The following is a 282,873-nucleotide window of genomic DNA, read 5'->3' as shown; positions in this document are numbered from 1 at the left end:
TACAACCAGCAGGGAACCCACCCCGCACACACAACAAACGGTGAACCCAACATATGTACATCCGAGGAGCGGGAAACACACCATCCACACAACACCCAATAAACACAACAGCTATGTACACATTTTCCGGCCTCACAACAGTTTGCGCATTTTAGCGCGCGTCCTTGCAGCGGGCCCCTCACACGGGGTAACCCCGCGTGGCGGACCATCAGGTGGCGACTGTCCGTCTTGAGGTGAGCATTCCTCTGACTCCGCGTGACCCTCGGCATCCGCAGGAGGGGTGATCGGGCGTGAGCCCGTCACTCCTGATGCTCCTGAAGGTGGCACAGCCGGCAAGGCATTAGGTGAGAGCGACGGAGACGGACCCAGCAAGTCGGCCGACCCCCCACATGTTTGGCCACGCGCGTGTGAAGTGGGGTTGTGTACCGCAGCGAAGGGTTTTAATCTGGAGGGGTGCACGAACCATCGCCGCTTCCCCCACTTGATGCGCACGCACTGCGGACGTAACACCTCCACCACTTCCACAGGGCCCCGCCACGGCCGCACCAGTTTAGAGGAGGTTGCCAGTGGCACCTGGGGGCAGTGCAACCATGCCTTGTCCCCCGGCTTCCACTGCAGCATGTGCGCTCGACTCAATCTGAGGCGCTCATTTGCCTTCTGACGGAGGTCAGAGTTTTGCATTGCAGCATCCCGTGCCTCAGTCAATTTGTCCAGATTAAATTTAACGTGGTCAGCCAGATTAGTTTTTCCCTGCGGCACAGGGATCCGCAACTGGGCACGAACAGGCGGGTCTGGTTCTCGGCCGTACATGAGGTAAAAGGGAGAAAACCCCGTAGCCGCATGGGGTGCCATCCGGTACGCCGCCAAGACCCCCTGAATTTGTAGGTCCCAATCCGTTTGCGAGTCCGAAACTTGTTGTGATAACATGGACGAGATGGTGCGATGCAAACGTTCGACCATCCCGTCAGTTTGTGGGTGATATGGGGAGGTCCGAATTTTCTTTGTGCCCAGGAGATCGCAGACTTGTCTGAGTAGTTTACCGGAAAAATTTCTGCCCTGGTCGGTCAGCAGCCTCTCCGGAGCACCTTTGTCCAGGACATAACCCTGAACAAAGGCCTCCACGATGGCTGCTGCCGACTGGTTGGCCAGAGGCCAGGCCATAGGCCAGCGTGTAAAATACTCGACACCCGTCAACAAATATCTATTCCCTCTGGGGGTGGCGGGGAATGGTCCCAAAATGTCCAGAGCGACCAGCTCGTTTATCCTGGACACTTTGATCGATTGCAAGGGCGGGTTAGACTCCCGTGCCGGCGGTTTGCGTTGTGCACATTGAGGGCACGATCCCAACAAATCCCCAACATCCCTCGTCATGCCAGGCCAGTAAAAATCAAGTTGCAGCAAGGCGAGAGTCTTTTGGGTCCCCAGGTGTAGGAGGCGCTCATGAGCGGCCCATACCACCCTACCCCGCAACCCAGTAGGGACAACCAGCCGATGTCGACGTGACTTCCCGTCCCAATGCATTAGCAGACCTTGGCACATTTCCCATGCGTCGGAAGCACCTCTTTTTCCCCCCGCCGCACCGCCAACGCGACGTCGCCACCCGAGGAGGGAGACATCCTCCATCTGGAGGCGCCCCCATTCAATGACGGGCAACCCCAACAGGGAATCTTTGCCCTGTTGTTCGATCGAATTAGGAACCATTGCATCGTCGTCGTTGGCGGCCGCCAAGACAGGTACCGATGTGTCCCCTGGAGGCCTGCAACGTCCAGACCCCAGGAGGCATGCACACTCGGAGGTGGTTGGCAAGCGTGACAGAGCGTCCGCGTTGGTGTGGCGAACGCCCTTACGGTATGTGGTTTGGAAATCGTAATCCTGGAGGACCTCCAACCATCGGGACAATTGTCCCGATGGCTGTTGAACCCTCAGGGCGTACTGCAGTGCCGCATGATCTGTGCGGACGGTGAAATGCCGACCGTACAGATATGGGCGATACTGTTGGACGAAATGGACAATTGCCAACAGTTCCCTACGGGTGACACAATACCGTTGCTCCGCTGGAGACAACACCCGACTGCCGTACGCAACCACACGTTCCACGCCGTCAACCACCTGGGAGAGCACGCCCCCAATACCCGTGTTTCTCGCATCGGTGTCGAGCAAGAACGGTTTTGAAAAATCAGGGTAAATCAGGGGAGGAGCGTTTACCAAAGCGTCCCGAAGGGAGCAAAAAGCAGCTTCCTCCTCCTGACCCCAGCAGAACCGAACCCCTTTAGATGTCAAAGCATGTAGGGGTTTGGCGATAGTCGCAAAATTAGCGACGAAGCGTCTATAATACGACGCGAACCCAATAAAACTCCTAACCTCTCCCACTGAGGTGGGAGTCGGCCAGGAGCTAACACACTGCGTTTTGGCGGGATCGGTAGAAATACCTGAGCGCCCCACGATGTGCCCCAAATAACGCACCGACTCGCGTAACAAATGGCATTTTTGGGGCTTAAATTTCAAATTAGCAGCCCGCATCTTTAGGAAAACTGCCCGCAACCTCTGGAGATGTTCCTCAAAAGTTTTGCCAAAGACAATGACGTCATCCAAATAAATCAGGCACGATTCCCATTGCAATCCAGCCAAAACCAATTCCATCAACCGCTGGAAAGTTGCCGGCGCTGAGTGTAAGCCCATCGGCAACCGGTTGAATTGAAACAGGCCGTGCGGAGTACGGAAAGCAGTTTTAGGCTTTGAATCATCGTCCAGAGGAAGCTGCCAGAATCCCGAAAGTAAGTCCAATGTGGAGAAGAATCGCGCTCCCGCCAAGGCGTCAAGCGATTCGTCCATCCGTGGGAGCGGGTATGCGTCGGCAACCGTAATTTTATTAAGGCGCCGAAAGTCAACGCAAAACCGCAACGAACCGTCCTGCTTCTTAACCAGGACGATCGGCGCTCCCCAAGGGCTGTTGGAGGGAGAAATGATGTCGGCGGCTAGCATGTCATCAACAGCCGATTTGACATGGTCCTTTTCGGCGGGACTCAACCGAAAAGGATTCTGGCGTATTGGCGCGCTGTCACCCGTATCAATATGGTGACGCAGCAGATGAGTGCAGCCCAAATCGTATTTATCCCGACTGAAAACGTCGGAAAATTCCCTCAGTAGTGTCTTAAGACGTTGGCGCTCTAAATTTGACAGGTCCGTCGATCCCGCGCAAAGCGCCTCGAGCCACCCTTCATCGCTGTCCGAATGTGGTCGCGGTGCAGGGACAGCGCCGACATGACTCGCGACGGGTTCCTCACAGGGCACCGGCGTTGCGTGAGCAAGCACGGTCCCCTGTGGGACCACCACCGTCTGCGAGCCCACATTGAGGACCGCGATGAAGGGTTCACCTTCCCCTCTCACTATGGTCTGGGCCGGGAGTAAATTAGGTCCACTGACCCCGGCCCTAGACGGTCCCAGCAGAACCCCTTGAGCCCCAATGCCCTTAGCGAAGGGCCGCCGAAGTTTCAAAGGAATTAACATTTGCGCCCCCGGAGGAACGCGCACCGTTCTATCTACGAACGCCGGCACCGTCGCGAACGCCGTCCGGCTCGTAGCGGGGGATGGCAGAAACGCCATGCGTCGGCCCGATGGGAGCTCAATGCATCCCTGGTCGATTAATATCCTAATCGGCATTTTGGCCAGGAAATCCGTCCCCAGCAGGCACGGAACCGCCAGCGAGGAGGAAACAAAAATCGGCCCAGATAATTTAATATCCCCGACACAAATCTGGGCTCGAATTTGTCCGATGATGCCAAGTGAACCCCCGTTAGCAGCAAAGAATGGTACATTAACAGGCATCAAAGGACGGCTCTGGGCAGGGAGAATGTTATAAATCAACTCCGAAATAATGGTCGCCGATGCCCCTGTATCGACCAGGATGCGCACCTCGACCCCATCGATGTGACCCACAACGGCCGACGACCCCGATGACGCGGCTACAACCCGATGGGCCAACACGGACCACTGGCTGGGTTCAATGTGAGTACCCAGAGCGGTGCGTGTTGGTGCCATGGTACGCGATATTTGCCCCCCCTTCGCTGCGGTGTTCGAGTGTGTGACGGGCGTGTGCGTGGGCCAAACATGAGGGGTGCCGCGACTCGCCGGATTATGATGGTGGAGCTTATGACGAGGGCCGGCGTCCCGTTGAGGTGTCGTTCCGCGCTGCCGAGGAGAGCGGCACCCCGAGGCGACGTGGCCCCGGATGCCGCAGTTATAACAGCGTGGAAGCGCTGGTGGCGACGATGGACGTTGTAGACGGCTTGAACCGGCCCGGTCCTCCCGCGCTCCCGCTCCGTGCTGCCGTCGATGGTTGATGGCGCAAACCTCTTCCGCCGGGAGGGTGGCCGCAGCGACGGCGCGCCCGCTCGCCGCCTTGCTGGCCTTCCGTCGTTGAGAGGACAGGTTTGCGTGGAGGAGACGGGCCGCTTGGAGGGAGCACATTTCTGCATCGTCCTGTGCGACAATGACGATGTCTAAGTCGTCCGCCAGCAAAAGTATCTTTTCTGTCACCATGGCGTCGATCCCCTTGTCGTCCATTCGTGGAAAGGCTTCCTTTGCCAGCGCCAGGAGGCTTGTACGGTACGCCAGGGGCGACTCCTTCGTCCCCCGCTGGCGATCGTAAAAGAGTTGACGACAGTCCGATGGTGGCCCATACACAGCGGACAGCACTTGCATCGCCTTCCGCAGCGTGGAACGCCTCTCCTTCGTTGCCGATGTTAGTGTGGCGAGGGCGTCGCTGTCGAGGAGTGCTGGCAGTGCTCGGAGAGCCTCGGCGTCTGTCCACTGTGCCATCTCCTGGTGAGCGAGGAAGCGCCGCTGGAAGCCGCCCCAGTCGCCCTCCTCGCCCACAAATTCTTTGAGCGGCGGCAGTCGCTGATGTAAGGCAGCGGCTGCAGAGGACGATCGCGCTCCCTCGTCTCCCTCACTCGACTCAGCGTCGGCCCGAAGCAGCGATGGCATCGCCGGTCGCACCCGTGGTGACGCGGCAGGCACTGTACTCCCGCCGTTGGACGCGATGCTTAGAGCGGCCACGCCCTCAACAGCAGCTGCGGCGATGGCGGGAGTTTCAAAATGTTGCTCCGTTGAAATGGCGGGAAGGCGCTGTGGTCGTTGGCTGCTGTCGCCTCGTGGCGGTCCCGCAGCCCCCAGCCGCGTGATGTTGTCGAGCATGGCGGCTGCGGCGTACAGCAGCTCGGCCAGCTTCGCGTGCGCCTGCCTCAGCCCCTCCGTCGACGGCTCCCCTTCCTCCAGCTGCTGTGGCGTGGATGCACCCAGCCCCGGCTGCTCGATGGCATCTTCAGCCATCTCGGGCCCTCCAACTGCAGCGGTGTCCTCCGCCCCTGGTACTCCGACTCGAGTCGTCCAGCGTGTATCCATGTTCGTACTTTGTTTCACTTCTGACGCCAGATGTAGTAACGCTTACGACTCGTTGACACCGGAGTTGGAGGCACACTTGTTTATTTGAATACCAACTTTGTGACATACACAATTGAGGGGGTATCGGCCCCCTCACCCGTCTATCTGAGGACACACCTCTAGGCTAACCTTAGCCTGCCTCTGAGTCCTCCACTAATGGGCTAGGGGAGGCTATCTTGGCCCGACACTGGTCAGTCGGGCCCGGTACCCAGAGTCCAGACCAGCACTGGCTCTGGCTCTGGTACCACGCCACTGGCTCGAGCCTGCGCGGTCCTGATAAGGACGGCGTACCAGGGGGAGTCCAGGGCTCTATCTCAGACGTCTTCCTCCTCCTCTTCTTTAGCTAAACATCACTCCCGAGCCTCCCGATACATTCCCCTTTTATACACCCCCCTCCCTGAGGGGTGGGGCCCCGGGGGATCGTAACGTCCGAAGCGCGGACGTCGTAGAGGGCACCTGCCCGTGCACTGACGTAGCCCCGCCCACTGTGCTTGTTTACCATAGGCTGCCATGCATAACGGGCTCTCTGTAACAGCCCTACAGATGTAACAGAGCTACTCAACAGTTTCAATGTGCAACTTCAAGGAAAGGGGAAGCTCATCTGTGATATGCAATCACATGTCAAAGCATTTGAAGTAAAATTAGGCCTCCTCATCAAACAAGTGAAGGAGGAAAACTTCTGCCATCTCCCCACAACTCAAAATCTGTTAGCAGAAAAACCATTGGTTGCATTCCCAAACAAAACATGTGTGGATTCACTGTAAAAATTGCGAAAGGAGTTCCAATTTAGATTTAAAGAGCTTCATCTCCATGAACAGGACATACAGCTTTTCTGTAACCCATTTTCTATTGACATTGAAAATGTGGATACAATTTACCAAATGGAACTGGCTGAACTGCAGAATTGTGACTCTGAAAGACGCATTCAAGTCAAGCAGCCTTCATAATTTCTATGCATCTCTCCCCTCTGAGACATATCCTCATCTCAGGAACCATGCACTCAAAATGGCAACCATCTTTGGCAGCACTTATGTCTGTGAACAGACTTTTTCCAGAATGAAACATTTGACATCTCCAACCAGATCTAGACTAACAGATGCACACTTGCATCACTTGTTACGACTAGCAGTGACAAATATGGAACCGGACATTGACCATCTCATTAGCCAAAAGCAGGCTCATAGTTCCCATTGAAATACTGGCAAGTTTGTTGATTTACCTTTGCTTGTTCTTCATTTTAAATATTGTATTTGTTCCCGTTTTGTTTCTTCACTTCAAAATAAGATATATGCAGTGTGCATAGGAATTTGTTCATAGTTCGTTTTAACTATAGTCCGGCCCTCCAACGGTCTGAGGGACAGTGAACTGGCCCCCTGTTTAAAAAGTTTGAGGACCCCTGGTCTATACGGTCACTTTGTTAACCAACTTCCCCTATCTATCTTGGTTCTTTCGGTACGTAGAAGGGAAGTAATAAAATAATAAAAAAATATTATTTTAATAATAATTTTATTATGTTTTATTTTTATTATTTTATTACTTCCCTTCTACGTGACTTTACCGAAAGAACCAAGAAGATGAATCCCTGCAGTCACGAAAGCTTTAAATCGAAATTCCCCTATCTACTTTACACCTCGCTGACCTGCCTGCGGCAGATCTTCCTCTCAGCAGCTCCGCACACAGACAGCAGCTCCGCACACAGACAGCAGCTCACACAGAGCTTGTACACAGACAGCAGCGCTCACACGGAGGTTTCGCTCACACAGAGCTTGCACACAGCAGCGCTCACACAGAGCTTGCACACAGACAGCAGCTCACACAGAGCTTGTACACAGCAGCTCACACAGAGGTTTCGCTCACACAGAGCTTGCACACAGACAGCAGCGCTCACACAGAGGTTTCGCTCACACAGAGCTTGCACACAGACAGCAGCTCACACAGAGCTTGTACACAGCAGCTCACACAGAGGTTTCGCTCACACAGAGCTTGCACACAGACAGCAGCTCACACAGAGCTTGCACACAGACAGCAGCTCACACAGAGCTTGCACACAGACAGCAGCTCACACAGAGCTTGCACACAGACAGCAACTCACACAGAGCTTGCACACAGACAGCAGCTCACACAGAGCTTGCACACAGACAGCAGCTCACACAGAGCTTGCACACAGACAGCAGCTCACACAGAGCTTGCACACAGACAGCAGCTCACACAGAGCTTGCACACAGACAGCAACTCACACAGAGCTTGCACACAGACAGCAGCTCACACAGAGCTTGCACACAGACAGCAGCTCACACAGAGCTTGCACACAGACAGCAACTCACACAGAGCTTGCACACAGACAGCAGCTCACACAGCTTGCACACAGACAGCAGCTCACACAGAGCTTACACACAGACAGCAACTCACACAGAGCTTGCACACAGACAGCAGCTCACACAGAGCTTGCACACAGACAGCAGCTCACACAGAGCTTGCACACAGACAGCAGCTCACACAGAGCTTGCACACAGACAGCAGCTCACACAGAGCTTGCACACAGACAGCAGCTCACACAGAGCTTGCACACAGACAGCAGCTCACACAGAGCTTGCACACAGACAGCAACTCACACAGAGCTTGCACACAGACAGCAGCTCACACAGCTTGCACACAGACAGCAGCTCACACAGAGCTTACACACAGCAGCTCACACAGAGGCTTGCACCCAGCTGCTCTCCTGCGCCGCTGCCCTCGCCTACGTTCCCTCAGGCCCACTCACTCGTCCTATCTGGGCGGGGGGGTCAACCAATACCCGCCCGTCGACTCGTGAGGGTTAGGTCCGACTTGAGCGGCAGCGGCGAGATGTCCTCACCTTGGTCCCAGAACCCGAACTCCCGCTCCGCTCTCACACACCCCCTTATATCCCCCTCCCAATTGTCCAGCTCCTCCCTTGTGTCTCTTTCGGGCCTGACAGGCTAGTGCCTGTCAGGCCATCAATCACTCCTTATCGCACGTCTCCCTGGCAACACCTCCGGTGTCAGCGTACGACCCCGGACCGACCCCGTCTACAACTGAATCTCCCGTTAACGAGGTGGCGGTTTGCACGTGCAACCTCACGTTGCACACGCGCACCTGCCTGCCCTCCGTTGCCCTCGGGCAGCAGTGCGCACCGCGTATTTTACCACGCTACACTATTACTACAGTCCCTATGCGTGTTGGCAGCGTTTATTGTTCACGTGTTTCAGCATGAACGGATTGGCACGGCCCTGATTTCACAATTGTGCGTGTATGGGATGGTTAACTTGGGTTCCATAAGCCTTTTCCTCACCGAGGGTGGAACAAGACTGTCAAATATCATTGGCTACAACCACATTCACACAGCTCAGGCTCATTCTGTCCCTGTAAGGGGCCCTTGCAGTTCCTGATAAATTATTATTTGTGGGCCATTTCTCCGTGGTAGGCCACTTGTGGCTGTGATGGGCCATTTGAATTGAAGTAGTGGGCTCTCTTTGGCCCACAGGGCGTAGGTTCTCTACTGCTCTTAAATTATCGAGTCCGTTTTGAGTCCAGCTGTTGGAAGCAGTCGGTCAGAGGATCCCAAATTGCAGTCCTCGCGAGCCACCACCACGCGGCGTCTTTCCGCGTTCACCAAATTTAGTCCCCCGTTCAAATACAAATGAACTCGTCCCACGCTGCACGCGCCCAATGATTGTTAAGCCTGTCCCACGTGCTCTAAAGGCGTGATATTGACTCTAAATGTGGAGGGAAAACCAGGAAAAAAAATCCACGCGACCACGGGGAGAGAGACACCGCAAACTACAAATATACGGCAGGCGTCAGGATCTGGATCAAACGCACGAACTCCTGTATACCCGGCAAGGCAGTTAACATCTCACCACCGCGACTACCCTCTTGTCACCAAGGCTGTGTGTGTTCACTCCAGCAGCGGCTCTCGGAGTGTGGTCCGCAACGGTCTTCCACGTGGTCCGCGGGCTGTGATGAAGCACTTTGTATTCTTGGTATTTAGAGAGAGAAGGGAACGCCTTTTGTCACCAGGGTGCTGGGTGGTCCCTGGAAATGTTTGCATCGGCCGAGCAGTCCATTCGCGAAGCACTGCGCTACAGCCCCCAAGCATCCTGTCTCTCATCACAGTCACCTTTTGTGATCCCACACGTGTGTGGATCAGTAGCGGCTCCTGCAAAATCTCTCAGGGGGGGCAAATGTCTGGATGATTGATAAGGATAAGGTCCACCCATGCAATGGATAAATTAACAGCTTAAGCATGTAAAGGCAACTTCACTTCTTTAATATTAATGAAAAATAAAGTGACTCTTACAATACATCTTGTTTGTTTCTATACTCACTATTAATACAATCCACTCAAGTTTATTTTATTAAAGATTCCACTAGGTGGCGACAAATTATATTGTTGGATGAAACGTGCTTACGTATGATGACGTAAGCACGTTAGTGCGAGCCCTCCCGGAAGCCATAGAGAATGCATTGCAGCGCCCCCCGTTCGAAAAAAAAACATCTTTGAATGTAAGTCTATGGGACCACTCGGGGCGATTCTCAGCCGGAGTGAAATCGCCCAAAAAGAGGCGGTACTCCACAGAACGTGACATGACGCTGATTGGACTATATCCAGAGGCACAGTGACGGCTAGCGTGACTCTGTGGTTGAATGACATTGGCGGTGCGTCGCCCAATCGCCCTAATGAAGAAACCGCCCCTGGTGTGGATAATCCCTTGTCCCACTGGACAATGTGCCTTGCCTGCTCACACTACTAACACTGGTGCTTTTTCACCCCCTGTTTCAACCCATTGGTTCTGACAGCTATAAGCTTAATGCTGCTTGGAACCGTGTTATTAAGCAATTGTTGCAACAGGATAGTTAATGTACTTTCATTGAAATAGAGAGCTGTAATGTAACACCACCCACCATTTAGTATATTACAAGCAACACACACCACGTGACATGTACACATCAAAACAATCACACCACACATACGGGACACGTAAAAAAGAGCTTTATAGCGCATCGGATTCCTTCAGTATACATATTCTGATTCTGACAAACTACACACACCCGACACTTCGCTCGCGCACCACGTGCTCTGCACGCAACGCTACACTTTGGTAAACAGACGACACCGTGCCCTGCACACAAAGCACAACCACACCAACACACACACACCACAGTTCCTGCACACAACACACAACCACACCAACACACACACCACAGTTCATACACACAACACACAACCACACCAACACACACACCACAGTTCATACACACAACACACAACCACACCAACACACACACTACAGTTCATACACAACACACACCACACAACCACACCAACACACACACCACAGTTCATACACACAACACACACCACACAACCACACCAACACACACACCACAGTTCATACACACAACACACACCACACAACCACACCAACACACACACCACAGTTCATACACACAACACACAACACACAACCACACCAACACACACACCACAGTTCATACACACAACACACACCACACAACCACACCAACATACACACTACAGTTCATACACACAACACACACACCACAGTTCACACACAACCACACCAACACACACACCACAGTTCATGCACACAACACAAAACCACACTAACACACATAGGGGCCGTCCATAAATGACGTCACGCGATTTTGGACGATTTTTGACCCCCCCCCCCCCTAGTCATATGGCGTCACAAAAAGTCAGACCCCCCCTCAAATATGACGTCACAAAGCTCTGCCCCCCCCCCCAAAAGTAAAACATGCTTCAAATCGCTTTAAACTATTGTCATTGTAGTGCGTATTTAATGTGGCGCTGCACTCTGATGTTGTAGGAGAAAACGTTTATTAAAAAAAAGTCTATTTAATTAAGTAGAACGTGTTGTCTATATTTATTTAAAGTTACGAAATTGTGATGTGACGTCACATTTCTCAATACCCCTCCCTTCGTATTCACTTTATTTTCATTTTTATTATAGTTATTATTTTTTCTATCTACGTGACTTTAACGAAAGACCCAAAGAAGATGAATTCCTGCAGTCACGAAAGCTTGAAGTCAAGTCTAGGAACAGTATAGCCACACTGTAGAACTCGGTGATTAGTAAGGTTGTTTATTAAACGCATTGCCTCAACAATAGTGTGTGCGCCTCTGTAATAACACACTGCACTAGTAACTAATTGTTACGTTTAGTTTACGTGACAAACCTTACCAATTGGCTGTGTCGGGTGGTGGCAGGTTTTGTGTTTCACCACGAGGCGTCGTGTTTCACGTCGCAAACGTGTGAAAGCCCTCTGGGTTCTCTATTGGCTATGATCACTGTGTCACTGCTTTCATGGCTTTATTTTGGTGATTTCGAAAAGTTGTTTTGGTTTGGCCATGTTTGTTTGTTGTAGTACGGAGTTAGACTGATGGCCTTAATCTAAGTTGTTTTGTGGTTGTTGTTGTTGTTGTTTGACTTGCATCCCACTGGGATTTTTGCACACAGCGTGGGTGTACGGTGCTTTTTCTGCAATATTTTGCTGTCTTTTCTTGGATTTTCTGTTTGCACTTAGTCACACAGTCACTTTAAGATGTTTTCTTGTTCATGTTTTTGTTTTTTGTTTGTTGCGGTTGCACCCGATTCAAGAGCCGAATGGCTCACAGGGCGATACCTAATTATCCTAATACATGAACTTGAACTTGTGTACGGTGCTTTTTCTGCAATATTTTGCTGTCTTTTCTTGGATTTTCTGTTTGCACTTAGTCACACAGTCACTTTGTTTTCTTGTTCATGTTTTTGTTTTTTGTTTGTTGCGGTTGGACCCAATTCAAGAGCCGAATGGCTCACAGGGCGATACCGATGAACTTGAACTTGGCGAACAGTGAAAGCGCAGGTGACGTCACGGGGGAACGGAACGGGTGACGTCACGTACGGGGGGTGGGTCGCTATAAAAATGCGTGGGTGACGTCACTGGGGAGAGGAAGAGGCGCGGATGACGTCACGGGAGGGGGGACGAGGCGCTGATGACGTCACGCCCGGCGAACGCGCCGCGCAGTGGCGAGGAGCGAGGACAGGAGCAGGCGCCATGAGCGTCTCGCGGAGCCAGGTGGGGGACTAGGCCGCGTTACCCCGGGGAGACCACGTTACCCTGGGGGATACGTTACCCTGGGGGAGACCACGTTACCCTGGGGGAGACCATGTTACCCTGGGGGAGGCCGCGTTACCCTGGGGGGAGATGTTACCCTGAGGGAGGCCGGGTTACCCTGGGCTAGGCCGCGTTACCCTGGGGGAGACGTTACCCTGGGGGACACCGTGTTACCTTGTGTGACATGTTACTCTTGGGGAGGCCGCGTTACCTCGTGTGAGACGTTACCTCGTGTGAGATGTTACCTCGTGTGAAACGTTACCCTGAGGGAGGCCGCGTTACCTCGTGTGAGACGTTACCCTGGGGGACACCGTGTTACCTTGTATGAGATGTTACCTTGTGTGAGAAGTTGGCATGTGTGAGATGTTACCTTGTGTGACATGTTACCTTATGTGAGATGTTACCATGTGTTAGACTTTACCATGTGCAAGATGTTACCTTGCGTGAGACGTTACCCAGTGTGACACGTTACCATGTGTGAGATGTTACCTTGTGTGACATGTTACTTTCTGAGAATAGGTTTTCCCCTTGTTTTTTGCAACAAAACAGTTGTGTTAAGATTTTAAAACACCAAACTGAAACCTTTCACAAGGAATCATGTCAACATTAACCACAATACTTGTGGTCAGAATGCAAACAAAAAACACTCTGATAATCTATGCATTGTCTTTGAAACTGATTGGTGCACACCAGAGACCGCTTTCTTTGGAGCCTCGTCTCAAAAGGTGTTATACCAGAGGACGCCAAAAGACTTACATCACAAAGACAAGCACTATCAGAGTAATGAGAGCTCGGGGTGAGCAACTACATCATGGGACCTCATTTGCCAGTACGAAAATATGAGAATAGGTTTTCCCCTTTTTTGCGTTCTGACCACAAGTTTTGTGGTTAATGCAGACATGATTCCTTGTGAAAGGTTTCAGTTTGGTGTTTTAACATCTTAACACAACTGTTTTGTTGCCCAACAAAAGGGGAAAACGTTCTCATATTTTCGTACTGGCAAAGGAGGTCCCATGATGTTACTTTCTGTGAGATGTTACCATGTGTGAGATGTTGGCATGTGTGAGACTTCACAGAGTGCGAGACGTTACCCTGGGCGAGACGTTTACCTTATGTGAGACGTTACCATGTGTGAGTTGGCAGCGTTGTTCTGTAATGCTGTGAGTTGGTACTATAGCACTAGTATTGGTACTATAGCGCTGTAGTAGTGGTACTATACCACTGTAGTAGTGGTACTATAGTCACTGTGATACACGGCATGCCTTCCTCTTTCTCCCAACTCTGTTCCGGCGTCTTTTTGTGCGTAGCGTTATCTCCACCCCCTCATCTATTTCACTCGCCACATCTCTCTCTCTTATACACTTTACGCATTAGACTCTCGATTATCCGTGCTAATGACGGGAAGGATGGCCACGGATAATAATATAAACATATACATTTTTTGCAGATCTCTATTCCAAAAATCAGTTATGTCTAATAAATTACGTGTAACATTCAGTTTCTGATTCAAAGTTAGAACAACACGCTTGCGTTTCTCTGCCATCGCACAGTTTTCGTAAATTAAACTCACAAAATACATTATCGGATAAATCTCTCAAAATGACAATTTCAAACTGAAATTCATGTAGAACGAACGCTAACAATGGACCGACCGATGGATGTTGCGCGTGCTTGGTGATGACTCTTTCCTGCTCCCGCCCAGCAGAAGACTGCGTCCACTAAGTGGACAGCAGCAGAGCCACGCCACTCAACATCAATCAAACTCTGCCCACCATTGTAAATATATGGCAACTACTGTACTGTAGGGGCGATCACGTGGATCTCGGATTAACCGGAGCAACATTTGTTCGGATTAAGCACATTACTTGTAATAAACATTTCCAAGACTAACAATGTATAACTGTTTTTAGATTGTTAATTTGGGCTTAAGGGAAAATCCATGCGTTATTAATTTATATCAAAATCTCAGGTGCACGGTTAATATGCAAATAGGATAAACCGCACGCAGATAATCGAGAGTTGTATTTAAATAAATGACTGTCACACATGGCATATTTATAAACGCAACAAATGTAAAAGTAAAAATGTTTAACCTTTGTATTGTCAAATATAAACAATAAAATAAACATTTGGAATGGCACCGCCACCGTTATCCCTTACGAGCAGCAAAATTACGCAGCAATTTGCAGGAACGCAACCCCCCCCCCTCCGCGTTAAGCGAGGACTTTGCTGCGGTTGTATTATTTTATTTCAACCGTACAATGTGCTGGTGTACCTCCCAGAGGTGGGACAAAGTCATTGTTATGCAAGTCCAAGTCGAGTTGCAAGTCATCAAATTCATGACTCGAGTCTGACTCGAGTCCAAGTCACATGACTCGAGTCCACATCTCATAGGTGGGACAAAGTCATTGTTATGCAAGTCCAAGTCGAGTCGCAAGTCATCAAATTCATGACTCGAGTCTGACTCGAGTCCAAGTCACATGACTCGAGTCCACACCTCTGGTACCTCCTACTTCTCGCAGCCTCTACGATTCCTCTTTATAATTCACTCTTCCAGCAAGGGTCAAAGGCCCCCCCACACTTGAGGCTTTGATGAGTCGGAGCATTTATACATTTAAAAAATGTCAAAACGCGCCGCGGGAAAACCGTACCTCCGTTGGTTCTCCAGCCTCGTTAAGGGTGCAGTCATTTCTAAGTTTATCATGTTGACAGGTACAATCAGTTGTGTTTTACATGTGTCATGGGATATATGACTTATTTATTTTAATTTTGGAGGGTCCGACATGGGTTATGTTGTGTGCGTATGATTGAGTTGTATTTTTTTTCCCCAATGTAAATCATGCAGCAGTTTATGTCAGTTGATGTGCTCCATCATTGCGACACGTGTACATGCAGGATGCGTCCTTACAGGAGCCTGAGAAGGCACCGCAAGAATCCAGAACAGAATCGACGGTTTCACCTGATCACCGACCCGAGGGCAAGCCCGCGGAGAAGTTAAGCAACGCATCCCAGCCTTTGGACGACGATGCTTCCGCAAAAAAGTCACGCCTTCAGCAGCGTTCCAAAAAAGAATCCCAAGCGGCTGAATGTCCAGAAGGCGAGTCCCAGCCTTCGCTCGGTTCTCGCAAGCTAAGCGAAGAGTCTGGGGACGCGCAGCGCGGCAGTGCAGATGCTGTCTGCGAGCGGAAAGTTGCGGAGGTTGAGGGTGACGCGGGAGGAGAGGGCTCCCGGGCGCTGCAGGCCGGAGCAGAGGGCGAGCGCAGCAGCAGCAGCAACGCGGTGATGATGACCGCGCGGGACGCGGCGCGTATCAGCAACGCCTCCATGCTGCTTCTCGATGCCGCGGAGCGCAGCAGCCACCGCCTGTGGATTGGAAACATCGACCTGCGGGTCACGGAGTGAGTCGAGCGTTGGGCGAACGTACGTGTGCAGCACACGTACACACACACGCATGCATGCGTGTGCAGCACATGGTACACACACACGCGTGCATACGTGTGCAGTACACGTACCCACACGCGTGCATACGAGTGCAGCACACGTACACACACACGCGTGCATGCATGGCAGGTAGATCATCGATTATCTGGGGTGGACGGAGCACCGGATTTTCAAAAACGCCAGGTAATCGCTAATCATCATTATTATCATCAACTTAGCTTATTTTTTCACATTCTTGTATAACATTGTCTGTAGGTTTTTTAAATTTGTTTACTGTATGAAATTGGCATGAATAAATATACAAATAGACGAATAAACATCCTACTTTCAAATGTACTGTATTTACTGTACCGTACTTACCACTGCAATCTCGAAGACTCTGCATGTATATACTTGCAGTATTTTCATTGTTGTATGTAGTGTATAATGTTCTTTATTTCACGTTTAACACTGAAATCAAATGCAGCTACTTTATTCGTCAAGCACGCGGTGCCGATCGCCAGACTGGGTACAGTCTTTGGAGCGATTTTGCCGGATCGGCACGGGACCGCCAGATCTTGTTGGAAACTGGCGAATAATCGCGTGCCGGATAATCGGTGATCAACTGTATGTTGAACTTCTTTCGCACTCTACGTAGCCAACCGTGCTAATCGGAGGTGCGTCCATATCCATTGTTATACCGCACTTCTTTTACTCGTCTCCACCAGCCTGGTCTAGCCGGCGTTGTGACGTATGGGTAAAATAATCTCCGTGGCATGGGTTGACCAAAGGCAGATGTTATTGATTTGATATTTGCAGAGGTGCCTAATCAAAGTCGATGCCTCTCATTGGAGACCAAAATCTCTGCTTCACTCTCACCGCTTAGGGCTTACGGATCATATGCAGGTGCACAGAATCGTACGCTCGCGATGTGCACGGTGGCGGTTCTCCTTTGGGATTGATCCAATCTATGTTTACGTTTATAGAGAGCGCCTTAGCTCAAGGCGATTTACGTAGTTTCAAAATGAATTAGTTGGCAGGGGCGTGCAAGGGTTGAGAAATGAATGACCATGAAAGGGGAGGGAAGGAAGTGAATGGGGCAAGGGGGTGTGAGAAGGGCAGAGAGTGGGCGAGAGAAAAGAGATGTGGCCTTAAACTGAAGGGGAGGTCTGGGCATTTCCGCCACTGCTTTATCCTGGCTCCAATCATATCTCTCTCTCTTCACGCTCATCCTCGGTCTCCTTCAATCACTCCTCCTGCACCCCTACTTCACCCGTCACAGCAAGTGTTCCCCAAGGCTCTGTCTTGGGCTCCCCTTCTCTTCTCTCTCTGCGTCTCTCCTCTCGAAACACTCATCTCCTCCTCTTACGTCTTCCACCATTTCTTCGCCGACGACTTCCAAATATTCTCCTCTTTCTCCACTTGCACTCCAGACCTCTCTTCTCGCATTTCCGCCTGCTTAACCGCCCCTTCAAACTTGGATGTCGCTTCACCTCCTTGCCATCATGAACCCCTCTAAAACCCAGCTTCTCTTTTTCCCCGCTGCTCTTTCCCCCTCCACGCACCCCCACCATCACCTTCCCACCCTTCTCACTCACCCCTGTCCCTTCTGCCCACAACCTTGGTGTCCTCTTTGACTCCTCCTTTCCCTCGCCTCTCACGTCTCCGCCATCACCCGCACTTGTCGTTTCCACCTTGTCAACATTCGCGAAATAGGCCCTCTCATCCCTCAGTCGGCGGCCAAACTACTAATACACTCACTCGTTCCCTCAGCTAGAATACTGTCACTCTCTCCTGCTCGGTCTCCCAGAATATGCATTCATTCCACTACAACAGATCCAAAATGCGTCTGCACATTTAATTTACAACCTACCACACTGCTCCCGCACCTCTGCCCTTCTTATAGAAATACACTGGCTCCCCATCTACCCGGTGTCTATTCAAGCTCCTTACGCTGGTATTTAAATCTCTGCATGGCCTTGCCCCACCTTACCTCGCTTCCCTCATCTCGGTTTGTGTCCCCTCCCACCTGCTCCGCTCTCGATCTCTCCTGCCACTCCTAACCGTCCCCCCTTCTCCTTGTGCACAATCGTCGTTTCTGCTCCTTTTCCCTACTTGCCCCCTTGCACTGACACAAACTTCCCCTCCATATAAAGCAGCGAGCACCTTCCCTGTCTAGTTACCGCTCCTCCCTCAAGACCTCCACCTCATCTCCCTGGCCCATCCTTCCCTGGGCACCCCCATAATTCCGGTACCCACTAACCACCCTCCTCATACCCCATTTCTATTCACCGTATCACTTTTAGTTACCCTAATTGTACCACTCATAACCCTTGTGAAGTGCTTTGGATTAAATCGCTATATAAATATAAGATAAGATGTACACATGGTGTCAAGCACGTGGCGTAATCAATCGTGCCACACGTCCCACAAACAGGTCCAGAGTTTGCCTGCCTATTCACATGCTGCTAGAAATCGTTGACCTAAAACGTGGATTATTTCGCCATGCACAGCCCGTGGCCTTGCTGTGGTGCCTCTGGCTGTCAATCTTGTTTGGCATAATTTAACACTTTTGTATTTGTCGTTTGTCTGCATGCTCCGTTGTTAACGCATGTGTAGTTTTAGACTGACTCTTAAGAGTACAGTAGTCCCTTGGTTAACAGTAACTTTGGTTAACGGTTTTCCGATTAATGTTTCGCCTCCCATAGGGACCTCCCCATGGTTGAGACTAATTTTTTTATTGTGATTAACGGCAGGTTTTACGTTATGCACGAAGTGGTGCCAGTTTCGGCCAATCGGAGCGCTCGTAAGCGGGGCTGAGCCAAGCCCTCAGCCAATCAGCGACGCACCATTTATAAGCGTTCAGACCTCGACTGGCTTTGTTCACATTGTGTTTTTTGTTTTGACAGGGAAGACCGCTCTCTTGCAGACTCGGTGATTGTTACTTGTTTTTACTACGTTCGATTAACAGTTATTTCGGTTCACGGACTACGGTATGCACGCTTCTACTTTGGCGAGCACATTTTCTCGCGTTTGTATTCATTATGCCTGCGCGTGCGTTTGTTTGCGCGCGACAGATTTCACCTGTTGAAGATCCTGCAAAAGTTTGGCCACATCAAGGAGTTTGACTTTTTATTCCACAAATCGGGTCCTTTGGAAGGCCAGCCTCGAGGATACTGCTTTGTGAACTACGAGACGAGACCGGTAAGAGCAAATAGATACACACAGCCACACACACACACACACGTTGTGACTTACTACTAATACGTACACACAGACACACACACGCTGTGCCTTACTACTTATACGTACACACACCACACACACGGTGTGACTTACTACTAATACAGACACACAGCTACGCACCACACACACACACGGTGTGACTTACTACTAATACGTACACACAGACACACACACGCTGTGCCTTACTACTTATACGTACACACACCACACACACGGTGTGACTTACTACTAATACATACACACAGCTACGCACCACACACACACACGGTGTGACTTACATCTAATACGTACACACAGCCACACCACACACACACGGTGTGACTTACTACTAATACGTACACACAGCCACACACACACGGTGTGACTTACTACTAATACATACACACACGCACGGTGTGACTTACTACTAATACGTACACACAGCCACACACACGGTGTGACTTACTACTAATACGTACACACAGACACACACACACACACGGTGTGACTCACTACTAATACGTACACACACACACCACACACGGTGTGACTCACTACTAATACGTACACACAGCCACACACACACACACACACATGCAGTGTGACTTACTACTAATATGTACACACAGCCACACACACACACATGCAGTGTGACTTACTACTAATACGTACACACACCACACGCACCGTGACTTACTACTAATATGTACACACAGCCACACACACACACATGCAGTGTGACTTACTACTAATACGTACACACTGCCACCACCACTCACACATGATGTGACTTACTACGGGTCGCGTCAAACATCTCAAGAAATTAGTTTTCAATCTTGATGATGATTTAAAAGTGCGTCGCTCCAGTGGATTCCTAACATTGGAAGGAAGAGAGTTCCAAACGGTTCTCAGAAGCGCATGTGAAAGCGTGCGATGGAGTGGCCGTCTTATTTTCGATGGTTGGCCAGAAGCCGCTGTTGCGAGGATGACCGGAGTTTGCGTGATGGTTAATGCTCCTTGACGAGAAGAATAGAGAATAGGAACGGTTCTGAAAGGTGCCGGTCCTTTGCGTTCAGTGTTCTTAATTTGTGTACCGGCACAGTTTCTACCACCGCTTGTCTGTTAACCCTGTGCATGGTGGAGTGCGTCGTAACGCGTTGTGGCTCGTTGCGATCTCTCTGTGTGTGTGCATGGCCGTCAGGAAGCGGAACGTGCCATACAGCACCTGAACGGGAAGCTGGCTCTCTCACGCCCGCTTGTCGTCCGCTGGGCACATGCAAAGTTTGCGGTGAGTGCCCGCGCTTTTGGCATTCACTAATCATGGCGGATCTCAACCAGCGGAACGCAAAAAGTCCTTTAGGTGGGGGGGGGGGGGGGGGAATGGGGCGCAGTCTGTGGCATGATTGACGTGCAGGGGAAATTTAAAACGTGCGTGCAGAACGTCGGCACTACGTAACACGGTATTCTTTACTAATTTTCAGAGGGGGGGGGCCCACTTCCGCCCGATAAGACATCAGTGGTGAGGGCCGCCACACCGCTTGCAAGGGGGGTGTTTTCACATTCGTGTATTGTCGGGGAGGCCTCACGTCAGGGGCCGCACTAAAGGCCACCAGGGACCGCCAGTGGCCAGCGCGCCTCGCCACGAAGAGCGCTGACGTAGCGGCAACAACCCAATTTCCACCGCAGCACCGGGAGGTGACGGGTTGTGCTTCCGCTGCAGAAGCCGAGCCGTGCCACAACAGACGTGTGGAGGCACGTGTAGATGACCCGGTGACGCACACATGCACGCAGTTGCACATATGTCCAGGCCGGAATTTAGGACACAAGTGGTCTTGATTGGGGGGGGGCGCGTGCAATAGCAAAAATGTTGAGAACCACTGCGCTAAAACCAGTAATTGCATACACACATAAACGTGCACAGTTTAGAATGTCTAATGTGTATCTTCTGGGTTATAAGAGGCTCGGAGAAGTAAGACACGCTCCAAACTGTGGAGTATTTTTTAAAGAGAGAGGGAGCAATCATTGGAAGGATGTTATTAACCTGGTAAAACCCTAACTGCTTTGTAGTGGTTGTCGTTTTTCATATCTACCGGGTACTACTACACCACGCAGCGCTCGCCCTCCCCCTACCCCACACCCTCACCCCTCCCTCTCCCCCCTTGCTCCTCCCCCTTTCTTACCTATATAACCTCTTAACACGGCATCTCTCTCTCCCACTTCAGCAAAGCATTTTCTTGCTGTGGTTTTCCCACCTGATGATGATTGCTTGTGTTGCAATCGAAACGTCGTGATTTATTTTATTTTATACCTTCGTGACTTTACCGAAAGAACCAAAGAGTAGAGAGAGGAAGTGTTTTATGTAAGTGTGTGACAACGTGGTCCTTTGGAGAGCTGCCTTCCACAAGATGATGCTGAACATGCCGCTTTAAACCAGGGAGTGATGTCTTCTGGACGATGATTCTGAATGGATGGTTGTGGGTGTCTTCTTCTGTGCTTATGTATTTAAGAGGAGGCTGAACAACTAGATTAAAACACACATCTTGCGGAAGACAATTTAAGACGCTTCACCAACTTCTGCTTTAAAATACTTGGGGAAAAAATGCATCTGGAATATTTTGGTATTTACACAAAACTAAAAACATTATTAACTGGCATTGACCAAACATCGCAGTGTTGACAAATTACCTGCAAATTACTTGAACCCTTTCTCTCTCCAATGACGTACGTCGTCGGTTTTTCTTCCGATTCCGTTCCAATGATGTACGTGTCCATCATCAAAACCAAACCGGAAGACAATATAAAATAACTTTATCGGTACCGAGGCTCCCACAAAGCCATGCGGGAGGGTGTGTGGCAAAGTTTGGCACCAGCTGTCATAGAGTACGGCGGTCGTGTCGCGACTGCTCTCTGCGGTGAGTAACAATGTCTTTAAAAACAACGGCGCTGCTACACCTCTCTGAAGAAAATTAATGCGGAGCCTCTTGCTCGTTCCGAGATTCAGCGGTGAAAGGGACAACCCACCCTGCAACTTGCAGACGTCTCGGAAATGTGTTGCCAGCGAGCGTGTGCAGAGTTTGCTTGCAATGATTACATTGTATGTATGAAGGTTGAACTTCTTTCGCACCGTACGTAGCCAACCGTGCTCATCGGTGGTGCGGGGGAAGGACAACAAACTAAACACATAAAGCAGTTACACTATGGGAACCTCATTTGCCAGTAAAAATATGATAATTGGTTTTTTACCCTTCTATCTGGCAACAAAACTGACACCTTTTTACAAGGAGTCATGTTTGCATAGACCGCAATACCTGCAGTCATAATACAAACAAAAGACATAACTCTGATAATGTGCACTGTCCTTGAAGTTGATTGGTCCACACCCGAGACAGCTTTCCTTAGAGCCTAGTCTCACATGGGTTGGACCAGATGACGCCAAAAGGCGCACAACTCAAAGACAATGCACCATCAGAGTATGAGAGCTCGGGGCAAGCATCTACACTATGGGAACCTCATTTGCCAGTAAAAATATGATAATTGTTTTTTTACCCTTCTATCTGGCAACAAAACTGACACCTTTTTACAAGGAGTCATGTTTGCATAGACCGCAATACCTGCAGTCATAATACAAACAAAAGACATAACTCTGATAATGTGCACTGTCCTTGAAGTTGATTGGTCCACACCCGAGACAGCTTTCCTTAGAGCCTAATCAACTTCAAGGACAGTGCACATTATCAGAGTTATGTCTTTTGTTTGTATTATGACTGCAGGTATTGCGGTCTATGCAAACATGACTCCTTGTAAAAAGGTGTCAGTTTTGTTGCCATATAGAAGGGTAAAAAACCAATTATCATATTTTTACTGGCAAATGAGGTTCCCATAGTGTAGATGCTTGCCCCGAGCTCTCATACTCTGATGGTGCATTGTCTTTGAGTTGTGCGCCTTTTGGCGTCATCTGGTCCAACCCATGTGAGACTAGGCTCTAAGGAAAGCTGTCTCGGGTGTGGACCAATCAACTTCAAGGACAGTGCACATTATCAGAGTTATGTCTTTTGTTTGTATTATGACTGCAGGTATTGCGGTCTATGCAAACATGACTCCTTGTAAAAAGGTGTCAGTTTTGTTGCCAGATAGAAGGGTAAAAAACCAATTATCATATTTTTACTGGCAAATGAGGTTCCCATAGTGTAGATGCTTGCCCCGAGCTCTCATACTCTGATGGTGCATTGTCTTTGAGTTGTGCGCCTTTTGGCGTCATCTGGTCCAACCCATGTGAGACTAGGCTCTAAGGAAAGCTGTCTCGGGTGTGGACCAATCAACTTCAAGGACAGTGCACATTATCAGAGTTATGTCTTTTGTTTGTATTATGACTGCAGGTATTGCGGTCTATGCAAACATGACTCCTTGTAAAAAGGTGTCAGTTTTGTTGCCAGATAGAAGGGTAAAAAACCAATTATCATATTTTTACTGGCAAATGAGGTTCCCATAGTGTAGATGCTTGCCCCGAGCTCTCATACTCTGATGGTGCATTGTCTTTGAGTTGTGCGCCTTTTGGCGTCATCTGGTCCAACCCATGTGAGACTAGGCTCTAAGGAAAGCTGTCTCGGGTGTGGACCAATCAACTTCAAGGACAGTGCACATTATCAGAGTTATGTCTTTTGTTTGTATTATGACTGCAGGTATTGCGGTCTATGCAAACATGACTCCTTGTAAAAAGGTGTCAGTTTTGTTGCCAGATAGAAGGGTAAAAAAACAATTATCATATTTTTACTGGCAAATGAGGTTCCCATAGTGTAGATGCTTGCCCCGAGCTCTCATACTCTGATGGTGCATTGTCTTTGAGTTGTGCGCCTTTTGGCGTCATCTGGTCCAACCCATGTGAGACTAGGCTCTAAGGAAAGCTGTCTCGGGTGTGGACCAATCAACTTCAAGGACAGTGCACATTATCAGAGTTATGTCTTTTGTTTGTATTATGACTGCAGGTATTGCGGTCTATGCAAACATGACTCCTTGTAAAAAGGTGTCAGTTTTGTTGCCAGATAGAAGGGTAAAAAACCAATTATCATATTTTTACTGGCAAATGAGGTTCCCATAGTGTAGATGCTTGCCCCGAGCTCTCATACTCTGATGGTGCATTGTCTTTGAGTTGTGCGCCTTTTGGCGTCATCTGGTCCAACCCATGTGAGACTAGGCTCTAAGGAAAGTTGTCTCGGGTGTGGACCAATCAACTTCAAGGACAGTGCACATTATCAGAGTTATGTCTTTTGTTTGTATTATGACTGCAGGTATTGCGGTCTATGCAAACATGACTCCTTGTAAAAAGGTGTCAGTTTTGTTGCCAGATAGAAGGGTAAAAAACCAATTATCACATAAAGCAGTGTTGAAGAAATAACTTTTAAATTTACGTTTAAAAGTGCATAGCTCCAGAGGCTTCCGTATTACCGGGAGGAAGAGCGTTCCAGACGGCCGCAGAAGTGCACCTGAACGCGTGCAATGCATGAGAATCTAAACAAGTTACGGCGGTTTGTAGTAGAGTTCTATGAACTCGATGACTTGTCTCACGAATGGAACCTTCCGTGTTTTCTGTGAAATGTGCAGCAAGGATATGAGTATCCAAAGAAGGAGGTGGTCATGCCGACAAGCTTGGAGCCATCGACCAGTGAGCCGCCAGCCCCCGTACAGACGAGCCTCAGGTGCGTGTGCGGAGATTTGTATGCGGTCACGTACGCGCTCTCGCCGAGTGAGCCACCTTTTTCTGTTCCCGCTCAGTCCACCGTCTTCTCCGAGCCACCGAAGCCACCGTCGCAACGTGCCAAACGGCGTCCACGGGGCTTGGACTTTTGCCGATGAAAGCAACGAAGTTAAAACGTCACGATACAAAAGAGTATATTCAATAAATCAAAGTACATATCAGAATCTGAATACTGGAGGAATCCGATGAGCTATGAAGCTCTGTTTCACAGATGTCTAGGTAATGAAACTGGGCATCCTTGCAAATGAGATTTTCCATCTGATGGGATTTTCCAGGTGAAATATGTAATTAATCAACAGCTCCTGTATTGGAATTGAGGCTTTCAAGAAACAACGTCAACCCACTTAACCTGTACGCATTAATGTGCGCAGTTGAACATTGACCATGTCACCATGAGCAATAAACCAGTTTTTTTTTACACACAATTGTTGAGCACAGTCCCAAAATCACAAAACATAAATAGCCAGCAACAAACAGCACGATGAAAGTTGTCCTAGGTAAGGGTAACACGTTTTTGAATTGAGAACAAAAGGTTATTTTGGTTTTGAAAAGAAGAGGTGAAACTGTGTGTTGTTCAGTGATTGTCAAAGGATTGACTCTGACCAGCTCAAGCGACCCCTTTCTACCAAATTATTTGGTGGGCCTGCGTCGGCAGTAGTGGCGCACAAGCACAAATAACATCAGCACTGTCGCCTTGAAAGAAAAAATGTAGGATAGATTAAAACAAACACCACATGCGACGTTTTAGGTAGTGGCCCTTCACATGTGCTTTGAAAAAGGGCCTGAAAAGTATGCCATTAAATTTCTATTCTTTTGTCAATTTTTTTTCGATCCATTGTTCACGGAGTAGACTGTGTCTCCCTTGACTCGTCACTCTGCACTGAGCAGGACTGTGTCTGCCTCGACTCATCACTCTGCACTGACCAGAACCGTGTCTCCCTCGACTCGTCACTCTACTGAGCACTGCTATTCACGCACAGCTCTCGGCACTCGCCGTTAATGAAAGGAGTATCTCGTAATTCGTTTGACGAAACGGCTGTGTTGTGTTGAGTCTGGTGGTGATCCATCCGATGGCCATCAGGGGTTGCTGGATGTTATCGCATGCGTAACCTTGTCTGTAAGCGGTCATGTTATGCGACGAGCAGATTTCACTTCACCACACTCACAATGGGGGGGCGATTCTTTCATTCCACGATTGTGCAGGAAATAGCCACGCCTGCCACGTGTTCATGTAAGAAGTAGGCACTCTGGTTAGATTTTCAATTTGTAGACTAAATAGGCCCGGTGATCATTGAAGTCAATAAACCAACGTGTTTAGCAATCTAGCAGTGAGGCAACTCATGTGATCTGCAGTTGTTTGATTTATAAATATCATTGACAGTTCATAATTGAGTTTTTTTTGGGTTAGATCGTGTAAATATACATTTCTCATTAAACCCGCCACCACCCGACACAGCCAATTAGTAATGTTTGTCACGTGAACAAAACATGCCAATTCGTTACAAGTACAGCAACACTGGTGTGTGTTTGAGAGTAAACCAACTACAACATTTACAATTCGAGTACCGTGACGTTTTGCCTGTAATTACAACAACCAGCCTCATCAGGCGACAGCCAGAACAACGGAACAATTCTGGCCAATATTGCTCGCTGAAGCCTCCATGCCATTGGAGAAGTGCTTGTTGTGATTTCAAGTGAACAGCCATTGGTGGTTTTCCTGTAACTCTGACCACAAGAGTTCAGCGGTAGCACACTGTAAATTATCCCTGCAGTGGACTCGTCTTGGTCGGCATGGAAGAAGAGACCAATGACCTCCTGAGAGCTCCCTCGAGCGAGGACACCCTCACGGCCGGCAGCGGCGAGCGCAAGCAGTTGCGGGGCTGCCCCTTTACGCTTACCCGTCGTGTGAACGTGCGCGTGTCCGTATTCGTCATTCACAGTGCCGCCCCCTTTGTCGTTGCGTGCGCGCAGCATCAATGCCAAGATCCAGGCGATCGAGGCGAAGCTGAAGATGATGGAGGAGAACCCCGACATGGAGTATTGCCCCTCTCCGGAGTCCAACCCCCTCTTCTACATCAACCGAGTTGCGGGCAACGCCGCGGACGGGGGCAGGCCCGAGCGGCGGCCGTGGACTGACCGGCGAGGCCGGGGGGCCCCCTACCGCTCGCATTACTCCCGCGGGGGGCGCAGATAACACGGTCATGTACACACACGTCTATTAGCACGGACATGTACACACATGTGTATTGGCAAGATCATAACAAAGACAAAGATCCCCCATATATCCTTAAACAGACTGTTAGGGCAAGTGCTTTGAAGGCTGACATGGCAAACGACTGGTTAGGTGGCCAACACCACGCCCGACCACCTTTGTCTCCCCAGTGGTGATATTTTACACACGGCACCACTGACTCATTTGAGGCTGAGTCGACCCAGGGGAGGCCCAGCACTGGTTCAGAGCGTGAAGCAAACTCGGGTCGTCGGGTTCGTAGCGCAGCTCGCTACTGCTCCCCTACCCCCACTCCCTTACCGCACTCCCCTACCCCCACTCCTCCTACCCCGCGTCTTTACATGAACACGTACACACACACACACACACGTCTATGAGCACGATCATGTACACACACACGTCCGTTTTGCACGTGTGTCACACGTATATGCACATACGAGCATGTACTGTGCATTCACGAGCACACCTACACGGTTGTTTGCATACACCCTCGCACATTTGCACACACATGTGGTTGTGTGTACAGGTGTGTGCGGGTTGTGTGTGCGCATCCATACGAGTGTTGATCAAAACGTTCGTAGCCCGACATAGAAGGTGCTGACCAACCTCGATCTAATTTGTCTACACGACTGCCTGAAAGTGCAGTGCACTAAATCGACACTTTGCCAGGCCTTGAGCTGTTTTGAGTCTAAATCCGAACACAGACTGCTTACCTTATTTTCTCCGCAAATGATACGGTGATTGTGGACGGATATAGAAGTCACTGGGAACCAGGTCTAGCGAGTGAGTTTTCTACAAATGTCTGCGTCTTTTTATATTTTTGCATTTATGGTTAACACAAAAAATTTGTTCAGTCTTTGTAAAATAACAGGGGTCCATTTGTTGCACTTTCAACCACACACTGTGTCAGCCCGCTGGACCTTTTGATCGGCCCTTGTACCTGCAGTCAGTGCACGTGTCGGATATTACCCAGCGCGTAAATCCCCAATACACATGGCAGCACTACTAACGCACCACAGTTGACACCGGCAGATGTCACCTTACAGCGATTCATTATCTCGAGCCAAACCCCACTGCCGATGTGTCAGCCGCAAAAAACGGTGCGGCGCTTCGTGAACTCGTGTCCACGGCGGGCGAGCGAGCGTCCTTCCCGAGTGCAGGGGTGATTCACACTGTGCTCTGGAGCCAGCAGCTGGATTTACAATCTTAAGACGTCGGCTTATAGTCTCGCTTACGCTTCGGTAACAAAAGGTCGCAACGTTTACTTTTGTTGCTAAGTAACATGGGGGAAACCGGCGACGCATGGCGAGAGAGAGGCGGCCAGCCCTGGTGAGAGGGACATGTCCACAGCGCCATCTCCTCCCCGGGTCGCCCCACACCCTCGGAACAGCCAGGACAGCCGTCGCCGGCTCGCAAGAGCCGCCGACTCAGAACCACGCGACTAACCCCCTGTGTGAAGATCTGGCCGATCTCAGGTGGTCGCAGTGCCGAGATTTCCCCATCCGGCTGCCCTCTCTCCTCGATGGATTTTAAAAAATGTAATAATAAATGCGGCAATAAAGCAACGTCTACTTTTACGTGTCATACGCTGGCACAGCATTGGTTCGGACGTCGCAAGAACGAGCTCGAGTAGGAGCCCATACACTTTGGGATGTCCGAGAGCCACACGGGAGGGAGACGGTGGAGCGAGTGAGGTCGAAGAGCAAGCGAGGCGATGCTGGCTCTTGCTAAATACGCAGCGAATATTCATTCGTCCCGATGGGCGCTGATCTGATGGAAAGGATGCGACGCTGGGCACGAGATAGGCTTTGCTGTTCGCTGGCATCTGCGTTACATTGCAATGTTGAGGAGCCATAGCCCAACATGTTTCTATCAGCCTACTAAACACCCTTGTGTAAATTGACGAGTTTATCACGAATTGCTGCCATTCCAGTTAACTTCCCGTCCCACGACCTGCCACGCCTGTCCTTTGTCTGTTGCTCCACAAATGTCAGTTGTTTAATTTAATGTTTTGCTTCTTTTTTTGTCTAACAATAGGTCATAAGTCACACATTGATTTCACAAAAGCCTTGGTGTAGATTGTTTTTAATGGAATTTCTCTTTAGGTTTGAGTTTAGCAGTTCCATAGTTTGACTATTTAAAAAAAAAGATAGATTGTATTCGAGATGCATAGACCAATTATACCTAACAGTTTACATATTTTACTGCTCAAGGTTAGAATGAAATATTTAGGTCCAAATGCCGAACGGTCTCCATGCTCAACTCGCTGTGAGCCAGTGATCGTCTCTCAGATTGCGACCCTCGGCGATGGAAATGTTGCATCGATTTGATGGGAGCCATTCTCCTAATAGAACTGATCAAGGCTGCCTGCTACCCACTCGGGGACATCCGCATTATTGACCCGGGAGAACTGTTTGGCTGAGTTGAACCTGGCTGGGATTTTTAATTTAAATGTTTTAGGTTTTATATATCGCCGATTGAGAAAGGATGCATTGCTTTTCTTTCTTTCTATAGCTTTAGCTTTGTACAAGTACATTGGTAGTGAAGAAGTCGTTTAAAGGGATAGATGAATGAAATTGTGAATATTTTAGAAGCAATGAAACGTGTATATAATTCAGATGATGATTTTGTAATGGCAGACTTGAATAGTTGTCAGTAAACAAGGCTTAGAATAAGTGTGCCGTTTCCGTCTTTGTCACGTTGTTTCACTCACACCCTGGAGATCTTTTTACTTCCATTTGCCGGAAACTGGTTTACAGAAAGTGATCGAGTGTTCGTTTATTTCTCAATCCGCTTGTCCTGGCGAGGGTCGCAGCGGCAGCGTGTTGAGTATGGCGGTGCAGACCTCCCTTTCCCTGGCGACAGACTCTCGCTCTTCCTGAGGAATTCCCAGGCGTTCCCAGGCCAGCTGACCAACGTAGTCCCGTCAGCGTGTCTTGTGCCAGCCCCCCCGGGGTCTTCTCCCAGTGGTACGTGCCCGGTAGAGGTCCCGGGGGAGTCCACCGTGGGACATCCTTACTCGGTGCCCGAACCAACTGACTCTCGATCCGGAGGAGCAGCGGCTCGACTCGGTGGCTCTCCGGGATTACCGAGCTCCTCATCCGATCACGGAGAGCGAGCCCGGCAACCCTGCGGAGAAACCTCAATACGACCCCTTGTACCTGCGATCTCATCCTTTCGGTCATTGCCCAAAGCTCATGACCATAGGTGAGGGTGGGAATGTAGATCGACCTGTAAACGCGAGCTTTGTTCGTGAACTTGGCTCCTGCGTCACTACCACGGAACGATAGTGCCCGCAACACTGCAGACACCGCACCGATCGGCCAGCCGATCTCCCGCCTCCACTTACCATCACTTGCGAAAGAGACCCCGAGGTACTTAAACTCCTCCACTAAGGGCAGCTGTTCCCCCATCGCCTGGAGAGAACGATGACCTCAGATGTAAACGTGCTGACCCTCATCCCGGCTGCTTCACACTCGGCATCAAACCGTTCAAGTGCACGCTGGAGATGACAGACTGACGAGGCAAAGAGGGCAACGTCATCTGAAAAAGCAGTGACGCCACCTCCATGCCTCCGTACTGGATGCTGTCCATACCTCGACTGCACCTTGATATCCTGTCCATGAAAATCACAAACAAGAGTGGAGACGAAACGCATCCTTGGCGGAGTCCAACACCCACAGTGAAACAACTTTTATCTAACACCAAGAATACAGACGGCTCTCGCTCCGGGAATAGAGGGATCGGATAGCGCACAAAAGCGGCACCGGTACATCACACTCCCGCAGTGCCTCCCACAAATATGGTGGCGAACACGGTCACATGATTTCTCCAAGTCTACAAATCGGAGGTCGACTGGAGAAGCGTACTCCCGTGACCCCTGGAACATCTGTGAGAGGGAAAAGAGCTGGTCCATTGCTCCACGACCCTGACGGAATCCGCATTCTTCCTCCTGAATCTGAGGCTCGGCCACTGGGTAGAGCCTCCTCTCCAGCACTTTGGCATCAGCTTTACCTGGGACGCTGATGAGGGTGGTTCCTCTGTAGTTCGAGCACAACCTCTGGTCCCCATTTTTTTTTTAAAGGGACCCACGACCCCAGTTTTCCAATCCAGAGGTACTGGACTCGCCTTCCATGCAACAACTTTGTCCTGTGGTTTCAATAACTCTGGGCGAATCTCGTCCACCATCAGCAGCTTTGCCCCTATGGAGGCCCTTGACCGCCTCAGCGACTTCAGCAGCCGTGGTGGAAAAAGTGATCGAGTGTTCTTATGAAATTGCCTATTTAACAAGTAGGCTTTCGCAACCAATATTATTCGTAACTTTTTTTTGGGGGGGGGGGGGGGGGGGGGGTTAAATCGCGTAAATATAAATGTTTTGTTTACCCGCTACCACCCAACAAAGACAATCGGTAAGGTTTGTCACGTAAACAAGAAGTCCCAATTTTCTACTGCTTCCGGCACACCGGTGTGTTGGAGAGTAAACCCACAACATTTGGAATTTAGTCACTAGCGAAACGTCGAAGTTAAAGATACAAACGTATCCAATGTGGATTGCCCGAGCCAAGGTCTCGCACTTGGGAGTCCAACAGGGTCCGCAACCTTTCTTGAAGCCCCCGGGGATGTTTTTTTGCAGCACAGTCCATTGAGAAGAACCGCGAACTGTTCTACATTGTGCGGTGTTGGTGGGATCTGAAGAAGGTGGTTTCGATGGTGAAGGTGAAACCACTCCAGTTCTCCTTGCCAACGTCGTCTTGCCGGCAGGGTTCAACATCAGCGAAATCCGCCATCTCGTTTCAGTTTCCGCCGCCAAAGCCGCGGCTCATTCTGTGATCTTCACCCGTCAGGATGACTGCGATTCCCTTCGTCCTGGTCTCCCTGCCTCTGCCCTCACTGCCCTGCAACAAATTCAAAAGGCTTCAGTTAATTCTCTTTAATTCTCACACTTCCCCTCTCCACTGGCTTCCCTTCACTTCACCGCTGTCTTTTTAAATTCCTCACGCTCGACTTTAAATCTCTTCATGGCCTTGTCCCACCTCATCTCGCTCTCTCAGCTTCCATCAACCTCCTCGCATCCTCTTCGTTCCCTATCTTCTCTATATCTCTCTCCCTCCTCCCTGCGCCCAATTCCGCTTTCAATTCTTCTCCCTCATTGCACATCTCCACTGGAAAAAAAAGTACTCTACATTGAGCAGCACTGCTACCCCAAGTCTAAACACGGCCTATAGACTCAACACTGTCCACAGACTCAACACTGCCCACAGACTCAACAGTGCCCATAGACTCAACATTGCCCACAGACTCAACACTGCCCATAGACTCAAAATTGCACCATAGACTCAACATTGCACCATAGACTCAACACTGCCCATAGACTCAACATTGCCCACAGACTCAACACTGAATATAGACTCAACACTGCCCATATACTCAACACTGCCCATAGACTCAACACTGACTATAGACTCAACACTGCCCATAGACTGATCACTGCCCGTAGACTCAACATTGTACCATAGCCTCAACACTACCCGTAGCCTCAACACTGCCCATAGACTCAACACTGCACCATAGACTCAACACTGCACCATAGACTCAACACTGCCCATAGACTCAACACTGTACCATAGACTCAACACTGCCCATAGACTCAACACTACACCATAGACTCAACACTGCACCATAGACTCAACACTGCACCATAGACTCAACACTGCCCATAGACTCAACACTGTACCATAGACTCAACACTGCACCATAGACTCAGCACTGCACCATAGACTCAACACTGCCCATAGACTCAACACTGCACCATAGACTCAACACTGCACCATAGACTCAACACTACCCGTAGACTCAACACTGCCCATAGACTCAACACTGTACCTTAGACTCAACACTGCACCATAGACTCAACACTGCACCATAGACTCAGCACTGCACCATAGACTCAACACTGCCCATAGACTCAACACTGCACCATAGACTCAACACTGCACCATAGACTCAACACTACCCGTAGACTCAACACTGCCCATAGACTCAACACTGTACCTTAGACTCAACACTGCACCATAGACTCAACACTGCCCATAGACTCAACACTGCACCATAGACTCAACACTGCACCATAGACTCAACACTACCCGTAGACTCAACACTGCCCATAGACTCAACACTGCACCACATACTTAACACTACCCGTAGACTCAACACTGCCCATAGACTCAACACTGCACCATAGACTCAACACTGCACCATAGACTCAACACTGCACCATAGACTCAACACTGCACCATAGACTTAACACAGACCTGTTCTTCACCTGAGGACGGCTGCTTGCATTGTGGCCGAAACGTCGTAAGAATTATTTTATTATGTTTTATTTTTATTATTTTATTATTTCCCTTCTACGTGACTTTACCGAAAGAACCAAGAAGATGACTGCCCATACACACAACATTGCCTATAGACTCAACACTGCACCATAGACTCAACACTACACCATAGACTCAACACTGCCCATAGACTCAACACTGCACCATAGACTCAACACTGCACCATAGACTCAACACTGCACCATAGACTCAACACTGCACCATAGACTCAACACTGCACCATAGACTCAACACTGCACCATAGACTCAACACTGCACCATAGACTCAACACTGCACCATAGACTCAACACTGCACCATAGACTCAACACTGCACCATAGACTCAACACTGCCCATAGACTCAACACTGCACCATAGACTTAACACTGCACCATAGACTCAACACTGCACCATAGACTCAACACTGCACCATAGACTCAACACTGCACCATAGACTCAACACTGCACCATAGACTCAACACTGCACCATAGACTCAACACTGCACCATAGACTCAACACTGCACCATAATTGGTGGGAGCCGTCCCTGGCGACGCGAGTCACGATGGGCGTGTGCCGGCTGCTCGGGGTCGTGTCCACGCGGGGCATCGAGGCCCGTCACGGGCGCTGCGATGGATCAGCGCTGAGCGGGCGCGGCCTGCCGGCAAGTTTCCCTGCGGCAGTGCGGCCGTGTGCGCCGCGCTGCGACCACGAACCCGGCCAGCCGAGTTGGATTCCCGTCCACGGCCAACACTGGTGACAATTATCCGAACCGGTCCTGGGCCTCCCCTAGGTCGACTCAGCCACACAATGAGTACCTGGTGCGGTGTGTCAACGTCGCCACTCGGTAGACGACTTTACGAACGGGTCACGGGAGCTGATTGTGTTCCTAAGTCGAGGTCATTGCAATTGGATGGGGGGCATCAGCCAACACGCGTTAAGGCACCACTACATTGACAAGTTATGCTGTTTGTGTATGATAGTGTAATGCGGGCGTAAGCGACCTTCCGGAGGTGACGTCACGGGGGGTGGAGTCATGTGACGTGGGGGTAAGGTTCGGGGCTTTAAGCGGGTAAACCGGAAGGGGAAGGCAGTCGGGGTGTGAGCGGAAAAGAGTGAGGCCACGCGGGCAAGTGTGGAGAAGGGGGGCGCCGACGGCGATCGGGAGCCAACCCCGAAGATAAGAGCAAGCTGCGGAGTGGTGTGCAGCTGGGGAGGAGACAGCCAGGAGGGCTGCGAGTTAGAGGCAGCGGTGTGGCTGCCAGGAGGAGCTGCGGAGGGAGAGAGAGAGAGCAAGAAGCTGTGAGAGCTGCGGAGGGAGAAGAGCAGCAGAGAGTACAGCCAAGGGGGGCTGTGTGAGAGAAACAGCAGCGGAGCTGCTGTTGGGGATCGGGCCGACATTGGAGTCAGCACCGTGGAGAAGCTACAGAGTAAAGACAGCCGTGTGGGTGTACAGCACGAACCGAATAATAAAGGACACTGAGCCAGACATCGTGGTCCAGTCGTTTATTACACTGGTGTCGGAAGTGCAACGGCATGTCGAAACAAGTGAGGAAGAAAGTTAATCCGGCGCCTGCATCGGCTTCTTCGTCCGACGACGACGAACTCCCTCCAACCACGGATCCTGTTGGGGTGGTGGAGGAGAGCCAGGCTGAGGCGACCACGGGAACGGGTGTGGAGGATGTTGGCGCGGTGGCGGGTCCGTCGACATCATCAGACGCGGATCAACGATGGCAAGCGATGGCGGTACAACTGGAGGCACTTCAGGACGTCCTGGCGCATCTATGCCATCTCGTCGCGCCAGGGACGATGGATGATGCAAGTGGTGCTCCGCGGGCCGCCACGTTGCCTGTCCTGCCGCCGCCATTGCCCACGCGGCAAGAGGCCGCCATTTTGCGCGCTCCGTGGCGCCAAACCGCCATCTTGGCCACGCCGCGGGCCGACGCCATTTTGAATTTGCCATCACAACCACCACCATTGGAAGACGGCGGGAAGAGGAGTCGGAGTCGCCACCTTACAACAGTTAAAGAATTTTCCGTCGGTGGGGACTGGAGCGCGTTCGCCTGCCGCTTCTTGGCGGCGGTACGCACAGCAAGATGGACCGATGCGGAGGCTTTGGAGGTGTTGCCGACTCTTCTGGACGACGAATCTGTCCGATTCTTCCGTTCCATAGCGACCGATAAGAAGGCAACTTTACGTGGTGTTTTTCAAGAAATGGCCGATGCTTATGAGCCACCAGATGATGCGCATCGGCGATTCGCTCAACGACAACGAGCACCAGAGGAGTCGCCCGTGGCGTTCAGGGGTGCGGTGCTGGAGCTGGCCATGGCAGCTTATCCTGAGACGCCACAGGACCTGCTTGAGCCTCTCATATTAGGGAAAATGTTGGAGTTGTCTCGGGATCTAGGGATCCCCATGCCTGTGTGTGGGCATGAGAAGCTAACTTCCCGGATGGCTGCTAAGTGTCTCGATGCGCAATTCAACCTCCGTCGCTGGAAACAAGTGACGGCGTGGACGGGGGGGCCCGTCAAAGAAGGGGATGCGCTGGGGTGGGACCCTGCGCAGGCCGTCTATGTTCCGGATGACCGGGGCCCTCAACAACTGACGGCCGCCTCCGCTCCATGGACGGGACGCGGCGGGCCGAGACCGCGCGCGATGCTACCAGAACGGGGCCGTCAGGAGGCGAGGCCTGCGCTTCGGCGCAACGAGGCCGAATGTTTCCGCTGCGGGCGTAGGGGCCACTACGCCAGAGACTGCTGGGCCCGCTTCCCGGCTCCGCCGCAGCAGGAGGCCTCGGCACCGGTCAAGTCGGCTAAAGATCCTCCGAAACAGGCATGTCGGCACGCACCAGACACTCGGCAAGGCTTTCCACCTCACCCACCACCTGTGTTGCGCGATCCTATTGTTGTTGTTAAAGAAAGGCCATCGACGGGGCCTTGTCATTCAGTTACGCAGTGGCGCAAATTGGCACGGAGAGTTGTCGCGGCCGCTACGGGTTCGTCCACTGTACCGGGGTCCATACAAGGTGTGGACGTGCGCATTTTGGTCGACTCGGGGGCGTCTGCGACTATTATATCGGATGTCATTTTCCATCTGTTGGGCATTCCGTCGGGGGCTGTGCGTCCGGTTTATGGGTCGTGCGTCGCTGCGAACGGGGGTAGCATGGGCATCGTGGGTCAGGTGGATGCTAAGATATCTATTGGGGATGTGTCGGCCTCGGGTGTTGTGTTGATATCGAGATCTTTGGCGGTTCCTTGTTTGTTAGGCACCGATTTTTTGGCTAAGATGCCCATTTTTATCAAAATCAATGAGAATTGTATTGAACTGCCGGGGGGCCGTCAAATCTCGTTTCTGCCGTCGCCCTGGGGGCGACCTGCTTCGGCCGTACAAGTGCAGGCGCTGTCCGTCGCATCTGTGGACATTCCACCTGGTACACAGATGCTTATACCCTTGCGGTATCGGAAGCCCCTGCCTGATCGGCTAGGAGCAGTAGGGGTCTTGTTGTCACCGTCCGCCACGATAACAACCGGGTTGGCGTTAGTGGGGGCACAGACCATCGTCCGGCCGGATCAATTACCGTTTTTACAGGTGCTTAATGCGGGGGGAGAAAACGTCCGTGTCCCGGCCGGTACGGTTGTGGCACATGCCACTACGGCGTTTGCGACCCATGATTGTCCACATAGCCGGGGAGTTGTTGCTGGGGTTTCCGAGCCAAGGAGTTCGGATGATCGTTGGGTTGCTCAATTATGTGACGAAAATTCTTCCCTGTCCATGGAGCAACGTGGTGCGCTGCGTAAATTGTTGTTGACATATTCCGATGTGTTCAGCTCCGATGATTTGGATTTGGGCCGCACTTCCTTGCTTTACCATCACATTGAGACGGGCGATGCTGCCCCTATTCGATTAAATTCGCATCGGATGAGTCCTGCGGAGCGAGAACACGTACGGGGGGCAGTGGAAGACATGTTGGCTGCGGACATTATATCGCCATCTAACAGCCCATGGGGCGCTCCAGTCGTCTTGGTTAAGAAGAAGGATGGCAAATTGCGATTTTGTGTTGATTTCCGCAAATTGAATAAGATATCGGTGGCAGATGCGTACCCCCTGCCGCGTATGGATGACTCCCTCGACGCATTGTCGGGGGCTAAGTTCTTTTCCACACTGGACCTCTCTTCGGGATTTTGGCAGCTTCCCCTTGACGAGTCCTCACGGGAGAAAACCGCTTTCCGTACGCCGCAGGGGTTATTTCAATTCAACTGTCTCCCGATGGGATTGAATGCGGCCCCTGCTACATTTCAAAGATTGATGGAGCTCGTTTTGACGGGGTTGCAGTGGGAGACATGTCTTATATATTTGGACGATATCATTGTCTTCAGCCGCACATTCGATGAACATTTGACGCGGCTGGAGACAGTGTTCACGAGGATGCGTTCTGCCAAATTGAAATTCAAACCAAAGAAATGTCACCTACTGCAACGGTCCGTCCGCTATTTGGGGCACATTGTGAGCGCTGAGGGAGTGTCCACGGATCCGGAAAAGACGGCGTGCGTCCGGGATTGGCCGACTCCGGCCACCGTGGGGGATGTTCGGCGGTTTTTGGGATTTGCCTCGTATTACCGAAGATTCGTGCCGGGTTTTGCGACGATTGCGAGGCCTTTGCATCTCCTTACGGGTAAAGGACGGAAGTTTGGTTGGGGACAGCCGGAGGAGGCGGCCTTTCGGAGTCTGCGTGATCTATTGGCCACGGCCCCAACATTGGATTATCCCGATTTCGATCACCCATTCATTCTTGATACGGACGCGAGTGACACAGGTATTGGGGCGGTGTTATCACAGTCTAAAGGGGGTGTAGAGCGTGTCGTGGCGTATGGTAGCCGAGTCTTGTCTCCTGCGGAAACCCGCTACTGTGTCACTCGCAGAGAACTATTGGCGGTTGTTTTTTTCCTACGGCAATTTCGACCATACCTCTACGGTCGTTCTTTTATTGTGCGTACGGATCATGCGGCCTTGCAATATGCCCTTAAAATTGACCAGCCATCCGGACAGTTGGCACGTTGGTTGGACACGCTACAGGAATTTTCCTTCCAAATTCAACATCGGAAGGGTGTGCGCCATGCGAACGCTGACGCACTTTCCAGATTACCGCGGCGCGCCCCTTGTAAATGTGAGTCGGGGACGCATAGGTGTTCGCCGATTCCAAACCCCCCTCAGCCGCTCACGTTGGCCGTCGAGAAGTCGGACACTCCGATGGAACCGGGACCGGCTGACGGGGTTTTGAATCTGCCGCGGTCTGTCTGGATCCGGGAACAGATGATGGATGAGTCATTGGTGTCCTTGCGGAAGCGGTCTGCTAAGGACAATGGGAGTCCGAGTACGGCTGTGGGGCCGCAAACCGCTCTCCGAGATGGTCTGCTTATGTGGCGGGAGGGGTTCCAGGAACGTTGGCGCCTGGTGGTACCAACGTCCTTGCGGTTCGAGTTGATTAGAACCCTCCATTGTGACACTCTCTTACATTTAGGGGTGCAGAAGACCTTGTTGACGTTGCAACGTCATTATTTTTGGCACGGCATGGCGACAGATGTCGTAGGGCACGTGCGCGCGTGCCCTGCGTGTGCACAACGTAAGCCGCCGAAACATCCTTACGTGCCGCCTCTCCAGTCGATTCAGGTGTCTCGAGTCAATGAATTGGTGGCACTGGACATATTGGGACCTTTTCCACCATCGGCGAGGGGTAATAAATATTTGCTGGTAGGGGTTGAGTACCTCTCCCGTTGGCCGATGGCCTGGCCGTTGCCTGATCAGTCGGCCGCGGCCATTACCGACGCCTTTTTGTTTGGGTATATTATGGATAAGGGGGCGCCTGAGAGACTCCTCACGGACCAGGGCAGGAATTTCTCTTCTAAATTATTGGCGGAAGTGTGCGCGGGCCTTGGGACTAAGAAAGTACGGACATCCCCATACCATCCGCAGACGGATGGTATGGTTGAACGGCTGAACAGGACATTGTCTGCCATGCTTTGCCATACCGTGAGTGAACAACAATCAGATTGGGATCTGCACATCCCCGGGGTGCTTTCGGCGTACAGGATGACGCCTCATGCGGCTACGGGATATTCGCCGTTTTACCTTATGTATGGTCGGGAAAACGTGCCGCCGGTGGATGTGCAATTGGGAACTGGGGTGAAGGGACCTCGGAAACCACTTCCTGAATACATTCAGGACACGGTTCGCCGAGTCACGGAGGCGCGGGAGAATGCCCGCGTGGCTACGGCCAAAGCCCAGGCCCGGAACGAGCGATATGCGCGACGGTCTGAGGGGGAGTGCCCTTGGAAGGTTGGGGACCTAGCCTGGCTTCATTGTCCACAGGTACGTCCGGGGACCTCGCCGAAATTGCACAAACCCTGGCATGGTCCCGTACGCCTCATTGCGGTTCCCAACCCACAGACAGCACGCGTCCAGATTGGGTCTCGTCGCTGGGTTGTGCATACGTCGCGCTTGAAACCATATGTTGCTCCCTTACATGATGCGTCATCCCCCAATGTTGCCTTGCCGGGGTCTGTTGCTGCTGACTCTCCCCTGCCTGCGTCCATTGATTTTGCTAGAGCGCCTGTCGTACCTGTTCCAGACAGGCCGGCCGTGACATTGCGGGGGACGAGGGGCCCTGCTCGGAGGACGCCTGCCAGGTCTGCGGGACCTTCGAGCCCTGCAGCCCTTCCGACCCAGCTGCGGGCACGGTCACAGGACAAGCCCAAGACTAACTCTTTAGAGACACGGGACGGCGGTGGACTTCCAGCTGCGACAGGGGGATTACCCCCTGTCGTTCCTCGACTTTCATCGCGTTCCCGTTCTGCGAGTGGGCCGCCGACCGTCCGGGACGGGCCGGCGACCCGCACACGTTCCAAATCGCTGACGTTTCGTTGAGTGTTGTTGTCTTGTTATTTTCTTCTTACAGTTGTATTTATTGCATGCTTTTGTACGATCGTTGATGTTGATTGCGTTGTTGTTGTTCTTGCTGTTACATTATATGCTTAGTGTCCTTTAGGGGGGGAAGCTCGGTTCGCCGCATTACGATTTGCTATTGGTCAGCCGAGGTCGGCTGGGATTTTTCTACGGGGGAGGGTGGTGTAATGCGGGCGTAAGCGACCTTCCGGAGGTGACGTCACGGGGGGTGGAGTCATGTGACGTGGGGGTAAGGTTCGGGGCTTTAAGCGGGTAAACCGGAAGGGGAAGGCAGTCGGGGTGTGAGCGGAAAAGAGTGAGGCCACGCGGGCAAGTGTGGAGAAGGGGGGCGCCGACGGCGATCGGGAGCCAACCCCGAAGATAAGAGCAAGCTGCGGAGTGGTGTGCAGCTGGGGAGGAGACAGCCAGGAGGGCTGCGAGTTAGAGGCAGCGGTGTGGCTGCCAGGAGGAGCTGCGGAGGGAGAGAGAGAGAGCAAGAAGCTGTGAGAGCTGCGGAGGGAGAAGAGCAGCAGAGAGTACAGCCAAGGGGGGCTGTGTGAGAGAAACAGCAGCGGAGCTGCTGTTGGGGATCGGGCCGACATTGGAGTCAGCACCGTGGAGAAGCTACAGAGTAAAGACAGCCGTGTGGGTGTACAGCACGAACCGAATAATAAAGGACACTGAGCCAGACATCGTGGTCCAGTCGTTTATTACAATAGTGTTCATCAGGTGGTTAAACACGTGATGGGTGGAGCAGTGGGAGTAGTGGTTAGCGCACTGTTGTCTGAACCTGGCAACGTGAGTTGGATTCCTGGCCACGACTAACATGACCAGCGTGGTGAAGTATGATCACACAACATTTAATGACTGATAGGGAATGGAGTGTTCTTCATCCGGCAATCCATTTGAACGATACTTTGTACTTTTCTAATTTATTACGCAATTTTCGTTTGATGAAGTCAAGTTTCTTCATTTCAATTGAAAGTAATAAGCCGCACACTTCACTATCATATGTGAATCATTATCCAATTTAGTTCATAGCTGCTCACCAAAGCCACATTCTGAAGTTGACAATGTTTATTAATACAGTCTGAAGTGTGAGACGAGAATAGCGGTCTACTTGTTGACTTCTTCATTCACCTCTTTAATTTAAAACGGGGTCACGCAGTGTGGTGGCAGGGAGTGAGCTCACTTCCCCGGTCACTCGAGCGAACGAGGGGCCGTCCATAAATGACGTCACGCGACTTTTTGACCCTCGTCACACGGCGTCACAAAAAGTCAGACCCCCCCTCAAATATGACGTCACAAAGCTCTGCCCCCCCCCCCAAATAAAACATGCTAACATGCTTCCAATCGCTTTAAACTATTGTCATTGTAGTGCGTATTTAATGTGGCGCTGCACTCTGATGTTGTAGGAGAAACATTTATTAAAAAGGCTATTTAACTAAGTAGAACGTGTTGTCTATATTTATTTAAAGTTGCGCATTTTGATGTGACGTCACATTTCTCAACTCCCCCCCCCCCCACTCGTCACACATCGTCACAAATGTCTGACCCCCTAGGTGCGTGACGTCATTTATGGACGGCCCCCGAGTCCCCTGCCTCTGAGAGCTCCCAGCGGCTTCAACAAAAAAACCTTCAACCTCGACAGACAACGCGAGACCACCACCACCTCTGCCATTGCCTCATGTCAGCACTGTACTGGCCTGCGTGCTGAACTTCTTCCGCACCGTACGTAGCTAATCCGAGGTGCTAATTTAGGATCGCCCTCCAACTCCCACCTCTTCACTGCGCCCCCCCCCCTCCTAGGGCAGACGTTGACAGCGGGCACGGGCTACAGCGCATGGATCCCGTGCAGGAGAAATGTCGAATGTGCGTGGGGAGCGTCAGCGCAGCACGCGGACACGGCGAGTCCAAGGTGCACGCACGCCACAGGCGGCGCAGGCGAGACCACAGCAAGTCTGGACTTGCGCGAGAAAAATAATAAAATAATCATCTAAAGCACTCAACACGAATTGGTTAACGCGTGTCACTTATAATCCAGAGTGACGCCTCGCGTGTCGCTTGTCGTCGTTGTTGTGTTTGTTACCCGGGCATGGCAGCTGCGCGTATTGTGCGTCGTGTTGCGTGTGTGTTAGTCTGTAAGGTCGTTGTGAATGTTGTGGATTTGCTCTCCAGCACACAACCGGTTAGTGCGGTGCTAGTGACGAATTGGCCACGTTCTGTTTACGTGACAAACCCCTTCCTAGTTGGCTGTGTCGGGTGGTGGCGGGTTTAACGACACATTTATATTTACGCGATTTAACCCAAAACACGTGTAGTATGTAATTGTGTCTGTATGTAGCTGTGTATGCATCTGTGTATGTAACTGTGATTATATCGATGTACCCGTGTATGTATGATGTATTATGTTGTATGTATCTGTGTATGTATCTGTGTATGTATCTGTGTGTATGTATGTTGTATGTATGTTGTATGTATGTATCTGTGTATGTAACTGTGTGTGTATGTTGTATTATGTTGTATGTATCTGTGTATGTATCTGTGTATGTAACTGTGATGATATCGATGTACCCGTATATGTATGTATCTGTGTATGTAACTGTGTGTGTATCTGTGTGTGTAAGTTGAACTTCTTCCGCACCGTACGCGGCCACGCGTGTTGATCGCGGGCGAGGCCGAGCGACGCGAGAGGGGTGAGGGGGGGGGCAGCTGCGGGTCGCCCCCCCCCCGCGCCCTGGGGGCTCCGTCACCGCCACCGCCGCCCTGGGGGCTCCGCGCGGGCGGCGCCAGGAGGAGGAGGAGGCGGAGGCGCCGCGTGATGCACAAGTCGCCGCCGTGGCCCCGCGGTGAGCGCCGGGAAGGGCCGTCACGTGACAGTGGCGCCTACGCACGAACCTCCAGCTCACCAGGGGCCATGTCACCGCCGTCTCTCGCCTCCACCGCCCCCGCCGCCGATATAAACGCGGCAGTGACGAGTCAGACCGCGGCAGTCATCGCAAGGGACGATTCGGACATCCCCCACGCGAGCTCAGCACGAGATCCGTCTTCGTCGAGCTCGTCCTGCACGTGGTGCCGAGGGGCTGCTGCTGCTGCTGCTGCTGGGAGCGCGTCGCGTGCAGGTGCCCGCGTGAGCTCGCCCGGGGGAGTTGTCTGCACGACGATCCGAGCCGCAGCCCGAGCCGAGCGGTGACAATGGGTCTCCTTGCGTCGCGAGTGGCGTCGCTGCTGGACGGAATGTTCACTCAGCAAGCGCGCGTGCTGCTGCTGGGTTTGGACGCGGCCGGGAAAACCAGCATCCTGTACAAGCTCAAGCTCGACGAATCCGTGGTGACCATCCCGACCATCGGCTTCAACGTGGAGACCGTGCAGCCCATCAGGAACGTCACCTTCACCGTGTGGGACGTGGGCGGCCAGCAGAAGATCCGCGCTCTCTGGAGGCACTACTTCCAGAACGCGGACGGGCTCCTCTTCGTGCTGGACAGCGCGGACCGGGAGCGCTTCCCGGAGGCTCTCGAGGAGCTGGACGCCATCCTGGACAGCCCCGAGATGACGCGGGTGCCCTTCGTGCTCCTCGCCAACAAGCAGGACCTCCCGCGGGCAGCGGGCACCGCGGAGGTGGCGGAGGCGATGCAGGCGGTGAAGGCGCGCACGCGGCACGGGCGCGAGTGGCTGGTGCAGGGCTGCTGCGCCCGCACCGGAGAGGGCCTCCTGGAGGGCGTGGGGCAGCTCTCCCGCTTCATCAGCAACTCCAGAGCCTCCTCGGGGAGAAAGTGAGCTCGGATCGGCAGCAGCAGCAGCGGCGGCGGCGGCGGCGATGTCACTCCAAGGCGGCGTCTCTCGTGCACGTGGGGGGCGCCTTCGAGTTGTGTTCACTGGTCGCAACTTCACTCGAGCGAACGCCGTCATTCAAACAAACAGCTCGCTGTGTGTGCCTCTGCATGTGTGCGCATGTCTCTTGGTGTGCTGTTGCTCTGGTTGTCCCTCTGGACTGCCCAGGAATATCTTTCCCTGTGTGTCTTCTTTGTGTATGTACCTCGTGTCTGTTCACGAGTCCCTCTCCTCTGTTTTTACGTCGGCATGTTCAGCCCAGATGATGAACACGAGAGATGTATCAGTCTTTTAAAATACGTGGTCAACCAGGTTAGTGTCTAACTGTGTTGTTGGACGACTGGTTTGCATCACGTGATGGTTCCAAGGTCTGTTGAGTTTCTCGTCTCCCATCTTCTTGTTGCATTTGCTTTTGTGCAGTTTGCCGTTCTCTGTGTGCTGTGTACGTGGTGTCCCCCTGTGTGTTCCCTCGCTATATGTTTCACCCCATTTCCACCTGACGATGAGCGCTTGTGTTGCGTTCGAAACGTCGTGATTTATTTTAATTTATTTAAATATTATTTTATTTCTACATACGTGTCTTTACCGGAAAAAAAAACCAATGCATAAAACAGCTTGTTGTGAAAGACCCAACGCAGAAGATCGCTGCGTTTGGTCTTCCACGAAGCTGCTCACGGTCCACCCCAAACCGCATCCACTGCACAAACCACGGCAGTAGATGCGGATACCCTGATGCACAAATGTTAAATTAGAAACTCTCCAGTAGCCTGCGACTGTGGCCATCCAGAACAGACCGTGCAACGTGTAACGACGCAATGCCCTGTCCACAAACACGACGGAGACATCACAGCGATACACTCACTACCACTGCTTCTCACGCGGTGATCTGGGCTTGCCCACCTGGATGTGACTTCATAGTCGTCTGATGTGCACCTGCATCAGCAGCCACACGAACGAAGCAGCAGCAGCAGAAGAAGAGAACGCGGACGCGTCCACGCGACTGCGCGTGCCTCTCGCTGAGTGAACCTCCGCATCGTCTTCAACTGCGGACTGGAGGTTCACATTCGACGGCGGCTGTCGCTCTGTGATTCCACACTGGGGGGGCAAACGCCTCCCCCGAGTTGATTCCGTTCCGCGCTTTCCTTGCAGCCGTCGCGTCGTGGCCTCCGGATGCTTTGGGTTCATCTCGTCATCTCTACGGGTCAACTTTGACCGCTCGTGGTTTAGATAGAAATATGTGAATGGCATCTGTAAATTAAAAGGGGCACCATCTGTGCAAGTTCTTTTCATTGAAGGCACTTTTCTTTTATAGACCAAACTACATTGTATAATCTTGATTTGAAGCTTTCGTGACTGCAGGAATCCATACTCTTTGGTTCTTTCGGTAAAGTCACGTAGGAAGAAATAGAATACAATTTTAAATAAAATAAATTAGTATTTCTACCTACGTGACTTTACCGAAAGAACCAAAACATTGTATAACATCTGTAGATAATTGTAGGATTTGTCGTTCTCGTCTTTCATACAAATGAGATTGTTTGACCCTAATGGTTAAATTCATCAACGTACTCAATTTTAGTACCGTTTGTGTTCACATGTTCTCTTAAAGACTTAAACTGTCAATTTAGCTATTCCTGGCTTTGCAATGCTCGATAAAATCTTTGATAAAATGTAAAATCTACTTTAGTTACATGAAAAACAGGACAATGTAATCAGCGAAATGTAAATGTGTTTCGGGTTGATATTCTCTCTGATGATTCCGTTACCCCGATGGTGATGCGGCGTTACCTTCACTCTTCGTGTTCTTCAGTCACAGATTGTTTTCATTCCTCGTTGTTTTAGACTCGCTACTGCGGATGGTGTACAGGACATATAATCTAATGCCTTGTGGTATAAATCTATGACAGCTTGAGAAATATATTTTCCGTACACATTGTACTGTTATTTGATTGGAGGTGGCCTGATGTTGATAATGATTTCATGAAGTCTGCTTGTTTAGTCGGTTTGTTCTCTAATGTATCAGAGTTGCATTGTTGGTTGATATTTTGTAGATGCACGAACCGAGGCTGATAGCCGCATGATTATTAAGATCATATCGGCACATTTGTTCAATAAAATTGTTTGAGACCAGTGGTCGGTATTGTGAAATATCCCGGCATGTGTGGTGACAGCAGATAAGATCGTTTGAGATCAGTGTCTTGCCGAGCTGCATCGCCTTCCGGTTGCCCAACGAATTTGTGACGAGGTCGCTCTCATTACACACACGACGTGCTTGCCACTCATGAACCACAACACCTTGCTGCTGATCTCGTCAAGAAGCATAAACCATCATCACGCGAACTCCGATCATCCTCGCAGCAGATAATTTTGGCTGGCCATCGAACAAAGACGATTCCTGCATCGCGAGCTTTCGGATGCACTTCTACGGCCGTCTGGAACGCTCTTCCTTCCGATATTAGGATGCCACTGGAGCTATGCACTTTCAAATCTACATTGAAAACGAATTTCTTTAGAAACGCTTTTGTGTTTAGTTGTCCTTACCCGCACGTCTGGCTACGTACGGTGAGAAAGAAGTTTAACATGTTATGGAAATTGCGTGAATTTACATATTCATTCAATAGTTCTTCCTTAATTTATTTTAAGATTGCTTCTAGATTTGAAGCTTTCGTGACTGCAATGATTCATATTCTCAGGTTTTTTCGGTTAAGATTGCTGCCGGAGTTTTCATCTGCGGACGATGACACTATTTAACTTGCCAATGAACTATGTAAAAGTATGCCTACACACAGCTGGCGATACTATTGGCTTAAGATAACCAAATTAAATGTGTTGCTGCATTGGAGAGCCCTCACATTCAACACTTGCCATCAGCACCTCCAGCCTGTGAATGCCTCGCCCAGTGGTTCAACCTTGTTCGGCTACTGTACTACCCCTTCTTGAACCTTGTTCCAACCGAGTGCACCCTCTTGCCTGACCAAATATGGTTTTGAGAAATAAATGTATGAATAATGAACATGAATATTTTAACCAATTGGCCATTTTGTGAGGTATATCCTAACTCGCAAGTAACTGCAAGCGAATAAAAACAATCAACGGACGTTCTGCTCTCTTGGAAACCACTTTGTTTAGGTTACCATATGCATTACAATGTTATTATTTTATATTGGTAGATTCCTACGTGATAATTCACCGATGACTCTTACGTATGATAGAATTTCACACATTTATAAATCATCTCCCCTACCGCCTGGGACATTGCTGCGGATCCCCGGGTTGAGAACCACTGGCCTAAGGAGTGGGATGAGGGTGCAGTCGCCGTCCTACAAACCCCAAGGGTCACCGCGTGGACGGGCAATGCGCTCACGAAGCTGCCACTCCTCTTAGTGGTGGGCAGTTTCCTGGAAACTCGGAACATCGATGATCGCACTGCACCGTTACAGGCCAATGAGTAACTTCTCTGGTAACCGATGTGTGATCACAGGGAGCTCCTTCTAGCCTGGGATGACTGCAGTTACCTCTGAAAATCCCGCTCACACATTCGCTCTGTGCAACGCGTAAGTTGTTTCAGTGGTATTCTGCACGGAACGTCACATCGTCGTGCAATTCCACGCATCAAGATGTAGCGCTGGATCTCAGAACGGCAGTGATTGTAGACGTCCTACGCACTGGAATAAGCTGCCCCTACTTGTAAAACAATCAGCCCCGCTCGCTGTTTCATTCTCCCCTTAGAACTCACTCACTGATTGTCCTTCGCTTACCCCAACTCTCCTTCCCCCTCCCTTCCCCACCACTAACTCCGTCCATCTCCCCAGACCATCCATCATCACTCAATTCATCATTAGCCACTCATTGTCAATTTAATCGTTTATTTCACGCATCATCATATCCATCACGTACTATCACCCTCATAAACTCATCTGCCGTACAAATTGCTAATTCTGCACTTCAAACAAATGTACACGCATCTCTTGAGCCTCCTTTCAGTAAGCGAACGGACCAAGTCTAGATTCATGTCATGGCATTCAGAATGGTGTGAAAACACAAACCCGCATCTAAAAATACATTTTCTATTAAAGGCTTACACTTGGCGTACTACGTGAATTCAGTTCGTAGAGAAAGTCAACGGAGCCTAATATTGTCTAAACAAGACTAATTTGTGTGAGACAAGGAGGTTGTCTTAGTAGGATAATAGTCAGAGCCCAGATCCAGGGTTGAACCCAGGCAGACTGATTCTCGCATTTGGGTTTTCAACTCAAGCGGATTATTTCACTTGAGAACTAAACATTTTTAGGAGACGTCATATGAACAGGGGTACGGTACAGATACAGAGTTGTCCCCAGATGTGTTTATTAGATGCTTATTAAAAAAGTAATCTCATAATTCTGACAATTTTCTAGGGTAGTGAAAACATCTGAATTGGTGTAATACTGCTTGCTGGATGTACATCTGTCTCAAAGCACAACGCTGATATCACAACTGCAACATAATTTGGAAGAAAAATGCAAAAACGTGGGAACAATGCAGCAGGTATTGGAAATGAAGGTGATGAGCGCAGTCTGCTGAGCAAGGAAGTAAATGAGTGAACATGCTGCCTGGTTGTGTGCAAGGAACATGACACATTTCATACTCGAGACTTTCCAAAGAGCAACCAAATCACGAGAGTCCATCCTCATTTTGACTCGGGTAAAATGTTAATGTCTCCGTCTCAAGACACCGATGTCTGAACTGCAACATCATCACGAAGCATTCCCTCAAAAGGCAACACGGAGAACAAAAATGTCGTAAACAGGAATGGATTTTTCCAATACATAAATTATGGATGTGTTTCAGTCATCCCAACGCTACTCTTACCCTAAAAATACACACCTACATCACCTTTTACAATACAAAAATCATAAAGAACATTAATTAAAAAAAAAAATTACCTTTTCAGGGAACTCGCGAAAAGATCTGCTACATGTTGGAACGACTGGCAAGGTGATGTGGACGCATTGCTGTTGCACTGCAGGGATACCGTGACGCTGTAACGGATGGGCATGACGCAGCCTCCCGGGTGCTTTGTGTTTGATCTCATGGCGCGTGACAATTCATTGACGCGGAAATTCAATTTTGTGAATTGAAATGTGTCCATAATTTGCCAATCGCGTTCATGCCACATTTCGCAAAACCGAACGTTCGTAAAAACGAGGGATACCTAGACTGGAAAATAAGGATCCCAAGAGTAGTCTGTTGAGTAAGGAGGTAAATGACTGAGGAGGGTGCACGTACGTGGGTCACTTGTGACATCTTTAACACTCACCGACTTCCCAAAGAGCAACAATATCTCAAGACAGGACATCTCAAATTTGACTCTTAGGTAATGGAGACAGAAACCAGCATGAAACAAGATCAAGGTGTAAGAGGATGGAGAAGTTGTGAATGTTGTGTGGGAACAAAAACATGCTTCTATATAGGCAAAGTTAAACGAGGTTGGTGGTGGTTATACGTCAGACTTAGTGGTTTTGCAAGCATGTCATTAATCATTTTTTGCCTGCGCTCTGCGCACTCCTTGCGCTGTTTCAGTCGGCGCAGCCGGGCCTTGGCTCGTTGCTGCTCTGGGTGTCGCTCTGGCACCGCTGCTTCGTGCACCCCAACCTCGCTCTGGCTCAAATCCTCCTGCAACGCTCGATGCAGCTCCGATGTCTTCAACTGTCAATGGACACGGTAAAATTACAATTACGTACGCCGAATGGAAGAAATCTTGATTACAGTTACTTGCGTGATCGTACTCGCAAACAGAGTTGGGACAAAGTGTGTTCCTGTCCAAATGAGCAGTGGAGTGGTGCTCAACTCCACTGCCAGAGAATGACTGCTTGGTCTCATTGACACTGTTCAGCCACCACACTGCAGATCACAACAACATATAAACAAGATTCGCCACGAAGTGGCAGTGATGTCACCACGACGCTTCTGCCAGGTTAGGTACACTTTGAGGCCATGTAGAATATCGAAGGCTCGCTGGCAGGTCACAGGACAAACCCAGGTGCCATAGGTAGACTGACTGAGAAGACTGGCAAATGCATCACCTGTGCCCCCTACTATGCCAACTTGCTGCATTTTAACCGCCCGACGCTCTGCTTGTTGTTGTGAACATCACTCGTCTGCCCTCCACTGTTGTTGGCGGTCAACTGTTGCCAACTGCTCAATGGTGTCCCTTGTGAGCCTCCTCCATACTGGCCGATCTTTGCACTGCTGGTACCAGACTACGGCAAGTCTGTTCAGCTCCATATCCTCTACTATCCCCTCTCTAGCCTGTGCCACGGCCGTTTAGCCCCCTCTATCCAGCCAAATAGAAGCTGTTTTGGCATGCAGTGGCTGGGAATATGGGCTACATAACCCACAAATCCTTAAAATATCTGGACACAGATATTTCAAGGATTTGTGAGCTCCTCGCACAATTCAGCCTGGTTAAACCAGCTCACACGTTCCATTAGAGTCCACATTTTGCAAGCACAGAAAAGGGAAGGCATAACTGTGGTTGAGAATACCCGAAGCTTCATGTGGAGCAGACAGGCCAGGTAGCTTCTCCAGTGTTATGCAGCTGGTCTCCACTCTCTTCACAACTGCCCCATTACTCATGCGGGCAGTTGAGGGAGTGGAGTGTTTGATGACACAAAATACCCAGGGAGATGCTTAGTTTGGGTGGGGCTAATGGTAAGCCCCGACCTCTCAGTAGCATGCTCCAGGTTTAGCAGGAGAGCCTCCAACTCCAAGCTGGAGGCCTCCCCATACAACACTAAGTGCTAAAAAGCAATCAACATGCCAAAGCCCCAAAATACATACATTTGAGTGTGATTTTAAAAACATGACTAAACTTTCAAACCTTAAACATTTGCCCAGTCATTTAAATGCGTTTTAATGAACCGATTTAATGTAACACTTATACAGCCACTCCAATCATAACCATTGGACTAATTTAACGAACTCAGCAGCTTCAAAGACACCAAATGTGTAAAAAGCACAGCCTTTTGTGCGTATGCAAAAACATAATTGTGCATATGCAAAAACATAATTGTGCATATGCAAAACATAATTGTGCATATGCAAAACATAAGTGTGCATATGCAAACACATAATTGCGCATATCCAAAAACATAATTAAGCATACGCAAAAAACATAATTATGCATAAGCAAAAACGTAATTGTGCATATGCAAAAACATAATTGTGCAGATGCAAAAACATAAATGCGCATATGCACAAACATAACTGTGCATATGCAAAAACATCATTGTTCATATGAGAAACACAAGTGTGCATATGCAAAAACATAATTGTGCATATGCAAAACATAATTGCACATATGCAAAAACATAATTGTGCATATGCAAAAACATAATTGTGCATATGCAAAAACATGATTGTACATATGCAAAGACATAATTATGCATATGCTAAAACATAATTGTGCATATGCAAAACCATAGTTGTGCATACGCAACAACATAATTTTGCATATGCTAACATATAATTGTGCGTATTCAGAACCATAAATGTGCATATGCACAAACATAATTGTGCATATGCAAAAACATAATTGTGCATATGCAAAAACATAATTGTGCATCTGCAAAATACAAGACTGCGTGCCTTGTACAGATATTTGCGGCTGGTTAAATGTGCAAATATTGCTTTGCATCTTTCATAACATTTTACTTCAAATACGGACTCATAAACATACCCGTTCCTAGATTTAGAAACTCAGAAATAAATGTTGATTTAATGAACAATTAAATACGAAACTGTGCATCTTAATAGTTGAGACTGAACACGAGTGATCAAATTCATAACACCAAGGCCTCAACTGTTCAATGATTAGAAAACCATAAGCACACCACAGTCACTCACTCGCATGCTCAGACTGTACTTGAAAGGGGGCCGAGTGGTTGTAGTCATGGAATGGTTGAACACTGACCTTTGTAGCCTTAACACTTTGCTTGTGTCTTTCCAGAATAGCTTGCAACTTCTTCACCTCTCCCTGTGATGTACGTCCACAAGCAACAATGAAGGGTCACATTGTGGCATGGCAGAAAGTTATAAAGTGCAGGGATATTGAGGGACAAGGGACATGGTGTAATAAATCTCACTACAAATCACGTGGACATTGGTATAATGGATTCAAGCTTAGTGGTCCTAAATGTTAAATTATCTTTTTTTAAAGGTATTTTCATAGATATACAGGATGTTTCATAAAGATGGACCCGATTTGAAATCGCCATCTCTGCAACCACGAACCGCCCATGAATGAAACTCTTACCACTTGAAATGGCGGGGCATAGAGTTTCAAATGATTACCGCTAGATGCCTCTCCCAGCGCACAAACAGCCCCTAGCCTCAGTCATTCGCGAGACACACTGCCTTAACGTTGGATAGGTCGCACGGGATCCCAAGACTTGGTGCTACACTCTTGGCCCCCACGATCCCCAGACATCACCACACCCTGCGACTTTTTCTTGTGGGGATACTTCAAAGACCGTGTTTTTGTGCCACCATTAGCGACTAATCTGGATGACCTCAAAAACAGAATCACGGCAGCGGTGACTTCAGTGGAAGGAGACACTTTGAGAGGCTTTTGGGACGAATTCAACTATCGTCTCGATGTTGTCCGTACAGCAGGTGGAGGGCACATAGAGCATTTATAAAATGGTTAGTAAAACTTGCTAACTCATTAAACCGTTTGTAACTTTTTGTGTAATAGTAACATGTTGCCATCGTGAAACACTGCTTTGAAATTGGGTCCATCTTTTTGCAACACCCTGTATATCAATGTGTAACCAATTTGTATACATTTTTTGTTCCTGGGTAGTGTTATTTCCTAATTGCTTATGCCTTAACAGTACAGAAAATTCCCCACAAACTTTGCTTTTGTGACTAGGATAGTGATATTTAGAAATGTACCTATTTTACAGAACATTCCAGATAGATTCAGTGCTGAGTAAACTTGGAGTAACGTCTAGAACATTGTAGAACTATCCAGTAATATAAATAGTAGTATAAATACAGGGGCCTTAAGCCCACCAGTTGAGTTTAGTTCCTGCTGCCTAAGTGGATACATATCTGCATTTTTCTGAGATGACATCAAGAGGCTGCAAGCATCCGGCAGACGCATTTTGCTATGTCTGCGGCCAATTTATCAAGACAAGAGCGAAAAAATACTCTGTGGAAGCATCTGCTAAGATGTACGGGGCTTACAAGGCATATTTCGGCATGCCTGTCGGAGATCAAGACAAACCCTGGGCACCTCATTTCACCTGCGAACAATGCAAAAAAAACTTTGGAAGGTAAGTTGGACAATTGTTCTCGGAATTTTGTTATAAAATTTGTAAAAAAAAAAAAAAATTGGTAAAAGTTTTTAATTTATAAATGTTTTACAATTTTCAATGTTATTGAAATGTTATCGGAATCGCCTGTAACCAGAATGAGTGGCGCCTCTTCATTGACAGGTCATCCAGGAGCCACAAAGCCATGCTGCTCCATAACGGTAACAAGTACCCGTCTCTTCTCCTGGCTCACTCAGTGCACCTCAAAGAGGATTACAACAGCATCAAGACCTTGCTGGATGCCTTGAAGTATGACGAGTACGGCTGGGAGGTCATCGGAAACTTCTAAATGGTGGCATTCCTGATGGGTCTCCAAGGCGTTTTTACCAAGTTTCCCTGCTATCTTTGCCTTTGGGACAGCAGGGGCACCAAGGTGCACTACCACAGGCTCGACTGGCCACAGCGAACCGAGTTCTCTGTGGGGAGGAACAACGTCATGTGGGAGCCACTGGTGGACCCCCATGTTGTTTTTTTCTGACTTTTATGTGAACGAAAATACACAAATACGCCTGTTTTCTCATTGAAAATAGGTACATTTCTAAATATCACTGTCCTGGTCACAAAAGCAAAGTTTGTGGGGAATAATAGCCATTTTCTATACGTTTTAGGCATTAGCAATTAGGAAATCACACTTACTACCCAGGAACAAAAATTGTGTTACATAGTGTATTCTATCCCCCGCTGTGCTCATCCTTGTAACGAGTCGGAGCCGATTGTGATGCAGATTGGGCGGAGTGGTCCCTGTGCATGAGAACAGACACCATGCGTGACTGAGGACTGAGTTCTCTAGTCTGCCTAAACTCCTGATGATGAAGCCAATGCCAGACTTGTTATCCATACCAATAAATGCAATCACTTTTATCCAAATCACAGATCTCTTAAATGTTTTCAAATCCAATATGGATCAACTACTGTCCTCAGTCTACAAAGATTGCCCTCAATTTTCTTAAATATTCCATGTGTTCTTGCCCCACGTACCACACCTATCTCTTTTCCCCTGTGCCTATGATGGTTATATTTATATTCTTAAGCGTGATCCTATACAACATACAGATGTTTAACGGTAAATTTTTCCTCACTATATAAAAACTCCTGACAGTAGGCCCACCAACCAGATTGACCACATTAGTATCAGTAGCAAGTGGCGCAGGTCACTCTCCAGGATGTTAGAACATAACGTGGTGCAGATGCCTATCGCGACCACTACCTTGTCACTGCCACCATCAAGCTCAAGAGGGCCATACCACAAGGACAGCGCCGGAAACAACTGGACAATGCAAAACTCAAGTGCCCGAAGAAGAACAAAGAGTTTGTCATGGTGCTAAAGAACCCTTTAGTGCTATAAATGCGATAACATCAAGAACACCTACATTGAAACAGCGCAAAAGGCCCTAGGTTTCAAACAGAAGGGGGCTAAAGAGTGGACAATACCAGACACATGGCAAAAGATTGAAGAGCGAAAACAATCGAAAACAAAGTTACTAAACTCCAAGTCACCAAGGCTCCAGAAACAAGCCAGGATAGCCAAGAGAGACAAGGCCTTTGTTGAAAACTTGGCTCGTGAAGCTGAGAAGGCTGCAGACAATGGAGACCTGAAGCAGTCTACAAGAACACCAAGCATCTCAGTGGCAAAAATTACAACCAATCTGCTCCCATTAGCTACAAATGGAAAAACCTCCCTGACCGAGAAAGTCAGCGAACACATTCCATCAACAGATGATGTCCTTGATATTGACACCAGTCCTCCTGACATGAGGTTAGAGCCGCAATCAAATCTCTGAAAAGTGGCAAGGCATGTGCAATAGATTAAATCCATGCAGAGATTCTGAAAATAGACATTCCCAGAGCTGCCAAGGTTCTGAACGACCTCTTCCATAATATCTGGGCCACAGACAACATCTCTGATGACTGGACTAAAGTTCTCATCATTAAAATAGCAAAGAAAGACAACCTCAAAAATTGCAATAACTGGCGAGGCATCACCTTGCTATCCATTCCCAGCAAGATATTCTGCAGAGTTCTCCTCAACAGAATGGAGACAGCCATTGACACCAGGCTCAGGAAAGGAGCAAAAGAGAAAGAGGATTATGCACCAGATATTTGCACTGCGAAACATAATTGAGCAGTGCTTAGAATGGAACACACCTTTGTTCATAAACTTTATGGATTTAAAGAAAGCCTTCGACAGTGTACATAGGGATACACTTTGGAAGATAATGTACTCCTATAGAATTACATCCAAGATCATAACCATCATAGGAAAATGCTATGAACACTTTGAATGCAGTGTTAATCATGGGCAACGCCCTCTCCAAGTGGTTCCCTGTAGAGCCTGGACTGAGAAAAGGGAGCATCACCTCACTCATCCTCTTGATCCTCACCATAGACTGGATCATGAGCAATACCATATCAGACAAATCCAGAGGCATCCAGTGGACCCTGTTCAATCAGCTGGAGGACCTAGAGACTTTGTCGATGACCTCACTGTCCTTTCCACCTACCACTCCAACCTACAGGAAAAAAACTGATAGGCTTGATAACTATGCCAAGCAAACAGGTCTAAACAGTAACAAAACTCAAGTGATGTGCATCAATGCCACCCCCACGACAGCCGCTGTTAGAAACGGTGACCCCACTGGAGTTTGTGGACGACTTCCCCTACCTGGGTAGCCTCATTAGCAAGGACAGCGGGGCCCATAAAGATATCAAGGCAAGGTTGGGAAAAGCTAGGGGCACCTTCTGTCAACTGCTAACCAAACAGTACAATCTGAAAACAAAAGTCCAAATACACCACAGCAATGTCAAGTCCATCCTGCTATATGGCTCTTAATGCTGGAGGGTCGTGAAAGCAGACATGAAAAAGGTTGAGGCCTTCCACAATGGATGCCTCAGATATATCTGTCGTATATTTTGGCCGAACAAAATATCCAATCGTGAATTGTATTTGAGGACCCGAAGCCGGAATATCACAAAGGAAATAAAACAACAAAGACTGCGATGGCGAGGCCATGTCCTAAGAATGGAATAGAACCGCATCGCTAAAATTGCTCCGAGATGGACGCCTCCGGGAAAAAGAAAACTGAGGAGGCCAAAAACCACCTGGCGAAGAACGGTCAACGAAGAGCTTGGCCAGATGAAACTCTCATAGGGAGAGGCACAGCATGCAGCAAAGGACAGGAACAGATGGCGAGAGCTCATTTTAGCCGTATGTCCCAAAGGGGATGAAAAGTAAGTATAACATCTCCATTGACACCATTCTAATCCATTCCATGTTGTCCTTGTGACAGCCATTAAAGTTCCCCTGCCGTGTAACATCTTGAGCTGATTTTGCATTTCCCCACTTTATAAATCCAAACTGCTGAAAAACCTGATACATCAAGGAAAAGGCAATGCAGTTTACAACATACACGTGGGTATGGATGGTAGGTACAAATAAAAGTTAAAATAGGTAATTTTGGGAAACATTTTTTGACACTGCCACGAAAAAACCCGTTGCTGTATTTACGATAAACTTCCTTCCCACCGTATGTGGCCAACCGTGCTAATCGGAGGTGTGGGAGGACAACAAACTAAACACAAATATTTATAATATATAACAAAAACCCTTGAGAAAATGGTTTATATCTCAATATATGCCCACACACAAGAAATATATGAAAGCTTACAGCATCTTCTTACCAGGAAATATATTATTGATAATAGACGTCGCACAACTTTTGTCAGAGAGAATAACACTTCAGAGTTTTGAACAATTTATCGGTGAAAACCATTTGTACACCATCCTGAACTGGATCACACGAATGCACCCATTTAACAATAATACACATTTACGAAATATCATGCAAAAGTTTGAGTAGGTAGTGATTAGGGACAAAGAACATCCCATATAGATGCCCAACTCCACAAAGGCACATTCACCTCTTCCTGTTGGAGCTTCATGGACGCTTCAATGACCACTTTTTGGTATTCTTCCTGCTTCTCTCTGCAGAAGCAGAACAACATCAAGAAGCGGCAAATGCAATGTTCCCAACTCATGAAAATCAACTCATGAGCAGTAAAGAACGTGCAGAAAAAAAATAACATGCCATGTAGCACCTGTCATGCACTGTGCATTTATACAGTATAGTATTGTGACGAAAGACAACCTTGTATATAAACAGAATGACAAAAACACACGGAGAAAACAGACTGTCTGGTGACTTATGTCTTGCTGCCTGCAACACAAACCTGAGTACTGTAGCAATGTATCCTGCATCATCCACAAGCAGGGTGCGCAACAAGTGTGGCATTCGACACCCCAGCAATGCCAACAATTGCTAGGAGATAATCGTACATTCTAGCATTTACATTTATCATGGGGGTGCACCAAATAGGATTTTGTACGATTTAGCCAAAACACAAATACTTGATGTTATGAAAATCACGGCATTTAAAAAAAATGCTTCTTAAAATAAGCCGGAGAGTCCATCTTTCTTGTCTTAGCCCCTCTGTCTCCCTCTTGATGTTTCTCTCTATCTCCACCTTTCTCTGTCTTTCACGAGGTCTCTGTATCAGTCTTTGTCCATGTCTCTCTTTGCATATCTCCTTGTGTCACAAAGACTCTTTGTTTCCCTAACTATGTGCGTCCTCTCTCTGTCTTTGTCTGTCTCAGTGAAACTCTGTCTCCCCCTCTCTTTGTCTCCGTTTGCCTTTATTTCTACATCCGTTTGATTTTGTCCGTCTCTCCGTTGTTCTGTCTGCTGATGTTTATTTGTGTTTTTCTCGCGATCCTTTGAGTTCTTTTTTGAGGTGAAAATTATCTATTCCAAAAATGGCAGAATGTACATCCAGAGCAAAACCACTGCCAACTTCCTGAAAGGTGGCAGCTATTTTATTGACCACAGAATAACAATGCAAGTCAATGGCAGACTGGAATTTTAACTCACAACTCTTCACGTTTAAAGGGACCAGACAGATGGACACAACACCATATATTAAAGCAAAACTTTATCCGAGTTATCAGCAGGTTGTGAGCTCTTAAATACTGATGTGCCTGGTGTTGTAGGCGATAGCACACACACAATCAAGTGCTCTAAAAGGCCGTCTGGGAGACCTAGCCATGGGAGCCAAGGCGCACCAACAGCCACTCCCCGGTGTCTCATTGAGGCCTACAGATATACTGCTTCCTGTGCACCTGGTGTGAACGCTCAGATTACTATTGCTAATTAAATACTTCCAAGGTTAAACGCATGTTGGAAGGCTTAACAGGATCCAGGCATATGCATGATTTTTCTTCCTAGTTTGATTTTGTTTACAAGACATTCATCGTGCACAAAAGAAGTAATGCTGTCACTGTGGCACATGACCCAGGGAGTTGTTAAGAGCTCCAATGGGCACCTCAACTCCAGACGGCTGACGGTACCTGATAGCCAGCTCCAGGTGAGATTTCTCAGCGAGCAATTCAGCCGTGCGTCGCTCCACTTCAAGTGACAGCTGTTTTCCCCGTGCGGCCTGCAATTGCTGCTGCCGCCGAAGCAGTGCTATGTCGAGCGAGGGCAGAAGAGCGAGTGCGTCCGCCGGGTCCTCGATGGAATGTCCACCCGAGCCCAGGGCTTGCTTCACGGTGCTCATCACGTGCTCTGTCTGTCAAAAGTTCACCGAGTACAGAGATGCTGCATGATGACGAGCTGACCCCTGACTTCTAATCTTTACATTTTTGTTCAATGGTTGTGTCACTAACCCAATGGAAACATGGCGGTGGTCTCATAACCCACTGCGTTAGTCAGCCGGATTACAGGTTTTTAGCCATTCATGTTGGTTTTGAGAAGTTTCAAATACTTTTTTTCAAAGAAATACACACGATAGTTCTCATTTAAAAATATACTTCATTGTTTATTATTTATAAATATATCACAATATTTATTTATACTGGAGGAATCCGATGAGCCATCAAGTAATTTTTCACAGATGTCCAGTAGGAACGAGTAAGAACGTTACAACAACAAACAATCCAAAAACACAATAGGAAAGACAAAAAAAATCTCCCAACATATACAAATGTAATGAGCGACACGTCTAGAGGGCACTTCTTTATTTATCACACCGGGCACAACACGGGCCAACACTGGTTCTTCTTCACACGGATATATTCTTAGATGCTAAACGTCTCTACGACTACACACAGCCGATCACTCGGCGTGGTCCCATTTGTCTACGCTTGGCTACGCCGTTGGTTGGCGGCGTGACAATGTCGGCGATGGAGACCCCGCAGACGATCTTCCACGTAGTCGGACGACGGAGAGAGATGACGAGTAGTGACGTGGCCAGGACCCAGACCCCACGGACAAGCCCCGAGATCTGGGTCCGCTCCCCCTTATATCCCCCAGGCGTGACTAGGCCCCGCCTCTGGGCACGCCCTCTCGTGGAACCTTCGAGCAGGTTCCCGAAGTATCTCGGCTAACCCCACCTGTTACCTTTGGCCCAGATCCACCTCCTTCACCGATTGGTTGTTACTTCAACAGTGCCCGTACCCGTACTTCCCCTTCCAGGCCAGCAGGTGTCACTGTCATTACACAAATAAAACTAAACCATCCCTATCCTGCCGGGCACAAACAATAGCTCAACCAAGTGGCTTATCATTTGTACTTTTATATGGAATATGAAAATTGTTACAGTATTCTAATAGTATTAAATATTTTCAATGTTGTATGTCACAAAAAAACGTTAATGTTTCTATTGCCAGTAATGGAGAAAATCACCACCGTTTTGGCCATTTTGTAAAGATGTCAATCTAACCCAGTGTCCAGTGGTGTAGTATATACAAAAAAAACACCGCTTAATTTGTTTATGCAATCACTCAGTTTTTGGACATGCAAATCCTCAAAAAATATGTTGCGTGCTGAATATCAGTAAATGTGATTGAGGTTTAAAAATCAACCCCGATGAAGCTTGGAGAGCTGATTTGAGTTCAAAAGAACTCACAAACGAACACCTTGTGAAAGACCCAACACAGACGATCCCTGAGTTTGATCTTCCACAAAGCACGTGGTCCACCCTAAACCGCATCCACTGCACAAACCACAGAAGTAGATGCGGATACCTGATGCATAAATGGAAAATTAAAAACTCTCCAGTGTGCGACTGTGGTCATCCGGAACAGACCGTACAACATATAACGACGCAATGCCCAATCCACAACTATGAAGGAGACATCACAGCGATACACTCCGCTGCTCGTGACGCCGTTATGTGGCTTGACCACCTGAATGTGAAATTGTAGTAGTTGCTCTGCATCTACATCAGCTGTACAAAAAAAGAGGTTTAACAAACTGACTGTGCAAGGGTTGGTGCAAAGTTCTCACCATTTTATCTGTGTCCTGCTGCACCTTTTCTAATGAGGCCACAACATATTCTTTATTCTCCGCCAACTTCTTATGCTGCCGTGCCAATAAAAGATGCTCCTCCTGCGCAGCCACAATGCACAAACGCTTTACACTCACTGTAGGGATGCGAGGCCGCTATAGCCCATTGAACACAAAGCCATCACACATTAACAGATGCTCGGAAATGCTATCGCATAGCCATACAGGTCTCCATGTTAATATGTGGAGGACTTACATAGTTCCTAATTTATATTTAAGCAAATAAGAAATACCATTGTTGCAGTTAGGTAGAATTCTCACCAGGAGGCCCAGTTGTTCCTGACATATAATTATATTATGCAAATCCTTCACTGGGTCAACATTACTCTTATTAACCACTGTGATCACTCCCAATGCATCATTCTCATGGACTTTACTCCAGGCAACATTATACATTGTACAAGGCAAACACTGTCCAAAGATGTATGGGGATTTCACTTATCCTAGACTGGCCCACAATTTTCCCCGATAAAGGGAAGTTATGGTAGTCTGCATAAAATAATGTCGAGTACAAGGGCACTACCCTCACCTTCAGCTTGCTTAAGAGGTCCAGATGGCGTTTATGCTCCAGGAAGACAAGGTCTGGGGTGCACTGCTTGTAGCCACCCAGTTCCTTCAACATATATTCCACTTCCGCAACACCCCCTGCTTGCATACACACGAGGCACACATCACAGTGCTATTACAGTTGATCATCGATTATCCGGCGTGCCATTATCAGGCTTCTAACATTATCCGGCGGTCCCAAGCCAATCCGGCAAAACCAGCAAAACCGCTCCCAAGGCTGTAACCAGTCTGGCGATCGTCAAACACAATCATGTTGTTGAAACATGAACGTAGTGCGTACAACACCCCATGCAGAGTCAACGGGATTGAAGTGGTAAGTACGGTACCGTAAATACAGTACCTTTTTATAGGATATTTGTGTATATTTGCATGTTTATTTATGCCAATTTCATATAGTAAACAAATGTAAAACACTAAAAACAACACCTAAAACCATGTCATACAAAAATATGCAAAAACAATCTATGTTAAATAATGATCAGTGATTAGCCGGCATTTTTGAAAATCTGACACCCCCCCCCAGAATATTCGATGATCTACTGTATTATTATTACTACTACTACGCTTGTTTAACCAGGAAAGTCTCACCGAGTCTCAAGACTATTTCCTTGGAGGGTCCTGCCAAGTGTTTTTCAGTCGGGGGGCGATGTTGCTGCTGTGTAATCCCATGAGCAATTTTTTTTTGCATTCAGTCCATAAGCCAAGACCAGCTATTTTAATTGTCAGTAACACCAGATGTGACACAATGAGCGGAGCGCCGGGCGGCTAAAACACAGCAAGTTGGCACAGTAGGGGGACACAGGTAGTGCATCAGCCAATCATCTCAAGACAGTCGACAGTCGACCCATGACACTTGGGTCTTCCCCATGACCTCCTGCCAGCGGGCAGGAGGTCATGCACAAAGCCTGGCACAAGCGCCGTGGTGACGTCACCGCCACTTAGTACGGCGAATGGCGGTTGTTGTTGATATGACTTTAATGGTCGTCATTTATTTACGCGATAACCATTTGAAATGAGCGGGTTATTAAATAAGTCACCCTTAAAAGCCATGTAAATACATCGGTACTACTAAAGTTTTGCTGCCTCAGGTAGTACCAATTTCAATGTGTGCTCTGGCCCATCCATCCAGGCACCCTCCACCTTTAGCCAACAGCTCAAGCCTCACCTGTTCAGGCTGGCGTATGAGGAGCTTTGAGCTCTGGCTCAGTGCCTCCGAGATCAAACATTGCGTCCAATTCACAAAATATTTACACATTAGAAATTGCCTTTATAATTATAAATACATTGTGTGTTTTTAGCTGTGGGAGAAAATCGGAGAACCCTGAGGAAACCTATGCAGAACAGGGGGACACAGCATACAAACTCCACATATAGAGGTGTCCCCTGAGTCAGGCGTGAACCCAGGCCTCGCTTCCTCTGAGATACGAGTGTTACCACTGGTCCACCCTACCGCCTATCACTCATTGCCGTCCACTGATGTGCACACAACTATAGTTACATTGCACACAACCATAGAATAAAAACAAGTATAACCCGTAAAAACAAAATTTTTCACTATAAATCCTTTACATGCGTGGCGGCTAGAGTCCTCTCGTCCTCTGGCTTGAGATGGCTGCCACCTATGGGTCAGATTATTGCATGGCAGCATTAAGCAATTGGTAATTAAATATAATATTTTTGTCCTAAAAAGTGTAAAATTTTGGAAAAAAATGTTCACGAACATTAATTGTCACGCACAACGAGTCTGTGTGGAAAATGTCAGCTCGATTGGATCACGGGAAGTGGGTTAAAAAACGACCGAAAGATTTGCATGGTCCTAAGCAAGCAAGCAAGTGAACTTAAAATAAAGGATTTAACAAGTTAACAACTTGAAAGATAAGTCCAGACTGGGTGTGCACTGCTGACTGAATGTTTACCCAATTTACAAATGCTTTTAACTAATTTAAATTCTGATCTTTGCACTGCAGTCTACATTCTCCATATGCAGCCCTCTAGTAAACATAGGCACATGTTGATGCAAAATTGGCCTCAAGGATAGATAAAATTGTGTTCATAACATAATAACCAAGATAATTTCAATCCAATAATAATGCTTACTTTTCAAAGGGATGCTGCAGTTGATGTTTGTTTCAGCATTTGTGTTTATCTGCCCAGTTGTTTGATCTTCCACCTCATGGTTGGGTAAAGAGACGTTTAAACATTGTTCAGCAAACTGCAATGTGTTTTCTACATCTTGGTTGTTCACACCACGTTGGTTGTCATCCATAATTTCACCCGCGATTGCGTTGCTCGTGTTGGCACCATCCAGCTTGTGCATCTCTTCTGCTGTCGCCAGATTTCCTGGCTCCACCTGGGACTGTAATGGCGGATTTTCGTGGGTTTCACAAGCAGCCAGCGATGGCAAATTATTCTGTCTCCCGCCAGGAGCAGCTGTCTGCTCAAGAGGCAGTGCAGGCATTTCCTCCGAGCTTGGGACATCGGTAGGCGGCGTGCGTGGTAGTTGTCTTCCCGTGGGAATCGTGTTGCTCACTAAATTTTCAACTACCTTATTAACTATTTTCATAGGTTCAAGCTTTTTCTCTTTTCCATTTTTATGTTTGTCAGGCCGCGTGGTTTGAGGTTTTGCAGGCATGATGAGCAAGTCACTTTGACCAGCTACTGGCCCTTGTTGATCAATGTCATACTCTTCATAACCAAAGAGCTGAGACGGCAGCGCTGGCAGGATTCCTGGTGCCGGCGTCCGTGGAATCTGTCGGCCGGGGTGCAGCAGGTTTCCAGGCATAGGGTAGTCGATTAGGCGCCGCTTAGAACTCACCATCTCCTCATGCTCCACCGCTTTCCTTTTTCCCACTTTACCATCGTTGAGCTCTTCGGCTACGCACTCAAAAGCATTGACATCCCTCGACACGTCCGAGTTTTCTGAGAAATCCAACTTCTGCTGCGTGGGTTGTCCAGGGGTCGCAAGTGGAGAGCGAGGTAATTCCCGAGTGCCACGGAAAGGAGTACCGAGACTCATAGGAATCCCCTGTATATCAGAAGGCGCAGAATGTGGTATGTTTATTATATTCAAATATTACCGTTTTCATTTACCACTTATGATAATTATAATTCTAACCACAATCCTACTTTATGCATTGCTGCGACATTGCATATTCCACAGATGTAATTGTTTTAATGGTGAAATCACACAAAGTTATATTACACTATTTTAAATGTAGGAGTGGTGCATTCCTGTAATCCAGCATACAAATCTGCTTGCATGTGGTGGATCATGCAGACCTGTGAAACTCCCAAACCTGCTCGATTGCAAGATGGCCAAAGGATGGCAGCACAGCAATCGGTTCATGTACAGGTCTCTCCAGACGCGAGCGTTTCCAAAATGTGTGGATTTTCTAATTGCTTCTCACAAGGAAAAAGCTAACGTTGTCCGTTTCCCAATTGTATACCAATTGTGCTGTTTGTGCCATGTCACGAGACAAAAGTATCCATTCAGAACTTTTGCAGAACGCTGCAATGAGCTCATGTTGTAGAACAGCCTCGGGAAGATGATCACAGAAATTGTACGAAGTCCTGTCAAGTCATTTATTTTATTCACACTAAGGGTGCTGCAATTTACCACATGCCCTGCGAGAGATATGTTCACCACATGTATGTATATATGTATGTTGAACTTTTTTCACACTGTACGTAGCCAACCATGGTAATCAGAGGTGCGAGGGAAAATCAGAGGTGCGGGAGGAAATAGGAGATGGGGGGGAATTCAGAGATGTGGAGGGAAATCGCAGGTGCAGGGAAAAGCGGAGGTGTAGTGAAAAGGCTATTTATTATTATCAAGAGGCGGAACTTTGCCAAATTTATTTAAAACTGAATATATTGTAATGATTGTTGTGCAGTCATTGGTGACCGGGCTCGACCATCAACTCGCTCCACATGAAAAAAGTTTAATCGCGGGTGGCTGAAAACCAATTTTCAAACCTACTCAAGTCACCCAGACACTTCAGGTAAATGTCATTTAAAAGAAAATTGCCAAAATACAAATGCTGGACCCACATGAGAACTTGAAATTCAATGGATTTTTTTTATATCATCAGAAATGAATGATGCCCATATAAGCAAATGGCTGAAGGTGCTCACCAAACCCTGAACCATCTTGCTGACCACACATCGCCACTCTCCTACTTGACATCTCTCCTCAATCGGTCTCTCTAGGCTGGAGTTTTTCCCAATCTCTTGACCTCACATATCATCACCATGCTCAAATTTTCAATTTGTATATTCGGTCTGGTCACTGAAAACCCCAAAATCAAGTTCATTACTCTTTGGCCAGCATATTATTTGTCAAAATTACATGTACCATGGTGAGGCATAATGAGTGCAGATTGTGTCCCTATGCTCACTCGGTGCCACAAAACCAATGCTGCCTAAGTTAGCGAGTTATTAAATCCTGTGGTTATGAAATACAAGGACATTTGCATTCCTCACTCACATCTCGTAGCTTGTGCCCCTGGCCTGGGGTCAGGCCCTGGGTCTCAGATGGCGGCACGTTCTCCATCGGCACACTCCCACTTGATTCGCTCATCCCTCCCTACACCACATCAATCTGCGGGGGATGAAACCAAACAGTACATGTTATCAACATTTGAAGGTAACAGGATTGAAAGCCAGGATCTGCTGAGGAAACAATTCCTGGGTGATAGTTTCAGAGCTGCAGTAACCAGTAGGGATGCACTATCCCTTTTTACTGTATGGTTGCATACTGAATACCTTATCTTGGTATTTTTTACATCCAAATGTAAAGCCGAGCATAGTAATATCTGTGCTATCTGGAATTTGGATATATCATGCCCTAAAACAAACCCAACCCTGATGCATACGGCCCCTCATACACACAGCCCAAATACACACACAGGCCTGACACGCAAACAGCCCTGACACACACAGCCCCAACACAGGTATGACACAGACAGCCCTGTAACAGACACGGCCGACACACACACAGCCCTGATAGACACACGACCCTAACAGCCTTGACACACAAACAGCTGATACGCACAGAAAACTGCGATGCCGTGTTGCAAGGAACTGGCACCCATATCCGGCAGGGAGATATGGGTGCCAGTTGGAGCGCCGTGGTGGCGAGATGTTAACTACCTCGCCTGCTATACAGGAGGTCGTGAGTTCGATCCCGACCCTGACCGCCTGTATACAGTATTTGGAGTTTGCATGTCTCTCTCTCTCCCCGTGGTCGCGTGGATTTTTCTCCGGGTTTCCCCTCCACATTTAGAAGCAACATCACTGCTATAAAGTTCATTAGGCAGTTTCACCACCATGGAAGCATGACAAGACACTGAATATCGTAACGCATCCAGTTTGTCTTGTGTTGAACCAATGCGGATGTTGTTAAAGACTCCTGGTGTGGGCGTGTGACTTAATAAATGCGTAATAGAAATACTTGTGGACTGGGTATTTTAAAATTCCGGTGCAGAGGGCAGTCTTAGCCAACAGTGCTATTTGCACCGCAAGATTAGCACGGTTGACCACGTACGGCGTGAAATAAGTTCAACGTACATACATTGTAAAGTAAGAATAAGTTGTACCCTTTCTGGCAAGAGGTGTTAAGATGTTCAAACACCAAAATAGAAACCTTTTTGCAAGGAATCAAGTCTGCATCAACCACACACAGTACTCGTGGTGAACATGCAAACAAAAAATGTCCCAATTTGTAGCCGTTCACCCCGAACTATAAACGCTGATTGTGCTTTGTTTTTGTACTGTTCGCCCTTTGGCGATCTCTGGTGGTCTCTGCTGCAGGATAATCAGTCTCAAAGACAATGCATGTTACATTATTATCAGAGCGTGGTTCGTGTGCATGTTCACGGCAAGTAGCGTGTGTGGTTCACGAAGTACTTCCTTCATTCATAGCCAAAGGTTTCTATTTGGCGTTTGAACATCTTAACACCTCCAGAGAGAGGTTAAAACCTCTTCTTATTGTGTTAATACTTTGCTACTGGCAAATAGGTCCCATTATGTTAACGTACGTGTCAGTGTACGCGTGATCATTTCCGCCCTCGTCACTTTTCAAATAAAACAATTTTGGCGCCAAAACTTTACGGCTCGCGGCCCTCCGAGACGCCGACACAAACCACCCGGAGCCGACTGCTCCACTCGGCAGCGGACACCGCACGCCATGTGCAGAGAGAGAGAGAACGCGAGAAAGGCAACGCGGCGCTGTTTACCGGGAGGTCCACGAAGGGCCTCCTCGTGCCTGGCAAGGTGGCTGAGGCGGCGGCCGCGTTGGTGACGGCAGATTCGTCCGCGCCGCCACCCGATTCACGACGACGACAACAACAACAACTTGAGGACGATTCACGTCGAGGACGATTCACGTTGAGCTCGCGGAAGGGGCCTTGCCGCGCACGGCCCCGCTGATGAGGCCCCCTGCGGTCTGGGGCTGCTGCGTTGTGGATCCACGCTCCTCCCAACCGCATCGCAAAGATCGCGAGTCGATCCAAATGGAATCGGGAATCGAATCGATTCCCGGTTTCGTTTACCGTACAGCGAGGTTTCCTGATCGATTCGATTTTTGTTATCGGGCGGTGAATCGACAGCCGACCATCGATTCTAAAACTTGGGATATCAATTCCATTCTAGATTTGAAGCTTTCGTGACTGCAAGGATTCATACTCTTAGTTCTTTCGGTAAAGTCACGTAGGTGAAAAATTAAATTAAAATTAATAAAAATAAAACAATAAAAATCACGACGTTTCGGAGGCAACACAAGTCTCCGTCATCAGGTGGGACCGTCACAGCCAGATTTGCTGCATCAAGTGAGGGAGGGATTCAAGGTGTAAGCTCTTAAGTACCAGTTAAGGGGGAGGGAGGGGAGGGGCTTATCAGAATGTGGTAGCCAATGAATGGAACGTATCGGGAGGGGGGGGCGGGGCTAACAGAGGGACGGGGTACTCGTGGTCGTGGTCAACGACGTGTTTGTGCGCAAGTCACTGTGGATGTACATAATAGAAAATGAACGAAAATGCCTATGTTTATACCAGTGTTGACTGACAATAAAGAGAGTACTGTTAAACGTTAGGGATGTAAACACTCGGTAAAGTAAAATAGTGCCTGTCAGATAAGATGGTCCAAATATGTGTAATTAAATCTTTTTTGCATGGTTGATAACATCTTTCCAATGATTACTAAGTTTGTACCCATCATCACGGTTGAAATTATGTCTGTGTTTGTATATCTGAATGGCTTCGTGTACAAACCTTTGATGGTAGCCAGAGGGTTTCAACCGTGACGTCACGCGATTTTGGGCGATTTTTGCCCCACCCCCCTCGTCACACGGCGTCACAAAAACTCAGACCCCCCTCAAATAAGATGTCATAAAGCTCTGCCCCCCCCCCCAAACCAGAATTCCATTTTGAAAATAAAACATGCTTCAAATCGCTTTAAACTATTGTCATTGTAGTGCGTATTTAATGTGGCGCTGCACTCTGATGTTGCAGGATAAAACACGGATTAAAAAGGAGGCGTTGGAAAGCTGAAATTTAGCATAACATTCACTTGAAAATATTCAACGTCTAACTAAAACTGCAGATGTTCAGAATATTATATTGAAATTCTATTATAATTATGAAATATTAAAATGAATTATAACTATAAAAAAAATACTTGAAACTTTGTTGGAGAACGAAGCCAAATGGAGAGTACAATTATAACAATCACAAATTCATTTCACAGAATGAAAAGCCCTGGTAGAACCATTAAAATAATTTTTTTTAATAACAATCATTCAAAATTTTTACAAAATGTATGCTTCTCCATTCTCCCATGGAGAAGCAAAATGCTCTTTCATGGAATAAATAAAAGGTGACCTTAGTGAATTTAAGTAATCAAATAGTTAATAATGAAAATTAATCAAAATGAGTGTTGTTATAACAATTCTATTGTTTATATTTATTTAAAGTTGCGCATTTTGATGTGACGTCACATTTCTAAACCCCCCCCCTCGTCACACATCGTCACAAATGTCTGACCCCCCTCCCCCCCATAGGTGTGACGTCATTTATGGACGGCCCCTAAGATACAAAAAATTGTTTAGTTTCATTTGAAAAACTTTTTAAAGCAATTTGTTTACTTTCCTATACTTTGCACTATATCGTGTTGTTTTGTATTCATATTCTTGGTTCTTTTGGTAAAGTCACGCAGAAGGAAAATAATAAAATAAAACCATAAAATTCTCACGACGATTCGATTCATCTTCTTGGTTCTTTCGGTAAAGTCACGTAGAAGGGAAGTAATAAAATAATAAAAATAAAACATAATAAAACAATTCTCACGACGTTTCGGCCACAACGCAAGCAGCCATCCTCAGGCGAAGAGCAATCATCATCAGGTGCGAAAACCACAGCAAGACATTTTGAAAAAAGTGGCGGTTTTTTCTTAACGTCAGCTCCACGGACAGCAACTAGCGGTTAAGAAAAAACCGCCACTTTTTTTCAAATTTTCTTACTGTAGTTTTCACACCTGATGATGATTGCTTGTGTTGCAATCGAAATGTGATAATTTTCTTGTTATATATTTTTTATTTTATTATTTCCCTTCTACATGACTTTACCGAAAGAACCAAGAATATGAATCCCTGCAGTCACGAAAGCTTTAAATCGAAATTGTTTTGTATTGTTTGTTGTTGTAACGTTCTGACCCGCCCCTACTGGACATCTGTGAAAAAGAGCTTAATAGCTCATCGGATTCCTCCAGTGTAAATACTGATTCTGGTTTTGTGTTGAGAACTGTGCAGTGAAATCTCGGTAGGCCGAACGCACGTAGGCCAGCACTGGGTCCAGAAGTCCGGATATCAGCTTAGGGGTCGGCAACCTGCCGGTTCTTTAAGGACTACATTGTGGCTCTTGAAATATTGAGGGTTTTTGTTTACGAATTATTTCGGTTGCCGACCCCTGACCATGGGTGTACAGTTTACCATGGGAGTCAAATGTATAATTTGGAGTCCAGTTTACCATGGGAGTCAAATGTATCATTTGGAGTCAAATGTATCATTTGGAGTCCAGTTTACCATGGGAGTCCAGTTTACCATGGGAGTCCAGTTTACCATGGGAGTCCAGTTTACCATGGAAGTCCATTTTCCATGGGAGTTCAGTTTACCATGGAAGTCCAGTTGACCATGGGAGTCCAGTATACCATGGGAGTCTAGTTTACCATGGATGTCCAGGTTACCATGGGAGTCTAGTTTACCATGCGGCTCTTTAAGGACTGTTTCGTCACGTTATTTATTCAGGACCACTGTCTCGTTTTCACCACGTGCATTGCGGCTCTTCAAATAGAGGTTTTTATTTTATATACCTACGTGACTTTACCGAAAGAACCAAAGAGAATGGAAGATTAGAGCGGTTGTTTTTACCGAATTCGAAAAAAAGGTGTTATTTTGGTTGCCGACTCTTGGGGCTGTCTGCTCCAACAATGAGAACCTTAGCGATACACTGCAATTATAATAATCATAATGCGAATTCCATCCTAGGATCCCAATGCGCAATGCATGCTGACAACCCCTCTCCCCCACGGGTTCTCAAACTGCAGTCCTCGCGACCCACGACCACGCTCCACGTCGTCCCACGTTTACCAATTCGCTCACCATTCAAATGAACTCGATCCACGCTGCACGCGCCCGATGATTGTTAAACCCGTCCCATGTGACGTGCTGAGCAATCTGTGAAACTCCTGGACGTGTGAAAAAGAGCTTCATAGCTCATCAGATTTCTGCAGTATATTCTGATTTTGAAATATGAATTAATGGTCTGCGTCACGTGGAACATGTGCAGACAACAGCCGTCATTCGTCACTAAGTGTCGGTGACGTCACGACGGATATTGTACCAGACTAGGTGCACTTTGAGGCCACGTGAAGTGTTGAAGGATCACTAGCAGGTCACGGGACAGACCCAGGTGCCATGGGTTGACCGAGATGACTGGCAGATACACCACTGTACCAACTTGCCGCATTTTAGCTGCCCTTTGTTTTCTCTCCCCTCGCCGTTGTTGGAAGATGATTGCCTCCCTACTGCCCAGTAGCGTCCTCCACGAGCCTTCTCCAGAGGCTGATCTTGACACCGCTGGTGCCAGTCATTAGCAAATCCACTCAGCTCCACATCCTTCTGTACCACATCCGTCCATCTCTTCTCGAGCCTGTGCCGCACCCGCTTAGCCCCCTCTATCCAGCCAAACAGAAGGTGCTTGGGCATCGGTAGCTGGGCATGCGGGCTACGTGACCCGCCAACGCATCCTTGCCTGCCGGAGGAAATCACTGATGTGACTTGTGTCCAGATATTTCAAGGATTTGTGAGCTCCTCACAGAATCCATCCTGGTGAGACCCTGGATAGATCATATGCAGGCCAGCCGGAATGTTTCTAACCAGCGCAGATGTTCCATTCGAGGGGTCCTAGTTTCTCGAGAGAGAAGGGAGGACACAACACACGAGGTGGCCAGCACCACGCTCCAGCCACCTGCGACGCACGCACTCAATCTGCACGAGCTCTCTTAACGCAACGCTAATTTGATTGGATTGATTAGTGCGCACGTCACGTGGAATGAGTTTAACAATCACGGGGCGTTGCCAGCATGGAACGAGTTGACTTGAATGGCCAGCAAATTGGTATAAGTGGAAAGACGGAGTGAGGACTGGAGTTTGGGAAACCCTGGGCCTATACGTTACACGTAAGGTTATAAAGATAGCGAAAATGCATTAACGTCTCAAACATTTGAAAGGGGACCCTCAGTGGCAGCTGTTAATGTGGGCACTGGACAACTGCGAACACTGAGAATACAAACGAGAAGGAAACACATCGCGATGCTGGAATGGGATTGAGATGATGCTCTACGAATCGTCACGAAAATTATTTGAATCACTGTGGGGAGTAAAAAGTTCAACAGGTCGAGACCCAGATTACATAACTCCTCCTAAACAATCCTTGTGACTGCAAGGATTCTCCTTTGCTTCCCGAGCGAAAACGCAAGACAAACCTCGCCCATGCACGCTTTCAACCTTAATTAGAAAGCGTTAAAAATCACGTAAACTGCGTAGGTTCGTTCCTAATTTATAATTCAAACTGAAAATCCGAAACTGTAACACCATGAGCAAACTGTTCCCAAACACTTGTATTGGACTTCAAATCGTAAAAGTCTGTGCATGAATATGCGCTTGTTGCAGAAAAGGACTGCACAAGGCCTTTAAAAAAAAATTCTAAGGTTTAGTTTATTGCAGCCAAGGCAAGTGTGATTTCAATCGGAAATAAAACAATAAATGACACAACAGCATTCTTTTAAATTTTTCTTTTTTTATTCAATGTCTAAATGTTTGCTATACCAGTAATTTAAACAATGTACAGTTATTTTTTTTGGGAATCATTCTTACACGAAGGCATTGTGATCATGACTTAAAATCCCAGTGTGCAGCATCTGATGCTTGTCAATTCTAGTCAAAAGTATGCATTTTTGGGGATACAAGTCCTCCCGTTCCAAAAGACGGCTTTCTGTAACTATGATCAACGGAACTGTTGCAAGGAGATCTACAGTTGTTTGGGCGTTCTCCGTAAATGCTTCGTCACTGGTAGTTAGGCCTTACGGATGTTACACTGTAGCCTGGCTATGTTCAATCCAAGTACAAATGGGTGGACACGGACACCACAGGGTGTAGAGCTTTGGCCAAGCGCTCACACAAGTGGAGTACACACAGGTCCAGACTCGCACACAAACACGCAGGTGGGTCACATATACGCGCGAAAACACAGACGCAATTACACAGAACCACACGCACTCGCGCACACAGACCTTCATACATATACACGCACGCACAAAAACACAGATGCAAAAATTTGTTTCATGTCAGGTTGGTCCAGGTCTCAGGAATTTTAGAACCTCAGATGTGTCTTGTGCTTGACCATGTACCTGCAAGACAAGGGGAAAAGATCAGGGCAGCAGAAGAGGGTAGGCATTAGAAGTAAATACAGGAAGGCAGCAGCCAAACATTAAAATGTGTGTATGTGCAATTATGTGTTTACTATGTGGCACTCAACGCACTGGACACCCTTGCAAACGAGACGTCCCAGCTCAAGGAATTATCCAGGTGAAATATAAAAAATAAAACCAAGGCTACACGGAAAATAATACAAACTTGCAATGAGTGGCATCGCTTATGGATTCTCCATAACCAAGAGTTGCAATAACCAAGTAAAATGTAAATACATACAACACTCAGAATGTTTTTTTCGTGAAGACAGCTGAGCTTCACTTAGGCGCAACGAGGTTTACATGCCAAGTGTGACGTTCTGGGTTCAACTACGTGTTTAGGGTTTCATATCATGCTTTCAGCAACACACCAATGCAGTTGAAGTGAAGATGCCTGCAGTTATTTTGTGGTGTAAGCATGAGAGAAGAAATGCCCCAACAGGTGGCCTAACTCAGAGAAACATACTTGAGTTATGAGTGGCTGTGACAAGCTACGTGTTGAACAAGAACTTACCTGATAATTGTTTTTTTAACCTTTTATCTGACGTGTTGAGTTTTTGTTATTGTTGTGCTTGTGCACCCCTGTCAGTGCAGTATCGACCAATCAGTTTGTCCTCGTGTTGCAAATTGGTGGATGCGGTCTGGGCATTGTGCAGGATGCGAGTGCATTACTGGTCAAGCGTATTCCAGAAGCTCAAGAGCACAGCCTGGTCCAGATGTCTCTTGTGTCGGCTGAGCTCCAGCACTTGCACATCCCACTTCATCACGTTGGCATCCAACCGCTCCTCCTCAAACTTCAGGTGGAACGCCTTGACTAGAGGACAGGGTTTGGAGAAGGGCGAGACACTTTGAGCATAGGGAGACAATAGCGCGCAATCATATTTGGTTCACGTTGAGCTTACTTTTAATTTCAAATGTGCATTTGCGTGCATTGTAATATAGAAAATGCATAACACTTACTCTTTGCGAATATATCAACAGGTGAGCCATCAGGAGAAAGCCAGGGCCATCCCTTAAACTGCCAGGCAGGGCCCTGGACAAAAACGGCCACCACCCTTTCCCTGCAAAATACCCGCAAACGGGAGGGAAAAAAAACAACTTCACACGTCTTTACACATCATCACTCCACAGAGAAACACGCACACTCACTCGTGCCAGGCTAAGTGCACTCCGAGGATACATGAACTTTCAAAGACTCACTAGCAGGTCACAGGACAAACCCATGTGTTATAGGTTGGTTGACTCAGATGAATGGCAGACGTACCACAACGTGTGCCCCACTGCCAACATTCTGGGTTTTAGCTATCCGGTGCTCTGCTCGTTGTTGTGAGCGTTGCTCCTCTACCCTCCATTGTTGTTGGAGGGCTGCTGCCTCCAACTGCCCAGGAGCGTCCATTACAAGCCTCCTCCTACCGAGGCATTACAATGTTGGTGCCAGTCATCAGCAACTCCAATCAGCTCCAAATCCTCTCGTACCATACCAACCCATACCCTTGGCTAGCCCGTACCACAATCGTGTGGCACCAAACAAACTGCCGCATGCAGACATATATATACACAGAACCTCTGTATAGCCTTAACAGACTGTTGGGGCAAGTGTTGTTGGGGAGCACCTGTGACTGCCGGGACAGCACACGAGGGGGTGGGTGACAAGCACCACGCCCGACCTTGATGTTTACACACCACACCAAGTATTCATTTGAGGCCGAGTCGACCTAGGGTAGGCCCAGGACCGGTTCAGATAATCGTTACTGGTGTTGGCCTTGAGCAGGAATCGAACCCTGGTTGCTGAGTTCGTAGCACGGCGCGGTAACCGCTACACTACCGCTCCCCACAATACACACGCATGCACACGTGAACGAACGCACACAGACACACGCACCAGTCCTGCTGTGTGAGCTTGAGCGGTTGGTCAATGACGCGGTAGGGCACGGTGCCAGCGCCTCCGGCAGCCCCGGCCTCTCTCCTCCGCTGGATAAGCACCTCGTTATCCCGGACACATCCAGCCCCCTTCTTCTCCTCCGTCGACATAAACCTGCAACATCCCCCATACTCATCAGTCATTGCCAAGCATCACATGTGTGTGCATGCGTATGCACGTGGCAGAGTATATTGTGTGTAATTATTAGACTACACAGGTACTTTTGCACGTGCATTAACAAGTTACAAATTAATTGATTAATACGACAATCCGGTTTACGATGATCCGCATTTACAATGTTGATATGCCGCCATGGATCGATTTACGACGCAGAAACTTGATTTACGATGCATTTCCCGTCACGACTCTGAACGCATTTGAACAGTCGGTTTGGTTTCCGATGTGACTTGGCGTGGAGCTTTTGCTATTCTCGAGTGTGTTTGTGTGGATGTTTACCTATTAAACCCTGTTAGATACAGCTGATAAATGGAAAATCGGCAAGTGATGTTTATCGCATTTCTAATGTCCATGGGAAAATAGGGGGCCGATTCACGACGAGGTTTCCAGCAACGCACCGTGACGACGTAGAAGCGGGGACTGCCTGTAAATTGCTGCGCTCATGATACACGCGTCGGATCATGTGCATAAGAACTGATCGTTCACGATCTATCATAATTACAAACTAATGTTATATTAAGGCTAACCGAGAGAACACAATATAAATAACGATAAGAAACCACAAGACAATTCTTTGCCCTTGGAAAAAAAAATCGCAACCCAAAACCCGTGACAATTTACTCAATCGTGCAAGGCAGGTGGTAGAGAGGGATGAATTGTTACATGCCACGTGCTTGGCATTCCAAACAAAGTGTAATTCATTGCCGTGTACTGTCATCAAAGGATTGGGTTTGTGCTTGAATACTTGAGGTCCTGCAGCAGATCTTTGGCGTTGAGCATCGTGATGAGCGCCGTGGTGGCTGCGGGTATGATGATGATGGGCGTTCTCGACCCTTTCTTCTGATTGGGTGGAGGTCGCGCCTGGGAGACTGAATACAGAAGTACAGGAGACTTCCGATTAACCCCGTGCGGTTCATCCGATTTGCGGATTAACCTCGCACCTGAGATTTTGACATGAATAAATAATGCATGGATTTTCCCTTAAGCCCATATTAACAATGTAAAAGCAGGTACACATTGTTATTCTTGCAAATGTTCATTACAAGTCACACGTGCTTAAACCGAACAAACATGTTGCTCCGGTTGATCAGAAAGTCACGTAATCGCCTCTACAGTACAGTAGTTGATTGATGTTGATTGGCGTGGCTCTGCTGCTGTCCACTAAGTGGGCGCAGTCTTCTGCTGGGCAGGAGCAGGAAAGTGTTATCACTGAGCACACGTGTAGATCAGTCGATCGTTAGAATTCGTTCATTAACAAACTCCATTTTCTTAACTTGAACATAATTTATAGCTATTATACTGGTTTTTGGCATAGAGATCCGCGGAAAATGGATATGTTTGAACTATCCGCTGCTGTCCTCCCCGTCATTAGCGCGGATAATGGAGAGTCTGCTGTATTATGATTGAGCGGGGAAGCCAGTAATGGTAGCCATCCGACTCAGCTGGCAGACTGCTATCGTTTGATGTTACATAACAAAGACGAAGACTGTTGGGGCAAGTGCCAGCCTTCAGAAGTGATCGCTAATAGCACTTGCCCCAACAGTCTGATTTTACACACGACCACACACACACACACGCACATATTCGGTGTAGTCCTTGGACGACATGACCAAGCATGACTTGCCTACTCGTCAATGCATGTGAAGCCAGGGTAGAGGTGCCAAATTATACTTGTAGGAACCACCTGGTTCCACCAGCCCACAGAAGATTATTGTGTCCGTCCGTCCGTCGTGCATCCAAAAATGGGAGGGGTGGGGCTGGGTGGGGAGGGGCTGGGTGGAGAGGGGAGGGTGGGGAGGGGCTGGGTGGGGAGGGTGGGGCTGGGTGGGGGGTGGGGCTGGGTGGGGAGGGGCTGGGTGGGGAGGGGCTGGGTGGGGAGGGTGGGGAGGGGCTGGGTGGGGAGGGTCTGGGTGGGGAGGGTGGGGCTGGGTGGGGGGTGGGAGGGGTGGGGCTGGGTGGGAAGGGGCTGGTCACCCCGTGGTGCCCTTATAAAACTCAACGTTTAACCTACTCACGCCGGCTTGTGCCCGCCCTCACAGTCGGCCATATTTGCGGAATACACCACACCGCCGTTGACCCTGGCCATTGACCGAGCAACCCAACGTCCCTACCAGCTCCCTCCGCAGGAATATGTTTCACAGGTAAACCATTCAAATGGGGGCTTAAAGTTCTACCACTTTTTGGTCTCCCTCCATGCCAAGAGCACACAGGAGAAAAGCAGATGGTGAACACATTCCCCCGATGCACTCTCACTTAGTGATGCAAACACAAACACAAACACTCGCTCGCTCGAGAAAGCTCGCACACTCTTCCGCCTCTCACCGGGTCGGGGCACAGGCTGGGCGGCAGGAACTTGCGTTTTTCTGGCAGAAGCTCCTTCCTGCGAAATACAAACAGAGAAAGGGTGCAGCGGCCGTACGAGTGGTTAGGACGCCGCACTACGAACACCCGGAGACCCGAGTTCCATTCGCAAACGTGCCTAAATTAGGGGCGAGTGATATCTGAACCGGTCCTGTTCGTTGCCTCCGCCACCGTGGTGAAGTACGGTCAAACAGCCCCCAAGATTGACACGGCATGGTGAATTGTTTGTGAATCCAGGAATGTCTGGCTGAAGTTTTTAAAACGATTCTAAATCCATTATTACATTTATGTGTACGGATGTCTCACAGAACAAAACAATTGTGTTCTTCAAAAAAGACATGTAAAACGATATTTCGTAAATCGGAATGGCTTTTGCTATTAATGTATTACAAAAAATGTCATGCCAACTCTACCCCTAACCTAAAAATGTGCACCTAAATCACTTTTCACAATACAAAAATAATGATAAAGGACATATATATTAAAACCATTGAATAATAATTAATTGTAAAATAACAGTGTGAACCTTTTCAGGGAACCCACCATAGGATCTGCTGCATGTTGCAATGACTGTCAAGGTGATGTGGAGGTGTGACTGCTGCACTGCGGGGACGGGGCCGACGCTGTCGCGGATGGATGGCCTCCCAGGTGGCTCTTGTTTTATGAACTCGTGGCGCGTGGCGGAGTGACATTTCGAGAACGCGGAAATTCGATTTCGTTCATCGAAAGTGTCTCAATATTTGTCAATTGCGTCAAACGTGAAATTTTGTAAACCGAATGTTTGTAAATTCAGGCATACTGTACCACACACTACCAATAATAACTCTCGCTCTCTCTTGCAACCTAGCAGGCAATAGCTATGAACGTTGGATGCAATGTGTTTATTACGTAGACTAGCGTATAGTCTGGGTGTGCATTACATACCGTCACAGATTTGAGGGTCATGCCGTGGTACGTGGAGATCGTATCGATCTTGAAGCCCTCGGTTTCTGTACGCACACAAAGCAACAGCAGTTATGATTAGTTCCTGAGAAGTAATACTATCAAGAAGCAATGTGGCCAGGAATCGAACTCACTTCACCAGGGGGGTTCAGAGTTGAATGTGGTAATCCATGCGCCACTGCTCCCTCATCTCTCTTAAACCTCGTCTGAATGCAGCACTCTCATCTGAATACATTTACAATTCACTCAATCGTTCCGTCCACTATCACTAAATATGTTTTAAATCTCACCATATCTTCATAGCCCTTCACTCTTGTCACAATATAGCTGTTTAGGCTGCATATCTCTTCCCATCTCACGACATGTCTACTGTCGACGAATATTAATCTGCAAGTCACTTGGCCACCTGTCCCCCATCTAACTACATTTCTGTCTCTTGCCCAATGCATATCTCACGATAAAGCTCTTCACTTCCATTCTCTTCTCTCATCTCAGCACGTCTCTGTCTTGCCTATACATCTCACACCCTACTTGTCCATCTCATCTGCATTGCTTTCTTTTCATCACAGGACATCTGCGTTCTCATTTCATCTCTACCTCCAATATGTATCTCCAATCTTAACTCATGATATCTGCCTCAACCCCAACTTTTTTCACTCATCTCACTGCATCTGTATGTAAAATGATTGTTTGGCTTCGAATTTAAATCTCATAACTCTTATGCTTCCCGCACCTCCGATTAGCATGGATGCCTGGTACAGCGTGAAAGAAGTTCAACATACACACATTACATGCTTTCATTCGAGGTTATTATCACACAATTATCCCTGCTACGATGTAAGCAGCCAGAAGATGGGGCCTGGTTTAGAATACGGTCGGCAGTAACCGAGTGGCTACACACGATACAAACGACCGGGGGCGGTGGCCAAGCGCTAGCACGTCCCTCACTTGTTCCAAAGGTTCACAGTTCGAATCCGGCAGCCGCCCTGATTAATTCTGCGGATGAAGAGCAAATCCCTTAATATTTGCGGGATTTATAACCACGTATCTGCGACAAATGTATTAGTGGTGCTATTTGTAATTCGCGGCTGCCCGATGAGAAGAGGTGAGGCGTGGGAGTGGCGAGAGAGTCGCCCCCACATGGCTCCACTCTGCCTCCCAGCCTGCCTCTGTCCGACGCGCCGCTTACACGCCACTGCTTCCCTTTACGATATTTAGAAATTACGTTCGGTATAATGTTTATTGATATTTGCACTTTAATGTTAATCATTATTTTAGTTAAATAACACAAAAATATTACACATATCCATTAATACATACATTTTAGATGTTTGTTTAAAAGTAATATATGTTAATATCCCCTCACCAGATTTCTCTCATGAGGATTGAGCATTGATATGCGCAGATTTAATATTCAAGCCAAGCTCCAGGAATGGATCCCCCACGAATATTATGAAGGGTTTATTGTATGAGCCCTAAATATACTATGCACTGTTAGCTTATCAGCGGATGTTAAAGATCCTGCGATGTCATTTGTAAATGCAGGCCATCACATGCCGGGCGTCACGGGCCAAATTTCCCAAATGTGGAAAATAACACCGCAAATTACTCAATTGGGATTGTACGTAGCAACCATCGCCCCCTCCAGAACCCTCCTGAAAGTCACGAGACTCAGCGAGACTTTCCCGGTTAAACCCAGACAATAAAAATAACTAGAAAATCGAATTACAGCCAACAATGCGACAAAATCATCACAGGATAAAAGAGAGTGCCGTAGAGCAGCACAGAACAGTCAATCGGGGTAAAGCGCAACAGTTAAAGGCGGAGGTGCAGCAGCCAGCAGCGCAATGTCAACAAGGCATCCGTTAATACCGTGATGGCAGTGGTGCACAAGCAGAGATGGCAATGAGCTCAAGGCGTTCGCCAACATTACTGGCTTCAAAAGAAAACATCGACAAATAGCCAACATAGTAGGCAACGAACGTGTTTGCCTTCACACACATGGGTTCAATTCCCCATTGCGCACGTCACTGACAAGTAAACTAAACTAAAAAGATGTTTTATTTGAGATATAGTGAACAAAATAAACCCAATAAGGAATTCAACTCTCTTAAATCAGGTTTTTTTTTACCAGGTAAGGCCCATTGAGCTATAAAGATAATTTTCCAAAGCGATCTGGCCACAGATGATAGCTCAACGAAGTGGCTTATCATGCTGACATTTATAGCAGCCAAAATACTCTAAATCCATGTGTCTAAATGCGGAGGGAAAAACCGGAGGACCCGCAGAAAAATCTACATGACCACGGGGAGAGAGAGACACGCAAACTCCAAATATACAGCAGGTGTGAGGGTCAGAGGGTCGAACCAACGACCTCCTGCATACCAGGCGAGGTAGTTAAAATCTCGCCACCGCATATATCTCCACATGATCTAGACATTCTGTTGGTCAACTCAACCTATCAATTAATACCTGTCGAGTACGTAAGCATCAGCACTGGAAAGAAAAAGTGACCCTAAAAGGAAGAAATATCCACATACAATAGCAGATGTTTATGGGAATGGCCTTTCTTTACAGCCCGAGAGACTGAGTGGATAAGAGTTGGCGACTTCACTTTAGACCACGGGGCCTGATAAAAAATACAATTTCATACACATTTCCTGATGAACAGTGTTTAAATTGGCATATGTGTAGGGCAATGCTGAGCTAGCGGTGAAAACAAGCGAGGTGTGTTACGCGAGCGATGCGCGTACCCTCCTTCCCCTTGAAGCGCTCCTGATCGTAGCGGTTGTAGGCAGCCGGGATGGACTGCTTCACCGTGGGTTGCTGTGAAGGCAGGGGAAAGTTCAGTGGCAGAGTCCACCAGCTACCAAAACACACTTGTACATAGGTTAAGACAGCACACTGTCGTTTCCATGTGCAGTAACTGACTGCATAGGGTGTGAACTCGGTTATTACAATAATTGGTCTATTATCCATGAGTCTCAGGCTCGATGTCCAGGAGGCTGCTCCCCGGGGATACATCCCAAATTGTTCAGAAAAAAAAGATCGCCTAGAAAAAACTCACCATGCAAAGGAGGATATCAACAGTGAATGGCCCTTTATAGATGGGATCACAAACCCACCTGCTGTACTGTCATCTCCCGGTGGTTTCACAAATGTGTGAGACCCTTCAAACCCTTACCTCCAAAGTGCTGAATCACAGGCATGAGCCACCATCCCCAAGGCTTGGTATTCTCTAGTTTTAGTCTCAATCAAGTCTGAAGTCGAAAGTAAATTCGATAATAGATCAGTTTTGGACCTGAATTGAAAAGCTGGATTTAGTTTCCAGTCTAGTTATAAAAGATGACATGTGCTTTGTGATAACATCCGCGATGAAATCAACTCGGCTTCATTTGTGTGTTGGCATACAATAGCCAAACTGATGTTTTTTGGCCAATCTAAGCTCATTCTTTCCATCAACTCAAACAACCCTTACACTGTTTTAAAACTGTATTGAAGCACAAAAGTGCACTTACATTTAAGCTGGCCTATGGTTGGACAGTAGTGTAGCGGTCAGCACACTGCGCTACGAACCCGACGACCCTGATTCTATTGTCTCTCACGACCCATGACAGTGGCGAACATTTGAACTGGTGCTGTGCCTCCAAGAGGTTGACTCAGCCTCAAAAGAGTACTACCTGGTGTGGGGTGTAAATATCAGCATTGCAGAGACAAAGGTGGCGCAGTTTCGGCATTAAATCGGTGCTCACTAACAGCACTTGCCCCAACAGTTTATTAAAGGCTATACAGGGAACCTTTATGCTTGGATTCGAAAATTGTACTCTGATCGCTACTACCATAGTTACTGGTCCTGTGAACGTCACTCATTGATTCTTAAATGCTGAGGACTCACTGCTCCTGCTTTAACCTACAGCAGTGCAGGTGACAACACGTCTCTTCCTGCGTCTTCCCTCGCAACGCTTGACTTCGGAATTCCCTCTCTTTCCTAAGCTCTCATAATAACCTTCATGAATAAAAAAAAACGTGTTATGTTGTTTGTTTTATATATTTAATTACTTATTTACCCAGCAAAGCCACACAGAGTCCACAGACTATTTTTCAAAAGGGTACTGCATTGAGATGTTTGGCGAATATTGTATGTTTTTTTTTGCTATGGGAGTAAAGCGGACAAATCATGCAGAACAGGGAGAGAACACACCAACTCAACACAGACATGCTCCCGAGTTGGGAAAAGAACCCGGGCTCTTCCTGCTGAGAGCCACCAGTGTTAACACTGCGCTAACCCTGCCGTTTCTTTGCTGGCCGCTAAACGTTTTGAAACTTTGGGCCTGTGCTCAGCAACTGTGCTTACACACACTCATATTTTACGTACTGGCTGGCTGAGAGGCTGGGCAGGCCGTGGCTCCTGAGGCGCTTTCCCTTCCTCCCGTGCCTTCACCGATTGCAGGATGGCGAAGATGTTCTTGGCAAAATCCTAATCACATACACGCAACCATCCCCACCAAACGCTGCCCAATGAGCATTCGCTACATGGGATCACAAGCACAAATCGCGCGGGTTATTTTAATCACTTACACATCCTTAACTGTCAAACCTTCTTCACCACACACAATCATGGCTTCATTTAATCCATGCTCACACCAACAGTGCTTTACTTGAATACTAATTCCAGTGGCATTACTGTAATATATTACTTGAATTGAATAATGATGACAAATTGTTACTACAGCTAATAAATAACCTTCAGAAACAATACAACTATATTTAAATTGTGTACTTCTGAAATAAGCCAGATGGAGGCATTATTAAATTAGCATTATTGATTTTTTTTTCTGGCAAGAACCGACTTCGCTTTGAATAGTGTTACACGGTTCTTCAGCCGGCGCTAGCAGAAGAGATGTTTGTCACAATGGGTTATCAGCTGGTTACACGTAAATTACATGACGTGTACATCGAAAAGTATAAATAATGAATGGCTCCTGGGAAGATGATTGACGGGAAGACGAGCAGACTGGTTTTTTTGAACGCATGCACTCGTCAAGGGACGGTGAGACGGGGCCCAGCGGGAGCGTGTTCACCATTTATGCAGAGGTTCCAATCTGGCAGGCTCCCCTGGTTATTATTGCAGAATGTGTCTGCTTCACAGTGGATGTTCAAGATCCTGTGACATCGTTAAAAAATTAGGCGAATGTGTGCCTATGCCAGGGTCCAAATTTACAACTGCGACCACTGGCGCCGTGTAACCTTTTGCCTCACCAGCGCAGCTGCCACTGGGGGTGAGCCCCTTCAAATGTTTGAGCTGATGTGCGAGGCAAAGTGCTTATCCCGTGTAAAGCGCTCCTAGCCGCCCCGGCGTACAGGGGCGTTCTCTCAAGGACGACAAAGCGGTACCTTGCCGGAGCTCTGCAGGATGGTGGTGCGGGTTCTCCACAGCCTCTCCCGGCTCACGATGTCCCTCGTCGCGTCCACCTCGGCGTCCACGAAGCTGCGCTGCTCCAGGCCGGCGACGTCCTCCTCCAGGTCCGACTTGATCGTCGAGCGCTTCTTGGCCATGATTTTTGCCTTGATGGCCGCGATCTTCTCCACGGACATCGCTTCGGAGAGGGAGCTGTGAGAGGTGACGCGCGTCGACGAGTTCCCACGATTACTGAGAGAGCCCGACTCTGTAGCACCGGGTTATGAGCAGGATTGTTTCAGTAAATTTTTTTTGCGTTACCCTGAACCTTTGTAACTGAGAAATTAAGGGCGCTGCGATGGTGTAACGGTTCACACACTGGACTTGCAATCAAGAGGTAGCCGGTTCGATTATGGTTGTGTTCATCACTCATTTTTAGAGAGGGGCCACTTTTGCCGATAAGACATCGCCAGTGAGGGGCGCTACACCACCTGCAAGGGGCGTTTTCACCATTTGCGTATTGTCGGAGGTCGCACGTCAGGGGCCGCACTAAAGGCCACCAAGGGTCGACAGTGGCCCGCGGGCCTTGCAATGAAGAACACTGGATTATGGTGGGCCGTGTGACGATGTGCTGCATTCACCAGGTGTTCCATGCCAATGATTACCGGATCTGTTCGGTGTTGACCATGACCTCTTTGTATCCTTCCAAGCGGGCAGCCAGACGCTCCTTGTCCAGGCGTACGCGCTCTGCATCCTGCACAAAACCGCTGACGTGTTTAGTCCTCTCTCTTCTTTGTCTTTCCCTCTCCCACCCCCCCTCCGAATTCATTTCACTTATCTTGAGATTAAATTATCCATTCAAAGTTTGCAGGAGTAGCATGCCCAGTTAGGGGACCACTCTTTGACACTCGCAGGTATCACTGTGATTATGATAGCAGTTTTGGGATGATGCTTACAACGGCAGAACATTTTAGAGGCATCATTTCCCTGACCTTAAAATGCATGGAAGTGACATAACGACATGTGTGACCGTGATTTTCAACTCTTATATTCTCATTAAAAATGTTTGAAAGTTATGTTTCAAATAGCTTGGATCCCTATAGCCTGCGTACTTATCCACATGAGCTAATTTTTGTTGTTGGTTTCATCGTACCTTAAGACAAACACACACACACGTGGACATGCACAACCACGGACACACAGTGACCCACTGCTAACGGACGACAACTATCAATGAACGCCAAAACGACAGACACACAGCACATACGGTGACGTTCGCAATGCCCACGCTGCTCCCTTACCTCAAGCCGGGGTTTCTTAGGTTCAGAGCTCGTATCTTCAGATGCTCTTTTTACTAGGTGGGATAAGAGGAAGAGTCAATGACGGCCTCGGTGCTGAAGAGAAGTGGTTCCCAACCTTTCCGGGTGGCCCGTGAGCGACTGTCCACCCTCAAAAACAGTTTGCAGACCACCATGTCGCAAACATATATAATGGTGTTTTGAGAATAAAAACAGCGTCTGTAACAACAGTTCCGTGGACAAACTACCCGCGTAGTTGCGTAGCACCAGCGGGTCCGTCGCGGTCTACAGACTGGGAAACCGCTGCTGTAGAGCAGTGCGCTGCTGCGTTCTCGCTGTGTGCGTTCTGACTCACACGAGGGTGCATCTGCGCGTGTTACCTTGCGTGGGTCGCTGGAGGCCTATCTCCAGAGGGGCACTCTTGTCAATGCTGGTAGAAGTGGCTGTGAGAATACACACACGCACGCACGCACAACGTAAACATCAACAAACTGCATTGGAGGTAGTGAACAAGCACCAATCAAGACACTGCTCACCAGTGCCAAATTCCCCCCCAACCCCAGCTCTGCAATCCTTCATATATAAAGGTCGTTATTGACTAATTGACGAGTGTTTACATGTGAGAGGAGACCGGAGCAGCACCCAGAAAAAAAACCCACGCCTAAAGATGGAACAGGTGGAGTCCGCATTTTCTGTGTCGCCTTCTCCCGGAAAGCCAGGGTAGGGCACCTCGACGGCGCCCACGGGGACGGTGTTTCGGCAGGGATAGACGTACCTGTCTCCCCATTGAGGTAGGCCAAGAGGTCTTTTCTGTCGGGACGTCGAACCACGGGGATGATTTCTGCCTGTGAGCACATGGAGAAGAACAACGCATGATCGGTAGACACCGATTATGTTACGTTTATCATTTTGCTTCTCTAGGGATTTGAATCCGTTGCTGAGAACCATTCGTGTGATATTAATTGACTTGTGTTTGCACATCATTCGCTGTATTCTTTCTTTTGGCAATGCAGAAGTGTACAACTTCCATCGCCAATCTGCGCTCACTTTGTGTTGGGATTACTGAAAACGCACAACCCTGACCAACCGCAGTTGGTCCCTTGCGAAGCAAGTCTGTTTCATTTCCAGTGTCTCCTTGCTAGGTGGCTCCTCTTTTAAAAAGATGTTCATTACCTTCAAGTCCCTACTGACTGCAAACTCTTCATAAACCTTCTCTTACTATTCCTATTGACTTCAACGCAAAATTGACCATGCATCCTTTCATCTCTGTACCTTTTACCTAGCTTTGCAATACAGCCAACCATGATGATTCATAATAAAGGTTTTTGGGTCAGATCGCGTTATTGATAAATGTGAAGTAACCCTCCACCACCCGACACGGCCAAACAGTAAAACATTTGTCACGTCTCATTAGTCTTGGCCAGTAATAATTCGTTTTACACAACACTTCAACGTTATCAAAATCAATTGAGTGTACTTGTTGACAAGCATGCTCTGCCACTGCCGACAGTTGTGTTTGAGATAATTTAATATTTCTTTGGTGTTCTTTTAGTCCAGCGAAACGTCGTACTCAAACTTTTAAATGATGTTGATTCACTCTTCAACACACCGGTGGGCTAAAGTAGTGAACTATTTGTCTTTAGTAAACGTGACACTTGCTTACTGTTTGGCCGTGTCGGGTAGTGGAGGGTTACGACACATTTATGAATAACGCGATCTAACCCAAAAACCTTTATTATGTATATTGGTCGTGAAAGTCTACGTGTTAAACCATGATGATGTTGTGTGTTTTTACCTCCTTCAGAAAAGGATTATTACGTTCATACATTTGGTCTACTCTTACCTCTTCATGGACTATTTCTGACCTGGAGAAGCTTAAAAGCCTCAATGTCAGCTGGACAACAATCGCTCAAATCCTCTTAAATAAAAAAACTCGATTCCCTGAAATATAAAAATGCCACTCCTCTATAATAACTGTAAACTCTCCCTCCGTGTAGCATTACCCACCGATTTTTACCATATTGTGCTGGGCGTGTATAAAGATTGCAGTCACTAAATCCTGATGACCCGCCAAACGGATGACCGAGACTTGTTCCGCGGCATAACAAGGCACTGGGTTGTGGGCTGTAGCACTGAACTTAATGTGCACTCACCGCTGCCCTCCGGACGTACACAGGATGCGAGAGATGCACATGGTTGAGCAGAAACAGGATCGAGTCCAGTGTGTAGTACTCCTTGGCTTGGCCATCTTTACCAGTCCTGAGCAGATCGACAAACAAACGACAGAGACAAAGACCCCCCGTGTACCCTTAGCAGATTGTTGGGGCAAGTGCTGTATGGAGGCCGGCAAGGCACACGCGGAAATGGGCGACCAACACCATGCCCGGCTGCTTTCGCTTCCCCAGGGCTGATATTTACACACCACTCCAGGTACTAATTTAAGGCTGAGTTGACCTATGCGAGGTCAAGAACTGGTTCAAATATTCACCACTGTTATTGTTCATGAGTGGGAATCGAACTCGGGTGACTTGGTACATAGGGAAGCACATTAACCACTGCACTACCATTCACCTGCTGGACATAAACACATTCAGCATTTTTACGCAGATGCACATGCAATACTTTCAGTGTTGCCAGATCTTAAATTCCAGAAGAGTAAAGACTTGGGGACAATATGTAAAGTAAACAAAGTGTAACGATGGATAAGAATGTTACTCCTAAGAGCCCATTGGACAGGAAGGGAAGTCCACCTCTCTTTGAGATGCTGTCAGTGAACTCCAACCAAAAACAAAAATACAGGCCAACCTGATTCTTATGCATGTCACCTACCGAATTGGCAAATATGACAGCAAATAACTTCTCACTGCACAGTAGGTATATATTGTGATATATATCCCCCCCCCCACCTTCTACATCTCTCCTCCCTGGCTCCTCACCCCCTCACGCTTGCGGGGGATTTGGCTCTCGAACGGTGGGCTATACGTAGAAAAAAATTTGCCAGGCAGCACGCCCTAAGCCCCGCGGTGGGAATAGGCTATTCCGTTTTCCCATCCGTAAACGTTCAAGTAGTTTAAGGAACACATTTGTGCCGTTTCTATTCTTAATTATTTACTTATTGAGCGACATCGACCGTACCAACTGAAGCCAATTGCGTGGGGGGGGGGACCCTGCCAAGTGATGCGCCTTCGCTCGAGCTCACGGGGACATTTCCTTTTACGCGTTTAACAGGCAATACATACACACATAACGCTGCGGATATTTCTTCACAATGTGATGTCCTTTTTGCCCCCTCCCCCCAACACGATGCGTCCAGTTTATACTACAGACTCCGTAGATAGCAATTTTTTACTGCTTACATAGCATTATTCTTGCACGGGCGGGGGATGCTGGGGGGGAGGTGTGGGGGTATCTACACTGCTCATTTTCCTTTTCACCATCAAGAGTGTATGGTAGTCTATAATCTGTTGCCTGCTTCTTTACCTCAGTGTACTGCCAGCATTTCATGTCGACTGTAGCAATGCTTATGTCATTGAGTCAGCGTACTGGAAGTCTATAATCTCGACTGTAGCCTGCTTCTCAACTTACCTGTGCGTACTGCTGCTCTTTTATTTACACTTATTTCTGCTTATTTCTTCAATGCATTTCTATTGTTTCCATCGCTCACGTCACACTATTTACTCATACGTTATACTGCAATACTGATAGCTGTGCCATCATCGAGGATTGCTGTGCCCGTCGATGTGTGTCAGTCGATGTGTGTGTCTTTGAGTCCATATGTGTGTGGGTGTAGATCCATGCGTGTCTTTAAGTCCACGTGTGTCTGTCTTTTTCGAACGAATAACGCCCCATGTGTGTGTGTACGTCAAAGTGTTTATGTGTGTATGTCAGTCCAAGTGTGCGTGTCAGTCCATTTGCGTACGTATCAGTCGCTGTGTATGTGTGTTAGTCCATGTGTGTGTGTTAGTCGATGTGTGTGCATGGCTCCATCTGAGTATGTAAGTCAATGTGCGTTTGTGTGTCTATGTGTGTCAGTCGATGTGTGCGTGTACATCGATGTGTATGTGTGTGTCAGTCTATATGTGTGTGTGTTAGTCCACATGTGTGTGTAAGTCTATACATGTGTGTGTCACTCGATGTGTGTGTGTAACTCAATGCATGTGTGTGAGTCCATATGTGTGTGTTCATCCATGTCTGTGTATCTAAAGTAGATGTCTGTGTGTCACAGTCCATATGTGTATGTGTGTGTAGGGCTGTGTGTGTCAGTCTATGTATGTGTGTGTAAGTCCATGTGTGTGTGTCTTAGTCCATGTGTGTGTGTCTTAGTCCATGTGTGTGTGTAAGTACATGTGTGTTTACGTCAATGTTTGTGTGAGTCCAAGTATGTCTGTGTGCGAGTCCACGTATGTCTGTGTGAGTCGCTGTATGTGTGTACGTCGATATATGTGTGTGTAACTCCATGTGTGTATATCTAAAGTGGATGTCTATGTGTGACAGTCCATCTGTGTGTGTGTGTAAGTCGATGTTTTGTGTGTGTCAGTTCATGTGTCTTTGTCTCAGTCCATGTGCGTGTGTGTTAGTCAGTGTAAGTCCATTTCTTTGCGTGTCTGTAGGTCCATGAGTGCGTCTTAATCCATGCGTGTGCTTTATTGACCTGCTCAAGGCCTATGATACCATCAGTAGGCCTGGCCTCTGGGTTGTTCTTTGTGCTTTCCGAGTCCCTCACCCACTGCTCACCATCCTTAAGAACCTTCATGATAGTGAGCGGCCCCGCGTCAAACTACGTGGCCATGAGTCAGAGCCATTCCCTGTACACCTTGGGGTGCAACAGGGATGTCCTCTGGCTCCCACATTATTTTATATATATTTGGACCACGTACTTCGTGAAGCCTTCAATGGCTGTACCAGAAGAATTCCCATCTGGTACAGATACAATGGGAGGCTGATCGATGCCCGGGTGCGGTCAAGGGATGGCTCCCTATTGCTCAACCACGTTATGTATGATATCTGGCAACAAAACTGACACCTTTTTACAAGGAGTCATGTTTGCATAGACCACAATACCTGCAGTCATAATACAAACAAAAGACATAACTCTGATAATGTGCACTGTCCTTGAAGTTGATTGGTCCACACCCGAGACAGCTTTCCTTAGAGCCTAGTCTCACATGGGTTGGACCAGATGACGCCAAAAGGCGCAAAACTCAAAGACAATGCACCATCAGAGTATGAGAGCTCGGGGCAAGCATCTACACTATGGGAACCTCATTTGCCAGTAAAAATATGATAATTGGTTTTTTACCCTTCTATCTGGCAACAAAACTGACACCCTTTTACAAGGAGTCATGTTTGCATAGACCGCCATACCTGCAGGTACCTGCAGGTATTGCCGGTCATGAGCACAAAAGGTGTCAGTTTTGTGGCCAGATAGAAGGGTAAAAAACCAATTATCATATTTTTACTGGCAAATGAGGTTCCCATAGTGTACACGTTATGTATGCCGATGATCTGCTAATTACTGCTCACTCGGAGGAGTTCGAGGTGCCGCTGCTGAATCTGGAGCTTGCCACCAAGAGGTGAGGCCTTACCATCAGCCCCACCAAAACTAAGCACCTTCCTGGGTCTTTTGTACCATCGGACACTCCACCCCCACAACTCCCAATCAGTGATGGGCCAGTTGTGGAGACAGTGGAGAGTTTCCCATACCTGGGCAGTGTGCTCATGACCGGCTCCAGTTTAACAGCAGAGGTCTCACTCCGAATCAGTCGAGCCGCATTATCTTTTCATCGGTTGCGTAACGCTGTGTGGAAGCTACCTGGTCTATCACTCCGCACGAAGCTTCAGGTCTTCTCGGCCACAGTCATTCCCTCCCTTCTCTATGCTTGCGAAACTTGGACCCCCCTAATGGAACATCTTTGCCGGTTATAAACATGTAGGATGGCCTGCCTACCATCCATCCTGGGTTTAACCAGGCTGCATTGTGTGAGGAGCTCACAAATCCTTGAAAGATTTGCACAAAATCCCATCGCTGAGCTCCTCCGGCAGGCAAGGCTGCGTTGCCTGAGTTATGTAGCCCGCATGCCCAGCCACCGGATGCCTAAACAGCTATTGTTCAGCCGGATCAAGGGGGCTAAACGGCCATGGCACGGCCTGGAGAAGAGATGGAATGATGTAGTACAGGAGGACGTGGAGCTGAGTGGACTTGCCGATGACTAGTACCAGCGGTGTCAAGATCGGCCTCTGTGGAGGAGGCTCCTGAAGGAGGCAGTCGCCCTCCAACAACAACGGAGGGTGGAGGAGCGACGCTCACACAACGAGCGGAGCGACGGGTGGCTAAAGCACAGCAAGTTGCCACAGTAGAGGGCACAGGTGGTGCATCAGCCAGTTGTCTCAGTCAGTCGACCTGTGCCATCTGGGTTTGCCCCGTGACCTCCAGCCAGCGGGTGTTCGATACTTCACGTGGCCACAAGGTGCACATAGCCTGGCACAAGCGTTGTGGTGACGTCACCACCACTTAGTGGCGAATGGCGGTTGTTGTTGTTCAGTCTATGTATGTATGTGCGAGTGCATTTGTGTGTCTACCTTTTTCGCCCGGGCAACGCCGGGTACTTAGCGCTATGTCCCAAATAAATGAAACTGAAAAAACTGAAACTGTGTTTCGTTAAATACATTTATTATTTAAAGGCATTGGAATCCAACTGGATCTCAAGATGCTGCTTATAATGGGTAGGGTACAGCCATCCTGGGGAACCGATATATTTATTCATTGTACAAAGCTAAAGACACAAAGGTAGAGTAAGAGAGGAAGGTCCTGAACAATGGTAAGGCATCGACAGCAAGGGAGGCTGGGGGAAGAGAGCTCCAGACGATGGAGGGAGCCAAAATCGATCTCCCGCTGATGGTTGACTGGTGCCTTCAACAGCAAGCGTTGGTTGCGAGAGCGAAGAGTGTGTACGGGGGAGTACAGTGAGATGGATAAGATGATTGGATCAGCAGCCACTGAAGAGATCGGAGCATTGGGGTAATGTGGTATCATTTTATGGGTGCTGTTGGGAAGTCTGCCGAGAGCTATTTGGATAATCTGGAGTTTTCAGAAGAGGCATTTGGGGAGGCCATCTAGCAGAGCGAGTTGCAATAATCTCGTTGGGGTGTGATGAAGACATGGATGAGGGTCTCAGCAACAGCTCAGTGTAGGCAATGGTAGATGTGGGAAATGTGGTGGTCTAAGGTCCCGTAGGGTTGAGAAATGTGGGGAGCGAATGAGAGCTCTGGACCTGTAGACATGCCTGCGGCATACGTCACAGTTTGGAATGACGGTATGCTGCTGAAAGTGTCTAAATTACTCTTTGGTTCTTGCGGTAAAGTCACGTAGGTATAAAATAAAATAAATTAAATCACGACGTTTTGGGCGCAACACAAGCGTCTGTCATCAGGTGGGACAACCACAGCAAGAAACAATTGCTGAACCAAAGAGAATGAATCCCTGCAGTCACGAAAACTTCAAATCTAGATTAGTGTCTAAATTAGTTTTGGGAAAAAACAATACTGTGCCTACTTACAACTTACGCTCACCACTTACAAGCTGCACGTACATTTCAGAGAAACAGACCAATAAAACTTCACTATTCATTTAACAACGGGGTTCCACAGGGCTCTTTCTCAACACGACCACTGCTATTTGCATCAGTGATCTGCTCCCCAACTTGTCAGGAAAATTTGCATAGGCAGATGACCTTGTGCTCGCCACTGAGGCTGCTGTCCAGGCGAAACGGTCTTGATTCTTTGTCACCGGGAACCATGGAGTGGATGATTCATTCATATGCGTCTCTTTAAGGCAGGGGTGGGGAACCTTTTCTCTGCCAAGGGCCATTTGGATATTTACAACATCATTAGCGGGCCCTACAAAATTATCAACTTAAAAATTAGCCTGTTATATTTGGTCAAACATTTAATTAACTCACCCCTAATGTGATGGCTGGAACTGCTTCTCTTTGGCGAGGCGTGTGATGTTAGCTGCTATTGATGATGTTGCTGCTCGCAACTGCTTTTCCAGGTTTGCTCCTAGAATGATTGAATTTCGAGTCCCGCCTGCGGTTGCCTTGGCAGGACCACACCAAATGATTCCCCGGACCTTCTACGGCCCGCGGGCCGGACGTTCCCCACACCTGCTTTAAGGACTGCTTCTTGACGTTGTTTATTAAGGACCACCGTCTCGTGTTCACGTGCATTGCGGCTCTTGAAATAGAGGGTTTTTTAAACCAAATTTTTCGGTTGCCGATCTCTGGGTTAGATCAAAAATAACCCTCCATCACCTGACAGAACCAATCAAATCAAGTTGCCACGTGGGCAAACATGCCAATTCATTTGTTTTTTCAGTGAACTGCAATGTTGAAAGGCAAGACAAATTGACAATGTATACAGCGTCTCGCTTGAGACGACACCCAGCAGCATCAGGCGTTAACAAGAGCTTAGCTCTGGCATGGAAAAGCTTCCTCATCCTGGTGCTTAAATAGGTGCCATGACGTCACCAAGACCGCCGCACAAGTGAACCACTGTACAATAATACAAATAGATTTGAAACGCAAATAATACAACAAAATACATGAATAAATTATACTGTAAGTTTTATTTACCTAAAATGATGATGGGGTTGTGATGATACTACTTTGGCAGTCATCGGTGCACTTGCCACCGCACTTTCCCGACTTTCCTTTTCGTTCTAGTTGATACAGTAAGACCCCGGTTTACGTCGGGGATGCGTTCCTGTAAAGGTGCGACGACGAATATCTAAACGACGTAAATCAAAGTGATTTACAGGGTAGGTGGTGAAGGCGAAGGCTGAGAGGCGACGGATACGAGACAGGATGGACGATGCTGTCAGCGACATAAGCGTGGCTTGAGGAAGACGCAAATCAGGTAGCGGTGTTAATAAAGTGACTGTGTTTGCGAAACGACACAAAAGGTAGAGACGTAAATCGGGGTTTGACTGTGTATCGGACTGTTGGCTCCTCTACCGTGTTATGGTGGCCAACAGCAGATGCACCGTCTATTCAAAAACTTCACTTTCTGAGTTAAACTCATCACGTGTTCTTGCCTTTTATTCACGGTGTCACTTCCCCCATTCACTCGACGTTCAGACGCCACGATAGAAATAAATAAAAACCCACATATAAAGGCAAAAATAGCACTAAGGCAACGGCACAAAAAAAATATGAAACAACATAAATATTAAAACGACTGACGAATAATTAATTTAGAACAAAAATAGTAAAAGCAGGTACAGTATCCCTCCCCATGATGCGATGTTGCCAAATCGTGAATAGCCAAAGGAAAAGTGAGCGAAAATTAAGCTGGCATACAAATATAACATCGCAAAAAATCCAATTTCGCGAAAAAAAAATCTGCGAATGTAGAGGTCAAACTGCAACTGTTGGTCGTGAAAGCCAACGTACAGGTATCCCTCGATTTATGCGTTCTTCAAAAAACACGCATAAAATGAAATGTTGTACATCGCAATGGCTTTTCCCATTAATTTAACACCAAAAATGTGGGATACACACCTATATCACTTTTCACAATACAAAAAGAATAATAAACAAACATCAATATTAAAACGATTAAATAATGATTCATTGCAAACTAAAATATTTAAACTTTTCAGGGAAGTCACCTAAATATCTGCTGGATGTTGGAATAAGTGGAAAGGTGATGTAGAGGCGTTACTGTTACACAGCAGGGATACCGTGACGCTGCCACGGATGGATATGACGCAGCCTCCCAGGTGCTTATTGTTTGATCTCAATCACGTGCCGTGTGAAATTCCGTGAATGCAGAAATTCGATTTTGTTCATCGAAAAGTCCCCAGGATTTGCCAATTGCGTTCATGCGACATTTCGTAAACCGAACATTCGTAAAATCGAGGGATGTCTGCATCCATAGCAGGGCTCCTGGCATTAGTGGGAGTTTGTGCTTCGCCACAGCAGCGAGGCGCGGTGACCCTGGCCCCTCACCCAGTGTTTTGGAAGTGGATCACTCACTAACACCCAGATTTCAGAGTGCTTATAGGCCCCCAAATCCGAGAGATTGAAGTACAACACGTGGATGTGTGACCCATTTGTCTAGATTTTTGCGTGTAAACTAAATTATTTTTTATTTTACCAGGTAAGGCCCACTGAGCAAATTGCTTTTTTTTAGAAGCGACCTGGCCACAAATGATAGCTTAACAATGTGGTGCATCATGTTGAAATTTAAAGCAGCCATTTAGAATCAACGCATGTTGATTATAAATATGGAGCGAAAACTGGAGGAGCCGGAGAAGAATCCACGCAGCCACGGGGAGAGAGACACGCAAACTCCAAATATACAGCAGATATCAGTTGGGATCAAACCTACGCCCTCCTGTATATCAGGCGAGGCAGCTAACATCTGCAATCGTAGCACCCACTGAGGAGCGTGTTAGATCACCATAAGTGAAGGTCTTCTCGGGATACTCCAGTTTCCTTTAACTTGCAAAACTCGCGTAAAAAAGATTGGCAAAACACCTCAGGACCTTCCAGAGGAAAACAAATCTTTAAACTTAGCAAAGCTTTCCTGGGTAAAAAATGTATAATTTCTCATACTGTACTTCAAATCTAATACTCCTGTTTCCAAGAACAAGCTTCATCCATGACCACACACACACATCACAAGGCAACCCATTCAACAGCAATTGTAACCGAGACTCACCACGTGTGAAAAATTGTCAAACAAATTCAGGAGAGATTCTCAAAAGACACCATTTAACCAGGACGATGAAATTGCCAATCGTCATGGAGGTGAAGGTTAACGCAAACGTTACAAAGTAACGTGGCAAAAACGTGCGCTTAGAACTGTCCTCTCCTACGTTATGGAAAAAGTATCCTGTAATTATAAACCACTTGTGTTATTCTGTCTAACCAGTGCTGCGTCCCTCATTAGTGGTTTAGTCACGTGGTTTACTGGGAGTTTCGGCGAGAGGCCTCTACATTTGTTGTTACAAAAACACAAAAAAAAACTAATATACCCAGTAAATTACACACAAAGAGACAAAACCAGCACTCAAATACACAGGTGCATGCTGTATACTGGAAACCAGTTTTCAAGCCAGCGATGGCATTTACGCGCTTCAACACAAAACAATTTCGGGCCAGATGAGAGAAGGCAAAAAGCGGCGGGCAAGACGTTGTTTGGCCATCTCTGGCAAAGGCGACGAGCTTCGTGGGACAATGTGTCGAAGACGCGCGCGTGCCTTGAAGTGTTTTTTGCGTGGCAATTCCTGCGACAACGCGTGGCACAGACGCGGGGGCACGTGACCCCCCCCCCCCCCCACATAGTGCCAGATTAAGCCAGTGCGGGGCCTGTAAAATGTTATGACGGGGCCCTAAATGAAAATAAAAACACATAAATATTGAAACGCATACATTTTTAACTTGCACAGTAAAGTAATTGTATTTTTTCATTTGCTATACCGCCAGATAAAACGACAAATCGCTAACCTTAAACACCCAGTCGTTCATAAAAGTTGAAGACGGTATAGTACGATAGTAATAGAGCAAGTGCAGAATCACTGAACTGGAATTTATAGCTTGAAAGCATTTAGCGTGGAGCCCTTGAAAGTGTGGGGTCCGTAGCTACATATGTAGCTACTTTTGCAATCCGGCACTGCCACCACCACGTGCGGGATGGAGTTCCCGTCCCCAGGCAGGGGCGAATGCATCGCCACGAGGGGGGAGTTCGCACTCACGACCAGCCGAGGATGGGCGACGCGGCCAACACTCATCCACAAAGCACGACTACAACAACCACCTCCCGCGTCTCTAAACACTGCACTGCACTGCCATGTAAACGTCTCTAAAACTCCCATTTCAACCACTTCTAAGGTCCCTAGAAAGCGAAATAAATGCCTCCTCTAAACCATAAAAAAACCCGTTTAAGCCCATACACAGTTTACGTCCGGGGATGCGCTCCTGAAAGGCGCGACGGCGAATATCAAAACGACGTAAAATCAAAGCGATGTACAGGGTTAGGTGGTGGTGAAGGCTGAGAGGTGACGGATAACAAGAAGGGACGGGTGATGTTGTCAGCGACGTAAGTGTGCGGGGGGGGGGTGTTGAGGTGACGCAAATTAGGTGGTGGTGGTGTTAATAATAAAGTGGCGACGTATTAGCGAAACGACGTAACAAGCAGGAGACGTACATCGGGGTAAGGCTGGACACCGCTCGCCACACCGCCAGAATACCACTGAGAACCCCCCCTCACTAAAACACAAACATCTCTTCAGCCCCCTAACCCCCCCGCTGTCTATAACCCTCGCTATAACACCGTCTCTAACCCCTGTAAATGCCTCTCTATAGCCCGCTGCGAACCCATATCTAAAGACCCCTCTTTGAACCCCTCTCCACACCCATATGGACACCCTGGTCCACCAGCAACACCTTTGATGCCCGTACACAACTCTCTAAACCTGTCACAACCCCCACTAGGAATCCCTCTACACCCCCCTGAACACCTATAAACCCCCGTCTAAACCCGTCAATCGATCAAGCCCTTCTATCACCCTGTAAAAACGCATGAACTCCAATAAACGCCTGATTAAACAAAAATAATAAAAAAAATACGTTTCGATGATGCTCGCTTGTGTTGTGATTGAAACGTCGTAGTTTTTTATTGTTATTTTCTTTGAACCTATCTACGTGACTTTACCCAAAGACCCAAAGAATATAGTAAAGTTGAGTATTAGACTCTTCCTTGTTTAACCCCAGTGACCCCAGGCGTGGGGGAGGGGGATGAAGGGGGAGGGGGGCGGTGGCGACACCCGTGGAATCGTCTATAAACTTTATATCATTACAAATGTATCAAAGCCCTATACAGGACACATCCGTCTATACCAGTCAAACCTGTCTATACGCCTGTAAACCTCTGTAAATCCCAGTGTAAACCCTCATATACTTCAATTAAAACTCGTATATACTCTATCTATACCCGTAAACCCCTTGTCTATGATCTTAAAATGCCTCTCTATACCCATGTAAATCCCAAGATAAACCCCACGTTTAAATACCTGTCAATCACCTCCTGCCTGTACCCCAGCCTGTACCGTCTGTACCTGTCGATACCCCCCGTCTGTCCGCCTGTCTGTCCACCTGTCTGTCCGCCTGTCTGTACCCCTCTCTGCCCCCCCTGTCTACCCGGTCTACTCTATACCCCAGTCTGTACCCGTAAGTACCCCTGTGTGTACCCCAGTCCGTACCAGCTGTCTACACCCCAGTCAGTCTACACCACCCAGTCCACACCACCAGTCTACACCACCCAGTCCACACCACCCAGTCCACACCACCCAGTCCACACCACCCAGTCCACACCACCCAGTCCACACCACCCAGTCCACACCCCACGCTGTACCCCAGTCTACACCACCCAGTCCACTCCACCCAGTCCACTCCACCCAGTCCACACCACACAGTCCACACCACACAGTCCACACCACACAGTCCACACCACACAGTCCACACCACACAGTCCACACCACCCAGTCCACACCACCCAGTCCACACCACCCAGTCCACACCACACAGTCCACACCACACAGTCCACACCACACAGTCCACACCACACAGTCCACACCACACAGTCCACACCACACAGTCCACACCACACAGTCCACACCACACAGTCCACACCACACAGTCCACACCACACAGTCCACACCACCCAGTCCACACCACCCAGTCCACACCACCCAGTCCACACCACACAGTCCACATCCCACAGTCCACACCACCCAGTCCACACCACCCAGTCCACACCACCCAGTCCACACCACCCAGTCCACACCACCCAGTCCACACCACCCAGTCCACACCACCCAGTCCACACCACCCAGTCCACACCACCCAGTCCACACCACCCAGTCCACACCACCCAGTCCACACCACCCAGTCCACACCACCCAGTCCACACCACCCAGTCCACACCACCCAGTCCACACCACCCAGTCCACACCACCCAGTCCACACCACCCAGTCCACACCACCCAGTCCACACCACCCAGTCCACACCACCCAGTCCACACCACCCAGTCCACACCACCCAGTCCACACCACCCAGTCCACACCACCCAGTCCACACCACCCAGTCCACACCACCCAGTCCACACCACCCAGTCCACACCACCCAGTCCACACCACCCAGTCCACACCACCCAGTCCACACCACCCAGTCCACACCCCAAAGTCTACATCCCACAGTCCACACCCCCAGGCTGTATTCGCTGTCTGTCCCCCAATCCTCCGCGGGGGGAGACCGCGCACCGGGGCCACACGGAACCAGGCCGAGGTCTCGCCTGGCTCGCCCCGCGGTGCCGCCGCCGCCGCCGCCGCGGGGCTCGCACCCACTCACCCCCAGATGATGTAGTTGGTCTTCACGTTCTTGGGCCACGAGAACTCGCCGAAGATCACCTCGTCGCCCTTCACCACGATCTCCTTCTTCTGCACGTTGTACTGCCGCAGCACGCTCAGTACGTCCGCCATGTTCGCCGCGACCCCCGGGGCGATTCGACAGCGCGCGCAGAGGAATCGCGAATCGATTCCACTGCCGGGCAGCCGTCTCCCCCCCAACACCTTCGGTTTGGCGGGAGATTGAACAGTCACACGCACGAGAATCGATTCTAGACGTGTGTGGCGGAGGAATCGATTCTGGTTGCTTACACCGAGTGGAGAGCGAATGTAAACACGAGAGGAATCGATTACGGTTTAGCGGGTTGGCGATTCCACCGGTGTTGCCACCGCCCCCCCTGACCCCCCCACGCCTTGGGGTCACTGGGGTTAAACAAGGAAGAGTCTGAAACTCAACTCGACTATATTTTAATTAAAACTATATTCTTATATAAGTCACGTAGATAGGTTCAAAGAAAAGAACAAAAAATAACAAAACAAACTACGACGTCTCGATCACAACACAAGCGATCGTCATCGAAACGTAGTTTTTTTAGTTATTTTTGTTATTTTCTTTTAACCTATCTACGTGACTTTACAGAAAGACCCAAAGATTATGAATTACTGCACTCACGAAAGCTTTAAGTCAAGACTCAACGATGCTTTTAATTATTATTACCAGCTAAGACTCCACTGAGCTGCTTGGCTATTTTGTTGTTGTTATTGTTGTCGCAGAAGCAGCCTGGCTATCACACATGACAGCTTAACGAAGTTAGCTCATAGTCGTCGTGCGGACATTTATAACAGCAGCCACGGGCTCTGAACGTGCGATGTTGATTCTAAATGGGGAGGGGAAAAAACCGGAGGACCCGGGGAAAAGTCCACGCGACCACAGCGAGAGACATGCAAATTCCAAATATACAGCGGGCGTCAGGGTCAGGATCGAACCCACGACCTCCTGCACACCGGGCGAGGGAGTGAACATCTATCCACCGTGGATTATCAAGGCAGAACGAAGCCCCATCCACTAAAACGTGTCAGTCAGGCTGGAGGCAGTTGATGATGAGTGGCTGTAACCAGTGGCGGCTCCTGCAAAATCTCTCAGGGGGGGCAAATGTCTGGATGATTGATAAGGATAAGGCCCACCCATGCAATGGATAAATTAACAGCTTAAGCATGTAAAGGCAACTTCACTTCTTTAATATTAATGAAAAATAAAGTGACTCTTACAATACATTTTGTTTGTTTCTATACTCACTATTAATATACAAACCACTCAAGTTTCTTTTATTAAAGATTCCACTAGGTGGCGACAAATTATATTGTTGGGTGAAACGTGCTTACGTATGATGACGTAAGCACGTATGATGACGTAAGCACGTTAGGGCGAGCCCTCCCGGAAGCCATAGAGAATGCATTGCAGCGCCCCCGTTCGAAAAAAAACATCTTTGAATGTAAGTCTATGGGACCACTCTGGGCGATTCTCAGCCGGAGTGAAATCGCCCAAAAAGAGGCGGTACTCCACAGAACGGGACATGACGCTGATTGGACTATATCCAGAGGCACAGTGACGGCTAGCGTGACTCTGTGGTTGAATGACATTGGTGGTGCGTCGCCCAATCGCCCTAATGAAGAAACCGCCCCTGGCTGTAACCAACACCGCATGCGATGAATGCATGGCAAGCACGACATGTCACCGTGTGGGTGGAGGGCGAGAGGGACATTGGGGGGTAGCTGGTGGGTGAACCTCGTGGCTTCGTGGATTTTAGGATGGCTATGACGTTGGCTCGCTTGCATGCTTTGCGGGATTGTGCATGTCCTGTGTATGGCGGTGAAGACGGTGTGCGAGCCGTCGTTGTCCATTTAGTGCCCGGGGTTTTCAGGAAATAACTGCCACCATTGTTTCAATACCATTGATCTCAAGACGTGGAAAAGATTCACCAGCGGAGGCTACCAATATTTTTTCCCTGTTTGACCCCATAGATTTATTATCTGTTCGGTTTTTTAAAATAACAAAATCTATAAATTTGCTCTAGCGGCTGTCATTGAGGGTGTGTAACGTCGGTTCATTTCAATTAGGGCCGATTCTTTAATGTCTCTCTTTTTGCTTCATTCATTGCTTGAAATGTCTCTAACGGGTTCTCATCTAAATACATTGGCGGTGCACGAACAGCTTCCACATCTGTCCACTCAGCTGATTTTTGCTGTTCTAGTCGATTTTATGACGGTTATATTGTGTGGTACCCTGGGTGGGTTTGTATATGTTGACGAGGAGTTGTAGCCACTGGTTCATCACTCGAATTCCCTTCCTCCTTCCATGAAGACGCCATTCCCGGATATTTTCTCGTCCGCAGAGTGGCTCGCCGGTTAATAGAAATAAACTCTGCCGCCGAATGTGGTCTAAGATTAACTCGTGAAGACTCGGACGCAACTTAAAGTAAGGTCCAGATGGATTCTGGCTTAGCAATCATTGGAAGGATTTGATAAACCATTTCGGGTCTTAATTAATTGTGTTCACGCTTACGGTGACTTTCAGACCGCATTCCATTCTCTTCCTCTCCCCCCTCCTCTTTTCCGAACATAGATGGACTCGTTCATCTGAACAACTGCCAAAATCGCTGTCCGTGGTGCTGACGTTAAGAGAAAAAAAACGCCACTTTTTTCAAATTTTCTTGCTCTGTTTTTCACACCTGATGACGATTGCTTGTGTTGCAGTCGAAACGTCGTGAGAATTTTATTGTTTTATATTTTTATTATCTTATTGCTTCCCTTCTACGTGACTTTACCGAAAGAACCAAGAATATAATATATCTTGTTATATAAAAGTAGCAATAACAATACAACTCAGAATGTTCAATACGAAAAATATCGTGACTTTAAACTTAACTTCTAACTCTTAACTTATCTCTGTCCTTATCTTAGCTCACAGAGCTATGCATATTGAACTTCTTTGCACCGTACGTAGCCAACCGTGCTAATCGGAGGTGCTAACACACATCTTCTCTCTTCGCTGTCCAGACCCTGTTTGGCTTCTTCAACTGACTCGTGTCAAGTGACATGGCACCCCAACTGTCACACCCGCGAGTCGTAAGGAGCAGGGTTACTTCGCTCTGTGTCTCGACTACTTATGTTGGAAATGCAGCGTGTCGCGAGCCGGGATCTCGTCCCTATGATTTACCCTAGTGGTGTTCAGAGCCTATACCAGGGGTTGGCAACAATGCTCCATACCCCTTAATCCCCTTATCACCTTCCAATTCAGACCTTATTGGTCACCCCGTGCCTCTTATAAATCTCAACGTTCATCCTACAAAGTCCCGTCACAAGGGAGAAACATAAACAAATAGACACTTTTTCTTTGCTCGTATTGAAACGGCTGTACGCCGTATGGACCTGAAAACTAAATTTCCCTGTACAAGAATACGGGGTAAACCGTTTGGGTCGACAGGTATGAATGCGGCTCCGGAGCGGCATGTGGCTCTTTAAGGATTGCTTCGTCACGTTATTTATTAAGGTCCACCGTCTCCGTGTTCATCACTTGCATTGCGGCTTATGCAAAATCGAGTTGTTTTTACCGAATTACAATAAAAAATGGCTCTTCTTGTGATTTTGGCCTCCGACCCCTGGCCTATTGCATGGTGCCCTTCTTTGGGTTTCGACCGGGGACCCATCTCAATTCGTCCCTCATTCAATTATTCAAATCCTTTCATTCATTCTCATTCGAGCCTCATTCAATCACTCCACTCATTCATTTCCTCAACCATCTCATACATACCTTTCATTCATTTACTCATTCTCTAATTTCTGCATTCCTTATTCTCACTCATGCCTCATGCGTTTACTCATTCCTCCCTCATTCGGTTATTCTTTTTTCAAATTAATTAAATCCTCACACTCTCATTCTTCCACGATTTACGTACGAATGTTCTCATTTGTGCACGCTATGTTCTGGCAAGCAGCAGCAACACATTTGATTTTGCAATGCACATGAGCGCTTCAAATTACAGGTGTTATATTTACCACTCCACATACCATCATTGTGAAAGAATTTTGCAACGCTTTTAAGGTAACATTGATCTAATTCCTCGCTCATTCAATCACTCAATCTTATCATTCATTTTCACCGCACACAATCACCGGGCTTCATGATGCTCCCCTCTGTACAGGGACGGCCGTTGCTAGACGCCTGTTACTAAGCTGACCGTTGGTCCTCGCAGCAAGCAAAGAAAAACATTTGATCATTTATATATGCGCATAAGGGGCCGTCTATAAATGACGTCACGCGATTTTGGACAGTTTTTGACCCCCCCCCCCCTTCGTCTCACGGCGTCAGAAAAAGTCAGAACCCCCCCCCTCAAATATGACGTCACAAAGCTCTGCCCCCGCCCCCCCAAAAATAAAACATGCTTCAAATCGCTTTAAACTATTGTCATTTTAGAGTGTATTTAATGTGGCGCTGCACTTTGATGTTGTAGGAAAAAACATGTATTTAAAAGTCTATTCAATTAAGTAGAACGTGTTGTCTATATTTATTTAAAGTTGCACATTTTGATGTGACGTCACATTTCTCAAACCCCCCTCTCGTCACACATCGTCGCAAATGTCTGACCCCCCCCCCCCCGCCCAGGTGCGTGATGTAATTTATGGACGGCCCCTAAGCATGTTAGAATTGCGAGAGTTTTACATGTGTGTAAGGACAGTACGGGGTGATGTAGGGACAGTACAGTTCCCCGTGGCCATGGTTACTAATTAACGTAACGGAACAGACAGGGTCACGTTAGGGTAATGTGGGACCTAGGTGGTCGCTAGCGTGAGGGGAGGCACGGGACCTAACGGTAATAAATTGTAATAAGGGCAGACAGACAGGGTCAAGTGCGGTGAGAGAGGGTTCGGGAATAGGGGCGTGGCCGGGTCATGAGGGGGATAAAAGTCGGCGTGAACCGGAGCTCTGGGCTGCTGTTGTGGGGGAACTGCCGTAGCCGTCGTCACCTTGGAGCGGGTCGTCTTCGTCATCCTGTATTCTTGGAAGGCTAGAGTTATGTTGTCTCAGAATAGAGTTACTTAAGTTACCCAAGTGTATAAAGTCACTCGCGGTTGCTCGTTACGTTATCAGTGAGTCGGCGGACTTTATTCATAATAAATATACATAGAGCTGAACAAGACGGTGTTTCTGAGAGCTACAATACACGTGCAGTCCACGTAAGCACGTGTTTCATTGTTGCGCCCGTAACTTGGCAAGGAAAGCTTGTGGATAAACGAAGCAACTCTTTTTTTTGCTTGCATGTCTACAGACGGGCTTGCGATCAATACCACACCAGTCCGCGTAGCTTGAAACATGTGGATTTGTATAAGGTGTGTGAAAAGTGGCACATAGACGAATTGCAGACAATGGAAGAATTATATATATATATGGATGATGGTTAGTGTTTATTATAATTTGTCCTGTATTTATGTACCGTACGTAGCCAACTGTGCTAATCGGAGGTCCTGAGATCCGCAAAAAACTATTTAGCGATTCGCCTGTGGATTGCTATCCACGTTTGGCCACCACTGCAGAGACAACCACAGAGGCATTCCCTCTGCACAGAAACGCAAAACATAAACAAACTCTCCCTCTCTCTACACACACACTTCTAAATCGTTTATGTCCACAATTACAAACATGTGCGTTCCAGTGCACAAATCAAACCGATGCGTTTCAGTTTCGAGTGAGCCTTCCAAACGTTTGCCCTTGAACGGGAGCAGCAGTCCGACGCTACGAGTCAGCTGGCACCGCACAGGTGCCCGACCTCCGTCTCACTCCGACGGGGACGAGGAAGGGGGCTACCGGCACCGCAGCGAAGTGCACGGTGGCGAGTTTGGCAGGAGAGAGTAAACGTGGTCTCTGCGTCGTCGCCTTATACCCCCTCTCTCTCCCGCACCGCTGATTGTGTGCATTCCAGCCTTGTCCACATTTCGGGACGTGTAATATCTCCCCCTCTGGTATCCTCTCCACAGCAACCACGTCGGGCATTTCCCCATACCTTTGCCTACTATGAATGTATGTTGGACTTCTTTAGCACCATACGTAGCCAACGCGCTAATCGGAGGTGCGGAGGAAGGACAACAAACTAAACACAAAAAGCAGTTCTAAGGAAATTAGTTTCCAATCTAGATTTGAAAGTGCATAGCTCCAGTGGCTTCCTGATATCGGAAGGAAGAGCTTTCCAGACGGCCGCAGAAGCTCATCTGCAAGTGCGCGATGCAGTGACTGTCTTTGATAACTGGCTAGCCCAGGGGTCGGCAACCTACGGCTCCGGAGCCGCATGCGGCTCTTTACGGGCTGCTTCTTGACGATATGTACGTATGTACAGTATATGTACTCAGATGCATTGCGGCTCTTGAAATACTGAATTTTGTACCGAATTGGAAAGAAATGGCTCTTCTTGTTATTTTGGTTGCCGACCCCTGGGCTAGCCAAAAGCCGCTGCGGCGAGGATGACCGGAGCTCACGACTACGAACGGGTAGATTTGTGAACCGCCTATTGCCGATTGAGGATTAACTCTCAATAATAATTTAGCTTTGTCTGCTCGAGTATCCGCACTGACTGCATCATGGTTCATAACTCATAGTTGAACTTTAACGTGACTCAGATTTCTCCTGGAGGTGGCCTCGTGTGGGGTTCACCTTTGTCTTCCTCACTCACAGTGTTCCTCCTCCCTTACCTGGAAAGCCATGGCAAGGTCGCTCGCTCAGTCGTCAGGATATAAACATCCAGGTGAAGGGGTTTGGGGGTGAGGATCAGCTAAAGTGTGGACTATTCCCATGTATGGAGTCAGTGTGTGCGTGTGTCAATTCACGGTTAATATCAGTGACACTTATTTGAACCGATCCTGGGCCTCACCTAGGTCTACTCAGCCTCAAATGAGTACCTGGTGCAGTGTAAATATTTACACTAGGGAGACAAAGGCGGCTGGGCGTGGTGCGGGGCACCCATCCCCTGGTGTGCCGGTCTTCATAGGTACTCGCAAATAGCACTTGCACCAAGTCTGTTAAGGCTATACGGGGGGTATTTGTCTTGTTTCTTTTTCGTCAGCCTGTCTTCTGACTTGAACGACCCACCCAGCAGTCCTTCACGTTGTTGGCACAAGAAGGCCCCCTGGGAATGCGGTCCCAAGTCTCATAGCACCCTGGGGCACTGCGAGGAAGCTGCTATGGGGCCGTGGCACCACATATCCGTATTTATTGTTCTCATCCCGAATTACGGAATGGTTTCTTATCATCGGCGATTTTGTCACAGTCGCGTAGACAAGTTGATCCTATGCACAGGTTATCTGTACACTTTTGATCACATGGCACCGAAACATATTTTCGTCACCAATAATAAAAAAAACAGGCTCACAGACGCATCATGTGGGCAGTGAATGGTGATTAAATGGCCATTCACAAGCTTATGAAAATACATTAAACACCAATCAGGGAGTCGTTGCGAATAGGCACAGGTTGAATCTAGGGAGTCGTGCTCATGCAAACAGTTATCCTCCCACCCTACAAAAGCCGCTTAATTTATGAAAATTATTAACGCTGTAGGCCGGTCAAAAGATAAAATGGATGGATCTTGCTAAAGCATTTATGATGGGAAAGGTCATAGCAAACAATGGCGGCATAAAAGCAGCAAGAGTTTATCATTGGTAAATAAACAATTATCCTTTTACAGCAACGGTGGAATCATAACGCTTGCGTAACGGGCCCCAAATCAGAATATTTCTTCATCCTGAAAAAAATCCGATGAGCTCTCAAGCTCTTTTTACACACATTTCCAGAGTGGCTAAGGAATGATGAGCAGGGAGTTGTGTTCTGGAGAGTAGATCGGCTGCAGTTTGCTGTTGAGGGGAAAAGGTGCGCCCGGATTAGATGGCAGAGGAGACACCGTGGCGCCAATCACGAAGAGCGGCGCGCACGCAAGGGGAATGACTTAAGACAGGGGCGTCCAAACGTTTTGCAAAGAGGGCCAAATTTGATAAAGTGAAGATGCCCGGGTGCCAATAGTTCCTTCTGACATTTTTTAAACCACAAAAGTAACATGAAAATACACACTGTTATAAAACCATTTTCATTGTCACAATTACCTTTATTTTTCAAATGACAATGTAACCAAATATAAGCCATTCAGGCAGACGTGAACAACTCTAAAAACACAATTCTGCCTTTCATTCAGTCTGATAACATTGAACAAACTGTATAGAATACCTTAAATTTCCACGAGTTAAATATATTTGCCTCATGAACATTTTAAACAGGAGTTATAACTAATGCAAAGTGGTCTGTTATCATTAAACTTAAAAACAAGTGAATTTTGTCCTTGTCTTTTACAAGATCTTTCAGAAAGCAATAGTTTGTGTCACATCTACAGGTACATAACATCAACAGTTATAACCAAATCTTATTCAAGAGTTTAATAAAACAAGTGCCATAAGTCCAAGTGCATTAGTGTGCTTTAGGCTTTACACTGTTAATAGTGACAGATGTTACCGTTCAAAACACTCAATTTCAGATTGATCAAGGAACAGATAACTTGCTGACACTAATGAGAAGGGAGATCTAGATTTCAGCAAAGAGACCAGGTCTGGCTCGAGGGCAGTGGTTGAGATGCGTAAAATGTCACGCAAGTGGGAGTCACTCTTCCTTGACCTCAATCGGTTCTTGTTAAAGTTCATGATTGATAATGTTTGCTCACACAAATATGTGGAGCCGGATAAGCTCGGCATTTTCTTAGTGAATGACCACATTTCTGGAAACCTGCTTTTGTCCAGCTGCCGGTAAAAGTCAACAAGAGAACACTGCTGGTGTTTTGTTTTCCGCGGCACTCATCGTCACACTGCAGCTCAATGAGCTCCAGCCGCAGCTGTGGAGGAGCATCATCAGGGTCCACGGAGAAGGGAGAAGAGAAAAGCAACATGTCCTTTTCGATAACTGCAAAGTCCCGAAAGCGTTTGTTAAATTCCACTGAAAGAGATGCGATAGCTGTTGCATAACTCTTCATTTGCGCACCGATGTTGTCCTGTGGGGAACTGTCAATGACCTCTTTCAAAGCTGGAAAGTGCGCGGTGCAGGGCTCTGTTTGGGACAAGTGTCTTTGGAAAAGTTGCAGTTTGGTTCCAAAGGCCTTGATGTGAGCGAATAGCTGGCTTAACACTGCATCTTTTCCTTGAAGATTAACATTCAGCGCATTCAGATGCTTCGTTATGTCAACCAAAAAAGCCAGATTTTCCAGCCATACAGGATCGGACAGTTCTTCCATTGGTTGTCCCTTCTCACCCAAAAAATGTCCAATTTCCTCTTTGAGAGAGAAAAATCGCTGCAGAGTGGACCCCCGACTTAGCCACCTCACATCGTTGTGATATATTACGTCACCGTATTCAGCCTGGATGTCACGCAAGAACTGCTGAAACTGTCGGTGGTATAGAGCTTTAGAGCGAATAGAATTGATTGTCTTTGCCACTGGTTTCATAACATCGTCAAATTTGAGATGTTTGGCGCAGACAGCCTGCTGGTGAATGATACAGTGAAGTTTAATAGCGTTACCTGCTTCTTCGCTGACTTTATTGCAGATCAGTGTGGACAATCCACTTCGCTCACCAGCCATGGCTGGCGCACCATCGGTAATGATCCCAGAAACGTTACTCCATGGTAGTTTCATATCATCAACAGCTTCACAAACAGAAACGAATACATCTGTTCCTCTGGTTTGCCCTTTAAGGCTTTTGAGGTCAAGCAGCTCCTCTGTCACATTCATGTTGTCATCAACTCCTCTTTAAAAAATAAGTAGTTGTGCAGTGTCAGATGTATCGGTGCTTTCATCGCAGGCTAATGAGAAATAATCAAAAGCCACTCCCCTTGTCCCCCAGTTGTCGCTGAATATCTGACGATATGTCCTCAACTTTCCGTGCCACAGTGTTGCGTGCCAGGCAAACATTAATAAAGTCTTGCTTCTTCTCAGGGCAAATGTTCTCCACCATTTTCATGACACAGTCTTTGATAAACGCACCTTCAGTAAAAGGTTTGCCATGTTTAGCTATTAACATGGTCACTTCGTAACTGGCTTTGATGATGTTTTCCTTTGACTCACAGGCCCGCGTGAAGAATCGCTGTTGTGATGCCAGAGCAGCTTAGAGTTGCTTCACTTTTTCAGCGCGGTCACTCCCTGTTAGCTTGTCGTATGTTGTAGCATGTTTAGTCTCGTAGTGTCTCTTTACGTTGAAATCCTTAAACAAGGCAACCGTCTCTTTACAAATTAGACAAACACAATTGCCTCGATTTTCAGTGAAGAAGTATTGTAATTCCCACCGCTCCTGAAAGCGGCGGCCCTCACTGTCAACTTTTCTCTTTTTTTTTGCAGTCGCCATGGCAGAAATGATTCGAGAAGGGTTCGCGGCACGGATGCAGAGCCAGATAGAATTAGAATGGTGCTGCCACCGTGTGGTGAAAGGAGGAATTACATCTTTAAAGTTTTATGATTTATTTATTCTGACATAGCTAGCGAGCCGTAAACAACACGTAATGAGACCGAAGCTGCGGGCCGTATGAAATCCGACCGCGGGCCGTGATTGGCCCGCGGGCCGGACTTTGGACATGCCTGACTTAAGAGAACCTTCGGGAGCAGTGTTCCTCACGAATTTTCAGAGGTGGGCCACTTTCGCCGATCAGACACCAGCAATGTGAGGGCCCGCCACAAGAGGGGGGGGGGGGTTGTTTTCACATTCGTGTATTGTCGGGGGCCCGCACGTCAGGGGCCTCACTAAAGGGCAGCAGGGGGCGCCAGTGACCCGCGGGCCCTGCAGCGAAGAACACTGATCTAGAAGGCCAGAACGTGTAGCACAGAGGGCGTTCCTTGGCCACGGACTGGCCAACTGTGTAAAATCGGAACAGGATGGGTGGCTTGAGGGCAAAATAAACGTTTAAAAAAGAGAGGAAGGAGCGCGACTGGGCTTCTGATAAATGTTGGCTGCGACTGCCCTTGGCCCAGTGCACCCACGAAAGCATTTGGAGGAAATTCGGTCGGCGCATTGGGGTTGGTTCTCAAAAGGCTTCCCTATAGGAGGCGATAGCGGAGGCAGACTCCCACAAAACGGTAACAAAATTCAACTATTCCTGCCAAGGTACACTCTGTTCAGGTCAAACCTGGACAGGTGACAGTTGTAGTCCAGGGAGGCCTGCTATGTTTTTAGCCCAGCCGCAGCACCTCTGACATTTTCTTTGACATTGTGTAAAGTCAAACTGAAAGATGTGAATGTATGTATGTAGAACGTCTTTCGCAGCATACGTAGCAAACCGTGCTAATCAGAGGTGCGGGGGGATGGACCAACACACTTAACACAAAAAGCAGTTCTAAAGAAATTAAACATTACCATACACCTAAAAAAACCTGTCTAAATCAATCCAGAAATAAAACTACCAAGCCTGTATATGATATGGTGAAATGGTCTCTTAAATGTCAAGTGGCTTAATATAGTGTGGCTATTACACTTACAACCATTCAACTTCTGAATTGTTTTGGCAAATTTCCTCTGGCTTGCGTGTGGAAATGTTTTACTGCAACAGATAAAAAAAAAACATTGTGCTGAAATCCTGTACTTAAATTATCACCCAACCATAGCTAATATAAAAGTTTACCACTTTACATAACACTGTGGAATTGTTTGCTTATTTCAAATCACAATTCACCAATCTTTGGAAATTTCTGTTGTAAACATTTGTGCCAATGTGCCAATTCTGCACAGCAGGCCTAGCAAGGCTGCCAAGGAACAGCAGTACCTGCCCAAGCTCTCAATGCGTGTGTAAAGACAGTGTGTGGGCAAGCTCCAGGAAGGTTCGGGAACTCGCCAGAGGGTTCAAGATCAAAGGCGGGGCCAAGGAGGAAGGGGGGCCACGCCGTGGATAAAAAGGGGTTGTGGAGGAGGCTTGGGGCTTGTTTGGTTGGGGTTCGGGCCGTCGTCGCTGTCTTCACCTCGTTACTGTCTCCACGTCGCCGCGGTCTTAAGTGAAGTTCAAGTTTCAATAGAGAAACCCTCAACAGTCCGTGTCCGAAGTCACTACACATGCCTCAAGGTGCGTTATTTATCCTGCTCTAAGCACGGGCCTCTGCTGACGGCAATGATTACCTCGAGAGAAGATGATAGGTTTCCTGATGTAACGATCGGTGTGAGTAAATGAATGCAGTAATACCCCGATTTACGTCTCTACCCTTGACATCGTTTCGCAAATACGTCGTCGCCACTTTAGTGTTAACACCGCTGCTGCCAGATTTGCGTCGCCTCAACCCCACACTGACGTCGCTGACAGTCTTAATTTTATAACTTTCGTGACTGCAGGAATTATTATTATTCTATTATTTAATTTAATTTATTATTTTATCTTTAGACGTGACTTAACCGAAAGAACCAAATAATAAGTCGCTGACAGCAGCGTCCGTCCCTTCTCGTTATCCGTCGCCTCTCAGCCTTCGCCTCCACCACCACCTACTACCCTGGACATCGCTTTGACGTCGTTTCGATATTCGTCGTCGCACCTTTCACGAACGCAACCTCCGATGTACATTCACAAATCGTGGTCGTACACATTGACAATATTACTTAAAAAATACACAATTACAGACGGTAATATTGTATTTTGTTTATTGTTTCTCATAAGAAGTCTAACATACATGCGATTTTCAATCCATGCATATAAAAAAAAAATCGGTACTTTGAATTGTAATATTTTTCAAAGCATCTAAAAATCGTGAAATGAATTGATTAAAATTTACTTTTTTGTTGCAGCAAAATGAGAAAATTTTCACACGAGGGCGCGGGCGTCCGAGCCGACACCGCCACGCGGCTGCCGCTGTTGAAAATTCGTACCAAATATCGCTGCAGGTGTAAACTTTGACCAATCCTTTCGGTGACTAAATAAGGACGTACAAAAAGAACGCGGAAGGAAAGAAACAAGTTGGCTAGCGTTTGAACCACGGGGCGTACCGACGTGAACGCGACCTGTACGCACGCACGGGCACGCGCGCGCATGTTCACGGGGATCCGCTGGCCAGCTTGTGTCTCCCTTCTTCCATTTACAGATATCTTGTGATTTAACAAATTATAAAACAACAGCAAAATGTGTCTCGTGCACTTACAAAAATGTATCCTTCCCCCTCCCCCCTCCCAAAACCCAGTTTTTTTTAAAAGATATATTCATAAAACAAGCTGGAAAAGCCAGTCTCAGTTTGGGCCTTAATGTTCGGAGAAACTAACGCTTGGTTACAGTCGGTATAAAAAAGCACGTAAAAAATGGCAAAACTCTGAAGTGCCCTGAAGCACGCATTTCAATGAAGCCGCGGGGGGCGGGGGGGCGGGGGGGCTACGCTAAGGATCCCAACTGAAGCACAGGCGAGGGACCCCCCACCCACCATTGTCGCCAAGATTTGTTTTGAGCGACAGTGCGGGCAGCGCTCGTGTGACGAAATCGCCGGGGCGATGCGTGCCACCCAGTTCACGAGAGGTCCCAAGGCGTTCTGTGCCAACACCAACGTGTCCGCTCTCTCTCTCTCGCTTAAAAACAAATGCCGTTGCACTTTACGAAAACCTCGTCCAAAAGACATTAAATTTTTTTGTATATATGTTCAAAAAACAATCGGTCCAAATTTTCTCCGCGACCCGAATCTACAAGGAATGATGAAATTGTGGTGAGAATATTTTGCGCTTCAATTAGTCTTAAATAGGGTTTACATCAAGTGGCGGTAGTTAAGATTCATAATGTAGAAAAATAATAACCGTGCAATTGTACATCTCAATTAAAAACAGCGGGACAGCCTCCGGCCAATGATGCTCACCAATGAGCCAACTTCGACAGTAAATTATTCTCGGTCTTGAAACGATGTATATTTCACATTACGTGTAGCCACCCAGTCACCCCGATGGAGAATACTCATAGGGCAATGTGTAATGCCCCTTACAGAGTGGTTCGCCGAATGGCATTCTCATAGAGCCAGGCCTAAGAATTACGTGTTTGATAAACATTCCGTGTTTCTCCAACAAACTATGCATGGCTGTAAACGCGTCCCTCTCCCGTAACAAGGGTTTGCGTATTCATCCGAGGGACACAACAGAGTCCATTTTTAAATCGACGGAGGTAATTCAACTCTTTTAATAATTCCCACTCAAATGGTACTTCGCAGTCTTGAAATCGACTGCATTTGCAAAAAAAACTAATCATTGTTATGTTAACAACAATGTTATTTCAGAGGAATGTGTATATCTTAATATTCATGCCTAGCCAATGAAGACGGGCTTGATAAGTGAGGATCATTTAGGATGAATGATGACCGATGAAGATGACAACACTGCTGTTGGTGCAACGACTGACGATCCGCAAAACCTCCACCACAACAGCCCAAATCAACCCCGATCCTGCGGTGATCCACCAACCCTTGCCCCGAAAGCGCACACTCCACCAGTCACCCATTCAAGGCCGAGTTGACCTAGGGGAGGCTCCAGAACAGGCAGCACTGATTTACGTGGATAGTCGATAAGGGTACGTGGTGAAGAACTGTGTTTTCGTGCGATTTTTTGTATACGCGTGTACGTTGGACGGCGTATGCGAGTGGATCCCGTATGAATGCGCGTGGGTGTTTGCGTGGGTAATGTGAGGAGTGCGATGGTTCGTGCACCGCGCTACGAAGCCGCCAACTTGAATTTAATCACCGGCCCTGCTATTCACCGGTGGCGAGTGATTTCAGAGCTGCTTCCGAGCCTCTCCTAGGTCGACTCAGCGTTAAATAGGAATCTGCACGGTGTTTGCACGGAGCATACAATCCATCCCCGAGGAGGCATGAGCTGGTGGATCACGTTAAGATGGCCGGGTGACAGCAGCAGAGCACGTGGATTCCTGCATCCATCTGTGAGGATGTTTGAGTCTTAGCCCCCCCCCCCCTAAACCTGTATTCTTCTGGGTACTACCTAAAAATCTTTAAAAATGAGTCTTAGAACTCATTGCAGTGAGGCCTTCCCAGGATCGCTATGACATCCTCCATATCATGTCCATCATCGTCCTACATTTAAAATGAATTGAGACCCTGTTAACATGATGTTAACATGATGTTCACATGATGTTAACATGATGTGAACATGATGTTAACATGATGTTAACATCTCTTGCGTGGCAGGAATGGTGTGACGACACCCTATGGGAGGAAATACTGACATTTATACAATACACGTGTGTGTGTGTGTGAGATATACCCCTGTAAGCAGCGTAAACAAAATAAGTGCACACAATCAGTGCAAATACAAACTGTGCAAACGTGACACTAAGAAAATTGTATAAATATAACATAAATTAATACTCTTAAATATGAACAGTTTGACAAAAAATATAACTCTCACAATAAATATCCACACGGCAATCAATGGAAGCCGACGGTAACTGCAGCATCGGGGTTCGTGGCCTCACATTCACGAATGCGCAAACCCCTTGGAGAGCGGAGAACAAAGCGGAGATGTAATCAAACATCTCGGGGATGTGCCGTGTAATTGTTCTCCAACACACAGCCGGTGTGCTGCTGTACTTGTCACGAATTGGCCACGGTCTGTTTACGCGACAAACCTTGGCTGTGTCGGGTGGTGGCGGGTTTAACGACACATTTTTATTTCAACCATCTAACCGAAAAAAACACCTCTATTATGGACGTCTCGGGCTGTTGTGGAAGTCGTCCGCCCACAAGCCCGGTTTCTTTGTAACCCAAGTTCCCTGGAGCAGGGAGCCACAGCTTGAATGGAGGTTAAACTGACGGGCGTCTAAACGGTATCGGGGTCCTAACAGTGGGGGAGGTTTAGCCTGTCCAGAGATTGTGTGCAACAGGAGATCAGCAGTTTAACACGCAGTCGTAGCAGGAGGCTTTCGCGACCAACATTGTCCATAATAGAGGTGTTTTTTGGGGTTAGATCCTTAAATGTGTCGTTGAACCCGCCACCACCTGACACGGCCAATCAGTAAGGTTCGTCACGTAAACAGAACGTGCCAATTAGTTACTAGTGCAGCACACCGGTGTGTTTGAAAGTAAACCCACTACTACATTTACAATTCCAGTACTGTGACGTTTCGTCGGTAATTACAACCAGCCTCATGAGGCGACAGCCAGAATTATTAAGGCCATAAGCCCGGTGCGAGTTGTGATGAAGCAAGAGGGAGCTGCGATGTGAACAGTGGTAATTTTAGACGTCGCCATGAGCAATGCTACCTCATAAAATGGAGACAATTAAATGATGTCGTCTTCAACGGGGACCTGCAGGGCATTTATTCTCAATAACAATCACCAGTTTACACGATGGCGCTGGCACCAGAAGGAAAATGGGCAGACGTTTCTACGTAAGAACTTCTTTCGCACCGTACGTAGCCAACCGTGCTAAATCGGAGGAACAAACTAAACAGAAAAAAGCAGTTTCAAAAGAAACGCGCTTTCAATCTGGATTTCAATTTGTGGCGTCACAGCCTTCAACGTTCTCTTCAGAGCACGCAACTTTTGATGTCCCGACCGAAAAGAACGCGCGGCTCTGGGAAGTCCCTCTGCAGTGCCATCCAATCACTGTGTGTAGTAGTAGTGTGTGTAGTAAACTGTCTCGGTGTGAGACGCGCCAAGCCGCGAGGCTTCCTGGCACTGCTGCTGCTGATGAGCGGGCAAAGTGGAAGCCAGTAAAGCGCTCCGATATGCTCCCTTTTGTACTCGTTCAGGCGAAGAGCCCATGAGATGCTAGAATTGTAATCTCTTAATCCTTTAAATTTGGCCACATTTAAACTTGCAAGTGGCAGGGTGGCGCAGTGGTAATACTCGCCGCGCTTCACAGTAATAAGTGCCAGAGTTTGATTTCCAACATGGGTGGCTTTGTGTGTGGAGTTTGTTTTCTCTCCCTGTTCTGCATGGGGTTTCTCCCACAATAATACACAATGTTACTGGTATCGGCCAATTATCCTAATGTTGAGAAAGTGTTTTAATCCTGGATGAAATAGTTGAGTGGCGCCGTGGTAAAAACATCAATGCGAAAACTGGAGATGTGCTTCCAATATTAATAAATAAACACAAAAATAAAGACAAGATAGGATTTTCGGACGGTATCTAAGAAAAGTGTTTCGGGTTATTCCAAAAAGCCAAGTGACTAATATTACATCACCTGTGCTGTTTTCCTGCCAACATATTCTGCCGAGTGGCGTCCAGTGATGTCACTTATGTGAGCACAAATCCACATCATGCAAACTATCCAAAAATGTTCGTCAAAATAAAATAAATCTCACGCGTTTAAATCTGAAACTCACTCCTTAGGTAGACTAGCCCATGGTAAATCCCAATTACCCACATCAGAAGTGGTAGCTCCCATTTTACTTTGTTTGACATTTAGATTATTTAATAACTCATGGATTTTCTCTTAAGCTCAAATTAATAATCTAAAAACAGTTCTACATTGTTATTCTTGGAAATGTTTGTTACAAGTCATGTGGTTAAACCGAACAAATGTTGCTCCAGTTAATCCGAAATCCACGTGATCGCCTCTACAGTACAGTAGTTGCCATATATTTACAACAGTGGGCGGAGTTTGAGTGATTGAGTGGCGTGGCTCTGCTGTTGTCAACTTAGTGGGCGTAGTCTTCTGCTGGAAGGCAGCAGGAAAGAGTTATCACTGAGCATGCACATCGACTGATCGATCATTAGTATTCGTTTTAAATCGATAAGAATCATTAAATAAACTAAATGTTCCTAACTTAAACATAACTTATACTTGGCTTTTGGCATAGAAATCCGCAGAAAATGGATATGTTGGGATTATCCGTGATTTTTAATTATCTGCGGCCGTCCTCCCCGTCATTGGCATAGATAATCGAGAGACTACTGGACTCTTAAACGCGTGACGTTGATTCTAAATGTGGAGAGAAAACCCGGAGGACCCAGAGAAAAATCCACGCGACCACGGGGAGAGAGCTACTGCAAACTCCCACGGTGACATTGCCGCCTTGCCCAAGTTTGCATTTATTTTTGAAAAATCGTCCGGAATTCATCTACTTTTGTGATTTGTATCTGTAAACGTCATTTATTTATAATTTAATTGTTTACCTTTCATATACTTTGCACTCCTATCGGGGTTTGCATTGTTTGTCGTTGTAACTTTCTGACCCCCGTGCCCCTACGACTGGACATCTGTGAAAAAGCTTCATAGCTCATCGGATTTCTCACCTCGACGTAAAACTCCTGATTCTGGTAGGACTTAGATAATCTGCAGCAAGTTGATCGTGATTTATGTTCACCCGTCCGCTAGAATCCTGCACAGACAACGCGCCTGGACACAGACAACACGCCTGGACACGAGGACAATTATCAGACAAGAGCACGTGACAGAGCACGTGCCAAACCGCGTGAAACACACGACACAGCGCGCACGCGGGTGCGAGAACAACGGATCCACGGCCACACGTCACAGACGTCCGCTCGCGCACAAATAACACGAAACGCAGTGCGTAGCCGATCTCGCACGCAGACCGTTTGCTGTCGATGGGCGTTCACGCGTAACTGCTTTAAACATTTGTACTGGACTGCATTATGTTCGCTTTTCCAACGACACGAGCTATCTCACCAACCGAGTTGGGGGGGGGGGGGAATGTTGGCTCATTAGAATCAAAGCTAGCTGCAGCCTTGTAAAATGCAAACGCACATGCATGCACGGTATATATACAATCACGTACAAAGATAAAAGCTAAATTCTAAATTCAAAGTGATATACCCATAAATATAAATACACATGTATAAACATAAGCATAAGAGCCTACGGTGTGTGTCTATGCCAGCACTCCAGGCAGAGACGACGTAGCAGCAGCACGACCCTCAATGCGTCGCTGCAGCGCTGGACTGTAATTGCGCTGGAAACAGGATCAAATGAATCCGCGACAGAATGATTGATAAATTATGTTCACGTTTTAGGCCCATATATGGAGTCATCGGGCGTGGCTTTGCCTGTATAAGGAACGGGAATCGACGTATTTTTTACGATCCAATGCTCGATTCAACGGGAATCGACCAATTGTTAAGGATACAAAGCTCGATCCATGCTTGATCCATGCTCGAACACATAGCTGTGATATCTAGAATATATTTTTAAATCGTTAAAATGATTCCTGTCACGCGAGTTCTGGATTTAAAGAGACGGTGTGGATCGAAAATGCCCATACTAGGCCGCCCCATGGCGTTGATTGGATTTCTTCACATTAACATAATGTATCATTTATTCGATCGTAGATTCATTTTCTGTTACACAGCGCTCCTCAGATTCGTGAGAATTCCTCCCACGTTGTATACAAAACGCTCCTCATACATTGCCTGAAAACATCTCACGCTACAAAAACCCAATGCAGCAGGACCCTCCTGGAAAATTAGTCATCGGACTCGGTGTGACCTTCCTGGATAAATAAACAGTTACTATTACTATTAAAAAATTGTACGATGAAAATGTGAAATGCGAGTGGTGTAATTCCACATTCCTCCTATTACAATGGGTCGGTGTCTCCGAGTGAGGACCACAGCGTGCGATGGGTGTCCATGCCACTGATCACTTCACCACCGATTGGCTCCACAGTGGGAAACAGACGACAGCAGTGGGAATTTAACCAGACGAGTGTGTTGAACTTCTTTCACACCGTACGTAGCCAACCGTGGCGAATGGGTAGGGACTGCAATGAGCGTACTGCTTACAAAAAAACTCCCAAAATGGAACTCATGACACGTTCTTCATTACCAGTGTGTCAAAAAGTGTTACTATTTTTTTTTTATATTTTACACATTCGGGATGATTTAAAAAAAAATGTGCTCAAGTCGTGACAGTTTCTGCGCGACAGCTCTTGGCAAAGGTTTACATAGAGGCAAATTTTTATCACGGCTCATGCTTTTGGGTGTCTGATGTTAAGCGACTCCCAGGCAACTCGGCTTTTTATTCAAGAGCAGCACTAACCCCAAGTGCGTAAAGGAAGAGAAATCCCATCATCCAGACTCGTGTTCTCGTGCCAACCGCATTGATTTCACCCACGGGACGGCAGCTCCCCTCACCCCTCTCGCACCGCTCCGCTGTGGAATCGTCTCTTCTCCACCACAGCTCTCTCATAATGACCTTCCGCTCAACTCAAGAAACGCGTGAACTATTACCTACCGAGAACTTGATCCTAGTGCTGTTGGTTTCTGGATGCTTGATGCGTAGGGGCCGTTTGTTGACTGTGCTCAATAACCATGATTTTTTTTTTTAAAGACCAAAAACAACCTGAAGATTGGGAGGGCCGTGGCGTGGTGCTGGGCTGGCCGCATTTGAGGAGGTGACTTCCTCATCACTCACCCGCATGTGACGAGGAGTTTGGGATGCGGGCAGACAGGCAGCACCACCTGTGCAGTCGACGACTGATCACGCGAGAAGCCTTTGCACGAGCATCGCCACCCCCTGCTCTCGCGCCAAACACACCGACTGCCCGTCTCTCTCTTACTCGTGTGCCAGGCCGTTGAAACGACATTCATAAGAAGTCCCTTACAACGCGAAACGCTCGTTACAATAAATAAATAAAGTCTACCGTACATTGACTCAGAGGAAAAATCATCAGGATGCCACCGACAAACTACGAGCGCAAGATCAGGAACGATGCAGTGATGCCTGAGAAGAAGCAACACATGTCCTCGTTAAACGGCCCATCGGTTGTACTACTGGCTTATCCAGCTTGTGTCATCAGAAGTCGGCTGCACCCCCGAGATGCCGCGTGATCACGGAGACGCCACGTGGACCGAAGCACTCACAAATCTGCCTGTTTGCCTGATGATGCTGGTTGTAATTACTGGCGAAACGTCGTACTCAGATTATGTTGTGGATTTGCTCTCCAACACACCGGTGTGCTGTGCTAGTAACGAATTGGCACGTTCTGTTTACATGACAACCCTTACTAGTTGGCTGTGTCGGGTGGTGGCGGGTTTAACGACACATTTATATTCATGCGATATAACCCCAAAAAACCTATATTATGGATATTGGTCGCGAAAGCCTACGTGTTCGTGGGATTGGAATGAAATAACTTTTACCACATCCTATATTTGGTTGTCGTGCTTAGGCCAGTCATTCAATTGTAAATGATGGGACGATCACGGTAAATTATGTTTCTCTATGTCAACAAAACGCTCTGGAATTCATGGGTTATTATGTAAATGTGGATGTGCCGGCACGACGCCGGATATTCGTCCTGCCGCAGCCCACCGTGCTCACTGCCAGTTCACCTCTGGCCGTTCTAAACGTTCCGGTGATACAACACGTGTCTGGTGTTCTGAGCAGTGCCGATACGGCGTACCGTCATATACCGGCCCATTTACACCACTATGCACAAGCATTGGAAGTCTGAACTGGCGGGAAGAAATTCAGCCGAGTGGATGTTACACGGGAACGTACGCAAACGTTGAACTCGCTAACACCATCCGCAAGCAGATACTCGGTGCCCTCAGGAGGTTACACTCACGACTGGAACGGATGCCCTGTACTCCTTGGCATCGTGCTGCAGGCCCGATGTCCACCACAGTGCAAGGCTGCCACCGTCTCCACAGAGCGAACCCAGACATCACAAAATGTGCAGTCACTAAAGTTGAACACAATGGTGGTAATAAATGTCTGCACCGCGAACAGAGATGCCGTGGCCAGGACAGTCTGGGTCAGTCCGGGTCATGGCATCCGGGCTCAGGGACACACCGGGGACAGGTGACAACCCTACTAACCACGGCGCCGTCTACACCAGGCTGCACGGCAGATGCTTGCTCCCGTAGGTGTTCGAATCGAAGCAGCTCAACTTCGGTACAGCTGCGTGCTGCTGTTCAGTGGAGGTTGCCATCCTGTGGTCATGAATCTGAAGTTAAACATTTTTGTTACAATGTGCAAGTAAAAATCTATAATTTGAGACACTCAATGTCGAAACCGGTCCAGAGTTTGCTTAGAGTGTTAAACGTATGGTGCAGAAAATATTATTCTGTCCCAGAAGGTCGTGAGGTTGGTGGGATGTGGAAAAAAAAACTTTTATTTTTGATGTGGAGGGAAAGATATCTGATGGGAGGTGTATTGTCCACGTATTGATTTAGAATCACTGTCATTGATTTTTATTCCAGTTTCCAAATTATTTATGCATTCCTGTATTACAACTCAGATTTATTTTTTTATATGAAAAAAATCAATTCTGTTCAAGGATAACCACTCGTTGAGAAGGCATGCACATTGCCTCTTGAGGCAGAGTAACTCACTCTGTGTCGGACAAGAACTACGAAATGAAAGCAATTGGCAAATATTGATTTGTGATCAGGGGGAATGTGACGAGCCTGCAAAAGTGTGCAGTGCGTCGAGCGAAAAATATGCGACGTGAACTCATCTGAAACGGAATGATAAGACGAATTCAACTCCCGGTTCAAGTGTGCTAAATAAGCACAATTGAAAATTGTTCGCGTTTTATGTACGAAAATCTCAGCTGCGATCACGATTGTGGATCGGATGGGCTGCGTGAACGCGGGGTCAGCGGCGCTCCGCTCCCTCCTCGTTCAGCTGCGATCGCCGTGTCCGCAGCCCATTGCGGCAGGAACGGCGATCACCAAGCAGACAATACACAGCCTCCTCCTTCCCATACCTGTGCCTCCACATACAAAATAAATGTTTCGCATCCCATCGGCCGCACGGCCTTCTGGGAGTGCAACACATCCACAGCATTTGTTGAACACAAAGCAACACTCAGCACCGGTTATACGACATTCAGTGACTCATCATCAGCTAGGCTTGCTTGAATCAACGCTGTTAAAACTGCCGAATGTTTGTCGGTAAAGTCTCTGAGATATGGGTCCCAGTTCGACGCAAAACGATATAATACACGGTTATTTTGCGTTATCTATTTAACAGGATGGTTTTACATCCGGTTAACAATTTTTTTTAATGCAAACTCGGGCTCATTTGGCACACAGCTCCCTTAGCTGCAATGTGTGTGAAGGCGGCGTTGTGACGTCGAGGACACAGAGCAACGGCCGTGCAGTCTGGTTAACACTCGTTCACTTACCCTGATAAGTCGTTCAACATACATACGTAGCATGTTCACAACGTGTCGTAATTACACAGTCTGTTCTCCTACAGCGCGTGTAGTCTTCACAACGCAAATTGAATGTACCGTGACGATGACTGTATTAGGGAAGACATTTGATATGACGCGGATGCAAATTGGAGCTAACGCGATTGAGTGAACACAATGACGTCGTGCGAGCAGCAATAAGCGGCTGCCTCAGGGTAGCGTCACACAAGGCGGGATGCTGCTGGATGCTTCTAGATGCTACCCACGTGACTCACTCTTTGTTCAGCCTGCGTACGTAACTCGCGTGTTATCGCGGACTGTGCTTTACCCTATAACATACATTATTTATTATAACGCGACTTTTCCGTGAAGCGGCATTCTTCAGGAACGCAACTACCGCGTTGTAGGAGGACAGACTGGACGTATTTTATGGCGTGCTCTTATATAACATCCCCACAAATGAGTCCCGAGTAAACAAAAAAAACGCAACTATAACCAACATAAAATACTGAACTTAAAATACCAGGATACCCCCTCTACGGCAGTGGTGTTCAAATGGAAGGGTATGTGTCCCCAATGGATTCAGGACTAGGTGAGAGTGAGTCAGATCACGTTTTTCCTTAACTGAAGAGTTCAACGTATGGAAACGACCAAACACACGTGGAAGCGGAGGCAGGGCTGGGCTGCCGCGGAGAAAATGTGAAGAGCAGTGCCTCTGGACTCGAGCGGAGGTAAGCGCGCGTGTGAAGCGATCGCCATCGCTGCCACCGCATGCTAAAGCGGGCAACACAGCGGCTGAAACGCACCGTTCACGCTGCAGGGAGAAGCGGTGGAGCTTGTGTAATCGATTTTCTCGTTTACTGGAGTGAATGGAACAGTTTGAAAGGCCAATCGAGTCTGCACTGCCACGCACAAATGTATGCGTACCAGGGACTGTACACTCATATTTCTGTGCGTTAATCAAAAGCAGGTCTAGAATTCCCCTAGATTTTGGATTATTCACAAGGGAAGTGACATCACAAACATGACGTCACTTCTATATGGCATCGACCGATGTGGCTTTTGTGAGCCCAAAGTCACAACAGTGTACAACATGTTAATGTTGATTTGAAGCTTTCGTGACTGCAGCAATCCATACTCTTAGGTTATTTCGGTAAAGTCACGTAGTTAGAAAAATAAAATTTAAAAAATAATATATCACGACGTTTCGATCGCAACACAAGCGGTCGTCCTCAGGCGGGAAAAAATAATCCAGCAGTAGAACTGCATGAACCAGCGAGAGAGCTGTTACAACAAGAGGTTAATTAGTGGCGATGGGCAAGCAAGCGGGGTGGGTCTGAGCTGGAAAGGAATTTCATCCCCGAACACAAGCATGTCAGTTGTGTTAATGGGGGAGATTAGGGAGAGAGATTAGCATGAAATGAACTTCCGTCGCCGCATAAGAGTATCGTCGCATATGCGCACCACAGCTGTGTTCATGGGAGATTAGCACTATGTTGATGGGAGAGAATAGGCAGCGAGATTAGGGGGATTAGCAAGTTAATGTCATGTCTATGTGTACCTACGTGACTTTACCGAAAGAACCAAAGAGTAAAAACATGTTAATGATCTGAACAAATCAGAAATTTTGCTTAAAATCCTAAATTTTTCTTCTGCAAACTCCTAATGTGCACGAGTTGCTGCCAGCTATCTCAGTCTGCACTACATCACTGAAGGCGGCCAAACAGACCACCAGCTTGCCTGCAGTCTATGCCTAATTGCCCGTTAAACTGCAGTGGCAAAGTTCATTCGTGAGACGCTTGTGAGCCATGGCTTTAATCAATCTATAAACAACCCACCCTCAGAAGCGGTGCTTTAATTGCAGCGGCGGCGTCGCACCCAATTCCCGCAGCAAGTACAACAACCGGGCCGCCCAGAGGTCGCAACGAACCTTTGGGCTGGAGGTCAGAGGCAGAATTCCACGTCGGCTGGAGGTCAGAGGCAGAATTCCACGTGGGCCGCCGTCTTATCCATTCATTAGCAACCAAAAAGGAAACAGCCCCGTTGTGGAACCCTCTTTTGTGTGAGGTCCCGGGTAAAATTGCCTCTTCCCCCTCCCCCCACCACCTTTGGGCTAGCCCTGAAAACCACAATCGTTGACTGCGCAAACAGCAGCAGTATCACTGTGACGTCACCAACGAAATGAATTGCCCAGGGGCCGTTCCCCATTCGAGAGAACACCACTGCATTGCGCTAAAGGGTGCAGCAGACTCTCTACCCCTTATTTGCTATTTCGTAAACATAGTTTTGTCGACTCATTGTGCTTCATAGTTCACTTCCTCGTCAGCGTCAAAGTAAATGTCCTCTGGGATTGTACGTCACAACGCCGTGAAGGTGAAGCCAGGAACGTGGGTCTGGCCTTCGCTTGCGAAGTAGGGCCTCCGTCGTGTGTTCAGTGGCGAGCGCCGTGCGTGCGTGCGTGCGAAGTGTACGCGCCTCTCCCACTTTCTTAACTTTGGCATTTTAAATCAGATCGACACTAAATTTGGTTTGATATCAACATCGTTGACACACAGGTGGAGTTTTAAGGCCGTAATGATCGAGTCAGAAAAGTAACGGTGCGGAAATGATCAGGTGGGGAAGTGGAAGGTGTGCCGTGTGTGGGCGGTGTGGGTGGAGGCGGGGGTGTGCAACAATCCACCACGACACGGACGCCACCAGGTGCAGGAGGAGCTGTTCTCCACAGTGAATCTACCGTGTTTTCACTTCACCATGAACACAGCGGTCGGGGAATGACAATGAACTCTTCTAACTGTGCTCGGGGAACACAAGTGGCGGGAATCGTGACGCTCGTTTTAACGCCTCTAAGTTGTCTGTGCGTTGTGTCCTCTGGAATGATTGTGTGTTCTTCGGAATGTACCAGACTAGGATATACTTGGATCCACCCTAACCCCACAGCTTCCAGTAACTCCTCGAGCTAACGCGGCAAAAAACCCATCGTGACGTCGTTTGGTGCTAACCCGCGAGTTTCATCGCTTTCATTCCTTCGTCTGTAGCCCGACGGAATTCCCCCACAACTTGGACTCGTGCATCCAGTGACTCTTCAGAACACAGCTTACAGCTGACCTGTCGGCAAAAATCCCCATCGCTACTTGGATTACAGAAACCTAACAGCAGGTATTCACAGTGACGAAATCCATATGCACCACAACTTTCAACTGTATGCAAAGCCCTGAGAAACTGGCACGCAGTGCATGTACAACGCACGGTAATTAGAAAACAACACACTTACGTCCGTCAGTTTTCAGGCTGTGAGCATAGCTGCACTTCGGTTGACATTTTCTACTTTTGCGCGTCCGAGCGCTCATTATTCGCGCACTTTAGGCAGCGCAGAAGCAGAGACCGAATGCCACTGTGATAACGCAAAAGCCCCGTCCCTTCCCAAGTGATATTCCCATCAATCAGAACAGGGTCTGCACAGAGAGAGAAAGAGACATAAACACACATTTCCCACGCTTTTAGATCTCCCTTCTCTCTCTCTACATGCATACGAATTGGGTGATTATTAAAAGCACACGTGGTTGCATTTTAGTGCAATGACCACTGGAAGGCCAACTTGAGCCCTATGCCTTGTGGAGGGGAGTTCACCAAGAATGTGCCAACATCCAGGGGCTTTCTGAAGAGGTGCTAATGTGTGCCACGTGCCTCGCAAAAAGCGGTTGGCCATTGGGGTGAGGAGTGGCGGCTAACGCAAGCGCCGAGTAGACCCGCGATGCAGTGAAACCAACCGTATGGCTCTCAGGGGACATCCCGTCACGTTGGAAAGCTTTAGTTGTTGTTGTTGCTGTTTTGCTCCTGCAGTCATGTCACATGACATAAGCCACACTTGGAAAACGAGCGTTTGCGTTGGCGAGCGCGCTCACTGTGAAATCCGTGTGCGGGACAACTTGGCGCGCGAGCAGTTCTGCGTCGCCGGGGCCGTCGAGGGAGGGGGGGCGGGGGATGGACGAACGGCCGTCGCCGCGCCTATCCGCGGCGCGCCGTCGATTTAGTGGTTATAGTGCAACATGCATTGCGCCGCACTCTCGTCGGTTTCTCACCAGCGAGGTCCTGAACGCGCCGGGCCACAGCCGCTTTCGTCAGGGATGGCTTTGCAGGCGCGTCTCTTGCCACGCGTTTTGTTTACGGAGACGACGGTTCCAGAGCGGCGGGGAGGACGGCGCATCGTGAGCGAGATCGCCGTGCCTCAGGCTTCAGGGAGGCTCTTTGAGCGTCGCTAGGACAGCGTTTTTAGTACCGGTGGAAAAAGAAAACGATGGACGCGATGAAGGATTTCACAGCCGCCATTGCCGTCGGCTGTTACAAATATTACTTCAATTTCATAACTTAATCTTATGGGAGGCCAATATGTCTTGAAATTTTAACACTGTAAAAAAGAGCTCCGCATTACGATATAGAAAATGGCTTTGTGCTACAATTTGGATCTGAGAATGTGTGCCTGAGGAGGACGGAGTTCAGATTGAGAATTAAACTATGGCTACAATTTAGAGATATGGTTAGTGACCACGAGGCCACGGTAGGATTAGGCCCGTTTTCTTGTTGTTGTTGAAGAATCCAGGTTACTGTTTACAGGCACGGGCTGCGAAACAAACCTCTGCGTCGACAGCGGTGGGGGTGGGGGGGGGACATGGCTATATGGCTTTTGGAGTCGGGCTCAGCGCTAGCCGTATCTCTCGTGGCTCTCCGCATCGCTGTAGTTGCAGCTCAGCTGGGATTCCGACACGTAGCGCCGGCTCGTGAGCCCGGAGCGGTCGGAGGGTGCGCGCTCCTGGTGCGACACGGCCGACACCATGGAGCCGTCCTCCTGCGCCGAGGAGACCGGCGTGACGGCCGCGCTGCTACCGCCGCGCGGGGACGCCGAGTTCGTGTGGGACGTGGTGATCCTGGCCGGCGGGGAAACGTGGTTGTGCCGCTTCCGCGCCGCCGCGCATTGCCCGCCGCGGGCGGCGGTGGCGGCGGGGCCCGCGCGCGTGCGGTGCGCCCTGAGCGGCGCGCCGTGCGCGTGCTGCGAGCCCGGCGAGGGCGCGTCGTGCCCGCTGTGCGTGTACGTGAGCGTGGGCCGCGGCGTGGCCGGCGTGCGCGGCAACTGCCGCCGGGACCGGTGCGGGGTGCTGCCCCCCGACGTGGACGGGGCGGGGCCCGGGCTCATCTGCGGGAGTGGCGACGCCACGGACGGGGGGCGGGGGGCGGGGTGGTGGGACGGGGGGAAGGGGGTGGGACGGGGGGGGGGGGGACAGGGCAGGGGGGAGTGGGGGGAACGGGGGTGTACGGGACAGATGGAGGATTGTGTTAAGGGAGCAGGTTTCAAAGGTCAAAGGTGAAGGTCAACAGGTGAATAGGAGGAATTCAAGATAGAGGTCAGGTTGTCATCATGGCCAAAGCCGTTGATGCCACCTCTTGGGATTATGGGGAACCAAATGAACGAAGAGCAGGCGAAAGGGGCTGAGGGAATTACAGTTGCAGGTGAGGTCACTCCCCTTGCACTTACCGAGGTAAAGTCAGAGTTGGAATGGGTAGAGGAAACAGGGGAACACAGTGCAGGGACACAAATCCAGTTGATGTTCATGTTTTTCGGCATCAGTATTGCGAGGAGTTAAACGTCTACATCCAGCATCTTCGGACGATTTGCCAGAATAGTGAAGCCATCCACACAATTGCGGAGCCAGGATTTTCAGGTAGAGGGGGCAACCCCCCCAGCAATGAACAATGATTGGATTTGTTAGTAAGTAAGGACTTATCCTTTGCTTTTTATTCATTCAATATTTAATTATTACTGGCCAAGACTAATTAGAGAATCCATCGAAATTGAGAAAAATACAAATAATTTTAACCGCTCTGATAGCTACAGACTTAGCGCAGCTTGGAAGCATATTATTAAGTAATACACAACACGTATTATAATTTCTTATAAAGGAATCACATACTAATTAACTGATTACTAATCTATTATATACATACAATACCTCTGCCTCTGATCTCAAAATCTGATGGGGTTCAACAATGATGACGTCATCCTGCACTATTTAAGACCGGAAGCACGTGGATGGCTTCACTCTTCTCGCAAATCGCCCGAAGATGCTGCATGTAATTACCAGCGAAATGTCGTACTACTCAAATTATACATGTTGTGGATTCACTCTTCAAACACACCGGTGGGCTGCAGAAGAAGTAACTAAATTGGCGTTTTGTTAACGTGACACATTTTTTTTTTACTGATTGGCCATCTCGTGAGGTGGAGGGTTGCAGCACATTTAAAGAACGCGATCTAACCCAAAAACCTTTGATTATGGATATCTATTTGGTGTTTGAACATCTTAACACCTGTTTTATTGCCAGAAAGGCTCAAACATATGTAGGGGTGTTAGAGAGAGAGCCCGTTATGCATGGCAGCCTATGGTAAACAAACACAGTAGGCGGGGCTACATGTGTGCACAAGCAGGTGCCCTCTGCGACGTCCGCGCCAGACACCCTGGGGGGTCGATTCGGTCATTATGATCCCCCGGGGCCCCACCCCTCAGGGAGGGGTTGGGTATAAAAGGGGAATGTATCGAGGGGCTCGGGAGTGTTGTGTTAGCTAAGAAGAGGAGACGGAAGACGTCCTAGATAGAGCCCTGGTCTCCCCCTGGCACGCCGTCCTTATCAGGACCGCGCAGGCTCGAGCCAGTGGCGTGGTACCAGAGCCAGAGCCAGTGCTGGTCTGGACTCTGGGTACCGGGCCCGACTGACCAGTGTCGGGCCAAGATAGCCTCCCCTAGCCCATTAGAGGAGGACTCAGAGGCAGGCTAGGGTTAGCCTAGAGGTGTGTCCTCAGATAGACGGGTGAGGGGGCCGATACCCCCTCAGTGTGTATGTCACAACGTGTGGTGTTAAATAAACAAGTGTGCCTCCAACTCCGGTGTGAACGAGTCATAAGCGTTACTACACATATTCTTAATCTCCATACGTTAATACTGGCAAAAGACCTACCATGATACGCGTGAAGTACGGTCAAATAACTGCCGTGACCTGTATGGCATGGGGAAAGAGCCCCCGTCGCACAGTGTGGAGACTGATCTTTCGCCGGCTGAACCGTTGTGCTAACGGGACCCACACGCTGCGGTACGCCTCTGCAACGCAGAACCACTGGGAACGGCGCGTCTATTGACATTTGACAAATGAGTGCAAATGCTGACAGTATAAGCAGTCGGCCAACCTACGGACAATTAAACATGTATATATATATATAATTTGCAGCGCCTTTGCCATCCACTGCAAGATGATATCATGGATTTTGGGGAAATATACATTCACAGACACGAGTGTTTCTGCACGTCAACATGAAATGATACTTCAACGCAGTGGTTCTCAACCTTGTTTGCCTGCTGCTGTACCCCTCTTGCTGAATTTAGTTTCAACCGAGTACCCCCCTGCCCCTCCCTTGCCTGACCCAACATGATTCTGAGGAAATAATGCATGAATAATGAACATAAAATATGTTAACCAAAATTGTCAATTTTGTGAGGTACACTAGCTCGCTAGCAACTGCAAGCGAATAAAGAAAATTTCAACTTGGAAATCACATTGTCTGTGATCAATGAGTTTAGAAGGGTCTTTAATATCGTTCTATGTTACCATATAGATTTAAATGTTGTCGTAGTTATTTTATATTGGCAGATTCATACATCATTATTCACCAATGACTCTCACGTACGACATCATTTCACAAATGTATAAATCACCTCACATGACCCCCTGGGACAGTACCCCCAGTTGAGAACCACCGACTTATTTTATCAGGCAGCCCAACGGCATGGAATGAGGCGATCAGACTCTGCTGATGGGTGCCTTCCAAGTTGAATCTGGTTCAGGGTTTGTCTGCTTAAACAAATTCTCCAGAAGACCCATACACCAACATTATCATAAAGTATTTATCTGTAACAAGGCGAGAAACCACTCTTGTTTCATGATTTATGGGCTATGGTGGTGAACACGTGGGTGAGGGTTGTGCATGGTGTTGGAGGCTCAGGAATCGACTGCACCGGGAATTTGTTCACGGCGGGAATTGGGATCCGACAGGGAAATGGGTAATTTGCAGAGGTTCAGGTCAAGTGATAAAGGTCCGAGTTGGTTGGAAAGTTACGTCAGAAAAACAAGACACATTATACACGCAGAGTGTATTGTCAATTACAACTACAGTTTAAGAAGTTTGCTTCTTTAAACACATTGTATGTATATGCATGTTGAACTTTTGGCACCGTACGTAGCCAATCACGCTAATCGGAGGCGAGTAGAGAGATGGTGAAATGTTGATGCTCTGAGATGAAAGTGGTCCGATATGAGAGCAGACCAAAAAAGAAATTACACGCATTTACAATCTAGAATTCCTCTTATCCGCGGTGATGGTATCGGGGACCAGTATCGCGGATCCAATCATCCACGAGGTGATCCGTAACTTTACTTACGGAAAATCAGATCTGCAAGCTCAACATCTGTGAATAACCCGCAGGTTAATGGGACGAAATTGCCACGCGACTCCTCACATCCACAAAAATATTGCGGATAATAGGAGCTTTTAAAGCACAGCGGCTGTCAATGATGCGCACGGTGTTTGCGCGCGAGTGCAAAATACGTGGCGGTTCTAAGACACACGGCAGTATATCTGTATCTCCGTGTGAGCAACAGAGACACAGAGGGGATACACCCACAGATACGGACATGGAGACAGAGAAGACACCGGGACAAAAAGACATAGACACGCAAAGGTGTAGTAGGTGTTACCGTACATGAATCTCTCATCTCTTGTACTGTACGTGTAAGTGGTGAGTGACATGTCCTGCCCAACCGCACTTACAGGAAGGGTGTCTTACTGTCTCTGTCTCCATGTCTCCGTGTCTCCGTGTCTCTCTGTCGCCTTGTATCTCTGTCGCCTTATCTCTCGGTCTCCCTGTTTCCGAGTCTCACCGTCTTCATCTTCCTCTGTGTCTTTGTGCGTCTCCGTGTGCCTGTGTCTGCGGCAGTGTATCTGTGTCTGTCTCGTGTGTGCGTGTATCCGTGTTTGTCTCTATGTCCCCGTGTTTGTATCTGTGTTGTCTTGTGATGTCTCTGTGTCTCTGTATTCTTGTCTGTGTTGTATCCTGATCATAGCGAGTGCCGGCGTAAACTTGCTTTGATCACGGCCATCTTTGTTGAATCGCGGTGAACCACTGCTAATGAAACATAATTTGAAGTTTAACTCATCTGACCCATGGAAACCTGCAAGTATTACGAAGCCGCTTCACAATGCATGATGGGTAAAATTGTGGATAATCAGACCCAACAGTTGCCGTGGATAACAGGAGTAAGACGAACATGGATAAGAGGACTTCTGTAATTGATTTACAGCCATTTCTCAATCCCTTACTAGATCAATGCCCCGTGTGCTATCTCAGACATGGAGGATGCTCGACCATGCTTCACCGTGCTGATCAACAAGGGGTGGTGAAGTTCAGGGCCCACGTCGCTCGCCACTGATGTTGGCCATGGCCAGGAATCATACTCAGGTCACAAGGTTCATAATTGCAGTGTGCAAACAACTGCGCCAGCACTTGTGACTATGTGAGTCGTGTTACATTTACACATCCATTGGAAACTGGGCTTGAGGGCCCAGGAATGGCCCACTGTGTATAGCGGATGAAGAGCATGGCACAGACCCATGTCCCCACACTCCACACGTCATGGGGCTTTGAGCCCTACGACTACTTTGGGGCACAACGATCGTGAGATGTTAACTACTTCGCCTGTGATACAGGAAGTCGTGGGTTCGATCCCGACCCTGATGTCTGTATGTTTAGATTTTGCGCGATCTCCCCGTGATCGCGTGGATTTTTCTCCGGGTCCTCCGGTTTTTCCCTCCACATTTAGAAACATGCATTTCGAGGATTTGGCTGTTATAAATTTCAACATGATAAACCACTTTGTTGAGCTATCATTTGTGGCCAGGTCACTTCTAAAAAAGAGCTAAAAAGCTCAGTGGGCCTTACCCGGTAAAATTTTCATAGTTTAGTTTCCCACCAAGCCCCTCTCCTCCCCAACTCTATATCTCTGATCAGATGCTTGGGTTAGTTTTGGCCACCAAAATAACAGGAAGAGCGTTTTTTTGTCGAATTCGGTAAAAAAATTTGACATGTCAAAAGCCACAATGCACGTGACTGCGAGACGGTGGTCCGAATGAATAAGGTCACGAAGAAGTCCTTAAAGAGCTGCGTGTGGCTCCGGAGGTAGGCTATTCAAAATGGCAATAATTTTCCGGCACGTCTTTATTCCTCATGAAAAACACGGCCCTGAATTTGAGTTACGCAAAGAGACGCCGTCAACCCCACATTTTGCTCCCCCCGTTAGCCCCGTGAGTTTGAGGCCGGCGCCGAGGTGGGCCCGGGTAAAAACGCATGTCTCCCTTGTTTAGAGGGAGAGCTGCCACCCAGATCCACGTGGTGCCAGCCTGGCCCAGGTTCACACGTCATGGGAACCCAGGCTGAGCCTGCGAGCCTCATTCATTAATCAATGTGCCTCATGAATCAATGTGGCCTTATGAACCAATGCGGCCTCATGGACCAATGTGCCTCGTGAACCAAGCTGGCACGCTTCGTATCGGGCGTGGAAACGTGGCAGTGCAGAGAAATGGAATCGAGGCAGGGCAGTGACAGAGTGCGTCTAAGCTGACTAACAGTTTACAACTCCATGACCAGCAAAAACAAATGCGAGTCGGGTGGACAAAAGAGTGGTGACAAGGGGTAAACATGTGAATTTCAGAAAATATTCTACATCAACATACAGATTATAGAGAATGGTAGCAAAATATCTATTGAGAAGAACAGGCAGAGATACATTCCGGTACTTACTTGTCTCTCATGATTGAGGCTGGGCGAGCACGTCCTGTAGGCCTCCACGTCAGTGTCGTAATGCTGGGGATGATGATGCTGCTGCTGCTGCTGCTGTTGACGGTGTCGCTCGCGTGATCGGTAGCGATGGTTTCCAGTTCTCTCCGCGGTATGAGAGCGGTCTCCAGACCCCACACCTTTCCCCACCCCCTCTAAAGTGGCTGTCTTAGACTCCACACCCTCTTTGGGCCTTGTCCTGTCCCTGGGCCCCGTCCCCTTGGTTCGTCCCGTGCCCTCCCGTGGGCCTGCCCCCTCCTTCAGGCCTGTGCCCTCCCTTGGGCCTGTCCCTTCTGTCAGGCCTGTCCCCTCCTTCGGGATGGTCCCCTCCTTCGGGCCTGCTCCTTCTCGCGAGCCTCCTCCATCACGTGCGGCTGTTCTCATAGCAGGCCCCATCCTGTCCTTAGGCCCCGCTCCACCCACACCGTCATCTAACTCACATCGGTTTCCATTTCCAACGGCAGACGCTGATCTCTTCATTGGGCCCGTCTCCTGAAACAGATGTAAGCAGACAAAAGGCTCGAACAATTTTTTTCATTTAACCAGGTAAGGCCCACTGAGCTATGTAGCTCTTTTTCAGAAGTGACCTGGCCACAAATGATCGCTCAATCAAGTGGATTATAGCCAAAAAAATAATCTAAAAGCAAGTTCATTTCAAATGTGTTCTGCGAAAACATGCGTTTTCATAACGCGAATTGGATACAACGCGATGATGAATGTATTACAGAACAATTATTTTCATAACGCAGATGCGAATTGGATATAACGCGATAGAGTGAACGGAACAACGTCGCGCGAGTACGAATAAGCGGTCATACGGCTGCCTCAGCGTAGCATCACACAAGGCGGCGGGATGCTGCTGGATGCTTTTTAGATGCTACCCACGTGCCTCAGTCTTTGTTCAGCCTGGATACGCATCTCACGTGTTATTGCGGACTGTGCTTTACCTCACACAGTAACAATGTCCCAATGCAACGACTGCGTAACAGCAGAACTGACTGTGTATCGTAGTTCTGTACTACTATGTATGTATTTGAGGAGGAGTGTTTTTTTCCTATCTTAATGTTCGTGTCCTCATGATTTGTTTTGTGCGCTGATGTTCTGTCAAGTACTTTTCTTTAAAAGACGTTAAGTTCTGGTCTTTTTCCAAATTGTGTTCCCGGTGCACCCTTGGCATTATTGTGATGAGCCAAAATAATCAATTTGGAAATGTCACAGAGCAGTGTGACCTTGTGCGTCTATCACAAGACTTCATACCTGATATACCCTTCAAGTAGCCTCATCATCTCCATACAATAGGGAGCGCACTTTACCACACACTCGGCTATGAGATTAGGTTTGGATCAACTCCAGGTTTGAGAATAAAACAAACATGCGTTTGGCTATCACGTGATGAAGTAAGTTTTAATACAAATGTCTTTTACAGAAATATATTTTTTGTGCATGCTGTCATTGGCGATCGAACTAAGGCCATTAACTTGCTGCACTCGAGAAGCCGGTTAAACCACGGCTGGCCACCAGTGTATCGTGAGTGCCGGCCCGGCGCTCTTCACCCTCAAGCCACCCGGCCACCCCTGTCCCGCACTTTTGTCTGTGTGTCTGTGCGTGTGCACTCAAGGTTCTCTTTGCAGGAGAGACCATCGCCTCCGTGGGCTCTCCCCTGGCTGTAGGCAACGCTCGCGTGTGCGCGCACGTACCTGCGTGCTCCCAGCTAGCCGCGGCATGGACACGGCTCGCCCCTGACTCTCCAGGGAAAGCAGACAGTCACTCTATAAATACAACAAAGACACAGATCCCACGTTTAGCCTTGACAGACTGTTGGGGCAAGCGCTGTTAGCGAGCACCTATGAAGGCCGGCAAGGCACACGAGGGGGTGGGTGGCCAGCAACCACGCCCGGCCGCCTTTGTCTCCCCAGTGGCGATGTTTACTACACATAGCACCAGGTACTCATTTGTGGCTGAGTAAACCTAGGGGCGGCCCAGGACTGGTTCAGATAATCGTCACTGGTGTTGACCACGGGCGGGAATGGAACTCGGTCGTCGGGTTCGTAGCGCAGTGCGCCAACCGCTACCTGAACCGCTCTCCACACACCCACACAAACATCTGTGTGAACACCCATTCATAACCACTCGTTTATGGATTTGGCCAAACATCCAAATATTGAACCGTAGAGCGTGGGGCTATTGGTGGCGCCGACTCTGACTGCCTTCCAGATTACTTCTCTGTGGTTTCCCGTGTCTCTGTGCTCAAACTGGGCGCGTTCCAAATTCGACGGCCTTTTGAGAGCGCAGCATTCACGAATGACGCTCGAGTGGAGGGCGCTTCTGGCCCCAAAGCGTCGTGACCAAGCAGGCAATTTGCACGGCTGCATCCTCGTCTTTTCGGGGAGTAAAATATGCCGATGTCTTCAGGGCCAACACTGGAGTTAATCATCAAGGCAAAGTGTTTGAGCGGTTTCATCGACGTGTGAATTTGGCCCTTTGTGAATGTTGTCTGCGTGTTTGTCCGTGCGTGATTGTCCGCGTGTGCTTTACCTCGGCACTGAGGGTTGGTGCCAACAATGGTTGCATACACTCCAGCTGACAAAGAGAGACACAATCCCATCACTCGCGTTTGACACAAAAACAAAGATCCCCCGTATAGCCTTAACAGACTGTAGGGGCAAGTGCTGTTAGCGAGCACCTATTAAGATCGGCACGGCACACGAGGGGGTGGGTGGCCAGCACCACGCCCGGCCTCCGTCTCCCCAGTGGCAAAATTTAGACATTGCACCATTTACTCATTTGAGGCTGAGTCGACCTAGGGGATGCCCAGGACCAGTTCATTTAATCGTCACTGGTGTTGGCCGCGAGCGGGAATCTAACACGGCTCGCCAGGTTCATAGTTCAACGCGCTCACCGTTGCACTACCGCTCTTCCCGTTTGACACACAAATTCAACCGAAGAGGTCATTACAACGCACCTCTATCTTATCATACCCAGAGCCATTAGTGTTCTTATCGCTGTCAAAAAAACGACAAAAATCGATCCCCTTGTAGTTAAGATTGTATTACACTTCTCCATCATCTGTAACCCAGGTAAGGATCAAGATGTATAGCTAAAACATTCCAGCAACAGGGAGCTTCCACGTAACCCATGACGACTGATCGTCGACTCCCTTTCTCCTTAAAATAAAAAATTACATCAAGGCACTTCGTGTTATTTTGTAGTATTAATTATCTGCAATATTTTTTTAAAAGTTTTTTTCCCCAGATATGATTCACATTAAATACTTTGACATGTTCTCTCAGCGTTCAATGCCACGATGTGGTCATTCATGAAGACAGGGGCTCTTCTTCTTAGGTTTTTTCGGTAAAGTCACGTAGAAAGTAAAATAAAATAAAAACAAAAATCACGACGTTTCGGAGGCAACACAAGTCTCCGTCATCAGGTGGGACCGTCACAGCCAGATTAGCTGTATCAAGTGAGGCAATGATTCAAGATGTAATCCCTTAAAAGCGAGCCATCTGTTTGGAGTTCTCTCAAGATTACCCACAGCTCACAATGGATCAGAATACATCCGCCAGCAATGAAACCTTGCAACGCTCCATTGTGGCGCTGGTTCCAAATACGTTCTAGCGTTGGAAAACAAAATCCCAATCGAAGTCGTGCAGGCGGTCCCCCGCCTCCACGACGTCACGCTGAGTTCCTGGAAACCCGTCGACGCAAATCAGACGCATATTTTCCCACAGGCGGCAGAAACGGTGGAGGCATCACCTGCCGACGTGTTTTTCCATTTATCACCCGTATTAGTCAGGGTTTCATCGGTACACATCCGTACAAACACGCTCGACAATAGCAAAGAGCGCCACGCGGAGTCACGCCAGAAACCAGACGGACTCCGTTCAAATGCGTTCGGGAGTCGGGTCGGAAGATGCGTCGTAAATCAAGTTTCTGCACTGCGAATCGATCCGCAGTGGCGTTGTGTAATCGCCGTAAACCGAAGATCGCCCGTGCTTTCTATTTTAATGCGATCAGGTTTTGAGTTGTCGTTGAAAGAACTCACAAATGACGCCACGGACTTCTCCCTTGCCGGTTTCTAATTGTCTATATTTGGCGACGTGTTCGCGTAAATACACGTTGGGCAGCGGCCTCACAAGCGTCAGCAATAACAACGCACATTCGTCAATAACATCGTGGCCCGAAAAGTAATGTGTCTACGGTTGCTACCATCGGGCTGTGGCTCTTCTTCAGAGCACGAAGATCGAGAGGTCAGAGCAACTGAGTGAATGGAATTGGAGACTGCGCTCTTCACCGTGGGGCCCCCGATAAAAATGTAATTTTCAAGGTGTCTAGATGAACAGTCTTACATTCACTATGGGAACCTCATTTGCCAGTAAAAATATGATAATTGGTTTTTTACCCTTCTATCTGGCAACAAAACTGACACCTTTTTACAAGGAGTGTTGCCAGATAGAAGGGTAAAAAACCAAACCAAAAAAAAAATTATCATATTTTTACTGGCAAATGAGGTTCCCATAGTGTAGATGCTTGCCCCGAGCTCTCATACTCTGATGGTGCATTGTCTTTGAGTTGTGCGCCTTTTGGCGTCATCTGGTCCAACCCATGTGAGACTAGGCTCTAAGGAAAGCTGTCTCGGGTGTGGACCAATCAACTTCAAGGACAGTGCACATTATCAGAGTTATGTCTTTTGTTTGTATTATGACTGCAGGTATTGCGGTCTATGCAAACATGACACCTTGTAAAAAGGTGTCAGTTTTGTTGCCAGATAGAAGGGTAAAAAACCAATTATCAGTCTTACATTCATTCTAGATGTGAAGTTTTCGTGACTGCAAGTATCCATACTATCCGATTCTTTCGGTAAAGTCGCGTAGGTGAAAATGAAAAATAAGAATTAAATTTTTTTTAATGACGACGTCTCGGAAGCAACACAAGCTTCCGTCATCAGGTGGGACAACCACCGTAATCTTGTTTCTTGCTGTGGTTGTCCGACCTGATGACGGAAGCTTGTGTTGCTTCCGAAACGTCGTGATTTAATTTATTTAAATAAAATAAAAATATTCTTATTTTTTATTTTCACCTACGTGACTTTACCGAAAGAATCAGAGAGTATAGTCTTACTTTCGTAGTCAATGGGTTTCTTATGGTTACAGTCGTCCCTCGGTTAACGTTTTTAACCCGTTCCACGAAAACTACTGTTAACCGAAATGACTGTTAATCGAATACAGGAATTACATGTTGAAAGCATTAATCTGTTCCAAGACGCTGAAACACTCAATATTAATCATTTAACATTATAAGAACATATTAATGGATCAATATCATTTATTATAGTGCTCGGATTGGCCGAAATTGGTGCCGGAGTGCATAACGTAAACCTGCCGTTAATCAAAATGTTAACATTCGTCGAAACCATGAAGGGTGCGAAACGTTAACCGTAAAACCGTGAACCTGTTAACTGAGGGACTACGATAATGTTTTATCAGTGACCCATGGTGTATTATGGTAGTATCGTCTCCACCTATGATTCACTCAGTCTCTCGCTTCTCTCTGTCCGTGTGCCATGTGGAATGGCGATTGCCCAAACACATCCGCTACTGTGCGTGTATTGCGTTTCCTTTTCGGGTCACGGTGTTCTTGACGAATGTGCCGAGTTTGTGTGACATTTACATCATGGCATGTGAAAGGTTGAGGTGATCAGCACCTTACCCAGCCACCTTTGTCTTTCCAGTTCTGATGCTTACATTTTAAAAAAATTACCAGGCAAGGAACACTGAGTTATACAACTCTTTTTCAGAAGCGGCCTGGCCACAAATGACAACTCAATGAAGTTGCTTATCACGTGGGAATTTATAACAGCCAAATACTCTAAACGCGTTACGTCGATTCTAATTGTGGAGGTTAAAAACCTGACCCGGAGAAAAATCCACATGACCACGGGGAGAGAGACACGCAAACCCCAAATATACAGCAGCAGGTGTCAGGGTTGGGATTGAACCCACGAACCTCCTGCGTACCAGGCGAGGCAGTTAACATCTTGCCACCACGACACCCACACTCGACAGATATTAATGTGTCGGCTAACTCAACCGACAGAATGCCTAGAACATGTGGAGCTGCCCTGGGGAATTGAATCCAGGTGTGTGAAGGCAAACACTCACGCGCCGCGCCCCGTGTGAACGTGCGCAGCTCTGTACCTTGTATTGTGGAGACTTGGCAACAACGGGAGCAGGCACCACAGTGGGTCCGATCTTACGCTGTGCACGCACCATCCAGGGGGCCACAGGGGCAAAGGGAAGAACGTGGATTACGCGACGTCGACCTCGTGTGTGTGTGTATGTGGGAGCGGTGGTGTAGCGGTTAACAGTTCACCTCGCAAGCACAATGATTAGATGAATTGTCACAATTCATCCTCAGATGACGGGCTTTCAACGATACCATATTTGTGCCTGCAGCAATAAAAACGTGGATTTGTATACAGTTTTTAAAAGTTGGTGCAAACAGAGGTGGGATCGTTTATATGGTAGATAGACAATGAACAAAATTGATATAATTATTGTTAAAATTACGTTGTATTATTGACATTAATATATTTCTTCTCTTGAATATTGGTGCTGCTAAGGGAATAGGGAGGCTAGATTGCTGTGAAATATTAATCTCGCCACCGTGGCGAGATGTTAACTACCTCGCCTGGTATGCAGGAGGTCCTGGGTTCGATCCCGACCCTAACGCCTGCTGTTTATTTGTGGTTTGCATGTTCTCCCCATGGTCGCGTGGATTTTTCTCCAAGACCACCGGTTTTTTCCCTCCACATTTAGAATCGACGTCACGCGTCTAGAGTATTTGGCTCCTGCTATAAATGTCCACGTGATAAGCCACTTCGTTGAGCTGTCATTTGTGGCCAGGTGAGTTCTAAAAAAGAGCGAAACAGCTCGGTGGGCTTTACCTGGTAAAATACAAAATAGTTTAGTTGTAATAGGGGAAACTGTCTAATGTGTTGCAGGGCAATACACGTGGTGTGTTGCAGAGTACTAAGGAGCACAAATGTCTCTCTTGACACTGCGTCAGACACCAATAGGACCAGATCCAGGAGATGAGAAGAAAAAACATCCAGGAAGTGAGGAATGACACAAATTTGGCTCGATAATTACGTGGCCGAAGGCCCGATTTACTAATGGACAACTCCAATGCCCATAGTAAGCTGCATCTCCTCCAAATCGCCAAGTATAGTGGCATGAAGTAGATCGAAAGTATATAACCATCCCGAGGCAGTCCTGCCAGAGTGGTACGTATGTATGTTGAACTTCTGCCTCCACCGTATGGAGCTAACCATGCTCATTGGAGGTACTGTCAGTGTAAGGTTCCACAGGTTGTGTATTGATAATGATGATTGACAAACCATCCATGGGTCACAGTATATATGAAGCACAAAAGCAGTGTCTCGGGTGATTGTGGGTCCAAATGGTGTAAAGGGAATGTGAGGGATAATGAAGACATCACGATCTCCCTGTCCACAATCAGTCAACGTTCCATTCCTGTGTCCTCACGTAGAATGCAAAAGACGAGAGGACTGGAAAAAAACAAGTTCAAGTGGGCTTGGGCAGGAACCTTCGCTTGAAGGGATGACGGCCAATGTTCGAGACTAGTGATGGAATCTCAGCTCGGAGACGGATCAATCGGACCGCCAGCGTGGGGTTGAAACGCTGAGATTAGTTCACGTGGGGGAGTGAGATGGAGTGTGGCATTGTGAGACTGTGGGCCAGGCCGTTGTACAGAACTGGACACACTTTGGCTGACGACAAAGACGATATTGATCCAATGATAAAAGGTAGCACCTTGTGCCCAAGTGGGACAACCGCAACAGTGATCGTGCGTGGGCCTAGCGTGGGAAGAGGATGTGTCCGTGTTAGTGTGCGCTTGTGTGCGCGCTCGCCACATTACCCTGGAGTGCGGCACGCTCGCCTCCGTGCCCACCTGCTTGCTTCGGTGCACTCGGTAAAAATCCAAAATCATCTTCACGGCGTTCACCTTCCCCACCGTCAAGTCGGTAGCTGTAACGCGGAGACACGACGAGAGAAGCAGCGGTGGAGTATTCCGCTTGAGGGGAGTTCACCTACTTGTCTGAGCCCGGCGGGAGAGCGCGTTCGCCGCTTGTTGCAGAGGCTTTGCTGTTCGAACCTGGCAGGCCACCCTGGTTATTACCGCAGGGGTATTAACTGTAAGGTAGGTGCCGTCCGCTTCACGGTGGAGGTCAAAGATCCGGTGACGTCTTTCGCAAGAGAGAAGGCCATCGTGTAGCGATGTCGCGGTCCAGATTTGCCACGTTGGAAAAATGAGCGGTAAAATCACTCAGTTTGGGATCACACGTTGAAACATCGCCCCACACCCCCTCCCCCTCCTTTGAAACCACCGCAGACACTGCCTGTGAGACACGGCGCCCTCCTGCGTGATAGTCTAGAGCAGTGGTTCTTAACCTGGGGTGCACACACCCCCTGGAGGTACGAGATGCCCTCTCTGGGGGTGAGAGACATGGGCAATTTTTTTTTAGAACGTAAATCATCGAAAACTCATATTAAGCTAGGGCACATTAGGACAACTACTTTGTTTAATCAAACCGATGTATGTATTAACATTATACATTTTTTTACGATTGAGAACCAAAGGAGTGCAGGCTGCAGTAAAAGTTAAGAACCACTGGCCTAGAGCTTTATAAGAATGGCACGAATACCAAGTGTGCTGAATTATAACGTGCTTTAATTAGTCTACTTGGCATGGAATGGGGAATGGGGCAAAGACAAAGATCCCCCCCGTGTACCCTTAACAGACTGTTGGGGCAAGTGCTGTTAGAAGGCACCTATTGAAGGCCGGCACGGGACAGAAGGAGGTGGGGCCAGCACTACTCCCGACCGCTTTTGTCTCCCCAGTGGTGATAATTTATACACTGCACCAGATACTCATTTGAGGCTGAGTGGACCTAGGGGACGCCCAGGACCGGTTCAGATATTCGTCACTGGTGTTCGCCGTGAGTGGGACTTGAAGTAGGGTTCAATATAGATCTGAAGTTTTCGTGACTGCAATGATCCATACTCTTTTGCCCACTACAGCAATTTGATTCTTGCTGTGGCTTTCCCACCTGATGACGGACGCTTGTGTTGCTTCCGAAACGTCGTGATTTAATTATTTTATTTATTTTATTTTATACCTACAGTACGTGACTTTACCGAAATAACCAAAGAGTCTGAAGTAGGGTTGCCGGGGTTTGTAGCACAGCATGCTAACCGCTGCACAACACTACGCGATACTACACTACCGCTACCACTACTACGACACGACACTACCGCTACACTACCGCTACCACTACTACGACACTACACGACCGCTACACGACACTACCGCTACCACTACTACGACACTACACGACCGCTACACTACACTACCGCTACCACTACTACGACACTACACGACCGCTACACGACACTACCGCTACCACTACTACGACACTACACGACCGCTACACGACACTACCGCTACCACTACTACGACACTACACGACCGCTACACTACACTACCGCTACCACTACTACGACACTACACGACCGCTACACTACACTACCGCTACCACTACTACGACACTACACGACCGCTACACGACACTACCGCTACCACTACTACGACACTACACGACCGCTACACGACACTACCGCTACCACTACTACGACACTACACGACCGCTACACTACACTACCGCTACCACTACTACGACACTACACGACCGCTACACTACACTACCGCTACCACTACTACGACACTACACGACCGCTACACGACACTACCGCTACCACTACTACGACACTACACGACCGCTACACGACACTACCGCTACCACTACTACGACACTACACGACCGCTACACGACACTACCGCTACCACTACTACGACACTACACGACCGCTACTACGACACTACCGCTACCACTACTACGACACTACACGACCGCTACACGACACTACCGCTACCACTACTACGACACTACACGACCGCTACACGACACTACCGCTACCACTACTACGACACTGCACGACCGCTACACTACACTACCGCTACCACTACTACGACACTACACGACCGCTACACTACACTACCGCTACCAATACTACGACACTACACGACCGCTACACGACACTACCGCTACCACTACTACGACACTACACGACCGCTACACTACACTACCGCTACCACTACTACGACACTACACGACACTACACGACCGCTACACGACACTACCGCTACACTACCGCTACACAACACTATCGTGATACTACACTACCGCTACCACTACTACGACACTACACGACCGCTACACTACACTACCGCTACCACTACTACGACACTACACGACCGCTACACGACACTACCGCTACACTGCTGCTACACGACCGCTGCACTACACTATGGTGCAGCCACCATCACAATCAGCTAAATTTAACTCCCCAAAATGGCTTCGATGACAAACTGTACATAACACTGACTTCAGACTGAGCCTAGGAGGGGAGCCAGGCACAGAAGTAAAACTCTGAGCCACCCTCTCCTCCTAATGGAGTCCAATAACCACCACGGGTAAAGGTGCAGCTCGCCAATTCCTCGCTCATGCTACTGCTGCCAGAAAGGCCTCCGCTAGAGGTGACTGCTGGCAACACCTCGATGGGGTTCTTAACACTGCTCTTCCAAGCTGGCCAGGTACGCGGAAACACGTGGGAGCTGCACACTGCGCGACCTTCACGCCCCTCGACCTGCACGCCCTTCGACCTTCACGCCCCTCGACCTGCACGCCGCGTGACCCGCACAGCGACCGTGGTGCAGCCGTTGATCCCGACCGGTGTGACGGAGGCGGGTGGGGGGATTTCAGGAACCTGCGCTGTTGTCTCAACTGCCGCTCCGGGAGATCGAAACAACAGAACGCCAGAAGCGGACAAGAGCCTGTAGCACCGGTAACAATTCTAGCATTGCATATATACACATCGTGTGTACACGTGTGGGTACAATTTGCGTTGCTTTCCTTCACGCAAAGCACAAGGCGTGTTTTTGGAAGCAGGAGTGCAACGGTTAGCGCACTGCGCTACGAACCCAGAAACCCAAGTTGAATTCCCACGCATAGCCAACAATGGTGGCAAATATCTGAACCTGTCCCTGGGCATTCTAAAGGTCGCCTCAGCCGAGTACCTGGTGCGGTGTGTAAACATCAGCTTTGGGGAGACAAATATGGCCGGCGTGGTGCTGACCACCCACTCCCTTGCGTGCCGTGCCGGCCTTCATGTGTAATATGGGGTGCCACGGTGGCGGGACATTAACTACCTCGCCTGGTATGCAGGAGGTCATAGGTTCGATCCCAACCCTCATGCCTGTATATTTGGAGTTTGCGGTGTCTCTCTCCCCATGGTCGCGTAGATTTTTCCCTGGGTCCTACGGCTTTTGCCTCCACATTTTGAATCAACATCACGCATTTAGAGTATTTGGCTGCTATAAATTTCCACGTGATGAGCCACTTTATTGAGCTATCATTCGTGGCCAGGTCCCTCCTGAAAATGAGCTACATAGCTCAGTGGGCCTTACCGGGGTAAAATACAAGTAGTCAGTAGTGGTGTGTGCTTGCCAACAGTCTGTCAAGGTCTATACAGGGGATCTTTGTGTTGGAACAGAGAGGCTGCGTGGGACCGTGCGTGCAAACTTACGCGTTCTGGGCGGCACCAGCAGATCCAGGGTTTTGTTGGACAGGTGCTGCCACACTGTCATGATCTCTCTCCTCAGCTCCATGTCCATGGCCAGTTGGTCTTTTGCCCCTGTGCGTGGACAAATGCATTTATCAACAGTGGAGCAAACAACCCTCTTTGGCAGCTGAATTGGACCTCTGATGAAATTGTATGTGTTTTCTAGGCAGTGTGGGGTCGGAAGGGGTGGAAATTTTGACAAGTTTTCTTTTTTTACAAAGAAGTTGAGAACAGGCCTAAAAGCCCAACATTTATAGAGGTCAGCAATAAACAGCACTATCGCAGTTGCAATACATATGAGAGTAAAGATGTTTCTTGTACGCATGAATGTGCGTTAAACTTATTTCGCACCATACGTAGCCAACCGTGATAATTGGAGGTGTTTCTTGAATTGAACATGGCTATACGAGCTTGGGAAAACCGACAAAGAATATGCAAATTTATCAAAATAGTTGCGTATGCTCGCTGCCGTTTGTTCGTTAGGGTATTTGCTGTATGGCAAAAGCAACTTTCTCTCAGTGTGGAAACCCTCAGATTTGAACCCAGGATCTCACCAGCGTCAGCTCAAGAGCTCTGACCCCTGTGTCACCTGGCCACCTCCCATTCGTGAGTTTATCCTTATGTAAAAACAATTAAAGAAAACCCCAATGTGGATTTAGAGCAGACAGGGTTGTTGTATATCGGTCCTTTTCCCACCTTCCACCCCTCCACTGGAATCACCTTTCACGTGGCCTTAAAGTGCACCAAGGCTGGCACAGCACCGCGGTGACGAATGGCTGTTGTTGTTGTTGTGTGTGCCCACACAGTGACGTGCAAACATTCAAAGGCAAGTGTGGGCAAGCTCGAGTACCGGACGCCATCTTGATTTCCAAGGCCGTGCGGATGAGCGCCACCAGCGTGGACGTGAAGTGTACGGTTCCGTCCACCTCGATGGGCATGTGCATCCGCATCAACCGCTGCACACGCGCACACGCGCACACACACATGCATCGTGACCATTGCCAGGGCACCACGGTGGCTAGGAGATGTTAACTCCCTCGCCTGGTATGTGGGAAGTTGTGGGTTTGACCCCGACCCTGACGCCTGCTGTATATTTGGAGTTTGCGTGTCTCTCTCTCTCTGTGGTCGAATGGATTTTTCTCCGGGTCTTTCGGTTTTTTCTCTACATTTAGAATCAACATGCGTTTAGCGTATTTGGCTGCTATAAATGTCCACGTGATAATCCACTTGTTGAGCTATCATTTGTGGCCAAGTCACTTCTGATAACGAGCTACATAGCTCAGTGGGCTTCTCCTGGTAAAGTAAAAGGTTAAAAAGTCATAGGGTGCTGCAGCAGTAACACTTTTGGCTCACAGCAAGCAGGGCCTGGATTCTATTCCCTTTGTGTGTGGACTTTTTATGTTCTCCCCCTAGTTTTGGATGGGTTTCGGTTTTTTTGGTTTCCTCCCATGGCTAATAAATATATACAATGTATCTGGCATCAGCCAATCACGTCAATGCTTAAAAATTACTCAATTTGGATTTGCATGTGAGCACATCGCTCCCGAATGTGATCAAACTTGGCAAGACCCTCCTGAAAAAGTCGTGAGACTTATTGAGGCTTTCCTGAGTAAGCAAGTAGAATGATAACAATATTAATCATCATAACAAGACGTCTATGGCGTATCTCCCGGCTGGTAATCGTCTGTCCAGGTGGCATTGTGAAAGGGTGCCTGCTACACAGCTGGAATATTCGAAGCTCTGATTGGGAGTTGAATCAGTTATATTTATTTATACTGAAGGAATCCGATGAGCAATAAAGCTCTTTTTCACAGATGTCCAGGAGACTTTGTTTTTTTTTACAAGCTGTAAATCCGTCTTATGGAGAGACTGGCCCCCACCAAATGAACGTGGAATTTCCACAGCTGGCTCGGGGTCACCAACAGTGATGAGAGCGTCGTGCACATTCGAGAGGAGCAGTGAGAGACTCGGTGACTCTGCTTCTGTCGAGTGGCTTTTTACACTTTTAAATTCAACACAGTTGCTCAGCACAAGCCCAAAAGGCCCCAAAAAAATCAAACCACCAGCAACCAACACTCACTTCTGAGGACTGCCATTGCTCTGCAGGGATCGGTAAGGTCCTGCACACTATCCATTCACAAGGATTGCTCCTGGCTCTGTAAATAAAACTGGTCTCGAGTTTCATATGGATTTCTCCATTGCACTTGTCACAAATGCATTACGGAAAGTGATTGTCTTGGCAACAACAACAGATAATACTGTTATTGCTGAAATGTCATCGTCGGATGGTTTACCAACTTCTGACAGCTCAAGTCTCGACTTGACACAAGATTACGCGATGTCACCGTCATACCCAACTCGCGCACAAACAGAAATCGACAGTTCACCTCCCCCCCCTTCTGTGTGTGTGTGGCCCACATTAATACAGCGGTAGTGTAGGGGTTAGCATGCTGCGCTACAAACCAGGTGTCCCCAGATCGATTCCTGCTCACGGCCAACACCAGTGATGATTATAATAAAATCCGAGAGTACGTGGGCTCTCGCTGCAAGGGGACGCCCACGTTCAGCCTGGTGCTGCTCACGGATCATCACGGGGCTTGAAGACGCGGACACGGAGCCTATCCAGTAGGCCTGGCTAGGGGCGATGGCTCGCAGCGACACCTCGAGGAACGTTAGCGACTACTGCGGTATAATCCGGCCACGTTATTTCAATGATACGCCCTACGTGCCAATATGTAGCTGGCCTGTCCTGTCTCCTCCCATCTTCTTCTTTCGTATTGCTGATGATGTAGATGCAGGGCAACAACCACAATTTCACATTCAGGCGGTCAAGCCAGACAAGGAGCAGCGGATGTCTCCTTTCATATGTGTAGAACGGGCATTGCGTCATTATATGTTGTGCGGTCTGTTCTGGATGACCACAGTCGTACATTACTGGAGAGTTTTTAATGAAAGTCTTGTCCCATGATCGTAATGAGAGAACAGGATGGGCCAGCTGCATCACAATTGTCCCAAATGTGGTTTTATGAGCCGGCCGGTTCTGTCCTAACACAATTGCAGGAGGAGATAGGACTGGACGGGCCGGCTACTTCTTCTCCTCATGCAGCGAGCACGGTGTGGGCGGCCGTGTGCGGTGAGGCCTCACCTTGTACGCGATGTGCGCCGGGCAGCGCTTGCCCAGCCCCAGCGGAGGGGCCATGTGACGCAGCATGGCCTGCATGTCCGAGTGCTTCATCCTGCCACTGAGCCGGTACACACAGGCGTGCATTCACAGATATGTCAGACAATATAATTCAGTGTTATTGTGGACAATTTCAATAACACAATGTCTCCTTCCCATATGTATATAAATACAAATAATAAGAAAAATATGAAAACCAAACACGGCCTTCTAGGAATGGGCTGTGTCAAAAAACATGTTTTTGTATGGAGAGACAAATGCGGTCGTGGCCCTGAGGCCGAGGGCTTCACTCAATGAAGGCTGCGAGTTCTCATTTTGTTCAGGGTCCGATGACCTCCAGCGTCAAGAGCAGGGAGTGTCCCTTCATGGAATGCCAGCTGTGATTGTCCTATGCATATGTAATAAGAGCCTGTCAGATTCACGTGGTGATTGGCTTGGCCGGTCCCACTTTACAGCCAATGGGGGGAGAGCCTGGGAGCATGGCCCCGGCGTGATCACGGGATGTCAGCTAGATGATTGGTTTCGGTGGTCTTGGCCTCAGCCAATGGGAAGACAAGTCGGGGGCGTGGTACCGGGAGTTGATGGGGGATCTGGAACATTCGGCGCAGGCTATAGAGGATTGGCTGGAGTGTACCACGTGACCCAGGCATTAAATAAGGGGAGAGAGGAGAGACACGGGGTCAGACACAGAACTAAGAGAGGGAGAGGCCACACGCGAGTGGGGCTCCGGGTGCCACGTGGTGGTGGGTCTCTGGTGACTGTCTGCCCACTTCCCGTTGCCTTCCAGCAACGGGGAGTGTTTGTGAAGAACAAAGAAAGTGAATAAAAGGACCGATTCTACAAGCCGTCTCCAGCGTGTTATTACACATAGACTAGCAATGATGAATGGCCATTGGCGTACGGACCGAAACATTTACATTTTTGAGAATGAATCACAGACCCTTTTCTACGTCACACAATGCGATTTAAAATTTACATCGTGGCTAAATGCTACAGCTTCTCAGGTCACGTGTAAAGAAACGGGTGGCCTGTTGATTTCATAGAGAGACAGCAGGCAGCTATAGACAGATACAAACGAGAAGGTCTTCAGCCTAGATTTAAACAGGGGCAGGGAGCGGAAAGCACAGACAGCTGTGGGAAGGGAGTTCCAAAGGATAAGGGCAGCAGCAGATGAAAAGCAAACACATTTGAAAGGGCACCTTGAGTGGCAGCTGACCCTGTTGGCACAAGATGCCTCAAATCTGGCCTGCAAAAATGGGCATTAGTCTACCAGATTGCTACGTGCAATTCCAATTGTGTCATTTGCGAATGATTTTTCAAACTTCGCAAATTAGGACCATGATACAATAGCCCACTGTTTCTAATTACATCAGAGGATCTTTGACGTCCACTGTGAAGCAGATGAGTATTTGTACGGTTTATACACCTGCAGGATTAACCAGGGTGGCCTAACAAATTATAACCGGGAATTTCTGCGACAAGCGGTGAATGTGCTACTGCTGGGCCGTGTCACCAGCTTTGATAGAAAGCCTTGGTTGCTGGAGTAGGAAGTGCGTGGAGGGGAGAAGAGTGAGATTAGAGGAGAGATGTAGGAGAGTGTGTGGAGGGGGGTAGAGTGAAATGAGAGGGAAGAGATAGACTGGTGAGTCCGTGTAAGATCTTGAACACAGTGATTGCGACCTTGAAACTGATCTAGGATTAGATTGGGCTCCATCAGCTTTATCGACATATTAGGATAATATAATTTAGTCTACAGGTGCGGGTGACGAGTCTGGCGATGGCGTTTTGCATCGTCTTAAGTTTGGAGGTGAGGGATTTAGAGAAATTAGCGATCTGGGGAGGCCCTACAGGAGACAGCTACAGTCAGGATGTGAAGGCATTGGTAAGGGTCTCGGCAGCAGCAGCAGCAGATATGGGGGATGGAGGAATGAGGACCTGCAGAGTTGAGAGACGCGGGACGAGAGTGAGAAGCTCAGGGTCAATGAACACCCCAAGGTGTCTCACAAGAGGTGCACACTCAATCTGGAGTCATTACGGAAAGTGGACTTTCTTTATAACGAGGAGCACTTCAGTTTCCAGTAATAAAAAATGAGACCGCGTCAGGACAGGATTCGGACGAGCAGACACTGAGGCTGGGTTCATGGAGTTGGTGGCGGTGCGGGGGCGAGTGTCTTTACGTACAAGTGAAGGTCAACATTCAAACTGGAGGTGATTTTTCCAGGCGGGAGACGTATTGACAAGGGCAGGTGGCAAACCAGAGCGCGGGGGAATTCTGAGAGTAGGACAGAGGGCGGTCCCCTTGTGTAGAGACACGGGGCAATACGCGAGGTGAGACCGGAGCAAGGAGAGAAGAGGTAGCGATGTCATTTTCGAGGCGCTCACGGGAGGACAGAGTTGTCCGTGTGTCAAAAGCAGCAGAGAGGCTGAGCTCCCTGGTTCTTTGGCTCGGCTTCTGCAGTGGAAAACGAGCTGGCACCGTGGAGGTTGCCGTATGAGCGTGGCGCCGACATTGTCCCCGCACGCCTTTTAAAATGTTTTTCTGCATGTTAACCACGCCACAGCCTACCCCCCCCCCCCACCTTCCCACTCCTACCCCCACTGCATGAGAGGCGTGTGTCAGGAGCACTCGGAGAGAGTGATCCTTGATCTGAGGAGAGATGGCGATGGCTCGCGGGAAACACGAGCTTTCTAAGATGCAGGTCTGACACGTGACACAGCGACGGCTGAGTTTTTGCGGGGGGTGCGTTGCTGGAGTGTGGTGCGAGTGTGACATTCGTGAATATCAACACTTAAAGCTTGTGAGGGAAACAGGGTTAAAAGCTTATGAGGGTAATAGAATTAAAGGCTTATGAGGGAAATATGGTGAACAGCTTATGTTGGAAATAGGGTCAGGGGCATAAAAATATATTACGTTTAAACATAAACATACAAACTCTATTAATGCATACATACATTGTAAAGAATTATTGTGTTATTTAACTTACCCTTAATTACCGAGGAACGTAAACATATTCAAAAGTGAAAATATCAACGAGCAAACTAATGCATATTATGCAGAACGTAATTTTAAAAAATTGTCAAGGGCAAGCCCTGGCGTGTGTAGGGAGCGTCGGACAGAGGCAGCCTGGGAGGCAGAGCGGCGAGCGTCACGTGGGGGGTGGCTCTCCTCGCCATCCACACCTCACCACTTATCTCGATGGGCAGCCGCGAGCTACGGCCACGAATATTAAAAAACCCGACCCCGCCAATTTCAAACAGCACCGCGATGAATGTGTCGCCAAAAAGCCACGAACGATGAAGCTCCAAAAAAATATATGAGCTGCCTCTCCTTCCCTCGACAGAAGAGCCCCCACCCCACCCCTCAGGGTGGGCATCGAGCACTCCACCCTCTCACCTACACGTGGCCAGGCAGAAAAAGTTCCCCCCCCCCCAACCCCGGTTTTTCTGTTCCCGCCCTCAGAAACCATCGGCACATTGTTCCGGACTTCTGTGCTTACGGCAATAAAAACATTAAAAAAAACGCACCTGTCAACCCACATGGTTTACTTGTATTCCTGTACAGGGAAACTTAGTTTGCAGGTCCATATGGCGTTTAGCCGTTATCAATACGAGCAAAAAAATTACAAGTCTATTTGTTTGTGTTTCTCCCTTATGATGGGACTTTGTAGGATGCACATTGAGATTTATAAGGGCACGGTGTGACCAATAAGATCTGAATTGGTCTGTAATGAGGTAGGCACTGATAAGGGGTTGAAAGGTATGAAGGTTTGCTGGTACCCCTGTCTGTGGGGAGTGGGAGCGCAGCGGTTAGCGAGCTGAGCTACGAACACACCCGGCCACACGAGTTCGATTCCCGCTCAGGGCCAACACCGGTGACGATTATCCGAACCGGTCCCGGGCCTCCCCTAGGTCGACTCGGCCTCAAATGAGTACCTGGTGCAGTGCGTAAACTTCACAATTGGGGAGACAAAGGCGGCCGGGCGTGGTTGCTGGCCAACCCACCTCCTCGTGTGCCGTGCCGGCCTTCACCGGTGCTACTCGCCAACAGCCCGTGAAAGGCTACACGGAGGGGATCTTTGTCTTTATTTAAACAGATAACTTCCGACACGCGCGCGCAAGGACACCGCTGTTCCGGGCGCACGCGAGAGCACGCACCAGGCGGAAGGGTCGTACTCGGCCCACACGCGTATGAACTCCTCCAGGTGGTGAGGCCCGAGTATGGACGAGTCTCTGGTGAGGTATTCAAAGTTGTCCATTATCACCGCCACAAACAGGTTCAGCATCTGTTCGGGGGGGGGGGTGGGGGGCGGAACGAAACGAGACAAAATCCACGTGACTGCCCGAAGCCTCCAGCTCACCAATCAGCGGCGTCCGACAAAGAAGCGCAACCACACGAGAGAGCAGCGGAGCTAAACGACGCGCACTTCGCTACCTCGCGGCAGCCAATGGTAACGATTGGTGTGCACACAGTTACCATTACATCTCGACTTAAAGCTTCCTGTGAGCTCCACTCAATTGACTATTTTAGTTCCATCAGGAGAGGTCCACTGAGCTATGTAGCTCACGGAGGCGCATGCCACCCAACCGCTCACCGGAGCGGAGACACCGCGACGCTCCCCCCGCACGTAACAATCGTGGTGGCGGCAGCGAGAGAGGAACCCGCTCGGCGTACCAGGAAGGAGCAGAAGAAAATGAAGGAGACGAAGTAGAAGTAGGCGAATCCGCTGCCGCACTCCTCGCTCTTGTGGCGGCCCGCGAGCTCGTCGCACGGCCGCGGGGAGCGGCACGCCAGCATGATCTCGTGCCACGCCTCGCCCGTCGCACTCCTGGCAGCACCCACGACACGGAAACACCGCAGCCTCGGTTCCACCACCGCCACCACCACCGCCACCACCACCACCACCACCACCGCCACCGTGACCACCGCCACCACGAACACCGCCACCACGAACACCGCCGCCACCACGACCACCACCGCCACCACCACCACTGCCACCATGACCACCGCCGTCATCACCACCATGACCACCACCGTCACCACCACCGCCACCACGAACACCGCCGTCACCACCACGGGCACGACGAGCACCACCACCACCGCCACCGTGACCACCGCTACCACGAACACCGCCGCCACCATGACCACCACCACCGCCATCACCACCACCACCACGAACACCGACGTCACCTTCGCCGTCACCACCACCGCCACGACCACCGCCGCTATGAGCACCGCCACCACCACCACCACCACCACGACCACCGCTGTCACCACCACGGGCACCACCACCGCCACCACGACCACCGCCGTCACCACCAACGCCACCACGACCACCGCCGTCACCACCACCGCCGTCACCACCACCGCCACCACGACCACCGCCGTCACCACCACCGCCGTCACCACCACCGCCACCACGACCACCGCCGTCACCACCACCGCCGTCACCACCACCGCCACCACGACCACCGCCGTCATCACCACGAACACCGCCGTCACCACCGCCGTCACCACCACCGCCACCACCACCGCCACCGCCACCACCACCGCCGTCACCACCACCGCCACCACGACCACCGCCGTCACCACCACCGCCGTCACCACCACCGCCACCACGACCACCGCCGTCACCACCACCGCCGTCACCACCACCGCCACCACGACCACCGCCGTCATCACCACGAACACCGCCGTCACCACCGCCGTCACCACCACCGCCACCACCACCGCCACCGCCACCACCACCGCCGTCACCACCACCGCCACCACGACCACCGCCGTCACCACCACCGCCGTCACCACCACCGCCACCACGACCACCGCCGTCACCACCACGAACACCGCCGTCACCACCGCCGTCACCACCACCGCCACCACCACTACCACCGCCACCACTACCGCCGCCGCCACCACGAGTGCAGTGTCAATCTACCTCAGGCTAACTCACAAAGTAGATTCCAGACACAACTTAAAGACCCAGATGTGCTGAACAATTTTAATTAATAAAAAATAATAATGTAAAAATAACAATATAAATGGGAATATTCACACTGAGAGGTAACGCGACTCTAAACTAAACCCTTGGCTCAAACTGCATCCAATTATTACAATTGATTGTGTAACTTAATCAGCTACTTTCCCCTCAAACTTTCCCGGTCTAAACCACTTTCAGGTTCAGCCTCTTGTTCTCTCGTTACATGTCCAAGAAATCTCTGTTGCCTTTCTCGAATATTTTTTAAATTAATTTTCTTGTTGTGTACCTTTGATATATGCCTAATACATGTTACCGATCTCTTGTCTGTCCGTGAATTTATTAAAATCCTTCTTTGAAAAAAAACTAATTTCCGTTGCTTCTCGTTTGCGCTGTTGGGCCTTCGTAATTGTCCAGTTTTCATATCCACAGAGGAGATCAGACCACATGTAACGCTGCAGTATGCCAATTGTCATTGTCATAAAAAATGTGTTATCCCATTTTCTGAAACATATATTTTTCGCCAGTACTATTCTTCTGTTACCACACTCCCTAAAGAGTTCAATGCTCCAACTGCTTGATTTTGCTGCTACTGTGACATGCGCTTGACGCTCAGCTATGATTCTCTTATTTGACATGACCAGGGGTCGGCAACCTGCGGCTTCCGGAGCCGCGCGCGGCTCTTTAAGGGCTGCTTCGTGATGACATCACTTATTAAGGAGTCACTGTCTCGTACTCGCGGGCATTGCGGCTCGTGAAATATTCATTTTATGTTGTTGTTGTTTTGGTTGCCATTCCCTGGATATGACAATACCTACTTGCTGCTTTTACAGTTAATTGTTAATCCTTTCTCTTGACTTTCGAACACTAATTTACCTGCGATGATTTGCAAATCGCCCGAAAATTCTGCTATTAATAAAATATCATCTGCATATCTGAGGTTACTAATATATTGACCACCATCATCTACCCCATGCAACGCCTCCATCTCCCTCAGAATAATCTTACTACATATGTCAAAAAAATACCCAACCTTGTCCAATTGCTCTCCTATTGTACGGATACTCACTTCACTAACCCCTCCATCAACTTCACCGGCTACTGTTGGCTCCCAAAATAAACATCTTACTGCTCTAAAGTATGTCACGCTTAAGATTTAAATTTCCCAGCACCGTCGTTGATTTTTTCACGCCTCACTTATCGAAAGCTTTTGTGCCAAACGCGATTTTCTCATTGAATTCTGATAAAACGGAGGCGATGCTATTGGGATTTAAGCATGAATTGAACGCTTTTAACGGGTGTTCTTGCAGTTGACAGCTTCCCATTTAAGTTGAAGTCTCAAGTGACAATTTTTGGCTGTTACTTTTTGACCCAGATCCCACATTCGAACAAAATAACTAAAAGTTTTAGTTTTTTTCCCCTTCTAAAATAAATCGCTAAACTAAGACATTTCCTTTCCATGGAAGATGCAGGGAAACTGATGCCGCACGCCCTTATAACACCCATACATGATGACTGCAATGCTCTGCTTTTTTGTAATTCCTAGATACGTGTTATCACGACTGCATCTTGTGCAACACGCTGCAGTCGATCGGAGGTGCTGCTAAGGATCTAACAAGAAACAGAAGACACGATCGCATTACACCCGTACGCTATTCCCTCGTTAATCACGAACTTGCTATCCGCGGCTTTGGCTATCCGCAAATCGCGTCCGGAACGCCTGCTTCATCGAGAGAGAAAAAACGTAAAGAGATAAAGTGATGAGAGATAAAGTGATGAGAGAGAGCTTCTCAAAGCTTGACGTTTGCAGACGTTGGGCGTAAGAGATAGAACCTCTAACAGTTTTATGTATTTATTCAAGGTAATTCATTACAAAGGTAGGTTTTCGTAAACCAATATCGTTATCCTCGAAATTTGCTATTGACGAGCATCTCCAGAACTTATCCATTACGAATAACAAGGGAGTATTGCATTGGCAGCCCTACATTGGCTTCGTGTCAGGTATAGGGTCGATTTTAACGTTATGCTTATGACTTTACGTTAAAAGGTTGTTGAACAATTCATATCTAAATCGTATCCTAATTCCATATTTACTAAGCCGACCATGCGACACCAGGATGCAGGAATTTAGAAATGAACTCGGGTTCCAGGAGCGGTTCGGGCTTTCGGGCCCCCCGATCGTGGAATCAGCTGCTGCCCGTTTCCGTAAGGGACGTACCAGCTGCTTTGGGCTTTGGAGGTTTCATTTTGTAACTGGTAAATCTCACTGGGCAACACATGATCATTTTCGAAGCGGACCTGGTTACAGAAACTTGGCTACATCAAATACAGAGTGAACAAAACAAATACACAATGGTTGTGCCCTTTAACCTCCAAACAGAAGACACTATTATAATCTCTCATTCACATTTGAACGCATTGACCATGTATTGTATTTCAGTTGATCTCTGTAGTACAGAATATATTCATCGTTTATTTTGCTGCGTAATTATTGACTGTTCAAATGTCCTTATTAATTACTGCTTTGCGATAGTTGTGAAGCACCTTGCAACAAGAAACTATTGAGGGCACAATGCCAAATAAAGATTGATTGCTGACTATATACATCTGCTGACGGAGAGACAAATTACAATATTTTTCAAAATCATCCAACTACTATTGATTCCTTGAGAGATGTTTGTTTCCATAACCATTGATGTATGGATAATATGGTTAATATGATATTAATCTCATCCTATGGTGAATATGATATTAATCTCATCCACTGCACAAACCATGACAGGAGATGCGGATGCCTGATGCACAAATCGAAAATAAAAACATTTCTCCAGTGCGCAATGTCCGATCCACAAACACGAAGGAGGCATCACGGTGATGATGATACACTCCGCTGGCTCCTAACGTGGTTATCTGCTGGGTTGACTACGGCAATGTGAAATTGTATTTGTAGCTCTGCGTCTAACATCAGCAGCCGTACGGCAAGAAGAAGACTGTATTCTTAGGTTTTTTCGGTAAAGTCACATAGGTAATTTTTTTAAATTAAAATTAATACAAGTAAAATAAAAATAAAATAAAAATCACGACGTTTCGGAGGCAACACAAGCTTCCGTCTTCAGGTGGAACCGTCACAGCACGATAGCTGTATCAAGTGAAGAGAAATTCCAAGAAAAAGTCCTTGTATATATACTGGTTGAGGGTGGGAGGAGCCAAGGTAGGCCCCTGGATATTATTATTATTGTGAGGTTCGGTGCGGCTGAAGCACGCTGTTAGGAATGAGCCTTTGTTGTGTAGACTCGTTGAAATCGGAGGTTCCAAGAGTTGTTAAGGTGAGGCTGATGTAAAGGTGCGTCTACATGGGACTGAGCCTTTTGTTATGTAGAGGTGGTCCGGCTGAAACCGCTGCCAGGAATGAGTCTTTGTTGTGTAGACTGGTTGAACTGGGAGGTTCTAAGAGTTGTCAAGGTGCGGCTGCTGTGAATGGGACTGAGCCTTTGTTATGTAGATGAAACAGCACTTTGCTACGTTGCTGGGATTAATTCTAGATTTGCCAAATATGTGTGGAAGTTGACGAACGCTTGTGTCGAAACGTCGTAGTTTCTTCTTATTTTCTTTGAACCTATCTACGTGACTTTACCGAAAGACCCGTAAACCATATAATCGATGATGTATTGAAAGATGTTTGTTTGTTGTTGTTGTTGTTGTTGTCATTTGTCCATCATTCTTCTCTCAACTCATTGAGTACGAAGTGGTACAGGACCGAGTCTCGTCTGGGTACCAGTCAGCTTCCCGCACATGCGTGGGCCACCACGCACGCACACACACACACACGCACGCACGCACACACACACACACACGCACACACACACACGCCACACACACGCACACACACACACGCCACACACACGCACACACACACACGCCACACACACGCACACACACGCACACGCACACACACACACGCACACGCACACACACGCCACACACACGCACACACACACACGCCACACACACGCACACACACACACGCCACACACACGCACACGCACGCACACGCACACACACGCACACACACAGTGGGACTGGGGGGGGGCCCGAGCCGGCAGCGCGTTTGAGATGATGCGGCGGCGGCAACGGTCACCTGAATAGAAGCATCAGCGCTTGGAAGAACGTTCGAAAGTTGTTATGGCGGTTGATCCCGTAGCCGTCATCCAGCGCTATATTGCCAAACACCTGCAAACGACACCAACGTGAAAATCCACCCTGGGCCACGGTTCCCACTGCCCGGTCACCGCCACAGGCGCGGGATAAAACAACGACGGAATGCGCGCGCTTGTACACATCGTGTCTGTGGGCAGGGTCGCCACGTGTGTGTGCGTTTTAGTCGGCAGAAAAAAAGCTTCGTAGCTCTTCGGATTTCTCCAGGATAAAGATTCTGATTCTGACTGTGTGGCAAGTGTGTATGTGTGCGTGACTGTATGGTGAGTGTGTAGTGTGTATGTGTCCAGGACTCTGTGGAACTCACAAATCCTTGAGAGATCTGGGTACACATTCTCATCGGTGAGCTCCTCTGGTGGGCAAGGCGGCGTTGGCTGGGTGATATACCCCGCATGCCCAGCCACCGCATTCGCAAGCATCTTCTATTTGGCCGGATAAGAGGGGGCTAAACAGGTGTGACACGGGCTAGAGAAGATATGGACTGATGAGGTAGAGGAGGATGTGGAGCTGAGTGGATTTGTCGAAGACCGGTACCAGCGTTGTCAAGTTCGGCCTCTATGGAGGAGGCTCGTGAAGGACGCTGCTACTGGGCAGTTGGAGGCAGTCGCCCTCCAACAACAGCGGAGGGCGGAGTAGCGACGCTCACAACAACGAGCGGAGCGCCCGGCGACTAAAATGCAGCAAGTTGGCAAGTAAGGCACAGATGGCGCATTTGCCAGTCATCTCACTCAACCCATGGCAGCTGGGTCTGTTCTGTGACCTCCTGCCAGCGAGCCTTCGACACTTCACGTGGCCTCAAAGTGCACTTGGCATGGCACAAGTGTTGTGGTGACATCACCGCCACTTAGTGGCAAACGGCGGTTGTTGTTGAGACTGTGTGATGTGTGAGTGTGTGTGCGAGACTGTGTGTGGTGTGTGCGAGACTGTGTGGTGTGCGAGTGTGTGTGCGTGACCATGAGCAGACTGTACCTGCATGCCGATGATGGCGTAGATGAAGAAGAGCATCCCAATGAGCAGACAGACGTACGGCAAAGCCTGCAACACACCACCCCGTCACGTCACGCGTACGCTGGAAACTAACTCGTCTGCTTCTCCACTGCAATGTAACATTTCAACATGCGCATCTAACACAGGCCTCATCCCTCTGGGGTCAACAACACGGGCATCACTTTGTGTTCAAAGTAAACCGTGATCGTCCTGTGGATAGACTCGCCCACGCCATAGTAAGGTGTAATTTCCACCTCTGGCTGAAGATTGCAAGCACGAAATGAGCACCAATACATCAATGGTCATTGAAGCAGGAAACGACTTTGGCTTTTGAAAACCAAAGATTATATATATTAGTTTCATACGCCACAGCGATTTATACATTTTTATAATATCACAGGGTAAAAACCCTGGATGGACAGCAAGAGATGAGCGCGATGCTGTGGAGATGCCGCGTCCGCACGGCACGGCGCGAGCGAGCCCGCGTAAGCAGCGCCCACGCCCGCACGTATGTACGCACGTAACGTTACGTGTACTTCACGTAAGGTTACGCACGTAACGTTACGTGTACGTTACACACGTAAGGTTATGTACGTAACGTAACGTTGCGTGCAACGCTCTGTGGCGCAAGTCAGAGCGTCTTCCTGCTCTCGTCGCCATCGCCAACCACCTGACCCGTCGATGGGAATTCCACATTCCCATCGAGGGGCAGCACTGCGATTCACTCGCCGTGCGAGCGTGCTCAGCCTCAGTGCCAGTCTGCCAAGCAGTGAGCGAGAGTTACTGTACACGGCAGTTGACAATGCTCACAACTTAACTCAATCACGCACACGATGATCAGCGATTTGATTTTTGTTGTTGTTGTTCAGCGTTAAAACCTTCATCTCGAATTATCTACGCGCAGCGCCGCGCCGCCGCGTGGCACCAACGCGTGGGCACCTTGAAGGACTGCACGAAGGTCCAGAGCAGGATGCGGATGGTGTAGCCCTGGCGTAGCAGCTTGATGAGACGGGCGGCGCGGAACAGCCGCAGGAAACTCAGGTTGATGAAATTGTTCTGCGGGGGTGGAGGGGGGGGTGGTAGGGACACGAGACGGGCCTCAGCGACGGGCTCGACACGCGCGCGAGAGAGAGAGGGGGGCAGCAAAACTCATCGCCCGAGGTTCAACGCCCCCGCGGCAGGTGTGAGTTTCACAGGTAGAGACACTTTGCCGCTGTACTTGAGAAAACAGATTCTGGCTTAACCCTAAATGTCCCCTTTCCTACGTGCGCTATAACCCCACCTGTGTCTCACCGGCACTGGAAGGGCCTCCAACTCAGAGCTGCTGCCGCCAACTCAAATGTTTGAAGAAAACATCACTTGCCAGAAATCTGTCCCATCTACTGCTTCCCTTTCCTCCGTGGAATCCGTAGGGGGCCCTATTATCTCATTTGAAACTCATTTGTCAATCACCTCCACGATGCAGCGCAGAGTTTGGTTTCTGCTCCGATGTGAACGCTCCGTCGTGCGAGTCAAGAGCTACTGCCAACCACTGGAACCGGGGATGGAAATTCCATATTCCCATGGAGGGGCAGCACTGCCGTTAACTCGCCGTGCGAGCGTGCTCAACCCCAGTGTCAGTCTGCCAAGCGATGAGTGAGAGTTACTGTACACACCAATGTACAATGCTCACTACTTCACTCAATCATGCACACGATTATCAGCGATTGATTTTTTTCGTTCGGCGTTAAAACTTCACATTGATTCCCTGCCACTTACCCAAGTCAACATTATCAATTATTTATGTTATGTTTGCAGCTCATGCTAACGTGCCATGGAAACGCAGCCATGAGGCAGCCCTAGAAAGTAATTGGACTGCGGTGATAGCGACGGAACGTGCACGCAAGCCGGTCGGAATTTATTTTGTGCCATGCAATTTTTTTTAATTCCTGTATATAAAGTAGTGTGTCGAAGTAGGATCCATATATATAATAGAGATGGTCCTTGCCTATCGATCTGGCAGTTAATCAGCATGGGGGTTAGCCCCACCCTGCTGGTGGGACAATGAATGTTGCAATTGGTCCAGAGCTGACTCGTACGAAACTAAAGCTGCTGAAAGTAAATCACTCCCAGAAGGCTGTGGCCGAGGGGATGTGCATTTTTTGTTTTACGTGGATAGGATGGGGGGAGGAGGCGTAGCGTCCGCCTGTTTATCTGTTACCTACTCGTTAAAACGTATTCTCGCCGACGCCTTCGTTTTAACCATTAAATAACTGCTGCATTCGCCGCGGCTTCAACGCAGGCTGTGCAAGGTTTTTTGTCGGCTATTCGCCGGGACGCCCTGACGTCTTGGCCCACGCGTGCCCTGTCCGACCCGCGTGCGTTTGGCTGTTAGCGGCTGTGACCTCCTGCGTCGGGTCGTAGTGCGGCATCTACACACCTCATCACCGTAACCCGTCCAAAGCCACCACAAGTGCACGGACGTCCACTCAAATCGTGTGACGTTTTAAGAAGGCGACGTTTGCCCGACTTATCCCGAGAGCGAACCTCTTTTGCCCGCGGACCAGGAAGGGCGGCCTTAGCGTGCAGCCCGACGGACACGCTCTGGGAGGGATGTGACGACTGTGCAACCAACCACTGTGTGGACTTGCTGTGGCCGCTTTGTGCCTGCAGCACGAGCGGGTCTGACGGTGCGAGTTCACAAGCACGGCGACGAGCGTGTAAGTGGGCCCTGCTAATAACCCTGGGGGGGAGGGGGGGTGGAGGGTGGGTGGAGGGTCGGTGGGGAGGGGGTGTAGAGGGGGTGGGGATGGGGGGTGGAGGGGGTGTAGAGGGGGGGGTGGATGGGGGGTGGAGGGGGTGTAGAGGGGGGGGTGGAGGGGGGGTGGAGGGGGGGGTGGAGGGGGTGGGGAGGGGGTGTAGAGGGGGATGGGGAGCGGGGGTGGAGGGGATGTAGAGGGGGTGGGGAGGGGAGTGGAAGGGTGGTGAGTGGGGAGGGGGAGTGGAGGGGGTGGGTGGAGGGGGGGTGGAGGGGGTGGAGGGGGGGGGTGGAGGGGGGGGTGGAGGGGATGTAGAGGGGGTGGGGAGGGGGGCTGGAGGGGGTGGGGATGGGGTTAGGTGGAGGGGGTAAGGAGGGGGTAAGGAGGGGTGGGGAGTGGGGAGGGGGGTGGGGAGGGGGGTGGAGGGGGTGGGTGGACGATGTGGGCGGAGGGGGGGGTGGAGGGGGTGGGGAGGGGGGGGTGGAGGGGTGGGGAGTTGGGAGGGGGGTGGAGGGGGTGGGGAGGGGGGTGGAGGGGGTGGGTGGACGATGTGGGTGGAGGGGGGGTGGAGGGGGGTGGGGAGGGGGGGGTGGAGAGTGGGGAGGGGGGTAGAGGGGGTGGGTGGAGGGGGGTGGAGGGGGAGGCTCTGCATTGCAAGAATACTCAGAGAGACCCCCCCCCCCCCTTAGCGAGAAGCGAACACATCTTACCCGCTTATGCTCAGCACAGGCATAGTCACACGTGTGTGTCTGTGTGTGTGGTTATGCCTTTTAACGTGACGTGTATATAGCGTACGCGATGCAATGCGTGTGCTGTGACAGGCTTGTGAAGCGGTCAAAATGGAAGAGGAGCACAATTACCACTTGCTGATTGGTCCAAAGCGGATGAAAGGATGGGTTCAGTGATGGAATCAGATGGTAGGCAGGAGAGCGAAATGGATTACACAAACATACAACATACACACGGATGTTAGGGAGATATCGCGTGGATCACAAACGTAATCACATAATGGCAGGCGCTGGAATACACAACAACAACAACAAGGCGGATGATCTGCAACACAGAGATGGGTATTTCCAGGTGAGTGGGTGGGCAGCTGCGTGCCCAGCCGCCTCATCCCACAGCCCCGGCACCGCGGACACTTCCACTGTGACCGCTCGCTCGGCCTGGCAACGGGCGGTGGCAGAGACGGCGGAGGCAATGCCACCGGGAGCCGATCGTTCACGGAGCCCAAAGCGCTTGGAGCAATCGCCCAGCAGGAGTTTCACAACCGTCAACTTTTGCCCGCTGGAGATTTCCGTTGAGGCCCGCGATGCCAGCCCAGCTGAGCGATGCGGGACACCGGTGCGGGGGGGGGGGAGAGAGGCTGCGGCACATCCGGATGAACCAATCCCAGCGCACGTGCTCCGAGGGGAGCTTGTAAATCGTACGTTTTGCGTTGTGTTTTCGGACCAAGAGTCCACAGAGCTTTGGATAGAAAGGAACGACATCTAGAGTCTGCACAGCGGCTCGTATGCCGTGAATGAGGGACACGTGATTTCATGTCCAGGAGGTCAAACGAGCCAAGCGATGATGGACCGTATTCTCTGGATTAAGACGCACTCTTTTTCCCTGTTTTTTTCAAGTAAAGGTTGGGAATCCGTATCATAATCTGGCAAATATGTTGTGTGCGTGCGTGTGTGAGCATCAAAGGTGGCCGGTAGGGCGCTGGCCACCCATCTCCTCATGTGACTTGCCGGCCTTCATAGGTGCTCACTAATAGCACACGTCTCGACAGTCTCTTAAGGCTATCCAGGGGATCTTTGTCTTTGTCCACGTAGGACCCCATTAAAACCCACAGCAGCCTGGTCTCGGCTCGCTGATGAAAGCTGCAAGAACGAATGTCATCATCGCTTGCAGCTGGGGTTTGCATTGTCCCCCCTCCCCCTAATGTTGAGGGGAAATGGGTGAGGTTCAGGACTGTGGCTCATGCACCAGCTATAGCTGCATTGGGAATACAGTCTATACTTCCCCGGAGACCCTGGCTGATGGAGGAGGTGTTCCGGCTAGCTGAGAAAAGGTGGCAGGCCCACTACCACCACCTACAACATCCCACAAAGGAGAATGAGGAGGCTCACCGCAGGCTGATTGTAACAACTAGCAGGGCATCTCCCTCCTCAGTGTGCCAGGAAAGATCCTCGCAAGGATTCTTCAACATCACCTTGACAGGCAAGATAAGGAGAGGCTTGAGGAGTCCCAGTGTGGTTTCAGAATGGGTTGGTCCTGCACAGAAGCTATACGATGTGTCTGTCTAGTACAGCAGCGGTGTAAGGAATCTCAACAGGACCTACAGCTCTGCATTATTGACCTGGTCAAGGCCTATGAAGCGATCACTAGGAGTCAGAACCATTACCTGTTCACCTTTGGGTGCGGCAGCAATATCCTCTGGCTCCTACATCATATCACATATTTTTTTATCACGTAATTTGAGACACTTTACATGGCTGTACCAAAGGAATTTCCATCTTAGGAGGCTGATCGATGCCCGGGTGACCTCCTGTCAAGTGAGCCTCTGACCCTTCCCGTGGCCCTCAAGGTACACCTAGCCTGGCACATGCGCTGTTGGTGACGTAACCGCCACTTAGTGGTGAATGGTGGCTGTTGTTGGTGTTGGTGTAGTGCGTGTGACCAGATTTGCATAAATGTATTTACACCGATCGCAAGTTCGTTTGGGGTACGTTTAGCTTTTCGGAGCATTCTGTAATCCTGAGAATACGGTATTTATCGACACGCAGTTTTGCAAATAAAGAATGACAGCTGGGATTGGCCACGGGGAGCGAATACTTCAGAACCCATCAAACGAAACGGACGTGCTAAAATTTAGCTGCAGCGAGCCATGAATCGTTAAACAAATGTCCATTAATTCCACATTCGAATGTGAGTTGAGTAACTTAAAAAAGCGATGTAAACTCAAGGCCTGGATTGCACAGTTCCACCTGCCGCCACTCTCGGTGTAAAGTCCACAACTCGCCTCCTGCACACGTCAACCCGGCTATTTATGTGGCCACTCACATTCTCCACAACGACCTAAGTTATTATTTTGTGTGTTATGTAGTTTTGCGTCCAACTAGGACCAATATCTATAAACAGTTTGCCAGCATTGGTTCAAGCAAGCCGGACACTGCATATGAGGCAAGGAATGTCGCAATTGGTCTAAAGGTTGCTTGTACTGAATCAATGCTGCCGAAATCACGCACTCCCAGAAGGCCGTGCGGGTGATGGGATGCGTAAAGAAGAAAACAACGTTATCGTTTCGATCTGTGGAGGGGCAGATTAGTGATGGAGGCGTCTTGTCTGCTTGTGTATCATCCTGAAACCCCGAGCGAGCTCACGGTCGGTACGGACGCACGGCTGTCTAAACGGCGGAGGGCTGAGGGAGCGGGCAGGCCGGCAATTTGGCGCAGCGCGACAGCCGGCCACACAGCGAGGGGAGAGGCCCCCTGCGGGCAATGGCTCTGTGGCCTCCCTGGGAAAGCAAGCGGTGGTTACACACGAAGCAGAGCTGGGCCACGGGCGAAGTTGTCGGGAGCAGCCGTGAGATGCAACTCGATTTAAAAAACATATCCCGCATTTGTAAAGAAAAGCAGACTCGCAAGCAGGCAGAGGTCGTAGGGGGGAATGACGCGCCAGCAGAACGCACCGATTCGCAATGCATTATAAAATAAGGGGATGATGGGGACATGTGCTGCGAATGTAAATACAAAATAAACGATGCAAGGCGGTGAATGAGGTTGAAGCAAGAGGGCAAATGGAGATGTCAGGTACTGCATTTGGTACACATTTAATATGTGGGATGGGAACGGGGTCGCCACCTTCTCCGCAGACCAAACCCTGGGCACGTTTCTCAGTCGGCACGAGTCATTTAAACCCGTGCAGTTTGCTGAAATAAAGTTCCACGCAACACCGGCAACCAGACCTCGGACTGTTTCGGGTCAAGCCTGGGCAGGTGGCGACCCTAGATGGGAATGTGGGATGTGGAGTTGGATTCGACAATGCAGGAGGCGCGGGTCAGAAGAGGACAGGCGGGAGGCAGCAGGTGAGCGGGGTATTATTGTGAGGTCACGCAGGAGAGGTGAGGGTGGTGAGGGCGTGGTGGCGAGTGCCATTGCGTGTGGCGCTCACCACGAGTTCCGTCACTAAAATGTCCGTGACGCTCCCTCCGACGGTGACGAGGTCGAAGACATTCCAAGCGTCGCGGAAATAATTCTGAAAAGAAATAAAAACGTGATGTCGATGACGATGACAATCACATCGTTGTTCCTCAAACGGCACGCGTGCAAACATCGGCACCGCCTTATATCAGAAGCAGAACGTCGTGCACAATAAAAACTGAGGGGCCGCGTCGATGGCAGCGTCCAATCACACGCCGACAAGTCTCCCCACGCTCGTCATTAACACCGCCCTGTACAGCAGAAGCCCGCGAGAGCACGCGCGCGGATCCGAATCTGCAAACGATGAGAAAACCCGCCACAACAGGAAACCCGCTTGTTGTACACACAGGCCACGCTCTTGTGTGTTGCTGCAGAAACTCGCGCGGCGTGCAAGGATCATGTTTTGGGGGCCTTCTTTCCAAACGGAGCACTAACCGGCTGCAGTAGCCCTCACGCTACCCCGGGGTTACCGTTGCCGTCAACCTACCCCGTGGTTACCGTTGCCGTGAATCTCACCCCGTGGTTACCGTTGCCGTGAATCTCACCCCGTGGTTACCGTTGCCGTGAATCTCACCCCGTGGTTACCGTTGCCGTGAATCTCACCCCGTGGTTACCGTTGCCGTGAACCTACCCCGTGGTTACCGTTGCCATGAATCTCACCCCGTGGTTACCGTTGCCGTGAATCTCACCCCGTGGTTACCGTTGCCGTGAATCTCACCCCGTGGTTACCGTTGCCGTGAATGTACCCCGTGGTTACCATTGCCATGAATCTCACCCCATGGTTACCGTTGCCATGAATCTCACCCCGTGGTTACCGTTGCCGTGAATCTCACCCCGTGGTTACCGTTGCCATGAATCTCACCCCGTGGTTACCGTTGCCATGAACCTCACCCCGTGGTTACCGTTGCCATGAATCTCACCCCGTGGTTACCGTTGCCATGAACCTCACCCCGTGGTTACCGTTGCCGTGAATCTCACCCCGTGGTTACCGTTGCCATGAATCTCACCCCGTGGTTACCGTTGCCGTGAATCTCACCCCGTGGTTACCGTTGCCATGAATCTCACCCCGTGGTTACCGTTGCCATGAATCTCACCCCGGGGTTACCGTTGCCGTGAATCTCACCCCGTGGTTACCGTTGCCATGAATCTCACCCCGTGGTTACCGTTGCCATGAATCTCACCCCGGGGTTACCGTTGCCGTGAATCTCACCCCGTGGTTACCATTGCCGTGACTCTCACCCCGTGGTTACCGTTGCCGTGAATCTCACCCCGTGGTTACCGTTGCCGTGAATCTCACCCCGTGGTTACCGTGAATCTCACCCCGTGGTTACCGTTGCCGTGAATCTCACCCCGTGGTTACCGTTGCCGTGACTCTCACCCCGTGGTTACCGTTGCCGTGAATCTCACCCCGTGGTTACCGTGAATCTCACCCCGTGGTTACCGTTGCCGTGAATCTCACCCCGTGGTTACCGTTGCCGTGACTCTCACCCCGTGGTTACCGTTGCCGTGAATGTACTCCGTGGTTACCGTTGCCGTGAATCTCACCCCGTGGTTACCATTGCCGTGAATCTCACCCCGTGGTTACCGTTGCCGTGAATCTCACCCCGTGGTTACCGTGAATCTCACCCCGTGGTTACCGTTGCCGTGATTCTCACCCCGTGGTTACCGTGAATCTCACCCCGTGGTTACCGTTGCCGTGAATCTCACCCATCGCTTCCTCCGCCCGTTTTGAGCACTCGGGTCTACCAGACACTGACGATCTCACACTCATCAGCACTGTGCTCAATCACCACACTACGGCTACCCACTCAGTCACTCACTCACCCACTCACCACACTGCAAGTCACCTCACCTCTCTCTTTGCTTCTAACCCTCGCACCGCTCCGCTTTGCAAATTCCCTCCCATCGTCTATTCTCCCCAGGTTAAAACAACCTTGCTCAATCCAAGAAACATGTCGACTTTTTATTTCCTACAACTTTGACAATAGTGCTGTCTGTTGCTGGCCATTTGATATTTTTGGGGCTTTTTGGCCCGGTGCTCAGCAACTTCCTGCCATTGTACAGGACGTGGCGACGCCTCTTCCGAGGGTGGCGCACACCAATCCCACCAACCAGCAGCCGTCAAAGTGCCGTCTGTCGATGTAAGCCCCCGTTACGTTGGTGCAGATAAAACAATTGCAGGTATGCAAACGGGCAGCTTGCGGTTTGTATTAGCTTAGGTGTAATTTAGCAGCAGCTCAGATGTGGCTGGGAAATGATTACTATTATTATTGAGCTGATTTACCCTGCTAAGTTTTCTCGGTCGGGGGCAATGTTGTTTAGCGTAACGCCAATTGCTTAATTCGCGGGTAACGTTTTAGCCAAGGCAAGTTTGGCCAACACCGGCTACATTTTACGGGTTGTTTTTGTTTTGTTCAGCAGCTATGGCAGGAGACCAGAAAACCCGGAGGAAACCCAAGCAGGGAGAGTATGAGAACAAACTCCACGCACAAAAGTGTGACCACCCTAACGCCAAGATGCTGTCAGAAGTGGACCAAGGGATGATGCGCACTGTGCTCGTCAACGCCGGGTGATTCCGCTCCCGGCTCACTCGCTGCGAGGAGTGGGGGGCACACGCGCGCGGTGACCGCGCCGGCGCCAACAAGCCGGTGCGGCGCAACGCGCGGCAGCCCCCGGGGAGCCGCGAGCGATTCCCGTGCACGGCCGCAGAGCTCTCGCGTCCTCGGCGCCGCTCGGCACAGGCCGAGACGCCGCGCCCCGGACGCACGTACCAGGAAGCCGAAGCCGACGAGTTTCAAGATGCACTCCAGGGAAAAGACGATGGTGAAAATAATGTTGAGGTATTTCAACGAGTCGTCGTAGGCGGCCGGCGCGCCGTAGAACTGCACTCGCGCACACACACGCGGGGAGACGTCCACCTGCACGTGTGGTGAACCGCAGGAAACAAAGATCCCCACCCCCCCGTACAGCTTTAAGAGACTGTGCTGTTTGCGAGTAGCACCGATGAAGGCCGGCACTGTGGCACACGAGGGGGTGGGTGGCCAGCACCGCGCCCGGCCGCCTTTGCCTCCCTAGTGGCGATGTTTTCTACACACCGCGCCGGGTACTCATTTGAGACTGAGTCGACCCAGGGGAGGGCCAGGACCGGTTCAGATAATCGTGACTTGTGGTTGGCCATGAGCGGAAATCGAACTCGGGTTTCCAGGTTCGTAGCCCAGCTCACTAAATGCTGCGCCACCGCTCCACACGTTGAAGCAGACCTGGTAGAATGTACTTCACGCACACTGAGAGATATGGACCCAGACTACCCTGCATGGATCGCATGAGCATTGCCTCACCACACCTCACAGCCATAGGTGTTATGTAAAAGCGTATGTCTGGATATCTAGATGCAGTGGCGGCTCCTGCAAAATCTCTCAGGGGGGGCAAATGTCTGGATGATTGATAAGGATAAGGTCCACCCATGCAATGGATAAATTAACAGCTTAAGCATGTAAAGGCAACTTCACTTCTTTAATATTAATGAAACATAAAGTGACTCTTACAATACATCTTGTTTGTTTCTATACTCACTATTAAAACAAACCACTCATGTTTCTTTTATTAAAGATTCCGCTAGGTGGCGACAAATTATATTGTTGGATGAAACGTGCTTACGTATGATGACGTAAGCACGTATGATGACGTAAGCACGTTAGGGCGAGCCCTCCCGGAAGCCATAGAGAATGCATTGCAGCGCCCCCGTTCGAAAAAAAACATCTTTGAATGTAAGTCTATGGGACCACTCGGGGCGATTCTCAGCTGGAGGGAAATCGCCCAAAAAGAGGCGGTACTCCACAGAACGTGACATGACGCTGATTGGACTATATCCAGAGGCACAGTGACGGCTAGCGTAACTCTGTGGTTGAATGACATTGGTGGTGCGTCGCCCAATCGCCCTAATGAAGATACCGCCCCTGTCTAGATGTGAAGTCGAAAGTAGGAACTAACATCAACCCGTTAATGTTATAGTGTCGAGAGCGCCGATTCGAAATATTACAATTCCAATGCACAAATGAATCTGGTGATCCGAGTTCAGCTGCTGCCTACGGCTAACATCAGTGGCGAGAAATCTGTAAACCGGTCCTTGGCATCCCCATTTCACGAAAGCCGCTCTGCCCAGCATCAACAACCGCCCCGAGCCACACTGAGGCTCGACACTCTCCAGCGGGAGAGTCCTGCCGAGTTGTCTCAGCAGGGGGCGATGCTGCTGCTGTGTTGAGTGATTCCAGTTGAGTCATGCTGGAGACAGTAATGCAAAATCAGAATATGTATTTCTACTGGAGGAATCAGATGAGCTACGTGATGTCCAATACCTAGGCTGGTTGAAGCCTTTATCCAATAGTAGATTGAAAAAAACGGTACATATTTTTATTATTAGAAATTATCTGTTATTGCAACTCCAATTTTAAATATATCTCACAAATTACTCAACCATTGCCACATCCTCAGGGGTCAATATAACGAGTACTACTTTGTGGGGAAGTCAACAATGGTCATCTTATGGTGATACTCACCACTACCGTAGGAATGTGGAATTTGCATCACTGGTTCAGGGCTGTAAATGGCAATTTACCCGACTCATTTAAACCCAAGCAGTCTGACGACATGGGCTGGGTGACCACGTTGGAGGGCCGTGCTCACCGATTGGCTCTCGGAGATCATCACGAGCGAGTTCTAAGAGCGCCACTCACCGATTGGCTCTCGGAGATCACCACGAGAGAGTTCTGAGAGTGCCACTCACCGATTGGCTCTCGGAGATGACCACGAGCGAGTTCTGAGAGTGCCACTCACCGATTGGCTCTCGGAGATCACCACGAGAGAGTTCTGAGAGTGCCACTCACCGATTGGCTCTCGGAGATCACCACGAGAGAGTTCTGAGAGTGCCACTCACCGATTGGCTCTCGGAGATCATCACGAGCGAGCTCTGAGAGTGCCACTCACCGATTGGCTCTCGGAGATCACCACGAGAGAGTTCTGAGAGTGCCACTCACCGATTGGCTCTCGGAGATCATCACGAGCGAGCTCTGAGAGTGCCACTCACCGATTGGCTCTCGGAGATCATCACGAGCGAGCTCTGAGAGTGCCACTCACCGATTGGCTCTCGGAGATCATCACGAGCGAGTTCTGAGAGCGCCACTCACCGATTGGCTCTCGGAGATCACCACGAGCGAGTTCTGAGAGTGCCACTCACCGATTGGCTCTCGGAGATCATCACGAGCGAGCTCTGAGAGTGCCACTCACCGATTGGCTCTCGGAGATCACCACGAGCGAGTTCTGAGAGCGCCACTCACCGATTGGCTCTCGGAGATCATCACGAGCGAGTTCTGAGAGTGCCACTCACCGATTGGCTCTCGGAGATCATCACGAGCGAGTTCTGAGAGCGCCACTCACCGATTGGCTCTCGGAGATCATCACGAGCGAGTTCTGAGAGCGCCACTCACCGATTGGCTCTCGGAGATCATCACGAGCGAGCTCTGAGAGTGCCACTCACCGATTGGCTCTCGGAGATCACCACGAGCGAGTTCTGAGAGTGCCACTCACCGATTGGCTCTCGGAGATCACCACGAGCGAGTTCTGAGAGTGCCACTCACCGATTGGCTCTCGGAGATCACCACGAGCGAGTTCTGAGAGTGCCACTCACCGATTGGCTCTCGGAGATGACCACGAGCGAGTTCTGAGAGCGCCACTCACCGATTGGCTCTCGGAGATCACCACGAGCGAGTTCTGAGAGCGCCACTCACCGATTGGCTCTCGGAGATCACCACGAGCGAGTTCTGAGAGCGCCACTCACCGATTGGCTCTCGGAGATCACCACGAGCGAGTTCTGAGAGTGCCACTCACCGATTGGCTCTCGGAGATCACCATGAGCGAGTTCTAAGAGTGCCACTCACTGATTGGTCCTTGGAAACCACATTCAAAATCATCATAAGCGTCGTCTTGGAGAAAATGAATAAGAGGATAAATACGTGTCCTTCACACATCTGTCCCTCCACGTGTAAAAAAGTACACATCCCGTCAGCAGCATGGCCTTCTGGGAGCGCATAATTTCAGCAGAGTTAATTAAACAAAAGCAAAACCCTGCAGCGGTTTCGACATTCATTCGTTTGTTGTCCTTCCCCCGCACCTCCGATTTATCGGGATTGGCTACGTACGGTGCAAAAGAAGTTCAACATTCAGTGTCCCATCAGCAGCAGAGTGAGGCTTGCTCGAACCAATGCTGGTAAACTGCCCAGATGTTAACGGACAAGGAGCCTCTCCGCGAGACGCGGGTCCTGGTGTGCCGCAAAACGACACCCCGCACCCCCGCGCCGCGCCCTCGCGCCAACCCGCTCACCTTCATCATGAGCACGACGGTGTTGAGGGCGATCATGGCCATGATGAAGTAGTCAAAGGGCGGAGACACCACGAACGTCCACACGCGGAAGCGGAGGCTGTTCCGGTCGGCCGGCATGTAGCGCGTGTGCGGGCGCGCGCTGATCGCAAAGTCGATGCACGCCCTCTGCGGCGGGAGGCGGGGAAAGGGGAGAGCGAGCGAGCGGACGGTGCCCCGTCGGGCGTCTTTCAAGCTACGGGCTTCTCCTGCCGGCTCAGCGGAGGCAGAGCGAGCGGCTTCGCCATCGGAAGGTCGCGGAATTCTAATTTCCGGTTTGGGGATTGACCCGCGGCCCCCTCGTTGATAAAATGCGTACCACGTTGTGTGGGAAGCCACCAGTGATTGTTCTATGGATAGATTCACCCTCCGGCCGTAGGGATTTGGCATTGCCGCCACTGCTTCAGGGCTGTAAATAGGAGATGAGTACGGATGCCTCAAGGGGAATTTGACCAAAATAACACTTTGACTGCCTCTGCCAGTGAAGAGGATGTCATTAATATTGCTCCAGTTGAGCGCAGACGGCCAAAAACTGTTGGAAGTGTGCAAAAATTTGAAAGAGATAAAACTGTTGCGTCTGGTTGCCCCTTGGTTGTGACGTTGTGCTGGGGACATTTGGAGACGACCGGACGGCACAGTACACTGGCGCCGGACGCTTAGCGTGCGCACGTGAAGTGGGCACGGCTGTTAACGCACTGCCCTAAGATTCGAATGAACAATAAACAGCGATAGGCATTGAGTGCACTAAAGCCCTCAGCCATACGTAGACCACCAGCTGCTCCCTGTGTGGCCATTTTGTCGTTTAAGGCCATCGAGAAATATGTGGCCAAACAAAAATGTGCCTCAACTTTTTGAGTTGGCGGTTCAAATGGCCGCACGTTCAGTTCTTCTGAACTGGTGATCTGGATAAGGCCGAGATATTTTGTACAAGCAATGCTCATTTTCTTGTCAATCACAGACATTAAATACCAAAATGATTGTGGATATCAGGAATGATTAATTTCCATGAGTAAAACCAACAGCGGTTGTCACTTAAACTTAACCTTGGGTGATCCGTAGGTTGACTCAAACCTTAGATTCATACCCGGCGTAGTATCTGAACATTACCAGCGGAGAGACAAAGTTGACAGGGTGCGATGCTGTCCACAACAAGCTCACACGAGTGACGCTGCCCCTAGCAAGCGCTCCCGCCATTGCACTTTGCTACGATGACGTGTGTAGACCTGTTGGGTGTAGGGGGGGGGGGCTATGCAGCAGCGTGAAGCGACACATAGGGGCCCAGTCGGCCATAAGGGAGCCCCGAATCAACAGATTAACGAGTACATAAATGTTAAGAACATTTTTTGTTGGATTAATGAAAAATTCGGTCCACCGTAGACCAAGCCCGACTAACGCATATAGCCATCGCATCAATGGAGCGTAAAGTTGCGCGATCCACCCCCTTTGAGGAAATCCTAGACCGACGGGGCCAGCATGTAATCGAGACACGTGATATCTTAATTGTGACTATTGTAACCTTTAAATCTTATTATGTCCCCGTGAAACTGTCTTCCTCAGAACGCCGATACACGGTGCAACTAAAATAATACCTATATCGTTATAGCCTACATGTTATTGTGCATGGGGCTAAAAACATCCGTGGCAATTTCAGTAAAAGTGAATCGGGAGAAAGGTGGGGGACTCACATTTGGATCTTGCCTAACCCCACCCCCCCAGTTGCAATAGGTCGATGCGCCCCTGGGTAAACGCACTTGAGAGCTCACGAAGCAACGCTGGCTTGTACCGCGGGAGGTAGGATGGGGCGCCTGTACGGCGTGGTGGCTTGCGCACTGCACTACGATCCCCACAAACCCGGGTTCGATTCCCGGCTAATGGATACGTGTGTGTGTTGACGTTTTTTCGCGCCGCACGTAGCCAACCGTGCTAATCGGAGGTGCGGGGGAAGGACAACAAACTGGACACAAAATGATAATATGAGTGGTGCGCAAACATCGGTGCGGCCGACAGGCAGAAGGGCGCAGTGGCGGTCACCCCCCCCCCTCCCACCCCCCCCACCCCGTCCCTGTTCCCACCCCCCACTCCCCCGCCGTTAACTTGCGCTCGCTATCAGTGCCTAAGCCTGAATGCCGGTGCCCCCGTAACGTTTGCTGCGGTTGCACCTCGTTCTTCTCCAGAGTGCAATCCAACATGACCTTGTCCCCCTGCTCCTGGAAGGTGATGATGATGAGCGCCACGAAGATGTTGACGAAAAAGAAGGGGAAGACAACGAAGTAGACGACGTAGAAGATGGAGGTCTCCATTCGGTAGCCGGGGCTGGGGCCCCTCTCCTCGTACGTGGCGTCCACCGAGTGCTTCAGGACCCTGCAAAGACAAAGGCCCCCCCCCGTATAGCCTTAGCAGACTGTTGGGGCAAGTGCTGTTCGCGAGTGGTTACCTATGATGAGACAGAACGCCATACGAGGGGGTGGTGTGGCTAGCACCACGCCCGAATGCCTTTGTCTCCCTTGTGCTGATGTTTACACACTGCAGCAGGCAGTGTGTTTGGAGCGCAGCGCGCTAACCGCTACACCACCGATCTCCATGGACTGGACAAAGACTGTTGGGGCAAGTGCTGTTAGCGAGCACCTATGAAGGCCGGCACGGGGAGGTGGGTCGTCAGCACCACGCCCGGTCGCCTTTGTCTCCCTCGTGGCGTGAATTTTACACACCACGCCTGGTACTCATTTGAGGTTGAGTCGACCTAGGGGAGGCCCAGGACCGGTTCAGGTAATCGTCAACCGGTGTTGGTCTTGAGTTGCAATCGAATTCGGGTCGCCGGGTTCATAGCGCAGCTCGCTAACCGCTACACTACAACTTCCCTTACACCACACACACGCACACACGTGCACACACAAACACACGTGTACGCATGTGTGTAAGAATGTGTGTGTGAGCATGTGAGGTTCCTGTGTGCGTGTGCGCTTGTGTGTGTTGCGCACATGCGAGCGTGTGTATGCGTACGTGTTTGTGTGTGTGAGCGTGTATGAGCGTGTATGAGCGTGTGTGAGCGTGTGAGTGTGTGCATGCGTGTATGAGCGTGTGCATGCGTGTATGTGCGTGTGTGAGTGTGTGCATGCGTGTATGAGCGTGTGCATGCGTGTATGTGCGTGTGTGAGTGTGTGCATGCGTGTATGAGCGTATGCATGCGTGTATGTGCGTGTGTGAGTGTGTATGAGCGTGTATGAGCGTGTGCATGCGTGTATGAGCGTGTGCATGCGTGTATGTGCGTGTGTGAGTGTGTATGAGCGTGTATGAGCGTGCGCGTGTCTCACTGTGGCCAGCCCTCCCCCGTGGAGACTGTGAACAGCGTGAGCAGAGCCCACAGGACGTTGTCGTAGTGGAAGTCGAACCGCTTCCACTCGCGCGGGTGAGGGTCCACTTTGTCGCGGTCGTACTCCAAGAAGTAGCCACTGCCCACGCGCGCGCACAACCAGAGACAGAGATCCCCCGCGTAGCCTCAGCAGGCAGCTGGGGCAGGTGCCGTTCGCGAGAACCTACGACGGCCCAAGCGGCGCTCGAGGCGGTGATGTTTTAAACGCCGCATCACGTGCTCATTCAAGTCGACCTTGGGGGGGCCAAGGAACCGGTTCGGATATTCGTGGGTGCTGTTGGCTGTGAGCGGGAATGGAACTCGGGTCGCCGGGTTCGTAGCACAGCGCGCCAACCAGTGCCGGATTAAGCTAGTGCGGGGCCTGTAGAATACGGGATAAAGAGGCCCCAAATTAAAAAAACACGTAAATATTAAAACACATAAATGTTTAACTTGCACAGTAAAGTAATTGTATTTTTTCATTTGCTATACAGCCAGATAATACGACAAATCGCTAACCTTAAACACCAAGTCGTTCATATTAGTTGAAGGCGGTATAGTACTATAGTAATAGAGCAAGTACAGAATCACTGAATCGGAATTGATAGCTTGAAAGCATTTAGCGTGGGGCCCTTGAAAGTGCGGGGCCACTCGCACATGCTACTTTTGCTACTAGGATAATCCAGCACTGGCGCTAACCGCTACACTACCGCATCCATGGACACACACTCACACGGACAAAGATCCCCCGTGCTGTTAGCGAGTAGCAGCACCTATGAAGGCCGGCACGGCACACGGGGGGTGAGTGGCCATCACCTTGTCTCCCCAGTGGCAATGTTTATGTACCGCACAGGTACTCATTTGAGACCGAGTCGACCGAGGGGAGGCCCGGGACCGAACCAGATAAACGCCACTGGTGTTGGTGGCCATGTGCGGGAATCGAACTCGGGTCCATGGGTTCGTAGCGCAGCGCGCTCACCGCCACACCGCCGCTCTCCTCGGACACACTCACGCCGACACGCGCACGCGCGCACGCACGTACCGGCAATCCTTCTCGTACTCCTTGGACTCGTCTGTGCAGTAGTAGAATCGGCCTTTGAAGAGCTGCACGGCGATGACGGCGAAGATGAACATGAAGAGCATGTAGACGATGAGGATGTTGAGCACGTTCTTGAGCGAGTTGACCACGCAGTCGAACACCGCCTGGTAAGGCAGCAGCAGCCAGCAGCAGCAGAAGCAGCAGCAGTGAGCAGTGACATCGTCAACATGTGCAGCAGCCTCTCCTGCGGAGCAGCTGGTGAGGTGAGGATAATCGCTTGCACAAAACACAAAGGTGTGCTTGTTGTGTTCAGTTTGTTGTCCTTCCCCCATACCTCCGATTAGCGCGGTTGGCTACGTACCATGCGAAAGAAGTTCAACATACATACACACATACATGTAAAACACCTCTGAGCCTTATCCAGACCACCAGCACCTCCGTTTAGCACGGCGCAAAAGAAGTTCAACATCCATGCACACGTGGGCCAGCCACTCAAGCGAACTAAAATGCCTGGCTATTTTCGTCGTGTAGACCATCATGTGGCCAACCCTTCTTTGGATGCTGGCCTGGTCAAGGCGGGCGAGTATTTGTACATGCAAAGCGCACCGACGCTCGGCGTTGAGTCTGTGCGCGTTTTTTTCCTGGCCTGCACAACATTTTCTGTTGCGATTGGCGGGGTTTCCCGTCACGACGGACTTGACCGAGGAGGGGCAGCGAGGGAGACGCAGTCGTGGCTCTGACATCGCGAGCAATGGGAGATTGCCGCGACGCAAAAGCACATTCTCGCGCACAATTATATCCACCCACTGGCTCGCACTCGTACACAAGGACACAGCTTCCCCTGGGGAGCCCACAAAGAGTGTTGAGGCAAGACGTGAGCGAGCACCTGTGACGGCCGCCATGGCACACCTACGAGGGGGTGGGTGGTCAGCACCACGCCCGGCCGCCTTTGTCTGCCCAGTGGCGATGTTTACACACCGCACCAGCTACTCATTTGAGGCTGAGTCGATCTAGGGGAGGCTCAGGACGTTCAGATATTGGTCAATGGTGTTGGGCCGTGAGCGGAAATCAAACTCGGCTCGCTGGGTTCGCGGCGCAGCTCGCTAACCGCGACACCACCGCTCCCCACACGCACACCCTCACATGCAGATACATGCACACGGATGCACACCTTGAGCTTGGGGAGCCGCTTGATGGTCTTGAGGGGGCGCAGCACGCGCAGCACTCGCAGGGACTTAATCGTGTTCAGATTGTTCCCCTTGCTCTCTCTGCAAAGGCATCGTCGCGTCAACCCCCCCCCGCAACATCGTCACCAGTAGCGGGTGCATGCCATTCAAATGTCTTTCTCCGGGCCTCTGTTTCTGTGCCTGGATGTTTGTCTTCACATCACCGTTACTGCAACAAGGGCGGAGTTTCTCAACGTATACAAATCGAAACGGCGAGTATTTATAAGGGGGAAAATAACACATTCTCGGGAGTTCCGGTGCGTCTGCGTGTGTGTGTGTGTGCGTGTCGCTGCACTTGCGTCACATTGTGAACGTGCGTGCGAAGTGTGCGTGCGTGCGCAGCATCCTTACTTGGAAACGCTCCTTCAAGACGCGTTTCAAAAGGGAATCGACAAAAGACACGCGCACACACGTCAGAGAAAACATTGCAAGTGGGCCGCGTGTGCACGCCAAATGGGTGTCGTGCAGTGGGAGGCGGGCGGGCGGCATTCTCGCGCCGGCCCGCCTTGCTTCACGTCTTCTCACGTCAGAGTCAACGCAACCGATACCGTCGTCGCCTGGGCCAAACGGACGTCGTTAAAATTCAAATCCAGTGGCGATCAGTCGAGCTAAATGCCAAAAAAAAAAGGGTCGGGAAGCAATCGGACGAGGTGTCCGAGTGACCCCACTAAACACCGGAGGTCTCTCAACAGCTGATTGTGACTTCGTGTCCAGATCCAAAGGAGATTGTCGTCGCCTCACTGTACTCCCAGGGTGCACCTCGCTGGTGAACACGGCCTGAACAATGAACAATGGCCTCTCTCAAGACATGGTACTAAAACCGAAACTGTTTAACATATATACACGTGGCCTGCCATGTACATCACCTCGCTAGTTCATACAGGAGACCCCTCCACTTACGAACGAGTTAGGTTCCAGAGGTCTGTTCGTAAGTGCAACTTTATTTCTGTCGATTCTAAACATGTTGTACGGCATGTACAGAACATGGTTCTTCATGGTTCTTCACGATCTGCAGATGTAGATGCCACTGGTTTATCACGTTCTGCAGATGTAGATGCCACTGGTTCTTCACGATCTGCAGATGTAGATGCCACTGGTTTATCACGTTCTGCAGATGTAGATGCCACTGGTTCTTCACGTTCTGCAGATGTAGAAGCCACTGGTTCTTCACGTTCTGCAGATGTAGATGCCACTGTTTCTTTACGTTCTATAGATACAGATGCCACTGGTTCTTCAGGTTCTGCAGATGTAGATGCCACTGGTTCTTCACGTTCTGCAAATGTAGATGCCACTGGTTCTTCACGTTCTGCAGATGTAGATGCCACTGGTTCTTCACGTTCTGCAGATGTAGATGCCACTGGTTCTTCACGTTCTGCAGATATAGATGCCACTGGTTCTTCACGTTCTATAGATACAGATGCCACTGGTTCTTCAGGTTCTGCAGATGTAGATGCCACTGGTTCTTCACGTTCTGCAAATGTAGATGCCACTGGTTCTTCACGATCTGCAGATGTAGATGCCACTGGTTTATCACGTTCTGCAGATGTAGATGCCACTGGTTTATCACGTTCTGCAGATGTAGATGCCACTGGTTCTTCACGATCTGCAGATGTAGATGACACTGGTTTATCACGTTCTGCAGATGTAGATGCCACTGGTTCTTCACGTTCTGCAGATGTAGAAGCCACTGGTTCTTCACGTTCTGCAGATGTAGATGCCACTGTTTCTTTACGTTCTATAGATACAGATGCCACTGGTTCTTCAGGTTCTGCAGATGTAGATGCCACTGGTTCTTCACGTTCTGCAAATGTAGATGCCACTGGTTCTTCACGTTCTGCAGATGTAGATGCCACTGGTTCTTCACGTTCTGCAGATGTAGATGCCACTGGTTCTTCACGTTCTGCAGATATAGATGCCACTGGTTCTTCACGTTCTGCAGATGTAAATGCAACTGGACATACGGACCAGGTTTGTCCGTATCTCTGAAAGTTCCTAAGGCGAATGTTCGTAAGTAGAGGAGTCCCTATATACGCAGATGACATAGTCCTTGTTGCCCGCGGCATAAACTTCAGAGACTATTGCCAACCTCGCTGAACAGTCATGCAGCAAATGCCACCCGGGATGTGTCCTCTTGTGGTAGCCCTGCGCACTGTGACCCCACTCCAAGAAATCTCGGGGTTATCATGAACAGAAGCCTGACCTTTGAACCTCAGAATGAAAATAGATGTGTGAAAGACCAAATCAAGAATCACCCTGCCCCAGCCTGGTCTCGGAGCTCATACGCAAGACTGCTCGATGCAGAGTTCAATAGCGCACTTTGCATCATAACTAGAACACCAAAACGGACACCAATCCCCCCTGGCTGCCTGCTCTGGCGAACATTCCCTGCCACCAAATATCCAGAGACGTACAAACTGCAAGGGAGTTGGCACGTTCCCTTGTAAACTATGAGTGCCTACCCATCATCAACCAAGACCTAAACAATGCACCTCACTGCAAACTCAAGTCCAAATCACGCTGCTGTCACGGCATTCTACAATCTCACCCGGATCTGAAAGAACGCTGGCGAACGGAGTGGAACAGCGTGGATGTCCGGAATAAACTTCGACACGCCTCCTCGAATACACCGGTGGTGTAACGATCAATCACACCACAACATCAACAAACCAATGTGTACATCTCCTTCACGAATGGAAAAGACACAGGCACATTGCGATTGTGGCCACACAACCCAAACTCCAAGGCGGTCGTAAACTTGGGCATGTTCCTGCATTTGGTTGTTAAGTCTTGTCCATTCGCCATCTTCCATTTGATTGCAGTGTCCTTCCCAAGTCCACTCAATGATATCTCCAATTTGTATTTCTTCTCCGATCCATGTGTGTCTCTGTCTCTCAGTGTGATTCCGTGATTCCCAGCATGCTCCTCTCCACGCTTCGTGTACTTTTCAGTTTTTGTTTCATTTTCTCCGACAGCGTGTCCCTGACAAGAGTTCATGTCTCCGATGTCAGAGCGTCTACTATGCACGTTACTTGTCATTGCCACAGCGACCTTTACAGAAGCGCTCTAACCTTCACTCTCCTCCTCATTTCATCGTTGCCATCTCAGCAGTGTCCCTCGATATGATTTTATTTAGTTTCGCAGATTCATTGTGGGTTTACTCTCCAATCACAACTGGTTAGTGCCGAACTAGAAGCTAATTGGCACGTTTTGTTGACGTGACAAACCTTACTAATTGGCTGTGTCGGGTGGTGGCGGGTTTAGTACACATTGATATTCATGCGATATAAACCAAAAACCTCCATCATGGATAATATTGGTCGCGTCTGACGTGACATTTGTTTTTATCATTTTTACTGAACCTATCTATGCAAACCAAAATAAGTTCTTCAAGCATTCAGATTCATTCCTTTCCACTGCTTCTTATTATTACGATGTCATCGGCAAAATCTGAGAGGGTGAATATTCTCTCCATCCGTGTCCATGCCTGGACCTCCCCAATAAAAACTGAAGAAATAAATTGACGGTGGATTAACTGCGAGAAGAGCGACTCCCCTTGCCCCAGTCACCTGTCCCGACGTGCACGTCGCCACTATTCCACGAGCAACCTCAGTGCGGCTCTTCCATCTCGACGACACGGGTTTTTTGTCAATTCCGCGTACAGCAATAACCCCGGTTTACGTCAGGGGAATGCGTTCCCGTAAAGGTGCGACAACGAATGTCGTAAAAGATGTCAATCGAAGCAATTGAGATGGTAAGGGCGGTGGTGGAGGCAAAGGCTGAGAGAGGCGACGGATAATGAGAAAGGGATGGACGATGCTGTCAGCGACGTGAAATGTGTGGGCTTGAGGCGACGCAAACCGGCTCGCGTGTTTGCGAAAGGGGGAGACGTAAATCGGGGTATTACTGTAATTCGATTCAGGCCTTGGTGGGTGAGACGCTTGGTGACCGCATCAGCTTCCATTAAATCAAAAGACTGTTCAGAGTATGTAATAATAATGATGATATATGGGCAGCCTTGGAGTGCGCTGTACATGACGATGTTTAATAAAATATTGCTTTGGAAAAAGGAAATGGGTGCTCTCGCTGAAATGCAATGTTAAGGACGTACATTTATTCACACGCCTGTGTGTGTTCTATATTTTATATTTTCAGAACATAGAGAGCATACACACACACAGTCAAGTCATGGCACCTGGGTCTGTCCCATGCCCTCCTGCCTTGACGTGCACTTAGCCTGGCACAAGCGCCGTGGTGTCGTCACTGCCACTTAGAGGCGAATGACGGTTGTTGTTGTTGTTGTGCGTGTGTCTTTGTGATGAAATCAAAAAGGTATTCTATTCGTACCCGGCGATTCTGAACTGCCCCCATTCCTTCGCCTTGCCTGCCAAAGCCACATCTCGTGAAACCAGATTTACAGGTGACCTGGTGAGAATGGCGCCCCCCCCCCGCCCCCACCGTGGTCGCCCCCCTCCTCCCCCCCACCCCGTGATCCGTGGATCAAGCAAATCACTCGGGACGCCGGTGGTGTACGGGCGGCTAGATGCAGTTTATGCGAACGCTGCGAGTCGCAAGAGGTTAAGCGTTTGGCGCAGCGGTCCTTCGCTGTACATGACGAATGAACGAATAAATGGCGGGACAGGGTTCAGGCTGCATTACCGCTCGGATGGGGGGGGGGGGGTACCAAGCGACCGTATTACACCGTGATAGTCAGCGAAGGGTGCTGGCGACGGGATGCCCGCCCGGCGCGGGCAGCGCGCACCGCTAACACACGCGGGCGCACACTCACGTGAAGGTGAACGCCACCAGGGCTCCGCTGACGACGATGAAGTCCAAAATGTTCCAGAGGTCACGAAAGTACGCTCCTCGGTGCAGAAACAACCCGAGGTCGACCATCTGCCAAATCGACAACAACCGCCGCCATCCGCTTGAACCTTAAAGACTCGCACGCGCCCACCGGCGCAGGCGGCAGCAGCGAGCGGCGATCGTCGCTCCGAGGCTGCCGCCACCAAACACGAAATGGCAGCCACACAAATTGGCCCACGATGAATGGTTCCCAGAATGAAGCGAGAACTCTGTTAACACGACGGGTGCTCGCAATTGCTATCGGGGTTTAGTTTTTTTGTTTGTTAACCGACAAATAACCTTTGCACTGCCTTTCCAAAAGCTCCCCCAGCCTTATCCAGACCAGCAGCTCAGAAGAGCTGAACGCGTGGCCATTTTTGCCACATGGACCCCCCCCCCCCCCCCCCGAGCGTTTCCGGTCATTCCTCACAGAACAAATCGTCACGTGCGCAGAAAGGTATCTGCACGGGCCCACCCGGACGCACAACCGTTACCTTGACCACCATCTCGAAGGTGAACACTCCGGTGAATACGAAGTCAAAGTACTTGAGCACCTGTGGGCACGAATGGGGAAAAGAACGCAGTCACACGTGGTTTTGCCGACTCGAAAGTGTCATACCGTCATAATCGCTGACTGCAATGGCAACGTAGAGGTCCCACTGTATAAATCTTTCTCATCCCCCGGTCCATGCTCACTGTCGTTGTCCCTCAAAAATAAGCGAGCTTCTTTAGGCTCAAATGTTTGGGAATTTGCTGTTATACGTGTTTGGTGTTGTGCAAAGCCGGCGACCACTTATTACTAGAATATTTATTATTTATTGATACTATTTTTGTAATCAATTATTTACTCAGAAAAGCCACACATGAGTCCGAACCCTCTCAGGAGCATCCTGCCACATTGGGATGTTTGGCAAACTTGAATAACATTTGATGTGTTTGTTGCAATGTGTGTGCATATGTTGAATTTCTTTCGGACCGTACGTAGCCAACCAGGCTAATTGAAGTTGCGGGGGAAGAACAACAAAAAGCAGTTCTTATTAAATTAGTTTTCAATCTAGATTTAAAGAGCGTTCCAGACGGCCACAGAGGTGCATCTGAAAGCCTGCGATGCGGTGACCATCTTTATTCAATGGCAGGTCAAAGGCTGCTGCAAGGATGACCGAAGTTCGCGTGATGATGGTTTATGCTCCTTGATGAGATTGGCGCGGTGTTGTGGTTCAATTGTGGCAACCTTATAAAATGATTTTGACCTTGTAGGCCAGCGAGTCGGGCGTCTTACCCATTTAAAGTTAGAGAATAAGTTGAGATCGTTTCAACCCAAAGACCTCTAATCATTCGCTTTACCGGCTAAAACTGCTCCTGCCGAGCACCAGCTATCCTGAAGGAAACGTCGGAGGGAACCAGCTACTCGATGGTTCGATTAGTCTTTTGCCCCTATACCCAGGTCGGACGATCGATTTGCACGTCAGAAACCGCTACAGGCCTCCACCTCTGGCCTCGCCCTGCTCAGGCATGGTTCAAGGGTGATAACTGCGGTGCCGCAGTACCCTCCTCTCTGCTACGAAACTTTCATCATCCTGCCACGTTCTCCAACAAGCGACGATGACGTGACATTTCAAGCCTAACGACGAGTTTGATGTCACATGGTGCCGCGACGTGGCGTCGCGAGGTCGCGTCGCGCGCAACCACTGGGTGCGGCGCGTTCATTTTTGTGCGCTGCCACTGCCTTGGCCGAAGAGGCTTTATCTATTTAGTGCCAGACTATCGCAAACCTTTGATATATTTGTTGTGTTTTCTAAAAGAAGAGTCTCTCATTGCAACACAACTTTACAATTGAGCTTAATTCACAGTTGTCTCTTCCCCCACCCCCTCCCCCCGGTTCTCCCCTTCCCTTCCTCCCTCCCCGTCTCTTTCGTTCCCCTAGTGAGTTAGTCACCTTCCCCCTTATCCCCTCCCTCTATAAATCTTCATGTTCCCGCCTGGCTCATGGTCCTACAAACGGCAGTTGCTGCTGCTGCTGCTGTTTGCAGGATGTCTGCTCCCCCTCCGTTCTGTGATCGCCGTTTTGTGCCGGGCTCGTGTTGAGTTGTTGTAAAAAGTTAAAAGCTCAATTCACATTGCGTCATCTTCACGAGCGTTATCGTAACCCTGCCGCTGCGGACAGACGAACAGACAGAGCGGATGCATGGAGGAGGCCACGAGGCCTCGGGAGCCTGGCCCCTCACGTTGTTGTGCAGAGAGTCGGTGCGGACGGGGTCCTCGGCCGCCAGGGCGATGCTGCTCATGGTGATCACGGACAGGATGGTGATCTCAAAATACCGTAGGTTCACCACGTAGTGACACGCGCGCCGAATCCTACACACGCACACAAAGGCAAAGATCCCCCCCCCCCAGTATAGCCTCAACAGACTGTTGGGGCAAGTTAACTCGGCCTAAATTAACAAGCTGAGTGACCAGTCCAAAAGTTTGATAACGGTATTAAATAAATGCTGCTGAAAAAAAATCACTCCTAGAAGGCTGTGGCAGATGGGATGTGTAAGACATAATCTTGAATGATTTTGTGCGGGGACAGATATGGGAAGGAGGGTTTTCATAAATGTATAAACAGGACTGTTGAAACAAACCCAAGCAGGTTGACCCTGGCCCCATGACTCGGTGACTCCATGACCTCGTGGGAGACTCACGTGTGGCACGTTACACAGTGTTTCAAATCTGTGAATGACGAGAACACCCTAGCTGGGTCTCCAGCCGCGTCTTTGGCCACATTTTCTCAAATCATCGGTGGCCTGAATAGCAAAGTGGCCACACATTCAGTTCCTTTCAGCTTGTGGTCACGAATAAGGATCGGGACAGCTTTTGTACACGCATTGCACATCCCTGCGCGTGTACGTAGAAACCTTGGACTTCTTTCGCACCGTACGTAGCCAACCGTGCTAATCGGAGGTGCAGTGTTGTTAAGTCGATTTACCCAGTGGCGTTTGGGGGGCTCGCACAGAGATCCCTCGCCGCCCGTGCGTGTGTGGAGTTAAACCGAGAAGAACTCGAAGTCTGCGCTGAGCAGCACCGTGATGGCTGAGAGGACGTCTTCACCTCTACCCTTCGGCGCGCCGCTTCCTTTTGTTATCGTTGCCATGCGAGTTCTCGGTCTACATCGAGAAACCAGCTTGCAATGGATGCTGGTTCATTGGTTGACGTACGCAGTGTGTGTGCGTGCGCGCGTGGGGAGTGATGGTGTAGTGGTTAGTTCGCTGTGCTACTAACCCCGGCGACCTGAGTTCGATTCCCGCTCAAGGCCACCAATACCAGTGACGATTATTTGAGCCCATGCCTGGGCCTCCCCTAGTTGAAGACTCAGCCTCAAATGAGTGCCTGGTGCGGTGTGTTAACATCGCCACTGGGGGGACAAACGCGGTCGGTCGTGGTGTTGGCCACCCACCCCTTCATGTGCCGTGCCGGCCTTTGTAGGTGTCCGCTAACAGCACTTGCCCCAAAAGTCCGTTAAGGCTACACAGGGGATCTTTGTCTTCATCTTTGTGTGTGTGCTTGTGTGCTTGTGTGCGCGAGTGTCTGTGTGTGTGCGTGCGTGTCGGTCTGTGCGTGTGGTCTGTGTGTCTGCGTGGTCGGCATTGCGTGCGTGTCACTTACGGGTTGGTTGGACTAAAAATGAACATGGAGCTAAAAGGCACCATGGGCTTTGGTCCACTTCCTCCTTCGTTGACATCCCCTCCACCCTCGTCTTTCTTCTCTGGCAGCACCTCCAGCTGCACGCCGAGGCTGTTCACTGCACGCACCGATCAGAATCAGCGCCATCGTAACCTCCGATTAGCACGGTTGGCTAAGTAGGGTGCACAAGAAGTTCAACATACATACACCACCACGGCTACGTTGTGAGAGTCATGAATGATATTGCGAAGATCATTCATGTGATGAAAGTGAAAGGTGCCCTGGGTCTCGCTCGCAATGGGACACGCTGGTGACAGACTGACACACATTCAGAATGTCGCCGCTGTCTTTTTTATAGGGCACCCCATGTCCGCGCTATGCAATACACCATCCAACAAATACAAGCAACCCAAATAGAACACGGCAAAATTCTACTGTATGAGATAAAGTATCTGCAATTATCGCAGCAGACAAGAGCCGGCTTTTTCTGACACATTAGCATGTTCACTCCCAGGACATTGCCAACCTATGCAACACAAAATGGTGTCAAATAGTTCATGGATAATGGCACTGATGTAGTGTATCAGAAGGCACAGAAGTGTCTAAATTATTACTTCCAATGCCATCCAAGTCATTGGTGGGAAAAATATAATTATGAAAGTTTCTTTGCTGTGTTTCATGTGATCATGCCTGCAACGTCATTCAAATAATTTCAAAAGTCCAAGTGATTTCCTGCTCAAATGACCACTGAATTGGTGAGCGCAGCCAATGCTGTAGACGCCACCCCAAATCATCATCCGTTCCCTCCTGCCAGATCGCTCTGCAGTGGCAGAGTCGACGACACACGACCTCTGCTCTTACAGTCTTGCAGCTCCTGACTTTGGGTATTTCCACTGACATGAGATGAATCATAATGTAGGGAAGTAACACTCACTTTGCATGTTATCATAATTCAACAGCAACTGATCACTTATGCGATGGTGACATTGCCCAGCGGTAGCGCAATCACTGCTTGTTCAAGAGGTTCACAATTAAAATCGGGCAGGACGCCCTGTTCAATATTGTGGGTGTCACACTAAAAAAAACACTAAGCACTTTTTATTTTTCGAGGAAAGGCCCACTGAGCTGTATAGCTCTTTTTCAGAAGCGACCTGGTCACGAATGATAGCTCAACGAAGTGGCTAATCGTGGGAAAATTTATAGCAGCCAAATACTCTAAACCATGTTGATTCTAAATGTGGAGGGAAAAGCTGGAAGACCCGGGGGAAATTCCACACGACCATGGGGACAGAAACAGGCAAATTAAAAATATACAGGCGTCGGGATCGGGATCGAACCGACGATCTCCTGTATCCCAGGTGAGGTCGTTGACATCTCACCACCATGGCGCCCAGTAATAACCATGAAATACAACGCGCCATTTACTCAAAGTACGCAATTTATATACCATGACGCCTTTCTAATTGAGTTGACCACTGCGTGCCGGCATCATGGTCAAGTTTGATCAAATTAAATGTCCACAGATTATTCAAGTACGATTGCGCGTAGAAATGATCGCCACCGCCCGCGACTGTCAGGTGGTTTGAGATGCTGAGGCATTTCAGCAATGCTGTATTATTACCATTATGAGTGTTTCCCAAGAAAAGCCTCACGAAGTCTCAAGACTTTTTCAGGAGGAGGGTCCTGTGAAGTTTTCACAGTATGGGGGGGGGGTGGTGACGTTGCTACGTCTAATCTCCATCAGTAATAGGCAGGATTATTTTTTTGCATTGCCAGGCCAAAACCAGTTAAACTGTACGTTATTTTAGCAAATGGAGGAAACTGACGAACCTGGAGAAAATCTTATCCATAACAGAAGTAGTTTTTTTGGGTTAGATCACCTAAACGTGTCCTTAAACCCACCATCACCTGACAAGGCCAATTAGTGAGGTTTGTCACGTCAACAAGAAACATGCCATTTAGGTACTAGTTCAGCACACCGATTGTGTGTTGGAGAATAAACCCACAACATTGACAAAGAAAACCTCCGTTATGGATAACATTGGTCGCAAGAGCCTACCCGTTAAACTAGAGAAAACCTGCGTAGAACAAGTGGAATAACACACAAACCCAAAGCAGAAAAGTGCCCAAGTCAGAAATCGAACCGAGGCATTCCTTGCTGCGGAAATATGACAATCATTCGACGCTCACAGCACGAGGCTCTCGGATGGAGATGCGAGTTCACGTTCACACACAGAGGGGAGACCTCCCCCCTGCCGTAGCCCCCCCCGTCCCTCACTCCTTGCGTGTGTATGCGAGGGCCTCACTGGGGATGCTGTTCTCCTGTGGCTGGCCGCTGGGCGTGCCTCCGAGCGTGTGCGGCTGTGCCGTCGTCTCGGTGACGGCTCGTCGGTTGTTGAGCTGGTTGTCGGCGTCTTCCGCCTGCTCGGGGATGGGGGCTTCCAAGGAGCTCTCCGGCGTCACGGGCTGGTGCCTGCAGCCGTTGAACGTGCGCGGGTATCAAAAACAAAACAGGAGCACGTTTTTCACGATGGTTATTTATTTTCCCGCGATTCGAAAACCCCGGTCGGAAAATCTTGCGGCGGGGCGGCGGCGGTGGTGGTGGTGGTGGGTGGTGTTGGGTGGTGGTTTGTCGAAATCAGAATTCTCATGATGTCGAAGCGGTCGGAAGACAAACATTTATACGAGCGGCTGAACAAGAAGCTACACAGTCTGTTGCCGTATAGCAGCACCCAGCCTGATGAAGATTGGCTGGCTCCGTGCTCCAAAGGCAGATTTGACTCCTCGTGTGTCGAATTGGTTGGACGGTTCCGCGATTCAATGGACCCAAATCAACGGTCAAAGTCTCAGTAGACTGAATAAACTCACAAATTGTGTCAAACTTGGCGACAGGGTCCATTAAACATTGATAGACAGATTTGCCGATTCAAATTTAAATTTTAGATTGTTTTATGATGACCGGTGTGTTATGCTGCACCGGTGTACTGCCAATACGTCCATTTGGGAAAAATCAATTGTCACATGAGAGTTAAACCTCGATCTATTGTCACAACTCGAATATATGTGGGGGTTTGTCGGTCACAAAACACACGTGAAACTCTCTCCCCTACCCGCCCGGGTGTCGAGGTCACCATCTCTTGGCATGCCAAGTGTGGCAGGACGCAGCAAGTGGCTTATAGTGAAACATTGGATTTCGCATTTAGCCCCACCAGATTTGGCCAATTAAAAAAAGTTAAATACGACTAAATTTGTAAACAATAACGTACGTACTAACATGTACTTTATACAATCTGTTATGCTGAATCTATTATATTGTTCCCATCCCCAACCCACCACTACCGCCTGCTGCTACTGCGTACCTACACTACCCCCCTAGCTCAACCCGCACCACTACCCCGTACGTGTGAATGTTGAGTGTCTCACGGACGTACACTAGATTCTCACTAACACTCACAGCCCTGTATATTGCGGCGGTGCACCATCTGCTGTTGATGTTCAGGTCTTATGTAAGGTTCAGCTCCAAAAGTTATCGGTTAAAATTGGAAAAATAGTAACTATCCAATTTTACCATTATTATGAATTGATTGCCTATGGGGGTGTTCACTAAGTAGTGGAGTGCATTAAGCCGATTACTGCTTTTCAAAGTCATTAATCAGCCCCCGCTTTTCTCCACAAGTAGACTCGCTAATGTCTGCCTGGTAGGTAAATGCTTCTCTGACTCAGATTCTTGGGTTACCCTCTGCGTTCCTTGGGTTTCTGGCTCAGTTTATTGCCTTTTCCCCACCCGACGTTTTTTTTAGTAGGTGTCTCGCTGAATCGAACCCTTTGGGGTTGACGTGAATGCTCCTAGCAACTCATGCTGTCTCGCTCACGTTCAACTCGCATTAGCCAAAAGCAAGCCAAAGCCCGTGTCTGAAGGGGTGGTGTCTGAAGAGAAGGGGCGAAGGGCTTAATCGGAGGGGGTGTGACCTCAAAATAAAAAGGTGGGGCATAAAGAGAAAGGGGAGGGGCATAAAGAGGACGGGGTGGGGGTTTTTTTTACTTAAAACTTTCGTGACTGCAGGAATTCATATTCTTGGTTCTTTCGGTAAAGTCACATAGATAGAGAATACATATTTAAAATAAAAACCAAAAACCCACGACGTACATGAAATTCGTGATCTGATCCCATCTGTGAAGGACAAGATTCCTGACATGCAATACCCCGGCGTCTACAAACTAAGCTGTATCTGCGGCAACAGTTACACTGGGGAAACCAAGCGACATGTCTCGGACCGTGTTCATGAATATAAGGCAGATTTGAAACACGGTAGGACAGTATGGTCACGAATACTTACTGCTGTAAAGTCTGCCTCTATAAGCCATGTATGTGGAATCTCCAATTCCACGCGATGGAGCCAGACAACCGTACGGTTCAAACAACACAAAAATGTGTCCACGTTGTTTGAAAAGTATGGCTTTCCAGCCTGCAACTATTCTGTTATGATGGGTTGTTCTCCTTGTTTACAGATTTCCATCGGATGCAATGCCACACATATTGACATTTTTTTCATTTGCACTCCACACCACACACACATGATGTCTAACCCACCTGGCTCTGCACACGCCAGATGAATAGGTCGTGCTGGGGATTTAGGGATTGACCCAAAAACTCCCGATGGCCATCGAATGGATTTCCAAACTCAACACACATTTTAAATCAAATTGCTCTTCAAATGCCTTAGAAATGAAACTCAAAAAACGGCGAGGTTAAAATCTCAGATGGAGGTCAACTGGCTGTGGGGGAAGTGGGCAATGAAACCCTTGCATATTTTACACTAGAGTTGTTTTAATTATAACCAAAACAATGTCGTTGATGCACAGCGGGCAACAAAATAATTAAGGGTTGACAGTGAGAGTCCTGCGTGTGCAAAACGCTTGGCAAGAACTGCTCTCGAACACACGCATGTGTGTGTATATGTGCAAACACAAGTAGTTTCCACCAGCACACGGTTCAGCGCACAAAGACAAAAATCCCCCGTGTAGCCTTAACAGATTGTTGGGGCAAGTGCTGTTACCAAGCACCTATGAAGGCCGGAACGGTACACGAGGGGGTGGGTGGCCAGCACCACGCCCGACCACCTTTGTCTCCCGAGTGGGCGATGTTTACACACAGCACCAGGCACTCATTTGAGGCTGAGTCGACCAAGAGGAGGCCCAGGACTGGTTCAAATAATCGTGTTTGTGGAACTTGAGTGGGAATTGAGCTCGGGTGGCCGGGCTCATATCGCAGCCCGCTCACCACACTGCACTGCTGCTCCCGACTCACACACACACACACCTTCTCTTGCAGGTGGAATGTTTCTTCTTGTGATGTCTCGGCTGTTCTCCGGCCCCCTGCGGCCCCTCCGAGCCACCTGGCGCCCCGTGCCCACCGGCCCCATCCGGCCTCCCCGACTCCCCCGGCCTCGCCGGCCCATCCAGCACCCCCCCCTCGGGGAGCGGGGACAGCGGGGGTTGCCGTGGCAACTGCAATCCGTTGACATCATCGTCAGCCGGGCTGTACCTGTGGGCGCAGCGAGCGATTCGAGGTGCCGTTGCAAGCGATCGTCGTCACGGCGCGCGTCTGGGTAGGCACAGGTGATCCCAGCCTCTCCCGCCCAGCGCCACCGAGCATGACCCAGAAATAGAATATTTATTCATACTGGAGGATTCCGATGAGCTATAAAGCAATTTTTCGCAGATGTCCAGTAGGGACACAGGGTCAGAACGTTACAGCAACAAACAATCCAAAAACACGACAGTGCAAAGTATGAAGGTAAACAAATCACTTTTAAAATATACCGATAAAACGAAACAATGTTTTGTTAATCTGACCAGGCAGAGCACACGGAGCTATTAGCTTCTTTTCCAGAAGCAGCCTGCCCACAAATAATAGCTCAACGAAGTGGCTTATCACGTGGAAATGTACAACAGCCCAATACTCTTAAACGCGTGATGTTGATTCTAAACAGTGGAGGAAAAAATCGGAGAACCCGGAGAAAAAAATCCACACGACCACGGGGAGAGAGACACGGCAAACTCCAAATTTTCAGCAGGCGTCAGGGTCGGGATGGAACCCTTGACCTCCTGCATACCAGGCGATGTGGTTAACATTACGCCACCGTTGGCGCTCCTCAAATTCAGCATCCGCGCCGACCGCCCCGACACGTCCCCTTTGCCCTACGCCGCAGTAGCTCCGCAGACCCTGCAGTGCCGTAGGCAGGGTTTGCCCTGGAATGACCCACATCGGAGGGAGAATGCTCTTGGAGATGTTTAATTAATCATGCGAGATGGTTTTCTTGGGAACTCTTACTTGAAATATTTACAGGCCGTGTCAGGGCATTTAGCGACTCAGCCGTCAGGGCAAACGGGAAACCTTTTTGCGGCTTGCACAGAAATCCTCGACGCACGTTTAACACACAGCAACGCAAAGTGTCTCACAACGAGCACACATTGGGTACTTTTAAAAGTAATCATTCGTTTTCAATAGAGAAAGTCGAGAATTTTTCTTTCATGAAGCCTCAAACTCAAACTGGTCAGCTCAAGGCAGGAGCTGAAGTGTGCTTAGGTTGTGTCTCAGTTTCAGCACAGAAATTTAACAATTTTTTTTTATTTTACCAGGTAAGGCCCACTGAAAAATGTCGCTCTTTTTCAGAAGTGACCTTGCCCACACATGATAGCCCAACAACACAGTGGCTTATCACGTGGACATTTACCGCTGCCAAATACTCTAAATGTGCAGGGATAAACTGGAGAACCCGGAGGAAAAATCCACACGACCACAGGGAGAACATGCAAACTCCAAATATAAAGGCATCAGGGTCGGGATTGAACCCATGACCTCCTGCAAATCAGGCGAGGTAGTTAACATCTCACCACATCTCGCCAGCCTTGTGTTCCTACCAAAGGATAAATTAATGCTGAATTAAACCATCAGCCCAAGTCTGTTTAATCTACACATCAAAACGATAATGGATTGCTATTAATCAGATGTTTTCAACTACAACATTAAAAAGTCATGTTTTGGTAATGTGTTCATATGTTAAACATTTACATTTGAAAAAAAAACTGCTCACAATTAATATTCATGATTTCATTCCTATGCATTAATGTTAAAACATTTCCAAAATATTATAGATGTGTGTGTATTTATTTGAAGACGTTAAACTACATGACATTTAATATTCTGAACTATTTTCAATCGTTTGGTCTATCAACGAATGAAAAAGTATATTAAAAATGATTAAAACCAGTATATGCCGACACAGACAGCAACACCATACTGGCAATGTGACATACAACCTGAATGATACGTAGCGTGGTGCACGGATAATTTACCTGCGAATGTGATGGTGGTGATTATGGTGATGGTGATGATGGTGATGTCGGTGATTGGAGTGGCGTTTCCTTCCCCGCCCTGTCTCCGTCTCTCTTTCCTAGGGGGCAGATGAATCACACAGATCATAACAGATCACCACACCACTTTCCTGCAGCCAATCCTCAACGATATCATCATCATCATCACAACAGCAAGCCAGACCGCGAGAGTGCACTCACTGCTACATAGTGCACGTGCGCCAGTGTGTCCATGCTAACGTGACCGGTTTAGTTGCCCTGTTGACACACAAAAGTGGCTCCAGGTCAGGTCAGCAGGGGGACTCCAAGCCATTCGGGGGCGATGAATGCCGTGCAGATTCCAACGGAGTGATTTGCGGGTAAGCTTTCAAATTGCTATCAAATTTTGACAATGACGCTACCTCTCGCGAATTTTATCGCGGGATATTCAACGGCCGCAGTGAAGCAGATGGCAACGTACGGTTTTTTATCACGGTTAATACACCGGCGGAAAAATAACCAGGACGGCCGCTGAATTTGAACTGGGAACCTCTGTGAAGGGCGTGGCGAACTCACGACCGCTGGGCATCGTCGCCACCCCTGACTCTCCCCGACTGCGCGTCTGGCTATTTCCTGCTGCGTACTCTCAACTGGGATCACACGCAGGAGCGACACCCCCCCCCCCCCTCCTGCGGTGAAAACGTGGCAGAACCCTCCTGAAAAGGGTCTTGAGTCTCAGTGAGGCTTTCCTCGGTGAACGAGCGTAACTTAACATATTGTCTCACAGTTACTCGTGAGCGAGTGTGCACGCAACAACTCTGGAATTAGACTCCACAATAAAACCACTGACTTGGAGGCATGAAGATGATGATTGTAGTGACAATGATGATGCCACTTATATATTGGGGAAAAGCTTAGCATGTCAGAAGGGCTATTTCAGGAGGGTCCTATCGGACCCAGGCGAGGGAGATGTTATCTCTCTCACAGGAGGTTGTGGGTTCGATCCCGACCCTGACGCCTGCTGTATATTAGGAGTTTGCGTGTCTCTCTCCCCGTGGTCGCGTGCGTTTTTTATTCGGGTCCTCCTGTTTTTTCCTCCACATTTAGAATGAACAACACACGTTCAGAGTATTTGGCCGCGATAAATGTCCACGTGATAAGCCACTTCATTGACCTATTACCATTTGTGGCCAAGTCGCTTCTGAAAAAGAGCTATTTCGCTCGGTGGGCCTGACCTAGTAAAATAAAAAATAGTTCAGTTTAGTTTAAGACGTGATTGCCAAATCAATGAGGGTTTAGATGTGGCAGAACAATGGAGCATTCAGAGAAACCCCCCGCACGCGAGGGGGAAACACTCGCACGCGTGGGGTGGCCAAACCCTGGCTCGCCATCTCCCAGCGAGCCAGGGTATGGGCACCTTCTCGACACCCAGAGCAAGGGAGTTTTCTCAACATTCACGCGGTGATCCACCAACCCTCGGTGCATCCAGTGCACTACATCGCAGGCGGGCACTACCGCGGCCGGCGTGCCACCACCGCGGCCCACGCGCCACCGCAGCCTGTGTGTCACCGCGGCAGCGAGAGCGCCGCTCGGTGACCGTGCGGGCACCTGGCCGGGCTCCACCGTGGTGCCATGGCGCCGTGCTCTCTCGGGGTCCGAGTCCTGGCTGGTCGCCGCGGCTTTGCTGTGGCCGCGCCCCCTGCGATGGTTGAGCCCGGCGCCGTCGGTGCCCCCCTCGACATTTGCGGCAGCGCCGGTAGCGGCGACACCCGGGCACCGGGAGCCGCCCTGCTTCCGCTGTGGAGCTACGGAGAGCGAAAGTGCCCGCACGCAATGAGTACACAGTCAGGAGTACACGCACGGTGAGTACACAGTCAGGAGTACACGCACGGTGAGTACACAGTCAGGAGTACACGCACGCAATGAGTACACAGTCAGGAGTACACGCACGGTGAGTACACAGTCAGGAGTACACGCACGCAATGAGTACACAGTCAGGAGTACACGCACGGTGAGTACACACTCAGGAGTACACGCACGCAATGAGTACACAGTCAGGAGTACACGCACGGTGAGTACACAGTCAGGAGTACACGCACGGTGAGTACACAGTCAGGAGTACACGCACGCAATGAGTACACAGTCAGGAGTACACGCACGGTGAGTACACAGTCAGGAGTACACGCACGCAATGAGTACAGTCAGGAGTACACGCACGGTGAGTACACACTCAGGAGTACACGCACGCAATGAGTACACAGTCAGGAGTACACGCACGGTGAGTACACAGTCAGGAGTACACGCACGGTGAGTACACAGTCAGGAGTACACGCACGCAATGAGTACACAGTCAGGAGTACACGCACGGTGAGTACACACTCAGGAGTACACGCACGCAATGAGTACACAGTCAGGAGTACACGCACGGTGAGTACACAGTCAGGAGTACACGCACAGTGAGTACACACTCAGGAGGACACGCACGGTGAGTACACACTCAGGAGTACACGCATGGTGAGTACACACTTAGTACACGCACGCAATGAGTACAGTCAGGGGTACACGCAAGGTGGGTACACAGTCAGGGGTACACGCACGGTGAGTACACACTTAGTACACGCAAGGTGAGTACACAGTCAGGAATACACGCACGGTGAGTACACACTTAGTACACGCACGGTGAGTACACACTTAGTACACGCAAGGTGAGTACACACTCAGGGGTACACGCACGGTGAGTACACACTTAGTACACGCACGGTGAGTACACAGTCAGGAGTACACGCACGGCAAGTACACACTCAGGAGTACACGCACGGTGAGTACACACTCAGGAGTACACGCACGGTGAGTACACACTCAGGAGTACACGCACGCAATGAGAACACAGTCAGGGGTACACGCATGGTGAGTACACACTCAGGAGTACACACTCAAGAGTACACGCACGGTGAGTACACACTCAGGAATACATGCACGGTGAGTACACACTCAGGAGTACACGCATGGTGAGTACACACTTAGGAGTACACGCATGGTGAGTACACACTCAGGAGTACACGCACGGTGAGTACACACTCAGGAGTACACACACGGTGAGTACACACTCAGGAATACATGCACGGTGAGTACACACTCAGGAATACACGCATGGTGAGTACACACTTAGGAGTACACGCATGGTGAGTACACACTCAGGAATACATGCACGGTGAGTCTTAGGAGTACACGCATGGTGAGTACACACTCAGGAATACACGCACGGTGAGTACACAGTCAGGAGTACACGCATGGTGAGTACACAGTCAGGAATACATGCACGGTGAGTACACACTTAGGAGTACACGCATGGTGAGTACACACTTAGGAGTACACGCACGGTGAGTACACAGTCAGGAGTACACGCATGGTGAGTACACAGTCAGGAATACATGCACGGTGAGTACACACTTAGGAGTACACGCATGGTGAGTACACACTTAGGAGTACACGCACGGTGAGTACACACTCAGGAGTACACGCACGGTGAGTACACACTCAGGAGTACACACACGGTGAGTACACACTCAGGAATACATGCACGGTGAGTACACACTCAGGAATACACGCATGGTGAGTACACACTTAGGAGTACACGCATGGTGAGTACACACTCAGGAATACATGCACGGTGAGTACACACTTAGGAGTACACGCATGGTGAGTACACACTCAGGAATACACGCACGGTGAGTACACAGTCAGGAGTACACGCATGGTGAGTACACAGTCAGGAATACATGCACGGTGAGTACACACTTAGGAGTACACGCATGGTGAGTACACACTTAGGAGTACACGCACGGTGAGTACACAGTCAGGAGTACACGCATGGTGAGTACACAGTCAGGAATACATGCACGGTGAGTACACACTTAGGAGTACACGCATGGTGAGTACACACTTAGGAGTACACGCACGGTGAGTACACACTCAGGAGTACACGCACGGTGAGTACACACTTAGGAGTACACGCATGGTGAGTACACACTCAGGAGTACACGCACGGTGAGTACACAGTCAGGAGTACACGCATGGTGAGTACACACTCAGGAATACATGCACGGTGAGTCCACACTTAGGAGTACACGCATGGTGAGTACACACTTAGGAGTACACGCATGGTGAGTACACACTTAGGAGTACACGCATGGTGAGTACACACTTAGGAGTACACGCATGGTGAGTACACACTCAGGAGTACACGCACGGTGAGTACACACTTAGGAGTACACGCATGGTGAGTACACACTCAGGAGTACATGCACGGTGAGTACACACTCAGGAATACATGCACGGTGAGTACACACTTAGGAGTACACGCATGGTGAATACACACTCAGGAATACATGCACGGTGAGTACACACTCAGGAGTACATGCACGGTGAGTACACACTCAGGAGTACATGCACGGTGAGTACACACGCGCATGCGCAATGAACGCACAGCAGCAACGTCGGCTGCTGTTCGCCGCCAAGTGCCGGTGACATCACCACGGCGCTTGTGCCAGGATAGGTGCACTGAGGCCACGTGAAGTGTGGAAGGCTCGCTGGCAGGAGGTCACGGTGTAATTCCGTACAGTTTGCTTGCGATAGCAGTTGCATTTTAAAATGAAAAGACAGTTAAACAGTGAATGTTCACTGTGCGAGTGGTCTGAATGTGATGAGTAAGAAACGCGAGCATTGCAGAGTTAGAATGACTGACTGTGCATGCAGTCGAGTGACCAGTCAGCGAACACACGCGGGCCACGTGTCGTGCACCAGCAGCGCTTCATTTACTCCGAGGATTGAGGGGGGGGGGTCAGGGCTCCAGGCTGGGAGGTGGAAGTGCACACGCGAGATTCTCACCGCTCGATTCCTCCGAAACGTCACTTGGCTTCCAGCCCTCTCTCCCGTCTGGGTACGCACACTGTCAACAAACATCAACAGTTTACTCCATGGGATTTAAAAAAATAATTTTATATATTGTACGGATTACACATAGACCTCCGATTATAGCACGGTTGGCTAACTACGGTGCGAAAAAAGTTCAAAATACCTACATTGAATAACAAAAGCGCCACGTCGGAAACCAGACCGACGCTGTTCAAATGCGTTCAGAGTCGTGTCAGAAAGATGCGTCATAAATCGATCCATGGCGCCGCTTGTATAATCATCGTAAATGTGCATCGTCGTAAACTGGAGACCACCTGTACTTTAAAAAAAATACTTTTATGTATAATATTACAATGTTTCAACTGCATATAATCCCTTGAGATGGAACATCTCATTTGCAAGGGTGTGCAGGGTGTCAATTACACGCGCAGGAAACACGTAGTGACACGTATACAAACACTTAGAATCTATAACCCAGACAGTTTGCATGTATATAATATATGAATGTTACAAAACCATCCAGAGAAAACTGATGCTTTTAGTTCCAAATCACATTTTTCGTGGAATTCATCATAAATTAAGTACACCGATGTCACGGCATCCAAAAAAAAAGTAATAATGTATAATGGCCGGTACATTTAAAGTCACGTTCCCAATGAGTGTTTAAAATAATATGTATTAACCCTTTCCTGCTACGGGACTTCTGCAAATCTGCAGGGTGGGTGTTCCGTTCACCGCTGAATCTCGGAACACGCAAGCGGTTAGCGTTCATTTTATTTCCAGAGGTGTAGCAGCGCCGTTGTTTTTAAAGACATTGTGCTCACACTCGATGATAGCTGGCGCCAAACTGTGCCACGCGAACTCCCGCATGGCCTTGTGGGAGCCTCGGTACCGATGAAGTAATTTGATTTCAGTGTTTCAGAAGAAATAAAACAAACTGATGACGTACCCATACGTCATCGAAACGTGTAAAGGGTTAACAAGACTCAAAGACATTCAGTTGATGGCAAGGTGGCGCAGTGGTAACACTTGTGCCTCACACGATTCCCAACTCGTGCGCCTTTCTGCGAAGACATTGTACGCCTCGAGTTCCCTGCTTGTAAAAGACAGCAGCCGCAGGCGGCTCGAATAGATTGTCTCTTCACAGCAGCAGCAGCAGCAGCAACTCTGATGCCATCGCACCCCGAGATGCGTGACGTGTTTGAAGACAGATACAAAGGATTCAATCTTTGAAGTAGAAAGGAATCAATACACTTTTCATTTTTAGCCGGCACGGCTTGCACGCGGTGTGTTTACGCGTCACACTCAGTGTGGGCAGAAGTCACGCACGGTCGCGCTTACTCATCATTCCACAAGCAACCCACGTGCCACTGATACATTGTACATGAACACCATTGATGTATTTATTTGTTTGCCCAATGGGGTTGGCTGTTGGCGTGATATTGGTGGAAATTCGCACGTACTCCACAAGTTATAGATTTAAAATGTGCCCATGTCATTTACATGTTTTCTGTGAATTTGTGTGCACGTGTGTGTGTGTGTGTGTTGATACAGTAGGGAGCAAAGCTGGGTGCATCTCATTCAGTCAACCAATGGCACCTGGGTCAGTCCCGTGACCTCCTGTCAGCGAGCCTTCGACAATTCAAGTGCACCTGGCCTGGCACAAGTGCCGTGGTGACGTCACCGCCACTTTGTGGCAGAGGCTGTTGTGTGTGTGTGTGGGAAGCGGTAGTGCAGCGGTTAGCATGCTGCACTACGAACGAGGTGACCCGAGTTAAATTCCAACTCACGGCCAACATCAGTGACAAATATCTGAACCAGTGCTGGGCCTCTTCTAGGTTAACTCGGCCTCAAATGAGTGCCTGGTGCAGTGTGTAAACATCGCCACTGGGGAGACAAAGGTGGCCGGGCGTGGTGCTGGCCACCCACCCCCTCGTGTGCCGTGCCGGCGATCACAGATGCTCACTAACAGCACTTGCCCCAATTTTCTGTTAAGACTATACTGGGGGATCTTTGTGTCTGTGTATACGTGTAGGTCTCTATGTGTGTACACGTGCCATTTCGTGTTTGCTCTTCACGTGTCACCTGACACCTCGGACTCCCTTGCAAACAAGATGTTCCACCTCAATGGAAGATAGATAATGAATAATGGTTATATAATTATTATAATTATTATATTCTTATAAATGTTGACTTAAAACTTTCGTGACTGCAATAATTCATAATCTTTGGTTATTTCGGTAAAGTCACGTAGATAGAAAAATAATAATAAAAAATAAAGTGTATAAAAAAATTAAATAAAACTAATAAAAAACTAAAACACTAATGTAGACTGTAGCCTGGTTTTAAATCGGAGTGAGTGTACTGGCAATCTATGTAGACTGTAACCTGGTTATTAAGTTTGGTGAGTGTACTGGCAGTATATAATGTAGACTGTAGCCTGGTTATTAAGTTTGGTGAGTGTACTGGCCAGAGGTGTGGACTCGAGTCATGTGACTTGGACTCGAGTCAGACTCGAGTCATGAATTTGATGACTTGCGACTCGACTTGGACTTGCATAACAATGACTTTGTCCCACCTATGAGATGTGGACTCGAGTCATGTGACTTGGACTCGAGTCAGACTCGAGTCATGAATTTGATGACTTGCGACTCGACTTGGACTTGCATAACAATGACTTTGTCCCACCTCTGGTACTGGCAGTCTATAATGTAGGCTGTAGCAATGGTTATTAAGGTGGGTGAGTGTACTGGCAGTCTATAATGTAGACTGTAGCCTGGTTATTAAGTTTAGTGAGTGTACTGGCAGTCTATAATGTAGACTGTAGCCTGGTTATTAAGTTTAGTGAGTGTACTGGCAGTCTATAATGTAGACTGTAGCCTGGTTATTAAGCTGGTGAGTGTACTGGCAGTCTGTAATGTAGACTTATTATTGGTTCTTTCAGTACTATTTGGAGTTTGCATGTCTCTCCTCTCCCTGTGGCCGCGTGGACTTTCCTCAGGTTTTCCCCTCCACATTTAGAAACGTGCGTTTAGAGTATTTAGCTCCGATACATTTCTATAGGCTGGTATAAATGTCCACATGACAAGCCACTTCGTTGGGCTATCATTTGTGATGTCCAGGTCACTTCTTAAAAATAGCTACAACAACAGAGCTCAAGTGGGCCTTACCCACTGGTACAAATTTGTTCAAACATTTGCTCGGAAAATAAACACCAATGGGCTGTAACCTGGGCAGGAGGGCGCGGGGAGACGCTGAGCGGGCGGTCCAGGTGGCTGTGCGAGTCCGGCCCGATGTGGAGCGAGTAGGCCATCCGCCGCTGGGCCGCGGGGTCCAGCTCGCTGCAGCACCACGGCACACAAGAGAGCGCTCGGTCCCAATGGCAGGGGCCTCCACGAGGGGGACAGTGGTGGTGCTCGTCAATCGGGGGGGGGGGGGGGGGCCCACAGTAGACATTATTTTGGAGGTTGGGGTGGGGTCATTTGAATGTTTCAAACTGCGAGTGAGATGACACAAAGTGTGTAGAGAGGCACGTAGGATGATGATACGACTGAGAGTAGGCGAGTAGAGGTGATGCAGATAAGGGATTGGAAACGGAAGGCGTGGAGATGTGAGAGATACAGACGAGACATAAATGCATGACAGAAGCGATGCAGAGGGCATGAACACGTGGGAATCTGAGATAGATGTATCATGGCGATGGAGTGATAACAAAATGGTGATATAACATGAATATAGACTTCTTCTTGGTTCTTTCGGTAAAGTCACGTAGAAGGGAAGTAATAAAATAATAAAAATAAAACATAATAAAATAATTCTCACGACGTTTCGGCCACAACGCAAGCAGCCGTCCTCAGGTGAAGAAAACAAAATGAATATAGACATACTGTACAGCCACACATGTTTCCCCAACATATCAAGGGCTTCGGAGCTGCGTGGAGCCCTAAGTTATTGCTTAAAAATCTTAACTTGTCATGCGTACGGTCTATTTTAAAGTGAGAGAACAATTCAGATGTGCAAGGAACAAGACCAGTGGGAAGGCAGCAGCCAGGCGGTGGGTCGGCGCTACCAACAATTGCCAAAGTTCTGCGGTCCCCCATTTATTAAGATGTTTTCAGCCAATGAATGAGTGTTTGTGCATGTGGGAGGAAACCGGAGCACTCGAGAGAAACCCGCGCATGTGAGAGGGGTAAAAACACTATCCCTGTATAGATGGAAACAGATGGAGATGAGTCCACTTGCTGTACCACCATCTCCTGGCAAACTAGGGTACCTCCTCGACACCCGCGGGGAGTGGGTTTCACAACACTTGTGCGGCGATCCACCAATCCCCTCTGACTCCACAGCGTTGGACTCGAGGCCACGTGCGTAGCCACCGCCACTTATGCTTAGCGCTACCACTGCTACGTACGTACGTACATTGAGTTTCTTTGTCTTTGTGTATGTATGGAGGTACATTTAACTTTTCCAGTTTACGACGATGCACATTTACGATGATTATACAAGCGCCGCCATGGATCGATTTATGACGCATCTTTCCGACACGACTCCGAACGCATTTGAACAGCGTCGGTCTGGTTTCCGACGTGGCAGTTTTGTTATTCAATGTAGGTATTTAGAACTTATTTCACACCACCGTATGTAGCCAACCGCGCTAATCGAAGGTGCGGGGGAAGGACAGCAAACTAAGCACAAAAATACATTCTAAAGAAATTAGTTTTCAATCCAGATGATTTAAAAGTGCATAGCTCAAGTGGCTTCCTAATGTAGTGACAGAGAAAGGTCACTACTGTGTCGGCCCGTACGAAGGCTGGGGGCCCCAAGGGGGTGCCTGGGGGGTCACGTGGTGGAGGGATCCGGACCCTCCCAGAGGTGGGGGAAGTGAGGCGTGTCCGGGGAAGGGAGGCGTGGCCTGAAGAGAGCCAGCCACGCCGGGGCGGAGCCAGCCACGCCAAACCAAATATAAGCGTGGTGTGAACGCAGAGCGAGGCGGCTGTTGTACTGTACTCCAAGGTGAAGACATCTTCGGTCGTCAAGTCCCGAGTCGTCGTCCTGGGCCAGGCAGGCCGTTGCCTGCCTGGTCCAGTCTGTGTCGTGTTCCAGAGTGTTAGTGAGTTGAGGAAGGTGGTCACCACCTCATGTAGAGTGTTATATTATTTACCGTTTAATAAATAGTGTTGCCTCCAAGTTGCGTGTGTGTGCACCTAATTCGGTCTTACTACATTTGGTGTAGAAGTGGTCATCGAACTTTCGCTGATTAATTTGAAGAAGCTGTACCCTTCGCTGCCATGGTGTAAAAGCTGGCAGCGAAGTGCAAGACCCAACCGGAGGTGCGGATGGAGGGTGTGGGTTGCACCTGGCCTTTCCCTGCGACGACCACGGAGTCTGGGGCCCCGGTGATGTGCCCCGGGGGATGGGCGACTGCAGCCTGCATGGGAGGAGGCTGCGAGCCCGGGCTGATCGCCATCGACGGCGAGTTGGAGCGACGTCGCTCGTCAACTCGACCAGCTGCTGGTGGCAAGGGAGTGGCCGGGTGTTGGTGAGTGGCGAAATTGCAAGATGACGCAGCTGTGGCGTTCGCGCCGTTTCGGCGGTGCCGGCGTTCCTGCATTTCACTGCGGCGGCGTTCCCGCCATTTGCACCATGCCGGGGGTTTCCCGCCACTTCAACGTGCCGGCGTTTCCCGCCACTTCAACGTGTGGGCGTTCCCGCACTTCCCACAGCGGCGTTCCCGCCATTTTCACCGCGGCAGTGTTTTCGCGATGGCGGCGTTCCCGCCTTTTGCGCCTTGTGTGCTGCGCCGGCCTGGCGCCGCGCCGCTGCAGCCCTGTGATTACGGGCCTCCCTCCCCACATTGAAGTAAGAAGAGCGGGGGAGGGCATCGGTGGTGAGAGCGAGAGGGGCCCGTGATTGAAGAGAGGGTTTCGACGTTGGAGACACTGCTGGGAGGGACTTTTTCAGTTTGACTCTCCGGTTTTGTGTTCCTCGCGGACGGTTAAATACGGCGTCGAGATCGGTATCTTCTGGGTGTAGTTAATGATTAATTCGTTGTTGGTGTCCCGAGCTCCGTTGATATGCTGTAGGTTGCCGTGTTAACGACTCGTGTTGTTACATCGTTTTGTTGCAAAATCGCCATTGTTATTGTGTATACTGTATGGAGTTTCGCTCGTGATTGTCACGTGTAACTGTAAGAAACTTTGATCGTCATTGTTGCCAAGGTACAGACCGTATGGAGCTTTGCTTGGAATTGTTAACAGTGTAGGGACTGTTGGGTACTTGCTTGTGATTATTTACTATGTACGGATTGTCTGGAGTATTGATTGTGTGTGTTGCCATGTGGGGACTGGATGGAGCATTGCGCCAAATGATTCACTGTACGAATTTCATATACTGCATATACTGTATTAATCAATTTGGCGATTCTTGGGGTTTGTGTATAGTTTTTTTGCTCTCAAAATTCGAATGCCCTGAGTCCCATGGTTAATGTTGAAGGGGATTTAGAAATGACAGGTTCGGTTTGTTTCAAACTCGCTGGTTGGTTCCTGTCCGTTGTTGCACAGATGATGTCTTTTGTGCGGGAATGCTCCTTGTGTTCTGTATGGATCGGGGGTGCGTTTCCGTTAATTGCCGTCAAATTGCGTTTCTCTCTCCACTCGGTTGGTACAGCTGCATGCTGCAATGCGAGTCTCGGAGATGATGTGTACGGATACGGGATGTGAGGTGTATTGTTGTGACCATTGAATATTCGGGATCGTCACAAATTGTGCGTACCTGTTCGGCATTGGATCAGTTCTGTGGGGGATCATAATTCAAATTGTATGTGTTGTGATGGTGTTAAATTGCGATGGTGACATGCTGCCAGGGATTTGGAATTGTGCTGCTGGTTGTCACCTATCTTGGGGCGCAGGTCCTGACCAGGATGGCCCAGTGAGTGTTGCGTGTCTAACATGAACGTTGTGGTCCCGTCATGCAATGGCTGACGGCTTGACCTGACAGCCCGGAGATTGAAACACTCCGTGGCTTGTCTAGCCTAGTGGGCTGTGCGCTCACATGGCTCAGAGAGTGTGGTCCCGTCATGCTGTCTTGACAGCTTGACCTGACAGCCCGGAGATCGAGACACTCCGTGGCTTGTCTAGCCTAGTGGGCTGTGCGCTCACATGGCTCAGAGAGTGTGGTCCCGTCATGCTGTCTGACAGCTTGACCTGACAGCCCGGAGATCGAGACACTCCGTGGCTTGTCTAGCCTAGTGGGCTGTGCGCTCACATGGCTCGGGGAGTGTGGTCCCATCATGCTGTGTCTGATGGCTTGACCTGACGGCCCGGAGAGTGAGACACTCGGAGGTGCGTTGAAACAGTGGGCTGGAGATTCGTAAAGTTCAGGTGGAGTTGTCCTGTTACGTTGGGACTGTATCCCTCAGTTGTTAGGGTGCATGTTGTGCAATGAGTGAACGATGGGTCGTCTCAGCTCGGTCGGTACAGTTATATGCTGCGATGCGAGTCTTCGAGAGAGACTGGCTCGTCTCAGCTCGGTCGGTACAGCTATATGCTGCGATGCGAGTCTTGGAGAGAGACTGGGTCGTCTCAGCTCGGTCGGTACAGCTATATGCTGCGATGCGAGTCTTGGAGAGAGACTGGGTCGTCTCAGCTCGGTCGGTACAGCTATATGCTGCGATGCGAGTCTTGGAGAGAGACTGGGTGAAATTCCCCCCCCGATATGGCCGACGCGTGCTACTGGTTGTGACGCCACGTCGGAAAGGCGGTGGGGTGGTAACATGGAAATTCCCCCCCCGATATGGCCGACGCGTGCTACTAGTTGTGACGCCACGTCGGAAAGGCGGGGGGGTGCTAATGGGTGACTGTCATTGCATGCGTGATTCTAACGGGTGGGGGGGCTGTGCTGGAGCGTAAGTGGGTTAGCCAGTTTTCATGTATAATTGTTGTTAATTCCCCGTTTTCTATGCGGTTCCCTTTTACCCTCGTCGATTCTGTATATATTACGTGATTGTATTTCTTATCGGTCGCCGGTCATTTATTGATGTTGTTGGTTCGGAGGCACACCTTTTCGATGTTTCACAGTTGTGTTACAGCCGGGGACGGCTGTGTGTTTATACAGGGGGGGGTGATGTAGTGACAGAGAAAGGTCACTACTGTGTCGGCCCGTACGAAGGCTGGGGGCCCCAAGGGGGTGCCTGGGGGGTCACGTGGTGGAGGGATCCGGACCCTCCCAGAGGTGGGGGAAGTGAGGCGTGTCCGGGGAAGGGAGGCGTGGCCTGAAGAGAGCCAGCCACGCCGGGGCGGAGCCAGCCACGCCAAACCAAATATAAGCGTGGTGTGAACGCAGAGCGAGGCGGCTGTTGTACTGTACTCCAAGGTGAAGACATCTTCGGTCGTCAAGTCCCGAGTCGTCGTCCTGGGCCAGGCAGGCCGTTGCCTGCCTGGTCCAGTCTGTGTCATGTTCCAGAGTGTTAGTGAGTTGAGGAAGGTGGTCACCACCTCATGTAGAGTGTTATATTATTTACCGTTTAATAAATAGTGTTGCCTCCAAGTTGCGTGTGTGTGCACCTAATTCGGTCTTACTACACTAATATCGGAAGAGCGTTTCAGACGGCCACAAAAGCGCATCTGTAAGCGCTCGATGCGGTGACCGTCTTTGTTCGACGGCCAGCCAAAAAGCCACTACTGCGAGGATGACCGGAGTTCGCGTGATGGTGGTTTATGCCCCTTGATGAGAGGAGCATGAACCACAAGACACCGACGGAACGCAACAACGGAGTAACATTTTAATTGCGGCCATACGACCGGCTCGGCGTGTTGCATTGTGTCGTTGGTGGCAGCCTGACATTGGTGGCAGCAATGCGTGTGTTTGAGCGTCACGTCAAAAGGGCTCCAGTTCGATATCCAACGGTCCGGGATGATACGGGCGGAGTCGCGGTACTGACGGCAGGAGGACGGCGTTGCTCTAGAGTTTCTTTATCGCCGTCATAGTCATCATGATCCATAGGCCGTAAGTCCGTAGGTGTCCACTGCACATTTCGTCATTTGTTTTCACTTTCCTCTGTCTGTGAGTGCCAATGTGCTCAAGTAGTGGCCACATCTTTCTGGCACCAATCTCTTGTGATGTCGTCAGAAAGCTATTTCTCCGTTAGGTCTTCCTCTCTTTCCTGTTTCTTCCATGTTTCCATACAACAACAACACACTTTTAATGTTTCCTTCATCAAAAGAGTGTCATTGTTACGGACCATCCTGAGTGCAAACATCCTTGACTACACAAGTGAGTAAGGTGCCGAGTAAGGAAATAGACAGCCAGGGGAGGTGGTTAAGTGCTTGGAGTGGTAACGCTCGTTGTATAGAGAAGAATCTCGATTATCTGCGCTGTCAGGGAGGACGGCCACGGATAATTAAAAATCGTGGATGACCCAAAAATATCAATTTCCCATGGATCTCTATGCCAAAAATCACTAATACATTATGTTTAGCTGAAGAAAATGCAGTTTGTTAATCATTGCTATTCTTTCGATTGATAACGAATACTAAAGATCAACTGATCTATGCGCGTGCTCAGTGATAACACTTTCCAGTTCCAGCGCAGAAAATTCCGCCCACTAAATGCATAGCAGCAGAACCACGCCAATCAACATCAACCAAACTCCGCCCACTGTTGTAACGTTATTGAACTACTGTGCTGTAGTGGCGATCACGTGGATTTGGGATTGACCGGAGCAACATATTTGTTCAGTTTCAGCACGTGACTTGTAATAACCATTTCCAAGAATAACAAAGGAAAAATCCACGCTTTGTTAATTTACGTCAAAATCTCCGGTACCCTGTTAATCCGCAAATCGGATAAACCGCACGCGGATAATCGATAGTCTACTGTATTGGGGCATGGGCAGTGGTGGAACTGGGTCGGAAGGCCCCGGAAGGCCCCGGAACGCCGTTGTGGGGAGTGAAGATTTGAACCCCAAATGCGTTCCAGTAGGAATAAAGGACTCATCATGTATTGTGTGTATTGTGGCGTGTGTATTACTCTATGGCCTGTGTGTGTGCGTGCGTATACTTTAAACATTTATGAAAATTTGTAATTTAATATTTTTTCACAATTTCTAATTATTGTAAAAATTCTTATTCAAATCATTTATTTTGGTCCTCCCTAAATTTCGGCAAACTTAACACATTCCTGCGGAGGGAGCTGGTAGGAACGTTGGGTTGCTCGGTCAATGGCCAGGGTCAACGGCGGCGTGGTGTATTCCGCAAATATGGCCGACTGTGAGGGCGGGCACAAGCCGGCGTGAGTAGGTTAAACGTTGAGTTTTATAAGGGCACCACGGGGTGACCAGCCCCTCCCCACCCAGCCCCACCCCTCCCAACCCCCACCCAGCCTCACCCTCCCCACCCAGCCTCTCCCCATCCAGCCTCACCCTCCCCACCCAGCCCCTCCCCACCCTCCCCTCCCCTCCCCACCCAGCCCCTCCCTCCCCACCCAGCCCCTCCCTGCACCATGGACACAATAATCCCCTGTGGGCTGGTGTAACCAGGAGGTTCCTACCAGTATAATGTTTCCATACGCGAGTGTGAACTCTCCTGTGTTCTGACTCAACTTCCCTGGGCATGCCTCTGTATCAGCCAGCCAATAGAAGACCCAGACATTGGTTTCATCACTACAGAGTATAGATGCAGTTGTCCCTCGGTTAACAGTGACATCGGTTTTCCGGTTAACGTTTCACCTCCCATAGGACCCCCCCCTTATGGTTTCGAGTAATGTTAAAATTTAGATTAACGGTACGTTTACATTATGGTGCCAATTTCGGCCCATCCCAGCGCTCTTAAGTGGGGCTGGCCCGTGCCGTCAGCCAATCAGCGACCCCCATTTATAAGCGTTTAGACCTCAACTTGCTTTGTTTACATCGCATTTTCTGTTTTGCATCGTTGACAAACAGCTCTCTTGCAGACTCAGTGATTTTTACTTATTTTTAAAGTTACGTGAATTCGAGTAACAGCTATTTCGGTGGATAGTAGTTTTAATGGAACAAATACAAAAACGTTAACCGAGCACTACTATATACTCAATATCTACTCTTTTTTGGTGTTAATTATTAAAAGGCCACGACAAAGGAATGACCTCTAAATGAGCGCTGCGTGGTGCTCATGGTCGGTGACGCGGCCAGAGCAGTCGCCCGCTCATCCCTCGTCGCAGAGGTTCATGGCTCGAATCCAGCGGCTGCCCTGGTTAATACCACGGCGTCAAATAACCATGAAAACACCGCGCTGCCTCTGCTTCACAGTGGACGTCAGAGATCGCGCGATGCCATTCGCAAGAGTCTGGCATCCAAATTAGAAAATGACACCGCAAATTTTACCCCAACCGGAATGTTGATCGCAACCCATCAACTTTCTGTGAAGGCTTGGCATGGACCCCTCCTGAAAATTAATTATGGCACTCAGCGAGGCCTTCCTGGGTAAATGAGTGGCACAGTCAAGCACCCCCTCGTTATTCGTGAGGGATACGTTCCGGAGATGCCCGTGAATAGAAAATTTTGTAGATAATGATACCAGCCTACAAAAGCCTACCTTTTTAATACATACCTAAATAAGCTATTAAATACGTGAAAAGCATCTTATCACTTGATCTCACATCATTTGATCTCTTCCCTTTCTCTCATCCCTTTTTCTCTGATCACTTTATCTCTCATCAGTTAATCGTATTACTTTCTCTCTCTATCTCTCTCGATGCAGCAGCCATACAGAGTTCCAGATGCGATTCGCGAATGAGCCCAATGCAGCAGTTGCGCAAACAACGAGGGAACGCTGCGACGTCGACAGGGGGGGGGGACCTACACGAGGGTTAGGGGCAGAGTTGAGATGCAAGCATGAGGAGTGGGCACCGCCGCACCTGTACGGCTGCTCGCACCTCTACGTCTGCCCGCACCTGTACGGCTGCTCGCACCTGTACGGCCTCCCGCACCTGTACGTCCGCCCGCACCTGTACGGCTTCCCGCACCTGTACGGCCGGCCGCACCTGTACGGCCTCCCGCACCTGTACGTCCGCCCGCACCTGTACGGCTTCCCGCACCTGTACGTCCGCCCGCACCTGTATGTCTGCCCGCACCTGTACGGCTTCCCGCACCTGTACGGCCGGCCGCACCTGTACGGCTTCCCGCACCTGTACGTCCGCCCGCACCTGTATGTCTGCCCGCACCTGTACGGCCCCCCGCACCTGTACGTCCGCCCGCACCTGTACGGCTTCCCGCACCTGTACGTCCGCCCGCACCTGTATGTCTGCCCGCACCTGTACGGCTTCCCGCACCTGTACGTCCGCCCGCACCTGTATGTCTGCCCGCACCTGTACGGCTTCCCGCACCTGTACGGCCGGCCGCACCTGTATGTCTGCCCGCCCCGCTACGTCTGCCCACACCTGTACAGTTGCTCGCAGCTGACCCTGAGGGCGTCCGAGCTGGAGCGGCGCAGGCGGGTCGAGTGTTGCTCCCACACCGACAGAGGGCGGCTACGGACAATGGGGGGGGGGGGGGGGAGACAGGGTTTAGAGTTTAGATTTATTTGTTAGGCGGATGATGGTCCCGTTCAGCCAGTTTATAGACTATTGTACAAGGGAGAAAGTGGTGTGATGGCCAGATGTGTACAGTATATTAGGTTGGTTGTTTATGGGTTTGAGGGTAGTGGTCGTGTGTAATGTATTGGGTGTGCGGTGTAAGGGTGCAAATGGCAGGGTGTGGAGGTGAGTATGGCGGTGAATGAGCGTGCGGGTGAGCGTGGAGGTGAGCGCGGAGGTGAGCGTTTGAGGATACAAAATAAAACAAAGCGAGCACTTAGGGTGTGCTGGGTATGTAATGAGGCGTGTGTATTGCTCTATGGCCTGTGTGTGTGTATACATTGAACAGGAGAGCAATATCAATGGTGGCGGTGGCACGGTGGTGGCGTCACCTGCTGGGTGTGTTCACGGTAGACAAGGGGCTGATCTCTTCGGCGTCCTTTTTAATCGACAACAGCTTCTTGTTCGTCGCTTCCTGCTCCTCCTCTTCATCCTGGTGAACGTCAGCACGAGAGCACGAGAGCGGGCGTCGACCGACGGTCGTCCTGACACTGCTGACACACTCGTGTCGTGCGCGCCCCCTGCTGTTGACTGCTAAATAACGGCTCTGGAGGTAATGAATCTCTGTCCGGGGTGGGCACTCTCGCAGCATTTAGCATCAATAACTGGTAACAGGAACCTAATTATAATGACGTCTGACCGAGCCATTTCACAATTGAATCAAAACAAATTTAAGTATAAACAAAAAAAACGAAACAGATCGGATCGAATTATCAGCCCGGCTGGATTGTGTCCGATGAGCTTAATAAGCTGAAAGGGAGCAACAATGTCCGAGTTACTGTGTCAGCTGTTGTCAGATTTACAAGTAAAACGTAATCATTTTTATTGTATAGACAACATACATATGGGGGCAATAGCAGGCTGCAGTGCTTTGGAGAAGCTGATAATGAATGCCAACGTAGGATCGTGAATGTCTCCCGTGCTATGCCGAAAACTGTCAATATATACACACTTATATATACACACTTGGCTCTTTGCAGAACTCATGGTGTACTTTTTGGCTCATGGTCTGTTACAGGTTGGCCAACCCTGCTCTAGGCCCCACCCCTTCCTATTCGTGTCCTGCCCCTTCCTCTTTAGACCCCACTCGTCTCTCTCTCTCTCGGGCACAGGCTGGCCTTGTTCAAAGCGTGATTTCTAAAGGCAGTGCTGCTTCCCCCCCCCCGCCCCCCTCCGTGAGACGGCGAAATTCTCGGCTAAATCTAAATTGATTATAGAGCGTTAGTGGGTGGCGGAGGGGGCTGTGGAAGGGGGGCGGGGGGCGAGTGTGCGCGCCCACAACAGTCGGTAGTGGTTGGGGGCGGCTTCACGACGACGATTTATTTTATTTTCTACCTACGTGACTTTACCGAAAGAAGCAAAGAGTATGAATTCCTGCAGTCACGAAAGCTTCAAATCAAGATTCAACATTCCTCTTAGAGTAATTTAAAAGAGATGGCTTGACTACTCCATAGAATCCAAGCTAAAAAGATTTTTATTTTACCAGGTAAGGCCCACTGAGCTCTACGAGCTATACAGCTCTTTTTCAGAAGCCACCCGGCCACAAATGAGAGCTCAACGAAGTGAATGAACGTCACGTGGAAATTTGCAGTGGCCAAATACTCTCACCGTCTGTGACCGCCAACACGACAATGGCCATTAAGTTACAACGGGTTTTCCGCGCACACGTGCAAGCCTTGGCGGGGGCGCTCACCTTGGTGAGCTCCTGGGCGTTCGCGAGGTTGTCCACGGCAATGGCGAGGAACACGTTGAGCAGGGTGTCTGGCGAGCGACGCTGTCAAGGGGTCACACTCACTGGACAGCAGCTCGTGCCGGCAATGCCCCCAGCGCGGTTCGGTCTGCTGTGTTGCACCGAATGTGCAGTGAGGCTTTAGGATATTGTTAAACTCTGCGTCTTTAGCAACTCCTAACAGATATTCATCCTCTCCAATCCCTCTTCTTGCCAAGCTGATCTCTGCTCCCCAATTGGTTCAAACTTCCTCTTATATGTATCTTCTCGGGATGCAGACTAAAATTAACATTTGATCCCTAATGTAACATCAGTGGGACATTTGCACCACACAGACTGAGGAAACTGGACTGTTAGCAGCAGCAAAGCTCGGAGACACAGTTCCACGCGTGTAAATCAAATGATACGTTCGAGATCATCTTTCATGAACGAACTCAACATGGCGTATCAAAGCAATAGCTCACACCACAGGAGTCTAAATGTCCACTGCAAGAGTCCTTGGCATGAACTGAACCTGAACCGCTGATGCATTCCGAGCGTGCGATGCCCTTTGACATGACGAGGCTCATCGGGGAGCGTGCCCTAAACCCAGACGCACGAGTCCCTGCGCTCTCACACCCCGATTCGCCTTTCGTGCACCCAATTCCTTGGCTCGTGGTGAACCGTGCTTTGATTTGGACGAGAGGATACAGTTCCCAAAGAGGGTGAGGACGATGAAATAGCACGATGCCATCATTCCCTTCTTCACCCCGCCCTGGGACTTGATGCCATCGTACATCACGGCATTCCAGTCCTCCCCGGTTAGAATCTGGACGCACGCACGCTCGGTTATTACACGTGACGGCGTCTGCGTCCGGCATGGCGACGCTCGTGCACCAGGGTTCTGTGACAGAATCCTGTTCGCTCATCCACTGGAATTTGTGAGACAGCTGGTCACGCTTTGTCTCGCCATGCAGCAAAGCGCCAAACCGCTTTACAACCGCTGAACACAAACACATACACTGATATTAGACGAAATGTACAAATAGGATACTGATGCACATCATACCATCTGATTAAATGACGGATGTGCTGAATTTACAGCGAATATACCAATCTTCAACCCTTTTCGCTAATCAAGAGTTGACAGTTTAGGCAAAGAGGTTGCCAGTGTATGTTCATCAGACACGGAGGTGAACATAAGTAAAACTCGCATTGTCGACATGAGTGGTTGTACACCAAACACACTTTGTGTTGAATTAAGTGATTGCGCAATCTCTGAATCCCACAGCAAGTCACGTGCGGACGTCTAATGGTGAAAGGGTCCCATTACAGAAGCACGCATACGGTGACTCAACAGAACGGCGGCATACAAAATCACTGAAAGCCAAAACAAAGCTACGGATTTTTTCCACTAAAATGAGCAATGGTGCTCAACGCCCGTTTACAGCGCTGCTGAGTCAGTGGTGGAAATTTCACGTTCCTACGGCAGGGGTGATTCTGTGCACAGGACAACCAGTGTTGATATCCACACAAAAGTGGAAATTATTGAATTGACCCTGGAGAGATGATGGACTGCGTCAATCCCCAAGCAGGGGTGGAACTCGCAGCCTTGCGATTGCGAGCCGCGCGCTCGCTCTACCGACGAGCCACCTGGGCGGATACAAATCACCACCGAAGCACCGTTTCTCCCCGATGCAAATGCTGAATATAGCCATCGGGAGAAAAACAAAACAAAATCGTCTGCAGGAACATACAGAGAGTACAGCAGCTGACCCTGTGGTGCCGCGGCATGCGGCGCTGTGCCCGTCGGTTAGTCACGTCAAATTAACGCGCGCACTCGCGGAGTCGCGCCGCGTTAACAACGACGCATCGCTCCGACGCATCTCGCCCGTGCCCCGAGCTGCCCCCGTCACATGCTGCACGGATCACCGTCACCACCGCGCGCCATTCTAAGCAGAGACACCCTTTTGGAGAGTGTGACCTCTGCAGAGTTGAACTCGGGACTCTTCTCTGTGTGTTTACCGTTAGGTTTGTTCAAGGAGGAGAACCTCACCGAGTCTCAGGCTTATTATTCAGGATGGTTCTGCAGATCTTTGCAGTCAGGGGTGATGTGGCTGTGTGTAAACCCAAGTGAGTGACTTGCAGGTGATATTTTCGGCTTTCGGATGTTTGACAAATACCAGTTAAATTGTGGGTCCCTTCAGCTGTGGCATGAAACCAGAGAAGCCAGTGGAAAGCCACAAGGGGACGAGGGGAGAGCATTCAAACTTCACCCAGGAACGCGCACAGGAGCCAGAAATCAAATACAGGGCCTCTTTGCTGTGGGGCACGAGTATCACCACTGAGCCACCGTTTCAGCGTAGCTTTTAGTTTTTGTCTCAACTCCGCGTAAAGAGTAAATAGAGCTGACAGAATCTTGAGGATTCAGAGACGTTTAATTGCACTGTTAAATGGCCAAAGCAGTAGGCCATAATGAGACGAGACAGGCGTCAGGATATGCCCTGGAGATATTCACTGCTTGCGAATATAGTTGAGAAAAACAACTCCAAAATTATTTTAAATGACTATACAATCCCTCCCCTTGCTCTGACAACACGATTGCTGTTGAGTTCCTTTGCAGTGCTGGTATTTTTCTAGGCCATGCACTGCAATGACACTCAGAAAGCTGAAACCGGTCCACGGTTTTCCTGATTAAACAAAGGCCGGTGGGAAACACTATTCCAGAAGGCTGACAAGACCGACTCACCACAACATGCAATTTTGGTGGCAAAAACAGGGCCTTATTTTACGATTTATCGTTTTCCACAACTAACCCAGAATGCACAAAACAAAGCTTGTAAACTCTATGGCACTGCTTTCTCATCCAAAAATGAAGACAGAAGCTTGTGTTGAAGACGGAAGCTTGTGTTGCCTCCGAAACGTCTTGATTTAATTTAATTTAATTTTTTACCTACGTGACTTTACCGAAAAGACTAAAGTATGTATGTTGCGAAGGAGGAAGAACAACAAACGAAACAGTGGTGCAATGATGCTACACAGCATAGTGCAGCTGACAAGATGTTCCGTGATCGAATAAAATTCAGTGTCACTAAATCTAACTGCGGGAGTGTGTATACTCCTGAACCTCTGAAACATGAGACCTGACCCACGACCCCCGGTGAAAGAACGGGTGGAATGCCCACGGGCTCCTGTTGACAGGCATTTTAGTTGTGTAAAAAAAAATTAAGTGGTCGAAATTTAATTCCACATTCCTATGCCGGCTACCAGTCTATCACCGGACTACCACATTCGACTTCCCAATCGCTGGTTCTCACTTATTCACTGTGTAGGACCAAACGAGTCAACACTTGACCGGGACTTTAACTTCTGACTGTAAGTCGACAGGGTCGCCTGGTTAATAACAGGGCCTCCACCTTTGTCATGGAACGTGTCTACGAGCCGTCCCTACCAGACACCTTCATCTTTTCATACATTTGTACCAAGTATCAATTCATGCCTGGAATGCCCTCCGAGTTACGTAAACCAAAGGAAATACAAATATAATAATGCCTGAGCTGAAAGACACTCAAAGGCGCACTGGGAAATGTTGTGACCTTCAGCCATGCAGAATGGCTCGAATTCAAATCTGTAAATAACCATCACGGCAGAAAACTCAATGCTGGCCAGAAGACAAATAGTTTTAAAAGTACACGGAGGTGTGCAGCACCGCTGGAGCAATAGGTGTCTTCAGCCTTATCCAGACCATCAGCTCAAAACACCTTAATGTGTGTCCATTGTGTCATTAAACTAATCTAAAATATTGTCTTATTTTACTAGGTAAGGCCCACTGAGCTATGTGGCTCTTTTCAGAAGCGACTTGGCTATCACAAATGATCGGTCAATGAAGTGGCTTATCGTGTGGACATTTATAGCAGCCATGTTTCTGAATGTGGAGGGAAAACCTGTAGAAAAATCCTCGCGACCACGAGGAAAGAGAGACACGCAAACTCCAAATATACAGCAGCAGGCGTCAGGGTCAGCATCGAACCCACGACCTCCTGTACACCAGGCGAGGTAGTTCCCATCTCGCCACAATTAAGACCACCGACCCAAAGAGTTTATTTCCCCGCTGCTGCCTGTGTGGGATGGCCACATTATCTCAACTCTTTGCATTGGTGGTCTCAACAACAAAACGCCACACGTTCAGTTATTCCGAGCTGGTGGTCTGGATAAGGCCGAGGACAGCTTTTGTGCACGGAGCGCTGCACACCTCTGCACGTTGCTGCATCCACGAGAGTCTCAAATTCGTGCAAGCGCAGCCCGTGGCTGCAGCCTTCGGCGAGTTGAGAAGCATGGCAGTGAAGCGGGGCCCCCCTCCCTGGAGCTCTTGGTGCAGTGAGACAGTCTAGGCCCAGTGCCGGATTATCCTCGTAGCAAAAGTAGCTACATATGTTATGGGCCCGCACTTTCAAGGGCCCCGCGCTAAATGCTTTCAAGCTATCAATTCCGGTTCACTGATTCTGCACTTGCTCTATTACGAGAGTACTATACCGCCTTCAACTTGTATGAACGACTGGGTGTTTAGGGTTAGTGAATTGCCATTATCTGGCTGTATAGCAAATGAAAAAATACAATTACTTTACGATGCAAGTTAAAAATTTGTGTTTTAATATTTATGTTTTTATTTATTTAGGGCCCCTTTATAACATATGCTACAGGCCCCGCACTCGCTTCATGTGGCACTGTCTAGGCCACCTGCACGATGGCCCTTGACTGTCTCAGGCTCACGCGGGCGTTCAGAAGGCCCCATCTCGATTCCACACGAAAGAGAACGACGCTGCCTTTTACCGCGTGTGTGCTCGGCAGTCGCTTGTAAAGCAAGCGCAGATTTGCAGGGGTTGGGCTGCGTGAATGAGCATTTGTTCTCCCTCTCAAGCTTTCTCCACGCGACATTAAAAAATTCAACTCGAGGAGATGGCCGCAGAGGCACGTGGTCAACGCTCGAGAGGGGAGACGCTCAATGCCGAGATAATTTTTTTTACAAGAACCTCCCTTTGCTCTTGGACAAATGCATGATAGAGATACACGTGAACGCCTGCAGCTGTGTGAACACCTCTCACCTGGAACACAGTGAGGATGGCTGCTGGGAAAGTATCAAAGTTGGTTGGGGGTGTGCCCTCTTCGAAATTGAACCTGCAGTATACACGCACGCACACACACACACACGTGCGCGTGCACAGACAGCACTGTCACTCTACTACTAAAAAGTAAAACTACTTTTATTTTATTTTACCAGGTAAGGCCCCACTGAGCTACATAGTTCTTTTTCAGAAGCGACCTGGTTATCACAAATGATAGCTCAACCAAGTGGCTTATCATCATCATGCAGAGAAAAACTCTGGCCGCAGAGAAAAACTCACACGACCAGGGGAGAACATGCAAACTCCAAATATACAGCAGCAGGCGTCAGGATCAGAATCAAACCCACGACCTCCTGTATACCAGGCGAGGTCGTTAACATCTCGCCACCATGGCAGGGTGGTGACGCGGCCCAGCGGTAGCGTGCTCGCCCCTCGTTGCAGAAGTTCACGGTTAGAATCCAGCAGCTGCCCTGGTCATTACTGCGGTGTGTAACAACCACGATACTACCACGTGCCGTCTGATTCGTCATTCGCAAGAGCAGACCTTCGTGTGCGGGCAGCAGGGTCCAAATTTGCAAAAAATTGTAAAATGACACTTCCAGTTACTCAATTGGGATTCTATACACACGCAGCAGCAGCAGCAATCGTCGCCAGCTATTGAGAAACGAATACCCCCCCCCCCAGGTCACTCGTGCCAATGAGACTGTTCTGGGCGTCATGGCGTTCTCACCGGCTTTAACTGAAAAACACTTAAAACTCATATTGATGATGAGTCACATTCAGGCCATCCGTACTTGCACCATCACTTGCTCCCACGGCGAATGCGGATTGCAATTAAGCCGCGTTTAAATCGTAAGATACAAGCGTTCTCACAAGCGAACTGTAAAGCGTTACTCTGTTTTATATTATTGTAGTGACTGAATGTCACTGTGTGGTGCCGGGTTTGCGAGACCACGGCGGATAATGTGTTGTCATTATGTGCAGCCCGGTTACTGGGCGTAGTACCGGCCCTAGCGGGGCTTGGGTGAGCGCTGGTTAGCGCAAAGCACCACGTACGGTGTGCGGTGCGGGCTCCCGGTGAGGGAGCGAGAGGGAGCGTCAGCCAGCCAGGGCTACGTTGGGGCATGATACGCTGGTTGACCTGCCGAAACGTGACCGGATGATATTGGAGAGGGGCCACCGGGAGACGGGGGACGCTGGGTGGTCACGTGGTATAGATGAGCTCTCGGGAGCCTTCGGGAAAGAGCTCGAGAGATCTAAAAGGTGGGCGGGGCAAGGGGTGGAGCCAGCCTCAGCCTGGACCGATATAACGGGGGCCCCGTGAGGGGCTCGGGGTTCTCCGGGTTGTTGGTGAAGAAGATCCAGTCGGGTTGAAGAAGCCTCTAGCCACGCGGTCCGGGACCCAGCTCGTGGTCCGGACCGGGATAGCGACCCGTGTCTAGTTCTGCCGTAGCGTGGTTAGATGGGCGTTCAACACCCGAGTGTAGGTCACGTGATGTTGTGTGTTGAGTTGATGTAATAAATAGTGTTGCTCCCAAGACAACGTCTGCCACTCAGTTGGACTCACTACATTATCATCTTCACGATGGAAATTCGTTGCAATTACAAGAATGCCAAGAGTGAGGAGCAAACCAGATGATCAAGACCCGTTTTCACAGTCTCGGCAATTGTAATATTATTACAATGACCCGGGTTCGATTCCCGTTCACGGCCAAGACGATTATCTGAACTGGTCCTGGGCTTCCCGTAGGTCGACTCAACCTCAAATAAGTACCTGGTCTGGCATGTAACATCACGACTCGGGAGACAAAAACAGTTGGCCATGGTGCTGGCCACCCACCCCCTTGTGTACTGTGCCGGCCTTCATAGGTGTTATACGCTAGCAGCACCTTGCCCCAACAGTCTTTTAAGGCTACACGGGGAGATCTTTGTCTTTGTTCATGCGTGCACCGCTTACTGTCCGCCAAAGAGCTGCATGCCGAGCAGGGCAAAGACGACGATGAAGAGGAAGAGGAGAAAGAGGAGAGAGATGATCGACTTCATGGAGTTGAGCAGGGACACGACGAGGTTCCGCAGCGATGCCCAGTACCTGCACAGTGCACGAGCAGCAGTAGCGGCGGCAGCAGCGGCGGCAGCAGTAGCAATAGTGGCAGCAGCGACAGCAGTAATGTCAGCGGCAGCAGCGGTGGCAACAGCAGCGGCAGCAGCAGCAATAGTGGCAGCAGCAGCGACAGCAGTAATGTCAGCGGCAGCAGCGGTGGCAACAGCAGTGGCAGCAGCAGCAATAGTGGCAGCAGCAGCGACAGCAGTAATGTCAGCGGCAGCAGCGGTGGCAACAGCAGTGGCAGCAGCAGCAATAGTGGCAGCAGCAGCGATAACAGCAGTGGCGGCAGCGGCAGCAGCAGCGGCAGCAGTGGCGGCAGCGGCAACAGCACCACAAGGGTGCGGGAGTCACTTGACATCATGAACCAACGACACTAACCAGAGCAGCCAAGTACGGTCAAACGACTCCCGTTTATTGACAGGGGTGTGACGAGGCCTTCATCCAGGAGTGGATTAACAAAGGGCGATACGGTATTTCTGATTGTTCGTTCCACATCTGTGTGTAGGTGTTTCGCTACGCGATGTGACGGGCCCACGCATTGCCTCACTAAAAAAAGAGAAGGATGTTAAACATTTCATGGACGGACAAGAGATGAGTAACTTAATGGCTAACATGAATGTATTGCGAACAGCAGCAAGAAATTAAATCAAATCAATGAGAGTGATTAGAGAGAGCCAGGGTTACATTTCTTGGACATGGAATGAAACCGAATACTGCTTTGGCTGGGGAAATAAAAGGTACAAGAAGCCAGGAAAGAGGGTGAATTGAGTACGCAAGTAATTATTATAATTTGATGACACTCGCTGGGGGGTATCCAATGCAATGTTCTTGAGCAAATATCGTAGGCAGAGATGTACAGAAGAAGGCCATCATCACCAACGTTTTTGACAAAACACGTGGCTCGCAGGGAGAGAGATATGTTGAAATCAGTGTTCATATTTTCTACCGTAACCTCGTGTGACCCATGCCCTCTGTGCCTTGATTTTTCCCAGCACAGGGGTGGTCATCAACAAATGATGAAGTAAAAGTTATGGTGGCCCTCCTCAGAACCGGCCCTAGACCTTTGGGGGCCCTAAGCAAAATTTGGTTGGAGGCCCCTTTGATGTATTATTTTTTTCACCCACTCGCTAGCAGTGACTCTAGGGGGCCCTCTGCTGGCCACGGGGCCCTTTGCAATTGCAAGGGTCGCTTAGTGGCTGGGCCGGCTCTGGCCCTCCTGCGTTTCTTCCCTTGGTTCCACTGCGTGATCCTGTTTTTCGTCAGCTGTGACTCAACTCGCTCTCGCTCGACTTTCTGAGGGAGTGGCCCTCATCAATACAGGCCTCCCCCTCTTCAGGATCCCAAGGGAATATACCTTGCATCTTATCCAGTGGCCACGTGACTCTGGCAATTGAGTCACGTGCCTGCCTAACGTACCGCCCATCTATCCTAAGCTAATCGTGACCCGGCAACATTCTCAAAGTTTAACACCCCCTAATTACACCCTCTCTAACACTGTAGTGCGAATATATGCACCATTAATGAGTAACACAATCAAACCGGTTAGATTTAGTAATTTTTTGTAACATACTCTTGGTTTCAGCGTAACCTTGTGCAGTGCTTCTGGATCACGTCACGGCAGAGCCCGATACGAAATTAAGTTGAATTGAATTAATGGCACAACGGTGAATTCATCTGGGCTTGTCACTGAACGATTGGATGTGTCCGGCGCTTGGAATTTACCGTCGCCACAACTCAAGCTTCCCCTATCGGCCGGAGCCCGCGGCTGTTTTGTGGCTGTGGGAGCGCCTCAAGCCAAACTTCCTGTTATATGTGTGTGAGGAAGGGAAAAAAACACCCAAACTGACATTCGGATGCCCTTCCAACAAACGCTCTCTGTGGTTTTTATTTAATCTTCTCCTCTGCTTACTACGATGTGGGTAAAAATAAATTGTGAAGTGTCACGCTTGGGCCCGAGAGGAATGGACAAACACTAAAACACCCTGAACTGTCCTGTAAGGGCAACGTCATCCCCCAGGTCACATGCAGGCACTTTGTGGACGTGGCAACTTCAAGCGACCGGAAGTTTGAGTTGCGAATCATTTCGCAAATCTTCGTCCTGGGACCTTTTTTGCCAGTATCAAAGTATAAAAAGAAGAACAGGTTTTACCCTCTCTGGCAATAAAACCGGAGGTGTTAAGATGTTCAAACACCAAATAGATTCCTTTTGCAAGGCATCAAATCTGCATTAAGCACACGTACTTGTGGTGAACATGCAAACAAACATGCTCTGATAAAGAATATATACATTGTCTTGGAAACTGATTGGCCTACACCAGAGACAGCCTTCTTTTTGGCCTTGTCTCACAAGTGTTAGACCAGAGGACGCCAAAAGGCGAACAACACAAAGACGATGCAAGTATCACACATTAATAGCTCCGGGTGAGCAACGATATAAGTCTCTGGTGTAGACCAATCCGTTTCAAAGACGATGCAAATATTTCAGAGGATGTTTGTTTACATGTTTTGCCACGAGTACGTGTGGTTAATACAGACTTGATGTCTTGCAAAAGATACACAAATATGTGTGTGTGGTGTTTGAACATCTTAACATCTCCTGTTTAATTACCTGAAAGGGTAAAACCAATTCTTACCAAACACCTTGCAATGTCCTGTAGGCGCAATGTCATCCCCCAGGTCATGTGCAGGCGACCGGATGTTTCAGTTGCGAACCATTTCACAAAGTCTTCGTCCTGGGACCTTTTGTTGCGAGTGAGCAGACCAGACTCTGGTGAGACTAGGCCATAAAGGAGGCCCATCTCTGGTGTAGGCCAATCAGTTTCGAAGACAATGCCATACATTATGAGAGCATATTTGTTTGCATGTTCAACACAAGTATGTGTGGTAAATGCAAATTTGATTCCTTACAAAATGTATTGATCTGGTGTTTGAACATCTTTAAGATCTGTTTTATTGCCAGAAAGGGTAAAACCTATTCTTATGTTTCATAAGTCTTCGTCCGTTTCAAAATCGCCCTGCTCCGACATTCATGTCGCGATGCTCTTCATAGTGACGAGGCTTCTGGAAACCGTTGAATGGTTCTGTTCCCTGCTTTCACCTTCCAGATGTGCAGTGCGTCACGGCGTGCCGGGCGGTACTGGTTGTTGACACGGTGGCGAGATGCTAACTACCTCGCCTGGTCTACAAGAGGTTGTGGGCTCGATCCCGACCCCTGACGCCTGTATATTTGGAGTTTACGTGTTCTCCCCGTGGTCGCGTGGATGTCTCTCCTGGTCCTCCGGTTTTTCCGTCAACATTTAGAATCAACATGCGTTAAGAGTATTTGGCTGGTGCAGATTTCCACACGATAAGCCACTTCGTATAATTTGTGGCCAGATTGCTTCTGAAAAAGAGCTATATGGCTCAGTGGGCCTTACCAAGTAAATTAGAAATAGTAATAGAACACTGACATACGTATGTATTTATTTAATTTCTTAGATTTGCCCCGTGTATCTGGCGCCCTGTGAAAATCACGCGTAAAAGCGATCACGAAAATAAAACCTTCCATATCCGGCTCGATGCTCACACCCCAGCACCGCTTTTTGGCTGGATTCCCTCCTCCCCGTTCGGATAATCCCCAGACCGTAACCAATGGAGGAGGGTTGAGAGGAAGATTCTCCTCTGGGAACTGTGGTGCTAGGATTATGACCTTTCTGCTTCGACACAATTATTCGCGTTTAGTCAATCAATCAAACGTCATTTAGTAGAGCGTCCCTTCGCGATAAAATTGTGACAGAGCGCTTCACGGATGGGCGCATTAGAAGTAACAACATAAATAACCAGACAATTCACCTCCTTCCCATATCTGTCCTGACGCGTAACAAATTTAAGCATTGGTCACACGTCCCCATTGGCCATGCGGCGTTCCGGGAGCGGATCCCTTTTTTTAGCAACGTTGGGTGTTTTGTGAAAGCAAACTCTCGATGTTCGGTGTCTCATCAGCAGATTGAGGCCCCCGCTTGAACCACTGATGGTGAACTCAAAGACGTTTATGGCCAAGGACCCCTCTCTGTTCGATGAGGGCCCGAGTTCGACGCACAATTAGACAACACGTTCCATGGAATAATCATAATGACGATGATGAGCTTCGTGTTCTATCGAGGTCAGTTGTGTGGACGATTATCCACCAGGGCCAAGCATCTGCTCTGTTCTTGAACCATGTGGTCCCCAATCAGGAACTGCCAGTGCTGTTCCTCTCGGCCTGTCACTCATGAGCAGCGACGCCCTGCTGCGACCGTGCGTGTCTGCTCGTGTTCGTGCGTGGGATAGGGGAGCACGGCCGGCACGCAAAGAAGGCGACGACGACGACGACGGCGCCACAAACAAGCGAGCGCAGGGCTGTGGAGTGCAAACGGCCGAGTGCAGCGGGGTGTGAGGTACGCACTTGGTGACCTTGAATATGCGCAGGAGACGCAGGGCGCGCAGCACGCTGATCCCGAACGCCGATCCCGGGCGCAACCACGACACCGCCATCTCCACCATGCTCCCCACAATCACCTGGGCACAGGCAGCATCCCCCCCGTGTAGCCTTTAATAGACTGTCGGGGCAAAGTGCCGTTCGCGAGCAACACTCACGACGGCCGGCACGGCACACGAGGGGGTGGTTGGCCAGCACCATGCCCAGACGGCTGTGCCTCTCCAAATGCTGATGTTTACACACAGTGCCAGGTACTCAATTCAATCTGAGTGGACTTAGGTGAGGCTGACGACAAGTTGAAATATTCGTCACCGATGTTGGCCGTGAGCGGGAATCGAACTCGGGTCGCACAGTGCGCTAACCACTACACTACCGCTCCCGACCCGGGTGCGCACACACACACAGCACACACACACACAGCACATACACACACAGCACATATACACAGCACACACACAGCCACTTTCACCATGATCCCCACAATCGCCTGGGGGGACACAGCATCCCAATGCGCACAGCGACCGTCACGGGAAATGGCCATTCGCAGGCAATTATGAAGGCCCGTGAGCTTTGGAAATTCAGCAGCAGCAGCAGTTATTCATTCACCTGAAGTTGCCGCGTGTAGCTTTCACGATTGATGTCAGTTTTTTACGTTGCAATTCACGGCGCCATATGGACGTATTGGCGGTACACCAGTGCAGCATAAAAAATACACCGGTCCTCATTAAATGGTCCAATGATGTCGCTGTTGCCACTTGAGTGAGCTGCAGACTCTCTTATCAGAATTTGCACTTAGGATTCAGCAGCTGCTTTCCCATTCGAACGTGCGGTGGTGACACCGTGAGTCGTAATCTTTTGATGGCACCGTCCGCCAAGAAATTAATCCGGAAACGAATCGAGGAACGGCCCGACCAAGTCTCTAGGGGACAGGAGGAGTCATATTTTAGCTTCTGGAGCATGCAGCCAGCCAATCGTCATCAGGCTGAGTGCTGCTATACGGCAACAGACTGTGAAGCTTCGTGTTCAGCCGCTCGTTTAAACATTCCTCTCCGCACCGCTTCGGCATCACGAGAATTCTGATGTTGACGCACCACCGCCACCCCACAAGATGTTCTGACCGGGGTTGCGAATCGCAGGAAAATAAATTATTAACGCTGAAAATGTGCAATTTTTTTTCCAATACCGCACACCACCGGTGTACCGCCAACACGTTCACACGCAAGAAGAAGAATTTAATCTGGCATGACGCACAACGGCGTGGCGAGTCCACATTGGCCTGGATATAACGTAACCCACAGGACAGCAGAGGCGAAGCGGGGCTCTGCGTTTGAAATCTGGCAAAGGTGACATTGCAATAAAGGCAACGGGTCGCAAAGCACAACAGGCAGACGATCAGCGCAGCTGCTACTGCATGGAGCGACAATGCCAGGCAGCTCCCACGCCGTACTGTGCAGTTGATGATGTATGTGTGTATGTCTTTGTGTATGTATGTATGGGTGACGTTACCGTCACTCAGTGGCGAATGGCGGGTATTGGTATGTGTGGGGAGCAGTTGTGCAGCGGTAAGCGCGCTGCACTCTGAACCAGGCGACCCGACTTCGATTCCCGCTCACGGCCAACACCAGTGACGATTATCTGAACCGGTACCTGGGCCATCCCCTAGGTCGACTCAGCCTCAAATGGATACCTGGTGCGATGTGCAAACATCGCCGCTAGGGAGACAAAGGGTGTGGTGTTGGTTACCCACGCCCTCGTGTGCCATGCCGGCCTTCATAGGTGCTCGCTAACAGCACTTCCCGAAAAAGTCTGTTAAGGCCACATGAGAGATCTTTGTCTTTTTTTGTATGTATGTTGAACTTCTTTCGCGCCGTACGTAGCCTAAACTGCGGTCATCGAAAATGCCTTTGTCTCCAAATTCGCAAATGACTCAATTGGGGTTACAAATAACAATCATCGCCCCCCCCTCCTCCTGGCAGACTAACACCCCAGGTCACTCTTACAAATGATACTATCCTGGTCTTGAGTTCTCCCCTGGTTGTGCGAGATATACTTGAGCTTGAAGCTCCCCAGTGCTGATGTTTTCACACCGCACGAGTTTAAGATGCATGTTGAACTTCTTTCACACCGTACATAGCCAACCGTGCTAATCGGAGCTGCGGGAAGATCGAGTCAACCGCGGGGAGGGTTCGAACTCGAGTAGCCGGGTTTAGAGCGTAGTGCGCGAACCACCAGTCCACAGCTCCCCACGCACTTTGCACACACACACACACGCGCGCGCGCGCACACACGTACGTGCCCACACACATGCGCGCACACACACACACGCAAGCACACGCGCGCGTGCACGCAGAGACCTCGTGCTCCGACTCACTCCAAAGTCGAAGCAGTTGAAGGCCGAGTGGAAGTAAGGGCGGGGGCCCAGCCCATAGATCTTGAGCATCACCTCCAGGAGGAAGAGCGCCAGGAACACAAACTCCGCGTAGTCTGTACAGAGGGACGCGCGAGAGAACGGCACGACGGCGGCCGCGTGAAAGGGGCGCCTCCCGAGGTACGGCGGGCAGCACCGCGCGTGGCCGAGCGCCCCCAAGGCCACGCCGATGGCTGTTGAGATGACAAGTGCTCATGTGCAGGGCTGGGACTGACGACGTTGCCGGGGGAGCACAAGGTGCACGGACACAGCACTTTGGTCACTCAACGTCAAGGCGAATTCCTGCTCAAATGAGCATTGAGGCGGTGCTCGTGTGTGAACTTCTTTTGCACCGTACGTAGGTATATGTGCGAATGGGATTTTTTTTCTCTTGTTTAATGTCTCTGAGCCAGTGCTGGAAATACATCGTTGCCACAGGTGTGACGAGTCTATTTATTGGACAAAGTGGAGACGCTCTTCCTTCCAATATGAGGAAGCCACTGGAGCTATGCACTTTTAAATCATCTAAATTGAAAATCCATTTCTTTAGGACTGCTTTTTGTGGGTGGTTTTGTTGTCCTTCCCCTGCACCTCCGATTAGCATGGTTGGCTACATATGGTGTGAAAGAAGTTCAGCAAACATACATACAAAGTGGTACTCGTTTTAATGTCCACCCCCAACCAAGATCCGTACTCACATCCTTGTGACGGCGAGTCACTCGCTCTCCTGCTAACCACTCGGTTGATTGACATGCGATGCATGTTCACTCACACACAATGACTGAATTCTGGCCAATGCATCATCCACCCTGGGGCACTATGAGTTGTAAGTGGCGCGTTGTGAACAGGAGGGTAACTTCATTAACAAACCTCTCGAAATGTCAACCCCTACAAACGGATTTAGTCGCAGCAATAAGTGGATGTTGACATCTTCGTAATTATATTTAACATCCAGACTGGGGGCTCGACTGGGACAAGAGGCGACACTGACAGAGAAGATCCGAGAGGGACGATTCCTGCCGTGCGGACACAGCGTGTAGAAGACAATACCAGGCGTCACGCGCACGCACGCACGCACGCAGAATGAGTAATAACTATTTTTAGTTTACCAGGTAACGGTCCCACTGAACTACGTAGCTCTATTTCAGAAGTGACCTGGCCACAAATGATAGCTCGACAAAGTGGCTTATCACGTGGACATTTATAGCGGCCAAATACTCTCAATGCGTGATGTCGATTCTAAATGTGGAGGTAAAAACCAGAGGACCCGGAGGAGAACATGCAAACTCACGATATACAGCAAGCATGAGGGTCAGGATCAAACCCACAACCTCCTGTATACCAGGCGAGGTAGTTAACATCTCGCCACCGTGCAGCACACCGAGCAGCGGCACATCAGCCTCTTAAACGCAGTCACCCCTCCTCATGTCAGTAATCCCATTTTCACGTGATTGTCAACGTCATCAGCACAATCGTTGTCACCATCACGTTACATCTCTGTAACTCAGTGGCAACGTGATGACACTTTAATCGCTGTACACTCAGGTGGCCTCGTGTGACAGGTACATGTTTTTGGACAGTTCACACCTATGATTCGATATTACATGTCAAAAAGCATGCGAGCAAATTTAATTGACGTCTCTAGACAATGACAAAGAAGCCCCGTATAGACTACTCAGGCTGTTGGGGGCAAGTGCTGTTAGCGAGCACCTATGAAGGCCGGCACGGCACACGAAGGGGCGGGTGGCCAGCAACCACGCCCGGTCGCCTTTGTCTCCCCAGTGGCGATGTTTACACAGAGCACCATATACTCATTTGAGGCTGAGTCGACCTAGGGGAGGCCCGGGCCGGTTCAGATAATCGTCACTGGTGTTGGCCGTGAGCGGGAATCGAACTCGGGCATCCAGGTTCGTAGCTCAGCGCGCGAACCGCTACACTACCGCTCCCCATTTGTGTCAGGTCCGAATAAAACTTCAACTCTTAGGTCGGCTGATTGCAGCTGCATTCTTTGAAGAATAAAGCAATTCACTTGAACGGACAAGATCTGTTGTGCAGTAGCAAACCATTGCCCTGTGGTTATTTTCTACAGGCCAGGGTTGTGCAATCCCTCGGATGGAGGAGGATTTCTCTACCTTTGAAGACTTTGTAGCGTCATCAATTCCACACGGTGGTGGAGGGTGTCAGAGGAAACAAAATGTGGTGCAATTTGCGATGTCACAAGACATCACGATGGGTGGGGGCTGTGTTAATCTGCGTGTCACACATCATCTTATTTTTTAAATAAACAATTTCCTTTATATATGCTTTGAAGTTATATTCCTACAGATGAATAATATCCACAATGGAGGTTTTTAGGGTAGATCGCGTAAATATAAACCCGCCACCACCCGACACAGCCAATTAGTAACGTTTGTCACTTAAACAAAACATGCCAATTCATTACCAGAACAGCACACCATTGTGTTGGTGCGTATAATGTTATCCTGACATTATTTTAGTAACTAATATGTGCATGTGTGTGTGTGCGCGTGCATTTGTTTATCTGTGTGCGTATGTTTGTCAGTCAACCCATGGCACCTGGGTCTGTCCCGTGATGTGGCAGCGAGCCTTCGAAAACTTCAGGTGGCACCTAGCTGGGCACAAGCGCCACGGCAGTTGTTGTTGTTGTTGTGTGTGTTTGTTACGTGTCAGTTGACCACCCTGGACACCTGATCCATGTCAACTTATTATAATAATATTTAATGTAGTTATTCATATGCTTAAATAGACGAGCCTGTACCAGGCCCCATTGCAGCTCCTCTCAGATGGGAGGGAGAGCTGTTGTGTGTAATGTACGTTGAACTTCTTTCGCACCGTACGGAGCCAACCGTGCTAATCGAAGATGCGGGGGAAGGACAACAAACTAAACACAAAGGCAGTTATAAATAAATGAGTTTTGAATATAAATTATTTCAAAGCGCATAGCTCCAGTGGCTTCCTAATATCGGAAGAGCGTTCCAGACGGCCACCAAAGCGCATCTGTAAGCGCTCGATGCGGTGACCGTCTTTGTTCGACGGCCAGCCAAAAAGCCACTACTGCGAGGATGACCGGAGTTCGCGTGATGGTGGTTTATGCCCCTTGATGAGAGGAGCATGAACCACAAGACACCGACGGAACGCAACAACGGAGTAACATTTTAATTGCGGCCATACGACCGGCTCAGCGTGTTGCATTGTGTCGTTGGTGGCAGCCTGACATTGGTGGCAGCAATGCGTGCGTTTGAGCGTCACGTCAAAAGGGCTCCAGTTCGATATCCAACGGTCCGGGATGATACGGGCGGAGTCGCGGTACTGACGGCAGGAGGACGGCGTTGCTCTAGAGTTTCTTTATCGCCGTTATAGTCATCATGATCCATAGGCCGTAAGTCCGTAGGTGTCCACTGCACATTTCGTCATTTGTTTTCACTTTCCTCTGTCTGTGAGTGCCAATGTGCTCAAGTAGTGGCCACATCTTTCTGGCACCAATCTCTTGTGATGTCGTCGGAGCGTTCCAGACAGCCGCACAAGTGCATCTGAAAGCGCGCGATGCGGTGACCGTCTTTATTCGACGAATAGTCAAAAGACGCTGCGAGGATGACCGGAGAGTTCGCGTGATGGTTTATGCTCCTTGACGAGCTCGCAAGGTATTGTGTGCAGTTAGTGCGACCTTAGAAAGAATTAGTTCAACAACCGCAGGCCAATGCAGCTCGGTGAGCACTGCACTGCCACAGGTGGGTGCGGGTGTGCGTGTGTGTGGGGGTGGCCACCACCACAGCGATTCACCGCTGAAGACCGTGAACATGGGTGGCCCAAAGGGACATTTTGGCGGTGCAGGTTGCAGTCATTACCTTATCTGACTTTCATTTACACAGCGCCTTAACCAAGGCGCTGAACAGAGAATTATCGTACAGTGAAATGGTGCGATGAGATGAGTTGATGAGAAGGATGCGATCGCACGATGAACATGACGATGCGTGAAATAACCGATGATGAAAGTGACAATGAGTGGTTGACGGCGAGCGAGATGATGGATGGGTAGGGAGGTTGGAAAGAGGGATGGAGGTAGCGATGGGGAAGGGAGGGGGAGTTGGGGTAAGCGAGGGGACAATCAGTGAGTGAGTTCTACGGGGAGAATGAAACACAGCGAGGGAGGCCGATTGGTTGACGTGTAGGGGGCAGCCTGTTCCAGTGCAAAGGGTGCCAAAAGCGAGAGAGAAGGGAATGGTGATTGGGCACGCGGGAGGAGGGGGGACAGACGGAGACGGCAGCTGGGATCGTGAACGGAGAGGGCGAGAAGGAGCGTGGAACGAGATGAGGGGAGCGAGACGCCACTTGGGGGTGGGGGGCGAGACTGGAGAGACTTGTTGTCGAACCGGGGGGAGCCAATCGGAGAAGATAACGAGACGACAGAAGTGCCGGCGCGCGTGCGTGCGTGCGTGTGTGTGCGTGCGTGTGTGCGTGTGTGTGTGTGCGTGCGTGCATGTGTGTGTGCGTGCGTGTGTGCGTGCGTGCATGTGTGCGTGCGTGTGTGTGTGTGCGTGCGTGCATGTGTGCGTGCGTGTGTGTGTGTGCGTGCGTGCATGTGTGCGTGCGTGTGTGTGCGTGCGTGCATGTGTGCGTGCGTGTGTGTGCGTGCGTGCATGTGTGCGTGCGTGTGTGCGTGCGTGCGTGCGTGCGTGTGTGTGTGTGCGTGCGTGCATGTGTGCGTGCGTGTGTGCGTGCGTGCAAGCGCTCACGCAGGAAGACGGAGAGCTCCTCGGGCTGGTCGTGGTGCACGATGGCGACGCAGAGCGTGTTGAGGCCCACCATGAAGAGCACGCCCCAGTAGAAGGCCTGCGACTTGACCATGCGGCGGATGGAGAAGCGCAGGTGCTTCTCCTTGCGGCGGAAGTAGGTGGCGCCGCCGCTGTGGCGCCCGCTGCGCTGGCTGCCGTGCGCAAACGGAGAGTCTGCTCGCGCACGCAGCACGCACGACACGCGGGGGGGGGGGAGGGGGGGGGGAGGGAGCAGCCCCCGTTGGCGTTGGGGGTGGCACTGGAGGGGGGCGGCGAGCCCCCCCACTCCACTGGCGACTAAAAACTAAAACAAAATATTTTTCGTTTTACCAGGTAAGGCCCACTGAGCGACGCTACGTAGCTTTTTTCCGAAGCGACCTGGCCACAAATGATAGCTCGACGAAGTGTGGCTTCTCATCGTGCGGACATTTGTAGCGACGAAATGCTCTAAACGAATGTTGATTATAAATGTGGGGGGGGAAACCGGAGGACCTGGAGAAAAATCCACGCGACCATGGGGAGAGAGACACGCAAACTCCAAACACACAGCACACGTCAGGGTCTCTGAATTTGCGAATAAGGGGGTAAATTGAAGTCAACTCGCACGCCTCGATCCGCCCCGCCATTCCCCCCACGCATGCAACCGAGTGGCCGGGATGGCGCTGGAGCCACGGTCCTCAAGCACCGGGCCAGCCGGCTCTTGACCGGAGATGGCCGCCACTGCCCCCGCCTGGCCTGGGGTCATCGGCAGGGGGTCGGCACGAGCGTCGAGAGATGGAGGCGGGCGGAGCGCTCACCCACGGACGAGTTGTCGCTGAAGTAGCCGTCTCCCTCCTCCGCGTTGATGAGGTCGTTACGGCTCCGCTTCACCGTGGCCCTGCGGAGCACTGCTCACACAACATCACCGGCATCATCATCATCACCGGCACCGGCATCACCAACATCATCATCACCGGTATCACCAGCATCATCATCACCGGCATCACCAACATCATCATCACCGGTATCACCAGCATCATCATCACCAGCATCACCAACATCATCATCACCGGCATCACCAACATAATTATCACCGGCATCACCAACATCATCATCATCATCACCGGCATCACCAGCATCATCATCACCGGCATCACCAACATCATCATCATCATCACCGGCATCACCAACATCATCATCACCGGCATCACCAGCATCATCATCACCGGCATCACCAACATAATCATCACCGGCATCACCAACATCATCATCATCACCGGCATCACCAGCATCATCATCACCGGCATCACTAACATCATCATCACCGGCATCACCAACATCATTATCATCACCGGCATCAACAAAATCATCACAGAGCTTTGCTTAAAACAAAATTAATCAACAAAATTTTGCATTGAAAACCTGAAGAAAATGTTCATACAATCAAATAAGCACACGAAAAAACGTATGTATTAAAACAACCAACTATAAAAACACGTCTGGATTAAGTTGCCGTAAAATAATAACACCTCGATCTACACCATCATTATCACAACCATCATCATCGCCATTGTAATCGCCATCACCATCATCAACACCATCATTACCACCATCATTACCATCATTAACAAAGACAAAGATCCAACGTATAGGTTTAACAGACTGTAGGAGCAAGTGCTGTTAGCGAGCACCTATGAAAGCCGGCACGGCACACGAAGGGGCGGGTGGCCAGAATCACGCCCGGCCGCCTTTGTCCCCAGTGGCGATGTTTACGACACACCGCACCAGGTACACGTTTGAGGCTGAGTCGACCTATCGGAGGCCCAGGACCGGTTCAGATAATCATCACTGGTGTTGGTCGTGAGTGAAAATTGAACTCGGATCGCCGGGTTCGTAGTGCAGTGCGGTTACCGCGACCAATACCATCATTAACAGGGCCAATGTCACCATCAATCACACCACCATCACCACCATCGTGATGTTTTGGTAGACAGTGCTTGCCCTGCTTCCCCTCGTGCGAACACACATTTAGCTGCTGTAATATATTTTGGTCTCAAAATGTGAGGTCAAATGTCTATTTGGTGAAAGACAGGCCCTGCCTGTTGATTCAAAGTCACCCCACAATCCTCCAGCACAGTGCACGATGAATGTCATGCGGATGAGGCGAGCTTACCATCGAGGGCTGACCTGTCCTCTGCGTGTTTGTCTTCCTCTTCCAGCATAACCTCCTCTAGAACACACAAAGAGACAAAGATCACCCCCCCCCCAACCAAGCAACGGTACAGCCTCAGTGGGTGGGTGGCCAGCACCACGCCTTTGTCTCCCCAGTGCTGATGTTTTACACACCGCAGAGGAGGCCCAAGACCTGCTCACACGTTCATCACCAATGTTGGCTGCGAGTGGCCATTGCGCTGGTGGTGTGGTGTGGATCAGGCTTTTGAACATGCAACGCGCATCTTTTTGTGTTGCTAAATCTACTCGTGTGTGTGTGTGTGCATGTCGGTGGGACGACGGTTTCTACCGGTAATACTGCAGACAAGTGGCCAAATCGCCACTACTTCACATGCCACTGCAAAATCATCAGAACGGTTACATCTGTCGACAACTTATATTTGGTCGTCATGGTGAAAACGGACGCAGCCATTTTTTTCCCGCCATTTTGGTCAGTGAGGGCGTAGCTATGGTGTGAGTTGCAGTGAGTTGTTTTTGTGGTTGTTCTCGTTTTTTATTTTTATTATAAAGCGCTTTATTCTTAGCAGACCACCCTGAGTGCGATCATTTCTGACTTCACACGTTAGTAAGGTGCCGAATAAGGAAATAGACTACAACACATCCTACAATATCACGAGCCATTGCCTATGTGCTGTGGTGGACCAAGGCCTATCATATGCAAGTAGCGTATAGGAGCAGCTCCGTTAGAATGGGGCACTCCTCACTGAGGAATACATCTCGGCTTTGAAACATCACAGCCCCTCGATGCACTATCTGGCTGTGTCCTGGAGAGGCCAAGGCCTCAGAATTGGCGGACGCATGGTGATGCAGGTTTCAACGTATCACTTTCTTGGACATCTCCTAAGGCCATCTATCAATCTCCTTAGGCCACCTATTGGGACCTTTTTTTTGCCAGTATGACCGCTACACTATCGCTCCCCACACGCGCGTGTGCACACACAACAACCACGGCGCTTGTGCCAGGCTATGTGCACATTAAGGCCATGTGAAGAGGTCACGGGACAGACCCAGGTGCCATGGGTCGACTGACTTAGTTGACTGGCCAATGCACCACCTGTGCCGCCGAATGTGCCAACTTGCTGTGTTTTAGCCACCCGGAACTCCGCTCATTGTTGTGAGCGTCGTTCCTCTGCCCTACGTTGTTGCTGGAGGGGGACTGCCTCCAACAGTCCCGGAGCGTCATTCACGAGCCTCCTCCACAGAGGACGACCTTGATACCGCTGGTACCGGTCATCGGCAAGTCCACTCAGCTCCACGTCCTCCTGTACCACATCACTCCATCTCTTCTCGAGCCTGTGCCATGCCCATTAAGCCCCCTCTATCTGGCCGAACAAAAGCTGTTTAGGCATGCGGTGGCTGGGCATGCGTGCTACGTGACCCGGCCACACAAACAAACACCCCGTCGCTCACACATTCGCGCAACCTGCTTGCTCACCAGCTTTGCAGATCCACTCGAGGTAGCCGTTGAGCTCGCGATCCAGCTGTTGTTGCCGGCGAAGCTTCAGAAAGGCTCTCCTGTTCTCCACTCTCTCTCGCTCCTTGGCAAACTCCCTGCAGAGCCAAACCCGCCCGCCGCGTTACTGCCAAACAACCGTTACTCACGGCACGACCAACATCATCATCGGTGCAGTTACTCTCAACATCACCGCCATGGCCCACATGTTTACTGGGTGGCGAAGTCGTAACACTCACGCCTTACAGCAGGAAGGGGCCTGGGCTTGATTCCCTACATGGGGAGCGCCTAGCCTGTTGTGGAGTTTGTAAGTTCTCCCCACGTTCTGCACGGGACACCTCCGGGCTCTCCAACTAGTTTTAACTCGTGGCTTTAAAAAAAGAGAAGACGCAATGTAACCGGCGCTGGCCAAACATCACAATCCTGAACAATTAGCTGCAGATTACTCAGTTAGGATTGCCCGCAGCAACAGCGTGCCCCCGACTGCCAATGTCACGTCTCCGATGTCTATGGCATAGCAGGTACTGTGTGCTCGCTTTTCTCTGGCCACGTTAGCTACGTTGCTTTTCCGTATCACTTTCAGAATTCTGATCGGGCTCCACATCCCTGCTCTCGTCCTCATTGATATTTCAGCACTGTGATCCCGGTCCTCCTTCAACATAGCGTCATTATGCCACACGCTCTGATGTGCGTCTCAGTTGTGTCAATTCAACAGAAGTCATCACTTGCCTGGTAAAACTTGATGCACGTGACTTACTTGATTAACTTCATTGTGAACCCTATTATTTATCCATCTTTAATGCATCCGTCAATGATTTCCTGGAACGTATGTATGCGCGTTGAACTTCTTTCGCACCGTACTATATTACCATTGGTTGCAACAGCACAATAACGAATTCGACTTGAAGCATTGTTACCGCACAGTGTCCGCTCGCTCTCGAAGCGGGAGAACGATGCAGAGGGGCGAGGAGGAACCCAAGATGCGTAGCGGGAAGGCAGCCCGCCACGTGGTGACCCTGAGCCATATTCCCCCCGAGCTCTGCAGCCCTCAATATATGAAGGCATTATCAGCCAATTAACCCTTTCCCATTTCGAGACGTCTGCAAGTTGCAGGGTGGGTTGTCCCGTTCACCACTGAATCTCGCAACGCGCAAGCGACTCAGCATTCATTATATTTAGAGAGGTGGAGCAGCGCCGTTGTTTTTAAAGACACTGTTACTCACCGCAGAAACACGTCGGGACACGACTGCTGCACTCTATGATAGCTGGCGCCAAACTGTGCCACACGCCCTCCCGCATGGCCTTGTGGGAGCCTTGGCACCGATAAAGTTATTTTATTGTAGTTTTTCTTCCGATTCCGTTCGCACGACGTGCACGCACATCGTCGGCATGGGAAAGGGTTAAGGAGTGTCGACATGTGAGAGGAAACTGGAGCACCCAGAGAAATCCCACGCATCGAGGGGACAGCACGCTAGCTAACACAGGTGGAACGGATGGAGATTAGTCTGCTCCTGGTGTGCCGCTTTCTCGCGGCAAGCCGGGTCACCGCATCTCGACGCCCGCAACATTTGCGTGATCCGCAAACCCCTGCCTCCACAATCCTGGATTACGGTCGTGCGCCACCACCGCCCGGCTTAAATATATTCAATCTCGGCTCATGCTGGATTTGAAGCCGGGATACGTCTCGCACCCACAGCGAAAATCTTAACATCAAGTGCGGTGGTTCTCAACCTTGTTTGGCTACTTTACCCTCCCTGTTGAATTTAATTTCAACTGAGAGTACCGCCTTGCCTGAGCGAAAACACGGTTCTGAGGAAATTCATGTATGAATAATGAACATCGATATTTTAACCAATTGCCCATTTTTGTGAGGTATCCCTAACTCGCTGGCAACTGCAAGCGAATTCAAATAAAATCCAACGGACGCTCTGCACGCGCTACGTAATTCGTTTCCGCTCGCTGGCTACTCTTGGTCACCACATTGTTTACGATCAATGAGTTGACAAAGGTCTTTAATATCGTCCCAGGTTAACATGTGGATTTAAATTTCATTGCAGTTATTTTTAAATCGGCAGATGCATACATCATTATTCACCAATGACTCTCATGCATGATAGCACTTCACGCATTTGTATATGACCTCACGTACCCCCGGTTGAGAACAACTGCTCTAGAAAAACAAACCATCATGGCTATGTACTTATGATCTAAGCAAATCACAAGAGCAAGTATGTCAATTGTTTATGAGGATCATGAATAAACAATAATAATATACAATTTAGAGGCCAACCATCCACATGACCATGGCAGATTTAGGAAGGTTTTATAATTTTGCTTCATAGTATCAATCAAATTAGGGACAACTACATATGAAGAGGGTTGTTGTTTTAATACATTTTTTTAATTCCAAAAAAATATCTTTACCGCAATGGAACACGATGCACTGAGATCGCAAAGAGAAAAGTGGTCAAACGTAGATCTCAAGATGAGTCGGACAAGGAGGTGTGCTCTTGCCCAAGTTATTTGCAGCAACGTTAGAATATATATTTTTTCCCTCCAGAAAATGTAACGGAAAATTCGCGGGATGAACGTAAATGGAGGAAATATATTGACCGTCTGAGAATTGCCGAGAAATCCACGGCTGTGAAATTCTAACGTGGTATTTTTTTGACGGACGGCTGAAGATAATGCCATGCAATGAATATTGAAGATGGGGAAAGTCTGTCTCATTGTTTGGAGGCATGAGAAATGAGGTGGCGGATGGAATGTTGGCAGGGGAGGTCATTTATGGAGCAAGGGCTTTCAACAGCTCCCATGGATGTCCCGTGGAAATGCTTGACGCTTTCAGTTTTAATATAGTCCCGAAAAGCTAAGAAATCTATTCAATGTATTAACAACAACGAAGGCAACAACAGACATGACGATGGTATAGAATGAAATACATTAATTCCAAATGAAGATTACTATTCAGTGGCAGTATGTAACAGATGAACAGACAAGGAGCACCCGAGCCGTCACTCGCTGTCGCAGGTGCTCGTGCGCTGCTCTTGTGTGTGAATAGCATTGCGGAGATTGACACGCACCGTATACGCTCGTTACAAACACACCGCACGCGCCTGCACGAGACGCACGCGGAGCGCGAGCGAATGCGGCCGCTTCGTAACACGAGATGGGAACAAACACGGAGCGCATGAGCGCGCGTGGACGGCTCCCGACGCCAAGAAGAGACTCGCGCGTGTGTGTGTACACGCGACGGTGAGGACGTATTGAGTTCATATTACAGATAGAAGTATGTGCACACCCCTTTGGTCAATCCACTGCTGGATGAGGACCTCCACATGCCGTGCGGGTCGGAGGAGTTATTTGACCGTGCTTCACCAAACTGGTCAGTGCGGGACGGTCAAGAATTATTTTGTATAGAAAGACAAAGATCCCCCGTATTGCCTTTACAGACTGTGGGGGGCAAGTGCTGTTCGCGAGCACCTATGAAGGGCGGCACGGCTCACGAGGTGGTGGGTGGCCAGCACCACGTAGCAATGTTCTTTACGCACCACACCAGGTGCTCATTTGAGGCTGAGTCGACCTAGGAAAGGCCCAGGACCGGTTCAGATAATCGTCACCGGTGTTGGTCGTGAACGCGAATCGAATTCGGGTCGCCGGGTTCAAAGCGGAGAACGCTAACCGCCACTCCCGCTCCCAATTGATTTTGTATCCACACATGTAATTATTTTCACGTGCAAGCAGGTACATGTATGAAAAAGAAAGACGTTACATTTTTCTCAACAGAAGCCACATCTGTTCATGCATACATTTACCCGAGCCACTGTACATATAAATCATTCACCCACGGAAAGATTTGAAATCTTCCGCACACACACACGGCACGCGCGCCCAGGCGCCCAGGCGCGCGTGCGTGTGTGGGTGTGCAATGGGACTGCGTAATTGACTGTGCGAGTGCTTTTGAATAACGGCCTCTGTCCATTGTTAACATTTTGGAGATTACTCGGAGCACACGTGTGTGAATGTGCGTAAGAATGTGTGCGGGGCGTAGTAGTTGTGGGGAGCGGTCGTGCAACGAGTTAGCGCGCTGCGCTACAAACACGGCAGCCCGAGTTCTATCTGTGCTCAATAACAACACCGGTGACGATTATCTGAACCGGTCCTGGACCTCCCCTACGTCGACTCAGCCTCAAATGATGACCTGGTGCGGTGTGTAAATATCACCACTAGGGGAGACAAAGGCGGCCGGGCGTGGTTGCTGGCCACCCACCCCCTCGTGTGCCGTGCCGGCCTTCGTAGGTGCTCGCTAACAGCACTTGTCCTAACAGTCTGTTAAGGCTATACGGGGGATCTTTGTCTTTGTGTGTGCACGTGTGTGTATGTGTGTGTGAGTGTGTGAGTGTTTGTGCGCACGCACCCAGACAGGACTCCCAGGGCGAGGTTGAGCATGAAGAAGGACCCGATGATGATGAGGGGGATGAAGTAGAGCCAGTTCCACGTGTTGCCCAGGGCGTCGTTGGTCTGCGGCGAGACGCGCACACGCACACGCAGCGTCGTCGCCGTCGCTCACAACGACCACTCACGTCGCGGCGACCTCGCCGCTCACGTCAACTGCCGCGTTGGCACTGCGCAGTGTGTACGCGCGCACACTGCGCAGTGTGTGCGCGCGCACAGACGCAAGCCGTCACACTCCCCGAGATGTAAATAACGACGCAAACGGTCACCGACGACGTCTGCATTGGCTCTGCTGAAACCTAAAGCGCGATACGGATTAGGCCGTAAGATTCCAAACCCAAACCGGTGAGATGCCTTTACCCAGCTGAACCCCTCACACAAGAGCTAAGGTGGTTAAGCGTGAGCACATGCATGTACGGTGTGCACACATATCAACGTGTGAGTTTGTGGCCATCTGCATGAGTCCATGGGTCTCTGTGCGAGTCGATGGGTCTCTGTGCGAGTCTGTGGGTCTGTAATGAGTCAATGGATCTCTGAGTGGAGTGAGCGGTGGGTGCGTGTGTATGTGTGTGTGCATGTGTGCGTGTTTGTGTGCGTGTGTGCGTGCTGGGCCCATGTATGGAACTGAGTGTGTGCGTGCTGGGGCCGTGTAGGGAACTGAGTGGGTGCGTGTGTGTGCGTGTATGCGTGTGTGCGTGCGCGTTGTCGCCACACCGCCGCGCCTCCTCACGTTGTAGAGGACGTCCACCCATCCCTCCATGGTGATGCACTGGAACACGGTCAGTCCCGCAAAGAGGATGTTGTCAAACTGCGTGATGCCGTAGTTGGGGCCTTCCCAATAGCCCTTGCACTCGAGGTCCTTGGGGCAGAGGCGAGCCGGAGCCTCCAGGCCACACGGGTCGCTGTCATACTCTGCGACACACGTGGCACGGGGCACGCCAGCACAGGGTACACGCCAGTACAGGTCAGCCAGTACAACATCAACAAGCGCCGTTCACCACAAAGTGACGGTGATTGTGCCAAGCTAGGTGAACCTTGAGGCAGTCACGTGAATTGTCAAAGGCTTGCTGGTAGGAAGGCATGGGACAGACCCAGGTACCATGACTGGCAGATGCAGAAACTTGCTGCAATTTAGCTGCCCGGCGCTCCGCTCGTTGTTTTGAGTGTCACTCTTCTGCCCTGCGCTGTTGTTTGAGGGCGACTGCTCCAACTGCCCAGCAGTGTCCTTCACGAGCCTCCTCCATAGAGGCCGATATCGACACCACTGGCACCGGCCATCGGCAAGTCCGCTCAGCTCCACATCCTCCTGTACCACATCACTCCATCTCTTCTCTAGCCTGTGTTGTGCCCGTTTAGCCCCCCCTCTGTCCGGCCAAATAGAAGCCGCTCGGGCACGCGGTGGCTGGGCATGCGGTGGCTGGGCATGCGGTGGCTGGGCATGCGGTGGCTGGGCATGCGGTGGCTGGGCATGCAGTGGCTGGGCATGCGGGCTCCATGACCAAGCACAGGTCCCACCAGCAGGTGACAACAGCACAGGTGACACCGCCAGTAGGCTGTGAATGTTGCTGTGTCCGCTCATCACGGCGAAACGTAGTGGTGTGCACCAAGTGGAATGGAGCTAAGACTAAAAACTATAAACTAAACTATCTTAAATTTTACCAGGTAAGGCCCACTGATCTGCTATGTATCGATTTTTCAGAAGCGACCTGGCCACTAATGATAGCTCAACGAAGTGGCTTATCACGTGGAAATTTATAGCAGCCAAATACTAGAAAAGACGTGGTGATGTTGATTCTAAATGTGGAGGGAAAAATCGAAGGACCCGGAGAAAAATCCACGCGGCCCACGGCGAGAGATACAGAACAATGCAGACTCCAAATATGCAGCAGCAGGCGTCAAGGTCGGGATCGAACCCACGACTTCCTGTATACCAGGCGCAGTAGTTAACATCTGCCCACCTTGGCAGGGCGGGGCACCGTGGTACCTGTGTTGTTGAGCATGCAGGTGGTGTGGAACTTCCCCACGTAGAACTCCAGCCCGATGATGGCAAACATGAGGATGGCAAAGAACAGGAGCATCCCGATCTGCAGCAATGGGATCATCGCCTTCATAATGGACTTCAGCACCACCTGCAGGCCTGCACAAGTGCACAAAGACAAAGATCCCCCGTACGACATTAACGGACTGTTGGGCCAAGTGCTGTTGGCAAGTAGCACCTTTGAAGGCCGGCACGGCACACGAGGGGTGGGTGGCCAGCATCACGCCCTCCCACCTTTGTGCTCCCTAGTGGTGACATTTACACATTGCACCACGGTTGAGTCGATTTCAGTCGATTGCACCAGAGTCGACCTAGGGGAGGCCCAGGACTGGTTCAGATAATCGTCACCGATGTTCGGCATGAGCGGGAATCTAACTCGGGTCGCCGGGTTTGCAGCGCGGCGCAATAACCACTACTGCTTATCGAAAGCTGATGTTTGCACACCACACCAGCTACTCATTTAAGGCTAAGTCGACCCACGAAAGGCACAGAACAAGTTCTGATGTCACTTGCCACTGATGTTCACTCACGTGACAGGTTCATGGTGCAGTGCGCAAAACACAGCACCGGCGCTCCCCCCCCTTCGCACACCTCACCACGATTATCTGCATCGCCAGCATCGAGACCTCATCCAACACACACAGATTTGCCGCATTGCATGCACAAAAGCCTTATGCAGACTAAACAGCTCCATGGAACGCCACGCGTGTCCATTCTGTCGTTTTAGGGGAACCGAAAAAATGTGGCTCCCAGAGGAAATGCGGCAGCAATGAGAATTTGTGACGGTAGAGACAATGGGAGGGAGAGACGAGGAGAGGGAGACAGTGGGAGGGAGACGATGGAAAGGAGAGAGATGAGGGGAGGGAGGTGACGGCAGAGAGGCGACAGGAAGGTATTCGACAGCGGGGCACTGCGAGGGAAGAAGCAGAGAGAGAAGTGTTGTGACCTGGGGTGAGTTGTTCTCTTCAAACTGAAATCAGGGCCATTCATAGGCACGGCCGACGTTGAGGACGCAATAACGATTACTCCTTGAGCATCCCTACTGTGACCGCACACACCCCCTTTCCCTCTGATGCTCGGTTGCTGAACTCCTGACGTCTCCAGGCAACCGTTGCGCTTTTACGACCAATATTGCGATCCATCGGTTGGTTTCCTTAATAGGGTTAGATCGCCCGTGTTGCAAAAAACGTCTAATTCTGTTCGCAGTAACCCTCCAGCACCCGACAAGGGCCATTCAGATCGAGTTTTCACATCATGGTCAAGCAAAATAAGCCACGCAAATTTGGTTTATCGGTAAAACCGTGAAGTTGAAAAGCAAGCAAATTCGGACAATTTTACCCAGCATTTCACTGGAGGCTGCAACAAGCGTCACGAGGTGTTTAACAAAAGCTCAGCTCTCTCGTGGCATATTTGACCATGTGACAACTTTATTTCCTTGGCTGTGTCGGGCAGTGGAGGCTCATCGTTACTTCAACAATGAAATTAAACCTACACGACCCCGATTGTCTCCGCCCGCTCTCGGACGCCACTCTCCCAAACGTGAGCACCTCTGTGAGCGCCTCCAAATGACTCTCATTTGCAGACCCGTCAACAGAAATTCTGAGCTCCAGTACACCGAAGCAGCAGCAGCAGGAACAACAATGATAAAAATTATTAATGTTTATCTCAGCGCCTTTCATCGATAGATCATAAGGCGCTGTACGAGTGGACATTTTAACACCCCATATAGAACAAGATCAATCAGGGCAAACCAAGATTAAAAGATATCTGCAATGTTGGCTGCGAGCCACCCATCCTCACCCCCACGTCATGTGTAAAATAAAATATCCGGCAATATCCGAGGGCCTCGCTGTGGAGCCACGCACGGCTGTAGCCCTTCCATGCCCTCTCGTCAGGCGTCATCATTTCTTCATTTTCCACCTCCACATTTTACAAGGGTCGCGCTCATTACACACAAAGCGCTTTGCCACAAATGAAAACCACAACACCTCGATGATCTCGACAAGCAGCATAAACCATCATCACGCAAACTCCGCTCATCCTCACAGCGGCAGAAACAGCAGCAGCAGCGGCGGCGGCTGCGTTTGGCTGGCCGTCGAACAAAGACGTTCACCGCATCGCGCGGCGCTTTCAGATGTGCTTCTGCGGCCGTCTGGAACGCGCTTCCTCACCCGTATTAGGAAGCCACTGGAGCTATGCACTTTCAAATCTAGATTTAAAACTCATTTCTTTAAAACTAATTTGTGTGTTTAGTTTGTTGTCCTTCCCCCACACCCACGATGAGCACGACTGGCTACGTACGGTGCGAAACAAGTTCAACACACACACACGTACAGATGACTCAATTGGGATCCTGTTCAGCAACATTTCCCCACTACTGCGACAACTTGGCAGGACCCGCCTGAAAAAAAGTCATGAGACTCTATGAGGCTTTGCTGAGTAAAGGATCATCAATAAAAGTCCAATATTTTGGGTGCCGATTAGGCAAAAAAATGGCTAAATAACACAAATTCATGTTGCATTCTGAGATTATTACATCGTGTACCAGATTGAGCATAGAAACATTCAATAGCAACAGAATGTCCGAGCACTTATCATCATCCCACGTTCCACGGTGCTGAGTACTCCACTCTTTGTTGGGGGATGGCACGGCCCAGCGATAGCACGTTCACTGCTTGTCGCAGAGATCCGTGGTAGGAATCCAGCGGCCGCGCTGGTTATTACTGGGTGTGTGCTCACCGTAGCGTACACACCGTCTGCTCACTGGTGGAGCCAGTAGGGGGGGGTGGGGTGGCACGTGCCCCCCCAATGATCCGATCGAAATCCCTAAATTCGATCGGATAATTGGGGTTTATTAATAATAAAGCGGCATTCTGCGACCCCCACTGCCACTGTATAGCATATTATTACGTGCCAGGGACTCTATGAGATGATAGGACAATAGTCTGAGTCCATAATTGGCAATAAATAACGGCAAAGCAGTTATAAGTGACTCACAGAATTGTGCGCAGTTGCGTATCCAGTACACGACTTCCCTGAAGGCATTCACCTTCAGCGAGCGCGATGCCGATCACACACGGTACAAATTCTACCCTCGATCGAAGGCTGCGCCATCGCCACACACGCGTCGAATAAAAAGCAAGGGACAAGTCCTTACTTACTAACAACTCCTATTATTTTTCATTGCTGGAAGGGTTGCCCCCCTACCTGAAAATCCTGGCTCCGCCATTGCGTCTGCTTGACAGTGGACGTTAAACATCCCAGAAGGATATTAAAAAAAACTAGGCTCGTTGCGTGCCGGCACCACCGCCAAAGTTTGCCAAATTTGAACTTTTCCTGCAAATGACTCCGTTGTGAATGACACACGATAACACCGCTCCCTACTGGCAGACTACTCCCCTGTCCACCCGTGACACGTAACGCCTTCATACTGGCCCTGCGCTATGAGAGTGGAGCCAATACTCAAGGCGTACACGCGGACTCCAAAGGGTTCAAAATACCGTGAGACGGCGACTGGAAGACCTCGGGACACCCAAGGACATCTGCAGCAACATTTAAAGGACATCACAGTGGAAAACTCTAACTCCCCTGCAAGAGTATACAAAACAAATAAATAAGGAAAGATACATTTTCTAATTGAAATTAAACTTACTGCCGCTTTCTTAAGAAGCGACCATTTGTCGCTCTCAAGAGTGAAGTCGCTCTCCAGAGTAAAGCCGGGGTGCGCAGCAACGTTTAACGTGACGCAGTAAAGGGCGAGAGGACTTTTAAAGAAAAGGGGAAATGGAGGGTTACGGGCCGAGGCTGCGGAGCAGCAAAAGGCTAATTTCCACCACTTGGTGAACAGTAAATTTAATAATCATTCTAATCATTCTTTGGTTCTTTTCGGTTAAGTCACGTCTAAAAATAAAATAATAAATTGTAATATGTTATTTTATTTTAATTTATTATTTTATTTTTTGACGTGACTTAACCGAAAAGAACCAAAGAATAATTCCTGCAGTCACGAAAGCTCCTAAATTAAGATTAATAATCATTACCGTGTATCATTGTATCTACGGACGTTGAGCTTATTTCGCAACGTACGTAGTCAAATGTGGCCAAAAGTCCCCCGCTTTGTGCTCATAGAAAGTCCTCTGGGTGAAGACCGAACTTCTGGCGCGGACCCTGACAGAAGAAGAGATGAACCCCCGACAGCTGCTGCAGCTGCTGCTGCTGCTGCTGCCGGTGACACCGCGCTGCCACCGAGGGGCTGAGTGTGTGATGTGTGAAACCAAACGAGACCAATCCATCGCACGGCCGTGAGACACTCAACACTGTGGACAGCCGCGAGTCTCGCTGGTCATCCTTGAGATTTGACGTGTATCTAAAACGCATTACGTTAATGGTAATTTTCATTAACGTAATGCAGTCCAAGCATGCCTCCTTCGGTAACCTTCCCTGCGAGTTTCCAACGTGAAAACCACGAAGCCCGACACCACCGTCTTGAGTGATCGTGCCCCGTAAAATGACAATGAGATCGTTCACTTCCTCGGGCCCACGGTTGACCACATCCCCTCGGGAAGACACGGTCATTAGCTGCAGGACCGAGAGACGGTTGTGGGAAAACTGTACGATCGTAAATGCGTGTTCGCGCGTCTCGGCATCGCTTGCTAAAAATGAAACTAAACATTCAGTTCCGTCAGCAAAATATTCCAGCAGCATTCGTTTGTGAAATGTATTCCCGAACCCAAACCTCCCTCTCCCTGGAAAGGTCCTGTTCAGGAAAATCTCCTTCCATTTCTCCAAACTCCATTCACTCCATGTCTTCACCACCCCCCACTGCCACCTCATTTTCACCAAAAGCCATGCAATGAACTGGTCTCATCCGTGTGGTAAATGACTGCCTTCTCTGCGTGTGTCACCATATACCAGTGTATCCTCCACAATACACGTTGTTTGGGGTTAGATCGCAATAAATGTGTCGTTAAACCGCCACCACCCAACACAGCCAATTAGTAAGGTTCGTCACGTAAACAGAACGTGCCAATTCGTTACGAGTACAGCACACCAGTTGTGTTGGAGAGTAAATCCACAACATTTACAGTCTATCCTCCTATAACCATGGTGTGTGGGTATCTCCAGCACACTTCCTTCCTGGATCTGCTCTTACATCTTAAGCCTCCCCAATTCCGTACGATCCAAATTGTCACTGCCTAGACTCCTCAGTGTGCCTTACCTGGTAAAATAAAAAAAAGTTATCGTAGTTTTATAGTTTAACCTTTTACTCAGTTGAGGTCGCTCTTTCTTCACTGCTGCCCTCAGTCTGGAACTCCCTTCCCTCAGCTGCCCGTGCTGTTGACTCCCTGCCCCTGTTCAAGTCCAAGCTCTAAGACTTTTCTCATTTCCTCCTCCGCCTTCGATTGACAGTCGCTGTTTCACTACAAAATAAACGTCTCCATTCCCCCGGATGTGGGTAGTTTCGAAGTGTAATAACGCTATACAATATATTTAAATTAAGTGCTATATTAATCCAAACCTTACCGCATCGCAAACTTTCAGGGTCTAATCTGCAAAAGAGAGACCGTGTTGTAATCCAACGCTGCTGCTGCTGCCCGCAGGTGTGGGGGAAGGTTCCTCTCCGTGAGAAACAACGCCGCGGTGCATTGAGGGCAAGAGTGAAACTGTCAACGTAAACTCAGGTGTGGGGGAAGGTTCCTCTCCGTGAGAAACACCGCCGCGGTGCATTGAGGGCAAGAGTGAAACTGTCAACGTAAACTCAGGTGTGGGGGAAGGTTCCTCTCCGTGAGAAACACCGCCGCGGTGCATTGAGGGCAAGAGTGAAACTGTCAACGTAAACTCAGGTGTGGGGGAAGGTTCCTCTCCGTGAGAAACACCGCCGCGGTGCATTGAGGGCAAGAGTGAAACTGTCAACGTAAAACTCAGGTGTGGGGGACGGTTCCTCTCCGTGAGAAACACCGCCGCGGTGCATTGAGGGCAAGAGTGAAACTATCAACGTAAACTCAGGTGTGGGGGACGGTTCCTCTCCATGAGAAACAACGCCGCGGTACATTGAGGGCAAGAGTGAAACTGTCAACGTCAACTCAGGGTCGTATTATCCAATGGGCCACAGTAGGCACTGTGCCTATGACCTACGAAAACTTGAAGGGCCTACAAAAAAAAGTGACCACGTTTTTGGTTCGTTTCATAAAACATTTAACCAAGATATCTTCTCGAATAAATATATTTATAGAGCAAAATGATCGGCACAGTGTTTCAAATTAAATCTGCTTATCTGCAGCACACAGCGCGCTCCCATCGAATGAAGGCACAGACTAAATAATGAACGTATCAGTAACGACATCTGTCCAGCTGCTGGACGAAGTACCGCGTGAAACAAGCGAGTGACAGTGTCGGTAGAAGCAACATGGGGCAGCAGCAGTAGCAACTGTAGAAAGCTATCACTGAAGGCCTACGAAACACAAGTGGCTAGGGCCTACAAGAACCTTTATCCTGCCCTGCGTAAACCCAAGGATCTGGCTCACTGCGTGGAAATAAAACATCACCAAGTCCCAACCAAAACGGGGAAAAGCGTGTAAACGTAAGCCAGGAGATGAAACAAAACGTTTTAATGGACTATGAGAAACAAATGTAAGGTTGCGTTTCTATTGTTGCCTCTGTTTACGAAGGAGTTGAGAGGATGACAGAGGTTTCACTGGAAATAAATAATGTCCAAGCCACCTCTGTGACCTCTCAGATAGAAATCTTTACCGCTGGCTTGTTTACACTTGCGCTGAATATCCAGCACCGTGATAGTAGAATTATCATGTGGAATTCCCTACCTTTGGCAATTCGTTTAACCAACATGTGCATACTTTTAAGTTGCATCTAAAAAAAGTCAAATTATCTTAATTCGATTTTTTCTATGTCGCTCTCCTTCTCTCTTGGCTTTTCCTTCACCTTAATCTTACAAGGCGCCTTGAGACATTAGTAGAAGACGCCTTAGAAATAAATGTACATTATTATTACAACATATACTGTATGTTCACATACAAAAACAAAGAACCCCCACGGTATAGCCTTAACGGACTGTAGGGGCAAGTTCTGTTAGCAAGCACCTAAGAAGGCTGGCACAGTACACCACGCCCAGCCACCTTTGTCTCCCGAGTGTCGATGTTTACCACACACTGCACCAGGTACTCATTTGAGGCTGAGTCAACCTACATATACATAATATGCACAGTACTGCAATGGTATAATGTGGTCACACAATCGTGCAGTATTTGTTTAGGCGACATAGGCTTCGGCCTTATACTGGATGGAATGGGGGTCACATTCTAGAAAAGAATTCTACAGGATACTATGAAATCAAAGGGTTCCTTTAATATTAGATTTTTATTTTATGTCAGGTTGCATAAGTTGTACATATTGTAATTGTTTCAAAGGAATATACATACATAATTTGTATAGATGTTAAGCGATGTATACAGGGTGGGCCCACTGAACGATGTAGATTTTTTTTGTAAGCGACCTGGCCACAAATGATAGCTCAACTAAGTGGCTTATCATGGGGACATTTATAGCAGCCAAATACTCTAAACGCGTGATGTCGATTCTAAATGTGGAGGAAAAAACCGGAGGACCCGGAGAAAAAACCACTAGACCACGGGGAGAGAGAGAGACACGCAAACTCCAAATATACAGCAGGCGTCAAGGGTTGGGATCGAACCCACGATTACAGTTGTAATCATTGAACACTCATCAACTATGTTTCATCTCCATTCATTCGCGGAGGTCTCAGTCGAGGTTTGTAAATGGTGGATTCGTGGCAAAAAAGTAGAAAAGAACGTGAAAATTATAATCCATGAAATGTTAACGTAAAGAATAAACAATTGCAATATTTTAACGCCAGTGTTAAAATAAGGAAAAAACCACGTGTGCTGACTTTCGAGCAACTGTGTGTATAGTCCAGAAGAGGTTTTTCTTTTGGGTTAAATCGCGTGAATATAAATGCGTCATTAAACCGCCACCACCTAACGCAGCCAATAAGAAAGGTTTGTTACGTAAACAAAACGTGCCATTTAGTGACTAGTTCAGCACACAAGCTGTGTTGGAGAGTAAACCCATGACTACATTTACAATTCGAGTACCGTGACATTTCACCTATAATTATAACAACCAACCTCATCAGGCGACAGCCAGATTTGTGTATATAGTGGTTTAAAATAATGCAACATAGCCATTCCATTGTACTATCTCCAGTTTGGTACAAAGCGCAATCATATCTGGATGAAACATGTGTTTTATATCTGCAGTGTTTTCTACCTTCTCAGCAAGAGACAACAGGATATTCACCGTACGCTATTAATATGCGCTGTGTCTCTGGGGTTCCATGTTCTCCTGGATAGTGCCCAATCTGAATACGCTGCTAATATTGCTTGCAGTTTTCAAGTTTCCGCTCCGCACTTCTGGAAGCCGGACCCAGATTTCATGACACTTTGGTCAGACTCAGCACGTACGAAGCCCAGAATTGGGCTCCACAGTGCAGCGGCAGATTTCACGGTCAGAGGCCAGAAACACTGTGCACTTGGCCGCAGTTAATGTCTATGAGGACATGCAAGTTACCGTGTGCATGGACAGACTAAAAGAATGCAGAATACCGAGGGAAAAAACGAGCATCAGCAGGCAAGGGAGAGGTGAAAGAAGACTGTGGGCTCCGAATCGTCCAGAGTGGCTTCACGGGGTGGTCACGTGGAGTGCTGTGGGGCGGCACTGTGAGGCGTGATGGTGAGGAGTGATGTAAGGTGGTGGAGAAATGTCAAGTGGTGTAGTGTGGTGGTATGGTGTAAAGTTGAGCAGTGTGGTGGGGTGCTATGAGGTGGTGTAGTGAGGTGATGAGGTGGAGTGGTTAAATGTCGAATAGTGTGGTGGTGTGGTGTAATGTGGTGTAGTGTGGTGGTGTGATGTAACGTGGTGTAGTGAGGTGGTGAGTTATGGTGGTGTAAAGTAGTTTGGTGGGGTGGTGTAAGGTGGTGTGGTGTAAGGTGGTGTGGTGTAAGGTGGTGTGGTGTAAGGTGGTGTGGTGTAAGGTGGTGCAATGTGGTGGTGTAAGGTGGTGTGGAGAGACTTAGTGTAGCATTGTCGTGTGACGGGTACTCACTGGGAATTCCTGATACAAGTTTTAATGGTCTCAGTACACGCACTGCGCGCAGGGTTCGCAGGTCAAAGTCTGTGCCCATCATCGCCAACATACTGCACACACACACAAAGACAAAGATCCCCTGTAAATACTTTAACAGACTGTTGGGGCAAGTGTTGTTCGCGACCACTCATTCTGGCCGGCACGGTGTTTACACACTGCACCAAGTACTCATTTAAGGCTGAGTCGACCTAAGAGAGGACGTAGGACCAGTTTGGATATTCGTCACCAATGTTGGCTGTGAGCGGGAACCGAACTCAGGCCAACCAGGTTCATAGTGCAGGGCACTAACCACTGTGACACTGCTCCACACGTACATACGTGCACACAGCCACATGGTGAAACACGTGGTTTCTGCTGTGAAATCCGGTCGCCAGTGACGGGAGAGTTATTTTGGGAAAGCAAACGGTCTCTAATTTTTGATTATTCAAGTTGTTTTAAGTAACACAACATTATGCTACAAATGCATTTCAAAACTAACATAATATGGTTACTTGATTCTGCTTATGTTTACTTAATTGGAATGAACATGCACAGAAGGATGATTAATTCTCAGGAGTAACATCACTGTTTGAAGTGCAGAAGTGCAATTATGAAACATATTCGCCCTGGAGCAGCCCATCTCTGCAGACACATTGTAGAAACATCGTAGTGTAGGAAACATTGTAGCGTAGGAAACATCGTAGCGTAGGAAACATCATAGAGTAGAGTAGGAAACATTGTAGCGTAGGAAACATCGTACAACATCACAGCGTAGGAAACATCATAGAGGAGGAAACATCATAGAGTAGGAAACATCGTAGCGTAGGAAACATCGTACAACATCACAGCGTAGGAAACATCATAGAGGAGGAAACATCATAGAGTAGGAAACATCGTAGCGTAGAAAACGTCACAGTGTATCTAGCGGTGATGCAGCCTAGTGGCAACGCATTCGCCGATCGTTGCAGAGATTCATGGTTGGAATCCAGCAGCCACCCTGGTTATCACTGCAGTGTGTGTAGACCACGACACTGCGACGCGCAGACTGCTTCACAGTGGACGGAAAAAGATCCCCCGACGTCATTCGCAGGAGTAGTCTGTTGTGTGCCGGCGTCGGGTCCAAATTCGACAATTACTCGCCAAATTATTCAATGTGGACACACACAGCAGCCATCATTGCCCCCTACTGACAGACGAATGCCCCAGGTTGCTCCTGCAAACGAGTCTTGTCATGGTCCCTTGACTTTTTAAGACCGAAACAGGAGGAGGAATTCTCCACAATTCCTGGTTGCTGCCTGATGATGCTGGTTGTTGTTGTAATTACCGGCGAAACGTCACGGTACACGCATTTTAAATGGTGGAGTGGGTTTGTTCTCCAACACACAACCGTGTGCTGTGCTAGTAATGAATTTGCATGTTTTGTTTACATGACAAACCTTAATAATTGGCTGCGTCGGGTGGTGGCGGGTTTAACGACGCATTTATATTTACGCGATCGAACCCACGCAACTTATATTACGGATAATATTGGTCGCGGAGGACTACTACGTGTTAAACTATCTCTAGAGTTCTCAAAACAGAATAACATTGACAATTGCACCATGGTGGCACAGTGGTTCATATTTGTGCTTCACAGCAAAAAATGCCCCCCGGGTTCAATCCCTGACTAGGGTGCCTTTTCATTCGGAGTTTGTATGTCCCTCCCCCTGTTCTGCATGGGTTCCCTCCGGAGTCCTCCGTTTTCCCCCCATAGCTAGACGAACACCCAATGTGGTATCGGACAAAACTAACCAGTGCTGAGAAAATACCAGCAAAAGCACTCAAGTGGGATCACACATGCAGCAGCAGCAGCAGCAGCTGCAGCAGCAGCAGCGTCAACCCCCTACTGCGACAACTTGGCAGGACCCTTCCTGAGAGAAGAGACCAGCAAGACTTCCCTGGGTAAACACGCGTAGTAGTAATAATAAGATTTGAACCGCCAACTTGTTTAAATTACAGTATAAAGACAGATCCCCCGTGTAGCCTTAACAGACTGTTAGGGCAAGTGCTCTTAGTGAGCACCTATGAAGGCTAGGAGATGGGTAGCCAGCACCACGCCTGGCCGCCTTTGTCTCCCCTGTCGTGATGTTTATACACCGCACCAGGTACTCATTTGAGGCTGAGGCGACCTAGGGGAGGCCCATGACCGGCTTAGATAATCGTCACTGGTGTTGGTGGCCATGAGCAGGAATCGAACTTGGGCCGCCAGGTTCACAGCGTAGCGAGCTCACCATAGTACGACCACTGAGCCACAAACGCCGACGGTAAAGTTACCGTGAAACAAACATCGCTGTATCCACCACGCATGCTCACGCTGACACACCAAGACAATCTACACAGCGTTACTCGTGTGCACCCGCCCGTGCCATGACACAGAGCCCCGTAGCTGGAATGGGGCCTCGCAGGACGGCATCGTGTCCACGTCACACTGCTTCGCCCTTCAGCGGTTTTTGCCCTGGCAAGGGTTTTGGGGCCACCACCTTCTCCGCAGACATATTTCTCAGTCAGCTCAAGTCTATTAAAACTGCAGTTTGCTGTCATGAAGTTCAACACAATACCGGTACCAGACCCCGGCACAAAATCGACTCCTGCCACCTGAACTAAGATGGCAATTACTGGACTGTCAGGGTTAAAAACCTGGGGTTGGTGACGACCCGACCAGTGTTTACGAGGTTGGGTACCGATTCCAAGGCCAAGAATGTGCTCAAGTGAGCTGAACATCACCGTACACTGTAAAGCACAGCATGGTGGTTCATATATAATATTTGTGTGTGACCAGCTCTAAGACACTGGTGGGAATTCATCATTCCTATGACAAGGTCCAATCTCGCCACAGGACTGCATGAGACGCATGTTTATTGCTGAATCACTGAAACAAACTCCCTCGCCTGGTGTACAAGAGGTCATGGGTTCGATCCCGACCCTGACACCTGCTGTATATTTGGAGTTTGCGTCTCTCTCTCTCTCCCCGTGGTCGCATGGACTTTTTTTCCGGATCCTCCGGTTTTGCGCTTCACATTTAGAATCAACATCGGGCGTTTAAGAGTATTTGGCTGCGAAACATTTGCACGTGACATTTGTGGCCAGGTCGCTTCTGAAAAAGAGCTATAGAACTCCGTGGGGCCTTACCGAGTAAAATAAAATAAAAATATTCGTTTCGTTTAAACGATTGGCTGTCATTAAATAACCATCCTTTGTGTCAACAGCTGTCAACACTGACATTGCAATTGAGGTGGATTGCGAGCTTTATAGACATTACAATCAGGAGGTTATCGTGCATAGCGTTATAATACGTTATCAACAAAGGTTTAAAATTGAGGTTTGAATACTGGCCATTTAAAAGCAGGCTCTGACCACAAGCTGCCCTTTTGTTTTTTAAAACTTTATTTTTATGTGCTTACATATTAGTAAAAGCAAACCCTACTACGAATTAATCATATTAGTAAAAGCAAATCCTACTACGAATAAATCAGCAGACAACATGCCTCCTTTCCATATTTGTCTCTCCACATGAAAATAATAATACAAAATTACACCTACGATGTTGCCGCGTGGCCTTCTGGGAGTATATTTTTTCAACATCGCTGGTTCAACACACAGAAAACTCTGGACCGGTTTCGAGGTTCGGTGTCTGCTGCATGCACACAGACAAGGGCCCTCTGTTCAATACGGATCCTAGATCGACGCGAAAGCTATACAAATATTTCACACAATGTGATCATGAGCGTGGACTTGTCGGGAATATAGATAAGTATATCAACAGACAAAGCGCCTCCTTCTGCTAGAAACGGCTGTGCTGTGCGTAATCGTTAATTCCTCTTTTGCCGTCACAGCTGGCAGAGAGTGGCAATGTGTTATGGAGTCGCACGCCGTTCGCACAATCTCTCTCCGTGGCAAAAACGCGACGGGCAGCTTTGCAAGCACCGCGCAATTGTGCTCATTCAAAACAGCAGCCCCTCGGGAGAACGTCTTCGCAAGTCGATTGCGCCTGCGGTGAAACCGCCACGATGATTCATTCACGTGCGCAGCTGGTGGCCCCGAAAGAGCTTTAGTCGCCACTTCGGGCCTGCGCGGGGGACGGAGCCTCGTTCGTCCGGCCCGGAGGTTTCAACCCAAACCACCCGACGACGATCGGACGGACGACGGACGGACCTCCTCCCCATCGTCTCCCGTGCGAGAAGCCATTGAGAAACAACGACCGCAATTCAGTGCGGGTGCACGCGAGTCGTGCTGCGTGGACGTTCTTGGCGTGTCGGCGTGATCGTGAGCGTGCGTGGTGGACACGGCGGTGTTGGTTTCACGGTAACTCCACGGTCGGCGTTTGTGGCTCAGCGATCTCGAAGCGAGGGCAGAATCCGTAAACCGGGACGGCGACTCGACAATAACGTGGTGTGCGAAAATGCACGGCCGCATGTGACGCATGCGACAATGGTTTTGCAATGTCACACTATCACACGCCGTGGCAATGCGACACAGCTGATGCATCTGCCAGTCGTCTCACGTCAATCCATGGCACCTGGGTCTGGTCCCATGACCTCATGCCAGCGGGTGTTCAATACGTCACGTGGCCTTAACGTTTACGTGGCCCTGCACAGGCACCGTGGTGATGTCACCGCCACTTGGTGGCGAATGGCAGTTGTTGTTGTTGGTTTTGCAAAATGTATGTTTAATACAAAAAAAAGATACAGATATACACAGGAAACTGGGTATCCATGAAGGACATCATCATGATCCATGGTCTACCCTCTACTGGATGAAAGGTTTCACCAAAGCACCACAATGTTTCACGCTCCCACAATGCAACAATCAACCGCGCAACGGCAATACGAGCTGATTCTGTCGCTCCATCTCCCCAGTGGGCGTCCTCTATCGGACGTGTTCCATCCCTTGGCTACCACTCCGTCGTCACTATCCTTGACCGTTGGAACATCGTCTCCTCTGAGGGACGCGTCCTGCCCAAACCTCACATGGCTTTTCTCGACAGTTTAAACAATGTCATTAAATCTGCGTGTGTTCTACAATCCTCGTGTTCTATTGCCGGTCTCTCATCGTCATTTCCAAGCTTGCATCTGTCTCTCTCCACTCTTCTTTTGCGTATTTTTCATTATTTTTTCTTAATCTTTCAAGATATTTTTGGCGTTGATAACCACAGCTACTGAGCCACGCCTCACAGCAGGTGGTACACGCCCATTACAAACATTCTCCTTATGCTAAAGTGGAATCTTACTTTTCATTATTGGGTTCATCTGTCCCAAAGCAATCCAACCTGACCTCCTGCACGTCTTTATTTCATTATTTTGATTACTGGCCACACTTCATTACCTCACGTTCATAATATTCGGCCATTTTCCAATTTGCGTCGCTCCCCAATGGGTTGTCTCCAACTATTGAGCCCACTAGTGACCTTTCTTGTGCGTGCTGTTCAAGATAACTCTCAAGGGTTGTTTGTTCATTTGTTGTTGTTGTTTTTGTCTTAAGGAAAACACCTCACCTTACCCACGGAAGTATTTTTGAGACGATAACGGCCGGCTCGTTGACACGCCATCAATTTCCTTTAATCTGCAGATGGTCCAGGCAGTGTCTAGCGACTCCAGATGTGAAACCGAACGCCTTCAGTCGGCGTTCGCTGTCTTTACACTGCTAGTGGCCTTCTGTTTCTGGAGAATCTCTAAGGACAACGATTATTATTATTCTGCATGTTTACCCAGTAAAGCCTAACGGAGTCTCAAGACTCTCTCGGGAGGGTCCTGCCAAGTTTTTCACAGTCGGGGGTGATGTTGCTGTTATGTGTGATCCCAACTAAGCAATTTGCAGGTATATACATCTTTCAGCACTCGGATATTTTAGCCAATACTGGTTACCGTACCATGTATCTCGGCTATGGGAGGAAACAGGAGAAAAGGGGGAGAGAACACACATACCCCAACGCAAAAAGGCACCCAAGTCGCGGGAATCCAACTCAGCTCCTTCATGCGTTACCGCTGCGCCACCCTGACGCTAAACTGCTTCAATACATCGAGCAATTAACTTGGGCTTGTCGCAAGGCTACCGGAAGACAGCCTGCCGCCTCCTCGGAGCCAGCTCCGCAGAGGGAAGCGCGTGTGGCCGGCGTGTGCAGCCCCTCAGCAGCCTTCGTGCTGCGCTGCTCGCTTGGAGAGAACCTGGAGCCTCGGTGGCGAGTTTTCTCATGGCGCTGCTCCAGCGTTTATCCTGCCCCACGGCGGCGGTGGCAGCAGCAGCAGCGGCAGCACAGGCAACGTTCGCACGCTGGCAGAGCAATGCCCATTCATCCGCACGCTGCGCCAAATACTCACCCTGTCAGCACCACCACAAAGTCCATGATGTTCCAGCCACTGTGCAAGTAAGACCCTTTGTGGAACACGAATCCTAGGGCCAGGATCTTAATCGCCGTCTCCAGACAGAAGATGGCAATAAAATATGGCTCTGTCTCCTCCTGCACCCGCCAACAGATGCACGGCACAGACAAGACGGTGGTCAGCAGATCCACCAGCACAGGCTCGGAATGATGACATGATATGAAGTGGCACGCATAAATATTACCACAGAAACCCGAAAGCAAATGTGCACGTTTTCGACTCTAATTATGACTTCTATAAATATAAATGTAATTATGCTATTGTGGCGAGGGCTACCCTTTCATTAATGCGCTGGTGAAAGCTGTCGCGTGGATCAGTATGCGTAATAATGATCATTTACGGCGTCTTTGTTAATCCACTGCTGGATGAAGGCCTCCCACGCCGAGTCAGTCGCGGCCATTGTTTTAACCATACTTCACTACGCTGGTCAGTGCGCATCATGCCGGGAGGGGGGGGGTTGACTTGCTAGGCCCGTTCAAGTGTCGCTTGCTATTAATGTCAGCCGTGGATGGATTTGGGTTCTCAGCGCAAAACACTGCCCCACCACTTCCCCTACCAGGAACGTACACACGCATTGACAAAGAATATATTCTTGCAAAGTTGTACATGCATCTGGCTGCAGCTGCATGTTCACACACACACACACGCCTCCTGCACGCGTATGTGCTTGAGCGTGCGTGTGTACGGGAGAGTGCATGTGCGTACGCGCGGGGAGCGGTGGCGCCGTGGTTAGCGCACCGTGTTACAAGCCCAGCGACCCAATTTCGATTCCCGCACACGGCCATTAAGTGGTGAAAATTTTAACCGGTCCTGGGTCTCACCTAGATCGACTCAGCCTTACGCGTTTATCTGGTGTCGTGCATAAAAATCAGCACTGGGGAGAAAGAGGCTGGCGGGCGCGGTGCTGGCCACCCACTCCCTCGCGTGCCGTGCCGGCCTTCGTAACATTTCTGCTCGCTGACAGCACACGCCCCACCACACTCTGTGAAAGGCGACATGGGGGAATCTTTTTCTCCCCAGTCGATTGTGGGGATCATGGAGGTGGCGCTGTGCTGTGTGCTGTGTGTGTGTGCTGTGTGTGTGTGTGCTGTGTGTGTGTGTGCTGTGTGTGTGTGCGCTGTGTGTGTGTGTGCTGTGTGTGTGCTGTGTGCTGTGTGTGCTGTGTGTGTGTGTGCTGTGTGCGTGTGCTGTGTGTGTGTGTGTGCTGCATGTATGTGTGCTGCGTGTGTGTGCTGTGTGTGTGTGCTGTGTGTGCGGTGTGTGTGTGTGCTGTGTGTGTGTGCTGTGTGTGTGTGCTGTGTGTGTGTGCTGCGTGTGTGTGCTGCGCTGTGTGTGTGCTATGTGTGTGTGTGCTGTGCGTGCTGTGTGTGCTGTGTGTGTGTGCTGTGTGTGTGTGCTGTGTGTGTGTGCTGCGTGTGTGTGCTGCGCTGTGTGTGTGCTATGTGTGTGTTGTGTGTGTGCTGTGTGTGTGTGCTGTGTGTGTGTGCTGTGTGTGTGTGCTGTGTGTGAGTACTGTGTGTGCTGTGTGTGTGCTGTGTGTGTGAGCTGTGTGCTGTGTGTGTGCTGTGTGCGCTGTGTGTGTGTGATGCATGTGTACTGTGTGTGTGTGTGTGCTGTGTGTGTGCTGTGTGTGTGCGTGTGCTGTGTGCGTGTGCTGTGTGCGTGTGCTGTGTGCGTGTACTGTGTGCGTGTGCTGTGTGCGTGTGCTGTGTGTGTGTGCTGTATGTGTGTGTGCTGCGTGTGTGTGTGCTGCGTGTGTGTGTGTGCTGTGTGCGTGTGCTGTGTGTGTGTGCTGCATGTGTGTGTGCTGTGTGTGTGTGTGTGCTGCATGTGTGTGTGCTGTGTGTGTGTGCTGTATATGTGTGTGCGCCCGGGTGGGGAGCGGCAGTGTAGTGGTTAGCGCACCGTGCCACCTGGGTTCGATTCCCGCTCATCGGTGACGAATATGTAAACTGATCCTGGACCGCCCCTAAGTCTACTCATCTTTAATTGACCACCTGGTACTGTGTGTAACCATCAGCATTTGGGGAGACATCGGCTTCTGGCCGTGGTGCAGGCCACCAACCCCCTCGTGTGCCGTGCCGGCCTTCGTAAGTGCTGCTCGCGAACGGCACTTTTCCCCGACAGTCTGTTAAAGGCTAAACGGGAGAGGGGATGCTGCGTGTGCCCATGTGATCGTGGGGGGCGTGGTGGAGATGGCGGTGTCGTGGTTGCACCCAGGCTCGGCGTCGGGAGGATCAGTGTGCGGCGCACCCTGCGTGTGATCTGTGTCGCTGTACGTACCAGGCGCAAAGAGAGAGGTGTCTTGTCATCGTTGGGGAGGTGCTGTTCCAGCGCCAGGACGATGCAGTTGGCGATGATCGTGGCCAGGATCATGTACTCAAAGGGAGTGCGCACATCCGTTAAGGAAGAGCTAAACACATGCGGTTACTGTATATCCACAAACACATCCACGCGCGCGAGCGAGCGTGCGGTGTGTACGCACGACGGTGTTACACAGAGGACACGAGAGTGTGGCAAACGGATTCCTAGCCGTTCCGCGGGGACCACCGACTGATATCGAATTGTACTCGTGGGTTTTCTCAGGGTAGTCGAGTTCTTCGCACACGCAAACGCGAGTGATGCAAGTGTGGCCAAGCATCCCCACGTTTTGAAATATGCACAAATAAATCGCATTCCAGTATAATAGTAAAACTATGTAACGTGTCGTAGGCTTTCGGGACCAATATTATCCATAACAAGAGATTTTTGGGTTAGATCGCGTAAATATAAATGTGTCGTTAAGTCCGCCACCACCCAACACAGCCAATTAGTAAGGTTGTCATGGAAGCAGAGCATTACTAGTACAGCACACCGCTGTGTTGGAGAGTAACCAAACGCACTCGGCAACTTGCGGCGAGCGGGGACGAAGCGCGTTTGTCCACGGCGCCCCCAAAAGTGGTGCGCTGTGGAGCCGCAGCAGCTCAGAGCCGTCGCACGGCCACGGAGCCGCACTCTCAAGGGAAGCCTCACCGCTGGACCGTCTTCTTGATCATTGTAAAAGTCCTCGGGGGAGGGGGGGTCACTCGGTGAGCCTGGTGGTCACTGGGAAGAACGTCAGGATTGCCAGCTCCGACGCATCACGTGACCCGCCGAGAAGCGCGCGGTAGATAAGGGTCGCCCTGGTGTTGTGTACACGCGCGCGTTTATGGGAATAGCCAAAGGGAGCGTGCACGCTTCTCACCCCGGCGAGTATGAGCACGGTTGGCTACGCACGGTGCGAAATACATACACACAAGGTATCTTTCACGAGGTTTAGTGCCGATTCTGCTTCAGGTTCTCTTAAATGATGAGCAAACCCATCATCACAACAGAAAGATTAGCGCAGGATGGAACACGGCTAGATTTTAAAAACACACAATAGTGTGCGTGTGTGAACTGCTTGTGCCAATTCTCTCAGTTTTATCCAGATCGCCAGCTCAGAAGAACTGAATGTTTGGCCACTGCGGCCAACTCAACAGGCAGCAGTGAATCCTCCAAGTGTGAGGGTACCAGCGCGCTCCATGTACGAGGCTCCAAGATGCAGCAGTGAACATTGATAACCATGCTGCGCTGACGAGTCCTAATAAGCACGAAGCCGGTCTACAGTTGTGTTTGGTTCACCGCCACCTGTTGGCTGGCCACATTTTCTCAGGTCTCATATGCGATTCGGTACGCCTTTGTGTGTGCGTGCGTGAGTATGTTCAACTTCTTTTTCACCGCACGCAGACAACCACCTCGCCACCGAGGTGCAAACCCCTCGTGTGTTGTTACATCTCTTTAGCTTGTTTTTCTGATGTAAGGACAGTACGGGGCCTAGTGGCCGTCAATATTGATCGCAGCGATGAGGACAGGCAGGGTCAAGTGAGGTAACTGGGTGAGGAGTCAGCGCGGGGGTGGAGATGGAACCCCCGAGGTGTTAGAGTCGGGCAAAGGAAATCTCCGACAAGAGAGTTCGGGAAGAGGGGCGTGGCAGAGCCGAGGGGACATAAAAGGCAGCGCAGAGCGGGGCTCGGGGCTGCCGTGGGGGAGTCGGGATTCGGGATCGTCGTCACTGTTATCACTGTGGATAGTCCTCATCGTCTGGGAAGGCTCGCGAGGGAAGTTAAATATTTACGCCGTAGCTGCTACATCGACGGCTCCTATATAGTAAGCCAGCTGTGTGGGGAATATGTTGTGTAGCCGCTACTTAGTCGTCCAGTGTAATATAGTCAACCTGTGTCCATCTGTTAAATGTCATCAAATCTGGTGGACTGTGTTTTATAATATATAACTTAAGAAGACAGCGTCTCTGAGTGCTACATTACACTAACATGCTACCCCCCCACCACTGCCCCCCGCCTCCCACCATCGTCACCCCCTCCCACCGCCCACCCCACCACCACCCCCCGGGCGAGGAGGATATGGCCACTCGGTGAGGCGGCGCGCGTGTTTCCGCACCGCGTTGTCCTCCCCGAAGAGGAAGAGCGAGCGGTTCTGCGTGAGGCAGTTCTGCCGCACGGGTGTCGGGTTGTAGAGCGCCATGGTGCGCGCCCGCTGGGCCATCGTCTGCTTGTACACGCGCTGGGGGCCCGGCCCGCCATGGGGGCCCACGCCGCCATGAGGGCCCGCCCCGCCATGAGGGCCCGCTGTGAACACATGCAGCAGCAGCAACAATAGCAGCAGCAATGGCAGCAGCAATAGCAGCAGCGGTGGCAGCAGCGGCGTCACGCATGCCAGTTACCCCCTCGCTCGCGAACGGGGCCTATCGCAGGCCTCGTGGCCTGTCCATGCAAACAACTAAACTACTAAAACAATGTTTTTTTATTTTACCAGGTAAGGCCCCACTGAGCGAAATGTAGCTCTTTTTCAGACGCGACCTGGCTATCACAAATGATTGCCCAACGACGCGGCTCGTCATTATCGCGTGGAAACGTATAGCAGCCAAATACCCCAAATGCATGATGTTGATTCTAAATTTGGAGGGAAAAACTGGCGGGACCCGGAGAAAAATCCATGCGACCACGGAGAGAGAGAGAGACACGCAAACTCTGAATATACATCAGGCGTGAGGGCCAGGATCAAATCCACGACCTGCTGTACACCAGGCGAGGTAGTTAACATCCCGCCACCGCGGCGCAAAACATTCGTCGGGACGGATGGAGTGGCAGGGTGGCGAAGTGGTAACATGAGTGCCGCACAGCAAGCAAGACCTGAATTTTAAATCCCAAATCGAGGCTGTCTCTGTGTTGAGCTTTTGCATGTTCTTCCCTTGTCCTGCAAGGGTTTCTTCCGGGTTGTACGGTTTTTCCCCCATAGATTAAACCAAGCAACGTAACTGGTCTTGGCCAAACAACCCAATGCTGAAGAAATCCTGAAAATAACTCAATTTGGATTACACACAGCAGCAGCATCGCCCAAGCAACTGCAAAAACCTGGAAAAACCCTCCTGAGAAAGAGTCTTGAGACTCAGCGAGGCTTTGCTGGGTAAACAAGCGTCGCAATAATAACAATACAATTATAATGAAATGTTAATGAGTGCAGTAATAAATACCGACGAGTCACACGTGAGTGAGGCTGCCTGGGTCCTCGATTTAACCTTCAGTGGCCCTCATCTCCATTGGTGGCTCGTCTTAAATTCCACAATCCTATGTCAGGGTCAAGCTTGTCCATAGAACAACCATTGTGGACTTCCTCCAAAGGGGGTTAATCATTTGATCAACCCTGGGGGGACTACTACGGACTGAACCAACAAGTTGTTCAATTAAGCCGCGATGCACGTTAGCCAGCAAGCATGTTAGCTTGTCAAATAAATGCACTAAATGTTTTTTTTTTACGAAACCTCTTTGTGACGCAGCCTTCTAGGAGGGCATCTTATGAGCAGCATCGGTTCAATTGACAGTGAGTTACTCATCAGCAGTCAACCTTGCTTGAAGCAATGCTGGTGAGTTGCCTGATGTTGATTGGCAGAGCTTGCTTGCATTTGAACAAATTATGCTAATGAGATGCATTCCCAGAAGGCCGTGTGGCCATTGGGTTGTGCAAAACAAACCTCATTCTAGTTTTATGTCGAGCGACAAACCTGGGAACAGAGTTTTTTTTCACGAACACTCTTCACGATGACCCTTAAACTATCGTTGCATTTGAAAACTGGCAATGATGGGAGTGACTGCTGCCCTTTTGACCTCCTATGACCTTAGGCGGTGGCCACATCCCCTGAAATTGTGGCCAGCTGCACTCACACGGGATTGTACCAAGGCGATCAACACAAATGGGCCTTCGTGAAACACACGGAGCCTAAACATTATTCACGGGACAGAGCTTCTATAGCCAATGGCTCATTGATGGAATTAGCCTGGTCAATAGCTCTGCTCTCAGATCACCCTTAAACGAGGATAAATCACCCTGAGGTGGCAGGTAAACTACTATATTACGCGCAAGTAGATTGGGAATTGTTTTCCTTCTGCCACGGTAGAAAAGCGACGTGTGCAGCGGTCTCTTCAGTTGCTCTCCCCCTCTTCACCGCTCCGTCTAATGGCAGGTCCCAGGCTCATATTTCCTTCATTCAACCGGATCTTGAGTTTTCCTCTTCATTTCACAGCTGCCTTAGCTCAGCTCATTGCGCAAGCAATTTCCTTTTATTTCTGCCTCTGGCCTTTCGCTCAACCTACTTCCTCCTGCCGGAGCATTCTTCGGCTAAACCTCCCCCTCACATTGTCCAATTGTTTTCTAAATTATATCTCTTCCCCCCCGAGCCGCTCCATTAGATCCCTGAAGAAGCTCCGATTGTGTGCAGCGACACGTCAGACTCCGTGCCGCACATCGTTGTTTTTCTGACAACTCATTTCTTAAGGGCCGCTTTTTTGTGTTTAGCTTGTTGTCCTTCTCCCGCGCCTCCGATTACCACGGTTGGCTACGTACGGTGCGAAAGAAGTTCAACATGCATGCATACGTATAGGTTATTTTCACAAACGACCTGGCTATCACTAACGATACCTCAACGAAGTGGCTTATCATCATCGTATGGAAATGCACAGCAGCCAAATACTCTAAAGGCGCGACGCTGATTCTAAATGTTGAGGGGAAACCACCGGAGGGCCCACGAAGAAAAATCCACGCGACCACGGCGAGAGAGAGACACGCAAACTCCAAATACACAGCAGCAGCAGGCGTCAGGGTCGGCATCGAACCCACGACCTCCTGCATGCCAGGCGAGGCAGTTAACATCTCCTAGCCACCGTGATGATAATGATGAGAGAGAAACACGCAAACTCCAAATATACAGCAGCAGGCCTCAGGGTCGGCATCGAACCCACGACCTCCTGCATGCCAGGCGAGGGAGCTAATATCTCATAGCCACTATGATGATGATGAGAGAGAGAGACACGCAAACTCCAAATATACAGCAGCAGGCGTCAGGGTCGGCATCGAATCCACGACCTCCTGCATGCTAGGCGAGGTAGTTAACATCTCCTAGCCACCATGATGATAATGATGAGAGAGAAACACGCAAACTCCAAATATACAGCAGCAGACGTCAGGGTCGGGATCTAACCCACGACCTCCTGTATACCAGGCGAGGTAGTTAACATCTCCTAGCCACCATGATGATAATGATGAGAGAGAAACACGCAAACTCCAAATATACAGCAGCAGACGTCAGGGTCGGGATCTAACCCACGACCTCCTGTATACCAGGCGAGGTAGTTAACATCTCCTAGCCACCATGATGATAATGATGAGAGAGAAACACGCAAACTCCAAATATACAGCAGCAGACGTCAGGGTCGGCATCGAACCCACGACCTCCTGCATGCCAGGCGAGGCAGTTAACATCTCCTAGCCACCGTGATGATGATGAGAAAGAGAGACACGCAAACTCCAAATATACAGCAGCAGGCCTCAGGGTCGGCATCGAACCCACGACCTCCTGCGTACTAGGCGAGGGAGTTAACATCTCATAGCCACCGCGGCGCCACCTCAGAGTGTGTGGCAGGAGCAGCCGCAGCCGCACTCGGCCACTGGAGGTGGCCTGGGGGGGGGGCAGGGGAGGGAGGTGGGGGGGTTTCTAACCCACGTGGGCAGCGGTCGCTCCCCCAGGCCCATTGGTCGGCTTCCTTCAAGTGAAGCGGCAGGTTTTTTTTTTATAGAAATCTCCAGTAACGGATCTAAATTTACCCCACGGCGACCGTGGGTCGATGTCGTTATGGTAACGAAGTGAAACGGCACCGGAGGGAACCCTGAGGCACCCGCCGGGCGCCGTGGCCGGAGTCGCAGCCACGGCAGACACCGCCACAGCAGGTCGCTGCGTCGAGTGGGCCAGCAACAAGCAGCACTGCCAAAGTTGTTGCTCCCGTTGCGGTGGCTAGGAGATGTCGACTCCCTCGCCTGGTACGCAGGAGGCCCGTGGGTTCGATCCAGACCCTGACGCCTGCTGTATATTTGGCGTCTGCGTGTCTATCTCCCCATGGTCGTGTAGATTTTTCCAGGGAATCCTCCGGGTTTTCCCTCCACATTTACAATCATCATCATGCGTTTAGAAGTATTTGGCTGCAACACATTGTCACATGATAAGCTAATCGCTTGGGCTGTCCATTTGTGATGGACAAGTTGCTTCTGAAAAAAAGAGCGGTGAAGCTCGGTGGTGAAAAAAATGAAAAACAGTTTATAGTTTCATTCCTCTAACTTCTCCAGTTTCTACATTTGGGCTGCATGGGCATGGACAATTACAGACCTGTGCGACCATCAACTAAGCCAAGCTTCTGTTTGATGTTAACATATCAGGGAGGTATCCCAAGCGGTTGACACTCGGGCAACTGCCGTGTGGGTAGATGGGTAAGAGTGGAAAGGCCGGAGATGGGATGGCTACGGTTGGAGAAGCGTCTTCCCGGTGACACCGCTCCTCATCCATGATTGTTTGGATGTTCGGTCAAAAAATCTCGACCGCCGTATTCACGACCTCACGGTCAGTGCCGGATTAAGCTAATGCGGGGCCTGTAGCATATGTTAAAAAGGGGCCCTAAATAAAATAAAAACACGTAAATATTAAAACACAATTGTTTTCCTTGCATAGTAAAGTAATTGTATTTTTTCATTCGCTATACAGCCAGATAATGCCATAAATCCCTAACCTTAAACACCCGGTTGTTCATAAAAGTTGAAGGCAGTATAGTACTATAGTAATAAAGCAAGTGCAGAATCACTGAACCGGAATTGAAAGCTTGAAAGCGTTTAGCGCGGCGCCCTTGAAAGTGCGGGGCCCGTAGCATACGTAGCTACATTTGCTACGAGGATAATTCGGCACTGCTCACGATAAACGTGCTTAATGTGAAACGGCGAAATCACGCTCGCGCTTTTTAACTCGCGTTCCACATTTCATTTGACGTTTTGTATTCCCCCGAGGCGTATTACTCGCACACGTAACACACCCACCCACGCAAGCGGGATCACACCAGCGGCTCTCTCGACACACACGGCCGGGGACACACACGTGGCTCATACACCACTCAACACCAAACCTTCACACACACAACCACAGCATCACCTCCAGAGACAAATACCCCCCCCCCACCCCCATGTCACCTGAAGAGGCTGTTTGGGCAAGTGCTGTCAGCGTGCAGCTACGAGAGCTGGCACAGCACACGAGGGGGTGGATGGCTAGCACCACGCCTGGCCACCTTTGTTTACACACCACACCAGGTACTAATATAAGGCTGAGTCGACCTAGTGGAGGCTCAGGACCGGTTCAAATATTAGTCAATGATGTTGACCATGAGCGGGAATAAAAGTTGGCAGAGCAGACGCTGCGCTGCCGCTCCACAGAAACGAATCCACAGACAAAGATCTCCCGTGTAGCCTTCACAGACTTTTGGGGCAAGTGCTGTTCGCGAGCACCTACCAAGGCCGACACAGTGCACGAGGGGGTGTGTGGCTAGCACCACGCCCGGCCGCCTTTGTCTCCCTCGTGGTGATATTTGTACACACTGCACCAGGTACTCATTTGAGGCTGAGTCAACCTTGGGGAGGCCCATGACAGATTCCGATAATCGTCACTGGTGTCGACCGTGAGCGGGAATCGAACTCGGGTGACGAGGTCTGTCGCACGGCGTACTGACCACTACACTACTATTCCCGCTCCGCACACACGCGCACAAGACGGTCACCGCATCGCGCGGCGCTTTCAGATGCGCTTCTGCGGCCGTCTGGAACGCTCTTCCTTTCCGATATTAGGAAGCCACCGGAGCTGTGCACTTTTAAATAATCATCGAGATTGACAAACTAATTTTTATAGAGCTGCTTTTTGTTTAGTTTGTTGTCCTTACCCAGCACCTCCGAATAGTACGGTTGGCTACGTACGATGCAAAATGGAGTCCAACATACAAACGTACCTGCACACTTACCTCCACCGTGAGCTCCCTGTCCACCATGGGGCCCGTTGCTCCCTCGCACGGAGAACTCGTCCCCGAACTTCGCCATGAACACGGCCGGCTCTGTGTGCACTGAGTAAACCCCCAGGCTACCCCGACTAGCCTAACATGTAAACATACGGCGGTTGGCACCAAATTAGAAAGGTAACAAAATAAAGCTATAAAAATGTTAAATAAAAAAGAATAATCCTACGCGCAAAATGGAAACTGCGCTGTGGTTATATGACGGTGGATTTAACTTATACCTGCGAAACAAAATGGGGAATTAAATTGTAAAAATTTCTACGCTGCTACTTAAATTCCGATTTACTTTTAAAAAGTTCGTTAAAATATTTCACGTGCGGGGCGTCCTCCTTGCAGCTTGTGATGTGCTGGCGACCATCACCTGAAACGTAAAGTCAGAGCAGAGGGTCAGTCACAAGCACAGTGTCAGTCACAAGCACAGTGTCACTCACAAGCACAGTGTCACTCACAAGTACAGCCACGCACGTTCAACAGAAGCCCTCCTCATGGCGTCACACCGTTTCCATGAAGACAGTCTGCTGTCTTATTATCAGTTCGACTGTTGCCCAGCAAAGCCCGAGTCTCAAGGCAGACAGTCTCCGACTTACGAACGCCCTCATTGATTTTTTTGTTTTGCCCTCCGACTTGCGAACGCGAATTCGCACTTGCGAACCGAACCACGTAACTGTTTTGATCCGAAGATTGATCCTCCGCGAGATGTTTCGGGGCCCAGCACCCTGCTAGGAGTGAGTATTTTGCGCCCGTGGTGTGTGCGTAAGCGTGCGTATCCCGTGCATGTGCGTGGGGAGCAGTAGTGAAATGGTTAGTGCGCTGTGCTATGAACCCGGCGACCCGTGTTCAATTCACACCCACACGGCCAACACCGGTGACGATTATCCGAAGGGGTCCTGGGCCTCAGTCTGAAATGAGTACCTGGTGCGCTGTTTAAATATCGCCACTGGGGAGACAAAAGCGGCCGGGCGTGGTGCTGGCCACCCACTCTCTCATGTGCTCGGCCGGCCTTAATAGGTGCTCGCTAACAGCACTTGCCCCAACAGTCTGTAAAGATGACAGTCTGTTTGAGGCAAGTGTGTACATTCGCACATGCCCCGTGTGTTCGTGCAATTGTGGGCACTGATTGCGTGCCCCTTTCAACAAGTAAGCCAGCATCAGGACTCAAGGTAAGTGAAATGTTTTTTTGTTTCTTTCCATTCACTTTATTTCATGTTTTATTTACTATACAGTATTTGTCATAGTATTACAAGCAAATGTACAATATTTCCTCTCGTGAGTTTAACAATGCTTCCCTTTTTAGTTGAACCGTAACACATTTCATAACTCTGACCGGCATTGGGTATTTAAACACAGCGCTACATTGTTGTGTTCTAACTTACGAACCGTTCCGACTTATGAACGGGTCTCAAGAACGGAACCCGTTCGTAAGTCGGGTTACCGCCCGTACTCTTTCTCAGGAGATCCCTGCCAAGTGCTCACAGAAGGGGGCGACGTTGCTGCTGCTGCTGCGTGTGTGTAATTCCAATTGAGTAATTTACAGTGGGATTTTCCAGCATTGGGATGTTTGGCCAATATCAGCGGCATTGTGTGGTGTGATTCTTGAGGTATGAGAGGGAAACAGAGAAACTGGAGCAAACGCATGCAGAACAGGGGGAGAACATACAAACTGCACACACTCACATTCACTCACTCACACAGTCTGCACACACTCATTCGCACTCTGCAGAAGAGAAAGCATACCAACTCCACACACTTACATTCGCTCGTTCACTCAACAACAACATCAACCACCGTTGGCTAGGTGTAGTTAACGCACACTCACACTGAAGTAAAGATAACCTAGAAACTCCACGCAGAAACACGCCAGAGTTGGGAATGTAACCCAGGAACGTACTGCTGTGAGGCACGAGTGTTACCCCTGCACTGTAGATTACAGGAGAGAATGGATCGAGCTATGGTCGAGCATTGATCGAGCTTGATGTTCAAGGTCAAGACTTACAAGTAATTACAAATCTTCAGATCTCGACTAAAAACGCCTCTGTTTAAATTGACTTTCTCTCCTTTGTTATTTTCAAACATCTTTCTCACTTCTTTTTTCCTCGGTTGATGTTCAACTATTTCTGCCTTTCCACGCACAGCGCCCTGAGAACGACTGTGGGACTTCTCGACTTACGAACAATCAACTTTGGAACTTTCGGAGATACGAACAAACCTGGTCCATATGTCCAGTTGCCTGTTCAGACAGAGAGTCGTAAGTTCAACCGCCGTACAATAGATGGCGGTGCTGGCATCTACACCTGCAGAACGTGAAGAAGCAGTGGCATCTAGATTATACAACTTTTAAAGCCATTCCCCCTATTTAGTGTACATGCTGTACAACGTGTTTGTAATCGACAGGAGTAAAGTTGGACTTACGAACAAATCGACTTACGGATACAGACCTCTGGCACCGAACTCATTCGTAAGTGGAGGAGTCCCTGCATTGCCTCTGACAATTCCCGTTACAGGATTCCTTATATGGGCAAGAAGCACACCCCCCAAAAACAACGTTTTTGGGCAAAGCCACGCCCGAGCCCTCCTTGCGTGGCCCTTAACAATTAACGTCGTTGTCTCTCACTCGTTGCGCAGTGCGCGAGCGACCGTCGTCACCTTGCGAAGGTGAACGACGACTCGCGTGCAACATTATACGTGGAAACGTAAACCGTGTAGACCGTGTGATTACGTTTATAAAGGGCGGTGAGACTGTTGTTTGCTTTTACTCGCGTTTTTCCGGCACCTCGTTTGCTTTGACAGCCGGCACCGGTGGAGGAGAGGACACGGAGAGGATTTTTTTGAGCGAGTGGCTATCCTTCGCTCGATGTCTCCAATTCTCGAGCCTCTCTATGTGTGTGTGCTATGAAGAAGGACCATTGTCCCAAACGTCACCTGTTTAATACACTGCTATATTGTTTTCTTCCCCCTCTAAGGCCACAGTGTTGTTGAAGACCGTGTTGAGTGTTGTTATTTGAGCTCGTGCCAAGGCAGCAGTACCACCACCAAATATTTGATTTGTTCATCGGGGATCAGTTCTTTGTCACACGGCGCGAGCGATCGCTGTCACCCGCTTTCTCATTTTACCTAAACACACAAAAACAGCTCCTGCTCTCAAATGTAAACTATCAAATAAATGACCGGGTAAGGCCCACTAAGCTATGTATAGCGCTTTTTCAGAAGCGACCTGGATATCACAAACGATAGCTCAACGAAGTGGCTTATCGCGTGGAAATTGAAAGCAGCAAAATACTTCAAACGCACGATGTTGATTCTAAATGTGGAGGGAAGACCCGGAGGACCCGGAGAAAAATCCACGCGACCACGGGGAGAGAGAGAGAGAGAGGCAAACTCCACATATACAGGAGGCATCGGGGTCGGGAACAACCCCACGACCTCCTGCATACCAGGCGAGGGAGTTCACATCTACTATGTGCATAGACCATCGTGACATACCATCTCTCTGGTACAGTATTATTGTCGATTTAAAGCTTTCGTGACTTGCAGGGATTCATAGTCTTGGTTCTTTCGGTAAAGTCGCGTAGAAGGGAAATACAGGTGAAGAACAGAGCTGTCGGAAAGACAGCGTCCTAATGAAACACTGCTGTCTTTCCGACAGCTCTGTTCTTCACCTGAGGACGGCTGCTTGTGTTGTGGCCGAAACGTCGTGAGAATTTAATTATATTATGTTTTACTTTTATTTCCCTTCTACGTGACTTTACTGAAAGAACCAATAATATAGTATTATTGTCATTTGTTTGTTTTCAAGAAAAGCATCGATGAGTTTGTAAACTCCTCCCCAGGAGGGTGTCTGCACTGCGCTGCATTCTGGGGGATCCTGGGCTGGGCCCTGGCACCACCAAATGTCCCTTTGGCCCCCCGACTCTTCCTTCGTGGTAAATGTCACCGCCACGGTGCCCCCCCCCACACAACGGCTCGACTGGCCCCCCACCCCCCCCCCCCATTTGGCTGCTCTAAATGTCCACGTCATGAGTCACTTCGTGTATGCTACAGTATCCTTTGTGATTGCCAGGTCGCTTCTGAAAAAGCGCTGTGTATCTTAGTGGGGCCTTATCTGGTAAAAAAAATTAAACATTTTAAGACGGGACCTGGGTTCGATTGTATATCAACGTGGGTGATTTACTGCGTGGAGTCTATATCTAAGTATGTTGAACTTCTTTCGCACCATACGTAGCCAACCGCGCTAATAGGAGGTCTGTACGTTCTCCCGCTGTTCGGCATGGGGTTTCCTCCGGGTTCTCTCCGCAGAATAAAACAACAACAACAACAACACACAATGGGACTGGCATCGTCCAAACATCCCAATATTGAAAATGCACCGGCAAATGACTTGAAGTGGGACCTCACAGCAGCAGCAGCAACATCGCCACCCGACTGTGAAAACCTTGGCAGGAGCCTCCTGAAAAAGAGTCTTGAGACTCGGTAAAGCTTTCTTTCCTTGGTAAACAAGAATGATTAAAAAAAAACTGTTTGTTTTACATTCGTTCATGTGCTTGATGCTAAATGGGGAAATGTTTAATCAGCTGAATGCTTTGCAAGTATTACTCAGGCTATGGAAGCTCAAAACTAAACTATTTTTTTATTAAACCAGGTGAGGACCAATGAGCTATATGGCTTTATCAGAAGCGACCTGGCCACAAATGATCGCTCAGCGAAGTGGCTTATCATGTGGAAATTTATAGCAGCGAAATAATCTAAATAATCGAAACGCACGTTTCTAAATGTGGGGGGGGGGGGTGGGTAACCCGGAGGGCCTGCAGAAAAATCCACATGACAACGGGGGGGGGGGGGGAGAGAGAGAGACACGCAAACTCCAAATATACAGCAGAAATCGTCAGGGTCAGGATCGAACGCACGACCTCCTGCGTACCAGGCGAGGGAGTTAACATCTCCTAGCCACCGCGGCGCTCCACGTGACTAAGCAGCACTGCCAACGCCTTCTGCAGGAGCCTTCTGCAGGAGCAGCTCAGAGGTCAAGTTGGAAGCCCAGAGCTGGACACTCAGTGGCCCAAGGCGTGACCACAAATGGATATCGCTCGGAGAACTTTTCACAAGCGCTCACTCACCACACTCTCAGCCCTATTCAACACGCTAATGGCTGCTGCACTGTAGCAATATAAATTGCTGTGACTGTACCGGCGCTTTTCCCGGAAATACTGCAATGACAAAATGACTACATTTTTTTAACGTGCGATTCACAGCGATGAAAAGGAAAAAAAATATGTTGATTCATGGCTGCATTTTCGCTGCAGGCATTTCACTTTTTAAAATCGTAAATTGCAATATCAGCAGGCACAGCACAAATCATGGATCAGGCAATTTAATTAGAAAAACAACGTCTGGACGAAGGGTTCCATCGAAAACACTCGGGGAGTCGTCCCCGTCAAATTGGCTGCGCCCGCCAAACCGAGCCAGCAGCTAATTCTCTCCTGACCAACAAAAACACAAATCAGCCGCCACAAGACCACAGAGGTGCCTCTCCCCACCCGCCGCGTAGCCATTGACAGAATGTTGGGGCCAGAATGTTGGGGCAAGTGCTGTTAGCGAGCGGCAGCACCTGTGAAGGCGGCATGGCACACGAGGGGGGTGGGTGGCCAGCACCACGTGCAACCGTCTTTGTCTCTCCAGCACTGATGTTTGCTACACACCACACCAGGTACTCATTTAAGGACGAGTCGACCTAGGGGAATCCCAGAACCGGTTCGGATATTCGCTGTCACTGTTCTTCGCCGTGGGTGGGAATCGAACTCGGGTCACCGGGTTCGTAGCGCAGCGCACACATTCATTCGATTGAAAACGAATTTCTTAGAAAACGCATTTCTTGAGAAATTAATTTCTTGAGAAATTCGTTTTCTGTGTTTAGTTTGTTGTCCTTCCCCCGCACCTCCGATTAGCACGGTTGGCTACGTACGGTGTAAAAGTTCAACGTGCACACAAACCTACGACCTTTGGGTAAGTGGTTTAGGGTGGCAGAGTGTTATCATCACAAGCTTCGGGGAATATGGTGCAACTTATAATATTACGCGAAAGCCGACAATGCCACATCCTTTGCTGTTTGTATTTGGTAAGGACTCTGCAAGATTAAATCTGCAGCACAATAATGCCGGCATGAACACTTTGCCCAGGACTACATGTGCAGGCTGGAATAATGCCGGATTACTAACAAGATTACCCGCTGATTTAGCACCAAATCTGACACCGCATTAAGACAACCCCACGTGGGAGACAGAAATTTAGGATTTACTCAGGACGGAAGTATGTGTGTGTGTGTTGAACTTCTGTCGCACCGTACGTAGCCAAACGTGCTAATCGGAGGTGCGGGGGAAGGACAACAAACTAAACATGAGAAGCAGTTCGAAAGAAATTTGTTTTTAATTTAGATTTGAAAGTGCACAGCTTCAGTGGCTTCCTAATACCGGAAGGAAGAGCTTTCCAGACGGCCGCAGAAGCGCATCTGAAAGCGCGCGATGCAGTGACCGCCGTAACAACGGACTAACTCAATTCACGACACACCGTAGGCAGGAGCGGGCCTCCCCTCCACGCACTCTCCTCCCTCTCATCTCACTCCGCTCCCCTACATGCACTCTCCTCCCTCTCCCCTCTCATCTCACTCTACTCCCCCCCCCATGCACTCCCCTACCTCTTCCCTCTCATCTCACTCTGCACCTCTCCACGCACTCTCCTCCCTCTCCCCTCTCATCTCACTCTGCTTCCCTCCACGCACTCTCCGACCTCTCCCCTCTCATCTCACTCTACTCCCCTCCACGCACTCTCCTACCTCTCTCCTCTCATCTCACTCTACTCCCCCCCTCCACGCACTCTCCTACCTTTCCCCTCTCATCTCACTCTACTCCCCTCCACGCACTCTCCACCGAGGCTTTCTATGGACGCTTCTAAGTCAATCTTCATTGGGTGGGCAGTCACCCATCCTCCTCGCTGTCCCCAGGCATCCGTGCTTTGAAGCCCCTGCCCATCAGTATAACACGCAGGAGGCTTTCGCGACCAATATCATCCATAATAAAGATTTGTTGGGTTAAATCGCGTAAATATAAACGTGTCGTTAAACCCGCCACCACCCGACACAGCCAACTAGTAAGGTTTGTCCCGTAAACAAAACGTGCCAATTCGTTACTAGTACGGCACGCCACAGATCATGCCCGTGCTCAGGTCCACGCTGAAGCCGATTTTCCCCTCCGTTCATGCCGACTGCTTCTCTCGACAAAACAAACACGGCCACCGCTTCGGGACGACGTCTTGAGACGAAGTCGTGTTTTATACGCCGCTATAATAATAATAATTCACATCTATTTCTCAGGCGCCTTCCACTTATGTCTCAAGGCGTTATACGTGAATCCAAGTGACATTGCACGCAACTGCCACGGTACAGCTCACGTGCCTGCGGTCTGCCCTCTCCGCTCTCGCGCCCCGAGAGCCTCTCAGCGGCCCTCGCCTCCTCGCCATTCCAAGTCACTCGCGCTTCCTGCTTGCCCACAATTCCTCCGTTGGCCTTTTTTTTTCAAAATCTCTTTTCAAAACGTTATCGCCATTGTCACGTCCCGAGACAAAGCGGTCCATTCGCATCTCTCGCAGAGCAGCACGTCCCTTTTGTGTTCGAGAGAACAGCTCCACTGAAGCAGATAAGGCAGAGCTACCTCTTAGATCCTGGCCAGTGACATCTGGGTCCACACAGGCCAGGGCAGAGACACCGTGCCACCCAATGTGGATCCGCGAATAATGTCCATCGCATGGCAGACTGATATTTTAATTGTCAGAACTGGAATTTTTTTTGGCCAAAATAAGTTTGCAGAACCAGAATTAAGGCAAGGGTTTTCTTGAGTGACGTGGGCCAATACCACCAAGAGGACCCAGTTTGAATCATAGCAGCAGCTCAGCAATTCCAGCTCCTTGGGCCATATTCTGAGCCACCCGGCCACCTCCCACTCGCTAACAGGTTTTTTTTTTAACTCTTTCTGCACTTTCCTCACTTCTGAACCACATCGCGCTCTCAATATTCAGTCGCCTGCTTAGTTGACGGTGAAAAAAAAAAAAGAGCGGGCACGCGTGTGTACGATGACACCCTTATAATATCTCTGCAGTGGCGAGGATTCATGGGCCACTTTGCACTCAATACGACGCTGTGCAGGGCCACAATGACCAGGCCCAGTACCGTGGAGCGCAGTGCGTGAGGTACGAGTGGAAGCGTGGCAAACCGCGAGGCAAACCGGAGCTTTCCCCTCACTCCACGTTCTCCTCTCCACAACAAAAAGGGCAGAAGCAATGGAGGGGAGCACCTCCCCTTCATGGGCTTGTGGGAGGTGGGGGGGTTGGGAGCGGTGGCGCGGCAGTTTGCGCACTTTGCTACGAACCTGACGCCCCGAGTTCGATTCCCACTTCCGGCCGCTTACACCAGTGACGATTATCTGAACCGGTCCTGGGCCTCCCTTAGGTCGACTCGCCCTCAAATTAGTACCCGGCGCGATGTGTTCAGAACGTTCGTTTTTGCTGATGTTGCTAATGGGTTTGTCCATGAAGCCATCCAGATATAAAAACATAGACATAACTTAAACCGAGAGGATGGATTCAAATTGAGCAATCATTGGAAGGATGTAATTAACCAAGTTAAATTTTAGCTGCCGTGCAGTTTACTGCTAGACAGCCAGTTGAGATTTATTTTCATAATCATATCCATATTCCCAGTCTGTTACCCCCAGCTTCACACACTATCATCACCATTAGCTCACGTTTTTCATCTTACCCCCCCACCCCCCCGGCAGCATAACAAAAGGCTGCATAATCTTCGCTTTCTTATCTACTTCCGCCCCCTGCATCACAAAGCTTCAGTTTGAACTCCATGTTTTGCCTCCCAGCGTCCGTTGCTTTCACAACGTTGCCTCCCAGTCCACAGCCCGCCCACACACTCACCATGGCCCCTCCCTCCATCCCCCGCGACTATATAATTCCTCGTCACAGCCATCTCTCAGACACACTTAAGCGGTTGTGCTTTCGCTACGTTGTCCCCACCTGAAGAAGGACACTTGTGTTGCGCCAGAAACGTCGTGATTTATTTTAGTTGTTTTCATACATTTTATTAGATTTTTTACCTACGTGACTTTACCGAAAAAAACCCCAAAGAGTATGAACCACAGCAATGATTACGTTTGGTTTTGCATTTTTATAGTTTTGCGTCGAACTGGGACGCATTTATAAAATAGACAAGGCCCTTGCCTCGCAATATCTGGCGGCTCACCGGCATTGGTTGAAGCGAGCCTGACAGCTGATGAGACGTTGAAAGTCGAAATTGGTCCAGAGCTTTGTCTTCGTTGAACCAATGCTGCTACATATGTTTTCGTAAAGGTCGTGTGACCGATGCGACATATTTTTTTACGCGGAGGGACAGATATGGGAAGGAGGCATATTATCGGCTCCTCGGTTAATTCATGACTGCATATCTGTGACCCCATCTCCCGCCAGAGCGCCACGGCATGCACTGGATTTACGGGAGAGCGCAAAACTGCAGAGATCTTCTAGTTTAGGACGGCGTGATTTCCGGCGAATCATAAAAATAAAAATCCCCAAGGGACTCCTTGGCATCTACGCCGAATGGCGCAGACGTGGATAAGGGCGGTGCGGCTCGTGACTGCCGATCATCGATTCTACAATCGGGTCGTTTCGGCATCGTTAGCAAATGTTCGGGCGACGTCACGTGGACGAGAGAACAAACAGTGACGGGACTCTTGGCACCGCTGCGCTCTGTTCAGGCTGGAGTCTCAGTGCTTGTCGGGGAAATCTTATCGGTCTCAATTGAATTACATCGCACCCAAGCGTTTTCGGCGAGCTTCGGACAATCGGGCCGTTGCTCCGTTGGAAACGCGCACACGGGATTGTCGCAGCTAACGGAGACGTGGGGATCTCTCGGTCTCTCAAGCGCTCCCCCCCCACCCCGTGTCCTTCAGGAAGGTTGGCGAAGCCGTTGCGCCGACGCCGTTGACGCGCACCCCGACGTGGCCGCACGCACGATGGAGCAGCCTCCATCTCCCTCACGGCTCGAGCCGGGCAAAGAAAACCAAGCCAAGACCACGGGGGCCACTGAAGCACAGAGGGGGACCCTCATGCGAGTCATTCACCCCGGTTCTTAACAACTGCTTCTTCTTGTTGTTGTTGTCGTTGTTGTGTTTCGTCTGTTGCCCTTTGCCCGCACCTCCGATTAGCACGGTGCGAAAGAAGTTCAACATACTGTAATCCGAGCCACGGGTCTCTGCCGAGCTACACTGAGCCTCTTTGCACTGTAGAAAAAGACAAAAAAAAGTAGCCTTAACAGACTGTTGGGGCAAGTGTTGTTAGCGAGCACTTATGAATTCCGGCACGACACAGGAGGGGGTGTGTAGCAACTACGCCCGACTGCCTTTGTCTCCCCAGTGGCGATGGTTTTACACACCGCACCAGGTAATCATTTAAGGCTGAGTCGACCCAGGCGAGGCCTGGGAATCAGTTCAGCTTTTTAAATGAGTCCGAACTGTTAAAGTGTCCTGGCTTGTTTGGGAAGTTGGGACTGTGCTCTGACACGTGCAGTAGGAATAGTAGCAGGCCTCGTGGACTCAATTCCTTGTTGTGATAACTATTGTTCTTGTGTTTTGGTGCCATTTCTAAATTTGTTTATTCATGTTGGATTTTGCTTGGACATGGGGTTTTCATTTGCTTGGCAGAGGCTGTATATGGGATTTGGTCCTGATAACAGGTCCCTGCGGGGTGGGCTGGTAGGAACGAATAACCAAATAATATAAACATGTGTAGGGGTGTCAGGGGAAGGATTCCCACCAATAGATGGGTTAGGGGGAGGGGTGATCGAGGTGATATAAGGGGAGAACGGGCGGGAAAGGGGGGCCTTTGGCGGGAACGGGATTGGGACGGCTGGCGACAGGTGTGAATGGAAGGAAAGGAATAAAGGACGAGACCCCTGCAATCTCGTGTCGGCTCCTCTCTACATTTGGTGGCAGCGGTGGGATCCTAATGGCTACAAAGAAGAATCCTCGCGGGAGGGAGCCGAGGGAGGAGGAAGCAGGGGCCGGGGATCCTTCACATCCTGGGCAACAAGGGGGCCTGCTGTCAGAAGCAGCAGAAGGGGGCCCGGATCGCCTGGAGGATCGCATGGAGGACCGCATGGCCCGCGTGGAGAGGGCGCTCCAGGAGCTCTTGCAGAGGCTCCCTATGGGGGGCCCGCCGGCACCGGGACCCCCACCCCCACGCGTACTACGGGAGGAGAGGCCACGGGAACCGGACGCCGACCAGCCGGCCGGGCAGGAGCCGCAACCAACCTCGTCACGCCAGCCGCCGCCGCTCCCGCCAAAACCCCCAGGGCTAAACACCCAACACGGAGAGCAGGTGGCCGGACGGCCGCGTCGGCTGGGGCCCGTCGACAAGTTTGTGGCTGAGGAAGAAGATTGGGAGGAGTTTGTCCGCCGATTCGAGGCTGCCTTCCACGCTCTCGAGTGGACAGACGAAGAGGCCCTACGAGCGCTGCCATCTGTTCTGGGCAAAGAAGCACTCTCCTCTTACACCTCCCTTCCCTCGCACAGCAAGTCCACGCTACAGGCGGCCTACGAGGCTTTGGGGGAGATCTATTGCCCGGCGGAAGGAGCCTTTAAACGGTTCCAGGATCGCCAGCGAGGGGCTAAAGAATCCCCTTTAGCCTACAGGGGGGCGCTGCTCGTGTTGGCGAGGAGAGCTTTCCCTCGCCTGGCCGAAGAAGCGCTCGAGGACCTCGTGGTCGAGCACCTCATCGCCTACGCTTGCCGCGCCGGCGTTGTAATGCCCGTAGTGACGCCGGAAGAACGCACCTCGCTGTGGGCTGCCCGGACCATCCAAGCCCACGAGCAGGTCATGGGCCGGGCGCCACCCGTGGGCCCGGTGGCTGGCGCGGCGGGGGGGAACAGCCCAGCCGTTGCCGCGGCGCTACTTGGTCCAGCGACACTAACCGCCGAACCTGCACCGTCACCACAGGCTGCCGGTGGGGCATCTGGGGACGGACCGCCGACGTCTGAGACGGAGCCATCGCTGCGGGAGGTGTACGCGGCGATCCGGGGACTGGCGGAGCAGAGGGACCAACCGCCGCGTCGCTGGCAGCCGCCTCTACAACATCGCGCCGAGCCCCCCCGACGCAACGCCCCGTGGGTCTGCCACCGTTGTGGTCGCGAGGGGCATGTGGCGAGGGGGTGCCGCACGGAGCCGGAGGCCGCCAACGTCACCTGGAACCTGCCGGGGCCGAACGCCGACAGGAGCCAGGCGAGTGACGCCGTCCCACCCGGCCTCTCGGGCGGGCCGGGTAATTACACTTCCGACGCCGCGAACTCACCGGGAGTCTCCTCGGGGTGGGCGCCGGTGGTGTCGTTTCCCGGTCCCCGCTGTTCTGGTCGGGGGAAGGGGATAGCGCCGGGGCCTGTGGTCGCATCGCGACCCGGAGTGGCGTCGCGAACGGACGTGACGTTGCGTCCGGAAGTGACGTCGCGGTCGGAAGTGGTGTCGCGGATCGCGCCGGGAATTGCGCCGGGGCCGTGGACCGCGCCTGGAATCGCGCCGGGGCCAGGGACCGCGTCGGGGATCGCGCCGAGGCCGGGGACCGCGCCGGGAGTCGCGCCGACGCCGGGAGGGACGTCGCGGACGGAGGTGACGTCGCGGGCGGAGGTGACGTCGCGGGCGGAAGTGACGTCGCGGCCGGCAGCGACGTCGATGCCGGGCGTGACGTCGCGCGCGGGCGGGGTTTCGCGGGCGGGCGTGGGTTCGCGGGCGGGCGTGACGTCGCGGGTGGGCGTGGTTTCGCGGGCGGGCGGGGTTTCGCGGGCGGGCGTGACGTCGCGGGTGGGCGTGGTTTCGCGGGCGGGCGTGGGTTCGCGGGCGGGCGTGACGTCACCGGCGGGCGTGACGTCACCAGTTACCTGCAACGCCGGCGAGTTGCCAGGGGCAACGGCCCGGGGGCGGAGGCAGCCCACACGATTGACATTGCGCCCTGGAGCAATTCCACGACCCGCCTCACCACCGCTTTGCGACAGAGCGAGACGGAACCAGGGGGACCACGCCCCCGTGACAAAGGAAAGAGAGGGGCTCACGGGAAGGCCCACCCCCCAGTCCCCACCGCCCCCTGCAATGGGGGGGCCCCCGGGGGGGCCCCCCCACACCACAAGGGGGGCCCATCCTACGTCACCTAGGGGGGGCAATTTGCACTACATAGAGAGCCCAGCCCGCAACCCAGGGGTAAGCCCACACTATGTAACAAGGGCGCGTTCACCCTGCTGGGACGCACTCCAAAGGGAG

The 282,873-nt window shown here is 49.6% G+C and overlaps 5 protein-coding genes and 1 pseudogene across 7 annotated transcripts in view; 3 read left to right on the top strand and 3 right to left on the bottom strand.

Moving 5' to 3' along the window:
• Window positions 1-12,448: 12,448 nt before the first annotated feature.
• LOC144719613 (uncharacterized) lies at window positions 12,449-29,905 on the top strand. Its single transcript, XM_078595696.1, has 6 exons — window positions 12,449-12,564; window positions 15,499-16,001; window positions 19,101-19,227; window positions 20,450-20,536; window positions 24,847-24,941; window positions 26,972-29,905. The coding sequence occupies exons 1-6, from the start codon at window positions 12,451-12,453 to the stop codon at window positions 27,192-27,194; spliced, it is 1,149 nt and encodes a 382-aa protein (XP_078451822.1). The 5' UTR covers window positions 12,449-12,450; the 3' UTR covers window positions 27,195-29,905.
• Window positions 29,906-42,973: 13,068 nt separating this feature from the next.
• On the top strand, window positions 42,974-44,535 carry LOC144719612 (uncharacterized; annotated as a pseudogene).
• A 3,687-nt stretch (window positions 44,536-48,222) lies between these two features.
• LOC144719611 (uncharacterized) lies at window positions 48,223-68,523 on the bottom strand. 3 transcript variants are annotated; one of them, XM_078595693.1, is made up of 9 exons: window positions 67,936-68,523; window positions 66,186-66,299; window positions 63,797-64,724; window positions 61,662-61,780; window positions 61,073-61,174; window positions 59,134-59,354; window positions 57,651-57,714; window positions 52,328-52,390; window positions 48,223-50,061 (listed from the first exon to the last, which is right to left on the bottom strand). In XM_078595693.1, the coding sequence occupies exons 2-9, from the start codon at window positions 66,276-66,278 to the stop codon at window positions 49,819-49,821; spliced, it is 1,833 nt and encodes a 610-aa protein (XP_078451819.1). In that variant the 5' UTR covers window positions 66,279-66,299; window positions 67,936-68,523; the 3' UTR covers window positions 48,223-49,818. The 3 variants fall into 3 exon arrangements, with proteins under 3 accessions (XP_078451819.1, XP_078451820.1, XP_078451821.1); XM_078595694.1 differs by having other exon boundaries at window positions 61,662-61,777; XM_078595695.1 differs by lacking the exon at window positions 63,797-64,724 and having other exon boundaries at window positions 61,662-61,777; window positions 67,936-68,509.
• A 4,510-nt stretch (window positions 68,524-73,033) lies between these two features.
• LOC144719614 (parafibromin-like) lies at window positions 73,034-100,429 on the bottom strand. The gene is made up of 16 exons (XM_078595697.1): window positions 100,230-100,429; window positions 87,971-88,076; window positions 86,593-86,662; window positions 86,198-86,260; window positions 85,821-85,873; window positions 85,185-85,273; window positions 84,516-84,732; window positions 83,497-83,598; window positions 81,875-81,947; window positions 79,104-79,168; window positions 78,141-78,198; window positions 76,564-76,687; window positions 75,603-75,755; window positions 74,681-74,781; window positions 74,393-74,534; window positions 73,034-73,660 (listed from the first exon to the last, which is right to left on the bottom strand). The coding sequence occupies exons 1-16, from the start codon at window positions 100,358-100,360 to the stop codon at window positions 73,624-73,626; spliced, it is 1,584 nt and encodes a 527-aa protein (XP_078451823.1). The 5' UTR covers window positions 100,361-100,429; the 3' UTR covers window positions 73,034-73,623.
• A 12,469-nt stretch (window positions 100,430-112,898) lies between these two features.
• Window positions 112,899-269,878, bottom strand: LOC144719610 (voltage-dependent N-type calcium channel subunit alpha-1B-like). The gene is made up of 51 exons (XM_078595691.1): window positions 269,473-269,878; window positions 263,499-263,721; window positions 261,359-261,464; window positions 259,013-259,152; window positions 252,639-252,730; window positions 243,446-243,598; window positions 242,192-242,373; window positions 241,424-241,527; window positions 236,989-237,104; window positions 235,495-235,551; window positions 234,140-234,229; window positions 233,304-233,516; window positions 228,514-228,626; window positions 226,110-226,222; window positions 221,540-221,671; window positions 219,562-219,634; window positions 215,171-215,288; window positions 214,445-214,512; window positions 213,084-213,184; window positions 212,557-212,646; window positions 203,375-203,486; window positions 200,119-200,179; window positions 196,840-197,036; window positions 195,235-195,332; window positions 193,196-193,420; window positions 190,182-190,348; window positions 187,858-187,993; window positions 186,438-186,567; window positions 184,707-184,766; window positions 184,157-184,263; window positions 179,316-179,412; window positions 178,148-178,308; window positions 177,068-177,205; window positions 175,916-176,117; window positions 173,721-173,885; window positions 170,116-170,226; window positions 167,316-167,399; window positions 161,356-161,472; window positions 160,399-160,464; window positions 159,353-159,444; window positions 153,915-154,068; window positions 153,398-153,525; window positions 149,207-149,303; window positions 146,912-147,017; window positions 146,026-146,133; window positions 142,238-142,347; window positions 140,494-140,553; window positions 136,832-136,876; window positions 135,994-136,065; window positions 134,261-134,788; window positions 112,899-128,553 (listed from the first exon to the last, which is right to left on the bottom strand). The coding sequence occupies exons 1-51, from the start codon at window positions 269,546-269,548 to the stop codon at window positions 128,065-128,067; spliced, it is 6,783 nt and encodes a 2,260-aa protein (XP_078451817.1). The 5' UTR covers window positions 269,549-269,878; the 3' UTR covers window positions 112,899-128,064.
• Window positions 269,879-280,387: 10,509 nt separating this feature from the next.
• Window positions 280,388-282,873, top strand: part of LOC144719609 (uncharacterized) — a 6,803-nt gene continuing 4,317 nt past the window's right edge. The window contains exon 1 of the mRNA XM_078595690.1: window positions 280,388-281,847. Coding sequence (XP_078451816.1) covers window positions 280,576-281,847 — 1,272 coding nt within the window. The 5' untranslated portion in view covers window positions 280,388-280,575. The remainder of the gene's footprint in view (window positions 281,848-282,873) is intronic.

This window comes from Lampetra planeri, chromosome 6 (genome assembly GCF_965212315.1).
Source record: "Lampetra planeri chromosome 6, kcLamPlan1.2.h2, whole genome shotgun sequence".
In the NCBI taxonomy this organism is placed as follows: Eukaryota; Metazoa; Chordata; class Hyperoartia; order Petromyzontiformes; family Petromyzontidae; genus Lampetra; species Lampetra planeri.
Note: the sequence above shows the minus strand (reverse complement) of the source record. Positions and strands in the feature narration are given on the sequence as shown.

Bases quoted from the DNA above. Each gene is read 5' to 3' on its own strand.
- LOC144719613 (XM_078595696.1), top strand. From the start codon at position 12,451: ATGACGTCACGGGAGGGGGGACGAGGCGCTGATGACGTCACGCCCGGC. The intron at 16,002-19,100 runs GTGAGTCGAGCG...TGCGCGCGACAG, and splicing joins ATCGACCTGCGGGTCACGGA to ATTTCACCTGTTGAAGATCC. The intron at 24,942-26,971 runs GTGCGTGTGCGG...GCGTGCGCGCAG, and splicing joins CCCGTACAGACGAGCCTCAG to CATCAATGCCAAGATCCAGG.
- LOC144719611 (XM_078595693.1), bottom strand. From the start codon at position 66,278: ATGAGCGAATCAAGTGGGAGTGTGCCGATGGAGAACGTGCCGCCATCT. The intron at 61,781-63,796 runs GTAAGCATTATT...TGTGTATGCAAG, and splicing joins CTGCAGCATCCCTTTGAAAA to CAGGGGGTGTTGCGGAAGTG. The intron at 57,715-59,133 runs GTACCGTCAGCC...CTGCTTCTGCAG, and splicing joins CACCTGGAGCTGGCTATCAG to AGAGAAGCAGGAAGAATACC.
- LOC144719614 (XM_078595697.1), bottom strand. From the start codon at position 100,360: ATGGCGGACGTACTGAGCGTGCTGCGGCAGTACAACGTGCAGAAGAAG. The intron at 86,663-87,970 runs GTGAGTGCACAT...ATGTGCTCACAG, and splicing joins TGTACGTCCGGAGGGCAGCG to GCAGAAATCATCCCCGTGGT. The intron at 75,756-76,563 runs GTATTCAAGCAC...GGGATGTTGCAG, and splicing joins GATCTGCTGCAGGACCTCAA to GTTTATGTCGACGGAGGAGA.
- LOC144719610 (XM_078595691.1), bottom strand. From the start codon at position 269,548: ATGGCGAAGTTCGGGGACGAGTTCTCCGTGCGAGGGAGCAACGGGCCC. The intron at 261,465-263,498 runs ATATCCTCCTCG...GGATGTGCGCAC, and splicing joins CGCCGCCTCACCGAGTGGCC to TCCCTTTGAGTACATGATCC. The intron at 170,227-173,720 runs GTGAGCGGGTTG...GCGCGAGTGCAG, and splicing joins CCGTCGTGCTCATGATGAAG to TTCTACGGCGCGCCGGCCGC.